Source organism: Carcharodon carcharias, chromosome 15 (assembly GCF_017639515.1).
Source record: "Carcharodon carcharias isolate sCarCar2 chromosome 15, sCarCar2.pri, whole genome shotgun sequence".
NCBI lineage: Eukaryota > Metazoa > Chordata > Chondrichthyes > Lamniformes > Lamnidae > Carcharodon > Carcharodon carcharias.
Genome location: NC_054481.1, coordinates 94690149 through 94978506, shown reverse-complemented (window position 1 = coordinate 94978506; position 288358 = coordinate 94690149). Strand labels below are relative to the sequence as shown.

Below are 288358 nucleotides of genomic sequence, written 5' to 3'. Positions count from 1 at the left end.
ATATAGAATGGGTGTGACAGAGAGATGACAAGGAAATGACAGATGGGATCAAGTGAAAATAAGATTAAAGGATTGTGAAGAAGAGAGGGAATATGAAAGCAAGGGAATGAGTTTTAAAGTTTATGTTCAAAAGCATAGCATGTCAAAATATAATGTAATAGACTACATTGTATAGTATACCAACTTCATTACAATATAATGAGTATACTATTTTACTGTATTTAAAGTGTGGTTCTTTGATGATGCCCAATACCCAATGACATTAAATGTTGGTTAACCTTAGTTAGTTTACTGCCAGAAGGTTTAGCTCCCCCATGATAACCTCAAAGGACAAATACACCACCCAGTGTGGAACTGAGCCAAGTAGATCAGGAAAATCTTCTGTTCAAACTAGTCTGTCCAGAGATGGCTGATCTCAGTCAGGTCTGCAGTCATGAAGTTATATTTAACCTCAGTGACCCTGAAATAATGAAGGAAAAGTAAATTAGGATTTTCCTCTTGACCACTATCAAGTGATTCTTGCTAGAAAGTTAAGATCTATAGACATCTGGTGAGGGGATCCAGCTTGTGTATGAACTCCTCCATTGCATCATATCCTACTGAAATACACTGCTTAGTCTTGCACAGTTAGAATGAAGACACTTATCTCTCAGATGAGGCATTTTGAAGTAACTATTCCTAAAGAAACACAAAAGCTGTAATTTTAAAAAATGTTTTATCCTTCATTCTATGCTTCTTCACTAACTTAGTTTAACTTTGGCATAGCAATTGTAGTCTTCAAATTATGTTGGAGATAATAGTCAATGTGTGCCTTCTGTAGCTGTATGACATTGCTTTATCAAAATCTTATTGCAGGAGTTATTCCATCTGCTTCACATAAATTAACACCTCTGGCAAAGTGGCAAACAGAAATGTCGTATGAATGTATTAGGCACCCATCTGTTAAATATCCCCATAGTAATATTAGGCCTTATAGAGGCCTGAATTGGGAACATTCATAATTAACTATATATAGAACATTGGGGCCACTTGGGTGGAGGACTGGAGATTTGTGAGATTCACGGAGATGGACCCCAGGAGAAGGGAGGTGGGAAAGAAATGAAAATCCATGTCATTTTCTTTGCAATGATCACTCTTCATAGGCAGGACTTGCGGGGATCATTGTGGTGCACTTGCTGGCCTGAAGTTGAAATATTACCACACCCTATGTCTTATCTCACTCAATTCCTTTCTCTATCATGCAGTCTTCTCTTACCAACCCCAAAATGCCTTGGCTACCTCCCAAGGCTATCTGTAATGTACTTTTCTTTTCTGAGTTTTAGCCTGTGGCGACTTGTAAAATTAGGATTCCATTACCCTACAATATATAGCTTAGATTCGTCAATTCTGATGTTTTTCGTCAAAGCAAAGGTAATTTTACTCATGAGTAACCTAACACTGTGTAACAACACTGATTTAAAAGGCTCTTGCCAAAGAGCGTTTGGCCCATTAACAAGCAGTGGGCACACCACAGGACAGCTACAAGAGATTATTACCTGAAACATAGTTTGAGAAAGAATGTAGATTGTTAGTATATTCTCGGAATGTTGCTAAGGCTTCCCACATTCCCATTGCAACACATTAATCCTTTTATAAAATATTATGATTATCATGACATTTTACTGCAAGTTACTGCCTGTAGTATTACTATAGTATCCAAATAAATTATATCAATAATCAGGATGCAAATATAAATTCTCAACATTAACTTGTGCATAACTGCTGTTGTATTACAATTAGTATCCGTTCAGAACAAGACAGGACTAGCAGGCTTGAGCTATACTTCCAATTCCTGTAGCGGTCTCTAACTAGGGAAAATCCGTCACACAACCCCATTCAACGATTGTCCCTATTAACCCTATACTTTCGTTGCACAGGTTCAAAGGGAAGTTAAGCGAGTTCCCAGTGTTCCACCCGGGGGAGAATGTATGTTCCAGCAGTAAACTGAGAACAATTTGTTCCCTAGATAGTTTGGGGTATGGGGGACCGATTTACACTGAAATGAAAACCAGGTATAAAAACAAAAAAACTGCGGATGCTGGAAATCCTCTCCACCTCTCTGTCTCTCTATCTCTCCGCCCCCCACACACACACCTTAAACCAGCTTATATTTCAGCTCTTTCCTGGACTCGAACTCAAGTTCTGTCGAAGGGTCATGAGGACTCGAAACGTCAACTCTTTTCTTCTCCGCCGATGCTGCCAGACCTGCTGAGTTTTTCCAGGTAATTCTGTTTTTGTTTTGAAAACCAGGTCCTTACTTCCTGGTTTGCAACTCATTCTGCTCATTGTGTGCGCGATGATGTCATGACGCTGGAGTGTAAGTGCACACCACTGTTGGTATCTTTTAATAATCACAAAAAAACCCTTTCATCCATTATTCCCGGAGATTTTTCCTAACATGTCATTCCTTCACTCTGGACCCTTAAAGCCAAGTTGCAAGTTAAGTCCCTTTGCTCTGGGGATGGGCCCTGTCGTTCACAGCTCCTGGGGCACTGGGTTATCAACTGCAGTCTGTTCATTAGCGTCAAGACCTGTTCACGTACCCATTTCAGTATCGTGGGAAGGGATGAATCTTATTGTTGTCTCGCCATGGGTGTAACTGCGCTCTAAGAAACTTTAAAAACTTCCTTTTGCAACTGGGACCGCAGTGGCGTGTGAATGTGACCTCGTGTGGCGGGTCACACTTCTTACCTGTACCTGCTTTGAATGGATTCACACCTGAATGGCAACTTTCCATTGAACGCATGGATGCAAACAATCCGCCATACCTACCCGACATGGAGGGGGAGAGGGTGGTGTGGGAAGCCAACCGGGCGCAGTAATTGTCAGTTTTACCAACAATATTTCAAAATGTGTCAGTGTAAAGCAAGGGTCACAGCAACAGGAACTCCTCTTGCAACCAATGATGTTTTCAAAGTGACTTCCATTGAAAATTCTATCAATTTTCATAGTGTTACATTGATTAATATTACAATGGGTAAAGCTATTCAACCGACTGTTGGTATTGGTGTATTGCATCATATTTAAGTTATTGTCAGAAAATATGAGTTTCCTAATGTTGATTGGGAGGTTATATTAATAACCTGGTGTTTGATCGTGGTTATGCTTTACTTGCCTATTGCAATGAATGTGTATGCACCTGACGAATTGATCCTACACGCTGGAGAAGTAATTTTCTCTCTCCATTGTGCAGTCCGGGAGAGCTTTTACACTGGGATGCTGTGAAGTGGCCTTGGAGAGAATGAGTTATACACTCTCACTCATACATGAAAGGAAGAAGACTGGACCAAGCTTAGCACAATGGTCCCCAAGCATCACATATGATTCACTTCATATGTTCCCATCGAAAACTCAAAAGCAAATTTACTGCCAGTGCTTCGCGGCCCATCAGCACTTGAGAGGAGAAAACACAGGTTCATATTTCGGAGAGAAAGCTTGCATCGGAATCTTTTACCGTAACGCCAGCATTGTTTGCTTTTAACTTTCCATGTATCAGGTGCAATGTGCAGCATTCTCTGTCATTGTATATGCTTTGCCCAGCACAGCAAACTGCTGTAATATTGAAATTAATATTTAATTTTGTCTTGTGACGTGGGGCGAAGAGCTAACCTTCAGTTAATGTGCAGGATTCATACAATACTCTTAATGTTTAAATGCATTGTATTAACATGGACCAACTTCACACAAATAGCATGACCACGAACTGCAAAGCAATCAATATTTTACTATTGGACAAGCAAATCGCGTGACCGATGGAGTTATTTGGTTTAACACCTGTATCATTTAAAAGCCGCTTTGCTAATTATGTTCTGTAGTAATTGCATCTGCACAGTCCAATTTGTGGCTATACATTAAACTGTAAGGCGGTGTCATGGGAGAAGGGTTATAACAATCTTCTCTGGGATTAATATGCTTTAACTGTAGATTATAATGGTCCGCTTAACCAGGAAACTCAGATCAGTAATTAATCGCTTGGGTAGCATTGTCATGAATGAATTGACGTCCCAGATCTAGAAAGTAAGCGCAGCGCCCAAATAGTTGTTGTTTTGGTGCTGGATCGATTAACTCAAATACAATATCTACTGGGGACGAACAGTGCACACACAAGAGCTGCACAGATTTCCAAGTGAACAAGCCCGGCGCTTTACCATTCCCAGGGTCAATATGCAGTACAGATGGTATCAATGCAAATTGTTTATGCAATAATTTGCCTCGATTAAATAAAATGAAAGATCTTAAGCATTTACAATGATTTTATTTTGTGTTACGGAAGTCCTGATAGAGTGAATATTTTTAACTGCATTGTGTACACGGAATACCGGAGCCGACCCAATTCTGCGGGGTTAACGCCTTTAAACCATTTCGGACTCTCACCTCACCCCGGGAAACAGTTGGAACTCACACTGGGCGGTGACTCGGTACAGATTGTTACTCCGTTGCCAATCGTTTAAATTGCAATAATTCCAACTCCTTTTACCTCTCTCCCCCGCCGCCCCCTCTCCCCCGCCCTTGTCACACCAAATATAATTGCAATCCAGCTTTCTCCAAATTCAAAATCAACTCCACTGTTTAACAATGGGTTAATTAATAATTAGATTACAGGGGGGAGGCCAACTAAGTTTAAGGACATCCTTTTTGCATTCGTGATTTAGCAGAGAGAGAGAAAAATATACATTGCAATGTAATTAAGTTTGCAGGGCGGGTGGTGTAAAGGGTTAATGTTCTACGGTCTATCTTTGCATATCTGGCTTCAGTCTGGCAACTAATGTTTCTGTTTGCACAGAGTTGCAGAGGGCAGATGAAACCGACTGAGTGGCATTGGCGCTTCTCTTGTGAATCAACAGTCATGCACACACTCCGTGAATTCCATTACTCCTAATATTTAAGAGATTCATATCTTTCGCTTGATCGACGATGATCAAAAGTACAATTTCTGCACATTTAAGGCTCAGTCATGTTTAACAGTGTCAACAGTGGGATTGTGTAGATAGAGCTAGCACAGGTAATTCCGATTAATGACAATAATTGATTTTATGTACACTGTCCTGGCATTGTTTACGGTCGGAAGATGGGGGTGATGCAAAACCATGTTTACACAAGTTTGAGAATTAAATTAAGATGCAAAACAGGCTATGTAGTTTCTGCGTAGCTCCTAATATTCGCTGAAAACTAAGACTGGGAATAGATTGTCGTCTGTACTATTCGCTCCGGCGGTGTTACACAACAGTAGGGCGATCAGTGCCCAGAAGTTTAAAGTAGTGTAGCGAGCAATAGGTTAATGCAAATGATGATGATGTTGAGCATTCATCCGGTTTGTGTATGGGTTGACACCTTTAGCTTTTTTATGAAAGGGTGGGGTGGGAAGGGGCGGTGGGGTTAGGGTGTGTGTGTGTGTGTGTGTGTGTTGGTGGGGGGGGGGGGGTGTGTTGGTGGGGTGGGGGTGGCTAAACTGACGTCATCTGGAACCAGACAAGGCTCTTTTCTCAGTCCCTAGGATGCTCATCATTACATTGAGAGGTTCTGTAAGCTGAGCATGCGAGAGGAGCCTGCTCCAAAACATTGCCAGCTGAGAACCCTCACTCCTCTTTCGTTCTGACCTTTCTTCCTCTCCAGTTTTCTCTCATCGGTGTCAAGACAGACTCCATCCAGGGTTGGGGGAAATCTGTATTACTTCCAAGCAATGGGCAGACAAGCAACAGCGTTTTGGGAATTATTTATTTAAGAATGACTATCAGGCGTCTTCTGCGAAGCATGACATGGGATCTTAATGTTCTTTGAAACTGTGTGGGACAAAAATGGTCTCTGCCTCTTTGGGTTGCAAAGACGCGGCTATGTGAGAAGCGAATGCTAACAGTTCGTTCACCATGTTGCTAAAGCGCTTGTGGTAAGATCGTATTTGATGAATCCACTTACAACTGGGAGGTTTGGCTGCTTTTTATTGTTTGCATTTTGTTGTTGACCTGCGAAGATTTTTCTTTTGATGGGCGGGGGGGGTGAGGGGGTAGGGGGTGGAGGTCTGTACCTTCTAATTAATTTATTTATATGATTTATTTATTGAAAGATCAGGAAAAGCAAAGTAGTTGGGCTAGGGAGAAAGCGGAAGAAAACGACAACCAAATCGCTGAGATTTCCACTGGGCAGCGCTAGACATCCACACACACATGCACCCAGACACACAGACAGAGCGGAGTATGTTCAGCACCATGTAGGTTGGACAGTTCCAACATGAGGCAGCCAACTTCAGCACCTATACTGGGCAGACAAGGCTCCCGAATTAAGAGATATAGCAACATGACAATGCGAAAAAGGGATGATAAATAATTTGAACCAAGATAAAATGACCGCACGAGAGGGGAGATATTTTCCATAATATTCTTGTGTGTAGCTGTGAGATATAGGATTGTAATAAAATATTGGACAATGTTTTATTCTAATGAGGACGGAGTGAAAACAGATGCTAAATAAATGCAAGAGTTGTGTATATTTAGTATTGCAGGTGAATATTGTATCCGTGCTATAAAAGTATAATCGCCTGTAGATTTACATTTGCATGCCTGCCTAATGCTGAAGATATGCAGTTATGTATATGCAAATTTATATTATATTCATAGATGAAAACATAACACTCGATATAATTAAGGTATTTACACGTCTATATATATAGTAGTCACTTATGGTGGGCATGAGTAGCTGTGCTATAAAAATATGGAATCCTGCTCAAGTTTTGCTGAAAGCACTACAAAATAGCAATGTTCTCTAATAAATCAGGTCAGTTTGAAATATCAAATGTGATTACTGAAGTATTTAAAGTGAGCTGATTAATGCAGCACCCTCTAATTGGGAAATAGTTAAGCAGAGGAAGGTGAATTATGAGGAAAGGTTATAAACAATGACTAAAACAATGAATAAAATTGAAATATTAATAAATCAAGAATGATGGCAACAAGATGCTAAACACAAACTAGATTCACAATGAATAGACATCACCATTGGGTAACTAGAGGAAAATCAGCTCATGAATATTTTGATAGAAGTTTTTAATGTTAAATATATCATTCAATTATATTTTAGTCTTTTATAGGTAGTCTTTGACCCATGGTTTGAAAAGTTTTATGTTTTCTTGTAGCACCCATTCACATTCTCTCCTATTTGGGCTGAAAGCTGATATAAGTATTTGTGTCTCATTATGTGAAGCTGTGACCAGGGGTTTATAATAGAGATGGGGGAAAGCAGCAGGATTGCCAAGTGGGAGTTTTATGCAGATCAGAAGAGAATGAAAGGAGTTTGAAGAATAATGAGCTGTTCCAGGGAGTGACAAATCACTGAACATGCCAGCACTTAGAAAGCGAGAGAGAGAACCACCTCATTTATGTGCACGACAGAGCTAACTTAGAACTAAACATCTGCATCCTTTATTTCTAATCAGGTGTATTTATGCATGTCTGATCCTATATATATTCAGTTCCACTGTAAATATCTATCAGGGCATATGTGTGTGCTTGTATACATGGGCATATTAACATAGAAAAGAACAGCATGATATTAATTTGAAAATTATTCAGAATATTGAGTAGTATGCTCAGAATTAGCTTCTATGATGCCATGATGTTAAAACTTGCCAGATAAAATGGAAGTTCAGCATTTAAAAATGCTTGTTCATATCTCAACATTAACATCTTGTTGTATGATGTCTAGATATATTAGTGTATTTTCTTTTCATAGTTCCGAACACTGTCTATTACTCAGGTAGTACTGCACAGATGCCAGCAGCCTTCCCCTCTTGTACGTCACTTAAGTGCCTATCCTTTTCTTCTATTAGCCTGGATACCCTAGGCTATTTGACTGTGGAAGGAATTGCAGCCGAGTCTGATCTTGCTCTTGTTTAATAGCCATGCACATACACTTTCCAGTAGAGGTCAGTGCATGGTAATCAGGAATGGAAAATGTGGTGGACGTCTCCTTTTCTTAGCCTGAGGTCAGGCATAACAACTAAACTGCTGCATACTTGAGACCAGCTAACTCATATTGAGAATTGAGCCTATGATCCTTTGTATGGCTTAGTGCCATATAAGGTATTGCTTTTACCTTTTAGACCATCAGGGGAGCCAGACTAATTTATTTTTTTGTAATGTAAAAAATGTAGCTTTTTTATATAAGAATATGTGTACATGTGTTGATGGAGAGACAGAGATACGTATATTTATCTATGTTTTCTCTCAGTATGTTTTCTTTACATGGCTGCGCATCTGTACATGTATAAACTTCATTAGTATTTATAATCTATTGGCAGATGGTAAATGCATTTTTTGAGCTTTAGCATGTGTTACTGTTTCAGCAAGGTAAAATTATGTTCTCACTCTCTTTGCTATATTGTTTTTATACAGATGTACACTGAGTGTGTTGGCCATGTTAAAATGCTTGGGTACCATTGTGAGAGAGAAAATTGGAGTGTTTTATCAGTTATGTCTCTGTTGGTAGGCCAAGTGGGTGTAGTGGTATATTGGATTGGACCACTGTCTCCCTCCCACCAATTGTACAGTTTGAGGGACACTTTATGCTGTCTGTCTTGATTGGTTTCTCTTTTACGGAAGGCATTAAGGAATTGGTGGGTGCAATTCTGTTGATTAATCTCCCAGAAAGATGCCAGGGTTTTTGTATTTCTCAATGAATCAGTGCACAAAAGTATTCTCAGACCTTGTGCATCTTGTGTCACAATGTCTTTTTGATTCTGTCTCTGTGAACTGCATTGGGGTGGATTTCTACCTTAAAGGTGCTCCAGAAACAAAATAGGTTTGTTTTCGTCAAGAAAAGCCATTTTGGGAAAAAGCCATTTCCACTTAGTAGATATAATGAGGCATTTGTTGGCTGCCGACAATCTTGTACTAAATATGAACTGTATTAAGATTATGATAAACTCAAGTTTGATCAGTTACGGTATAGATTAATTTTGCTTTTAATTTCAAATTTATTTCATGGGAGATTTGACTTAGGCACTGAATTTGAATCAACAACCCAAGCAGTTCACAGACATTACCGGTGTGCTGTGTGCACTGGAGGTAATCTCTGAAGGAAAGGCACATCAACTGTTAATACCTTTGCAAATTCAACTTTGCAATATTAGAGATGGTTGTGCTATTCATGGCAGCTGGTCATGTTGCCTACAGTTTTGGCTAACGTAAGTACCATTATGGTGAGAGATTGCAGAGCTTTGAGATGCAGAGGGGTCTGGGTGTCCTAATGCATGAATCACAAAAAGGTTAGCATGCAGGTGCAGCAAGTGATTAGGAAAGCTAATAGAATGTTATTGTTTAATGAAAGGTGAATTGAATACAAGAATAGGGAGGTTATGTTTCAGTTATACAGGTCACTGGTGCGGACACATCTGGAATACTGTGTGCAGTATTTGTCTCCTTATTTAAGGAAAGATGTAAATGTATTAGAAGCAATTCAGAGAAGGTTTACTAGATTAATATGGGTGAACTGTCTTATAAAGAAAGGCTGGACAGGTTAGGCTTGTATCCACTGAAGTTTAGAAGAATAAGAGATGACTTGATTGCAACGTATAAGATCCTGAGGGGACTTGACAGGGTGGATGTGGAGAGAATGTTTCCTCTACTGGGAGAATCTAGAACTAGGGGGTCACTGTTTAAAAATAAGGGGTCGTCCATTTAAGACAGAGATTAGAATTTTTTTCTCTCAGAGGGATGCGAGACTTTGGAATTCTCTTCCGCAAAACATGTTTCAGGCAGAGACTTTGAATATCTTGAGGTGGGCAGATTCTTGATAAGCAAGGAGGTGAAAGGTTATCGGTGGTAGGCAGGAATGTGAGGTTGTGGTTAAAATTAGACCAGCCATAATCTTATTGAATGTCAGAGAAGGCTTGAGGGGCCGAGCGGCCTACTTCTGCTCCTAATTCGTATGCTCATATTACTGAGAACCCTGCTTAAAATTATTTATTTTTTCATAATTAGCTACTGCTACATTTGTGTTTTCTATTGAAAGGACTCAGATGCAAAACCCAATCAGACATTAGCGCAATTAAATAAAATTGCTGCACTTCAATGGAATGGACAAAACACCAATTCGGAAGCAGGACAAGCTGAAATAACCCAGTGTGGTATTAGTTACAGGTTCATTAATTATTTGTATGAAATCTCTTTGCCTGCTACAATATTAACTTTATTTTAATATGTTACAGAATAAAAACAGAGGAGTGAATTAAAGATTTGAGTAAACTATTGACGTTTTATATTTGTCATTTGATATTTACCCATTTATTGGCCTGTAACTCACTCCAGTCATCTATTTTTAAATGTGTATTAAAAGTTATATATTTGCTCAGATTTTCTCTCTAAGTTTTCCATTATGCATTTCCAAGCTTCACATTATTAATGTAAATTTCCTATGTAAATTTATCCTGTTGGATTTACACTTTTTGACTAATGCGGGCACTAAACTGCCCCAGTTTCCCATCCTCCAGCACAATAACCTATACTGATTTAGTTGTGATGCTAAACTGAGTACATTTGGTAATTTCTGGCTTAGTTTCAGAAAATGATCATGAAGTCTCCTGGATTATTCTGCATGTGACTCTGTTCCACTCCAGTTGAACTGTATGCTCTCAGGACACTGAGGATAATGCTCCTGTTGTTCAAATCCCAAGAATGCATTTTTAATTAGGGGAAATGGGCATCAAACCAAAGAAGGGGAGGCTAGGTGACCAAACACTTGCTCAAAGGAGGAGAAGGAAGTGAAGAGACAGAGGGTTAGAGAGGCAAATCCCGAGAGTTGACCTAGGAGATTGAAAGCATGGCCACCAATAGTGGACCAAAGGGTAGCATAAGAAGCTGGAATCGGAGAAATAGGATGGAAGGAGTTTTAGGCCAGGAGGGAGAAACAGGGAGGAATGAGGCAATGGAAGGATTTAAACAGAAGCTTGAGAAATTAAAATTTGATGTATTGGGGAACTAGGTGCCAATTAGGTCCACAAGGCTAGGTGTAATGGCTGAGCAGGATTTGATGTTACAGGATTGATTCTCAGAATTTCAATCCCTTCCCTCAGCCTTCTTTTCCCATTAGAATCAGATTTTCAAAATGAACAAATCCAGTCATATAACCACTACTGTTTGATTTACCCAGACTTCTCTCCTAATCTACTTAATGTTGGTGTCCTGCACTGGTAGCCTATGCTGTTCACCTTCACCCCTACATCCTGCAACCTCTTTTGACCAGGCAAAAAAGTTTTAATTTAAATTAATATTGAAAGTTCATCTGTAGCCTGTGCCCAAACTTCCAATATGTGCTACCTTCCAAACTGAGAAGTCCCTTTCTTAAATATCACCTTCATACTTCTGTTGTTTATAAGGTTTATTAATGACATATGTAAAGGTAAATTGAGTGTTTAGGTTTATGGATAATTTCCTTTGGAACATCAGGACATTCAGAGAAAACCAATGCCATTACGACACCTGCACTCACTTAAGAACTGGGCAGATGAATCACAAGCTACAATTAATACTGAGAAAAGTGATTAATGCTAAAATTTACAAATGATAAGAAATTGAGGGCTAGGAATAGTGTTTGGTACTTTGTGTACTTTGGGTTTACAGCAATCCTTTCTGGTTCTGTATGTTCTATCACCCTGATTTTGCACTGAAAGGCACATCATGAAATAAGTGATAGCAGGGGAAAAGATTCAGGTATGCTTGTTGGCTAAATGTTCAAAGTGTTGTTGGGTAGCAATGGCCAAGACAAACAGAAGGTTACGGTGTGTAGCTAGCACCTTAAAAATTCAAGAAGGTGTACTGAGGCATGATATGGTGTTGCTGAGAACATGTGAGAATATTGTGTGTAGTTTTGGTCCATTTTCTCCACTTCCTTACTGAATGTGTTGAGTCTTGCTAGGTTTGTTTCCACAGAAGTCAACAGCCCTCCGGTACTTCTGTCACGTGATCATTCTGTACACAAAGCTTAGGCACTGAGTGAAAGTTTCTATTTTTCCTTGGCAGGTAGTGGGAATGGAGTAGCATCCCTAACCAAACCTGCTTTTATCTGCCTCCAAAATTCACAAACAAATACATTTCTCTGTACGGTGTCTGACTAAGTTGAGCCCCTCGCCCACCAAAGCTTCTGACTCTGCAATTTTGCACTGGTCTAAAAATATACGATAGCCCTGTGGCTGATTCAGGAAATGCTTCATCAAAAAGTCTTCTCTGTTCTATTAATGGGTGATCAGGCACGAACAAGGAGATCTTCTGTAGCCAGACAGGGAGGTGCAGTCAGGCACCTGGGCTACTATAACTGCAGCAAAGAATGTGATACTTGTATTAAACTATTTTGCCTTCTAAACAATTGACATGGACTATCATGAGCCTGAGACAGTTTACTGTCTATTTCAGCATCAAGGAGGTCAGAAATGCCATCTTCTGGCACTACAGCTGCTTTATATCCAATTCAGCAAGGAATAACAGCATCAGCAACAGCAGCAGCAGAGGCAACTTAATGATTGCAGACTTCCCTAGAGTGCATGGCAGAAGAGATTGAACACATGTGGCCATCATAGCGTCAGCATTAAATGTAACACAATGTCTGCTTAAAAAGTGACTATACATCATGAATGTGTTTACACTCTGCAATCCTTGATCCAATAAGATATTGTCCACTAATCCCAGCATTGGACAGGCATAAAGAGTTATTGGTGACAGCCAGAATTTCATTGGCAGAAGTTGGAACTTTGAAGGATTACTTCTCATCTTAGATGATTCCTGGGGAAAGGGAGCTGTCAGCACATTGCAAAATGTGACAGTAGAACAATAGTAGAGTGTTCCATCCTGCACCTTCTTATAATCAACATAAGCCTGATTCCAGACTTTTAAAAAGAACAACAATAACACTTGGAATCAGTGGCGCATGAGGATATATAGCAACATAGGTGTTTGGGGAGAGGGATTGGGGGGTTGTAATGATCTTGCCAGTGATTTCTTCGATTGATACATAATATGGCACCTCTGTTCATTTATGCTACCTTTTTTTGTACTGCTGCTGAGTGTCATTTCCAAATATACCCTTATGATTGCCCCTCCTGCTACACTGTTTTCATACAAATTGCAGTCAAATGAGTTACTAATTAATGAAGTCAAATGCTTTCATTAGGTCATAGCATGCATGGAGAATATAGGGTCAACTTTTCAAGGTAAGATTTATGATCTAGAGACTCACCAGGAGTGTGGTTTGGAGAACGGGATGCAGCGCCAAGTCTGCCTGATTCATAGCCTTACTCATATTTTGTCATTCATTTTACTGTTTTAAACATTCAGCATTTCATGAATTAGGTGTTTCCAACCTTTGCAGCCAATTTTCTCATCAACACTCTCAGCAAAATGTACTCGACTATGTAGAATGATGTGTTGCAGCATTGTCCACTTGTGCATCCTGTGCTAGTGCAATGTTCTCTACCTTCTTTCTGTGAAAACTCAGTGGAAGAAAGGAATGCTGTATTGGTCTGCAAAGTTTGCTGTGTCCTGCTCCTTGAAAATCATCTGGTACCTCTGTGTGCCCATGCCCTTGAGGGTTCAACAGTTGCCACAGCAATATTCTGTGATGCTTTTGGAGAAAGTGGCTTCATGGGCTTTGGGAGACGTTTTTACTGTGTTACTGGTGCTCTCATATGAGGCGCAAGCCTCCTGTTGTTCAGGTATTGAATATATTTTGTGGCTAATAAGTGAGTCCTTACAACAACCAATGATCTGTTTGAGCTTAATCTTTCTGGAATATTTATCTGCGATCTTGCCCCAACTGGTTCACAATTGTGAAATAGAGCATTTTAAATGGTTAAAGTCTATCAACAACAGGATGAGGATCCATGACAGATCTCACCTGTATGAATTGCTGCCATTGACATTCACGCTCATGACCATCTGCATCCCACCATCTAATGCCTGCAATATCCCCTACATCTGCCCCTGCCTAAGCCTATCTGTTACTGAAACACTCATGTACATATTTCTCACATCTAGGCTGTCTTGGCTAATCTCCCTTTAGTTACAGAGCCATTACGGCACAGAAGGAGGCCATTTGACCCATTGAATCTATGCTGTCAACTTGATCTTGTCCATATCCTATTCTCCACCGAGCCCAGCTTATCTATTACCCATTTCCTTGCTGACCTGCGTTGGCTCCCGGTCCCTAACACCTCCAATTTGAATTTCTCATTCCCATCTTTAATTCCCTTCAGAGCACTCTGGAATTCTCTCTCTTAACCCCTTTGTCTTTCCCCTTCCCTTTCCTCCTTTAATGCCCTTCTTAACCCACCCCTCTGGTTAAGTTTATGGCCTGCCCTCCTAATATCTCCTTCTTTGTTACAGCATTCAATTTTGTCTGATTTTGCCTTTGCAAAATATCTTGGGTTTTTTTTATGGGAAAATCAAGTTGTTGCTGCTGCTCTTGTTAAGTTTATGGTTTCAGGACCTAACAATACAGATTTAAGATAATTGACAGAAGAACCAGTGGAGAAATGATGAGAATTTTCTTTACATTGCGACTTTAATGATCTGAAATGCACTGCCTGAAGGGATAGTGGAGCAGATTTAAAAGTCATTTTCAAAAGGGGATTGGAAAAATACTTGAAAGGGAAAGCAATGCAAGGGTGTGGAGAAAAAAAGCAGGAGAGTAGGACTAATTGGATAGCCCTTGCAAAGAGGCAGCACATTGCCGAATGGCCTTCTGTGCCGTGTGATCCTGTGATGTTGTCTGTCGAAGTACGTTTCAGTTCATGTACTAACCATGCTGATGGCATAATTCATTGTGAAAATGGGAATATGTGCTTCACATGGCACTAAATAGTAGAATCAGGCTCTGTACTTGAGTTGGCTTCATCTTTACACTTCAGGGAAATGTGTTCTATCACATCCAGTTGTCTCTTCAAAGCTGACTGGTTGGTAGATTGGAATGTGCCATTTCAAGCTGCTTGACTTTCTGTTATTAAATTGCAGCTTATTCTGTAAAGTTAAATATACTGATATGAGAGCAGTGGGATCAGGATGCAGTGCCTGTGTATGATAAAAATGCTATTTAAAATTGCTATGGCTGTTGACTAAGAAAAACATGTATCATATCTACACCAACTTTCTCCTTAGAATGAAGCATTTATGCCTAGTCTTAAACTTCCTTTCTGAATGTCTGCCTTCATACACATATAAAGTAACATTGCTATGTTTCCAATTGCACGTTTCTCTTCATGTCTTGAACATAATTTTATGGCTGCCACGAAATGTGTTCAATCATACAATAGTTCTCAAATTGGGATCCGGAGAGACATTGTAGGAGGTCCACAAAATAATGTAAAATGTAAGCCAGCAGGTGAAGGGAGTGTGGCTGTTGCATGTATAGTGCAGATTGGGCTGGCTCACCCAGGAGGTGAGCAGACAATGATAGGCGGACTCTGCAATGAGAAGCGGGTACAACCATCTCACTAATGTTTGTGAGTAAACACCTCATTTTAAAAAATGTTATTAAAACACTTGTGACATGCAACCCTTTCATATTGTAGTATTATATTGTACTATAATTTAGGTGGCGGGGTGGGGGGTATGGGGGGGGGGGGTGGAGGGGTTATCCGTGATTACTAATGCATTTGAAAAGGGGGCCTTCATCCAAAAATGTCTGAGTGCCATTGGGATAGAACACATTGTAATTGCCAAAGCAGTTATCTGTTACCATTACTACATCTCTGTTGGATTTCCATAGGTTCCTCTGGTTTCCCCCTCACTAGGACCAGTTAGTGCAGTTGGTTAGAACATGATGCCTAATAACACTGGCAGCGTGGGTTTAATTCCTGTACCTGTTAAAGTAGTTGTTGGAGCCTGTTTCTTCTACTTCGCCCATTGTGATATGCTGGCATTATTGAACCATGATTGGCAACCCTCAGACAATGAGGACAGTACATAGAGAGAGAGAGAGAATTTCTGCCCGCTACCTTCCTTTATCTCTCCATTCACAAAAAGCGTCGACTGTGAACATAACCTTCCACTGTTTTCCTCCATTGGTAGATTAGTTACACACTCCACAGCAGCATAATCCAGTGTTTTAACATTAAATTGATGAGACCCTCAATGGCTGGGAAAGATGATTAAGGAGTTTTCATATAGAGTCTTATTAAAGTTAAAAAAAACTGTGCATATGTGAGATTCACATAAAACATTTTCCCTGCACTTTGGGCTTATTGCAGGCTCCATTAAATTGCTTCAATTTTTTTCAGTCACAGAGCATGACTCCAGCCCCAAAGTCTGACCTTAGATGAGGCAGTTTAAAATGTTGACACAAATTCTGTACATTAGATACCAGAGTTCCAGGCTATAAGGTACTTTCTTGATTCGGAAGGTTGTGCATTCAAGAACTGTGTACAATTTTGATCTCCTTGCCTAAGGAAGGATATATTTGCTTTAGAGGGAGTGCAACAAAGGTTCATTAGACTGATTCTTTGAATGAGGGGATTGTCCTAAGAGTCCTAAATTTTGTAATCAAATTTTACAACAGGCAGATGCACAACCATACCAGGGGGATTGTCATAAAACAATCTTCAATCGGGATTCCACATTGAGCTGATAACATCCAAAGCAAAACAGGGTTCTGAATTTCTGAAGAGAAATCTTTGGTATTGCAACAAAAATATCAGAGTTATAGCTTTCCAAACATTTGTTCATCCAATCCTGGTGCATGCAAATTGTGTGTGAAATCCTTATATGTGAGAGATAAGACTAAGATTGAAGTGACCCAAACATATGCTGCATGATTCTGCATGGATCAGTACACCAATTAGTGTGACATCCTGGATCAAATATTTGGAATGGGAATCGCTACAGCAAAGGAGGGAAAAATAGACTAACCATCTTCAAGAAAATATGGAATGGACTGGTGGGAATTGGCAGAAACAAGTACCTGGTGCCCTCTGACAATGACAAGACATGAGGTTGTTATCCACACAAACTACAAAGACTATTTGTTTCCAAGAACAATCCTACAATGGAACAAACTGCCAAAGGAAATAGTCACAACCCTGCTACTTGAAATCTTCAAGACCCATCTTTAGATAATTTCTATTTAAAAGCCTATCAGTACTACCATCTCAGCAGGCCATGCCTGGTTTAGCTAGCAATGTTGACGGAATACGGATATTAGTCTGTGATAACGACACAATTAAAGCAGAAACAGAAGAAGAAGAAGAGGTGAGATTGAATAGACCAGGCCTATATTCCCTAGAGTTTAGAAGAATAAGCCTTATTGAAACATATAAAATTCTTAAAGGTGAATACTGGAATGATGTTTCTCCTGGCTGGGAAGTCTAGAATTGGTGTCACAGTCTCAGGTTAGTGGTTTGGTCATTTAGGACTGAGATGCGGAGAAATGCATTGACTGAAAGGGTTATGAATCTTGGAACCCCTACCCAGGAGATTGGCCAGGTGTTGACTATATTCAAAGCTGAGTTAGATAGGTTTCTGAATACAAAGGAATCAAGGGATATGAGGATAGTGCAGGAAAATAGAGTTGAGCTGGAAGGTCACCAATGATCTTGTTGATTTGTGAAGCAGGCTCAAAAGGTCACTTGGCCTATTTCTTGTGTTCTTAATTTTTGTTTTCAAATGCTTTATCTAAGCACACATCTTAAACCAGTGAACAGAACCTTTTGGGAGCTAAACTTGTACCTATTGGACTATTTAAAGGCCAGGGGAGTCTCAGCCAAGTTTTTAAAGTATTTTCAGCCGATGTGTCGTGTTGTTGTAAATGTGTTCCTAGTCAAACACCTTTTTAGAAATTCCAAGTTGATTGACAAAACAAAATTGATTTTTTTTCTTACATAATTCAACTAGACAACCTTTGGAGTACACAGCTTTCACCCACAAACAATGTTCCCTTTGCAAAAGTCCTTTTGAAAAATAAAAGACATAACAGTGTTCAATGTAATATGGCACACTGCGATCCCACAGGCACCATTCATAAATATATCATTTAATGTAAACTGGTAGTTTAGGCTGGAATCCAATGAATACTGCTAGTTTCTTCATAGAGGTTTCAGGTTGTCTCATCAAGATCAGAGCTTGTTTGCTTGGTCTGTGTGGCCTGAGACACGGGTACTTTGTTGGGGGGGGGAGCTATCTTCATTCGTACAGATAGGTGATATTCAAGTGTAATGCATTTCAGTGCTTGTACTTAGGACTTGGAAGGAGTAATGTTACAGGGGAACACCAGGACTAGCCAATGCAAGTTGTAAATTCAGGTATGCACTTACTATGCTTTTCTTACCATTTCAATGCGTGCACACATTTTTAATCTGGATTGCTGGCTGATGAGGTTACCCAGCATTAGCTGACACATGTAAAATTAATTTGTGTAATTAAAATATGACTACACCTTAATGCCTCTCTTGTAAATGCACAACCTAAATGATACTGAACCGTAGAGTTGAAGAAGGTCCGGGATTTAATCACTGCTCTGTGCTGAAAGATGATAACAAAATAACTTTTGTTTATATAGCGCTGTTCATAACCTTAGCATATTCCAAGTTATTTTTACAGCCATTGAAGTACTTTTGAAATGCAACTATTGTTGTAATGTAGGAAACACAGCAACCAATTTGCACATAGCAAGCTGCCACACGGCAATATGATAAATGACTGGATAATCTGCATTTTAATGATGATGGTTGAGAGATAAATATTGGCCAGGACCCAGGGACAACTGCCCTGCTCTACCTTGAATAGTAGCATTTTCTTGCGTCCACCTGAAAGGGTCCTACTTTAATGTCAGCACCTCTGACAATGCAACATCCCCTCAGTGCTGTACTGGATTGTCAGCCTAGGTCTTGTGCTCAAGTCTTTGGAGTGAGGCTTAATTTCACAACCTTTTGACTCAGAGGTGAGAAGCTACCACAGCTCACACTGATGTTGTGTTAGTTGATCTCACCCAGGAGTAATAGAATTGGCCTTGCCATTGAAAGACATCACCCTGATGTCAGTGATTCCCTGTTGCTTGTGTAGGAGGATTGAGGAAAGGCTATATCATTGGTAAATGGTACACTTTGAAAGAGGAACAGATGAACTTGGGGTCACATAACCAAGTCTTGAAGGTAGCAGGACATGTTTATAAAGCTGTTAAAAAATAGTGTACATGATTCTTGGCTTTACAGATAGAAGAATAGAACACAAAATCAAGAGGCTGTACTCCCCCTGCCTCCTTTTGGTATCATACCCTAAGAGGGTGTTGGTGATTTGGACTTCCATTGGATTGGTCCATGATTATGGTTGGCAAAGCACTTCAGCGGTTGCCGTCACCTTTTGCAATATGGCCGACCAGGAAAACATCAGGCAAACTGGAAGGATTTACAGGCTGATAATCAACCTGTTTGGCCACATTATGAGTGCACCTTTCAAGGGTGGGGCCCCGACACAGTGCCACAAGATTCCTTTGAAGTTTTACTAAACCTTTATATCAGTTATTAGGCCTGAACTGGAATGCTGAGTTCAATATTGGGGCACTGTACCATAAGAAGGATGTAAAGCCCATTGGAGAGGGTGCAGAAGAGATTAGCTAGAATTATACCAGGGTTGAGGGACTTCAGTTATGTGTGGAGACTAGAAAAGCTGGGATTGTCAGAGCAGAGGAGGTTAAGGGGAGATTTAATAGAAGTGTTCAAAATTATGAAAGGTTTTTGTGCAGGAAACAAGGAGAAACAATTTTTGCTGTCAGGAGGGTCAATAATCAGAGGACACATTTGAACACATTTAAGAGCCAGAGGGACGATGGGGATGTTTTCATCCAGTGAGTTCTTAAAATCAGTAGTGTACCGCCTGAAAAGGTGTTGAGAGCAGAAAAGGCAAAGTTTGAGGGCTACTGGGAAAGAGCAGGGGAATGGGACTAATTGAATAGCTCTTTCAAAGAGCAGGCACAGACACCATGTGCAGAATGGCCTCCTTCCATGTTGCACAATGGAGGAGTAACCATACCATTCCGGCTAGCTGCTCTGCCTCCATGACTGAACAGCATGCTGAGTTTCACTGGCTAGACTGGCATTCAATGAATGGCTGGTCACATGTTCACACTGGTGATGCACTGGAGGCTGCCTGGGAGCTGTAGGAAGAAAGACAACTGAATGCCGATAGCCAACTTGTTTAAAGTGGCAGGCTGGAGGATCAGCCAGCTAAACACTATTGGAGTTACAGGCAAATATAAATTCAGATTAAGAGTTTCAATTATGCAGACCTCAGATTGTGCCGACACTTTGTTGGATCACAGCTCCGGTGTTTTGAGCTGTGCTGAGGGAGCTGAAACTGCATTTACCTGAACTGGACAGTGTGTGTCATCCAAACCCTGAAGTCACCTCTCAGGCTGCAAAATGAACAATTACAGCTTAATCTGAATGTGTTCACTTTATTCAGGTTTAGATTATGGGATGAACTTCCTGATCACACGCTCCTTGGGAGTGGAATCTCATCCCGTGATTGCATCAGGAATGGGAAGCACAGAAAGCTGAGGATTTTCAGATGGAAAGATTGGCTGTGTAATTTCCCGAAACATTCTGTACCTCTGTTCCAATTATCTGATAATTCAGGTTGTTTTATCAGCATTAAATTTCCACAATGCTGTTTTATTTACAATGCATAACTTTAATAATTTGATGATTCTGGGTTTTTTTAAGCAGAAGAAATAACTGAATTATCAGAAAAAAAAGAAATGTGCATCCATCCTCATGGGGCTCTGCACTTAAGCAAGGGGGCACAATCCTAATATTTACAAATAGAGTATGTGCTTTGGTTAATGACAACATTCCATGTTAACATTCACCAAAATGACCATTGAAGAAGATTGGCTTGGAAAAGGTTCTATGTTTTGCAAATGCTGGAGTGAGATTCGCCTGCTATGGAACACAGGAACTAATAGCAAAAGAAAGCCACTCAGGCCCTCATACCAGTTCCACTGTCCAATTAGATTATGGCTGATCTGTATCTTAACTCAATTTATCCTCCTTTCTTACATAGTCCTTAATATCCTAACCTACCAGAAATCTATCCATTCTGGTTTTGCAGTTTTTAATTCCCCCTCACCTCACCTCACCTCAACAGTTTTCGGGGCAGAAAGTGCCAGATTTTACTATCCTTTGTGTGAAGATGTGTTTGCTGACATTAGCCCTGAACCAGCTAACTCTAATTTTAAGGTTACGCCCTCTAGTTTTGAAATTCTCCATCAGAGGAGATCCTTTCTATCTGCCCAGTCAATACCTTTGATCATCTTAAACACCTCAATTACATTAATCCCTTTATCCCCTATATTCAAGGGAATACAAGCCTTGTCTGTGCCTGTTCTTATCATTTAACCCCGTTAACATTCTACGTTTGAACATCAATGATCACAAGGAATGATGTTTAGCTTCACCCAATTTCCCTATGATTTTAAAATGTTTAAGCTGTTATTTTCATAACAATAAAAGCAGAAAATGCCCGTAAACCACTCAGCAGGTCAGGCAGCATCTGTGGAGAGGGAAATAGAGTTAATGTTTCAGGCCAACAACCTTTTTTGGCAGAATTGGAAGATGTTAGAGATGAATAGCTTTGAGCTGCTGCAGAACTCTTCTGCCATTGCTTGGTGTCTACTCTCTCCTATGTGACACATTTTATTAAGGTAAAAAAGCAATTTGAACTCAAGTTGCTTATGGGTATGTGGAGTTGTACATATGGAGGAGGGATTTGCGTTGCTATAATACATCTGAAAAGTGCTGGCAATATGTTATAAAAGTAAGCTCAATGGGGTTCATGATCAGTATTGGAGCCTGCCCCTCATGATTCAATCTTCTCCTTTTGTGAAATCTATTTTGCAAACATAGTTGGTTTGTTTTTCACAGCGGTGCGTTGATTTAATTTTAAGCCTGTGGAGAATCCCTGTTGTCATCCCTGAACTGAATCATGACACCATCAAATGGCAAGGATTGAGATTTTACAAGTTTTGTGTTAACCCCAATTTCTTTCCCTGGTTTCCATCCTCCACTCCTGAAAACCTCATTTATGCTGCACAATGGGCATGGGTCACCATCCAGCCATTTCACATGAGGCAAGCATAAACAATGTGTGTTGGCAGGTCACTTGACCAGTGGTGCATCAGAATTGAACCCAGGCTGCCTTGAGGTTTACATTCCTCAGTAGGGAGATACCCAGTAATGACCTTGACTAACTTTCGCACTGCTAACCCAGGTGCATTAAACTGCTCTAGCTGAGAACAGTGAACTATTTAGGCTCAGAAAGGTGAGTGGAGAGTGACGAGGGGAAAATGTTTAAAGTGATTGGCAGAAAGATTAGAGGGGAGATGAGGAAACAATTTTTCACCTAGACGATTGTGGGGGGTCTAGAACTCACTGCCTCAAAGGGTAGTTAAATTCAGCTCAGTTAAAAGGTGCCTGGATATGTGCTTCAAGTGATGTAACCTGCAGGGCTATGAACCAAATGTTGGAAAGTGGGATTAGGCAGTGTCTCATCTCTCAGTTTGTGTAGCCACAATGAGCTAAGTTGCCTCTTTCTGTGCTATAACCTTTCTATGATTCATAGATGGAACTTTGAATCACGATTGTCTTTGTGGCTCAATTTCACAATTGGTGGTGTCTTTATTACAGGTTCTATCTGCAGTGGGGTGGATGTCAGCCTTTAATTCGAATTTTCATATTCCCATTCATCTTCATTCAGTAGAATTCCTGATTAGATTCCCAACCTGAGTGGGAAATCTTCACCTTGGCACTGATGCACCGGCTGATGTAAGTGCATGGAGAGATTCTCCCGAGGGGCAATATTCCATTTCTGAAGTCTAATGTTGGCATTTATGTAAAATAAGGCTTTCAGAAATCATTAGTCTCCCTTTTGTTTAGATTTAATTGCTGAATGAGTAACTAGTTTGGAATTAAAATATCTGTAAATTGAACGTTTTATGTGAAATTGATTGAATTGCTTATCCAAACATATCACTTCATGGGAAATTAGCTTATGTTTATCAGGATTCAGTTGCTGACTATAGGCTGAAAACCACCATTGATGACATGAGGGGGCAATCACTTAATGAAGGAGTATGATTCTCTTTTGTCCTTTGTTTCAAATGTTTGATGCTGTGACTAAAATAGCAGGTAAAGAAATGCCATTTAAATCTGTTAAGTGTTTAAGTACTATTAACACAAACAGTAAAATCTCATTTTACATAACATCAAAAATAATGGACATTGAGAATTGAATAATAAGACAATATTGGTTGCTGACATTTATATATACATTTATATCTGTTTTCGATTTGATGACACATAACCACCAGAGCAAATTCTTTCCCTTCACCCCCATGTGTCTGCACTATACATGGGAATCAGCACACTTACAAGAAGCCAAAATCAACCATGCCATCTATATAGTTCAGCCCCATCCTCTTTCTGCACTTGTGCTTTTGTGTGGAATGGAGCAGGCAACACCTAAGAGTCACACAACTGACAGAGTGTGAAGTAATGAGCTGTGATTTAACAATACTGGTGCCATTGGATTGTAATGTGAGGGACTAAAACCTCACCGTGTATATTTTTTAAATAAAATATAGATGTATGCTCATTGCTATCTCTAAAAATTTCAAACTGGACAAAGACCTAAAATAGCTGAATCTGTGTCTATCTGTGACTCCCAAACAAAAGAAGCTACCAGGCAGTATTGGAGAAACACACACATTGTTATCCCTAAAAAGCCACTAACGACCCCCTGTAGGCTGCACAGATCAAATTCAAAGAGAGCTATACAATGGCCATCTGCATTTCATAATCCAGGCTGGCCAACAGGAGCCTGCTGTTCTGCTAAAACAAAGGACCCCACAATCGTCCTTTCAATTCTTAATGGTTGAGACCCAGAAGAGGAACACACGTCCTTTGTTGCAGACAGTCTAGAGAGGTGGGAGTCATGTGACATGGACTGCTGGCTTGTGGAACTAGTAATATTGCCTTGCTGAACGCAAAGTCTCAGTCTGGTTTTTTACCATCTGACTAGGAGCCTCACAGGCGAGGAGCTTTGGCCCAGGTTGGATACCTAGCCCCATCTATACTACTGCTTCTTCTGAAAATTATGTATCATTGCCTACAAGGCTGATTGATTTCTGCATGCCTATCTCATCATGTGAAGTCAACACCACTAGAAAAGTGAATTATCCAGCATCAGCTTTCAGCTTACCGACCTCCATGAAGGAATATCTCATTGGACTTTGATTCTGGGCTCTGGAGACTACATGAGCCAATGTTTCTTTTCTCTGTGGTCTCTGCACTGTAAATCTTTTCCCTAGCCCTCTTTTACTGTTTGAGGGCAAAGGTTACAATCTGCCCGGCCCCCCCCACCCTCCATGTTTTGAGCGTGTGCAAATAAACTAATCCCTTACGTCCATCCTATCTCCAGTTTGCTGTGGGGTTATTAATAGAAAATTGGATCACTCCAAAACTGCGGGGTTGGGGAATAAAGCGGGGAAACAAATCAAAACACTTTTCTGTTTACGGATGGGTGGTGAGATGAGAAATTAGTGCTGTTTATATTAACCCCGCTCCTGTCCAGAACAGCATCAGGAAGATATCAAAGACATTGTGTTTTCAGAAAATATCAGTGAATACAGTGGAATAAACCAATAGTTTAAGATCTGATATTGGGTAGTTTGACATTTAAGCAGTTGAATATTCCTGTTAAATGTGACATCAAGCATTCAGCATGTTTTTCTAGACGGTATGATGTTATGTGGGGTTTTCTTTGAATTTAGGGTCTCCATTTCTCTCCTGCTGTATATTGTGCCACCATCACATACAAGGACTCTGGCCAGAATCTTTTGCCCTCGGAGGGGGCAAGGAAGGAGGTGGGTGGTCCTCAGAATCTGTTGGGTTGGTGTCGGGACCAATACCCGATGCCTGCCTTCCTCCATTGTTCTGGGCAAGAAGGCCCATGGTTGACCTTTCTGCCCCGCCTGCACTTGAGTCCATTAAGTGGCCAATTAATGACCACTTGGCCTCTTCCCCACTACACTGCAATCTTCCCAGCCCCAGGCATGCCTGCAGACATAAGCCCTGCACGTTTTGTAAAACTGCACGGCCTGCAGGTCAGCTGGACCCGAGCGGTAGTGCGGAGGAGGGAGCTCGATCTGCACTATTCTGTGCATGTTTGAGGTCAGGGACATGGGGAAGAGGGGTCCTTGATGCCAACCCGCATGACCCCACTTTTCCTGCAACCCCCCATCCCACAAGACACCATACCCCAGCTCCACAACAGCACTTATCTTTCTCCTGGGTCACTCCACGATCCTGGGACTCTGGGGGCTGTTGTGCTGCCAGTAGCCATGCTCTTTGATTGGCTGGCAGTCCTTGGCAGGCGGGAAGTTGCCTTCTAGGATCCTCAGTGTGGAGGAAGGCCTGCCACTGTCCACTTAACTGCCTGATGGGCAGAAGATATGGCAGGCCTTGTTCCTCAGAGTCTGCGTGGGTGTCTCACCACTTTTTCAGGCAACAAATGAGGTATCCACTGAAAACAGAAGATTCATACCTCTGTTTCTGTTCCATTTCACATTTTTGGCTGTTATATATTCAGAATCACTGGACCTCTACTGTTGACAGTGTGGGAGTGCCACAGCTTCCGATTCACCGTGAATAAACTAACCCCCAATAATGGGGATGTTGAATTTGGGTGAGATATTAAAATTTTGAAAATCTCAAACCAGACTCTAATCTGCCCACTTCTGAGTCTAACAAGACAGGAGATAGACAGTCAATCTGCTCCCAGGAGGCACGTTGGCCGTTTAAATATTTTAAGGAGGCTGGCAGCCACCAAATGCCTCCCATCCAAAGATTGTCTCTTTTTAAAAATGATTTACAAGGCATTGCTGGAAAGGCCAGCATTCACTGTATATTTTTAACTGTCCTTAAGAGGGTGGTGGAAAGTTACCTTCTTCAATCGCTGCAGTCCATGTGGTGTAGGTACACTCATGATGCTGTTAAGGAGGGAGTTTCAGGATTTTAACCCAGTGACAGTGATAGGACGGTGATATATTTCCAAGTCAGGATGGTGAGCGGCTTGGAGGGGAACTTCCAGGTGGTGGTGTCTGCTATCCTTGTTCTTCTAGGTTATAGGGGTTGCAAATGTAGAAGGTGCTGTTTAAGGAGCCTTGATGAGTTACTGCAGTGGATCGTGCAGGTGGTACACAATGTAGTGGAGGGATTGAGTGTCTGAGGGGGTGGGTGGGGTTCCAATCAAGCGGGTTTCTCTGCCTTGATGTTGTTGAGCTTCTTAAGTGTTGCACAAATGAGGCTGCACTCATCTAGGCAAGTGGAGAGTATTCCATCATGCTCCTGACTTGTGCCTTGTAGATAGTAGGCTTTGGGGAGTCAGGAAGTGAGATACTTGCTACAGAATCCCCAGTCTGTGATCTGCTCTTGTAGCCACAACATTTGATGTGGCTGGTCCAGTTAAATTTCTGATCAATGATGATTTCTAGGAAATTGATGGTGGGGGGTGGGTGCAGCAATGTCAGTGCCATTGAATGACAGGAGAAAGTGGTTAGATTCTGTCTCATTCAGATTGTCATTATCTGGCGCTTATGTGGCACAAATGTTACATGTGTTACGATCTCCATGGGGGGAGCTGTAAACCAAAATAACCAAGTTTACCAAATGAAGAAATAACCAACAAGATTTCACTTTATGGAACTTTAACACGAATCAGAACCAACATAAATTAAACATAAATTAACAGGCAAATTATACTTCAAATAAAGTATAAATTTTGCCTTAAATAGTTGATACTACAAAAATATATCTTACACAACCACAAGCATTTCCCTTCAGAATGTATGGCATTACATAGCTACACAGTTCTTCTTTATTCATGCAGGGTAGGCCAGGAGTCCTATGCAACAACAGCTTTCACCTCTGTGTTTCACGGGTATGATTATCATCAACAACGCACACTTCTACGAATCATCTCTCCCTTGGGGTGTCACAACAGTCCCAATGGAATAGTTTTCTAGAACTTCTCTTTAACCATCCAACCAATAACACCCCGGTTCATGGTTTGACCACTTCTGGTAAAACTCTTTAGCGCTTCCGAGCTATTCACACAGACTTCCAAGTTTTAGACCTGTTTTAGCCAGCTTGCAAAATGCCTCCAAGGTCTCCAACATTTCTGTGCTGGTCACCATCTTCCTCCAGCTCTCCTTTGTGTCTGTGAGCCACTCAGCTTTTTTGCTCAACTTCCTTCCTGTCGGTACTGCTTCCAGATCAATGGTCATCTGGTCACATTTCTTATTCTGCAAGAAAATGACAATTGATCTCTTTAAAATTGATGCATATTCTTAAAAGTCTTTTTCAGGTGTTCTTAGAAACAATCACAGATCCCCTGGACATTTTAAATAAATTATGAATTTTCCTTACTGTTACTGCTTCTGTGCCAAAGATTGTGACACTTGCCATTTATCAGCCCAAGTTGAATGTTGTTCAGGTCTCACTGCACATGGGCCTGGACTGCTCCAATATCTGAGGAATTGAGAATGGCACTGAACATTGTGCAATCATCAACAAATATCTCCACTTTTGAGCATTTTTTGGAGGGAAGGTCATTGATGAAGCAGCTGAAAATGGTTGGGTCTTGGACACTATCTTGAGGAACTCCTGCAGTGATGTCTTGGGGCTGAGATGATTGGCCTCCAACAGGCACAACTACCTTCCTTCGTACTAAGTGTTATTCCAACCAGTAGAGAATGGTCTCCCTGAATCCCATTGACTTCAATTTTGCTAGAGAAAAATGAAAACATATCCTTTTATTAGAAGCTACCTTATGTGGTTTATGACAATGCAAATGAATTTAAACCAGATGATTAAAATGGAAAGAATAAGCTGCTGTTATGAAACACCCAGCGACAAATGAGAAAAAAAATGTCCTTTCAAGCATTGGCAGCCTTGATGAAATTAAATTAATTATGACAGCCTCCTGAAACTTACTGTCAGCCGTAGAGGCTGCATATCTGTCACCAGCACTTCAATATCTTTTTTCTCTTGTTCTGCCTCCTTTCTGTTCTTCATGATCCTTCCATGACTGGCCCATATCATTGTTAATAGTGTGCACTAGCCAATGCAGTGTAATAACTTGCACAGCGGAATATAACAACATTTCAGCTGAGCAATTCAAGTATTAAGAACGTTGCTGAGTGCCTCAAATCATAATTAATGAGTACCTCGGTTCTGGTTAAGCTATTACTGTATCTTTGTTATAGTTGAACGGGAGGTCATATGCTTTATCTCCCAGGAACCATGGAATTTGGCATTCCTTTTCAACCGCCTTGGTCAACTAGACTGTTTCAAAATGAAGAGATCATGATTATTCTCTTAGTGGCATGCATTGGTATGCCTGACTTACATGACTACAAGCCCATCTAATTTTCTTGTGGTTGTGTTTTTTGGCTAGTTTTCCATGGTTAGGATTTGGGAATTAATCATAATGAAGTGATTGCATTTAAATTAAAATGTGTCCACAAAAGCATTAACATCTGACTCACCGCTAAAGTAGGAAAAGGAGATTTGTGCTGGCAAGCCAGAAAAGCCATGAACTAAACTTAAATGAAGCTGCATTTCTTATCATCTGGGATAACTGGGGGAGATCCTTCAGTCATACCTATTATTGTTGTGATTATCCAATCGATTTGAGTTCAGCAGGTGTCGATTGCTAATTTGTGCTTATGAGAATGCAGACTTTGAATGGAGGCAGTATTGTAGGATGTGCCTGCATGCCATTGTGATGTAAAGGTGCTCAGCAATGCAAGGTTAATGTGGACTGGTGAATAGCCCCACCCACATTATGATGCATAGAATCACATGGTAATAGACTGAGAGAACAGCCTAGGGAGAACAGTCAAGAAAGAACAGTTTGGAAGCAGCTTTCTTGCATGGTAACAGCACCATGCATGACAGTAATCTGGGATCTGTAAAATTGTTAAGATTCTCATGTCTTTTAGAAATGGCTGAAAGTGTTCCATATGCACTAGTTTGAAATGTAGTGACCACCGTAGTCAAAACTATCTTGTGTACAGAAACAGCAATGAGATGAATAAGCAAGGTTTTTGTTTTTTGGTGGTGGTGTGGGCTGAAGCCAGAATGTAGGTTTCACACTATGAGATCTCCCAGCACTTTGGAATTGGATCTTTAATGCACATTTGAAGAGATAAATAGATAGACGCTTCATCAGAAGAATGGCATCTCCAATATTTAACATTCTTTAAGCACTGCACTGGTGTGTCAGCCTAGAGAATATTCTGAAATTTTGGAGTGGGGCTTGTACTAAGATGTTCTGATCCAGGGATAAGAGGATCACTAACTGAGCCAGATGACTTTTGGATGGTTGCAGTTTTAAGATTCAGATCAGTGGCTACCTTTGCATACATGAACACTGCTGTTACATTTACTGACCTCAGTGTAAACTTTACTAAATAAACCCAGTGCCAATGTCTTTTCTGAGCATTTGCCATGACAGTTAAATACCTTGGCAGCGGTGTCATATATGGAAACCGCTTGGTCTAGCACAGATGGTGGGTGTAAGTGCCAAGCCCTCAATGGCCACTTTGTAATGTCTCTCCCATCTACCCTTCCATTACTTCATAGTCTGTAAATGGCCCTGCTCACCTTCCACCACAGTAAACATTCATAGCAAATGACAGTGTCACTCCATGATGCAGCTTAACTTCAGCCAGTAATTATTGTTCTGTACAAGCAGACCAAAGGCGGTCTTGTGGTGCAGTGGGTTGCACTCCTGCCTGTGGGCCAGAAGTTATGTGTTCAAGTCCCAATGCAGAACTTGATGCTCAAGGAAGTGTGTTCATAATGTGGCCAAATAAGTTGCTTACCAACCTGTAAATCCTTCCAACATATGCCAGTGGCAGGTGTTAAGAGTGGGAGAGACTCCAGCTGATGGAAAGAATATTGGAGTCACTATCCATAGTTCTAGACTAGAAAATGCATCTAAAAGTGCATGCTGCCACAGCAGTTTGGGCTTTCTGAGTGAGCTGTAATACAGCAGCACCATCATAATAAGAATATAAACCAAAATGCTCTGACTATCAAGTATAGACAAGTTTCTTGGATAAGTTTGCACAATGAAGTAAGTCCTTGTTTAACTGAAGCTTTATTCATTGGATTGTTTGAGCATTTGACATGCAAATTTGGCTCAACATCTTTTTAATTTAGACAGCAAAGCCATACTTATTACAGAAAATGTCCTGGTGGACATCATCTGATTATAGTCAAGTTAAGGGCTTGGCAGAAGTCTCGGAATGAATCATAAGTGCATAGTTTAGGCTTGTCAATTGAGTACAATGCTTGTTGAACTGTAAAACTTTCAGATCCCCTAGCTTTGTGAAATATACTATAGAAAAAGGCAGTGACAATTTATGTTATGATTTACGGTCTGTAGACTCCCACTGGAGGCTTGCCACATCGATGTCTTACTGTGCTAACAGTTCAGGGTTCCCAACAAAGAAAATACTTTGGCAGCCCATGTACTGTACAGAATCATTGAAACTTATAGCACAGTAGGTGGCCATTCAGCCTGTTGTGCTTGTGCTGACTGTTTGAAAGAGCAGTCGTACTTAGCCCCACATCTTTGCTTTCTGTCTATAGCACTTCAAGATCATCATCCTTAAGGAGCTGCCCAACTCCCTTTTAAAATTATTTTGGAAGCAGCTTCTGCCATGCTTTCAAATAGAGCATTCCAGATCCCAATAACTCTCTGAGTTAAAAAAAACCCTCTCATCTCCCCTTTGGATCTTTTGCCACTGGTTTTCAACCTATGGCCTTTGTTTATCCAGCCACTTGCCAGAATAAATTATTTTTCTGTACCTACTCTACCAAAACCTCCCATATATTAAGAACCTCTTTGCATCTTTCCTGAAATGTCCAGAATTGTCTACAGTGCACCAGCTGAGGCCTAACCAGTGCTTTATAGAGTTTTAGCATGATCTCTTTGCTTTTATATTCTTTTCCTTTATTTATAAACCCAGTTAATCCATATGATTTTTTAAAGCCACCTTATTAACTTGTCCTGCCATATTTATGGATTTGTGTACATAAACTTGCTCATCTCAATTTTTCAAAATTGTGCCATTTATAGTATACTGGCTTTCCATATTATTCCTCCCAAAGTGTATCACTTCTCATGTTGCTGCATTGAATTCCATTTGCTATGCTTCTGCCCAAGTTGCAACTCCATAGAGCTGGGTAAGTGTTGGAGTGTAGAACTAATTATTGTCTATAGGAACCATATGTGGGTCTTTGATCAGAAATAACAGCCTGATAGTATGCATCCTTTGGAAAAGAGCCCATCTACATCAAGCTTTAATGACCTAGATTTTTTTCATTCAGCTATCCTGGAGTAGCTTGGATGCAATTTGAAGGAGAGTTATTCAGGAGCTGCTCTACTGGCTGCACAATTGCCACCAATACTTCTGGCATTTTCTGGCAGAAGTGATGAATTGTATCAAATATTTTCATCCCAAATATGGGTCAGCACATTTTAGGTCAATAACTGAAATAGACCAAGCAAGGTTATTTCTGCCCTCACAGTGCTAGATGCAAGGAACACAAGAGTGATGGAAGAAGGTCATTTAATTTTAAAAAGTCACCGTAGCCTGTGCAATCAACTTGAGGCCATTGATTCTATATGATATGGCGTTGCTTCTGAACCTTCATTCTTCAGCATGTGTGTGCCAAATGGAACTCCTGCCATGACCAAGGTGAGTTAGGTTTTTCCAAGTGGGATATCCCAGCTGGTATATTTTCCATTATGTCTACAAGTAAGGAAAATAACAACTTTTTCTGAGCAACAAGATTCAACAAGCACTTTTCTGACATTAACAAGTCTTTAATAAGTTTTCTTTTTCCCTTTCTGGTTTTGTTTTTATCATATCACTTTACAGAAATGATGAAATCACCCACAGGTGGTGATAATGCAGATTTGAAAGGAACTTATAAAACAAATATATTTCTGCATCAGTTTGCACCATAATGAAATATATTCCATTTCCTGAACTTCACACACAGTGCAAAATATACCTCCTGGCGATGTAACCAAGAGCTACCATGCTGTCATTAATTTTAAAATATTGCCGATTTCCAGTTTGCTGAGTTAAGACATGCCAGTTGCTACAGCAACATTCTAAAATATATTCATGGCAGTGAATAAACTAATATTCTACTTAAAAAAAGAATGTTAGCCACATTTCTTGTACAATTGATCAAAGGAATTTCTGATCTTCAGTGAATAGAATGTAACGTGAAAACATTAGATTGAAGAAACCTAAGAGACTAAGACAGTGCGTGTATACCACTGGGATAGCAACCAGTGGCTTGTTACAGAATGTATGCTGCATTGCCTGTCATGTGATCTTCAGTGTGTGTCCTTCAGGTACAATAATCTCAAAAATGATGAGCTTCTTCTCTCCTACGTCATTCGTCTTTCTGGTACTGCTGGTGAAACAGTCAGCATCTTTGCAGTATCTTTCTGCCGGAGGCTGTTTTATTGTTCACTTTTCAGCTGCCTTTAACAGCTATGGGCATTTTTGTTGTTATAATTTTTACAACCACCTCAAGCTCTCTCGTGTTTAGTTTGGCTGATCTTGTGACCTTGGCATACTCCTTTCCATTATTTTAAAACTACATTGGCTCATGATTATCGTGAGTTTTTTTTTCTCAGTAGATTAAGCCTTTCCATGAACTACAGTGTGCATATGTGAGGCTAGGAATAATGAGGGACCATTAACACTGTAAAGATGACCCATTTAGGCCCATACTAATGAACTATACAGAACCTCTTCATTGCCCCTTGCCTGACAAATATACATTATTCTACTTCCTCAGCTGACTCAAATCTGTGTAGTTATCTCTTTCAAATATTTCATCCAGACTGACATTCCCAATTATAGCTGACTGCTGATATGCTGCAGGGGGAGGTAGTGGCTTGGTGGTAATGTTACTGGACTAGTAATCTAGAGGCCCAGGCTAATGTCCTGGGGGCAAGGGTTACAATCCCAACATGGCAGCTGGTGGAATTTAAATACAATTAACAACCTGGAATATAAAGCCAGTCTCAGTAATGGTGACCATGAAATGATTGCCGTTAAAATCCCATCTGCTTCACTAATGTCCTTCAGGGAAGGAAATCTGCCATCCTTACTTGGCTTGGCCTACATATGACTCCAGACCCACAGCAATGTCATTGGCTCTTAACTGCCCTCTGGAATGGCCAAGCAAGCCGTTCAGTTCAAGGGCAATTAGGGATGGGCAAAAATGCTGGCCTTGGCAATGTCACCTGCATCCCATGAAAGAATAACTTGGCATCACGCCCTCTCAGGACATTTAATGTAACTCACTTTTTTCTAATGGGACTGTTGAGTTTACCCTGTAGTGTTTCTATGCTATTGTAGGTTTCTTGCACTGGGAGATTTGGTCATAACCCTGACATCTGTGGTTCTTACTAGAATTCTATGGGGGTAAACAGAGGGCAAAATCGGTCTGTTATCTTCAAGAGTGTATGTTCAAGAGACCGAGCTGATTAGAATAAAAGACTTAAAGGATTCTAAAAGTGTAAATATTTGAAGTTAATTTATTGCCATTAGCACCTGCTATTGAGAAGTAGAGGTGAAAAGCCAAGGCCCATTGTGGAAGGCATCATTAACATTGAATAGCGTAATAAAGAAAACAAGCTAAATAGATAACAGTGGCCAATGGTGACTCAAGCTTGGGTCTTAAAGGACAGCAGAGGAAGGCAAGACTGAGGTAAGCAAAATGTGCCTCACTTTGGTGATCCTGAGGACAATTAGGCTAGTGTAGGGGATGTCGCAGTGAATATTGGTACCTGCACAAGGAAGGAGGAGGAAGTGAATTATAGATAGGGTGATGCATTTGAAGCTGAGAAGAAGCAACAGGACTGGCCTGATGGACTGGAGTGGTCTTTTCTAGGTCTTTGTGTTCTAATGTTAACTTTCAGAGAAACAATATCTATAGTAACATTGATAAAGTAGAGATACAATGAAAGCTATGATTGTGAGAAAGAGAGAGTGTCAAGCAACGTTTGAGACATGTCAGGTGAGGGGCTTTTTCTTTCCAGCCAAGTGGCACCACAGGGAGAGATTGCCCAAAATAGACTAGATATTGCTTTGTCTGAATCCAATATGAACTTTGGATAGATACAAAAGTTTAAAACACTAATATTTGCAGCTTGAATTTGGAGGAGTTATTGAGATCAACTGAATGGGAAATACTGGAATTCACTACAGTCATTTGAACTAGCTTTAATCTACTGGAGATTGGGCATTCTTCAAAATGGCTGTATTGTTGGTGTTAACCATTGTGACGAGAAAGCCGCTGTGCAAGATTTGACTGAGCGATGAGACAATGGATTGATATATTTAGTCTTCAACTAAGATTAGGAGCAGAAAAAGAGAAATGTGAATTTTCTAAATGTGTGAACTGCCTGATGAGTGACAGCTGCTGCTTAAAACTCAGGATGTCAATAATTCTTTTAGGCCTGGAGCCAAGAGTCTAAGTCTCAGACTGGAGAATTTAGAAGGCTCAATTTTTAAGGAATATAATGAAGTCAAATGCTTTTTGGGTTGTCTGTTGCATTAACACTGCCTATCTGATTTTTGTATCAGACCCAGCCACAAATGGAAAAGCTGTGATTAGGAGTTTTATAATACTTGCTTTACAGCATTGACCAGACATAGATGTTCTTGTCTGTGTTCCCTGATGCCAGATACACTGAACTGAGAGGTATTCTCCATCACTGCAAAGCAGATTAATAATGTTTGTGAATATAACATTAAGCAACGTGGACATGTCATATTTTTGTTCTTATGCAAGATATTTTCAAAGGTCGAGTGTCACTGACCATTTGTATAATTGGACATCACATTTCTTAAAATCCTGAGTGCAACTTTTCCTCCACAAGAGTATGTAAACGATAGTGCGAGACAGGAACGGCTGGCTTCCTGCGGTTTTCAAATTTGCCTTTTTGAAGTGGAGGGTCCTTCTTCAAATACAGAGATTGGGCTCTGATAAGGCTCATCAGGAACCAACCGCAATTGTAACCAAAGGCCTGTGCAGGGAAGCGGTTGTAGTTTCCCTTCCAGAGCAACCACAGCTAGAGCTGGGAGAGGCCCAGAAAAGTGAGTTTATTTTGAGTCAATGGTGCTAAAAGTCAGATGATGCAAAACTGGCTACTAATTCGTTAACACCTCGCCAAAATTGCCCTCAAGGTATGTTTTTGACAGAGTTGCCATGTAAAAATGGGAATGAAGCGTATAGATGAGAATTGGCTGCCTTTAATAGTATTATAATAATATTTTTGCATGATGTTTTCCTCTGTTTATGATTTAATAGATGTGCGAATTCATTTATTTTATCTTATTTTTTGTCCGTTATTATCTCCAGCAGTAATTTCTAGGGTATTATGATAGTGTTGAAGTTCCTGTTTCAAACTAATGTAGGATTTCTTGTAATCCAAGATTGAATGAAACAGAATAGCTTCACGAGAGACTTCAAATCATGTTGCAGTTCAGCCCCTGTGAACAAATTCTATCCTGCGCCTCTACCTGGGACAACATGCTTCAAGTCAATCGCTTAAGCTTGTGTAATGTGCTTTATTGATTGTTAAGTGGCTGCCCTTAAATTACATACTCATACCAATATAAAACAAGGGTCCATGACTAAAGGAAAGGAATACCTAGAAGCATTTGTATTATATTATGACAATTGGGAGCTGTATTGGCACCTAATTAGACAGGGAATGCACAGTATAATGCAGATGAATGGTATGTGGGGCTACTGCTGCATTGTGCTTCCCTCTCGCCTTAAGTGCATTGCTTTACTGCAGTTCTGCCCTGATCCTGGCTTTAGGAGGGGGCAGGCTGGGAAACTGCCGGGTCTGATGCAGCCTTGCCCTGAGCAGTGGAGAAACCATCATTATAGTTCGAGGTACAGAATTACGGTGAAATGATTGCCATGTATGAATGTGCACCTCTCAGAAAGCATGAGGATGAGTTTATATTGCAGTTATTTGAAAGCAAAAATGCCAAAAGTAAACAAGAAGGGAACAAGAGTGACATCACAAGACAGCGCGAGAGAGCGGCGGGGAGATCAGAACCAGCGCGAGTGCGGGAAAGCTTCAAAAAGTGAAGTCAGCACAAAGGTGAGAGCTGATTGGTGAGTAGTGGGTAAGTGTTTTTCTCCAGTTTTTTCCTCCAGTTTTTCTCCAGTTTAAGGGCAGGATGTTGAGGTTGGTGAGCAGGGGGCGGGGGTCACTTGCTGACGTGTAAAATGATGCGGGGTGACGTCGGGAGTTCCACTCACCCCACGTTATTTCAATTTTCAGATCACCAGGGAGGCAGCCGAGTCAGCTGTGCGCCCGCCGACCTGTCAACGGCCTATTGAAGCCGTTTAAAAAGTAATTGAACTCGTTAAAGGACCTGCCTGTCCAACCTCAAGGTTGGCGAGCAGGCCGTGAGACCTGGTCGACTTCAGAAAAAGTATGAAACCTCATCCAGGGCCGGAATGAGGTTTCATGTAGGTTTTTAAAAATTTAATAAAAGTTTAATTAAAAATGATGGACATGTCCCAACTCATGTGACAGTGTCACATGAGGGGACATGTCAAGGGAATTTTACTTTTCTATATTTAACATTTTTGAATTTGGTACCGATCTCCCTGGGGCAGCACTTAGCCGTGCGAAAGAGCGCACTCTCGGCTCAGAGAATCCCCGCCCGCACAGGGAGTGCTTGGCGTTTCCTGGTGGATGTCACGCTGGGTGGGCCTTAATTGGTTCACCCACGTAAAATGGCAGCATGCCGCCAATGAGTGGTGCCGATCAAAGGCGCGCCTGCACCTGCAGAGTCTTGAACCTCCCCCCTGAATGGGGGAACATTCTGTCCTAAAATAGATTAACCTACGGAAAGGTAAGGGTTCGTGTTTTTACTTAATGTACATAAATAATTTATCATTTTTTTACTCTATTTAACTTAAAGTAAGTGTTTTTTTTTCAACTAGAGGCATGGCAGGGCAGCTCAGTCCCGTGTTATGTACCGCCTACAAGATGTGGGAAGTCCTAGACGCTCCTTACGCTCTGACCGACCATGTGTGCAGGAAGTGCCACCAGCTGCAGCTACTTGAGCTCCGAGTTTCAGAGTTTGAGCGGCAGCTGGAGGCACTGAGATGCATCCGCAAGGCTGAGAGTTTCATGGATAGTACACTTTTAGACCTGGTCACCCCACAGTTTATGGAAGTGCAGACAGAGAGGGAATGGGTGACCATCAGTCAGAAGAAACGTGTCAGGCAGGTAGTCAGGAAATCCCCAGGGTGCATTTGGCTCAAGAATCAGTTTTCTGTGTTGAAAAGCGGTGAGACTGACGGTTCCTCTGGGGAGTGCAGCCACGCTAATGGCACTGTGAGTGGCTCAGCTGCAAGGGGTGGGAGAGGAAAATGAGAGGAAGAGCAATAGTGGTAGGAGACTCTATAGTAAGGGGAACAGACAGACGTTTTTGCGGCCGTAGATGTGACTCCAGGATGGTATGCGGCCTCCCTGGTGCCAAGCTCAAGGATGTCACTAAATGGCTGCAGGGCATTCTAAAGGGGGAGGGCAAACAGACAGAGATCATGGTTCACATTTGTACCAATGACATAGGTAGAAAGAAGGCTGAGGCCCTGCAAGCAGAATTTAGGGAGCTAGGAAACAGATTAAAAAACAGGACCTCAAAGGTAGTAATCTCTGGATTACTTCTGGTGCCATGCGATAGTGAGTATAGAAATAGATTAGCCCAGATGAATGCATGGCTGGAGAGATGGTGCAGGAGGGAGGGCATTAGATTTCTGGGACATTGAGACCATTTCTGGGGGTGGTGGGAGATGGACAAGTTTGCACCTGAACTGGAATGTGTCCAACATCCTTGTGGGGAGGTTTGCTGGTGCTGTTGTTAGTTTAAACTAACTTGGCAGGGGGATGGGATCCTGAGAGGAGGTTCAGCAAGTGGAGATGCACAGCCAAAATTAGAAGAGAGACCAAATGAGTCTGGAAGGCATAGAAATTATCGGCCAGTTAAGGCACAAGGGAGCTTGCCAAGGTTGGATGGTATTTATTTTAATACAAAGAGCCTGACAAATAAGGCAGATGAGTTGAGGACACAAATTAACACATGGAAGTATGATGTAATTGCTGTCACAGAGACATGGTTGAGAGAGGGGCAGGATTGGCAGCTCAATACTCCAGGATATAGGTCTTCAGGCGAGATAAGGAAGGAGGTAAAAGAGGAGGGGGTATTGCATTACTGATCAAGGAATCAATTACAGCAGGGATGACATCTTAGAAGGCTCCTCTGATGAAGCCATAAGGGTAGAACTTAAAAACAAAAAAGGAGCAATCGCATTGCTGGGAGTGTACTATAGGCCCCCAAACAGTCTGGGAGGAATAGAAGAGCAGATATGTAGGCAAATTTCAGAGAAGTGGAAAATAATAGGGTAGTAATAATGGGGGATTTCAACTTCCCCAACATGAACTGGGTTAGTCAAATTGTGATAGGTTTAGAGAGAGCGGAATTTTTATAATGCATCCAGGAGAGCTTTTTCAGCCAATACTTAGAAGGTCCTACAAGAGAGGGCGCAGCCCTGGACTTAATTTTAGGGAATGAAGCTGGACAAGTGGTAGAGGTATCAGTGGGGGAGCATTTTGCAGATAGTGATCATAACTCCATTAGACTCATGATTGTTTCGGAAAAGGACAAGGATGGGCCAAAAATCAGGGTTCTAAACTGGGGGAAAGCCGATTTTAATGATTTGGCCATTGTGGATTGGGAGCAGCTACTTTTAGGTAAATCTGCAGAGCAGTGGGACTCATTCAAGAAGGAAATAGGGAAAGTATAGGACCAACATATTCCAGTAAAGACAAAGGGTGGAACCAACAAATTCAGGGAACCCTGGATGATGATGTATATACTAGATTGGATAAAGAGAAAAAGGGAGGCTTATGGCAGATACCACGGACTCAAAACAGCGTAAGCCCTAGAGGAGTATAAAATGTGTAGGGGGGAAACTGAAAAAGGAAATTAGAAGAACAAAAAGGGGGCATGAAAAAACATTGGCAGGTAAAATAAAGGAATATCCAAAGTTATTTTACAAGTACATTACGAGTAAGAGGATAACTAGGGAACGAGTAAGGCCCATTAAGGATCATAGTGGTAATTTGTGTGTGGAGCCGGAAGACACAGGTAGGGTTCTAAATGAATACTTTGTATCGGTGTTCACAAGTGAGAGGGATGATGTGGGTATAGAAATCAGGCAGAAAGACTGCGATATGTTTAAAGAAATTACCATAGAAAGGGAGGAGGTTTTGAGTGGTCTGGCAGGCTTAAAAGTAGATGAATCGCCAGGCCCAAATGAAATGTATCCCAGGCTGTTGAGTGAGGCAACGGAGGAGATAGCAGGGACAATGGCAATCATTTTCAGTACCCCTCTGGCCACTGGAGAGGTGCCAGAGGACTGGAGGACAGCTAATGTGGTACCATTATTCAAGAAGGGAGGAAGGAATAAACCAGGGAACTAGAGGCCTGTCAGTCTAACCTCAGTGGTGGGGAAACTATTGGAAGCAATTCTGAGGGACAGAATTAATCTACACCTGGAGAGGCAGGGATTAATCAAGGACAGTCAGCATGGTTTTGTTATGGGGAGGTCATGTCTGACCAATTTGATTGAAGTTTTTGAAGAGGTGACCAGGTGTGTAGATGAGGGCAATGCATTTGATATAGTCTACTTGGACTTCAGCAAGGATTTTGATAAGGTCTTGCATGGGAGACTGATAACGAAGGTAAGAGCCCATGGGATCCAAGGCAATTTGGCAAATTGGATCCAGAATTGGCTTAGTGGCTGGAAGCAGAGGGTGATGGTCAAGGGGTGTTCTTGTGACTGAATGCCTGTGTCCAGTGGGGTTCCACAGGGATCGGTGTTGGGTCCCTTACTGTTTGTGCTATATATATAAACAATTTAGACTTGAATGTAGGAGAGTTAATCAGTAAATTCGTGGATGACACGAAAATTGGTGGGGCCGTAAATAGCAAGGAGGATAGCCTCAGATTACAGGAGGATATGGACAGGCTGGTCAGATGGGCTGATCAGTGACAAATGGAATTTAATCTGGATAAGCGTGAGGTGATGCACTTGGGCAGGACAAACAATGCACGGGAATACACGATGAATAGGAGGGCCCTGGGAAGCACCGAGGATCAGAGGGACCTTGGTGTGCATGTCCACCAGTCCCTTAAGGACAGGTAGATAAGGTGGTCAAGAAGGCATATGGGATACTTACCTTTATTAGCCGAGGCATAGAATAAAAGAGCCGGGAACCTATGCTGGAACTGTATAAAACTCTGTTTAGGCCACAGCTAGAGTATTGTGTGCAGTTCTGCAATCCACATTATAGAAAGGATGTGATTGCACTAGAGAGAGTGCAGAGGAAATTTACCAGGATGTTGCCTGGGCTGGAGAGTTTTAGTTATGAGGAGAGATTGGATAGACTAGGGTTATATTCCCTGGAGCAGAGGAGATTTAGGGGGTACATGATTGAGGTGTATGAAATTATGAGGGGCATAGATAGGGTAGACAGGAAGGAACTTTTTCCCTTGGTGGAGGGTTCAATAACCAGGGGGCATAGATTTAAGGTAAGGGGCAGGAGGTTTAGAGGGGCTGTGAGGAAGAATTTTTTCACCCAGAGTATAGTGGGAATCTGGAACTCACTGCCTGAAAGGGTGGTAGAGGCAGAAACATTCATAACATTTAAGAAGTATTTGGATATGCACTTGCGATTCCATGGCATACAAGTCTATGGGCTTAGTGCTGGAAAATGGGATTAGAATAGTTAGATACTTGTTTGACCAGCGCAGACTTGATGGGCCGAAGGGCCTTTTCCTGTGCTGTAGCCCTCTATGATTCTATGACTCTCTAAAGGTCGGCTATATATAACTGGCACAAAAACAGCAAGTGCTGGAAAAACTCAGCAGGTCTGACAGCATCTGTGGAGAGAAAGACAGAGTTAACGTTTCGAGCCCATATGACTCTTCTTCAGAACTGTAACTGGCACTTTGGCATTTCATTATAAGTGTTTGTAATTAGAATTGCGATGTCATTTAATGTTGTTAATGGGATGGGAACCCTGTTATTGGAAAAGCTAGAAATGGGATCAAATGAATGTGTGAGCAGAGTAAACTTGTCTTGTATATTTATGTTTTAATTAGCAGCACTAACGCTGGTGGGCGCCACAAGGCAGCACAGACCCATTACTCTTTTGAAAGCTGGAAGCTCTCTGATCAGCAGTATATTTTATAGTATAGTCTTTCTTTTATAGTCCTACAATGATATTCCTCAGAGCTTGAGCTGTGACTATGTAGAGCACCAGCAAATGAAAGTGTAAACGCATGGGACTTCTGCCTCTACAGTGTGCCCTGGAGGGAATGGAAGATTCTGTTTCATGTTTTAGGTTTGGACATGGTTCTGATGCGTTCTTTCAGTGTTCAAAGGATTTGAAATTAGTTGGGGGTGAGGTGGGGGAGGTGGATGTTGAGACTGAGTCAATTAACCTCTTCATGAAAGGTTGGATAATACATCTGGCTGGGAGTGTGATTTGGAAGTTTTAAGGATCATGCACGACAGGCAGTTTTTTCTTGTGTCCTAGTGCTCTGTGTTTCTACTGCATGGGTTATGATGGCATGGAGGGCAGAGACATGTAACATCAAAGCTCCATCCCTTGTGGTTATAACACACATTCCAGATGGGTGGGCATTATTATAGTTTCCCACTGACTTTAAATGACATAGGCCTGGATTTCCATCCTCAAGGGAGATAACCTGAGTAGGGAAAATTCCCAACTTGACCCACCTGCCCTGGGAGAAAGTGCCCACAAAGGCAGGATTTTCACTGTGGGAGATGGTTCAGGCTGGAGTCAGGCCAGCCCACCCAGGAAAATGTTGGGAGGCAGCCACACTGGCTGCCTGGTGTGGAGGCAGGCCATTTAAAAGGCTGTTTCTCTGGGGATCAGATGGTTCAAAAGGCTAATGGATTTCTGGGCTCTCAGCCAAGCCTCATTATGTATTCTTGGCTGAGAGCCCAGATATCCTTTAGAGCACTAAAGCACCTGAGACCCAGAGAAAACATTGCTTGATTGACAGCTCTGGCTCTCTGATCTCTGCTGTCAAGTCACAATGTTTGCTTACATAAGATTAAGAGGTTTCAAACATGTGAAGCATCTTCTATTGATACTTTAAAGGATCTAGGTGATTGACACTTTTATTGCCCTGAAGTAAAAAGGAGCTTTTTTAAGATAGTGGAAAGTTTTCAATGAATGATTTTTTTAAAGTTTTTTTTTACACATTCCACTGTCACTATAAGGTTCATTGCTTTTATTCAGCATGTAGTGGCATGGAAGTGCCATAGCTTGGCATGGGGCACATGAGGGGCCATAAGGGTTGTTTGGGGTGCCTTACTTGGCATGGGGGGGCAGTAGGGGAGGATTATAGGTTGTTTGGGGGCATACCTTGACATGGGGGCGTGAGGAAGATCTTTCGAACTTTTTAAAAGGTTCCCCCATGCAGACTATGGTTCACAACACCTCTGAGGTGCTGTGAATCACAATTCGTTGAAAACCTGGCCTGAATCCATGAAAATTATACAGGAGTAGGACATGCCTATCCCCAGAATGGAGTTGGCCAGGTCGAGAGTGCAGGGTCTGGGCTTTTCACCCGAACCAGCCCACATCCTTTAAAGGCACTCCCAAAAACTGGACAGTCCAGGAATGGAGTCGTGAATCCTAGAATCAGGACCTGCCAGAAATCCTAGAATCCGGACCCACCCGCCATTTTTAAAAGGCTCCTGAGTCATTTTGATTCGGTGAGAATCCAGGCCATAATGTCATTCTTGGACCATAATGTTATTCTTGGGCCACAATGACCAGGCCACAATGACCAGGCCATACTATCATTCTTGGGCCACAATGGCCAGGCCACAATGACCAGGCCATAATGTCATTCTTGGGCCTTCCTGCTGGGTCCATGCCACCTTAATATCGCCCTCCAATATAATGTTTGCTGATTGTTGAGCTGTTTAAAGGGACAAAGTAGGAAGATCTATCTAACAATTTTAGGTCTATTTCTGCAACAATTTTCTCCTCTAGTTCAAGCCAAGAATATTCAAACTGAGCCAAAAGATAGGACTAGAGATTATAGATATTAATTAGTGAAAAGAAAATTTAAAACTGATACTATAAAGAACATCTTTACTCAAAGAATGATAGATGCTTGAAATAATCACTCAGATGAGAAATGGAGACACAACACTGCCAGAAATGTTTAAAATCCTGTTGGATGGTGCAAAGGGAGAGCCGGAGTGGAGTGTTGCAGGGATAAATTTTGTAGGCCAATGCGAGGATTAATGTCAACAAATTTGTGAGGGTTTAGGCTATGGTTGAATACTGGAACTATGAACAATGGTGAATATTCTAGAGTTGTGCTTGATTACTTCTGGGAATATGGGAGCATTTATATAAAATGGTTCCTCAAGGATTATGTGAGGTAGAGTTCACATTAGGCTCGATTGTGAAAGATGTTTGGAAACGTGGGCAAATAGCCCAACAGTGTGTCCTACATTGAGGACCTGATACTTTGATTATTTTAACCCCACAAAACAGCTGCGTTGGGGTCGGGTGAAATTTGAAAATTAAGATCTCAAACACAACTTCTAACTTGTTCACTTCTAGGTTTAAATTTTTTTTATTCGTTCATGGAATGTAAGCGTCGCTGGGCCAGCATTTATTACCCATCCCGAATTGCCCTTGAGAAGGTGGTGGTGAGCTGTCGACTTGAACCACTGTAGTGCATGTGGTGTAGGTACACCCACAGTGCTGTTAGGGTGGGAGTTCCAGGATTTTGACCCAGCGATGGTGAAGGAACAGTGATATATTTCCAAGTCAGGATGGTGAGTGGCTTGGAGGGGAACTTGCAGGTGGTGGTGTTCCCATGTGTCTGCTGCCCTTGTCCTTCTAGATGGTAGTGGTCATGGGTTTGGAAGGTGCTGTCGAAGGAGGCTTTGTGAGTTCCTGAAGTGCATCTTGTAGATGGTACACACTGCTGCCACTGTGCTTCAGTGGTGGAGGGAGTGAATGTTTGTGGATGGGGTGCCAATCAAACGGGCTACTTTGTCCTGGATGGTGTCAAGCTTCTTGTGTTGTTGGAGCTGCACTCATCCAGGCAAATGGGGAGTATTCCATCACACTCCTGACTTGTGCCTTGTAGGTGGTGGACAGGCTTTGGGGAATCAGTAGGTAAATTACTCGCCACACGATTCCTAGCCTCTGGCCCGCTGTTGTAGCCATGGTATTTATATGGCTGGTCCAGTTCAGTTTCTGGTCAATGGTAACCCCCAGGATGATAATAGTGAGGGATTCAGCGAAGGTAATGCAATTGAATGTCAACGGATGATGGTCAGATTCTCTCTTGTTGGAGCTTTCCCCCTGATTTCCATTGACACCGGTTTTGCTAGAGCTCCTTGATGCCACACACAGTCACTCTCATCTCACCACTGGAGATCAGCTCTTTTGTCCATATTTGAACCAAGGCTGTAATGAGGTCAAGAGCTGAGTAGCCTTGGCGTAACCCAAACTGAGTGTCAGTGAGGAGGTTATTGCTAAGCAAGTGCTGCTTGATAGTAGTATTGGTGACCCCTTCCATCACTTTACTGATAATTGAGAGTAGACTAATGAGGCAGTATTTTGCCAGGTTTGATTTGCCCTGCTTTTTGTGTACAGGGCATACCTGGGCAATTTTCCACATTTCGGGGTAGATGCTAATGTTGTAGCTGTACTGGAACAGCTTGGCTAGGAGCGCGGAAGTTCTGGAGCACCAGTCTTCAGTACTATTGCCAGGGCCTTTGCAGTATACAGTGCCTTCAGCCATTTCTTGATAGCACATGGAGTGAATTGAATTGGCTGAAGACTGGCATCTGTGATGCTGCAGACCTCTGGAGGGGGCCGGGATGGATCACCCATTCGACATTTCTGGCTGAAGATTGTTGCAAATGCTTCAAGCTTATTTTTTGTATTGATGTGCTGGGCTCCCCAATCATTGATGATGGGAATACTTGTGGAGCCTCCTCTTCCAGTGAGTTGTTTAATTGTCCACCACCATTCGCGACTGGATGTGGCAAGACTGTAGAGCTTGGATCTGACCCGTTGGTTGTGGGATCGCTTAGCTCCGTATATCACTAGCTGCTTATGATGTTTGGCACGCAGGTAGTCCTGTGTTGTAGCTTCACCAGTTTGACACCTCATTTTTAGGTATGCCTGGTGCTGTCCTGGCATACCCTTCTGAACTCTTCATTGAACCAGTGTTGATTCCAGGCCTAGTGGTAACGGTACACTGGGAGATATGCCGGGCCAGTTACAGATTGTGGTTAAGTACAATTCTGCTGCAGATGGCCCACAGCATCTCATGGATGCCCAGCCTTGAGTTACTAGATCTGTTTGAGACCTATCCCATTTAGCATGGTGGTAGTGCCACACCACACGATAGAGGGTATCCTCAATGTGAAGATGGGTCTTTGTCTCCACAAGGACTATGCGGTGGTCACTCCTACTGATACTGTCATGGACAGATGCATTTGTGGCAGGCAGGTTGGTGAAGATAAGGTCAAGTATGTTTTTTCCCTCTTGCTGGTTCCCTCATCACCTGCCACAGACCCAGTCTAGCGGCTATGTCCTTTAGGACTCGGCCAGCTCAGTCTGTAGTGGTGCTACCGAGCCACTCTTGGTGATGGACATGGAAATCCTCCACCCAGAATAATTTCTGTGTCCTTGCCACCCTCAGTGCTTCCTCCAAGTGGTGTTCAACATGGAGAAGTACTGATTCATTAGCTGAGGGGTATGCAGTATGTCGTCATCCTTGCCCATGTTTGACCTGACTCCGTGAGACTTCATGGGGTCTAGAGTCAATGTTAAGGACTCCCAGGGCAACTCCCTCCTAACAGTTCACCACTTCCCTACAGGGTATTAGTGAACCAGATGGGCTTTTATGACAATGGTTTTATGGTCATTACCAAACTTTTTATTCCAGAATTTTAATTAATTCAAATTTAACCATCTGTCGTGGTGGGATTCAAGCCCTTGTCCCCAGAGCATTCCCCTGGGTCTCTGGATTTCTAGTTCAGTGACAATACCACCAAGCCATTGTCTCTCCAGGGAGTACAAGAGTTGAGCAGCAAACCTACTCCCTGGAGCCGGATTGGTCACTTAAATAGCAGAATGATACTGCGAGACTCATACTTAACCTGCTTTACTGAATTAATCCTGATCGCGAGAAACCTGACATGTCAAAGGTGGCTGGGGGCCAGGGGGGTGGGTGGGGGCCAGGGAGGTGGGTGGGAGCTAGAGAGGTGGGTGGGTGGGGGCCAGGGGGGTGGGTGGGGGCCAGGGAGGTGGGTGGGAGCTAGAGAGGTGGGTGGGTGGGAGCTAGAGAGGTGGGTGGGAGCTAGAGGGGTGGGGGGGGGGTGCTAGAGGGGTGGGTGGGTGGGGGGACAAGCACAGTTTCGGTGAAAAGCTAATTGGGTAAGTGGTTTTACAGGACCGCTTATGGATCACAAAGAGCTGGCTTCCAGCCAGCTGCCTGAGTTTACCTCTTTCCCTGGGATTAGACTCCGCATCTACCCCACTCATCCTCAATCAGGGATTGTACTCCCACTGCCCTGCTGAGGTCAGCAATCAGAAACCCCCATCCCCGGTTCCAGGGATCAGTCACGTTCGCTGCTCCTTGTCCAGCTGGGAGCCAAACCTGTCAGGCAGACTGACTTCCAGGCTGGAATACTGTTAAATAAAAAGATTGCATGTTGTGAAGTTCCATTCAGACTTCTGAAACTGTGGCTTCCCTCACCAATTCTGATTTCCAAATCTGGTCCTGTCAACATTTGGTCCATTAAATATTGCAATATCTCTCAGTTGCAGGAATACCTTTGGTAACTTTGTTTGGATGTTGGTTCCTATTTACACTGTTACATTTATAGCATATTGGGGAGATGGTGGCACAGTGGCATTGTCACTGACTAGTATCTCAGGGACCTGGGTTCAAAATCCCACCACAGTAGATGGTGAAATTTAAATTCAATAAAGGATCTGGAATTCAAGGTCAAGCCATGAAACGATTATTGTAAAAACCCATCTGGTTCACTGATGTCCTTTAGCGAAGAAAATCTGCTGTCCTTACCTGGACTGGCCTACACATGACTCCAGATCCACAGCAATCTGGTTGACTCTTAAACGCTCTCTGAACAAGGGCAACTAGGGATGGGCAATGATTGATGATTGAGTCAGTGATGCTCGCATCCCATGAACAAATAAAAAAAATTAAGACTGTATTGAAGGCATCAATGGTTCCAAGAGAATATAGAGTGGCAGGTGAAAGATTTGACACAGAAGTCATATTGTTAAGAATGTCTTACAATTAGGGTTCGCTATCAGATTTTCCTTTGCTCTGTCTTACGATGGCAAAATCATGACTTTGTTATTGATGTGTCACTGTGATGTGCGCATGTCCTTGAACCTTCTGAACAGCATAAGTTTGTAAACCCTATCAGATCAGAAATGTGAGCATGAAAATGGGATAGAAACATTTGTCCTGAGCCCTAACTAATCACTATAGATTATTCCTCTTTGTGGTTTTGAGTATAAAGGGCAAAAAACAAACCATTGAACCTTAGCTTTGCAGATTGGTTGTTATTTAAACAACTAATCCATCACAAACTTGCAGTTTAATTCAGGGTTTAACAGAATATTTTGTATTACATCAATTGGGAACAAGCCAGTCAATAGCAATTCCTTACCTACAGAGCAATATAGGAAGAAAATGTAGCATTAAAAGTGCAATATTTCAAACAAAAATTGTAACAACATAGCAGAACATAGCTAAAGGAAACTGTTAGGGCATTGGCTGACAATAAACATTTAATTATTAACATTTCTTTCTCTATTTTACCAATGCTACTATGATGTTTTTCATACCCTTTCCTGCTCATTCCTCCTAAGATTCAAAAACACTTAATCTTCTCATTATTGTCCTGTGTTCGAATAGAAATTTGCCTTTATTTTCTATTCTAACTCACTGGCCTGAATTTTGCGTTCCTTGGGCGGTGTGATCGGTGGGCCTGGGAGCAGATGGCAGTCTGTCCCCCCACCGCGATTGGCCTCTGGCCGCGATTTCACACTAGTTGACCAATTAACGGCCAGCATGATACATGCCTTGAGAAAGGCTGAACACTGCCGGTGGGGGTGGGAAGAGGGTGGGCATTGACGTCGCCGTGGGTGCTGGTGACCGCTTGCACTGAGCTCCCTGAAGGCAGACAGCTGCCTCAAGAAGCCGCAGACCTCCAAATAATAAAAATAAAGCACAGAAATGCTACGAAAAATGTCCATGCAACACGATCAAGCACCTGAAAGTGTACCTCATTAAAAAAAACAGTCCCCAGATACTTCTTTTTATTTTGAATCCTAACAGAGATTTTATCCCACTCTTGGATGAGGTTTCATCAAAAATGTAAAACCTGTCTGGCTGATTGGTCTGCCCACCAACCGTAAGGTTGGATGGGCCACAAAAAAATCGCTTACAATTGGGCCATTAATGAATTTAATTGCCCGCTTAATTGTCAGCTCTTCCAACCTTTGCGCGCGCCCTCCAAGTGAAATATGGTGCGAGTGTGTGATGACGTTGGGATGTTCGTCTGATGTCATCTCGTGCGATTGTACACCTGTTCAGGTCGGGCACGCACCCGCCCACAGGACGTAAAATTCTGACCGTTGTCTCTTGGAATCTAATAACCCTAGAACTCCATCATCTTTCCCTCCTCTTATCATCATCATCACACATTTAAAACCCAGACTTGGTGACATCTAATTGCTACTTTTCTTACTATTTCATTTTTGATAGCTTCCTGCACCATAAGCCTTCTCAACAAGAAATTTATTGTCCCCTGAGATGATTAAGGTCACATCTCATGGACATTTGCAACAAGGCTCCCAACGTAGCTAATTACTGTTTTGCCGATTAACCCCTCTTAAAAAAAGCTGGATGTAGCTGCTTAAAAGGGAGATTAAAGACTCTAGGGATACGGAAAGACAGATGATAAAATATTTGGTGTAACAAGGTAATTCTCATGATATTGTAACAGAGGATGAGTCACCTATGGAATGCAACATCTCAGAATTGAATAAGGTGTTAAGCCTGAGAGGTTGGAGTTTTGATTCAATTACTCTTGCTGGTCACAGATAAATTTATATTTTTTGGAGATTTGTTTGTGATTGGTTGCTCTTGTTTTTTGGTCTGTTTTACTCGAGAATATTTTTGTCGTCCTCTGAGTCTACCTTTGAAGTTAAGCCCCAGCTTATGATGTCCCAGTGAGAGTGCTTTCAGTTGTCCAGGTACCTAGCTAAATCTGAAATGGGCCATTATTCTCAGAAAATCTTCCGATAGAACAGGTGTGAACAAGTCCCAAAAATATTTACATTGGAATATCAGCATCTTTGCAAAGGGCAGGAAACACCTAGAATAAATTGCCAGACAGGATAGGGTTCAATTCTGTGCTTCTCCATTCATTTTAATAGATGGAAAGTCTCAAAATATGAGTATAGCTGGATACCAGGCTGTGAGAGTTATGTTATTAGAGTGATGAGATCGATAGGAGAATATTCTTTTCTCATCGTTGGCCTCTCTTATATCTTGAACCTGCATATCTTGAGTTAAGACTTTAAAGAGCCCAACCGAGAAGCTGCATTTGGGGAGACTGTACAATTTTTCCATGGACCTTCTTAACCCCTTTTTGAGGCCAATCTTTAACAAAAAATGTGGTTGTTGTCCTTTAATCGTCCAGGGCTCTTCATGCTGGGACCTTCTAGAAGGAGAATCGGGAGCTCTGAACGCCCACGTCTTGGGAAAAATGTGCACTAAAAGCTGACTGACTAAATTCCCTGCAACTCTCTGATGTAAAAGAAATCACAGAGATTAAAATTTCAATCCATTTTCTTCCCTCACGAAGTCAGCCAGCAAGTCTCCCTTCAAGCAGAATGTGCCTCCAGTATCAATTATTTTAAATGAAAAGATATATTATATGAATTGTGGGGACTGGAACCTTCCCCGTGTTTGAGACTTTTTATCTTTTCTGAAATAATTCCAGCAATTTTATATTTGCCCAGATAAAGAGGCCAAGTATTTACATTTAGATGGTGAAGAAAAATTAATCGGTTCTCCAAAGGTATGGACATTGAGTAATTAGGCATGGCAGAATCTTACTTTGATAGGATCTAGCCAACCCTGAAGTGATAATGGAGATTTGTTCCACTTTTCTTCTTTCAAACCTGTGAATTATTATACTCAGACACGTTATCTTTCTCTGAGCGTAGCTGAATTCCTAAATAGGTCAGGTCTTCTGGGGTCTGAATAAACGAACAGAAATACCTAACGTAAAATGTCCTGATTAGATGTGCTTTCTCGCCTCATACAATAATGTCATTAAATGACAATTCACTACAACATTTGGCAGAATGCCTCCTTCATTCTTGAAGCATGGGAGCCACTAGTCAACAACCTTTTTATAGAATGAGATTAGGTGACCAAGTCAGATGTGTATTCATGTCTTCCAGCACCTCCCGCAACTTATTGACATTGTTTGACCTCTTTTAACCTTTGTTAGCTTGTTTATACCTGCTCGTCTCTCTTTCATCTCTTGCAATCTTAATATCCATTCTCTTCCCACCTTTCATCATTCCTCATACCATCACAGCAAAAGAACATTCTTTCAAGCAGGAAACATGTCTTTTGTAGGTGAAAGTCTTTGACGCAATGAGACAATTATATGCAGGTCAGGTTGACTAATTCTGCTTTTGCACACACCCCCAGTAGTTTGCTTTGCAGTGGTCACCGGGTGGACCAATTTTCACTCCTTTGAATAGTGTTGTAGGGTCTTATACTTCCATATAGAATTCCATAAGATATTTTACAGGGTAGAACATTTAATGTCTCAACTGAAAGATGACATTTCCAATGGTTTAACACTCCCTTAGTATTATATTGAAATGTCAGATTAGATGATACAATGAAGTCTCTGGAGTGTGACTTGATTCCATGACCTCTGATTCAGAGGCTAAATTGCCACCACTGAGTCAAGGCTGACACACTATGAAGTATAATCACTCTTGTTACACAGGAAAATAAAGCAGGAACTCTGCATAGCAAGGTCTCATAAACAACAGATGAGGCCACATGGACTGCAGCGGTTCAAGAAGGTGGCTCACCACCATCTCAAGAGCAATTAGGTATGGGCAATAAATGCTGGCCTAGCCAGAAACACCCACATCCCTTGAAAGAATAGAAATAAAACAGAAAGGATTACCTGGGAATTGATATTTTGATGAGGTTGGGTTGTGGGGCTATTTGCCAGAACACTGGGAGAGTTCCCTATTCTTTTAATCATGCCAGGCAAGTTTTTATCTGATGGACAAGTTGGGCCTTTGCTTAAGTGCCACCTTTCAGGTGAGACACCAAGCAATGTAGAACACCCTCAGCATTGCACTGAAGGGTTAGCTTAACCTTTAGTGCATGATGGCACACCATCTTCCGGAGTGCTATAGTGGTCGCTTGGTGGGTCCTGAAGAAATAGTAAGATACTGTTAAGTTATGTTGTCAGAATAATGCTGCAAACGGTGGATATTAGAGCCTTGATGCCTCTCTCCAGTTGAATATCATGAACTCATTCACTTCCTAGCCTTGTACATGAAGAATAAACAGTCAGGCAAGGTATTGAAGGATTGAAAGTCCTGTTGAGACAAAACCCCAACATCAGCCACCACTTTCATGAAGGAAAAGGAGAAAATTAGAGGTGGGGAAATGGTAATATTTAGGAAATACTGCAACAACATTACATCAAGTGGGCCTTCACTGTGGTGTGACTATGTGATGGACATAGGGACGTTAGCAGTAGAGAAAGATGGTAGTGTGTTCCAACCATGAGGTAGAGGACCACAGGGAGTGTAAAGATATCTACATTCATCTAGTTACAGAAATATTTTTTGCAAAATGAAAACTTCTTTTGTGTAGTTTTTCTATAACCCAAACAACACTGCAATGTTGATTTTGCATGGCCTATAAATAATCAAGGTGCAAAGATGGACAAAAGCTGCCTTTTAATGGCATAGCTCTTGAAGACAATGCAATCACTGTTTCGTGACCTTGAAAGCCAACTACATGGGAATTTTAATAGTAGTTTAACTTTTAACGATCTTCATTGTCAGCGGAACCTTTACAACGATCAAGTTGGTTTAAGTATATTTTTATTGCCTACAATAATAGTCACAGCATTTATGAGGCTTATAATTGATATGTTATCCTCCATATCATTGGTTTTACAACATTTAATTTCCATAAATCAGTCCGTGGCATGCATGAATAGTGAGTTGCTGTCAAAATATGACAGTTATTTGACAATTAGAGTTATTGTGACATATCTGGACAGGCAATCAGGAGGTAATAATGGGATAGTGATACCTATTCTGGGCAAGCATGTATGTAGTGTGGAATCCTATGGTGTCCTCATGGGAGGAGTGTCATGCGTCCACCATATTTAGCATGAACTGATGACATTTTCATAGCATGGAAAGAATTGTCAGGCTGGAAATTCATTTCTGTAGCATCACCTCTAGCAGTGTTACATGGATTTACTTGAATGTTTTCTTGCGCATGAAGCTCCGCATGGCCTGCATAACTTAAATGAAATGGAGTGGCACCCAAGCATTCCCCCAAAGATGTTAAAAGTGCATTATTATGGTGTTATCAATGACCTTACGTGGCACTGTTGATGCTGTGGCAGGAAATCAAAATTGGTAAAAGAATGTGCAGGCAACATCTTTCTTATTCAATCCTGAAATAACAGCATTATAAAGGAAGATCGATGCTGTTCTGGGACTATTTAAAGGGCCACGCAACAAGTTGCAGCTGAGGTACTTTGACTGGCTTGTGCTCAGGTAAAGTTGGTGAAGCACTGTGATGAGTGGCTGGAGGAATTTGCAGGAACTTGCTGACATTAGAAGACAGAAAATAACATTGCCCTGCTTAGCAATGGGGTCAGCACTTGCTCTGCAAATTGAACAGGATGTGCAAAGGAGGAGGCAGAGGGGGAAGCTCTGTGAGAGGGAAGAGAAGGAGGTCTCTGCAGAGTCTCCCCAAAGTCTGTCTGCTAACTACAAGGCACAAGTTAGGAGTGTGATGAAATACTGTCCACTTGCCTGGATGAGGCCAGCTCCAACAACACTTGAGAAGCTCGACACCATCCAGGCCAAAGCAGTCCGTTTGATTGACATCCCATTCACCACTTTAAACCGCCAGCACACAGTGGACATAGCGTGTAACTTATACACGATGTACAGCAGCATTTGCCAAGGCTTCTTCGACAGTGCCTTCCAAACCTGAAACCTCCAGCACCTAGAAGGACAAGAGCAAGATGGGAACAGCACCACCTGCAAGTTCCCCTCCAAACCACACACCATCCTGGCTTGAAAATATATCATTGTTTCTTCACTGTCACTGGGTCTAATCCTGTAACTCCCTCTGTAACAGGACTGTGGGAGTATCTATACCACATGGGCTGCAATGGTTCAAGAAGGCGGCCCACCACCACCTTATCAAGGGCAATTAGGGATTGGCAATAAATGCTGGCCTAGCCAGCACCACTCTCATCCCATGAAAGAATAAAAATAAAAGAAGGCCCAATTCACAAAGGGTCTTCCTGGAACTCCACTCCTCCGTAGGAATGAGCCAGGAGCAGTGCCTGGGGAGACTACACCTCACACAGAAGGTATTGATATTACTGTACACCTCCTCAAACCACGGCAAGGACGACTCTCCAAGTGGCTTGAAGATCACTATTTCCCTTTCATTCTATTCAATGGAATCTTCCAGGCAGGAGAAGGTGACATGAGCAACATTTCACAGTTCACCATGCATAGGAGCATCAGGGAGTTGATAGAGGCATTGTATAAAAGGAAGGGGAACTTAATTCCTCTATCCCCTAAGGAGGGAACAGCAGAATGAATGGGCTGTTGGGCTCACCAGGATAGCTGGCTTTCTGATGCTGCAGGGTACTGAGTGCAAACATGTGGCTTTGCATGTTCCCAATACCAATGAAGAGCGATACCTCAAGAGCTCTCACTTTCTCAATGTGCAGTTTGTGTGTGACAAAATCAAGAGGCCCTTCTCACTGAAGGCCAGCTATCCTGGCTGGCGCTGTTATCAAGCGACAGCCTGCAATGTCCAGTATCTTCGGGTTTCCAAGACACACCACAGAATGGCTGCTCAGCAGCAAGGGCTACTCCCTCCATTTGTGGCTTCGTATCCCCTTCCACCATCCCACTCTGTGTAGCCAGAGGGCCTTCAATGAAAGCCAAAGAGCCAACCACAACACTGTGGAAAAAGCCACTGGTCTAAAGCAAAGGCTTCACCTCCTAGATCACTTGGGTGTCCTCTGCAGGACAGGCCTGAGACGGTGTCCATGTTTGTACTCATTCTGTGCCCTCCACAATGTTGCAATTATGAGGAACCAGCCACCACCTCCTGGGGTCTGGAGACCGTCTTGGAAGTCGGAAGAAGGGCCGGGGGGGACCACATCCACTGCGTGCAACTGAATGTTGCAAGAGGGATCACATTGTGAAGCTTCTCTTCAATTGAAATGAACATCTCCAACCCCAACATGGACCTACCAAACCCTATCCATATCAGACACCCCATCACAAAATCCCCTTATAATAAAGCCTAACAGTAGTCATTCAATGTCTTTATCCAGCAACACATTAATAATACAAAAAAACAGCACTAATTAACCATATGCACCCCCTGTTTTGTGGGCTGTCTGGCTGAGAGGCGACTGCAAGGGCACTGGCGGAGTGGCAGCATTTTGAGAGGACGAATGTTGTCATCCTGAGAGAGGACAGAAAGTTCCTGCTCCACAGTGCCCATGGAGCAGCATCTGCACAATCCCAGTGATCTACTCGAGCATAGCTGCACTACTGGGAGAGCCCAAATGCTCCATTGAGCACCGAGATCTGTGCCCATGATGGCAGCTGCCTGCATACTGGAAACCAGGGACCTCATGATCTCTAACTGAGCTTCCACTGCAACACTCAGGCATCAGGAGGCCGGGCCACTTTTGCTGCAGTGGAAACGTGCCTGGCCTCTGTCTCTCTGCGTGTTACATCCAGGGCATCATCGCTAAAGCCGGAAGCCCTTTCCTTCTCCCTCAGTGCCAAAATGTGATTAACCCGCAGTCTGCAGCGCTTTGCTGCAACTACCCTTTTTTACAGGGACTGTGCTTTTAAATGGGGAAGGCTGCCCAGTGCACGTGCTTTCTTCACAATGCCACTTGGCCCCTGCGGCAGTGAAATCGAGATGGTGGCAGTGCGGGAGCCACTTGTGACCACGCTACAATCAGGAAGACGAGATGGGCACACAAATTTTGCATGCTGCTCACCTCAGTTCCAACCGGTGTTCGCAACTGGGCAGTTCGCAAATCGTGGACCTGCGCCTGAAAATCAGGGCAATCAAATTTCTAGCCCTCCAGGTTTTAATTTAGAAAATATAGAATAATTGGTTATAAGGGAATTGCAAAATATAAAACTGGGGAGTTGACTCAAGTCACAGTCTAATATGAAGTGAATAAAATAGTCCCCAACTTGATATTGCAGCAGGAAGCCGAGCTCAGAGGGAGTGCAAGTTAAAGAGGCAGCACTGTAGTGTTGTCGCTGTGTCATCAACTTCGTTCCCTCTGACAGATGTTCCGTTCCAAAATGTGGAATCTGTAAATTTATCCTTTGATGCAGTTTATTGATTTCTTCTATATTTTGTGATGTAGCGTGTTGATCCATTCCTTGTTCATTATTGGGAAGATTGAAGCCATGGCCTTTGGTCCCCAACGCAAACCCGGTTCCTTCGCCACTGAGTCCATCCTTCTCCCTGACAACTGTCAGAGGCTGAACCAGACTGTTCACAATCTTGGTGTCATAATTGACCCTGAGATGAGCTTCTGACACCTCATGAAACTGCCTTTGCCTCTGCACATCTGCTGTCGAAATGCTTATCTTTGCCCTTGTTACCTCAAGACTTGACTATTTCAGCATGCACCTCTACCCTCCATAAACCATCTAAAACTCGTTGCTGGTGTCCCAAGTCCCAATCACCTATCACGCCTGTGCTTGCAGACCAACATGGGCTTTCAGTTAAGGAGTGCAGCAATTTTAAAATTCTTACCCTTTTTTCAAATCCATCCATGGCCTCACCCTTAGCTCTCTCTGTAATACCCTCCATTGCTGTAACTTTCAAAAGTATTTGCACTATTCCTAATCTGGCCTTTTGAGCATCCCGATTTTCATTGCTGCATCATTAATGGCCATGCTTTCAGCTGCCAAAGCCCCTCGCTCTGGAATTGCCCCCCTAAGCTCCCTCTTTACTTCTGTCTTCCTTTAAGGTAGACGTTTAAATCCTATTTCTTTGACCACAATCATCTGCCCTAATAGCTCGTTAGGTGGTTCAGTATGAAATTTTGTTTGCCAACACTTCTGTTATAAAGCGCCTTGTATTGCATTGAAAGTGCTACATAAATATAAGTTGATACTGTTGTCATATCTGACACTTTATGCAGTAGCTGTTTGTTGATCCTGTCCATGTTTGGTATCTAACTCAGGGACATTCAGATAAAAGTGTTCAATGATGGGTGTGCAGGAAAGTGGCTGGTTGTGTAAGTAAAAGATCAATTGTTGATCTGTAGTAGACTTATAGAATCCAGTTAGTACAAGTTGAGCTAGGCCGATCATTACATTTGAACACTTCTGTATTGCATGTGGGCTGACTGAGTCTTTTCTTGGTAGAGTTTCCACTGCTGATTGCTATTCAGTCATCTCTGCTGGAAAGGTGGAGAGAAAGGGAGAAAAAACTGGCAAGAAACACATTATAAGTAATAGATTTAATGTACATTGGGATTCTTTCTTGCAAGCAATCTCTACTTTATACTGGAAAGCAGTATTTTCCTAATTATTAACCTATGGATCTAGTGATGATATCACAATGTGTGGGGCTCTCACCCAAACACTGGGCTGGGCTTTATGAAGGTTTGTGGGGAGCCCACCACCCAGTATAAAAGTTGCGGGGTGAGCCTGCCTCCATGTGGCTGGCTCGCCTCATAGCCATTTAATGGTTATCAGGCCATTAATTGGTATGAGGTGCGCCTTCCACCCCATGGGTGAGAAGGTCCTACCTCCGAGAGCTACCAGCCATTCAAATGGCCAGCAGCTCTCTGGATACAACAACACCACCAGGAGAAATGACCCACAACAGGGACTGCAGGCCCCAGAGAGGGGTGTGTCGGCCAGGGTGAATAGGGCAGGTGGGAAAGGCAAGTGAATGGATGGTAAGATTTTGTCGAAAGGGGGGTCCCAGATGAGCACAGGGAGCCTGTAAAGTGGACACCCCATCCCCCCCCAACCCTCTTGACCGGCCACCAGCCCCAACCAGTGAAACCTGCTGGGCTGCGCATTTGACAGACCTCCCATTGCCTTCCCCCATCGCTGGCAAAATTGGAGCAAGGCCTGGGCAGGGGGCAGGTAGGTGCTGGGAACTGGGCCCATGGCCTGGCACCCAGTTTTATGGCCTCCACCCCATTCCCCCCCCCACCTGCTGCCTCCCAGAGGACTATAAATTTCAGCCCATAATTTATTTCTCAATCCATTCTTCAATCACTCTCAATCCATCGTTTAGTAACTTAGTCCATTCTGCTGTCACTCAATGTTTTTTCTTTATGGCCTGACTTCTCAAATCATCCCCTGAATTTCCTTACCTGTGCACTTTCCTGCATGTGTGCATAAGCATGGTTGAACCATCAAGGAAATGCAGAAGGTGAAGTTGATGATACAGAGGAACAATATTTTATATCTGACATTTAATACACTTGAATGTTCACATTTTTACATTTGGTTTTATCTTTTGCACTGTATGTTTACTCAGCTCTCTTTCTCTCATACACAAGCACTGTTTTGCTCTATAATTCTTTATTGCTGATCTCTAGCTTGCTTTGTTGTCCACCTCTGTCTCAAATAATTATCCCAACTCCGTCCTTATTCAATTTCCTTTGAGTGTCTGTCGATTTTCTTCCCCAAACTCCAGATGGTACCCCCACCCCCCCACAACCCATCCACCTCCAACTCCAAGAATCACATTAACATTTGGACTGTAGCCAGTACAAATGGGTGACACGTATCTGGTGTAAACTTAGTGGCTGTGGCATCTAGGCACTCTCTGTATTCATGGGGTTTGCTATTTCCTCATACGCAGCTCAATGAATCTCAAAGCTTCCTGTTGCAGTCAGAAATTTCTGTCAATCTGAGGTTGCTACAGGTCCCTCTTCCTCTCCCACACAACGAAGGTAGGTAACATTATCAACCTACCAATGCATTCTGCTAAATCAAAAGTAACAGCTCCATACTTTACCCTAGATATTTTCATGTGTATTTAATATAAAATCCACTGTGAGAGGAGTGGTATTTGTGGTTAGCAAGTGGCAATTAATCAATGTTATATACCTATAAAATCTCTACCATTTCTCACTGAAGACTGAAAATGCTTACAGCATTCCTGTATAGAGGAATCAGCTGTAATGGGAAAAACCCAACTTTCATTTCTGCAGCTCCCTCTTTGCCTCCATTTTCTTCACTTGCCTTCTGAATGCCCTGATTCCTGCTGGGGTATGTTTCCACGGGTGATGACTACCCTCCCAGGTACCTTGATGAAGTCAGCCTTTCTTTACACATGGTGAGTGCTGGCAAGCCATTCAATCACAGAAAACATCACAGGCAAGTGTACCATTGACAAAGTGGCATTTTCCAGCAGGTCTCTGTGAATGAGGTGCAAGAATCCTGATTGATTGTTTTCTCTTATTTATCCCAAGAACAAAAATGCCAACTCTAATTTCCTCACTGCTAGTTAAGATCAACCAACTCCGAATAGGTTAAATATTGAAACTTATTGCGACCTTATTGCTCTCCATGACCCTGTTCCACACTACGCGGTAAACACACAAGATGAGTCACACAGTAATCCTGACTAATTTTAACCAGACTTTCAGTTTGTCAAAATTCAATTGAGGTTGAGCCTCCTTTGAATCTGGAGGCATCTTTAACTTAACAAAAGACTTACATATATACAGCACCTTCCACAATAACCAAAGGCCACCACATAGTGCTTTACAATGAAGTAAATACTTTTGAAATGTAGACACTGGTAATGCAGAATGAGGCAGCCAATTTTCATACAGCAAGGTCCTACAAACAGTGACACGATGATCACTGGATTTCCTGTTTTTTTTTAAATCTTGAATTGGGGAGAACTCCCCCTCTCTTCGAAATAGAACCATGGAATACTTTTTGTCCACCTGAGAGGTCAAAATGAGCCTTGGTTTTGTTGTGTTTTTGTATTGATTTAAAGTTACCAATCACTCATACATGATGGTGTAATCACGCTTTGTGTTCATTTATTTAAACTAGGTACATGAGAACAGACATACATGGATAAAAAGCTTGAAGCCATCAGCAACAGAGCTGTGTGTGTGTGTGTGTGTGTTCTGCTCAAAAGCAAAAGTGAAACTAAAACTGGATCACATGACATGACTTCTAGTGATGGCATGCTGCTATTCCCTAAGGGTATATTGCAACAGGTTTAATGTCTAACCACTATTACACAGTCTCTGCCTGGGGGTGCTGAAGGTCAATTGTAGCACAAAGGGTATTAGGTATCAATAGAGCATACAAACTGGTGATCTGTTACATAAATTATTGACTTCAGGGAAGGAGAAAGACCACAAAGGAGCAAAGGACTTAGGAGCAGGAGTAGGCCAATCGGCCCTTCGAGCATGCTCCACTATTCAATAAGATCATGGCTGTGGCCTGGTTGTGGTCTCAATTCCACTTTCCTGTCTGCCCCCAATTACCCCTGACTCCCTCTTTCAAAAAGAAAGCAGGAAACTACATACCAGGCAGGCCTGCCACTGGAGCATATGTTCTCCAATGCATTTTATGTATGTTTGGTGGGTATAACAATGCATAAAGATCATAGACATTATACCTGCAAACATTATTAATGTGTGATGAAGCTGATGTGTGATGTAGAGCTGTCATAGCACAGTGGAAATTATTTTACCTAATGGGATAATGCTCAGGTTGTGACTGCAGGGACTGTTTAATTGCCTTGCCTCAGGTTTCTGTCGATTGGTGGAGGTGTGTTGCTAGGGGAACATTTGGGTTTAACACAGCACTTTCTGGAACAAATGGATGCAGTAAAAACACTTTTTTCCCCCAAATAAATTGAAACTCAAGTGACAAGCCACAGTGCAGGTCACCATCCAGACTAAAATACAAAAGTGGAGGAGATAAATCAAAAATTGGTGATTAATAGATGTTAAGCTCGGGTTTAAGAGCCTGCAGATTGTCAAGAGAAAGGGAGGCTGAGGAAAGTGAGGCAGGCTGCACTTTTTGGAACCTGAGTATTAATGAGTTTGGAGTTGGAAACAAAATTTCAGCACGATGAAGGTACGGGGAAGAGGAACATGTTATGTGGGTCTACATACATTCTGTGCAGCTCAGGTTGAGAATGAAAACCATTTTGTGTAAAGTGCTATCACATGAATTAGACAGTGCTGTCTGTTGTGCTAAGTTAGATACAGGACAAGGCATTTTACACATTTCTATAAAGAGCTCTTGAAATATCATCTTGTTTGCATTATATTCATTGGACTGATGTTGCACTCTTTTCTTCTTCCAGCCCAATGCCTGTCAATATATTTGGACGACCTGTTGGGTGCCATGCCTGGATATTGCTTGCCATGTTTCACCTAGCCATGGATTTCTCTTCTTGTGAATCAAATATTCAGGGTCAGGGACTCAGCCACACTTCAAGGTCATTCCACCCATCACCACGTCACAGACTCGCCACTGGCCCTCTCTGGGAATACAAAAACGCCCGCCTTGGGAGAATTACAAAATCTTGGTGGCTCAGAATGATTTGGCCTGAAATGCATCCTGGGACACAAATACCGGACAAGCCAGCAGGAGTTCACAAACACAAGTCAGCCACAGGCACTCTCTGTACCAACTGTGAGTCCAAACAATCTATGTCTTACAAATTGGACCCTTCAGTCTCCACGGAGACCAGGGATTCGGTAAAATTGGCCTCTTTGAAAAGGTCAAGAAGGCAGAGCGATCATTTTGCGTTTGATAATTTTGAGAAACCCAAATGCACTTCTTATGACAGTGAAGGAACAGCGACTGTGATACCCTGCGCTATTGAATGGGGCCCCACAAAAGAGGAGCTCTCGGAATTCAGCATTTTTTCAACTCCGACAGGCCTTTCCACCACGACATTGACCTTGTTGCCCTCCACCAGAATGACAACTGCCAGAACTACAACCACCACCACAGCCAGCACCACATCTACCACTATGCAAACCACCACAACCACACTCAGGAGCCCTAAGATGGTAGTGCCTGAGCCAGGTACAACGGAACCGAACCTAAGCTGGGAGCTGAGCAACACAGCCAGGCCATCCCGGATAGGAGACTCAGGAGGTACCTCAACCAGTAGAATTCTGAATCAATTGTTTTATAGATAATAATGCAATTTGAAGGGATCATTGTTAATCTACTTTTGTGAGAAGCTCACTGATTCTGAAATGTTCTATTTTCGAATGGGCCACTGGAGTACAAGTAGAGATGTTTGCTGCATTCTTCTTGAATGAAATGTTTTGAACACGGGATTGGCTTACTTTAGCATTTGCCAGGGATATGTGATGAATTTACAGTGTCTTTGAAATCGCCTGTCACAGGAGATAGATTCTAATCTAGCTGCCGTGGGAGATAATCACAGAGGGGTGGGGGAGTGTGGTAACATGAGGAAAATCTGGAAAGGGCAGGCTGATGGAGGCCCCGCTCATTTTACTGGGCAGGGCCTCATTTAAATAATCTGCTGCAAAAGCCTGCCCAATAGCCAGTCAAACTCACAGTCTGGTTGGCAGACGGAAACGCAAATTAGTGCACCCGCTGACCTGTACGGACGGTCAACAGCAGTCAGCACAGGATGGAAAATCTGAACTGCTATTTAGAGGGATGGGGAGGAGAGAGAGAGGTGGGGGTGGAGTACAATGGGGGTGCAAACATGCTGTTGAGAAGGGGTGGAGAGAAAATGCTGGGGTCTCAATTCGGCCTAGGGTAGGCCAAAGATACTTTTGAGGGGCTTGGGGGGGAGCACCCCCGCTGCTCCTGGCCCACAGGGAGCGCTAAAAGGAGCTGACCAGGCCTTGGCCAGCAGGTATCTCCTGCCTTGGATTTGCTGCCAGGCAACTGACAACTCAGGCCTCCTCTGACTTACTGTTAAATATAAACTGCAGTGGTTCATTCGGCCTCTATCTGGCTTTTGTGGGAGTTTTGGGATGGCCTGATTCATCTTTGTTAAATTTTATACTGACGGGAATGGGTTGGGATTGGGGTCGGGGTGTCCGATCCCGATATTTTAATTAGACACTTCCCCGCTCAACACCAGTTAAACCAGTTAATGAAGATACTCCAACTTAATCCCCTGCAGTGAAATTTTCCTTTTAATGAGGTTGGGAGCAGGGGGCGGGAACAGAGTTTTTGACTTACAAACTCACCATCGGGAGAATAGAGTTGGCGCATTGGGGACATCGTTGCTGTACTGCAGCTTGCAGGTTTTGGGAGGGCAGAGAAATGACTGACTCTTGGGGTACAGTCTTCATGGACGTTGACTCATGAGGTACAGATTCGCGGGCACTGAGTCTTGGGAACAGGTTTCACAGGCACTGAGTTATGAGTTACAGGTTAAACAGGTACTGACTTATGGGGCACAGGATCAACAGGCATTGACTCATGAGGTACAGTTTCCATCGGTGCTGATTCTTGGGTTGTAGCTTCAATGAGCAGCCAATGACAATCCCGCCGGGGGTTTGAACACTTGAGCTCCTCTTGGTCCCGTAAAAGCGCCCTCAAAAAACGTTGGGCCTTTTTTGGAGCAGCAACTGGTGGTCCCTTTAAGAGATACTGGTTATGCTCCTCACCACCTGGCACAAACTGGCAGAGCGTGGACTTTGCATTCTCCACCCATTTGTACCTGAAAATTGCAAACAGGATCCAACAACAAGTAGGGCCTCAATTTGTAAATGTAAGCAGCCTTTCATTTGAAGCACGCAGGTGCATTGTTTGCCCATTTATAGGTCCTCCTAAAAATCACATTAACATAGTCTTGGGCATCCAAAGAGCACCCTCAACCCCAATTCTCAACCGCTGGGCACCCATTTTCCTGGCAAGAAATGATAAATTGCTATCAAGGCACACAGACAAAGTGAAATGATGATGGTATCTCATCCATTGTCTCTACCTGAGGGAAGGGAACACTGTGGTGATGTTTGTACAGGACTTCATTTCATTTGGTTAGTTCCCCTTTGAGGGAATGGACAGTCCTCAAAGAGCCAGATTTATTACCCACTGGTTCCTCCAGACGACCAATGCATCCAGCACATTGTGCCAGAAAATGTATTCAGATGAGTTGACCTCTCTCTATAACATGAAATTAGCAAGGTGTACTGCACACATGTAGTGCTAAAGGAGCCGAAATCCTGGTGTCTTGTGCCAGGACGCAGTAACATCAGCATAGGAGAAGGTTATTCATTTCCTTGAGCCTGTCAATTATTAAATTAGATCTAAATTTTATCTAGCCATCTGGCCCCTTAATGCCCTTACCTAACAAAAATCTATCAATCTCAGTTTTTAAATTTTCGATTCAATCCAAAAGAGGGATTACAAATCCCCTCTACCTGATGGCTTGAGGTTCCTGTATGAAAGTGAGGTTGGCAGCCCCAATTCAATTGCTATCAGCATGGCTCCACAATACAAAAGGAGCTTGGCTATGTAGAGCTTCTTTCTTCCTTACTTTACAGTCATTAAGATATTCACTTTAAATGGGTTAATGATTATGTTCCAATAGTGCGCAAAATGATTGAGTGTGCCTGTACCTACCAGTGTGTCACTAGAGGCACTGAAGCCCCTGAATTTGGCAGCCTCATTCAGAGGGGGTCAGGCAAACAGCCAGTGTGGATAATATAATTATTATGCTGGGATGGTAGGGTAGTTCTTTTCAGGCTTGGGTTATCATGTTATGAGGCAGAAGGCAGGGAGCTTGACTCTGTTTCTGATCAGACTCTCCCTGGGCCTGGACTGAAGAGAAAGTATTGTGACTGCACTAAACCTAAAACGGATATAGGAAATACTCGGAAGACACAGCAGATCCACATGATCAGAGAAGACAGGTTAATATTTTAGCTAGAGACCCAGCCTCAGTAGCCACTTAATGCTAACACTGGTTTACATAAGTGTTATATTGGTCATCATTGATGCCGATTACTTTGACGACTCACTCATAGGATCAAAGGGTTTTGGTTATATACCATTTGAAGTTTCTTGGTTCTAGGTTGATATGACAACTCTGATCTTCAGAAAAAGTCAAAATTGTCTTGCATGCCTTTTGAAAAGGCCCTGTGACATAAATTGAATAGACCAAGAAATAAAGAACAAAATCTCTTCCCATTTAGCTTCATCAGTTTTGATGTCTCCCTGATAACAAAGCTTGTCAACCGATCTAATACAATGAATGTCATCTCTTTCGTAGAAAACATCTTTTTGTGCTCACCAAGGTCAGGGATGTGAGTACAGAGAAACAGGAGCTCTTTCATTTCAGGCACCCAATGCCAGCATGAATCATCCCCAGAACAGGCAGATCCAAGTGAAGTTCTTGGTATTTTATTTCTCGGAGGTACTAAAGGAGGTATTTACTTCAATTCAAAACCAATTATCTAAAGAGCGACAGTTCCACTTGCACAGTCTACATGTGAGATATGATGTAGTATAAGGGTAAAGGAAGTGACTTGCACGACTACCAAGAAAAGAGGTATTTCAGGAGACTGGGAGGAAAGCAGGAAACAGCAAATAGACACAAAGGAAATATTAAGAGCTGCAAACAGAATATGCAAAGAAACTTGCAAGAAATATAAATGCTAATAGGAAATGCTTTAATAAATATTTTAAGAGCCAGAGAGTGGCTGAGGGAAATGTGGACCCAGGTAACACTAATAGACAACAGAATAAAGCAGATTTATTGAATGAGTATTTTGTTATCTGTTTTCCGAGTAGAAAAAGAGAATAAAAGTGATAGAAGTGAAATTAATATAAATATAAACCTATTGCATTCAATGTAAATTTTTAACATGATAATGGAGGAAACAATGGAGCTTGGGACAGATAAATCTCCAGATCTTGATATTTTATACCTCAGTTCATTCAAAGAAGTAGTTGAGGGAATTACCAAAGCATTATTCATAATCTTTAAAAGCTCTCTTGATTTTGGAATTGTGGCATTAAGTGGAAATGGTGTTAATGTTCCATTATTTACTAAAAGTGAGAGAGAGAAACTAGGTAACTACAGGATTGTCCATTTAACATCAGTTGTGAGCAAGTTACTTGACTCTGTGATCAGCCATAGAGCGGCTGAGCACTTGAACAAATATGAGTTGATGAGAGAGAACCAAGATGGCATTTGTTAAGGATAAATAATGTTGCCAGCATTCAGCCTCCTTCCTTCTCTGGTTCACCACCGCACACTTTGAGTAAGCACGAGGTACTTGATGGTAGAGTATACGGAACAGAATTTTTTGATATACTGCACAGTGATTGGCCTAACTGCATACTGAGAGGTCAGCTTTGCAAACTCTCCGCAAATCTTAGAATGAAAGCACATGTAATTGGAGATAGCCTTTTGACTTGGGTTGGAAGTTGGTTGGGGAATAGCAGATAGAGAATGGGGATAAAGGGTTTTTGGCATGATCTGACAAGTGGTGTTCTCCAGGAATTTGTTCTGGGGCCATAACATTTAACCACATTAATTAGCGACTTGGATGAATGAATAGAGAGTTGTATATCCAAATTTGCAGATGGCACTAAATTAGGAGGGATATTGAGTAATGTCTGCGACAGTTGCGAAGAGACACAGATAGATTAAATGGAGGTGAATCTAAGACCCCCCCCCCCCCTCCAGGACGCTGGACATTGGCAGGAATGAAGCAAGGAGGGGTTAAGTTGTGAGAAATGGGATATCTGATCTAAACTTGCCCTAAACGTACCTACTTCCAATTTACCTGGGGCAAGTTGGCAGGGGAGGCAAGCAACCTACTGTCGAGACAGGGCGATAATTATTAAATGTTAATTAGGCTGATTGCCACAGATTTTCATTTGCATTTACTGACTCCGAAGACCAGATGAGAGCTGCTGGATTCAGCAGCTAAGCACTTTTCCAGTACTGCTTGGACCAGGAAGAGTAGAAATGCTTCTCCTTCAAATCTCAACCTAAGCTGCTGTGATCTGACTCTTTTCCTGTTATCTGGTGACTTCCCCACAATCTGATTAGCACCTCCCACCCGTGACCTGGTCTCCATTCTTCCCCGCCCCAACCCCACCTGGTCTCCACTCTCTGGCCCCACTCTCTGATACCCAGCAAACCCCTCCCCTACCCTTCCTGCGATCCTGTTTCTAGCAATCTCTTTACCCATCACCTCATATGATTTCCAAGATTTACAAGGATGTTGACAGGGTTTGAAAATTGCAGGCATGATAGGCTAGGGGTGTTTTCCTTACAACAGGGGAGGCTAAGGAGTGACCTAATTGGGGTGTACAAAATTATGAAGGGCCTAGATAAGGTAGACAGGAAAGATCTATTTCCCCTAGCTGAGGGGTCAAGTCTACAGTGGGTGTAGATTTAAGATGATTGATAGAAGGATTAGAGGGACATGAGGAAAAACTTTTTCACCCAGAGGATGGTGGGCATCTGGAATTCACTGCCTAAATTGGTGGTTGAGGATGAAACGCTCAATTCATTTAAAAGGTACCTGGATCTGCATCTGAAGCACTATAACCTGCAAGGCTACAGAACAGGTGCTGGAAAGTGGGACTAAAATGAGCAGCTAGTTCCTTTGTTCTCTTTTTGGCTGGTGCAGACATGATGGGCTGAATGGCCTCTTTTGGCACCGTAACATTTCTATGGTTCTATGGTTCCTTTGAGTTGGGGGTTTGGAGGTGAACCGATTGGGGTGTTTAAAATGTTATGGGTTTAATAAGGTAGACGTGGAGAAACAATCTCCTTTGATGGGGGGATGAAGAAGAAGGGGGCTTGATCTTAAATTAGAACCAGGACTTTTAAGACTGAAGTCACTTTTTCTACACAATGTGTAGTGGGAATCTGGAACCTTGTCTCTCAAAAGGCTGTGGATGCTGGAGGGCAATTAAAAGAGGTAGCACTTTGTTAGGTAGGAGTCTCAATATGCGCGTATGGAACAGCCATGATCTAATTGAATGGCCTGGGGCACTGAGTGGCCTACGCTTGTGTCTAATGTTCCTTATGTTACTGCTCACCCCCCCAATCCCCAGTGAAAACCAGGGTGCCATTTTTCCATTTTCCATATCAACTGTTCACGAGCCTGGCTGAGTCACCATCATTTTTTTTGCCAAATTAAGGGCAGTTCCTGCTGTAGGCTAGTTAGAAAGTAAATGGGCCATTTTCAGGTTGGCAGGCTCTAACTAGTGGAGCACACAAGAATCAGTGCTTGGGCCTCAGCTATTTACAATCTATATCAGTGATTTAAATGAGAGACCAAGCATAATATATCCAAGTTTGCTGACAATACAGATAGGTGAGAAAGTACCTCCTTACCTCAGGAAGGAAATACTTGTCTTACAGGGAGTGCAGCAAAGGTTCACTCAATTGATTCCTCAGTGGATAGTCTTATAAGGAGTGATTGAGTAGACCATAGACCTATATTCTCTAGCATCTAGCAGAATGCATTCTCATGATTGGTGATCTTTTTCACATTCTTAAGGGACTTGACAGAGTAGATGCTGGGAGACGGTTTCCTCTGGTGGGAGAATGTAGAACTATGGGTCACGGTCTTACAATAAGGGATCAGCCATTTTGGGCTGAAATGAGGAGAAATTTCTTCACAAAATGGTGTGAATCTTTGGAATTCTCTACCCCAGGGAGCTTTGCATGATCAGTCATATTCAAGACAAGAGGTCAACAGATTTTTGGGCACCAAGGAAATTAAGGATTTGTGCAGAGTGAAGGATGATGGGAGTTGAGGTATATCAACCATGGCCATGTTGAATGTCAGAGCATGATCAAAGAGCCCAATGATCTATTCCTGCTCCTATCAGGGCAGCGCTGAGAAATGCTGAAACTATAAGCCCCAACCACAAGCCCCTTTCCCTTTAGGGAAGGAAATCTGCCATCCTTACCTGGTCTGGCCTACGTATGACTCCAGACCCACAGCAATGTGGTTGACTCTTAACTGCCCTCTGGGATGGGCACTAAATGCTGGCCTAGCCAGTAATGCCCACATCCCATGAACAAATAAAAAAAAGATTTGAAGATGGTGAACTGGTGGTGGTTTGCAAGCAGGGGTGAGTCAGAAAGCATTTCAAATTGGGATTGGAAGTGAAGGTGGTGGATACCAGGGAGCGGCTTCTGTCCGAATAAAAAGAGGCTGGTATTTCCCTTACCCTTCACCATGATCCAAGGGTAGTGAGATGATTTGGCAACTGAGAGAGATGGAATTCATTCTGAGATGGTTGAGTCAGATTTCAGGAAACAAAGCTAAGTGTTGAACTGAGAGAACTGCAGGAGAGAAAAACTGAGGGAATGGCAGGGAAGACATACTGAGAGTGAAATGGTATCTCAAACAGAAACTGGAGCTACTGTTTGGCAGGTTATGAAAGGGACAAAAGGTGGAATGCCAAAGGAGAGGAAGTAGGGAGCTAAGGGGAGATAGCAGAGGACTGAGCCACAGAGCCATCAACAATATATTAAATTTAGTATGTTTATCACATAGTCCTGATCTGGGTGTCTATAAGGTGGCTGGATAGAGTTTTCCACGAATGAGCAGCATTGTCTGTGGTGGACCTGCAGCCCCACCTGCAGTTCCAGGTTGCACAGCAGGTGGGGCTGTAGAGCCTCCACTGTCCCCAACAAGAAAATGTCAACTTCAATTTGACAAAAATCATGAACTCTTTTTAAAATTTTCGATATTTTAATTATATCTGTTCACTTACTTTCACTGTGAATAGGGTAACTTCCTGGTTTCACGTTTGGGGCTTATAGTTTCAGGCTTTCTCAGCGCTGACCTGATAGGAGCAAGAATAGATCATTGGGCTCTTTGATCACAGTCTGACATTCAATTAAGCCTTGGTTGATCTTCTACCTTAACTCCCATGATCCTATGCCCTGCATAATCCCTTAATTTCCTTGGTGTCCAAAAATCTGTTGGCCTCTGTCTTGAACAGGACTGATCATGCAAAGATCTCTATAGTAGAGACTTCCAAAGGCTCACACCATTTTGCAAATTCCTAAAGGGGAACCAGATGGGTTTTTATGACAGTCAACAATGGTTCCAGAGTTTTGATGAATTCAAACTTCATCATTTGTCATGGTGGGAGTTGAATCCCGATCCCCAGAGCATTACCCTAGAATACTAACCCAGTGACAATACCACTGTGCCACCCTACTCTTTAAATCCAGCCACAATTTTGATTCATGTTACCTCTACAACCTGCCCCAGTGTTGATGACCAGTCCACATCCATGGCCATCTTTGCAGCTTTCTTTCTCCTCACTCTAACATCCTTGACAAATCATAGAATTTTCATCTGAAATCTTTGTTCTGTATTTTACCATTTCCAAAAGCCTCCTCAGAAGCAACCTCTTCTACTGTGCTTTTAGTCTCCTTCCCTAACACTCCTCCCAAATCTAATGCCTGGTTACTCTTTGTAAAGACCCTGGGATGTCTTGCTATGGTAAAACTGGCGCATAAGTGCAAGTTTTTGTTGAATATCCCATTAGTGGCTTCGGTGGCCCTAGGCTAAAAATAAATAAATAAACCAAGTTCATTCCTTCCTTCTATTTCCAGCTCCACTCCACTGTTAGTACACTCACTCCTGAGGAGCGTGATTTGGATTCAAGCCTCACTATGGGATGGAGTTTTGGTTAGAGGCTGGTTAGAGGGGGGTAGGTGAGTACTGAGGTGTGCTGGTTAGAGGGGGGTAGGTGAGTACTGAGGTGTGCTGGTTAGAGGGGGGTAGGTGAGTACTGAGGTGTGCTGGTTAGAGGGGGGTAGGTGAGTACTGAGGCGTGCTGGTTAGAGGGGGGCAGGCGAGTACTGAGACAGGCTGGTTAGAGGGGGGTAGGTGAGTACTGAGGCGTGCTGGTTAGAGGGGGGCAGGCGAGTACTGAGACAGGCTGGTTAGAGGGGGGTAGGTGAGTACTGAGGCAGGCTGGTTAGAGGAGGGTAGGTGAGTACTGAGGCATTCTGGTTAGAGGGGGGTAGGTGAGTACTGAGGCAGGCTGGTTAGAGGGGTGCAGGCGAGTACTGAGGTATGCTGGTTAGAGGGGGGTAGGTGAGTACTGAGGCATTCTGGTTAGAGGGGGGTAGGTGAGTACCGAGGCATTCTGGTTAGAGGGGGGTAGGTGAGTACTGAGGCATTCTGGTTAGAGGGGGGTAGGTGAGTACTAAGGCATTCTGGTTAGAGGGGGGTAGGTGAGTACTGAGGCATTCTGGTTAGAGGGGGGTAGGTGAGTACTGAGGCATTCTGGTTAGAGGGGGGTAGGTGAGTACTGAGGCATTCTGGTTAGAGGGGGGTAGGTGAGTACTGAGGTATTCTGGTTAGAGGTGGGTAGGCGAGTACTGAGGCGTGCTGGTTAGAGGGGGGTAGGTGAGTACTGAGGCATTCTGGTTAGAGGTGGGTAGGTGAGTACTGAGGCAGGCTGGTTAGAGGGGGGTAGGTGAATACTGAGGCATTCTGGTTAGAGGGGGGTAGGTGAGTACTGAGGCATTCTGGTTAGAGGGGGGTAGGTGAGTACTGAGGCATTCTGGTTAGAGGGTGGTAGGTGAGTACTGAGGCAGGCTGGTTAGAGGGGGGTAGGTGAGTACTGAGGCATTCTGGTTAGAGGGTGGTAGGTGAGTACTGAGGCATTCTGGTTAGAGGGGGGTAGGTGAGTACTGAGGTGGGCTGGTTAGAGGGGGGTAGGTGAGTACTGAGGCATTCTGGTTAGAGGGGGGTAGGTGAGTACTGAGGCGGGCTGGTTAGAGAGGGGTAGGTGAGTACTGAGGCAGGCTGGTTAGAGGGGGGTAGGTGAGTACTGAGGCGGGCTGGTTAGAGGGGGGTAGGTGAGTACTGAGGCATTCTGGTTAGAGGGGGGTAGGTGAGTACTGAGGCGGGCTGGTTAGAGGGGGGTAGGTGAGTACTGAGGCATTCTGGTTAGAGGGGGGTAGGTGAGTACTGAGGCATTCTGGTTAGAGGGGTGTAGGTGAGTACTGAGGCATTCTGGTTAGGGGGGGTAGGTGAGTACTGAGGCGTGCTGGTTAGAGGGGTGTAGGTGAGTACTGAGGCATTCTGGTTAGAGATGGGGTAGGTGAGTACTGAGGCATTCTGGTTAGGGGGGGTAGGTGAGTACTGAGGCATTCTGGTTAGAGGGGGGTAGGTGAGTACTGAGGCGGGGTGGTTAAAAGGGGGGTAGGTGAGTACTGAGGCATTCTGGTTAGGGGGGGTAGGTGAGTACTGAGGCATTCTGGTTAGAGGTGGGTAGGTGAGTACTGAGGCGGGGTGGATAAAAGGGGTGCAGCGAGTACTGAGGCAGGCTGGTTAGAGGGGGGTAGGTGAGTACTGAGGCGGGATGGTTAAGAGGGACGCAGGCGAGTACTGAGGCAGGCTGGTTAGAGGGTGGTAGGTGAGTACTGAGGCGGGATGGTTAAAAGGGACGCAGGCGAGTACTGAGGCAGGCTGGTTAGAAGGGGGGTAGGTGAGTACTGAGGCAGGCTGGTTAGAGGGGCGCAGGCGAGTACTGAGGCAGGCTGGTTAGAGGGGGGCAGGCGAGTACTGACGTGTGCTGGTTAGAGGGGCGCAGGTGAGTACTGAGGCAGGCTGGTTAGAGGGGGGCAGGCGAGTACTGAGGCAGGCTGGTTAGAGGGGGGCAGGCGAGTACTGAGGCAGGCTGGTTAGAGGGGGGCAGGCGAGTACTGAGGCAGGCTGGTTAGAGGGGGGCAGGCGAGTACTGAGGCAGGCTGGTTAGAGGGGGGCAGGCGAGTACTGAGGCTGGATGGTTAAAAGGCCCACCTTGGGTCTCTGGGACTTCATCCCAATTGATTTAGAAACTGTTAGGCCCCCTAGTGCTCACCCTTGCACCCTTCACCTCCTCCATTGACACCCTGCCATGCAACCTCCATGACAACTCATGCCCCCACCCACTGTCCCGCCCATGTGGTTTAAAGCCTTTGGACCAGCCAAAATGGGGTTTGTGACTCATGCCCCCGCCTCCCCACCAGCAACGTTGGGTCTGTCAGAAATAGAGGCTGGACTTCTGCAGCAGGGTTCGTGAAGTCTTTCTGACTCAGTGAAAATCCAGCCCTATGACTCGGACATTTAGGTCAGCACAGTACTGAAGGAGTGCTGCATTATCAGAGGGATTTTCTTTCATTAAATCGAAGACAAAAAGGCCACCGTAAATTTCTTACTGTTCTGCTCACGCATCATTGATGGATAAAGACAGAAGCAACTGAAAGATTTGGGTTAAGTACACTCAATGTGTGTAGTGTTGCAGTGCAAGATAATTAATTGCAGTTAATTATCATGTCCCTGGGCTGCAGAGCTGACACCAACACCCACGGCATAAATAAAGGCCAGCTCGCTGGTGATAGTGAGTAACAGTTTCCTTTCCTCAGATGTGAATATCCTATAGGTTAGAATGCAGCTTCTTCACACTTTCTAAAGATAGAACATTGTCACTTGGATTTGTGCAGCAAATTAATTTAAGATTCTTTAACATGGTTTCACTCAACAGGGGATTAAAATGCTGCCAGCATTACTGCTGCTAATTTTATCGAGACCACAATCCTAAGAAATAATATCTGGCCTGAAGGCCACTCTCAGATCTTCTAACGTTACGCGCATCTTGTCCCAGTGAAGAGCCATATTAAAGCTGATGGTTGCCAAATCACTCACTGATTCTGGGACCAGACTTGGCCCACAGAAGCTTCGGAGTCTAGCTGACTTCAGATACCATCTGAGACAGCACCACAATTCTGAAGCATATCCTTCCCCTTTCTCCCTTGGCCTTAAAGTTTGCCAAGCAACTGCCGATATGTATAAACCCACCATTACCAGCTACCTTGTCCCATTCTCCACAGCCCTTGCTGGATGATGACTGGCAAATTTGGCTTCTCTGTCCAGCCCAAATGCCAACTTTTGGTAAAAGCAAAACACTGCAGATGCTGGAAATCTGAAACAAAAACAGAAAATGCCGGAAAAAAACTCAACAGGTTTAGCAGCATCTGTGGGGAGAGAAACAGAGTTAACGTTTCGAGTCTGACACGGACTTGAAACGTTAACTCTGTTTCTGTCTCCACAGATGCTGCCAGACCTTTTGAGTTTTTCCAGCAATTTCTGGTTTTGTGCCAACTTTTGGACCAATCTGTTGATTCACTGAAGTGCTGGCCTTGATTATAAAGTTTATAAGATAATGGGGTAGGAGGAGAGAAATATTGCATAGATGATTACTGATCTCGAAGACCACATAATTCATATTCTTAACTGTACTAACACTAAAGGAACTGAAGATTGTCACTAGCACTAGTAATTCAAAACTCTGTATTAAACTACGTGATGAGTGAAGTGTTAGTACAATAAAAAAAATGCAGGAGATTAGTCAGAAAATTCTACAATTTTTCACTTTGGAAAGTATGGAATAAGAATCAAAGAGCTTTTAGGGCTATGAAAGGCTAATTATCCAAAGCCACCCCTTTTTGATAATTAACCCTTTCCTGAAGGTATGCTTTAATGCACAGCAGCATGGTGTTCTGGATCACAGGTGTGTACTTGTGATGCATGTTACAGGACGGTCGAAAGTGCAAGTCAGACACTAGCCCACAGGAAGAGAGAAAAAGATACTAGAGTAACGAATGGTTTTATTTTCTTAGGCTCCAATTCCCAACAGTGCTCCCTGACTTTCTATTGCTGGACCGCAAGTGAAAGAGAGAAGGACTATGATTGAAAGTGAGCTACGTTAACACCCCAGGCCTGACAGGTCCAGGTGCAGAGGCACCTGGAGAAGGAGGTGTGATGGTGGCTTAATTTGATGGGAGGATGGACTACATATGACACCAGGCTGTATTGGTAATCAAAATCTCAAAATCGTGGAATTAAAAAACAAATTCCAGCCTTTAAGTATTGCAAAAATAACAAAGAGACCTTAATTTGCTATATGTATGCTGTTGTCCGATCTTTTCCAAATCTTTATTAGTTCCACAATGTGACCTAATGAAGAGCAGGGAGGTAGTGGTAATGTCACTAGATCAGTAATCCAGAGGCCCAGACTAACTTTCTGGTGATATGGGTTCAAATGACAGCTGCTGAAGTTTAAATTGAGTTAATAAATAAGTTGAAAGCTCATCTCATTAATGGTGATCATGGCAACTATCATCAATTGTTATAAAACCCATCTGGTTCACCAACATCCTCCAGGGAAGGCAGTCTGCTGTCTTTACCTGGTCTGGCCAACATATGACTCCAGACCCATGGCGGTGTGGCTGACTTTAACTGCCCTCTGAAATGGCCACTCACTTATACCAAACCACTAGCATTGTGGGTGTACCTGCACTAAATGGACCCAAATATTTCAAGAAGGTGGCTCACTACCATCTTCTCAAAGACAATTAGATTTGAGCAGCAAATGTTGGCCTTGCCAACGATGCCCACATCCCATGCAATTTTTTTTTGAAAGCGTAAGCTCAAGGGCAAATACTGTGGATACTGGAAATATAGACAGAAAATGCTGGAAATACTCAGCAGGCTAGGCAGGTTTGTGGAAAGTAAAACAGGCTGATGACCTTTCACCAGAACAAGAAAATGTTACAGAAATTTGTGACACGTTTTCAGCAAGTACAGAGCAGGGAGGCTGGAAGGAACAAGAGGGAGAATCTGTGAGAGGGTGGTAAGCAGGAGAGATCAAACGTCAAAAAGAGTTGATGCTGCAAGACAAAGCGGTAATGGGACAAGTAAAGAGACAACAGATGGGTCTGGAGGAACTGTAAATGGCAACAGAAAATACACTATCACCATCTGCAGTCTGAAAAAGTGACGGTTAAGATCTGAAATTGTTGAACCCGGTGTTGAGTCCAGAAGGTTGTACAATGTACATGTTTAAGCTGATGAACTACACTAGCATTCAGCAGTACACACAAACAGATCTTTAGTTCAAGGTTGTTGGTTCAACTTCAACTTAGTTGACTTTTTTGACAAGAATTTAATAGAGTCTATTAAAATTGATTGGAAAATAATTGGCCTCAAGACCTTTAATTAAAATGAATGGTGATTCAGGAATGAAGGTATAATCACAATAATAAGTATGGATACAGTCTATTCAAGCACAGTGATGCATATGACAGGTTGGGTTATTGAGTTATTTGCATGTGAGGCAAGCTTGTACTGTTGCCTCTCACGCAAGGATACACTATTCTTGCAGAATGTTGTAATATTATATTCAGTCAGATCAAAAGGATTAGAATATATCTCCAGCTAGCCATGGCACTGTATGAATAGTGAACTAATTTAGGTCCTGTACTGCACCCCACCCCCCACACTGAAAAGATAGGTTAACTCCTTTCACCTGATGCTGTTGTAAAGTTGGTAAACCTACGGTGTTAACTTGTACAATTACACTCACAGATACCTTTTGGGTTAATTCAATAATCTTGTATTCCCAGCAATGAGAGCAACACTCAAATTGACTGGAAGACGCAGCTACAATACTGTAGTGGTAACCCTTTGACTATCCGCTGGAAGCATAGGATAGTGAATTTTGCCTTTAACTGAATGTCATTGAACATTCCTGTAATATTGTGTAAATGTTGTCCAACTGCAGTGTTTCTTTTCTGCAATTTAACTTGAGAATCTGAGCTATTGTGAGCTTAGGGTTCATGGCTTTCCCCACCTAATTCACACCACCATAATATATGCATGATCAGTATTTCACTGATTTTTTTTTATTTCCTTCTCCTTTTCTCTTCCCCACCTCCCCCCCTCCACCACCACTTTTATTGAAGGTGCTGAATTGTGGTGATGGAGAGGCCCACAGGTGGCAGTTATACAGCAATGCCCACTCCATTCTTCATATGTGATTTTTAAAATCCTTTCATGGGATGTGAGCATCGCTGGCAAGGTGAGCATTTGTTGCCCATCCCTTATTTGCCTTTGAGAAGGTGGTGGTGAGTCACTTTCTTGAACCGCTACAGGCCATCTAGTTGGAACCGATTGTTTCGGAATGGGTGGGAAGGTGTGGATGGGTTGGTAGGGAGGCATCATAGCTAAAGCTAATTTCTGTCTTGCCAGATATTTGCTCACATTTCACAGCAATGGTCAATGAATGTTGATCAGAAATTTTAATTATTACTTCAACCTATCCCCTTAGCCCAGGGGATACTGCAGCTAATTAGTGTCCCCACTGCTGTATAAGCTGAGATGAGCTAAGTGAGTGCAGCACAGAATTGAAATCACTTACCTTGTAGTATCATAGAAGTTCAAATATGAATATAACATTAACTGAGACTTCAAGAAAGCATTCATGAACTTCCAGTATATCCTTTGTGCTAGAAAGTCTGAAAGTTATGAGATTTGATTTCTTTTTTACTCCTTTACTATATACATTATACAATTGGTTTTAACTCCCTGGTAATAAATTCAAGCAAAACAAAACATCTTTGGGTGAGACTTCAAACCATGTCCCCATTTTTCTTGTCAAGTGGATGTGAAAAGCCCATGAAATTATGCAAGGGAGTGCAGGGGAGTTCTGCTGGTGTCCTGGCCAATATTTATATCTTAACCATCATCACTAAAACAGATTATCTAGTCGTTTCTCTTGTTGTTTATGAGACCTTACTGTGTGCAAATTGGCTGGCATTACTACATTACTACACTTTAAGAGTGCTTCATTGGCTGTGGAGTATTTTGGGACTTCATGAGGCCATGAAAGGCGCTATATAAATTCAAGTTTTTCTATTGGATTATTCAAGTATTTTTTCCAGTTGTCCCCCTCTCCTCTCTCCTAAAGTCACTGAGCTATATTTCTTGCAGTTTGATTGTAGATCATCAAATCATTCTGCTAAGACATATTAGGCATTGTTAAGTGTGTAACATGTCTGTCATTAACTGTAACAGTCCTGGTCAAATCAAGAAATACAAACTATCTATTGAAGGCCATCTCTTCAAACTTTCACAGAAGGGATTCCTACTCAAGAGTAACATCAAAAATAAGCATAACACTATCAGTTGTAGGGTTGCTTAAAAAGAGTTAAACTAAAAATGGTAAAAGATAAAAAAAGTCTAAAGAGTTTTGTTGCTCTTACAAGAAATATTGTGAGAAATTATGAAATCTGTTGAAATAAGCCATCAAAGAGCAGCAACAAGCCGGGTTGCTAAAACAGTAAGAGTTGTAATTTGTTGCAAATTACCTAGACTCTTTAACTGTTGTCGAGTTAATCCTAAATATAATCGACGAGCACATACTTAGCCCACTTCCTTGTCCCAGTCTTATTTTCAGCAAATATGATAATTATACTTTTCCACAATGGATGAGTGAAATTTTCTGGGACATAGAGAAAATAATGCGTCGGCTGAATGTTTCAATGGGTGTGGGCATTTTATCTATAGGCTTATATGCATTGTTTAATACTACTGCACTAACAATTCTGATATGACTGTTTGAATTATACCTTGTTCGGACATTGTAGCTATTACCATGATAACAAAATTGACTGCCCTTTGTACAAAACTTATGGTCCGTTTTCAATGTATGTATTGTGCCAAATTGGCTGAGTGCACAATATCGCTTATGTTGACAGATTGCCCAATATGTTAAACAGCATGTAAAGAAGAAGTGTATTTATATATCACATCTGTCAAAAGTATTGCAAAACTCTTTGCTTCTAAAGTGCAGTGATTGATACTTAAGCAAACATGATGGCTATTTTGCGCACAGGAAGAGTTCACATACAGTAGTTGGGGGAAGAAGGATGTGGGAGGTGACGGTATGTGAGAAACTCATATGCAGCAGTGATGGGTTAACCATGAAGTGTTTGTGTTGTGTTGTGTGATACTGGCTGATGGAGATTTGTTAGGCAGGAGACTACCTCCTTTTTGAATTTCGCCATGGGAAATTGTATTTCTGTCTGAATGAGCAAATATTGTCTCACCTAAAGATGAAACCTCAAACACATTGTGATATGACATCGAAGTGTCAAAATAGATTTAATCCTCAATTATGGAAAAGGAAGATAAAACGGGGATGGAAGAAAGGTAGGAAGTAAAGAAAGAGCTTGTGATTTTATAGCACGTTTTACACCCTCAGCTTGTCCCAATGTGTTTCACAGCTAATGATGTACCTTTGAAGTGTGGCACTGTTGTCATGTAGGCAGCTGCAGTAAACAATTTGCACACAGATCCCGCAAATAGCAATTAAATGCCTAACTGGATCATCCGTTTAAATGGTTTTAGTTAAGAGGTAAATTTGGCCAGGAAACTGGGAGAACTACCCTGGTCTTCTTTGAACAGGGCTGCCGGGCAGGAGAACATTTGATTCAAAATCTCATCCAAACGGCATCATCTCCAACAACGCAGCACTCCCTCTGTACTGTGCTAAAATGGCAGCTTAGATTACGTGCACAAGTTTTAGAATGGTGTTTGAAGTCATAGCCATCTGATTCAGAGCCATAAGGGTTACTGAATGAGCTGAGCAGACGTTTAACAGTGATATGCTAAAATTGTGCCTTGCATCTGGTACACATCTTTCAAAAGTAAGTCTTTAAATCAGACCTGAGTATTTGACAACCAGCTTTCATTCATCCGTAGTACAGCAAACATCATTCTTGACCATTTCTGAAAGGCATTGTGATTCAGAACAGTTTGCTGCACTCAAGGTTGTCACTGTAAATCATCAAATCAACAGTTTGATCATACGCATGATAAAACTGTTACTAGAAAAATATATCACAGAGGAACATAGGGACCCTGGACGCATGAAAAGATGGCGGAAGAAAACGCTCAAGGTTCAGGTGACATGGTTAAGACTTATCACAAGTGGAAAAAGAGGGTTGGTAAAATATCATGACTTTGAGAAGGTTTGCAGTATTAATATTTTACAGAGGCAATTTTGAAGATTTTTTTTTACAAACGTAAATTAAGGGAAGAACTAATTTATCCATCTTCGGAACAGAAGGTAGCAAATAGGGACTTGTCCCAAATAAATTCTTTCTGTCCCTGGTGCAGCTAAAATGATGCCAGATGTACATTTGCACAGAACTAATTCATCACACAGTTGTCGTCTTAAGTCACAGCTGAGATGCTCCAGACACTTTTTCCCTCCAGTCTTGATAGTACTCTTCATCAGGTGAAAAAAAAAATCAAAAGTTGAGGTGCACGCCCAAGGGACTGTTGTCAGCAATTTTACACTAACAGGTTTGGACTGTGGAAACATTTTTATTTTTTTTCCTGAGCTTTAGCTTCCTTTTCCTCATTTTCAAGGCTACTCATGTGCAGTAGGGATGACTAAATTCACTGCAGCTCAGTTCAACTGAAAATGGCCGTGTTTTATTAAGCTTGAGATGAGATCTAAACTGGCAAGACTACCTCGTCAAAAATACAAATTTGCCTCAATTTATGATCAAATATAAGTTAAACATCAGAAAGTTCAGAGAAGTCAATGTTTGGAGAAATGCCTTTGTCAAATGTTGCTGTTTGAGCACTGTGGCTTGCCATGGTCATGTGACTTCTGATGTCTTCTTTGATAAAACAAAGGATGAAAGCCATTTTAGCTACCACATAGGCCAGGATTTTATGGCCTTGCCACAGCCTGTCACCTCCTGGCAGATGTGACGAGCCATTTAAATCTCCATTCAATATGGCTGGATCCACCAGGTGGAGGGGCCGTAAAATCCTGGCCATAGTGTTAGGAGTGTGCAGCTGAAATTGAGAGTGGATTTTCATAGCTGTAAGTGAGCCAGCCAGCAGAGAATAATTAAAACTTTAGTCTACAACTTTGTACAGGACATTGACTGCTGGGTGAGTCAGTGTAGCTTTAAATATTCCAGAACCTGCTCTTGTGGAGGTGAAGGCAGTTTTGAGAATGAATTTGAAATTCTTTCAGTCTCAATGGCAGAACTATGAAATTGCCACACAGTTAAACAAGAATCCTGAACAAATAAGAGTATCAAGCTGCTATCAGTGCTGTATTGTACCTAGACCTCACTGAGGAGCAGAAAAGCCAGTCTTGTGAAATTTTGGAGGCCTTAAAGACCCACTTTGATCCTCTACTAATGTTACTTATGAAACCTATGGCCTGGATTTTCACCACGATGGAGACCCTTTCCGTTGTGGTGGAAATAACTGAAGTGTCTGAAAATCATAAGTTCCTGCCCCCAAACATGCCACTTCCAGTTTTCGTGAGGGCAGGAATGGGGATGGTTTGGGTTTCATGCATGCACTGTTTATGGAGGCAGCTGATGATTTCTCACTGATGTCAGATTTTTGTATCCCAGGAGTGTGGAACCTGAAGTGTGCAGAGTAGACCAGGTAAGAGCAGGTCTGAACTTGGCAAATTTCTTTGGATAGCCAGGAGATCTCTTTGGAGAGGTAAGTTACCCCTGTGGAATTTGCTTTAAACTTGTCTTCACTGCTGTAGAATTGACACAAATTCAATTCCAAATGTCGTCTTTTAACCCAAGGGAGCAAAGGGTGGGGCTGCTGGCCTTGCAGGGAATTTTTTTTTTTGCCCCTGCTGACCTGTGCACCCAGGCATCAGGAAGAACTTTGTGCAAAGGAAGATAGAAGATGAGCATAGCACCCTTGTAAATAAAAGCCAAAGAAGCCAGTCAACGTGATCAGCCGGAAGCCAGTGGGAGGGCGGAAGGTCAGGATGGTCTGCTGCGCGCACACCAGGAAGGGGGAGGGGGAGAGGCAGGACCACTGGGTATTACTATGTTGGAAGGTGTACAGACCTAGGACATCCTACCTCAATATGATGGAGAACAGGTGTCGAAAGTAACTGAGGCTAAGCCATGAGATGGTGACTGACATATGTCGCATGGTCCAGCAGCAACTCGAGCCACCATCCATTGACCCCCAAGCCCTGCTAGTGGCTGCAAAGCTAACCATTGCTCTCAACTTCTATGCCACAGGCTCTTTCCAGGAATGATCAGGAGACCTGTCTGGTATACCCCAGTCAGCAGCGCAGAGCTGCACGAAGGCTGTAACTAATGCCCTGGTTGCTCATGTTGGGGATAACATTAATTCCCCTGTAGATTTGGCATCTCAGATGCAGAGAGCCTCAGCCTTTGCCCAATTAGCAGGCTTCCCTCAGGTGCTGGTGATATTGAGTGCACCCATGTTGCAATAAAGGCCCCAACTCAAAATCTGACAGCTTTGTCAACCAGAAGTCCTTCCATTCAATCAATGTACAGGTGGTTTGTGACCACAACAAGCTGTTCCTCCAAGTGTGTGCAAGGTTCCCTGGCAGCTGCCACTATACCTTCATACTCAGGAGTTCCCAACTCCCTCAGCTATTTCAGCCATCAAAGCAGATCTGTGATTGGCTTCTAGGGGACAAGGGTTACCCCTTAAGAACCTGGCTAATGACCCCCTTCAGGACCCCACAAGCGGCAATTACAACAGCAGCCATGTCATCACCAGAAGTACCATCAAGCAGGCAATTGACATTTTAAGATGTGCTTCAGATGCTTTGATTGCTCAGGTGGGGCTCTGCAATATGCCCCAGCAAGGGTATCAAGAATAGAAGTGGTGTGCTGCATGCCGCACAACATTATGCAGCAGAGGGGCATACAACCCGATGACAGCGATGCTTAGGTAGAGCTCCAACCTCTGAGGAGGAGGAAGATGAAGAAGATAAGGACAAGGAGGAGCCTTCTCTATTCTGAAGCTTCCAAAAAGGATGAGAATGAGGAGGCCGCCAATGGCACAGCAGCTGGGAGGCACGGACATGTAGCCGGAATAACTCTGTGCAGGAGAGGATCGTCACCAGCCAGTTCCTTGTGCAAAATAGATTCTCATAAGATCCCCTGATATCACAATTATCATTAGCCAGTTCCTGATGACATACTTTCACCTAAAAAACTTGTACATTGATTCCACAATTACTCCAGGGACTGCCCATCCCCCACAAGGGAGAAAATCAACATCAATAAGTAACTCAGTCACATTCACATAGCTGGAACCCTCACCATTAATAACCACGGCCCGCATCATATTGCAAACACACATAATAAATAAGTCATTTACAGCCTGGCCCCCTCACATGAAGCCAATGATTGTAAATGAAGGGCCCAAGCTGCCAGCTTGTCCATGCTCAAATCATGCCCATAATGCTGGGAATGTCACGACATCAGAATTTAAACCCTATACAAGCTGATAGGTTTGTATGTTGTAGCATACATGCAGATAAGGCATCTTGTGCACGAGGAGCCTGGAGCAACATAACTGCAACAACAGCCCTTTGAAAGAAGTTGTGTAACATCCATTCCAGCCAATGGTCCACTTTCTAAAGCGGGCACCACATACAACATTCCTGGCTTCCATATACCTCTGCTTACTGTGCAAAGTACATCCTGTGACAACTGGAATGCAATTGCAGCCAAAGTGGTGGGCACAGCACATGACCAATATGAGCTACAAGACTCTCGAGCTGCAATGTCTACACTTAGGCCAATGTGTAACATTGCAGTGCACATGAATGCTTTGCATCCAGCACTCTCATGCTTGAGATGTACCTGCTGATCAGGATCTCTTCATAGAGTCTGATCATTGAGCCTCCCTTAAAGTCCAACCTGGATGGACAATGAAAGATACAAGGAGCATCTCAATGCTTGAGCCTTTGAACAATGGAATCTTATGCCATACAGCAGGGAAGGAAGAAGTTTTTTGAAGCATTACAAATCAGCTGACAACCTTGATCCTGCTTACGGCACAACGAGATGGATCTCAGCATGCCGCCCTCATTATTGCTGGTAAGAACTGCCTTAATAATGTTACCATTCTTTTCAAGCTCTCTAGTGTACAACACACACACTGAGTCATGTACAAGTGTAAGTAAATATATTCAAGAAGTGCTCAAGTATGATACATACAATGTGAAAATTGCAACCATGGTGAACCAATTGATGCTCTAGGCGAGACAGGGCCCTTCACTGTCACACATTCCTATGAAGATCCCCCCCCTCCCCGCCCCTGGCCGGGTTACCTCCGAGGAGGTGAAGGCAAGCGGCTCACTTCTCTGTCTAAACTGCATTGAAGAGTGTTTTGGACTGCCTCATTGTGCAGGCACCCATTGGGGTGCTGCTTCAGACTGCGGCCTCTGCAGCTCTGCACAGATGCAGCCATGGTCACTGACACAGATGCAGCAGATGAGGCCTCTGGTGGAGGGGCTGGGAAGGTGGAGGAAGATGATGGTGTTGAGGATCTCTCGGTACCTCACCCTTCTCACAGCTGACCTGCAAGCCTTTCACGTGGGGTTGATGGGGCTGGTTGTTGGTGCGCAGCAGTCGTCCATTGCAGAGCTCATGTGGCTGAGCCCCTTGGACAATGTGGAGCTCATGATGGTGATGGGCTCTTCCATTTGCAGTCCAAAAGCTCCCACTGCCGCAGGGGACCCAGCCAGATGTCCACACATCTGCTGCTGACTATCTAAATGCTGTGCCCCTGAGGCTCCACATTCCTGCCCACTGGAGCCTCCCCAACTGATGTGCAAGTATCTAAGTTGGCGGTGTGTGGGCTAATATAATGTGACACTGCGTCTTTGGACATCCCTTCCTGCGTGTGATGCCCAAGGAATGAGCTGGCTTGGGGTGGGGTTGGGGGAGAGCAAGCAGAGCTGGGACCTGTGTGGAGCACAAAAGTTATTTAGCCACAGCCCTTCTCATAGTGAAAGCAATCTCTGAGGACTGCCATTGCCTTTAACCATGCTCATGTTGCCCTTATGACGCGACTCCGTCCTTGCACTCCCTATCATTCCAATGGCCCATTGTGCTCATGAAATGGTGCCATGACCTCCAGCACTACCACCATGAGGCAAGGTGATCCTAAACACCTCCTTTATCACCTGTTACTGGCAATTCACCATCACCAGCAGACAGCTTTTCAAACACCCTGGCAAACTCCATGGCCATCTGTTCCAGGGGACGGCCGTGTCTCAGCCAGGCTGACCCACTCCCAGTCTGGACCATTTCTGTAACCTTCTTCAGTAATTCTCCCGACTTTGCGCTACCGACTTCTACCTACTCCAGAGAACCTGCAAAGGATGTTACTTTATAAAAACAAAAAACTGCGGATGCTGGAAATCCAAAACAAAAACAGAATTACCTGGAAAAACTCAGCAGGTCTGGCAGCATCGGCGGAGAAGAAAAGAGTTGACGTTTCGAGTCCTCATGACCTTCAACAGAACTGATTTTTGAAAATCAGTTCTGTTGAAGGGTCATGAGGACTCGAAACGTCAACTCTTTTCTTCTCCGCCGATGCTGCCAGACCTGCTGAGTTTTTCCAGGTAATGATGTTACTTTGTTTGCAGAAATATCATTTGCAAATGAAGTACAAGTAGGGGAAGCAGATGCACATCACTGACGTGCTGTTGAGACCTGCACTCCCTTTGAAGGAAGTTGATGCTAGTGCAGAGTGTGAAATCTTCCTGATTCAACGAGAGGCAACAGTACAGCATGCTGCAGAAATCATCAACCCAACAGAGACATTGAACCTAATGGTCAACTATCTTGCTCAGATCAAGCAAAATGCACATCAAATCCATCTCTCCAAGCTCTACAGGAAGTGATGAAAGGATGGCCTGAAATCATCAAGCACACACCTGTTGCTATAAGAAAGTATTGGGCATACAGGGATGAAGTGATTACCCAGGGTGGCATCTTGTACAAAGGAACTAGAGACACCATCCCTAAACAGATGAGGAAAGAGAAGCACATTCATGAAAACCATCAAGGAATCGAGTCTAGGCTGAGGCAAGCAAGCGAAGTGCTCTACTGGCCACACATGAGCAATGAGATTAAGGACCTCATCAGCCAGTGTAATGATTGTAATGAACGTCAAGCTAAGCAAGCTGTAGAGCTGCTCATGACTCATGACATCCCAGAACAGATTAGAAAGAACAGTTTATGTTTTCTTTGTGGACCATGAATGTGAGTAATGAACTGAAAATGATAGTGCATGCAATGTGTTTATCTTTTTATGAAAAGGAGGTGGAGGCCTTTGTGCCCTGTTGCCTTTTGAGTACTGTAGTTTGCCATAGTCATGTGACCTCTGAAGTCAGCTTTGGAAAAACAAAGAATTGAGATGGAACTAAGTTTACCCACCACATGAAACAGTCTATTTATAAGACATCCAAATCATATTGAAGGCTGCTTATAGTACATTGTGATTGAATTGTTCAAGATTTGGTACATTTGGCTTGTTACCTTCAATCTTCCTGCCTCTTCCTTTGTTTGGAAGAAAGCTGCAGTTTGAACACTTCTTATTTTGGAAATGCTATATCTATATTTTGAACTTCTCAACAGTCCAAGTTTCTGTAACTTTTCTTTGTGTCCATTGCCTTTCCTTAGTCATCCTTGAAAGTGTTGACTTAAACTGGGAGACAGCCATAGGTGTCTGTCACCCTCTTCTACCTTGACCAAGAAGCCATTGCTTTGCTTATGATCCCAGGCACTGAATATTAGTGTTCTATTGGATCATTGTGGGTATCATAATTATCCCCAATTCTGTGTCTGCCATCATAATTTCCAACCAAAACCACAGGACTGTAGTCAGGAATAGTAGGCAAGGTTGTCACCTGGTTGGGGGAGATGGTGGTTTAGTGGTGACAACACTGGGCTAGTAACCTAGAGACCCAGGTTAATCCTCTGAGGGCACAGGTTCAAATCCCACCACAACAGCTGGCGAAATTTAAATTCAGATAATAAATTCTGGAATTAAAAGCTAGTCTTAGTAATAGTGATCATGAAATTGTTGTAAAAACCCATGTGGTTCACTAATCCTCTGAGGGAAAGAAATCTGCCATCCTTACCCAGTCTGGCGTACATATGACTTCAAACCCAGAGCAACATGGCTGACTCTTAGTTGCCTTCTGAAATGGCCTAGCAGGAGACTCAGTTCAAAGGCAGTTAGGGATGGGCAACAAATGCTGGCCTTGTCAGTGATGCCCACATCCCATGAAAAAAAGGGTGTTCCAATGGCTCAGATGGATTTTTGACATTGATGACTATTATGGGTTAGCAGTTATAACCAACAACAACTCATGATCCTTAATGTTGCTTCAAAACACACTCTCAAAAAATGTACATTGTCAATTGTTAATGAAATATAATTTTAAAGCTATAAGTGGGCCACTGAAAACCTGGTAAAATGGCAACACTAGCACATAACCAAGGAAACTCTGAACTATCCTTTTCAGTTGTTGGACCCTGGTTCATCCTAGCTAAGAAAAGCTAGTTTAACACAGTCTGGAAAGAGAACCTTTTAACCTGCAATGCTTAGCTCTGCCCTCCGTTTACTAACAGAGCTATCAAGGCAGCTGCTTTTATGTAGATTTGAACACAATGTTCGTTAACAGCATTAACTTATCCAGTGGAGCTTGTTTAAGGTCAGCGTTAATAAGAAAAAAAACCTGTTCCATTAACTTTCTTAAACGCCTCAAGCGGTTATTCAAAAAGCATCTTCGCCCCTGAATGGTTCAAATCCCTGTGATGATCACTGGTTTCATCAGCAATCTGGAATGAATCTTATCACTGCTGCATTTCCATTCTGCTGCCTTCTTATAATTACTGCTGGCAACACAGAAAATGAAGTGCTTCAAGGTCGGTAGTCATTTTCCCCACTGTGTGAAAAACATTAGTTGTGCCCTAGCGCTTCATTGGCTGCAAAGTGCTTTGAGACTTTTCAGGTGGTTGTGAAAAGTGCTATATAAATGCAAGAATTTGGTTTTTTTTACAACGCATTAACATTTGCCTTCACCACAACCCCAGTCTTACCATTTTCTCCCCTCCTCTCTCATGCCATTGACTCTTTGTCAGGCGGCAAAGGGTTCTAGGGTACCAGCTGCCTTCCCAACCAAATGCTGTTTTTCATGTATTAGAAACTGTTTGCCGAAGGGGACCATTGTAGCTGATGTCAATCTGACTCTTACCCAATGGGATCATATTGTAATAATAATCAGAAGTGAGTATCCTGGCTTACTTTATAGCTAGAATTTACTGCTTGTTAGCTTGTCATTTTCCTGTTTGTTAATATGGAAGGAGGGAAATTGCAGATTGGCCTCAGAAAAGCCCAGCCTCTGGTGCTGGTGTCAATTGTGGCCTAGTTGGTCGCACAGATTCTTGAGCATAAAAATCTGTACTGATACTCCAGTGCATACTGAGGGAATGCTGCACTGTCAGAGGTGCCATCTTTTGGATAAGACATTAAACGGAGACCCCGCCTGCTTTGTCAGGTGAATGTAGAAGATTCCATGGCACCATTTTGAGGCGAAGTGGGGAAATTCTCCCCAGTGTCCTGGCCAATATTTATGCCTTGATCAAGATCGCAAAAATAAATTATTCTGTCATTATCGTATGATGTTTGTGGGAGCTTACTGTGTGCGAATTGGCTGCCATGTTTCCTGCATTACAAAAATGAATACGCTTCAAGGCCAGGATTTTGTCGTCATTGCGGTAGTGAATGAGAGCAGTCAGGAAGCTGACAGCTGCCTGCGACTGGGCCGTGACCACAATTTCACACTTGCGGGCCAATTAAGGCCCGCCCAGCATGAAATGTGTGCTGCAGGGCTCAGCGTTGCCTGTGTGGAGGGGGTTGGAGGGTGAGTGGGGAACTTTGCGCATGTGCGCAGCTACGCACAGGAAAAGCTCCCTGAGACACAGAGCTGCCTCAGGAAGATGAAGATCTTTGAAAATTAAAAATAAGCATTTTAAAATGTTATAAAACATGTCCCGTCATGTGACTCTGTCTCATGAGCAGGGACATGTTATTAATGAAGTGTTAACATTTTAATTTCATTTTTAATTGCTTTTGGAAAACTCATCCCGCCCATGGATGAGGTTTCCTAAAAAGTGTAAAAGCCGCAAGGTTGGACGGGCAGCGAAAAATTTCATTTGATTAGATCTTTAATGGCCTTATTAGGTCTGTAAATTGTCAGCAGGCCTGCTGCTGACTCCTGCGAATGCCCACTGACCAAAATATCACGAGAGTGCACGATACATTGGGCTGCTCACCTGACATCATCGCGCATCATTTTACGCTCATTTGGGTTGGGCTCAAGCCCGCCCAACGAGTGAAAAATTCTGGCCCAAATGTATTTCATTGGCTGTAAAGCCCTTTAGGACATCTTAAGGTCATAAAATGTGCTATAAAAGTCTTTTGTTTCCTCTAACCCAATGATGCAAAGGCCAGTTGTAGTTTCGCTATTGTTGACTTGGCTGAGCTGAATTGGTCAACGATAAAACCTTGGAATCTTTATGCTTTATGTGCCTTACCCACTAAGGCATCTAAAGAGTGGCATCTCTCATCTTCATTTATTAGCTCTCGATGCAGCCATCTATGTGTAGTCCCATCTCAACCAGTGGGAAATTAATTTACTTCTGGCGTCAGAAAATTCCTCTTATTTTAACCCATTACTTAAGTTATATCAGTCTCTTTGAACAATAATCTGCTCCTTGAAGCATTTTGCTTTCCTATACAATTTGTGATAGTTTGTAAATTTAGACCTTACTTTCATCCAAATCACTGAAAAATATTAAGAACGTGGGTGTCAATCTTGACTTCAATAGTCAATGGAGTAACTACAAGCCAGTTGTTGTTAATACTATATCTTTACTCTGCATAATCATAGGACACATAGCAGAACTGCACAACACAGGAGGAGGCTAATTGAATGATTGGGGAATTTAAATTGCCAAAAATGTGGAGCCTGGCTTCACCATGCTGTGGAATTATCTACTTCCGGTTTAACCAGGGCATGTTTGGTGACATCCAAGAGACAACCAAGAACTCTGGAGAGGTGGGTCCATCATTATAGTTTTTAAATGAGGCTTCATTCCTCAGATTTTGGTGGCCATTTGAATATAATGACTGTGGGCTGGATTTCCCAGGACTTGCAAAACCTGGCAGCTGAAAGGAGTTGGGAGCTGTCAGATCCAATGGGCAAACGTTTTTTTAGAGTCCTGCTTGTGGGTCACCTCAAATTAACCTACTCCCATGATCTAATGAATAACCCCTCCCACTACATCTGATTTCTCCCTCCCTCCATACTGCCATGTCCTGAGCACCCCCACCATGCCCAGATGTTTTGCGGTTACCAGGGAATGTCCCCTATGGCCCTTGACTGCAGCCTTCTCGATTTGGCTTTCCTGACCATCAGCCAGCCAGATTGACTGGCTGACCGGTGGCTGAGCAGAAAACAGAGTTTTAAAAAATGCTATTGAGTTCTTGCCTTTACATTTGGCAATTCCTCTGCACTACTAGTACTCCCCAAGGGGACAGTAGCATAGTAGTAATGTTGCTGGGCTAGTAATCCCGAGGCCCTACCACTGCTCTAGGGATATGGGGTCAAATCCCACCACAGCAGCTGAATTTAAATTCAATTCATTAACAATGTCTGGATGCTCATCCCAGTAATAATGATCATGAAGCTATTGGTTTGTTTAAAACAAAACTCTTCTAGTTCACTGTGGAAAGGGGAGTCTTTATTTGGTCTGATCTACATGAGACTCCAGTCCAACAGTAATGTTGTTAACTGTTTTCTGAAATGGCCTAACAAGCCACTCAGTTGTGGCGAAACTACTCAAACGTTCAATAAGAATAAAACTAGAAGCATCTTCTGGCATCAACCTAGGCATCAGAAATGAGAAAGGCACACCCTGCCCAGTCAACCCTGCCCAGTCCTCCTCATTAACATCCAGGGACTTGTGCCATAATTGGGAGAGCTGTCCCACAGTCTAGTCAAGCAACAGTCTGACTTAATCATTGTCCTGAATCCTACCTTACAGCCAATGTCTCTGACCCAGTGGCAGGACAGACCCACCAGAGGTAGTGGTATACAAGCAGGAGGACATGGCCCTGGTAGTCCACAGCATTGACAACAAACCCCATTAAGTCTCATGGCATCAGGTCAAACATGGGCAAGGAAGTCTCCTACAGATTATCACCTGTCACCTTTCCCCAGTTGATGAATCAGTGCTCTTCCATGTTGGATACCACTTGGAAAAAGCATTCAGGGTAACAAGGGAACAGAATATACTCTGGGTGGAGAATTCAGTGCTCATTCCCAAGAGTGGCTTGGTAGCATTCCTACTAACTGAGTCCTGAAGGGCATTGCTGCCAGACTGGCCTGAGGGGAAAAACTACTTTGACCTTCTGCTCACTAATCTACAGATGCATCTGTCCATGACAGTATTGGTAGGAGTGAGCACCAGATAGTCCTTGTGGTGACTAAGTCCCTTCTTCACATTAAAGATAGCCTCCATCCTTGTGTGGCACTACCACTGTGCTAAATGGGGTAGACTCAGGATGGATCTAGCAACTCAAAACTGGGCATCTAAGAGGCACTGTGGGCTATCATCAGTGGCAGAATTGTATTCAACCAGAATCTCTGACGTGGACTCATATATCCTTCACTCTGGCATTGCCATCAATGAAGCATGCAAGAGAGCATGCCAGGAACAGCACCAGGTGGTACCTAAAAATAAGGTGCCAACCTGGTGAAGCTACAACACAGGACTACTTGCTAAACAGGGTAAGTAGCATGTTGTAGACAGACCTAAGTAAGCCCACAACCAATGGATCAGATCAAAGTTCTGCAGTCCTGCCATATCCAATCATGAATGGCAGTGGACAATTAAACAATTAACCAGAGCAGGAGGCTGCATGAATGTCCACTTCCTAATGATGGGGGAGCCCAGCATCTCAGTGCAAAGGCCAAAGCATTTTCAAGTCACTTCAGCCAGAAGCACCAAATGGATCATCCATCCACACCCACTTCTAAGTTCCCCACCATCACAGACACCAGTCTCCACATGATATCAAGAAGCAGCTGAAGGTACTAGATACTACAAAGGCTCTGGGCCCTGACAACATCCTGTCTGCAGTACTGAAAACTTGTGCTCCTAAAATAGCTGTGCCCTTATCCAAGCAGTTCCAATACACCTCAACTCTGGTATCTATCTAACAATGTGCAAAATGACCCAGGTATGTTCTGTCCACAAAAAGCAGCATACGCCAAATGCCACCCTATCATCCGACTCTCAATCATCAGCAAAATGATGGAACATTTCAACAGTTCTATCAATGACACTTACTCAGCAACAACCTGTTCAGTTTGGTTTCTGCCAGGGTCACTTGGCTCCAGACCTCAGTCCAAACATGGACAAAAGAGATAAACTCGAGGTGAGGTGAGAGTGACTGCCCTTGACATCAAGGCCACATTTACTGAGTGTGGCATCAAGGAGCCCTAGTAAAACTGGAGTCAATGGAATTCAGGGGGAAAATTCTCCACTGGCTGGAGTCGTACCTAGCACAAAAGAAAATGGTTGTGGCTGTTGGAGGCCAATCATCTCCGGCTTCAGGACATCACTGCAGGGGTTCCTCAGGATAGTGTCCTCGGCCCAACCTATCTTCATCTGTTTCATCAATGACCTTTCCTCCATCATCAGGTCAGAGGCGGGGATGTTCGCTGATGATTGCAATGTTCAGTAACATTCGCAACTCCTCAGATACTGAAGCAGTCCATGTCCATATGCAGCAAGACATGAACAACATTCAGGCTTGGATTGATAAGTAGCAAGTAACATTTGTGGCATACAAGTGCCAGGCAATGACCATCTCCATCAAGAGAGAATCCAACCATCTCCCCTTGACATTAAACGGCAACATTGTTACTGAATCCCCTGCCATCAACATCCTGGGGGATCACATTGACCAGAAATTTAACAGGACCAGTTCATGGTCACATGAATACCAAGGCTACAAGAGCAGGTCAGAGGCTGGGAATTCTGCATGAATAACTCACCTCCTGATTCCTCAAAACATGTCTACCATCTATAAGGAGTGTGATGGAATATTCTCCACTTGTCTGGATGAGTGCAGCTTTAACGACACTCAAGAAGCTCGACAACACCCGAGACAAAACAATCTGCTTGATCAGCGCCTCATCCGTCACCTTAAACATTTACTGCATCCACCATCAATGCACAGTGGCAGCAGTGTGCACCATCTACAAGATGCACTGCAGCAACTCACCAAGGCTACTTCAACAGCACCTTCCAAACCTACAACTGCTACCATCTAGAAGGACAAGGGTAGCAAATTCATTAGAGCACCACCTCCTGCAAGCTCCCCTCCAAGTCACACACAATCCTGACTTGGAACTATCTCACTGTTCCATCACTGTGACTGGGTCAAAATTCTGAACTCCCTCCCTAACAGCACTGTGGGTGTACCTACACCATGTGGACTGCAGCGGTTCAAGAAAGAGGCTCACCACCACCTTATCGAGGGCAATTAGGGATGGGCAATAAATCAACAATAAACGTATCTGCCAATGATGCTCACATCCCAAGAATGAATAATAAATAAATAAATCCTGGCCGCAAACACACATCCTGCTCCCTCTCCGCCTCTCTCTGAATATAAGGTTGTTGAGTCTGTGTTGGCTCAAAACTATCCAAAACTACTGATAATCTCACTGTCTTGGTCTCTCCTCACAGTCTTAAATCTTCTCTTGTTACAAATACTTATTTATATGTCACTGATGGTCTCTGCCTCACTTATTCCCCCTGGAAAAGCATTCCATGCTCCAGCAACTCTCTGCATAAAGAGGTTCACCCGAACATCCCTCCTCACTGTCATTGGACAGCCTTCGAACTGATTGAGTCAATTTGAAATCCAAGTAACCATTACTTTTGTCAAGAAGATATAATAATTTTCATAATGTTGTTGGAGTTTATTATAAAGTAGAGTAATAATGGGGTGTGTATGTGTGTCTTAATTGAATTAAAGGCAGCTGGTCTGAAAGCTTTGATATATCAGAAGATAAGCTAAGTTTGAAATGTTAAGTAGATAAATATGGGGGAGATTTGAGAATGTAAGGTGCAAAGGGAACATTTGCATTTTAAATAAACCAGGCTAGCTTGAATTCAAAGGAGGGTGAAATGTTTCACCTAGCCAGGCAAAGTTAAGAAACTGTGTTTATTTTTCCCAAAGATTTCTGGTAAAATTGGTACTATGAGAGATTTTTATTATTAGACAGGTGAAATTCAAAGACATAGGGTAGAATTTTGCCTTCGGTGAGCAGGGGGCGGGTACCACCGTCATCCCATCCCTTTTACATTTTCAGGAAGGCAGGTGCACAGCAAAATCAGCTGCGGGCCCACCGACGTGTCAAAGGCCGATTGAGGCCATTGACAGGACCATTGAAACAATTAAAGAGCCTGCCTGTCCAACCTTAAGGTTGCCGGGCAGGCCAGGAGCCCCGGCTGCAAATAGGAAAAACATGAAACCTCATCCACTGGCGGGATGAGGTTTCATGCAGGGTTTTAAAAAGTTTAATAAAGTTATTCTGTAAATTATGAACATGCCCCATCTCATGTGACATTGTCACATGAGGGGGACATGTTAGGGAATTTTTTTTTTCTATTTTTAATCTTTTTCAAAGTGGAAACAATCTCCCTGAGACTGCACTTTGCCTCAGGAAGATGCGCGCTCTTTTGTGCGCATGTGTGAAAAAGTGCACTCTCACTTTTGGGGAATCCTCCCCTGCCCGCATTGGAAGCGCATAGCAGGCATCACATTGTACAGGCCTTATTTGGCCAACCATGCAAAATGGCGGTGCGGCCCGATTCCCCGGCAGGGATCGGCTCCCCGCCTGCCGGAGATTGGGTCGGGCCCACCTGCCTGACAGGCAGTAAATTGTGCCCACAATGAAGCAATGGGAATTTGCATTCAAAGAGGAAATTGTGTGCAAAGGAGAGAAGGCTGTGTGTAAGGAAAGGCATTCTAAGAGCTAAAACAAGTGTGAAGAGCCTCCAGCATCTAAGTCTCAAGCTGATGTCTACAAAGAACTGAAGTTAAGAAAACTCACTTTGAATTGGATTGTTCAGCATATCGCATTTCTATACCTGGCTCTTTTAAAATCTATGTATCTTACTGTTGCCTTAATGCAAGTGTAACTAGGAGTTAGATTAACTAGGGAATTTAGAAGTTATCATACTAGTAAATTGTAGTTCCATGTATGTACTTAAAATCATTTCCTCTATTAATAAAGGTTTAATTTAGTTTTCTAAGACTCGGTGGTCTTATTACCACTGAATTTAAGGCACGCATCTTGAAATTTATACAAATTGCAAAACAGGTATGGCAGTTGTTTCAAGTTTTCCTTTGGGATTTGAGCAGCTCAGCATTTACCATCGGCTGTGCCATAACACTTTTCATCTCATTTATATCTTGTAATGGACGTTATCAAATGCTCTTGAAAAATCTGCATTTTTATCAATCCCATTTACTTAATCTAAATAACTTGATTTTGATCTGAAAATACCCTGGCAGATTACTTTAAGGTTAACCTGTCTTTAATAAGTCTGCATAGACTTTAATTTGTCACCTGGTGCTAAATATTTAGTGATCTTGGCCTTTTAAAAGCACATTATTGTGTGGTTAGGGAGTCCTGTGGGCAGCCAGCTTGTGGAACAGCCGGGAACAGATTGCATGTTAATGGCCTCTGTGGAAATGTTCACACCACAACCTGCAAGAACTCAAACATCTCTCTAGAAAATCAGGCGCCAAGACTTTGAAGTTAACTGTGCATGTTTAAAAATGTGCAACATATGCGCACGGTTTGATAATGGCATTGTGCTTTTGATGGTGTCGTCGTAGTCAGTGTTAGCAAACATTGTAAAGCGCCTTTGCAAGACATTTAATCAGGTGATAGGACTCTAAAATAATGCTACAAAGTTTTGGCACTGCTCAGTGCCAATGCTAATGAGTTTCACTTTTTAACTGAAGCACTAATTATTTTCTCCTAATATGTAGGATCTGTTTGCAATAAAATCAACTTGAGAACTGGCATTATCACTGCGATACAATAATTCGAAGATTTTACCAATAGGTGAGAACTCCACTCACAATGCATTACAAACCGGGAAGATTCCAGGTTGAGTCCCCAGCCTGCGTTGCTGGCTGGTATCGGCCAGGCTTGTGATAGTACTGTTACTGCTAGCCTTAGTGGCCCTAGGTGAGGGAGAGGTAGAATCAGCCAGGGTTCATGGTTCTGACCGCAATCCCTTTGGAAAGCACACACATGTAGCACTTCGACCAGCAATTGGATTCCAGTTGGCCTTAGGATGTGCCCACTTGGTGCAATACCGTCCCTGTGACCTTAAAGGGACAGGCCTGTTTATCATAGTTACACCTTAACAGCCACAAAATACATCGAGGTAGATCTTGCCATTGTATGATAGTACAAAGCGAGTGATAGTGAGGTGGCAGGCTGTATTACATCACTCCCCATTTTTGTTCCCATTGGCTTAAATGTAAAATGAGTTGCCGACCTACTTTGGCACATTTCACAACTATTGCACAAAGCTTTGTGAGCTTCTTGGTATAACTGCTGTCTTTACAAAATAATGCATCCTGGTATTGCTGAGAGCAATGAAAATGACATTGGCGGAAGGGGGAGCAGAAATGTTGTTGCTAGCTTGGTGTCAAATTTGATACTGAGATGAGCTTCCAACCATGTATCCGTTTTATCACCACTTACGTAGTATCGCCCAGCCATGCATCACCTCAACTCATCTGCCACTGAAATTGCTTTTTACATCTCGACTTGACTATTCCAATGCTCTCCTCGCCAGCCTCCCATCTTCCACCCTCCATAAAATGGAGCTCATCCAAATCACTGCTGCCTGGATCACAACTTGCATTAAGCCCCGTTCTCCCATCATCCGTGTGATCAGTGGCCTGCATTGGCTCCTGGTCTCGCAATGCCTCAATTTAAAAGCTCTCAACACAAAAACAAAAATACCTGGAAAAACCCAGCAAGTCTGGCAGCTTCTGCGGAGAGGAACACGGTTAACGTTTCGAGTCTGAATGACCCTTCAACAGAACAGATAAAAGCTCTCATCCTTGTTTTGAAATCTCTTTTTGGCCTCACCCCACTTTACCTCTCTAACCTTCTCTGCCCTACAAGCCTTTGAGATCTTTATGTTCCTCCAACTCTGGCCTCCTGATTTAATTACCCCATCACTGGCAGTCGTGCCTTCAGCTACAAAGCCCTGGGCTCTCAGATTCCCTCCCTAACTTTTCTAATTGCCACCTCCATCTCATTCTTTTGTTCCTTAAAGCCTACCTCGTTTGTTCATCTATCCTGATATCATCTTATGTGACTTGGTGTCATATCTTGTTAGATAATGCCATTGTGAAGTATCTTTGGTTGTTTAACTATGTTGAGAGCACTATATGAATGCAAGTTACTGCTGTTCTACAGCCCAGCCACTGTTGATGTGGTATTCTTGAATTGTTTGGGAGGGAGTTCTAAGATTTTGACCCAGTGACAATGACAGAATGGTGAGAGAGTTTCAAGTCAGGATGGGTGTGGTTTGGAGGGGAATTAGAAGGTTGTAGTGTCCCCATACATCTGCTGCCTATATTCTTCTAAGTGGTGGAGATCAAAGATTTAGAACGAATCTTGGTGAGCTTCAGCAGAGCATCTTGTAGGTGGTATAACCACTGACACTGTGTGCTGTTGGTAGAGGGATTGAATATTTATGGTGGTTATGGTGTGCACACCATATGGATGGTGACGAGATTCTTGCGTATTATTAGAGCTGCACTCATTCAGGCATATGGAGAATATTCCAATACACTCTTGGCTTGCGATTTGTAGCTGGTGGCCAGGCTTTGTAGAGTTACTCCTCATAGCTTCTGACTTGCTTTTGTAGCTACAGTATTTATAGGACTAGTCCAGTTCAATTTTTGGTCAATGGTAAACCCTAGGATGTTGATAGTGGGGGATTCAGTGATGGTAATGCCATTGAATATCAAGGAGAGATGGTTAGGTTCTCTCTTGTTGGAGATGATCATTTCCTGGCACTTTTGAGGCGCAGATGTTACTTGCTGCTTATTGGTCCAAGTCTGAATGTTGTCCAGGTTTTGCTGCATCCAGGCATGAACTGCCTCAGAATCTGAGGAGTTGGAAATGTTATTGAACATCGCAATCATTGGCAAACGTCCTTACTTCTAAGCTTACAGTGAAGGGAAGGCCATTGATGAATTAGCTGAAGATGGTTGGACCTTTTCATTATCCTGAGGAACTCCTGCAGTGATGTTATGAGGCTGAGATGATTGACGTCTAACAACCACAACCATTTTCCACTGTGTTAGGCATGACTCCAACCAGTGGAGAGTTTTCTTCCTGATTCTCATTGACTTCAATTTTGCGAGGGCCAAAGTCAGTCAAATGCCATGGTTTGGAGCTGAGTGAGTGGCCTGGTGGAACCCAAAGTGAGCATTGGCAAGCAGGTCATAGCTGAGTAAGTGTCATTTGTTAGCATTGTTGACGGCACCTTCCATCATGTTGCTGATGTTTAAGAGTTGAGTGACAAGGTGGTAATTGGCCAGCTTGAATTTGTCCTGCTTTTTCTGTTCAGGACGTCCCTGGGTAATTTTCCACATCATCAATTAGTTGTAGTTGAGAGTGTTGTAGCTGTACTCACACAGCATGGTCAGGCTGCAACTAGTTCTGGAGCGCAGGCCTTTAGTACCACAGCTGGGGTGTTATCAGGACTATAGCCTTTACCATTGCTTAGGCAGCTATCCTGCAGTGCTTTCAGTCATTTCTTCATATTATGTGGAGTGAATTGAATTGAATGAAGACTGGCATCTATGATTCTGGGTACCTCAGGAGGAGGCTGAGCTGTTCATCCATGCACCATTTTTGGCTGTAGTTGGTTGCAAGTGCTTCAGCTGTTTCTTTTGCACTGACATGCTGAGCTCCACCATCATCAAGGATGATAAAAGTGGATAATTGGACCCTAATTTCAGACCTTTATACAGATGATCTAATGGTTCAGTGGGTGATTGCACTACCTGCGGTGTAGTGAGCCATACAGATTCGGAAGGTCACAGGTTTTGTTGCTGGGAGACGGAAGGAAAGTCTGCCAAAATTCCTGCTCCTGATTAATATCCAGTGAACGTGGCAGTACTTTCCATAGCTGGAGAGCCTGCAGATTCATACAGTATTGGCTCAGACTTGAAGACCTGTCATTTCAGTGACACATTAGGGCACACATGAAAGTCAGAGGGGAAGAAAGTTGGAAACCTGAGTGTAAAAAGAGAATCAAGTTAAAGTGACGGCTTACTACCCCCCAAAAAGCAGCACATCACTCTCCATCACCTGAGTGAAAGCTAATGTAGCTTATTAGGCAGTTGGTTAGCAACTTGGAGTATCAAGCCCTGCTGGGACTAAAGCCACAGATCCTGACAGTGTGAATTACCACAAGAGTCAACTGGACTGAATCTTACTTTTCTTCCTTTTTTCACTTCCATAATTAGGCAATTACTGAACAGTCAGGATGGAGAATGAGAATCAGCAGATTCTCGTGTCTGCTGCCCTGGGCCCAGCCACTGATCTCAAAGCATGATTGTAATTGGAAAAAAAATGCTGAGCCAACCTCTATACTACAGGTGAGAATTTGGCTGGGGTTCAAAATTCCTATCAAATGCCTGATCAGCTTTTTGAATGAACAAAGATCAAGTTCTCCTGGGCAAAGCAGCAGCTGAATAAAGCTCCGTTTAGATGTCTTTTTGATTCTCCGGCCCACTCTACCCCAACATCTCAGCCTCCTACACTATTCTAGTAAAACTTGACATAAGCTCCAGGAACAACACCTCACCTTTCACTGTACAGCTTTTCAGACTCAACACTGAGTTCAAAAATTGCAGATCATAATGGCTGCTCTTATTTTTTTGGACTGCAGTGTTGGTAATGATTCTGCCTTTCCCAATTGCAGCTTTTCTCGATCCATCCATTGCCTTTTAACTTGACCATTACCACCTGCTTTTGCCTTACAACATCATCGCTTTTGCCTTTTAATCTCTCCTTTCCCTCTTTCCTGTCACAGAACTTCCCTTTTGTTCCTGTCCCCTCCCATCCACTTTCTCAATTGCTTAAAACCTCTTACATGTCTAACATTTTCCAGTTCTGATAGAAGGCCATTGACCCAAAGCTTAATTTTGCTTTTCACCCTACAGATGCTGCCTGACTTGCTGATTATATCCAGCATTTTCTATTTTTATTCTGAGTTTAGTTGTCCTTGCTTTAGTACAACGGTCACCCCAACACGTAGACTGTGGAAGGAGCATAGGAACAGGAGGACGCTGTCCAGCTGCTTGAATCCATTTACCATTCAATGAGATCATGGCTAATCTGTGATTTAACTCCATGGGGAGAATTTTCCGGGTCGGCGTGCGGGGCCGGGCGTCCCGGTGTCACCGCGCGTCATTTAGATTTTCAGTGCAGCGGCGCGCAGTCGAGCCGGCTGTGTCCCCGCAGAACTGTCAAACGCCAATTAAGGCCCTGTTTAAAACTAATTAAATCAATTAGCTGAGCTGCCCGTCCAACCTTAAGGCTGACGGGCAGGCGAAGAGCCCAGGCGGTCTTCGCATTTTTCATGGAACCTCATCCACGGGCGGGATGAGGTTTCATGAAGTGTTTATAAATTAAATAATTTTTTAAATTAATGTTCCTTCACATGTCCCAGCTCATGTGATACTGTCACATGAGGGGACATGTCTTAAGATTTTTCAATTCTTTATTTAAATGTTTGAACCTTAAACAAATTTGCCTGAGGCCGCTTCTTGCCTCAGGGAGATTTCTGCACTCTTTTTGCGCACATGCATAAAAGAACGCAGGCCTGGACTCAGGGAATCCCCCCCCCTCCTCCCTTGTCCGCACAGGGAGTGCTCAGCCTTGATTGGCCCACCCACGTAAAATGGTGGCGCAGACCAGATTGGGGGTGCTGATCAGGTTCATGCTTGCTCCCACCCTCCCCCATACAACCCCCCCAACGGTTTGGGGAGGGGGGGAATTCAGCCCCATATACCTGCCTTTGCCCCATATTCCTTAATATCTTTGGTGAACACAAATCTATCAATCTTAGATTTAAAATTAGCAATTGACCTAGCATCAACTGCCATTTGTGAAAGAGAGTTCCAAACTTCTACCACCTTTGGTATTCGCTAACTAAGGTCTGGCTGTAACTTTTAAGCTATATCTCCTAGTCCTAGACTCCTGAACTGGCAGGAATAGTTGCTATCTATCCTATAAGTTCCCCTCAATATCTTGAAAACTTAAAATCAAAACAGCACTTAACCTCCTAAATTCCAGGGAGTACAATCCTAGTTTGTGTAATCTCTTCTTGTAATTTACCCCATGGTGTGCAGGTATCATTACAGTTAATCTATGTTGCACTCTTAACAGTAAACATGCCTATTTGGCTACCATCGTATTGTTTCTCTACATACTACATATTCTCCTAAAGACCAATATTTGTCTATCAGCTGTGGCTGAGTTGGTAGCACCCTTGCATATCATTGAGAAGGACAGGAGTTCAAGTGCCACTTCAGAGATTCGAGCAAATAATCTAGACTGATTCTGCAGTGCTCTGCTGAGGGAGGGCAGCATGTCAGAAATGTCATCCTTCAAAGGAGACATTACACTGAGGCTCCCTCTGCCCTCACAAATGGACCAAAAAGGCCCAAAGGCACTATTTCGCAGAAGAGCAGGCGAGTTCTATCCAGTGACATGGCCAATATTGATCTGTCAAACCAGCTTCACTAAAACATTATCTGGTGAACACAAATCTATCAATTTTAGATTTAAAGTTAGCAATTGACCTAGTATCAACTGCCATTTTTGAAAGAGAGTTCCAAACTTCTACCACCTTTGGTGTATTGAAGTATTCGCTGGCGTTGCTGTATGTAGGACCTTACTGTCTGCAAATTGGTTACTGTGTTTCCTACGATGAGTACACTTCAAAATTACTTCATTAGCTGGGAAACTGGTCATTCTTTTATAATACAAGCCTTTCAATATTTGATAACCATGGCTGAGTTTCATCAGTGCTTAGACTCATATTTTACAATACATATGTATATAAACATCATCATTTCTAACAAACTGATGGAAGGTTAAAATTAACTACAACAGGCCAATTGGCTGTATTTCTGGCCACCTGATCACCTGTGCTTAGGATAGATAAATCACCTGGCTTTCATCCCAGCAGAAGAGCTTGCTTTAATTTTATCAAGCTTCCCTAGGCTTTTTTATGCTCATTCATGGGATGTAGGTATCACTGGTAAGGCCAACGTTAATTGCCTGTCCCTAATTACCCTCGAACTGAGTGGCAGTTAACTAACCACATTGCTACAGAGTGGAGTCACATGTAGGCCTGACTGGGTAAGGATGGCAGATTTTCTTCCCTAAAGGGCATTAATGAACCAGATGGGTTTCTGTGACAATCAATGGTAGTTTTCATGATCGCCATTACTGAGACTAGCTTTATATTCCATGTTTTCATTTCTTGGAATTTAAATTCCACCAGATGCAGTGGTGGGATTTGAGCCCATGTCCTCAGAACATTAGCCTGGGCCTCTGGATTACTAGTCTAGTGATATTACACCATCTCCACTCCAGATATGGGGATTGGAGAGTGGCAAATGTGACACCCTTATTCAAGAAAGGGTGCAAGGACAGTCCTGGTAACTACAGGCCAGGTAGTCTAACATCAGTGGTGGGTATGAATTTGGAACATTTAATCAGCGACAAACCAACAGGTACTTGGAGGGGTTGTATTTCATTAGGCAGCGCTGGCATGGATTTGTAAATGAGAGATAGTGCTTGACTAATCTCGATGAATTTTTTGAAGATGTAGCAGGGAAGGGAATGTGGTGAATGTTGTCCATATGAATTTTAAGCAAGTGTTTGACAGTGTACCACCTAAAGGCTGGTTAACAAAATTAGGGCTAATGGAATAGGAGAGCCAGTGTGCAATTGGATAAAATAAATTGGCTTAAGGACAGAAAGCACTTGAGTTTTTCAGACTGGAGTGTGGTGGAGAGTGGTGTTCCAGAAGGGTTAGCGCTAGGACCACTGCTTTTTTGCTATATATAAATGATTTGGATATTGGAGGACAGAGTAAAATTTCAAAATGTTCCCATGACCCCAAAGTTGGAAGAGTGGCAAACAGTGAGGATGTTACACATTGCCTGTGACAGGCTAGCAGAATGGGCAACAAGTGGCAGATGGAATTTAACATGGAGAAGCGTGGGGTGATGCCTTTTGGCAGAAGGGATAGAGGAGAGACAATATAGACTTAATGGCACAGTTCAAAAGTGTGTGCAGGAACAGAGGGACCTGGGGGTACATGTGTATTGATCTTTGAAGGTGACAGGGCATATTAAGAGAATGAGTTAGCAAAGCACATGGGATCTTAGACTTCATAGATAGTGGCTTTGACTACAAAAACGGGGTGTTAAGCTGAACCTGTATAAAGCTTTGGTTATGCCCCAGCTGGTGTATTGCATCCAGTTCTGGTCACCACACTTTCGGAAAGATGTGAGGTAGGAAAGCGGGTGCAGAGAAGATTTACCAGGGATGGGGATGTGGGTTTAGTCACTAGGTTAGATTGGAGACCCTGGTGTTGTTCTCCTTGGAGCAAAGGAGATTGAGGGGAGATTTGATAGAAGTGTACAAGGTTATGAGAGGCTTAGATAAGGTAGACAGAGAAAATCTCTTCCCATTGGCTGATTGTATAAAGACTATGGCACACAGATTTAAGATTTTGGGCAAGAGACCCAGTGGGAACATAAGGAAGAACTTTTTTTACTCAGCAAATGAGGGTGGTGGGTGCAGAAATAATCAATGATTTCAAAAGGCAATTGGATGGGCACTCGAAAGAAATAAACTTGCAGGACTACGGGGACTGAGATAGGGAATGGGACTAACTGGATTGTGCTATGGAAAGCTGACATAGACTCAATGGGCTGAATGGCCTCCTTCTGTGTCATAAATTACACTATGACTCTTTGGCTCCATAAGGATCATGAATAATCTTACTGGGGACTTGAAGGTTCTGTTATACAGTTTGCAGTTAAACTGCCACAGTTGGCAAGAAGGCATAGGTGAACCAAAGCTAATGCAATTGTGATTTTTGAAAAGCATGGTTGTTTTATTTCTGTAGGTTTCATACACACCAGCTACTTTGAGATGCAACTAGGGGCATAATAACATTGTGGTTATGTAATCCACAGGCCTGGGTAATTGATCCAGAGACATGAGGTGAATATCCCAACACAGCAGCTAGAGGAATTTAAATTCAGCTAATTTAATAATTTTGACAAGCAGTGGCAGCAGTGTGTCCCATCTACAAGATACACTACAGAAATTCACCAAGGCTGTTTAGGCAGCACCTTCCAAACCCACAACCACTACCATCTAGAAGGACAAGGGCAGCAGATAGATGGGAATACCACCAACTGGGAGTTCCCCTCTGAGCCACTCACCATCCTGACTTGGAAATATATTGCCATTCCTTCACTGTCACTGGGTCAAAATCCTGGAACTCCCTCCCCAACAGCACTGTGGGTGTACCCACACAACAGGGACTGCAGCGGTTCAAGAAGGCAGCTCACCGCCACCTTCTCAAGGGCAATTAGGGATGGGCAATAAATGCTGGGCCCAGCCAGCGATGCCCACATCCTGCAAATGAATTTTTAAAAATCTAGAAATGATGATCATAAAATTACTGGGTTGTTGTAAAGACCCATCTGGTTCACTAACATCCTTTAGATAAAGAAACCTACTGTCCCTACCAGGTCTGGCCTACATGTGACTCCATGTGGTTGACTCTTAAATAGCCTAGCAAGTCACTCAGTTGTATTCAAGAATGCTGGCCTTGTCTCACGACCCATTGATGAATAAGTAAAAGTCCTCCATTGGTGATTCTACGCCTCATTCAGCAACAGAGCAACTCATTTCAAAATGGTGGGGATCCACCAATAAATGCTGTTGGCAGATGGCCAGAACTGTAACACTTACGAACGAATTAAGCATTGATAACCTTAGTTTGCACATCAGCATCTCGAAAGCAAGATAATCTGGTCATTACCTTATTGGAGGAAATTGGCTGCTGCATTTCCTACATTACAACATTGAAAGCTCACTGGCTGTAAAGCGCTTTGGGAAAGACGCTATATAAAGGGCAAGCCTTTTTTCTTTCTTTATAGACTAATCTTTTTTTTGTGAAATGTTGAAACATTTACGATGTAATTTTCTCTGGTTGCTACATGACAACAATGCAAATCTTATAGAATAAGTTTGTTCTTTCCAAGAAGTAACAAACAAAGGAAATCTTCACAAATGTCCAGTTCTTTGGGTGGATGGAACAAAATTGCTTTCAATTGAGAGACAGCTTTAATAAAACACTTTAAACATTCTTATCAAACTTCCCCAAGATTAGTTCAGTTTATTGACCATTAACATGTCTTTTTCCTCATGAAATCATTTGGTTTTGTTTATAAACTGTGAACCATGGCTCACAAACCTGCTAAATTACCATAATGTCTTTGAGTATGTATATGTGTCTCTTTTTATAGTGTCACATTAATAGGGAAAGAATATCGAGGTTGCACGTTGTGGAGGTTGGCTTTCTGCATTCACTGTGCAACTTTGCTGTCTGGTTTTATGTGGATTACTCATTACCAGGGCTGAATTTACATGCCTGCGCTGTTGATGGGGAGCCTTCCAGGCCAGTCGTGCATATAGAAAACCCAGTTGTGTTTTTCCCATAACCTTCCTGTCATTTGTTATATCGTGTCATCAGGTAAACATGATGAAACAATGTTAGGGTCTCCTTAAAGCAACATGAGATATTTAAATCTGTTAACTCACTGGACCTTTAAAATGATGAAAAATTGTTAGCACGTAAATTGTAAAATTGGGCTCCAGTCAGACTTTGGGCTGCATATTACGCGGAGGGGGTGGGGGGGTGGCGGGGGTGGCGGGTGGTGGTGGGGCTCGCCAACCCCTTCCCCAACCCGAGAAGGAAAGTCAGCTGGGAGCCGACTTGCTCCATGTCAGCCACTTCTGCAGCCATATCCACGCTGCAGGTGGGCAAAATTGGTGGAAGGTGGGGACTCCTGCCCCTCTCTGGGGAGGAAGTCCTGCCCTTGGGAGCTGCTGGCCAGCAGCTCCAGCAAGATCTCATTGGTGGCCGCTGTTGCTGTGATTGCAACCAGCCCCAAGAAGAAGGCCCAATGGATCACGGAGTGAGGTAAGTCCAGGACATTCGGTGGGGAGGGTTCAACCAGCTTAGTGGGTGGGGAGTGTGGGTCTTGGAGATCAGGTGGGTAGAAAGAAAGGGGGTTTCCATCTTAGGAGGGAAACCCCTCCCAGCCCTCCAATGTGCAAAGGGTACACCTCGAAGATAGTACCCCCCTTCCTCCCCACCCTTCTAAAAATTGTTTTGCAAAAACAGCCCGACTGCCCATGCCAACCATATAATGGCATGGACAGCATATTATCGGTGTCAATTGTCTTGTTAATAAGCTCAATTGACCCCTAATTATTTATCACAATATGGTGGGCAGCTGATTGTTATGGGGTGAGCTCAGGTGTGGGTGAGCTGGGCATCCACCCTATTTAACGTATCACTCCCCCGCCCACCCGCTCCTGCTGAAAATACACAAAACCCAGTCATTGCTAGACACCCTGCCCCAGCAGTTAAACCTACACAAGATATGCTAAAGAACTTTTGCTAAGGAAGAATGCGTACTCAGTGTGATCCTCCTCCTCCTTCAGGTACCATGCCCTAAGAGGGCATTGGCAGGTATACACTTCCATTGGATTGGTCCACGATTATGCTTGGCAAAGCACTTCAGTGGTTTACCATTGCCTTCTGCAGTATGGCTGACCAGGAAACTCTCCTGTTCTTACTGCCTATCATCAGTCACATTGGAAGGATTTACAGGCTGATAATGGATCTGTTTGGTCGCACTATGAATGCACCTTCCATGGCCATCAAGTCCTGGAATGAGACTTGAACTCATAGCTGCTGGCCCACAGTTGAGAACACTATCCACTGCACCACAAGACCACCCTCAGTGTGATTACGCTTTGCAAAATCATAAACATATAGCTTATGCCCACAACTATCTATCTGTGTGATGTAGAGAAAATCTTTTTGGTAGAGTAACATAATGAACCTGAAAGAAAGTAGGGAAAAGATACGAAGCCCTAGTTGGAGCCTTTTCTCCCAGAAAAAAAACCATTGAGTCCAATCAGACTGAAGAATCAGTTGGCTATGTTTGTGACAGGGAAGCATTTGAGGGATATGGGTGGGAAGACTGGTGGTCAGGTTGAAATCAAAGCTGAGACTTGAGGTTATTTGTGAGTTCCTAAAATTTCTGATGTTCTTGAGTTTTTATTGTGATCCTTCCTGTTAAGTAGGTGCAAGAAAACAAAATTGCCAGATATTAATATACTACATATATTAAATGTACATCTGGAACTCAATGAAGTTAACATAAGCAAGAAAACAGTATAAAATAATGCTACTAAAGACTGACAAAGCCCGAGGGCCTGTTGGTTTTCAGCCTAGGGTTTTAAGAAGTAGGTGAGGAAATTAGAGATGCTTTAGCCATAATCTTCCAAAGCTCTCTCGACTCAGGAAGTCTCCCTTTAAACTGCAGCATTGCAAATGTAGCTATGTTTTTTAAGAGAGGTGAGAGACAGAGAGATGAGGAATTAAAGACCTTTGGCCAGAATTTTGACTTCGGCGAGCGGGGGCGGGCCCGACACGGCGACATGTAAAATGATGCACGGTGACGTTGGGCATGTGTCACCGCGCGCCATCGCTATATTTCGGTGGGCAGGCGCGCTATGAGCTCAGTTGTCGCCATTAATTAACGGGCCGCTTAAAGCCCTTGAGGCATTAACAGACTGAGATTTTTCGGAGCCGCGCATGGGCACAACGGGCAGGCGGGAAGGCTGCATTTTTAAAAACCTCAACCATGGGCGGGATAAGAGGGATGAGTAGGCTCACGAGTTCTATTTGTTAGACGTTTACTTTTTAAACTTACTGACACTTGCTTGTGTGCACAGGAGAACTTCAAATCTCTTCGCAGCTGCTTTTACAGGAATAACAGGCTGCAGGTCAGGACTTTGGAGTAAACATCATTCCTGGGGCCTTGCTGGTTTCGGGAAGCCTTCCCTTGGGAAGGGAAACCTTGGGAATGGGAGTTGTGATCTCCACTGGAGGGACCTCTTCTGAGGAGGAAGAAGGGGCCAGAAGGGGGAGTAGGCCAGGAGTCCATACTCAGCCTCCAGGGGAGCCACCTTTGGGAGGACAGGCGCAAGCACAAGGGGCGCAGGACCAACAGGAAGGGCAAGGCGGAAGGGGCCGCAGAAGACGCCACTATCCTGTTGCCAGGTTTGCAGGTGGTGAAGTGGCTACCTCAGTATGTCTGAGGTGCAGTGCCAAAGGAGGCTCTGCCTCTCAAGAGAGACAGTCACCTCCATCTGTCAGATGATAGGCCCTGAGATCAGCACCAACTGTATGGGTGGACACCCCATGCCAATGGAGCTGAAGGTCACTTGGCCCTCAACTTCTACGCCTCCAGCTCTTTCCAAGGGTCGGTGGGTGATCTTTGCAGAGTCTCCCAATCAGCTGTCCACACTTGTGTCAAGCAGGTGACAGATGCTCTGTTCAAGTATGTATTGACTTTCATCCAATGCTGCTGGGATGAGGCCAGCCAGACACAGCGAGCCAGAGGCTTCGCGGCCATTGCTGGCTTCCCCCATGTCCAGGGTGCAATAGACTGTACACATGTGGCCATCAAGGTGCCAGCAGGTGAGCCTGGTGCCTTTGTCAACAGGAAGGGCTTCCACTCCATGAACGTGCAGATAGTGTGTGATCACAGGATGCAGATTCTACAAGTCTGTACAAGGTACCCAGGCAGCTCCCATGACACCTACATCCTCAGACACTCCCAGGTGCCACGGCTCTTCAGTGCTCCAGCCCGGCTGGATGGATGGCTGCTGGGTGACAGAAGGTGGATCATGACACCTCTCAGCCATCCAAGAACAGAAGCTGAGCAGCGGTACAATAGGAGCCACGGCACCACAAGGGCTGTGGTGGAGAGAACCATCGGTCTTCTAAAGGTACACTTCCGATCCCTGGACCACTCAGGGGGTGCATTCCAACTACCCCCAGATCATGTATCATTGATAGTGATTGCATGCTGTGCTCTCCACATTCTGGTGCTGGAAAGGCGGGATTCAGTGGAGGAAGAAGATATAGACGCAGATGCTCTAGCTGCACACATTGAGTCCAGCAGTGAGTCAGAGGATGAGCATGCACAAGAGAATGCTGAAGGGATAGACCTTGACCCAGGCAACCTCCAGGGAAGCAGTGACACCCGGGAGGCTTAAATCCAACAAACCTTCAGCTAGCATACCACAGATGGACCTCCAACACATGCCAGGGCTGCGGGCTCCATACTTGGTACCTGAGAGCAACATCTGCCTGGTTAGGAACATTAACTATGTGCCTTGTCAATAAAGCTCAATGACAAACAATTCACTCATAACATCATGGATTCCTGTACGCCTGCAAAAGTAAGGAAGCACCCTGAGCCTTGTTCAGAACTAAAGCATCAGATGTCACGGTCACTGGCAGAGGGATGGAGGAGCTGCTGCCCTCATCCGGAGCACGCTGAAAGGAGCCCGCAGAAACGACAGGCAGCTCGTGCGCCAATGTGAGGTTGCTCCGAACCTCCCTGCTCACCATTGATGGATGGGCACGTAGCTGGGGTATTGGGTGCCCAATCCATTTCCCACACTGACACTGACCAGCTGAGGTCAATGCCGCTGTGAGGGCTGGCAGGTCCGAGCGCAACCCCAGAAAGCAGCGATTGTTCTCCTGGAGGAGCCTCTCCAAGAGAGTTGCCACTCTCTCCATGGAGGAGGCTTGGCGTTCGGCTGTGAGGGTCATTGCATTGCTCATGCTCCACATGGACTCCTCCACAACGGAGACCATGGCACGCATTCCTCATGAATCTCTGCCAGATCCTCCCGCAGACCCTGCTGGACATCCAGTTTCTGCTGCCTCAGGGATGACTCCAGAGGCCCATCATCAGCCACCGACTGAGCATGTTTCTGGTCCGTAGCCGTCCTCCAACTGCCAGCACCCTGGGCACTCTCTGCCTCCGCCTGAACCTCAAGCAAGTGTGAGGTGCCCTCACCACTATGTCCCAGGACACTAGCCGATGATCTTATCCCCACTGAGGCACTGGTATCTGCGCTGGTGCTTGCCTGGCAGAGATGGTGTGATGCTGGTGCTTGTAACTCTTCAGGGCCCTCAGGTGTCAGTGGCAGGCTCTCTGCCTCCTCGGTCCAGACGTGCCTCAGGGAGGGTGAAAGGAAGAACAAGGACATTTAATTAGTTGAAGTCATGACACTGTTAATATGCATGCCCGGCCCCCAGATCAGGAGGCGCTCCTCCTTCCATAATCAATGGGCATCCCATGTTGGAGGCTGGATTCACTAAACAGTCAACAGTGGAATGTTTGCACTGCCAGACATTGTGAACTCAGTGCACGGCATTCTTACCTCCCACTGGCAGCCAACCTCACTGCTACCGGTTGACTGGGTGCATGGTGCCTCTTCAGCTCAAGAGTCTCCTGCCCGTATCTGGTGAGAATTAGCAACTGTGCCTGCCCTCCGCCAGTCCGCATCGGCTCAGAGTTATTTTGTGTAGTCTTCTCTTGAGAGGAGCATTGATTAGCCCACCCTGTACCTGCTTTGCCATTGCAGCCCTGCCACCCCTACCTGAGTGAAACATTGCAGGGCTCATCCGATTCGTGACCCTGGAGCCGCCATACACTCAGTCCAAGCACCCAGGGCTGACCCCCTTGCACAGATGCTGCTTCCATCACATTTGCCACTCACACTGTATCACCTTCCAAAGCAAGGAAGCACTACCACGTAGAATGCCAAGGTCAGCAGATGGATGGGTGCTCCGCCATCTGGAAGATTCCCTCCCATTCAGTCAGCATCCTGACTTTGAAATGTTTCAGTGTTCCAGCACTGCGCCATGTACAGATCCTTGAGGTTGCCCCCAAAACAGTGCTGTGGGTGTAAAGGCACCACGTGCAGCGGATACAGATGCCAGCTCATCACCACCCTCTCAGGGTCAACTAGGCATGGACAATAAATGCTGGCCCACCCAGCGAAGGCCACATGCCATGAATGATTTCAATGCAGTAACTACATTCAGAGCTGGGGTGTGGGGGGTCAACCTAACTGCTGTGCTAAGTGACCCATGCCAACACAGTACTCACCCCTCCTGATCGCAACAGGTTGTTCAAGCGCTTGCAGCACTGAGCCCAGATGCATCGCACCACATCGTGTGTGCCGACCCTTTCTGCCACCTCCTGCTAGGCACGTTTCCTCATGTGGGGGGGGCCTCCTTCTCCCATCCCTTGGCACGATGATTTTACGCCGTGCTGCCACCTCCTCGAGGAGGGCAGCAAGGCACTCATCCGAGAATCGAGGGGCACAGTGTCCCGCCGACCTGCCCTCCTGCCTGGCCTGCTCTCCGAGAGCGCTCTCGGGAACCCTTCTGGCCGCCATCGTTGCCAGCCTTTGGAAGGCTGCCTGTGCTGTTTTTAAACAGGCTTCCAGGTCGCCATTGGACCCAGCGGTTATTGAAGTCCTGTTGCCGTCCACCCACTCCCGCTGTCCTTGGGAGCCGTGATTCATGCTGGGCGGGCCTTAATTGGTCTGCCCACATAAAATGGTGGCGCGGAGCCGATCACAGGCGGCAATCAGCCCCGCGTCCGCCCGCGCCCGCTCCTGACCAGCCTGCCCGACATGCAGAAAATTGTCCCCTATGAGTCTAATGTCTATTGTGATGAAGTTATTGAAAGCAATAATTAAGGACAGAGTGATCAAGTACTCAGAGCAGTTTGAGCTGATTAGAGAGAGGTAACATGAATTTGTTAGGGGCAGATCATGCCTAACAAAACAAATTGAATTTTTTGAGGCAGTATCTAAAGTAGCAGTGGACGGGGGAATATCTATCTATGTAGTTTAAATGGAGATCCGGAAAGCATTCAAAAAGATTTCACTTAAGAGACTGTTAGCTATATTAAACCCCATCAAATTGAAGGCAAATTATTGACCTGGTCAGGAAATTAATTAGGCAGTAGATACAGAGGGCTGAATTTTACTGGCTTCTGGGTGGCAGCAGGTGGCTGGGTGAAGGTGAGTGGGCTGCTAAAATATTGACCAGCTGTGTTGGGGTCAGCTGCCAACGCAGTCCTGCCGCTGGGGAAGTTTCCCAACAGAGAACTGCGAGGTGGATTGTCTGCCCGCCACATGGAGCCGTGAAGCTGATTTACATAATTAAGGCGCAATTGGGGGCCATTTTACAGAGCCGTTGGCATTTACCGACAGCGGGATGTCCCTCATTGCGTACGTGGTTAGGGTGCCAGCTTCATGGAGGCGTATTCCCTTCAGCAGCTCTGGGTCTATCAGAACTAGAGGCTCCGTGATGCAAAGAATGCACTGTGGGCAGGGAAGTCAGCCCCTGTGGCCCCAAAGATCTTCCTGGGGGGGAGGGTTTCACTACCAACCCACCTACCCTCCCGCCCCGGCCTGCAGCCCATTTTCAGTCCCCTAAGTTTTAAATGCGACTTACCTGTCCAAGTGTGCTTCCATTTTAAAGTACACCCAAGGTCTCCTTCAGCAGCACCCATTTCACCCTGTGGGGCTACTTAGGCATCAGAGCTGCTGACTCTCTGATTGGAGAGCAGTCTGCGATCAAATTGCCAAGGCTCAGAACCCAAGTTTTGGTGCGATTCCCAAGTCTTAAAGCCCATGGTAAAACTCAGCTCAGCAAGTAAGGATAACACATATGTACTGTAAATGGTGCATGGTGTTCACAACAACCTGTACTGACAGTCTTAACCATTCACTATCTTTATTAACGACTTAGATAACACAATCGACAGCCATATATCCAAGTTTTCTGATGACACAAAGATTGGTTGCATAGTAAGCAGTGTAGACAGATGTATAACGTTACAAAGAGACTTTGGTAGATTAAGTAAGCGGACAACATTGTGACAGATGGATCACAGTGCAGGTAATTGCAAGGTCATCCATTTTGGACCAAGAAAGAATAGGTCGGAGTATCTTTTAAACAGTGGAAGCTAGGAACAATGGAACTCCAAAGCGATTTCAGGTGCACAGAACATTAAAATGTAGTGGTTATGTACAAATCAAAATCAAAAAGCTTAATACAGCGTTAGCCTTTTTAACCAGAGGGCTGGATTACTGTATAATGGGGAGGAAATATAAAAGCTCCAAGATAGACCACATCTAGGGCATTGTGTACAGTTCAGGGCAACACACCTTACAAAGGCTATTTTGGCCTTGAAAAGTGTGCAGCACAGATTCACCAGAATGTTAACAAGGCTACAAGGATCAGATTATGAGGAGAGATTATGTAAACTAGCCTCGTATTTCCTGGAATATAGAAGGTTAAGTGGATTTATTACTGACCTTGTTTTAGGATTTGAAAGGAATTGTCAGAGAAGGTTGAGCTAAGCTTTTCCACCTGTAGGGAAGGGAGCATACCAGAACGAGACGGCTGCCCTATGACCAGAGGCTGACTAGATTAGTCCTATACTTGTTTCAGTTCAGAAGAATGAGAGATGATCTGAGTGAAAGTTATAAGATTCTGAGGAGCTTGACAGGGTACATGCTGAGCTAACTTGGAGAGTCCAGAACAGGGGGCATAATCACAGGCTTCGATCATTTGTGACTGAGATGAGAAATTTCTTCACTCTGAAGATTGTGAATCTTTAGAATTCTCTACCCCAGACAGCTGTGGATGTTCAGTCGTTAAATATATTTAATACTGATAAAAACAAAAAACTGCAGATGTTGGAATTCCAAAACAAAAACAGAATTACCTGCCATTTTAACACTCCACCCTGCTCTCTTGCCCACATGTTTGTCCTTGGCTTGCTGCATTGTTCCAGTGAAGCCCAACGCAAACTGGAGGAACAGCACCTCATCTTCTGACTAGGCACTTTACAGCCTTCTGGACTGACTATTGAATTCAACAACTTTCGATCTTGAACTCCCTCCTCCATCCTCACCCCCTTTCTGTTTCTTCCCCCTTCCTTTTGTTTTTTCCAAAAATTTATATAGATTTTTCTTTTCCCACCTATTTCCATTATTTTTAACTCTTTTATGCCCCGCTAGGCTTTCCACCCCACCCCCATAGAGCTGTACCTTGAGTGCCCTACCATCCATTCTTAATTAGCACATTCATTTAGATAATATCACCAAAATCAACACCTCTGTGTTTTTTTGTTCATTTGTCTGTGACATCTTTTGATTATCTGCTCCTATCACTGCTTGCTTGTCCCTACAACCACCCCAGCCCCCCCAACTTCTCTCCCCCCACCACCCCCCCCCCCCCCCCCCCCCCAACTTAAACCAGCTTATATTTCACCCCTTTCCTAAGATTCACTCAGTTCTGCTGAAGGGTCATGAGGACTCGAAACGTCAACTCTTTTCTTCATATTTAATACAGAGTTAGATAGATTATTGGTCTCTAGAGGAATCAAGGGAAATGGTGATTGAGCAGGAAAGTGGAAAAGAAGTCAAAGATCAGCCATAATCTTATTGAACAGTGAAGAAACTTTGAGGGGCTGAATGGCCTACTGCTCCTATTTCTTATGTTCTTATATTCTACACCCTTAAAATCAGAGCCAGAACATTTAGGAGAGAAGTTAGGCAACACTTCACAGACAGGGTGATAGAAGTGTGGAACTCTCTCCCATAAAAGGCAGTAGGTATAGCTTAATTAATACCTTTCAAACTAAGATTGATAGATTTTTGCTATTAAGAGTTAGGGACTCAAGGCAGCTGGATGAAGCTAGGATACAGATCAGCCATCATCTTATTGAATGGTGGAACAAGTTCAAGGGACTGCATGAACTACTCCTGTTACTATAGCAAATATACAGAATTTGTGATTTGTATTGCTTCCATAAAATGGCCGATCTTTATCAATTCAGAACATTAAGGATTAATTAACTTATGTTAGATTTCAATTTGCTCTTGTCAGTGAAAAGTAAAATTACACATTAGGAAGTGAATAGTAATTCTTTGGAGTTACACAGTGATGTTATTTAGAGGATTGGAATATGGTGAGGGTTGTGGGGCAAACAAAGAGAGTTCTGAACTGTTTTTTCTGCACAATTCACTCCCCTTTACCTCCATTATAGGACCTTAAACATTCCCAGATTAGACTACCCATTTCAATAGTGCCTGACAGCACTTTCTGCCCAATCAAGATGTATAGTGGAATATTTATTTTTCCAATAATGAACTATGTAATGATGAAACCCTTGCATCTAGGACCATTATGATTGACAGGTTGTGAAAGCCAGTTATCGCAACTTGACCTTTGACCCCTTTGATAGGAACGTGGGTGGAATTCAGTAAAAGAGGGAACTAAATGTCAACCCTATAATTAATATAGGGAGATCTCAATTATAATATTACGATGCGTATGAAGATTCAGGTCTCTAGGTGGTTGAATATAATGTGAAATTAGCAGGGCACCACTTGGATTGTAGCAAGAAAACTGACTAGCATCTGTTGGTGTACAGTTTTTTTTAACCTTGCTGATCCTTAATGTTTCCATAATTAGTTTCATCTGTATAAAGTACTTATGTACAACACTTGACTTACTGCCAAACAGCTGGTCAGAATCAGATTGCATTTCATAAATATTAAGCAGCTATGGCAAGGTCACATGACCAGGAATGGACTGTACTGTTGTGTTCTTCATGTTTTGCAATCTACAAGATAATTCAGAACTTGTGTCTCGGTAAGGCCTGCCTCCAGGTTTCCCTCATGGTCAAGGCACTGCCCAGCACAGTACTAATCCCTGTGGAGCAGAACTCGATTTCCAATCTGTGCTAATCATAACTCAAGCAATATGGTTGAGTTCAGTGACCCTGAACTAGAGAGGACAAACATCAAAGAGGTTTCTTGCTGGTGATTGCTGTGTAGTGATTCCTTTTGAAAAAGACACATATTTGGATGTAGCCGAGCAGAGAACCATGCCATTTTTCATGGTGAAATCATTTTCTGTTACTCACTATCTACTTCACAGATGAAAAATGGCCAATTGGCAAGCAACAAGAGGACCATGTAACTGTTTTGCAGGATCTTCAGAATGAGGGGAGAGGGGAAATTACGGGCACGGATATTAGAAAAACACCACTTCATAAATCGTCAGGGATTCTGGTATTGAGTGGGGAGAATGGTTGTTTCAATGATTTTGTTTTAAAGCTTCAACTCCTCTCAGCACAGAAACTAGAATCTAACCAGCAGACTTAGAAAATATGAGCCAGAGAGCATAGGCTGCATTTTCCTGGCCATATTGGAGACAAGCTGGGAGGCGGGTGGCTGGCATTACAGTGGTGTAAGTCTTCAGGCGGAAAACCCAGCATTTTTCCACTGCCATGGCATCAGCTTCAGGAACTTTGGTGGCACCGCTACTTACCAGGCAGCCAAAGAACCACTTCTCATCCCTGCAGGCATTTTGCCTGTTACAGGAGGGCATGCCGCTGCATGGGGAGACTGCAAGGTAAACCCTGCCAGCCTCTTAGCAGGTTCTGCGGAGGATGGCCCTCCTTAATGGACACTCCATGGCCCACAGAGAGGCCCCTGGCAGCAAAGGCTGTCCCTGTGGCAAGAGCACCGCTGATGACCCGGGCTTCTCCAAATATCAGAGTCTGCCTACCTGGCCATGGCTTTCCCCAACCTAACTCACCTCTCTGTGAGCGTGCATGGCCATTGAGGTGCCCTGTCCTTAGAGTTGTGACCTCAGCACTGGCCATGCTAGCAGTGTGCCGCTGAGGATGCTGAGCTGCTAGCCCTCCGATTGGACCAGTAGCTCTTGGGGGAGGGCCACTGACCTTAATGACAACCACCAATGACAATATGCGACCTAAGGGTCACGCTTTCAGCTCCAGAAAGGGGGCATCACCTTCACTGAGAAAATTCAGCCACATGAGTATGAAATGAAGTCAACACTAGTTTCAGGGGACAGCAATCTGATGGTTCTGATGTGTGCTGTCAGTTCCTTGATATTATGTTAGGCGATGATAATAGTTGTAAAATTTCTTATAATGTAGTTTGCTTCCAAAAGATTAAAACTTGGAAAGAGAACCTCGCATCTCTTGTAAAAGCTCCTCAAATGCACTTATCTAATTTTGCTATCTGAAACCTGAATTGAACATGTATATTTTGGTCTTAAGAAGCAAAGCTGATTCTTCCAACTCTTTTAGAGTAAAGCAGAATTATTATTAATAGGCAGAACAAGCTTCTAATGGAATAAAATGAAAGCCCTGGCTCAATTGTTCAGCACTTTTTTTTTGACAATCTTAACAAGCAAAGTAGCAATTTTGGGGATCTTACAGTTGCGTAACTGAACATACCCAGTCAAGGCAGAAAGGATGTATGCTTTCTTCGACTACTTTAGTCTGTTAGTTTTGACCCACACTCAGGGTTAAATTTTCACTACAGAGACAGGAATCATGACTGGGTTTGTTTCCAGGCCAGAAACCTGCCTCTGCTGGGAAACTGATTAAGGTTCAGATTTTCATGGGCATGAATACTTTATTGATATGTAAATGGAGTTTCTGTTCATGTAAAGCCAGTGGGGAGAGGAACAGAGATGGGTCAGATGTAATGTGGGGCTGATTTCGACTCTCCGCGGCAGCCATCACTAAGGCTGCTGCTTTTCCTGAGGGAGAGGTGTGCTGAGGCCTTCCGCTGAACCAGGAGGAAGCAAAATGTCACAGGAGAGCCAGAGGCCTGGGCACCAGACCAGGCAACTGCTCAATGCCCACCTGGATCTAATGCTGGAGACTGAGGGGGAGGAAGGAGGTCCTCTTCCTGGAGCGCTGAATTCAACAACTTCCTGTTAATGAGTCTCACTGGCTAGTCACTCAGTGCCTTGATGACCATATGCATGCAAACAATGTTACCCAGCACCTGAGGGAATCCAGAGATGCAGATGAAATCCAATCTCCTCTGTCCCTGTGAGGCTGTGTCTGTTGCTAAATGAATATGCCATCCAGCTCTGGCAAAGAATGCACCAGTGACCAGCAAGCTGCAATGGTATGTAGCTGTTGGTGAGATGCCACTCAGGTCCCCAGCCGATTTTGGAAGGAGCGAGAAGCAAAGACGATCAAGACCACAATTACTTTGACAGCCACTGGCAGGGTATGTCTACCAGTGCTGCGAGGTGTGAGGTCTTTGGCCTCAAGGGCACAGATCACCATGACCATCTTCCTGGAGAGTCACGGTGTCCCATGGCACTGGTTCTCGGTTATCTCCTGGTAACTTGTTCTGCGGCAGGTAGATCCAGTGTTGAGGGTTTGGCCTCCATTTCCTTCCTGCCCTTCTTTCCTCTTGCATGCCTTCCTGATGCCTGGGTCTGTGCCCTTTCTGTGGAAGGAGTTGCCCCTCACCACTACTGGGCCCAAAATCTGACAATTGTGTCCCCATTGCCAGCTGGAGCCTTCCTTCTGGGCAAGTTGATAAAGTATCACTGTCCAAGAAGATGTGCAGGAAAGATGGAAACATCTACAGCATTATTATGCAATTTCAGTTTGGATGCAAGTTCTCATGAGACACAATCAGATCAGTTTGCATAATTGTAAATGGTCAACAAATAGCATTAGATGCCTGGGAGTTATCTTCTCTAATAATTTACATAAACGACTTGGATGAAGGGCTGGATGGGATGGTTGCCAAATTTACTAATACGACAAAGATAGGCAGGAAAGTAAGTTGTGAAGAGGACATAAGGAGGCTACAAACAGATATGTAGATAGGTTAAGTGAGTGGACAAAGATCTGGCAAATGGAGTATAATGTGGGAAATGCAAAATTGTCATTATGGCAGGAAGAATAAAAGAGAAGCTTATTATCTAAATGGTGCAAGATTGCAGAGCTCTGAATTGCAGAGAGATCTGGGTGTTCTAGTGCATGAATCGCAAAAGGCTAGTACGCAGGTACAGCAAGTAATTAGAAAAGCTAGTAGAATGTTATCATTTATTGCGAGTAGAATCGAATACAAAAGTCAGGAGGTTATGATTCAGTTGTATAGGGCACTGGTGAGACTACATGTAAGATGCTGTGTATAGCATTGGCTAGCTTGTTTAAGGAAGGATGTAAATGCATTGGAAGCAGTTCAGAGAAGGTTTACTAGGCTAGTACCTGGAATGGGTGGGTTGTCTTGTGAGGAAAGGTTGGACAGGCTAGGCTTGTATCCACTGGAGTTTAGAAGAGTAAGAGGCAACTTGATTTAAACATATAAGATCCTGAGGGGACTTGACAGGGTGGATGTGGAGAGGATGTTTCCTCTTGTTGGAGAATCTAGAACAAGGGGTCACCGTTTAAAAACAAGGGGTATTTAAAACCAAGATGAGGTGAATATTTTTTTTTCTCAGAGAGTCGTGAGTCTTTGAAAATCTCTTCCTGAAAAGGTGGTGGAAGCAAAGCCTTTGAATATTTTTAAGGCAGAGCTAGATAAATTCTTGGTAAGCAAGTGGGTGTTAGGCAATCAGGGGTAGGCGGGATGCAGATTTGAGGTTACTATCAGATCAGCCATGACCTTATTAAATGGCAGAGCAGGGTCGAAGGGCTGAACGACTTACTCCTGCTCCTTGTCCATATGTTCCTATAACTGGGATATCTGCCCGGTGTGTGATACTCATGGAACCAGAAGGTAAAATCAGTGAAGCTACATTGATTATAAAGCCTCATTGCAAGGAAACATGAGGCAGAGAGAAAGCTATCACACTCCAGCCCTGTTTCTCTGATCATGCTCTCTGTTTGCATGTTTCTGACTCAGAAACAATCCCTTTACTTTCTCCAGTTTTATTAACAGTACTTTTTAGTGCTGACCACAACTCCATTCTGTTTTTATAGGTAGTTTTTACACTTCCTTGAATTAAAGAAGATTGAGTTTAACTTTGGTCCAACCTTCAGGCCATGAGAGAATTGTGTTTGACTCTTCTGAGCAAATGAACAAATGGTTCATGTGGGTTCCCATTCTCACGTTGTCTGGAAGTATGAAGTCAATTTTCTATGTAACTCGTTCTAGCATGGACAATTATTGTTTTCAGGCTTGACGGATAGTGTGGGTGTGCAGATTGAACTGTGAGGGAGGGAGGCATGGAGCACAATGCCTATATGTATTACTGAAATGTGTGGGCTACACTTTTGAATCATCTTGTGAATAAAAGCAGTGCTAGCATCTCCTAACCAAAGGCTTTCAGCTGCCATTCAGTGTACACTTATTAACTCAGGTGTTTCAACTCCACTGAAATATGCTTTTCTGCATTTTGTTTTTCTGTCGTGAATGCTTTAGCTGAATTTTTTGCTCTTGCAGGCCGCTTATGAACTGTGAACTTTCAGAAAAAGGACCCAATTACAGGATCTGTGCTGTATTCAAATAGAGCATCTGCCATATGCAACATTTGTGTGGTGTATAGTAAACTTTGTTGATATGTAAATGTTAAGTTCTAGATGTGTGACTGCAAATGCTGTAAGTTCCATGCCAAATTTTTCTTGGTTTAATTAATACAACACTAAACTTTATTTCGCTATAGCCTCACCTCACTCTACACCTGCAATCTCTGCCATCCCTACATTCGAGCTTGTACCCTCCATCCCTGACTCCCTCCTACTGCTACCCTTTCTTTCCATTCCACCATCAATAGGATAGTATTGAGCCAATGTGAACCTTACTCTTGTATTCTAAACCTCTCCATCTTACTACATCTCTGCCGCACTTAAAACGTCTCCCCAAAACCCATTAATCAGGCCGTCTGGAACTTTTTCAACCTCTCTTCCTTATCTCTAATCAACATATATTTATTTACCTTATCCTCTCACTCCTTTCTGTGAAGTGCAATGATGTTTCACAATGATAAAGGGCAATCTAAATGCTGGCTGATGTTGTTCTCTGCCCTGACCAGAAACAGATTCAGATCTTGCTTGAATGAACTCAACAAATCAGCATTCATAGCACAAGATGGCTGTTCCAAAGGTTCAGTATTCTCAGCAAAGCGTACCACCTCTTAACGTTTCACTTAGTCTGCCTGTACACACCTTGTGATTGTGACCCTGACCCTTCCTAATCTATTTAGTTCAGACATTCTAAACAAACATGAGCTTATCATCCTACAAACCTCCATCAAACCAACCTTAAATTGACACTTCTCTAAACTATATCTACCCAGCTTTTTCAATCTGTGCGGGTAAGCTAAACATTTTAATTTAAATTACTTTGGGAATTAATTTTGTAACCCATCATTGTATCCTTTCCAAAGCATCAATATCACCCACCATGCAAGGAGACCAGGGTCGGAGCTGAGTCAACTCTGGAGACTTTTAAAAATGGCAGGTGGGACCCAGAGGTGGAAATCCACATTTCCGGCAGATCCAGCTTTTGCCAGCAGGGAATGGGGGCGGGGTATAAATTATATAGCCAGGAAATATGAACTCAGCAGGACCATTTGAAATGAGCACTGAGTTCAAACAGACTCCATTTTCGCTATTTCAAGGGCCTTGCCCTGCAGTGTAAGAGTAGCGTGTGAGAATTTAAGAAGTACATATAAATACTCTTCAAGGGTAGATAAGATCCATTAAGTGTCATGAACTGAAGTTCTTTTAAATCCTCAGCCCTTTTATTACGAAACAAAAACTGGCTGAAACTGTCAGTTTGAGTTAAAAAAAAACCCTCTGATAGTCTACTTTAATTGGCAGGCCATCTGGTGTAGGTTCATAAGAACCATTACCATCTGATCCTGCAGTTTCAATAAAGTTATTTGTTGACATTTCACAAGGGCTGCCATTACAGCTGAGGCCATTATGAATGCTTGGCTGGGTTTCAAAAGCTACACAGCACCTATCTCAGCTGGGGGGGGGGGGTTGCTGAGTTCACATTTTTATTGACAGTTTAAAGAGACTGTTAAAGGATTAGCTGTCTTTGATGAGGTTATTGAATAGAAAGCTGCTTGTTTTTATAAAAGATTGACAACTTGATATTCAAAATCTTTGAATGGATTTCATGAATGGGATTTTTTTTCAGTATTAAGTGTGTATGAATGAGAACTCAATTAGATTGTTAGAAGAGTTTTTTTCATTTCCAAATGGCTTTGGAGGTCTGCCATGACTCCATTGATGGCATGGGAGTTAGAGGTGGCATGGAGGGGGAATTGAGGGTATGGAGGGCATGTGAGATGGCATGGAGAGAATATGGGGAGCAGGTGGGTGTGCGAAGAGGTACGAAGGGTGAGGACTAGAGGGCCTAACAGCTTTTAAAACAGCTAGGCGCACGTCCCATGGAACCGAGGCAAGCCTTCGAATCGCCCTGCCCTGAAGCAGAAATAGGGTTTAATAGGCACTTTAAACCAAGGTAATTACATGCCTGGGTAGTGAAAATTTAACCCAAAATTCAACACAAAGTTATAACCAAGACCTAGCCAATGAATTTGATAGTTTTGTTTTAATAGTGTATAAATACACCCTATTTCCCTATTTTCCCCAACTGTTGCTTCATGACATCAGCCATGAATACACAGGCAATAGAACACCCGGGTCTCTTTCTGACTTCATCCACTTCAGCTATCTTCCCTGGATGGTGTATGCCTGTTAAGCAGTCATCTGCCCACCTGCATAATACTGTACCTTTCTAAGTTAAATATAATTTGCCAGTCATGCAACTAATCTCTCAGCACCTTTAGATTTACTTATAGTAGGCAAGCATGGATTGTAACATTAACTCTTGTACATATCATCTGCAAATTTTTCAGAACTATCCACCAGCCTCCACATCTGGATCATTAATAAAAACAGTAAGTAGGAATTGTCCTAACACATTGATCTCCAATCAGATCCAATTCCATCTGCAATCGTTCTCTGTCTATGGGCTTTCAGGCAATTTTCAATCCAGCACATTATGTTTTCACTGATAGCCAGAGTTTCAGGGCAGAATTTTCCATCCTCATTGCCGCTGCACGTCAGGAGTGTCATTTTAATATATCTGCATCTCATTAGAAACCCTGCTCGCCAGAATTGTCCCCCCCCCCCCATGCTGTATCATCTGGGTACAACAGCATGATTGCACACACAACTGTACATAAGTGACGGGCATCTGGCGAGCTGCGCTTTGCTCAGGATTTTGAGGTTTGTGTGCCTACCTTGCTTTGAGCAGCACTCATGATCATCAACATCAGGCTTTGCAGGCATCATCTTTAGGGAGGGCTCACAGTCAGGTCTCTACCTGCCAGACCAGTCATAAGGCAAGGGGTGGTTTACCAATGGCTGCAGGGTAGGGCTTGTGTGGGGAAGGGGGAGAAGTGGCCTCAGACAAATGAAGAGGCTGCAGGGGTAGGGCATTACTGAGGAAGGGGGGTATCCCAGGGTGTGTGGGGGCGCATGTTGATCTATGCACGTGGCCTCAAGATGGTAAAGCTGGGGAGGCAGTCTCCAGAGGAGATGAGGCCAGATGGAGATGTGAGGGTGTGTGTGAGAATGGGTGGTGATGTCCTTTGAGCTGGCAGTGAGTGAGATGCCAGTGAATGTGTGATGGCCATGTGAGTGTGTGTTTAGTAATGAGATGGTTGCCTTACCCTTGCAGCATGGATGAGATCGTTCATCCATTTTCTGCACTGGAAGACTGACCTCCTGTGTGCAGCATTGGCACTGACCACCTCTGGGGTGGTCAAGCTGGGGTGGTGAAGCTGATGGTCCTCCTGCGGCCAGAGCCAGAGTAGAGAACATCAGAGCAGGCCTCCACGGTATCCAGAAGGCAACCCAGGAATGCATCACTGAATCAGGAGGCTGCACTCTTCTTCATTTTGGGGGTCATATCTTTGCCGGTGCCCTCCTAGGCTGCAAGCATTGAGAAGTGTGCGCTTGGCTGCAGTTTAAATATGGCATGGTGCGCAAATCAGAGGCTGCCTGCCAGCTTGATGGCATGTTTCCTGTGACTGCATAATTAATGAGGTGGGATTGGGACACAACGCGAAAACCCGCCATTGTGGCCAGCGGGTAAAATGACTTTTTTCCCATCTGCTACCACACTTAGTGGAAATCTGGGATGCTTCTGCCCTCAATATTGTTGAGAAGAAGCCTGTTATATGGCACCTTGTCAAAAGCATTTTGTCTACTAGGTTTCCATCCTCCACTATCCTGGTAACCGATTCCATAAGTGCCATTAGATTAATAAGACAGGGTCTCCTTTCTCTGAATGCATGTTAGATGTCCTTGATATTTCCTTGGCTATATAGTGCATCAGTAATGATTCCTTCAAGCATCTTTGCCATTGCTGATGTCAAGACTTGGAAAGATTAATGTTGCATGAGTCTGAAGTTGTCACCACCACCTCCAAGTAATACGTTTAAGAGTATGGATAGATGATTATAAATGAATAACTAAAACCTTATAAATGAAGGATTAAAAGTTTGGGTTCTGCCAGGGCCACTCAGCTCCTGACCTCATTACAGCCTTGGTTCAAGCATGGACAAAAGAGCTGAACTCCACAGGTGAGGTGAGAGTGACTGCCCTTGACATCAAGGCAGATTTGACTGAGTATGGCATCAAGGAGCCCTGGCAAAACTGGAGTCAATAGGAATTGAGGGAAATCTCTCTGCTGGTTGGAGTCATACCTAGAACAAAGGAAGATAGTTGTGGTTGTTGGATGTCAGTCATCTCAGTTCCAGGACATCACTACAGGAATTCCTCAGGATAGTGTCCTGGGCCCAGCCACCTTCAGCTGCTTCATCAATGACCTTCCTTACATCATAAGGTCAGAAGTGGGGATGTTCGCTAATGATTGCACAATGTTCAGCACCATTCGCGACTCCTCAGATACTGAAGCAGTCCATGTCCAAATGCAGCAAGACCTGGACAATACCAAGGCTTGGACTGATAAGCGGCAAGTAACATTAGTACCACACTAGTGCCAGGCAATGACCATTTCCAACAAGAGAGAATCCAACCATTGCCCCTTGATATTCAATGGCATTACCACCGCTGAATCCCCCACTATCAACATCCTGAGTTACCACTGACCAGGAACTGAACTGGACTAGCTGAACTGGTTGGTGGGCATTGTTGCTGCCAGTTTGAGTCTTTCTATAAATTTACTGAGCTGAATGTGCCAAACTGGGACTCCAATGCAGCATTTGTGAGGGTTGGAAATCGATTGTTTTCTATCTGGAATTTCCCAATAGTCTAGACCTGGAGAAAGGGGTAGAAGGCAGTCTGAGGGCTGGCCGTATAAGGGCAGGCTGTGAGTTGGAGTATTTATCTGGAGCAGGAATGACCATTCCTTCTTCTCTCAGATCTATTAAATAAAAGGTCCACTAGATTTTGTTTTGAGTAGCCCTTTGAGGGTCATTGGTTAAGCTGCTCCATGCTTGTACAAGTGATTAGGTCTTGGGTCCTATGTATCTCATAGGACACATATTTTCATATCAACCCAGCACAGACCAGAGATCAAAATGAGGCTGGGCCTAATCTGTAATGTTCAATTCCACACTGGACATTAGAGACATCTGTATTATGTAGATTTCTAACAAAAAATGTATTTCCTATACTTTCACCTTGCAATGTTGTTGGAAATGTCACAAGGGAAATAGATCCCTCATCAGTGATTTGTGAATACATTGACACTTTAATGTTATAGCAATCCATCATGCAATCTCACCGGATAGTTATAAATTTCAACAAATGCACGTGTTACCAATCTGACCAAGGCCATGTGTCAGAGGGCCAATGCTGCTTCCTCTCTCAGGGCTGATCCGTTTTCTTACCTGTCAGTCAGTTTTGACATGTAATGGAACTCTACAGTTAAAGAGTAGCTTGTCAGAGATATTAATTGGCTAGTCAGAGTCAATAATTGACCAGAGGGGATACACCATGAGAATTATTAATTGGCTAGTCAGAGTCAACAATTAACCAGAGGGGATACAGCACGAGAATTAGCTTGGGCATTTAACCCTACTACATGGAATGACACCTTCACCTTCATGCATAATACAAGAAGCAGACTTGTGGTTGGAGAATATGACAGTGTCCTAATGAGGATAAAATGCCAGTAAAACTTAACTTCTGTGGGAGATTTTAAATGAACTCTAAGCAGCTACAGCTAGCATTCTGCTAGTACCAGAGGCTTTTAATCTATTTTTTAACCATACTCTCATCTTTTAATTTGCCTTTCCATCTTTAAAAGGGGTATTGACATTATCCCTGTTAATAACAAGGAAAATTCTCTCGCACTAGGAATGGACTTGCATTTATATGGTCCCTTATCATATCCTGAGGACATTACAACACACTGCACAACCTTGGATTATTTGGACTGCTCTCATTTTTACACAGACAGAGCCCAGCTTTGAAACTTAATTCTCAATACAATGGCCTAGAAATTAGTTTGACCCCTGCATCAGGATAGGTAGGCCCGAGACACACCCAGTATTGAGCCTCATATATATGAGGCTAAAGAGCTGCAGATGCCTGTTCAACGTTGCTAGTAGCTTGCCTATGAAGAAGATTGTAGTTTCATGGAGTAGGTCCTAAGAGAAGAAGGGAAGCACTAAGGAAGGAGGGAGTGAGGGAGAGATTCATTCAGGGCTTCATCACTGTATCGGAGCAGGAAGAAGCACAACTGCACCCACCACCCCCCAGCCCCCTCCAGCCCCCTTGCCCTGCCATCATTTCTGGCGGATCCCATTTCTGCCGTTAGAGCTAACGGGTGTTATGTGAATACAACATGAAAAGAAATCAAAACTGTATGTGTCAAAACTTTATTCTTTTTTGTTATTTTAAAATGGACTTCTGCAGAGCCACAAAATGGCTGCTACAGGTCACATGACTCTCAAGATTGGCCATCTGTTCTGGAAGGTTCCAATAGAGACTACAAAAACAAAAGCGTTCCATTCCCACCCATGTGGAATCTCGCAGCCTATAGTAAGGCCACATTGTAATCAAGAAACTAGGCGACTAACAGATGAACTGAGACCCTCAGCCAGGATGGTAACAAAGCCAGAGTCATTGAAACTCATTATGCCTGAAGAAGTGTTAAGAACCCTCATTTCACTCCTAAGAGAAATAATGGAATTTGGCCAGGAGCACAGAAACTGCTTGCAAGGCTGCAATTAACCCATTTTTGGGGCATGTCACATGTCCCCATGCCTCTCACCTTTTAGATCATTTTAATATTACATTTCCAGCCTCACAGCTCAGTCTGCTGCCCTAACGCCAACGAGGTAGGACTCCAGCAGCTCTGGTCTAACCAAGCAGCAGGCCACCATCTTTCAACTCCTCAAAGCCCGTTTGGTTTTAAAAGGCTCTGATCATTATTTGCCAAGCCCTCTAAGCACAGAAACACCATAGTGCTGCAGCTTGACTACTTCCACAACCTATCATTATCACACTGGGGGGCTGTAAGATCACAGTTTAATTGACACCTCCAGGAGATTATTAAGGGATTAACTGTCTTTGATGTGGGCTATGAATACAAGTGTTTGTTTTTAATAAAGTACTAAATATTTGAAGGGATTTAAATGTATTGAATGGGCTTTTATCTATGAGAGTTTTGTTTTACATAGCAAAGTCTGTAATAGATGCTTAGAATTGTATTTTGTTTCATCTCAGCATGGTCCCTTAGGTCTGCCCATGGTGGACATTGGGTGAGTTGTATAGGAGCTATAAGGGGCCAGAGACATGAGTGGGGGTCATGGATTTGCATGGAATTGTCACTAAGCTGGCATAGGGGCTATAAGCGACTATGGGGGTGGTTAAAGGGGCATGGGTTGGCCTGGAGAGTATGAGGGGCCATTGGGGATGGGTGGGGACATGGATTGGCATGAATTGCCATAAATAGGGCATGGGGAGCGGTTGTGGCATGAGGGGATGTCAACTGGGCGAAAGTCCCAGCGCATAGAGGTGAGCCTTTTACTCACCTCAGCTCTCAGCAGCGCCTGTGGCTGTCTCTGATCCTTTTCCAGCAGTGGCAGGCCTGACTCCAACACACAGCTGCACACTCCACACCCCCTTCCTCCCCCCCAATCCCCAACCCCCCAACCACTGGAACGAAAATCTGAGAACTGCATGTAGTACTCTAAATGTGGCCTAACCAATGTTCGGTACAGCTTTAGCATAACTTTACTACTTTTCAATTCTATCCTTCTAGAAATAAAGCCTAATGCTCGGTTTGCTTTTTTCTATGGTTTTGCTAATCCGTGATGCAACCTTTAGTGATTGTATTCAGATATTTGTACTCTGAGGTCTCTTTGTTCCTCTACCCCACCTAGACTTGCACCTTCCAAATAATATGTGACCCTCCCCCATTCTCCTTCTCACCGAAATGTGCTACCTCACATTTGTTTGTGTTGAACTTCATTTGCCAATTACTTGCTCATTCTACAAATTTATAAATGCCCTCCTATAAATTTTTGCAGTCATCCTTAGTATTGATTGTCCCCCCAAATTTGGTGTCATTTGTAAATTTAGAAATTTAGACAGAGTAGAAATGTCACATCTCTGGTACCATTCTACTAAAGCTGCTCTGTGCTTTAACATCCTTACTAAGGCGTGGTGTGCAGAATTGGACACAATATTTCAGCTGAGGCCTGACCAGCATTTTTAAAGGCTTAGCATAGCTTCCCTGCCTTTGTGCTCTAGGCCCTTATTCATAAAGATAAGGGTTAGGATTTTCATCAAGCAGACGGGTATCAGGAGTCAGGAAAGTTCTCAACCCCTCAAACTCATCTCTGTTAAGGAGAACCCTGCTCATCCTATTTTTGTGTCATGGAGGTGGGATGGAGTCAGGCCTGTCACCTCCTATTTTCTGGGTCAGTGGCTCAGTTGTAATCATGAATGTCAGACCCTCAAATCCTTGCTCCCCACCCCCTCCCCAGCCCCCATCCACCCCCATGCTCCGTCCATGTTCCTCATATCTCCCATATCCCTTTCATATCCCCCCTTTCCCTGCATGCCCTTTCCACCCACCCCTCACCCCCACATCCTCCATACCCACTCTTTCAGTATTCACTATGTACAGAACCAATGAGCCATTGGCAAGCCTGGCAAGTCTTTGAAACATTCCTGAAACTGGCAACATAAGCTTTGTATTTGAAGATATACTTTGGGAAAATAACTTCTCAGCTTGCAACCTCTTACAAATGTCAACCAACCACAATCATCCATAGTATAAATTTTTAATAATCTTTTATCCACTTCAACACTTCAAACCTTTTAATCTGTGTAAGTAAGCTCACAAGCATTGGAAAACCATATTAAAGAAACATTTAGTTATTAGGAGGTAATAGAGATGCCAACCAAAAAAAGCCCCTGCTGAGCTAAATGAATTAGTCATTGTTGGAGGTCAGTCAAGCATTCATAAATAGGCCTTCTGGCAAATGTATCAACAGAAGCAGACATCTGTTTTTCAGATGGCCTGATTTTAATGCTTGGCTGAGCTTTAAGAATGACTAATCTACTTAACTCTGCAGGCAATGTTTACATTGTTTACATTGCCTGAGGGAAAGTGTAGGCCTTGTTTGATTGACATCTCTATTGCTTTGTCATAACTTAGGCATTGAAATCCCATATTAAAGAAAGACTATGTGTTTATTTGCACAAGATTAAGAGTTCTGAAGTGGACACAAAATTCTCTGAAGTTGATATAATGACTGGTGGTGATTGAGTGACACTTTGAGAGAAGTTAAGAGGGGCAATGTACTTCAATAGACATGTTGTATGGCTGTGTTTGTTAGTTCCCCATTCTGGACTAGAGTTCCTCTGAGAGGCTGTAAGGATGTCTACAGATGGAATAGGCCTGACTCCATCAAAATTGCTTGGGAGTTTGAAATGCCCCCTGTCCCCCACCCCCCGCAATGGAGACAGCAAGATTGGAGGTGCTTTGTGCGGGCTGGTTATCTGTGCCCTACAAAAGTGCTGGAAACGGCAATAGGAGCAAAAATCTAGGAGTTCTTAAAGGCCTCCCAAGTTGAGCCAACTCAGCAAAAAACTGGTTAAGGATTCCGTATGGCTTCTTAGCAACTTTATCAACTTGTCCTGCTACCTTTAAAGATCTGCCTACATATATTGCCAGGTGTCTCTGTCCCTGAAACTATTTTAAACACCATATGTCCTTACTTAACCAAAATCACTGGCAAGTTGGAAATAAGCGGATGATTTCAGAATTTATAAAGTTCCTATTTTATCTTTCTATTTCAGAGGCATGCACATTTCTGTAATTTTATTGAAGATCAGTTTATCTCTAGGTGAAGAGGCTGCTGGCATTGCCCGCTCTTTTCCCATTGCAGCTTCCGAACATTACAGTTAACTTGTAATGACCTGAGGGCTTTACTGAAGCTTTCTGCAAGGTTCCTGAATCCCCAGGAAGCCAGGGGATTCAATGAACTTCAAGAATTTCATAAAACTTGTGTAAAACATTTCAATGGAAGTTATCAAGCACCTCTGCTACGATCATTAGGTTCAATGTGAAAAAAGTGCTCCCCCAGTAAGATTCCTGCTGAACAGGGTGCAACTGAAAACACGCTGGATTTTTAATGAGCTGAGAGATGGACTGTCAGTTTCTCAACTTTCAACCATGGTTGATTCAAGACCTTCCAACTCTGAAAAACGGGCACTCTTATATAAAAAAGTTGTAGTCAACTAATAGGCGGCTATCTTCTTACACTGTGAAATGCTGTCAATAGATCTGTAAACATGTTTAAGCATTGGATTGTTAACTACAATCTTTCTCTCTCTCTCTCTCTCTCTCTCTCCCCCTCTTTCCAGTTATCTACTTCTTGCCAGCCTATTTGTATTTGTCTATTTATAAGTAAAAAAAAACCCTATTGTTCATACAAAGAAATGTCTCACATTCAATGTCTGTCACACTCCAATTGTCACACTTCAAAGTATCACTTTATTACGATGCGTTTACAAGCAGCTATACTTATCTGCATTTTCCTATTTAGACCACTTCACCATAGGGATTTTTTGAAGTGCTCTTAGAGGAACAGAACAGATTAGCACCTCCATATCTTGACCATACTCCAGACCCAGAATCCACGTGAGCATTGACATGGGAGATCTGAAATTGTGTATGTGTATTTTCTGCAGATTTTAGTTTTTACCCAGAAATCTATGAATCAAGTTAATCTACCATGAACAAAAATGACCCTATTTGTTTCTACGAGCTATATATTTGTATCCTCCTACTGCCTAACTTTGCATAATAAGTTGCCTCTTTATTGTTGCATTCTAACTGTCCATTTTTATATCACTAGATCTATTACTTTTCCATCCATCCTTCTATTTCTTTACTTGGATGTAACTCTTTCCTGCCTATTGATTTACCTCGGTACACACCAATATTTGCCTGTCTGTGTATTCATCTGTACCTATCTGTGTACATATCTCTGTATCTATCCATGTATCTGCTTGGCTATCAAAACATACATGTGAACCTTTCAATCTGTCTAAGTTTTTATGAATCTCCCTGTTGATTAACTTTTTTTATCTGTAGGTCCATTTAGGTATTCCAGCTCTCTGAATATGACCTGTCTACCTTTATAACTAATGAGCTTCTTTTCTAACAACAGATTTGTTATTTTATTGTTGTAATTTAGTAACAGTGAATTATGAATTGCAAAAATGACAGTAGTTCTTACATCTAAGCACCATTTCTCCCAGAAGAACCCTGAAAACTAAAGTACAGAAGGAGGCTATTCTGCATTGTGCTAGTACTAGCCCAACCACTGAAGTGATCTACTCCAATTCCAAATCCCTAGCCCTAACACTGGAACAATCTATTCCAATCCCATTTCCTTAACTCTAACACTGGAACAATCTATTCGAATCCCATTTCCCCAGCTCTAACAGTGGAACAGTCTATTCCAATCCCATTTCCATAGCTCTAACACTGGAACAATCTATTCCAATCCCATTTCCATAGCTCTAACACTGGAACAATCTATTCCAATCCCATTTCCCTAGCTCTAACACTGGAACAATCTAATCCAATCCAATTTCCTTAGCTTTAACATTGAAACAACCTTTTCAAATCCCATTCCCTTAGCCCGAACACTGGAACAATCTGATCCAATCCCATTTCCCTGGCTCTAACACTGGAACAATCTACTCCAATCACCATTTCCTAGTCTTTGTGATGGAGAGATCTTCTTCAATCCCATTTCCCTGCAAATCCTTTTGCATTCTTCCTTTTAATATTTTGGCCAATTTTTAAAAGGTCTCCTAGCTCACTAACCATTTCTACAGTCTCCCATGTTCTTATAACCCTCTTTGTGAAAAACATCCAACTTCCTTGTTAATGTATGTAGTGAAAATCCTCAGCTGCCACGCTCCTCGTTAGTGATTCACCAGCCAGTGTACTCATTTCTTGTTTATCATCAAAAGAAAATTCACCATTGATTAATAATATGAATTTTGCTTGAATATTAAAATAGCCCAGCTCCTCGGGGAGATTACATCTGAAGCAATAGATGTACATAGACAATAAACAAGACGTTTTTCTCTTTTAATCTTTAGGTTTGGCTGTTCACCAGATCATCACCATCACAGTCTCCCTCATCATGGTTGTTGCTGCTTTGATAACGACATTGGTTTTAAAAAATTGGTAAGTACATTCTTTGTGAGCTAAGAAAAAGACTGAAAATATTGGGGATCTGAGATTGAGAAGGATAATGTTAGAAATGCAGAGCTGGTAGTCAGCCACCTGAAAGAGTCAATGATAGGTTGACATCTTGGAGGACTTTTATTCAGGGATTTTGACTGTTGATGAAGGGTGAGACCTAATGCCATCTGAATGGAATTTCCACAGTTTTCTGGTTTGTTATTAGCTTTTTCAGTCTATTTGCTCCTAGATCAGTGACATTAGAGCTGTGTTGCAGAGCATATTTTAATCACTCAGTATTGGCAAGTATTTCCAGTTAGGCATAGCATGGCTATGTACAGTGTAGATCAGCCTCATCAACATGCAGCAGATCAACCCAACACAATACACCCCCTTATTGCACCAGCATAACATTTTTCCACCACCATTTTAGCTGACCCGCAGTTTTCCTGACTGAGATTACCAATTTGGGGTGTCTTGCATTGTATAATATGTCCATTCAAGGTTATGTGCACTGGATTTCCCAATCTTACTTCACATATGACTGCTAAAGCCAACAGGAGATGTAACACCTAGTCCCCTTTTGTAAAAACTGGCAATGGGATCTTGTATTTTTGAAATGGTCAGGCACTTACACAGAGTAAATAATGATTCGTGACACAAATAGTGGGGCATATGCTAAAGTTTGTTGCACTCCCTGAGATGACAATCATATTTTTATGAATAATATTTTTCCATAGGCTTCTCATACCCCTTTTATTCTGAAGCCTGAACTGATAAAAATGTCAGTGAAGCTATTGGATTTTGAAAGCAACACGTTTTCTACATTAAAGCTGGCAACTTTCAAATTTATGGAGTGTCTGAAGGTGACTAACTGATGTTTAAGGCACAACTTAGAAAGTTAAGAGGGAAGTCAGATAGCTTTTTTCTCACCCAAAGGGTAGCAGGCTTGTTAATAAAGTTAGCACGTTGAAGCAGACAATATGAGTACAGTGTCTCAAAACCGGCAATCTTGGGACTGAGGCCATGCCAGATTTCAGATCATGCTGGATTTCGGGTCAAACAGAGTTGAGTGGGGTTAAGGGTTGCTCAGAGTATGGGAATAGACTGGTGTGCAAGCAGCAAAGGGGATAACTAGTCAGGTGCCACACTGTGCCAAAGCAGCGCCTAGCCGAATTGTCCAGGTAAGTTAATTTAAAAAAAATTTACTCAATTAAAGTGATACATGGCAAATTAGAAAAATGTCTGGTTTTCAGACAACCACAGTTTTTGGTCTGCCGGATTTGAGATGCTGTACTGTGCACGTAGTGATTTGGAGAGAGACTGGGCTAAAGGATCCAATGAGAAGATGGCTAATTGGTATTAAGTTTGATTTAAAAAGGGATTAGCACAGGCTAGAAGATCAAATTTTTGGAACTTCTTGGTCTCTACAACTCAGTTTTCACCCCATACATTGAAGCTAGCAATTGAACCATGAGGGGAACTCTTTGATCCTGGGGTACTGTATATCTGTATGGATGTCATGGCAATATATGGAGGTGGAGCAGGGGAGAGCAATAAACTTGATTCATTCTGTTAAAGAGAGGAAATGTGAGGTACAATGTGAGTATAGAAAATGCAGGGGTAAAACTAAAAAGGAAATTTAGAAAGCAAAGAGAGGTATGAGAAAAAAGATTGACAATTCAATTCAAGGAAAACCCAAAGATGTTTTATAGATACATAGAGAGCTGGAGGAAAACTGAGGAAAGAATAGGACCTATTGGAGACCAGAAAACGAGGTGGAAGACATAGGCATAGTTCTTGAATACTTTGTATCTATCTTCACAAAAGAGGTTACAATGCAGAAATTGTAGTTAAGGAGGACAAGTATGAAATATTGTATGTGGCAAACATAGTGCGGGAGGAAATATTCATGGGTTTAGCATTTTTGGAAGTAGGTAAGTCGCCAGTCCCAGACGACATGTCTCCCAAGTTGCTGAGAGAAGAAAGAGAGGAAATAGTGGGGGTTCTGACCATATTTTCCAGTCCTCTCTGGCTCCAGACATTGTGCAGGAGGACAGGAAGACTTCTAACATTGTACTGTTGTTTTAAAAAGGAGGAAGGGGATATATCATTCAATTACAGGCCAGCCAGCCTGATCTCAATAGTGGGCAGATTATTGGGAAATATTCTAAGGAACAACATAAATTGTCATTTTAGAAAGACATAACACAGCTCATGGCATTATGTAGTCTCTCTCTATTTACATTAGTTTTTGTTTTTCTATTCTGCTTATCAAAGTGAACAACCTCACACCTTCACACATTCTACTTGTTGATGTAGTTGACATGGATTTTAGCAAAGCTTTTGACAAGGTTCCACATGGCAGGCTGTCAGGAAAGTAAAAGCCCATAGGGTCTATGGGAAAGTGACAAGTTAGATCCAAAATTTTACACTGGCGGTAAGCAAAGGGTAATGGTTGATGGGTAGTTTTGTGAATGGAAGGCTGTCTCCAGTGCAGTTCTGCAGCGCTCAGTGCCGGGTCCCTTGTTTCTGTGGTGTATATCAGTAGTTTAGACTTAAAATGCAGGGGGTGCATGATTAAAAAAAATTGTAGGTGGTACAAAAATGGGTGTGCGATTGATATTGAGGAAGAAAGCAGTAGACTGCAAAAAGATATCAAAAGACTGATCACTGGGCAGAAAAGCGGCAAATGGAATTCAATCTGGAGAAATGAGAGCTAATGCATTTGGTGAGGGCAAATGAGACAGGGGAATATACAATAAATGGTAGGGTACTGAGAAGTGTAGAGGAACAATGGGATCTTGGCATGTATTCCACATATCCCTAAAGATAGCAGGATGGGTATATAAGGTGGTTAAGAAGCCATATGGGATACCTTATTTTATCAGCCATGTCATAAAATATGAGAGCAGATAAGTTATATAGAAGTGTATAAAACACAAGCTAGGCCCCAGCTAGGATACTACATATAGTTTTGGTCACCACATTATGGGAAGCATGTGATTGTACTGGAGAGAGTACAGAGGTTTACATGATGGTGCCAGGAATGGAAAACTTTAGCCAAAAGGAATGATTGCATAGGCTGTGTTTGTTTTCTTAGGAACAGAGGAAGCTAAGGGGGGATTCAGTTATGGTGCATAAAATTAGGAAGGTCCTAAATAAAGTGGATAGGAAGGGCCTATTCCCTTAACAGAGAGGTTGATAGTCAGGGATCATAGATTTAAAGTACCTGATAAAAGTATTAGAAGTTATGGAGAAATATTTTCACGCAGAGGCTGGTGGGTGTCTGGAAGTCACTCCTGAAAGGGTGGTTGAGGCAAAAACCCTCATTGCAATTTAACAATACCAGCCCATGCTTGCAAAACTGAGAATGTAATGTCTAACATTAGATGTGATTCTGCGATTGGAAAGCACTTGCTGAACAATCCCGAGTGTGCTAAAAATTACACTAACAGTCAGTTTAAGATTATCAGTCAGGCTCATAATGTGGCTCACTTATGCTTTCTAGACTATATGCTACATATATTCATATGTAGGGACCTGCCCTCTGTAGGCAAAAGGAATATGTCTAGGCATTGCACCTTTTTGAATTAAACAAAAGCATGGGAGGGACAATAGTTCCTTGGTGCATACTCCATGGCAACCCTCAGCCCATCAGAGTCGACTTGCCAACCATTCAGCACCATTTTCCCATGCAGTATAAATTGTTGCTCCCTCTGAAATTTGCCATTCTTGCATCTGTCTTGCTGAATGCAAGACAAAAAGCTTCAACAACATGTCTCTTCAGCAATGCTCAAGTTCTGTACTACCAAGCAACAATTAAAAAAAAACTTGGATATGCACTTAAAGTGTCAAGTACAAGGATACAGGCCAAGATCTGGAAAGTGGGATTTGATTGATTAAGCTTTGTTTAGCCAGCACAGACACCAAATGGCGCCCTTCTGTGTTGTAAGCTTTCTCCATTTCTAACTTCCTGAACTAGTGTTCTTCAGCCTTGAATCTATAGAGATAAACAGGATACAACAGGATAGAAAAGGCTAACCCAGAATAATAGTTTCAAGACAATTGGAACTTGAGCTTATGAGTTCCCAATTGCGAAGGGAAAGTTCTTGACAGACATCAAAATTTTTGTCTTTACAGAGAGCACGGTAGGGTTGCCAGAAAGACTAATTGAGATCAGGACACTGAATCCATTTAGCAAAAAACTGAAAGCTGTAATGGGAAGTGTTTGGGTTAATATTCTCAAAGGATGAGATCACATGGATCAAAAGGTCTCTTAACTCAAAACAGTTGTATGATCCTTTTATTGTTCTTGGATCATACGGTTGCCAAGGGTAGAGCATTACACATTTTTGAGGCTTTGCTGTGCCATTTGTAGAGTTATCATCATCATCATCATTCACTCTTATTTCTTGCTGTGGAGAATAGATCTTCTATTGGTCTGGATTTTTCAAGAGTGCTCATCACTGACCTTGAAGAAAGCCTCGCTGAGAGCTTTAGCAATTTTTGTGGTGAGAATTTTAACTCTCTTGACATGCAGTTGATTGTAGGGTTGTTTAATGGGGTCCCCAGAGCGGAGCTACAGTGTTGTCATCAAGCTGCCTAAGCAGCCAATTACAGTGAAGGATTCTCACAGTCAACCAACCAGGAAATGAAAAGGATTAATAATCAAATCACTTGTTATTTTTTTTCACAGAGTGAAATAGAGATTGGGGACAGACACATGGGATTAAAGTAGAAGATGAAATATCATGGGCCAGAATTTTTGGCTCAGTGAGTGGGGGCGGGGCCTGCTCCCTGAGGCATAAAATGATGTGGGGTGATGTCGGGCTTGCGTGCCTGCCGAACTGTAAAAGGCCTATTAAGGCCATTTAAAAACTAATTAAAGCAATAAACTGAACTGCCCATCCGACATTAAGGTTGGCGGGCAGGTGATGAGCCTAGGCGGCCTTTGCATTTTTCATGGAACCTCATCCGTGGGCAGGATGGGGTTTCATGAAGTGTTTATAAATTGAATAAATTTTCTTTTAAAAATTCATTGACATGTCCGAGCTCATGTGACACTGTCACATGAGGGGACATGTCTTATAAAAATTTCCTTATCTTTATTCAGCTTTTTAAAACTTAAACTAATCTCACCAGGAAGTTTTCTGCATGCATGTGCGAAAGAGCATAGGCCCCGACTCAGGGAACCACCCCCCCCCCCCCCCTCCCCCCCACCGCCTGTACAGGGAGCGCTCAGTGCTTCCCGCTGGGCGTCACGCTGGGCAGGCCTTAATTGGCCCGCCCATGTAAAATGGTGGCACGGACCCGATTGGGGGTGCCAATCGGGTTTGCAGCCCACCCCACCCCCCGCACAACACCCCCGGCAGAGGGAAAATTCTCCCCATGAAAATATTTAAAATTTAAAAAAAATATTTTAAATAAATGTACTTTAAAATACATTAATTAATCTTAATAGAAAGATTTAACAACATTCCACGGATCAAAAAGTATTTTTTCAGGGCCAGATCAGTTGTTCAGCAATAGTTATTACTCAGATCACCGTTAAAAATCTAGTTACGCCTCACTGAACATGGCTTAACTTTTTACAGGGTTTCTAACAGTGGTTGGAGAGCAGAAAGGGCAAGCTCTGACCAGACCAAATTATTTCAATGGTTGATGGCTCTGGGGAGGAGCAGTGAATGACAGACCACAACTTCAGCATTTCTGCATTAATCTGCACTGGCACCAAATCCTGAAGTTGTGCTCAGATTCAGAGGGATAATCATGATTGCAAATGCTGACAGTTCACCATCAAGAAACCCACAGATTTCGGGCTGTTGCTTTCCACCTTTGAATTCTTTTTGAGCGGCTATTGACAACAGACCTCATGCGTGCTCTATCATTTTACCTTGGCTTTTACTGTTCTAGGCCAGCTACTTTTGACCCTCCTGGTCTTACTTTTCCCTGGGCGCCTTGTTTCAATGATGTCTAGTGACACAGGTTTGGTGTTTTTTAAGGGTATACCCATTTTCTCCATATTATTTTCAACTCTATACCTGCTGCTATTCTTTTATTTACCTTCAAAATCCCTAATTTTAGATGGCCTATTGCCAGCAAATGCCCAAAATTACTCATACACATTTATTGACAAATGTTTGTAATTAAATTGCAGGGTAACCTCCCTGAAGTGTAGCGATGTTGTTCTAGAGTAATTGTGAAATGTTTGACTGGAAAATCAAGGCATAATAAGCTTTTCCAGTACACCTGGCGTGTGAATGGAGAGAGATGATCCATGAAATGCATTTGAGCTCTAAAGATGCATTTTGCTCATTTGGCAAATAACAGTCATTTTGCATTCAAATATGGAGCATAAATAAGACAAAATATGAAACAGTTAAGAGCATATTTATCGCAGAACTTTCTGTACTTGCTAAGAGTCATCTCAATTAAAATCAAATAAATCTGCAATCCTTCATTGTCTGATTTTCAGGTCGAGTCGATTATTATATGTTTATTGATAGATGGAGACTAAATTGTGTTACTGGAGGTCATAGAGTCATAGAATGGTTGTAGCACAGAAGGAGGCCATTCAGCCCTTCATTCTGGGCCAACTCTCTGCAAGAGAAATTTAGCTAGTCCTATTCCCCTGTCCTCTCCCATAATCCTGCAATGTTTTTTTCACTTCAGTGCTTATTCATTTACCTTTTGAAAGTCATGATTGAATCTGCCTCTAGCACCCTTTCAGTATATCCAAAATTGGAACCACTCACTGTGTGAAATTATTTTTCTTCATGTCCCCTTTAGTTCTTTTGTCAGTCACTTTACATTTGTTATCAATGGTTCTTAACCCTCCCATCAATGGTAAGTTTCTCTCTATCTACTCTGTCTAGATCCTTCATGATTTTGAACACCTCTATCGAATCTCCTCTCAACCTTGCATTTTCTAAGGAGAACAGCCGCAACTTCTCTAATCTATCCACATAACTAAAGTTCCTCATCTCTGGGACCATCCTTCTAAGTCTTTTCTGGGCCTTCTTTTAAGCCTTCACATACTTCCTAAAGCGTGGTGCCACGAATTGGACACAATATTCCAGTTGAGGCTAAACCAGTATTTCATAAAGGCTCATCTTAACATCCTTCCTTTTGTAAATCTATGCCTCCATTTATAAAGCTCAGTTTTCTGTATGCCACTTTATGCTCTGCCACCTATACAATTTTGTGCACATATACCCTAAGGTCTCTCTGATCCTGCACCCCATTTAGAATCATACCTTTTAGTTAAGATTGCCCTTTCTCGTTCTTCCAACCAAAATACATCAATCTGCACTTCTCTGTACTAAATTGCATCTACCACATGTCCACCCATTTCATCAGCCTACCCGTGTCTTCTTGAATTTTATCACTACTGCCCGTGTTTTCTTGAATTTTATCACTATCCTCCCCACAGTTTACATTAGTTCCAAGTTTTGTGTGCTCCAGTAACATTGAAATTGTGTTATGTACACCCAAATCTTAGTTATTAATATATATCAAGAAACAATATTGAGTCCTGGAAAACACAACTTCTTCCAGTCTTAAAAATAACTTCACCAGGACTCTGTTTCCGATCACTCAGCCAACTTTGTATCCTTGCTACACTTCCTGTTTTATTTCATGGGCTTCAAAGTTGCTGACAAACCTGTTATGTGGCTTTTTATCAAATGCCTTTTGAAACTCTATATACACTAACCTGAATACACTCATCAACCATTTCTGTTACTCAGTCAAAAAACTCAATCAAGTAAGTTAAACATGTTTTGGCTTTAGCTTACCCATGCTGGGATTCCTTAATTAATCAACATTTACCCAAGTGACTGTTAATTTTGTCCCAGATTACCACTTCCAAAAGCTTTCCTAACACTGAGATTAAACTGGGTGGCCTGTAGGTGATGTGTTTACTTTACACCCTCTTTTGAACAAGGGTGTAACATTTGCAATTCTCCCATCATTTGGAACCAGCCACATATCTAAGGAAGATTAGAAGATGACAGCCAGTACCTTTGCAATTTTCATCATTACATCACCTACCATCCTCACTTGCTTTCCATCTGCTCCTGGTGACTTATCAACTTTAAGTCCCTTTCTAATACCTCTGCTTTACCAATTTATAGCTCATCCAGTATCTCAATCATCTCCCCTTTCACTATGGCTTTGGGAACATCTTTTTTCTTGGTAAAGACAGAGGCAAAATGTTCAGTTAGTACCTCAGCCATGCCCTCTGCTTCCATAATACCTTTTTGGTCCCTAACTGGCTCCATCCCTCCTCTTATTACCCGTTTACTACTTATATTCCTGTGGAAAACCTTTGGACTGACTTTTGTTGCCAGCCTCTTCTCATACTCTCTATGCTTATTTCCATTTTACTTTTTCCTCTGAACTTTCTATAATGGTTAAGGTATCCCAAAATGCAATGTAAGGCTAATGTGTCTTATAGACAAAATTTTGGTGGCCCTGCAAGAACACCTAAAGTGGAATTTTCCCAAAATTACACTAAGTCCGGTGGTGGGTGTGAAAAAAGACGTTTTTCCCGCCGGCTGGAAACGCGGATTCATACAGAGTATCATCCACCTCCCACCTCATTAATTATGCAAGCACAGGGAACACACCATATCGATAGCAGGCGGCCTCTCAAATGCCCATCACGCCTTTACCTCATCTTTTCTTCACACCAAGTGCTATATCTAAACTGCAGCCATGCACATAGTTCTCAATGTTTGCAGCCCAGGACTGCTCCATTGAAGATATGGCCCTGAAAGCCAAGAAGAGTTCAGTGACCCATCACTGGAGTTTCTTTTGGAGGCCTTGCACAATGTCCTCTACCCCCACTCTGGCCCCAGGAGATCGAACAATCTTACTGCTCTGGCTTGGGAGGCGGTGACAGTGGTGATCAGTGCCAATGCTTCACAGGAGAGGTTGGCCATCCAATGCAGAAAGAGGATGAATGATCTCTCCTGTGCTGCCAGGGTAAGACAACCATCTCATCACTCTAAACTCACATACTCACAAGGCCATCACACATCCATTGGCACCTCACTCACAGCCAGCTCAAGGGACATCACCACTCACTCTCTCACACACATCCACACATGTCCATCTGGCCTCATCTCCTCTGGGGACTGCCTCCACAGCCCTCATCATCTTGAGGCCAAGTGCACAGATCAACATGTGCCCCCACACACACCCTGGGATACCCGCCTTCCGCAATCACACCCTAGCTCTGCAGCCATTGAGAAGCCTTACCGTTGGTCTGGTAGGTAGAGACCTGCCCTTGAGCCTCCCTAAAAGTGATGTGGTGCTGCCTACGAAGCTTGGCACTGATGATCGTGAATGCTGCCGGAAGCAAGACAGGCAAACAAACATCGAAGTCCTGAGTGAAGTGCAGCTCGCCAATTGCACATCACTTATGTACCATTGTGAAAGATGTCAGCATGCAATCATGCCGATGTCAGCTTGTGATCTGATGCGGGGGGATGATTCCAGTGAGCAGGGCTTATAATGAGATGCTAAAGCTTGAAATTAGGTTCCTGACGGGCGACAGTGGGAAATGCGGCCCGCCGTTGACGGGTGGAGCGGATGATCACAAACTGGTTTTACGATGACATGAAACCTATTTTTGAGATCTCCCAATATTTTCTGCTCCCGCCTGCTATGATGCCTAATGTGAACGGGAGTGGAAAATCCCGGCCCTTATCCTGGCAAAATGTGCCTTGATGCTGAATCTCTACATATTTCATCATTTTTGTCTCTGGACTTGTATCTTAATTTTTTTCTATTCATTCTTGAGATGTGGGCCTTGCTGGTTAGGACAGCATTTGTTGTCCATTCTTAATTACCCTTGGGAAGGTGGTGGTGAGCCGCCTTCTAGAACCACTGCAGTTCATGTGGTGTTGGTACACCCACAGCGCTGTTAGGCAGGGAGTTCCACACTTTTCACCCAGCAACAATGAAAGATCAGCAACGGGGTTCCTAGTCAGAACAGTGATGGTAGAAGCCGTGAAACAGAAACAGAAAATGCTGGAAAAATTCAGCAGGTCTGACAGCATCCATGGAGAGAAAAACAGAGTTAACGTTTTGAGTCCGTATGACTCTTCTTCAGGTTTCAGATTTCCAGCATCCGTAGTATTCTGCTTTTATCTTATGTAGAAGTCGTGAGTTTGGAAGTTGCAGATAAAGGATTGCGCTTCAGTTTCTAAAAATAAGTGAATTGTTTTGGGCCCCAAGCCTGGAATTTTCCAGAAATTTTAATACAAAGCATGAATCATTTTGCAATATTGGTGCAGTCTTAATTTTCCAGCTTTTGTATCCTCAATTTCCAGACACATCTGGCCGGTGGGTGAGTGCCCTTGTCGGATCCTTACTTATTTTGGTGCTTGATTTATTCAAATTATTACCATGGTTTTGCCCAGGCTGGGGAGAGTATTGTAGATTTTCACATTGCACATGGGTGTGTAACTGGCATTATGGAAATAGAAACTGGGTAGTTTCTAGTGTGGGCAATGCCAGTTTTATACCCATTTGGTAAGTTAGAAATCTACCCTAGTGTGTTGTTTGAGGGCTTGGCAGCATTTGGAGCTCATTAAGGAGAGAGGGTCTCCTAAACAGGAGAGAAGGTGAGATAACTTAAGGAGGGGTGAATAGGTTTACCCAAGCTTGGGTTCCAATGTTTAGTAGATTGCAAGAGGAACGGGGGGGAACTGAAGGAAGTAAACTATTGAACAAATCTGAGGTCCTAAGCAGGCACATTTAAGATTAGAAGACCATACAGTTCATGTTTCATTCAGCACAGTGAAGGGACAGAAATGAGGCAGAGCACGTAGAAGTTAAAAGACAACAAGAGTGCTTTTATGTTAAAGAAACAAGAAAGAAAGAGCTTGGAGTAGGTATGCTTGCACTTCATATGTTTGGGAACTCATTTACTCTCCGGTAACCAGGAGCAGGATTTTCCCTTCGTCTGGGAGGGGGTGAGGGTGGCGGGTGGGCTGGGGAGTGACCTCCGCCTGCGAACGGGCCCCGACCATGATTTCACGCTGGTTGGCCGATTAGCGTTCAGCCAACATGAAAGGCCTGCTGAAACGTTCAGTGCTGTGGGGGTCGGAGGGGAAGGGCGAGCGTGGAAGCCTGTGTGTGCGTGGGGGAGCGCATGCTGACAGCTTCCTGAGGACATAGAGCTGTCTCAGGGAGCTGGAGAATTGGACACTGACAAATAAAAATCTTACAAATGATATAGACATGGCCCTCATATGTGACTCAGTCACATGAAGAGGGACATGTTAAAAATGATGTTGAAAAATGTTTATTATTTTTTAAAAAATTACTGCTGGGAACCTCATCCCGCCCGTGGGTCTTTTTTCATAAAAAATCCGCCTGGCCGATTCGCCTGGCTGCCAACTGCAAGGTTGGATGGGCAGTGAAAAATAGCGTTCAATTATTTCATTAAGGGCTTTAATATGCCTCTTAATTGTCAGCGGGTGAGCTACCAACTCTCATGTGCGCTCACTGACGAAAATATTGTGCGAGTGCGCGATGACATCGGGACACTTGCCCAATGTCATCGCACGTGATTCTCCACTCGATCGGGTCAGCGTGCCCACCCGCAGGATGTAAAATCATGCCCCAGGTGTACAGAAGAAACCAAAGGCCAAATTTTTAAATAGCCATCGAGATGGTTCTGGAGGCAGATGGGTCTGCCACCTCCCGGAATAGTCCTGCATCTGGGCTGTTTTTATTCTGGGAAAAGCAGAATGTGACAGCTATCCACCATTAGCAGCGAGCAGCCTATTAAGTTAATGAAATGGTGTATTAAGGCCTCTTAGCAGAGGCTGACTGGAAGTGATGAAGGTGGCCTCCTGGCAGTAGACCAAGGGCAGGGCGCCCCTCCCATTCCCCACCGTGCCTACCACAGTCGGGCCACAACTGCGGTTGCTGCCCATCCTGTGGATGGGTTGGCTCTCTATCATGATGGCCTGGAAACTGTGGCCTATCTAAAGCTGTGAATTTTAAAAATCTCCTCAGAGGGCACCTCTATCGTGAGGTGCCCTCTCTCTTTCTTATCTGCATCAGCAGCTCCCACCTTAATGAGGCTGCTGATATGTCTCTGCTGGAGGTCACCTATTGGCCCTCCAGTCTTGGGAGCCCATCTGTGTCTCTAATTGGATGTCAAGCACACACCCTGTTACTTAATTGGATGGCGAGCACTGACCCTGTTCCCTAATTGGTCAACTGGTCAAAGATCACATCAGGTGTCAAATGCCAATGCATTGCAACTTCATCTGGAGTTGGGGTCCCAACTCCAGAACTCATGTTCAGCCCCAAGAGTCTGATAGAAAGAAGGAACTTATCAGCTGTTGGCCAGTCAGAATGTGTGTAGGGATTTAGACCTAATTGATGGTTGGTAGCAACAAAATCAACTCCTTTCAAGGGGTGAAAAGTCAGTGGTTAAACGTTGGGATGGTGTAAAGGACCTCAGTGTCCCCTGAGTTAGGAAGGCAAGGATCAAGAGAAAATCAGCCTGTCTTCCCCTCCAGTTTTCTTCCCACTGATGTTATATTCCATATATAGTCAAATTTAAATGGTGTAGGTCACCTTCTCCAGGGAGCCTCACGTCAGTGGGCTCCTGAATTGTTCTGGGCCTCATGTAGGAATCTTCCAAAAAGTTTAATTTCAGTGCAAAGGCATGAGTGAATTTGCAGAGTCCAAGCTACAGTAGGAATGCACTATTAATTTTCCTGTTTCTGTTTCCGGCAATTTCCAGACAGACATGCCCAGCGGACATGTGCCCTCATTGGATTTTCCATTTCTGACAAAGGTCCAATGCCCAAAACATTAACTTGTCTTTTTCATTTGCAGATTCTGACAGACCTCTGCTGTGTGATTCTGGAAGTTTTTGCTTTTAGTTTCAGATTTTTGTGGTTTGTTTGATTCCGTCTGCTATGTGTTACAATGCCCTGGTGACACTGTGTCCTTTTTTTTGAATACTGTCTTATTGGCAATCATAGCTGAGTGAATGCTCAAATAGATAAGTGAGCACTTCTGCTCCCAGCGATGGTATGTTGGTGTGCATTGGAGAGTGGAATTGAAGTTATGCTTTCCATTTGTCTGGTTGAAAATGTTATTGATTTTAAATTGGACTGCTAATTACAAATTAGAAACCGAATAAACAGGAGATGATTTTTGAACCAGCATGTGCATCCTAAGCATTTGAAGCGCAGCACAATTGTTTAATACAACTTCTAATATCATCCTGTGCCCATGCATCAAGGAAGCTTCGGAACAACAAAATTAAAGGCAAACTAGGAGCACTGCTCTGCTTCTAAATAGAATTACTCTGTGTGAATGGGGGATTCAAATCCAGCATTGATCTAGTATGTTGGAGAGGCCTCCCCTCCCTCCCCTTCGCCACCAGTGAAGGATTTGTACATCTTGATCCTGCGCTGCAGGAGGTTTAATTTCCCTTTGTTGCACTGGCTATTGCAATCCTCTTAAAAGTTTGTTTGCGTGAACAGGAGGAATCATTTATCATGAAAAAAATCATTTAAAATAACACAGGTAGGAATTCAATGGAAACCAATTAACTGATGCTGAATTCAGAGTCAATACTTGCTACCCAGAGCAATTCTTGTGAGTCAGAAATTTTTTAAAAATTCATTCACAGGATGTGGGCTTCTTTGGCTGGGCCAGCATTTATTGCAAATCCCTAGTTGCCCTTGAGAAAGTGGTGGTGAGTTGCCTTCTTGATCAGAGCTGTGTGGCTTGCTGGGCCATTTCAGAGTCACTTATGTTGCCAAGGGTTTGGAGTCATATGAAGGCTAGACTGTGTAAGGATGGCAGATTTCCATTCCTAAAGGACATTAGTGAAGGAGATGAGTTTTTATGACAACCTGTTAGTCTCATGGTCACTATTACTGATATTAGATTTTTATTCCAGGTTTATTTAATGAATTGCATTTAAATTCTGTAATGGGATTTGAACTCAGGTCTCTGGATCAGGAGTTCAGACCTCTGGAGGACTAGTCCAGAAACATAACCATGATACTACCATACCCGTATGTGCTCTGGTGTGGAATGCTCCATCGTAGGAATGATATAGGTGATAATTTTAACCTCTAGAATGCAAAGAGAATTAAACCTACATGGGCCCTTAGGCTATAGAATGTCAGTCTCTCTGGGCTGATATCCTGGAGGCTGGATTTACCCTGTTTTACACAGCTCTCTCTTATATATGCCAGGGCCCCTCTGCTCATAACTTTACATTTACTGATTTCTGGTCCTTGGTTGAGGGAAGCAACCATAACCATTATATTCCTGACAGTCCAATTTCAATCCCCTGCTTCCACATCAATTATTAACTTGTCAAATATGCATTTCCTTTGGCTAAGAGTTAAGATGTTAGTATTTGTATTAAAATTAAATGCAAATCAATGCTATGTGAATTGCATTGATTTTATCTAAACTATACAGATTAATTGAATTAATTAGCATTGCATCCCGCAAGCCATTTTGGTTCCAGTGTATTATAGTGTAACAGCTTGGCTTTTTAACCATTTTAAATACTCTTTTAAAAATATTCCTTTATATAATTGATGGATGGTGTTCATAATGTTTATACCTTTTAATTCAAAGTTGCTTAATTCAAATTTCCTGGTAATTCAATTTTTGTTCTATTTTCCTGTGCTATTTTTTTTGATTCAAGTGTTTGGGCAATTGAAATTTTTAGCACAGACGAGCTGCTGAACTATCAGAAAAAAACAGTATAATTGTGTTTTCTAATATTGCATGCTTAGAGATGCTAAATGAGTCAGACACGTTAACACAGATGGACTGAGTGCAGTTTTAGTGAATCAATATTACTATTATCAGTTCTTTTTTGATATTTTCCTTTCCAGTGCCTTTCAAACTATGAGTACACTTTCCCTCACACTTTTTCTCTGCCATGTATTTGTACGAGGTAGAAATTGAAATTCATCAAATGGTCATACTCCCAGCCGGGCTAATCTTTTCCCAGAACTCTGAAAAGATGGAAATCTCAGCATCCCCTTCCTCCGACAATCTGAGGGTGTTTAAAACTCCAACTTGGTGTTATCCAACTTCTTAATTTATTTCATCAGCTTTCCTACTGCTTTCCAATCTGTCATCTACATTATGAGCTTTCAGCCTTCCATGAGGTTTCTGAAGTGGGAGGCATTCCTTGGTACTTCAAAGTCACCAACAGAAGCAATGCCTGGGGCCTGTCCAGATAAGAAAAATGTGATTTAAGGTTACCGCTGCACACGCACATTTTAACATTTTCTTATAAATTCCCTTCTGTGTGTACAATACGATAGAAACAAAATAACGTTTAGAAGGATGCTAGTAACAGGCACATAAATGGGTTTCCTCTCACTGTCATCTTCGAACACATTGGGTGTAATTTTCCGTGCCCGCTGGCGGCGGGTGTGATAGGTGGCATGCACGGACAATATGGCACGATCGGTTTCACAACGGCAGGAAGGCAGGTCAGGATTGTCCGCTCAGACCGCAGACAGTGTACCGTGTTCCCGCCAGCAGTCGTCAGGGAGCTCATTGTAATACATCAGCCTGTCATTAAAAGGCCATCCTGCCAGGCTGTTGGAACCCCGCCAGATCGTCCGTCCACGTCAGCGGGAAGGCACATCGGCGTGTTTTACAAAGCACACAGGCGACATGCACTTGGCAGCCTTCACTTTGGGGGAACTGAGGTGAGTGAACAGCATCGTTTCCCACAGCTCGCCAGGGTGGCCTGTTGCTGTGCAGGCTTCAGGGGTGCTGGGAAGCCTGGGTGAAGTGCCGCCCTGCCTTGGAGGCGACTGTTTTGGGGGGTGGGTGGTGTCCGGGGGCAACTGCTGCCCAGCCTCGGCAGTGACTGTTGCTGTTGTCGGGGGAGTGGGGGGCAACTGCTGCCCTGGCATTGGATCCCGTGCACAAGAAATCGAGGTGGGGGGCAGGGTAAGCGAGGGAAGTGGTCACACAGTAGGGACACCTGTATAAACTGACCACTCCTCTGTAACTGAAACAGTTCAGGCGCAGCCAGAGTGATATGATTGGCGTTGGGCTCCTAGCCTGCCTACCCACGCAAGCAACACGAAGGCACCAAAGTGCCACCAAATGCTTCGGATCCCATAGATCCTCACATTGCATCTGTGAACGTTTGACTCCAGTCTGGTTTATGGCAGCGCGAATACCCTCTTTGAGAATGCTCCTGTCATGGAGATACAGTGGAGGCCCTAATAGTTGCTTGATTGCCGGAGGATGATGACAACATGCAGTGAGGACACTCCATAGATCTTCACATTGCATCCGAGAATGTCTGACTCCTGTCTGGCTGAGGGCAGTTGCCTCGCATTTCGTGATCAAGGTCATATCATAGAGACACAGCCAAGAAACTTTAGAAGCATCTGATGTTTTGTCAGCCTTCAGCACCTGACCCCTTCAGGAGCTGGTGCACAGCATCACTGGTCACAGATGCTGAAGAGATGGGGGCCAGCGCCTCCTTAAAATGCAGAGAGCACACAGAGACAATGACGGAATTCTGTGGCATCTGCCCACTACATTCTGGCAGCAATGACCAGGTGCAGGCATCGGTAATGTTTCCAGGAAGTGTGAGGCCAGACCATCACTTTGGTCTGAAGGCTGCACAGAGCATTGGGAAGAGACCCTGGACTGAGACACCTGCCTTTATCTTGTGCAGAAAGGTTTCACATCTGAGTGACAAAAACATTGCTCATCAGAACAAGGAACCATAGGCAGGGAGACACTGTTGAGAGTTTATTGACAATGGTGAACCGTATGTACAAGTGATTAACACTCATGCACAGGCTGTGCAACTAATTCTTCTTAATGTTCCTAGCCCTGCTGCTATGTTTTGGTGCTCTGCGGACATCCACAGCAGAGGTGGAGGCAGCCTGCTGACTGCGACGCCCTGTGTGTGATGACTTTGGCGGGCGTCCTCTGGAGGGCTGAGACTTGTAGGGCCCTGGCCTGCTTTTGGTGTCCTGTTGTGTGGCAGTGGCACCCTCCTCGGCCTGTGGAGCTGAAGTTGCTGAGGTCACAGGAAAAGGGGATTCGGTTTGGCTGGTCACTCCCGGAGTCACCAGCGTGGATGGCCCCGAGTGTGCACCTGCTGATCCTTCTCCCTATGGATGCCCATGGGTCCCTGGCTGACTCCTTGAGTGGAAGGAGTAGCTGGAGTGATCGAGCTGCCCCGCACCCCTCTCGCGTACACACAGCTGGAGGCCAACTATGGCATCAGTGATGGAGTTGACCTCACACAGCAATGCAGGAGGGACATTCTGGACCAAGGTCTCCACGGCGGCCACCATCCTACCAATGTGGACGGATTCCTCCATAGTGCCTTGCAATCTGAGTGCAGTGGATATCCCTTCCTGATGTTCCCGAGCTTGCCTTTGGAGCTCCAGCAACTGTGACATGACCAAGTCCAGAGGCTCATCAGCTGACTTTGACTCAGCAAATCTCTGGCCTCCAGCAGTCCTCTGAGTGCCGGGCAGTTGGGAAGTCCCTGCCGCCACCTGCAGTGGATCACACAGCGCAATGTGCTCATCAGATTGTGATCTCGAGGCTACTCTAGAACTAGGTCTCACCAAGGTGTGTGTCTCTGCACTGGTGCAGGGTGTGGGTAAGCGCTGTGACAGGACTTCAAGGAGGGCACCTTCAGATTCCTCTTCGGAGGTTTCTTCGGGGCTTGATTAGAGGCCTTGGGTCATGGACTCTGTCAGCTGTTTGGCAGATGTGCTTGCGGAAGCAAGGAGAGATAATTAGTGCATGGCAGTGGCCTGTGAAACAGGACACATCACTCACAGCATGGTCGTCTGATGGATGCGGCACTGCTGGATCCTCACTTGCTAGAGTACCACTGACCTCACCGTCAGCACAGGGCTAATCCTGGTCATTGCCGGCCAGCTGGATGGCTCTGCTTTCAAAGTCTGTGAGGACCTTGATTTCGTGCATTCAGCCACAAGTTTGCAACCTCTCTCTCTTGTTGTGTGTCAGCTTGTCTTGCATGGATAGAGATGGAGAGAGTGTAAGCAGGATGCCTGACGGGCCAGATGATAAATGTGCCTGGCATATGTTGGTTGTGGGTGGTCCCATGGACGGGATGAGGACAATGAAGGTGTGTGTGAGAGAGTGAATGGTGATGTCCCTTGAACTGGCAGTGAGTGAGGGCTCTGTGGATGTGTGATGGGTTTGTGAGTGTGTGAGTTGAGGGCGATGAGAAGAAGATGAACCTGGTGGAACAGAGGAGATCATTCATTCTCTTTTGGCACTGGGTGGCTGTCCTCTTCTGAAGGGCTTTGGCGCTGACCACCGCTGTCACCGCCTCCCATACTGGATTGGTCATGTTGCTGCCCATCCTGCGACCAGAGCAGGGGTACAGGACATCCCAGCGGGCCTCCATGGCATCCAGCAGTCATTCAAGGGACCCATCATTAAACAGAGGGATGGAGGAGTTGGGGGGGGGGGGGTGGTGGGTGCGGCTGTGGTCTTTTCTCCTTTGCTGGCCATGTGTCCCAGGCTGTGGTGGTGAGCTGTTAGTGATCAGCGGTGTGCTGGCGGCTGCCTTTTTTCCATGGCAGCCGGCGTGATGCAATGGTGGGGTGATGGCAGGAAGACGAATGCGAGCCTGTCCGCCATGGAAACGGCATGTTTCCCGAGAGTGAATAAATAATGTGGCGGGTTTGGGATGATACAGCGTGAAAACCTGCCATCACCATCAGCGGCTAGAATGCCATTTTGCCCACCTGCTACCACATTTAGCACCCAATTGTTTAATTTTCAGGAGACCTCTCTTATCTTGAAGGCCTGATATCAGTATCATTCATCAATGCATAGAGTGATTGAATATTAGTTAAATATTGTCAGCAGCTATTCAATTTAAGTTGACTGGCTATAAACCTGGAATTGCAGGTTTATATTGGTTACCATTGCTCAGGATCACTGAGATGACCTGACAGATGCCATCCTCTTTGGGACAAGTTTCCAAATCACACCAACGTGATAGTTATTGATTATATTTTTATGAATCCTCACCTCAATACTGCTCACCATGTGACTGCCCTACCACATATCCTGAGGTTCATACATACACATGAGTCATAGACCTCTATAAGCCACCTCATCTTGAGTCAACCAAAGGTTCTGATAACTACAAGACTAGCGTTTATCCTGTTCCATACTGTGCCAGCACATCTGTGAGGCTGAAAGATGGAGAAACAGGATTAACTAAATGATCACTGGGCGATTATACACAGAGGTAAACAAGGTGCAGCCCAGGCTCAGCATGTAGTGTAGAAGAAGCTTGAAATAGGGTGAACTATGGACAGGGCTGCAGAATAGGAACTGCTGAAATAAAAAAAAACCGGATTGAATGCAATCAGTGAAGAAATGGATCATCTCATTGTTATTTTATAATTCTGTCCCATTTGCATCGTTCATTTTGTCTTGCTGCTATTATTGTTTTTTGTTTCAATGGTAGGATTTTAATATTCTCATTTGTGTTGATTTTAAAATTCTGAAGTGGGCTGATCTCAGTGGGGCAGCAAATGCTGAAATTTGCCTCAGTCCCACAGAGCACAGGAAGTCAAAATTCAGCCAGAGTCCTGATCCTATTCAGCAATTGGTGGAGATTGGGTAAGTAATGGGCTCAGCTGCAATACCCCTGCAGCCATCGAGCTCATTGAACACCTACTAAACAAGCTCATAGCTAGAGGCATCTTATAAATGGAATATTAGGTACCTTTAAAAAGTTGCTGAGACCTGGAAGTGTTTAAGACTTGAATTTATATTCAGGCTACAACTGATAAATATCTCAAAATATCTTAGCCACTCTTTCTGGTGAGTTATGCATGCAAAATGTAACAGCAAGTTTGCACACAGCAAGATCCTACAAGCAGCAATTAAATTCATGAATAATCAATCTTCCTTTCTTAGCAAAGAGATGAATGTTAGCCAGGTGACCAGGAGAACTCCCTGCTCTTCAACTAACACAGAACCTTTAATAGCTACCTAAACAGGCAGACGTATTTTCAACACAAAGGCAAAAATACTACTAAAAGAACAACAAAAAATGCTGGAAACACTCAGCAGGTCATACAGTGTCTGTGCGGAGAAAGAGAGTTAACATTTCAGGTTGAGATGACCTTCCATCGGAACAGAACCTTCAATTTGGCTTTGTTTCAAAGGGGAGCATCTCTAACAATTCAGTACTTCACGGAAGAGTCTGTTTACTGGAGTGGCCTTTCAAGTCCATAAGCTTTTGACTTAGAGACACAGATGCAACAGATCCAAAACAATGCTTAAGAGCATGCTACATAAAGTATCATAGGCAGAACTGTGTTTTACAGAAAATAACATATCTTTATGTGCCACATAGAAAGTAACAGAAAATTGGTAGAATGCTACATTAAAATGGAGAGGTATTATGTTGCAGAATGGATAGCAGATAGCTGGGGTTTCTTACATAAGGGATGACAGATGTTGGGGTATCTTACATAGAAAATTCCAGATGTTATCTTAGACAGGAAATGACAGGTTACGTATGGTGCCTTACATAGGGAAAGGCCAATGGTTGGGGAATGTTGCATAAAGAATGACACAAATTGGCACTTGTTGCATAGGCAACTACAGATGCCGATGTGGCATCTTGGGGTATCAGCTTTGATCAGATGCGTGATAGGAAAGACAGCAATTGTGTTCAGTGACAATGGTCTTATACCACCATGTGACAGGAAAGAAACAGGATTTATTTTGCAGCAGGTGACTGGGTGACTGGGGCATTTACAGTTGGTTCTGTACCACAACATTAACATGCTGCTGGGCTTGACATTTGATCAATGATGGGAGGGAACTACAAAAAACTGTGATTTTTTTTTGGATCAAAGGAAGCTGTGAGCCAGACAGTGAGGAAAAATTAAACTGGAAATTCCTTGGATCATTTTCAACTTTTTTCTCCTTTTGTTTCCTTCCTGGGTGGGGTCCATCCTACACGCGATGTCCCTCAGGTGGGATCACAGGTGAGAGCCCCTGGACCTCAGCTATCAATGTACATCAATCCTGTCTGTTTCTTTGTGTGTTGATTGAACAGTGTTAATGATTTTGAGTACACCAGTAAGTACATTTCTACACAGTCTGTTAATCAGTATACCGTGGGCACATTCCATTACAAACCAATGGTCTCAATTCGTTATATTATAATTGTATGGCTGTTGTTTGGTCATAAACACGAACATTTTGAGCATCATCCTTGTCAAGCCCTCGAGAGACAGACCTCTTCGACATAAGCTTTTGTAATTTGAGACGCGATGTACAGTCAGTGTAGCATATCTGGGAGGAGCGGGTGACCTTTGACCTAGCGCTCCCAAACCTTACCACAGGTATGGACAGAGGCTGCGGGCAGTGGATGTGGGCAGCGAGTGCCAGCCTGCTGTTTGTTGAGTTGATCACCAACATGCCAATCTTTTTCTCCCTTGATGCCCACAGATGACATCCCTAGCCCAATTCATGGGTTGCGATCAGGAATGAGTTTTACCAACCCCTCACTCATCCCTAGCACTGAAGCCCCTCAAAATGTTCCTAACAGCCATCTTGGCTTTTACAACTAGCCTGACTTAAAGCAGTTAGTTCATAAAAAAAACGCACTGTACTTTAAACAGTTTCTTTTCCAAAGTAATATGTCACAGGCTGTAGTTTGACCACAAGATAAATTCACCAGTATATTCTATGCTCCCAAAGAAGGGAAAACCCAAGAACAATTTAAATAAAAACTGAGCTGGTCCGGCAGCATCTGTAGAGAGAGAAACAGAGTTAATGGCCTGGATTTTCATCCTGGAGGTGGGTGTAACTGGAGCTGGGGAAATTCACAGCTTTGTGCGCCTGCTTCAGGAAAAAGTAGTTCCGGTGGCATGACTTCTTTGGCGGGGTGTGGGCGTGGGGCGGTTACAGGCAGTAGATAAAAACAAAAAAACTGCGGATGCTGGAAATCCAAAACAAAAACAGAATTACCTGGAAAAACTCAGCAGGTCTGGCAGCATCGGCGGAGAAGAAAAGAGTTGACGTTTCGAGTCCTCATGAACCTTTGACAGAACTAAGTAGAAATAGGAAAGGGGTGAAATATAAGCTGGTTTAAGGTGTGTGTGTGTGTGTGTGTGTGTGGTGGGGGTGGGGGGGGGATGGGTTGGGTGGGGATAGAGAAGTGGAGGGGGTTGGTGTGGTTGTAGGGACAAGCAAGTAGTGATAGAAGCAGATCATCAAAAGATGTCACAGACAACAGAACAAAAGAACACATAGGTGTTGAAGTTGGTGATATCTCTCGCAGACACTTCCTCCTACCTCTCCCTGGACTATGACCCCACCACTGAACATCAAGCCATTGTTTCCAGGACTGTCACTGACCTTATCTCCTCTGGGGATCTTCCTTCCACAGCTTCCAACCTGATAGTCGCCCAACCTCGGACGGCCCGCTTCTACCTTCTACCCAAAATCCACAAACAGAACTGTCCCGGTAGACCGATCGTGTCAGCTTGCTCCTGCCCCACAGAACTCATTTCTCGTTATCTTGACTCCCTTCTCTCTCCCCTTGTCCAGTCCCTTCCCACCTACATCCGTGATTCCTCTGGCACCTTACGTCACATCAACAATTTCCAGTTCCCTGGCCCCAACCGCTTCCTCTTCACCATGGACGTCCAATCCCTCTACACCTCCATCCCCCACCAGGATGGTCTGAGGGCCCTTAGCTTCTTCCTCGAACAGAGGCCCGAACAATCCCCATCCACCACTACTCTCCTCCATCTGGCTGAACTTGTTCTCACACTGAACAATTTCTCCTTCAACTCCTCTCACTTCCTCCAAATAAAAGGTGTGGCTATGGGTACCTGCATGGGCCCCAGCTATGCCTGTCTCTTTATGGGGTATGTGGAACATTCCTTGTTCCAGTTCTACTCCGGCCCCCTTCCACAACTATTTCTCCGGTACATCGATGATTACTTCGGTGCTGCTTCATGCTCTCGTCGGGACTTGGAAACATTTATTAATTTGGCTTCCAATCTCCACCCCTCCATCATTTTCATGTGGTCGATCTCTGACACTTCCCTTCCCTTCCTTAACCTCTCTGTCTCAATCTCTGGTGATAGACTATCCACCAATATCCATTACAAACCCACCGACTCCCACAGCTACCTTGACTACAGCTCCTCACACCCCGCTTCCTATAAGGACTCCATCCCATTCTCTCAGTTCCTTCGCCTCCGTCGCATCTGTTCCGATGATGCTACCTTCAAAAACAGTTCCTCTGACATGTCCTCCTTCTTTCTTAACCGAGGTTTTCCACCCACGGTCGTTGACAAGGCCCTCAACCGTGTCCAGCCCATCTCCCGCGCATCCGTCCTCACGCCTTCCTCTCCCTCCCAGAAACATGATAGGGTCCCCCTTGTCCTCACTTATCACCCCACCAGCCTTCGCATTCAAAGGATCATCCTCCGCCATTTCCACCAACTCCAGCATGATGCCACTACCAAACACATCTTCCCTTCACCCCTCCCCCCCGGCGGCATTCCGTAGGGATCGTTCCCTCCGGGACACCCTGGTCCATTCCTCCATCACCCCCTACTCCTCAACCCCCACCTATGGCACCACCCCATGCCCACGCAAAAGATGTAACACCTGCCCCTTCACTTCCTCTCTCCTCACCGTCCAAGGGCCCAAACACTCCTTTCAAGTGAAGCAACATTTCACTTGCATTTCCCCCAACTTAGTCTACTGCATTCGTTGCTCCCAATGTGGTCTCCTCTACATTGGAGAGACCAAATGTAAACTGGGCGACCGCTTTGCAGAACACCTGCGGTCTGTCTGCAAGAATGACCCAAACCTCCCTGTCGCTTGCCATTTCAACACTCCACCCTGCTCTTTTGTCCACATGTCTGTCCTTGGCTTGCTGCATTGTTCCAGTGAAGCCCAACGCAAACTGGAGGAACAACACCTCATCTTCCGACTAGGCACTTTACAGCCTTCCGGACTGAATATTGAATTCAACAACTTTAGGTCTTGACCTCCCTCCTCCATCCCCACCCCCCTTTTTATTTCTTCCCCCTTCCTTTTGTTTTTTTCCAATAAATTAAAGATTTTTCTTTTTCCCACCTATTTCCATTATTTTTAAATATTTTTAAATCTTTTATGCTCCCCCCACCCCCACTAGAGCTATACCTTGAGTGCCCTACCATCCATTCTTAATTAGCACATTCGTTTAGATATATATCACCAACTTCAACACCTATGTGTTCTTTTGTTCTGTTGTCTGTGACATCTTTTGATGATCTGCTTCTATCACTGCTTGCTTGATCCTACAACGACAACCCCCCCTCCACTTCTCTATCCCCACCCAACCCACCCGCCCCCCCACCCCACACACACACACACACACACACACACACACACCTTAAACCAGCTTATATTTCACCCCTTTCCTATTTCTACTTAGTTCTGTCGAAGGGTCATGAGGACTCGAAACATCAACTCTTTTCTTCTCCGCCGATGCTGCCAGACCTGCTGAGTTTTTCCAGGTAATTCTGTTTTTGTTTTTGGTTACAGGCAGTGGTCGGGGCAGCGGGCCTTGGAAACACTTATTAGACAGAGGCAATATGTAAATTATGAGGCGGGGTTTTCACTGCTCAGGCCCGAAATAAAGGGGCGTCCAGGAAGTCACTCACTGCGAGAGGAAGGCAGTTATGAAGGGTTCACAAAGCAATGTGGGAGGACACTTCAGAAACTGTCAGGTGAGTGAAAGTTGAAAATGTTGGCCAACTAATTTTTAATGCTGTCAGAGATGGCTCATCATGAGCTGTCCATAAATCTTTAAATTGTGAAGCCTGGCCATTGGAAACGTGTAAAGACTGTCCACACAGCTGTCATTCACTGTTACCAGAGATCCACCACACCCAGCCATGATGTCTGCACCTTTGCAGCTGCGGCAGGTTACAGTGCTGTGCAGCAAGTGAAATAAGCATTGTAACTTGGGGGCTAGTTATAAAACCCTGCAGGCAGATCCTTCAGCTGTGCCACATGTCACAATTTCAAGCGTGGGTACCCAAAAGTACCTCGCCTGTTACAGTGACATCAGCACACTGTTTCTGCTGGCATTTGTTGCTCCAAGGGAGTACCCCAGCAGGGTGCTATAAGCACCAGGACACATCATGCCACACTAGGGTGCTACTACACAAGCACAGTACACCCAGTGAGGATTGCCAACCCTCCAGAATTGCCCTGGGTTCTCCAGTGATGGATAGAAAGGCTGTTTAGACGCAGGAGCTCATATGATGGAACCTCCAGGAATATGTCCTACCCCAGCTGGCAACTGTACACCCAACTTATGAATGGACTCCGAAACAACATCAACCTGTGCACAACTCGGGATTAAGGTTGTATCAGGAGATTGCACATGGGTATTGAGTAGCACATAGTGAGAATCCTCACTCATCCATGTGATTTATTCATTGCCCCAGAATGTCCCAGAGGAGTGCAATGAGTGTGTCCCATTGATTAAATGCACTCAGGTTCTGCGACCAGGACCTGGAGATCCTGGTGCAGGAGGTTGAAATGTGGAGAGAAGCAGCATACCCAGCGGGTAAAAGGAACCCTTCTACCATTATTAATAGAGCTTGGCAGGCAGTAGTGGCCTCAGTGAGCTCATCAAGTGAACCGCAAAGATCTTGGATATAAGGCCACAAGCAGTTCCATGACCTGGTGCGCACAGACAATGTGAGTTGTTTGACTGAAGCATGCATTTCTGTCCAGCTTGGGTGCCAGTGAATGAGACATCAGAAGGGACACATTGGGTGCCTTTTTCCCCATCATTAAGGATGACCAAATGGACATGACACTCTTGTCTGTCCAAGCATTCATGGGGTGACAATGGAACGTCCATTTCAACACACTTTCAAATAGATTAGGCTAGTAAATGGATGCAGGAGTCAATATCCTTTAACTTGTCTTTATTGATGACTTGCAGGAGGAGAGAACACAAAATGCAGAGGAGATGGCCCGAGCAGAGGGTGGGAGTGTGAATCTGAGGGTGATTTGTGCAGGGGAGGAGAAGGCCATGCAGATTGCTCATGTTCCCACCCAGGCCAATGTTGGAATGGTGAACCGCCCATTGCAGGTGCCAAAAGCAGTATTATCAACACCTTAGGGCATGGTTTCATTGGTAGGGGTGATTGTTTTTCATTACGGGGAAGGTGGACTGAGCATAATGAGTAGCTGGTGTATCATGGAGCACGGAAGGAAGGGTATTGGGCCAATGGTTCCGCTCATGTGGTTTCTGACATTGACCTGAAACTGCACTTGCTCTCGCACTGACCAAGGATTACACTAATTCGATCCTGTTGTCTCTCCCACAGATTCCATCGCCACAATCCCACCCCTCCAGTGCCAAACATCCCTTAGGCATCATGAGAAGAAAGGGATGTTCAAGGAAGCACTATCTCATATTACCAGCCCACAATCCACTAGCACAGACACTAACACTGCAGAGGGAAACAGTGTGCGTTCAGAGTCAATTGCATGCTTTCAAGGTCACTGCACCAGAGTGCAGGAAAAGGTGTCAGAGTCAGAAACATTTGTGCACAGTCCTTCTCAGAGGAAGAGGCCTGTGACTATGATGCTCTAGTTGGCATTGAGGTCAAGGCTCAGGGGTCACCTCACGGGGCTCGGTGCTTGGATCAGCAGCAAGCGTGCAGACATCTGGCAGAGTTCCCCAAGTCAATGCATGCTCATATATGCCCATGCTGGGCATTCCATTGTCACCCCCATGGTGTGAGCTTGACCTTGTCTCAGGTACTTGACTGCATGAGCTCCAATCATGAGAGAATGGCCAACCACATGCAGCATCATGCCCCGTGGATGCAAGAAGAGTGTGAAACCCTGCAAAAGGAACAAGGTCACTCAGTAGCCTGAGGCAGTCCAATCAAGGTTTGAGTGCTGTCTTCCATGGAATACATGAAGAACTGGCTAACCATAACAGGACCTTCTCGTTGGTGGCACAATGGGTGCTGGAATGGACAACTGCTGCACCTCAGCAGGCCACCCCATCTACCCCTCCTGAAAGCTAGCACAGGGCTGAGGGAGTTGCAGGAGAGGATGAGGGTGCTGGGAGCAGTTCAGCACCCTCATGTTCTACGGCTCACCCGCCAGTGCCCTCATCTGTAGCACGTGCTCCAATGACCATGGCTTCCCCTGTGGAAGTGCAGTTCCTGCAGTCTCAGGTAGATCCCTAATGGGTACCAGCACAGAGACAGAGGTGAGCAGCCTGTCTCCACAACACAGTGGGAGGGCACCACATAGGAGCGTCCATGAGCAGAGGACGCCACGGCAACTCAATCACTGATAGGTTCACACTTGGTGTTACATAATCACACTGTTAAGTATGCCTTTTCCAATGTTTGTGAATGCACCTAAGGAATCAAAAGATCGCTGTATTGGCCTATGCTTGTTGAGTGGCATATATGATAATGGGGTAAACATAAGACTTCATGTTCTTACCAGTGTCACTGAAGATTGCAGCCAGAGTCCAACCCTCAGTCAAGCTGTGAAGCGTGTGTCATGGAAGTCCATCATCGTTAAGTCATGGGCTCAATAATACTTTCACTGCTTATAGTAGTCAACCATGGGGTGTGCATATCGTGAGCCACTAAAACATCTTGCTTCCATTCTTTGAGGACTTTCAGGGGTACGTCGAAGGAGAATCGGCAGTCCATCAGGTGTAGGCCCACCCCTAGTCCTGAGATGAGGTCAGAGATGTTTCTGAAACTTCATCCTCAATGCACAGTCATGGCCACACAGATCACAACAAGATGAGCCTTTCAGGTAACATTGCAATTGTGGGAGATGACTGTAGTTGTCCTTTCGTGTGTTGTATGCAACAGACTGTCAATGATCCTTGCTGCATTGCTGCATTGACCTTCTGGATGTCATAAGGTGGTGCCACATTAAACTGAAAGTAGATGAATGGCTTCAGCCATCTTTGGGTGGCTTTATTTTTTGATTATCTATTCGTTCATGGGATATGTGTTTCGCTGCATAGGTCAGCATTTGTTGCTCACCCCTAATTGCCCTTGAGAAGGTGGTGGTGGTAAGATGTCTTCACGAGCCACTGCAATCTATGTGGTGTAGGTACACCCACAGTGCATTTAGGAAGGGAGCTCCAGGACTTTGACTCAATAACAGCGTTTCTGCTCAAAGTCTCAATGGTGTGTGGCTTGAGGGGAGCCAGCAGACGTTGGTGTCCCTATGCATCAGCTGCCCTGTCCTTCCAGTCAGTTGAGGTCGCAGTTTGGAAGGTGCTATTGAAGGAGCCTTGGTGAGTTGCAGCAGAGAATCTTGTCGATGGTACACATTGCTGCCACTGTGTGTTGGTGGCGGAGGGAGTGAATGTTAAATGTGGTAAATGGGGTGCCAAACAAATGGGCTGCTTTGTTCTGGATGGTGTCGTGCACCTTGAGTGTTCTTGGAGCTGCACTCATCCAGGCAAGTGGAGAGTATTCCATCACACTGCTGACTTGTGCCTTGTAGATGGTGGACAAGCTTTGGGAAGTCAGGAGGTGAGATATTCACTGCAGAATTCCCTCACTCTGACCTGCTGTTGTAGCACAGTATTAATACAGTTGGTCCAGTTCAGCTTCTGGTGATAGTAAGCTCGAGGATGTTGATAGTGGTGAATTCAGCGATGATACTGCCTTACTTAATGTCAAGAGAAGATGGTTAGATTCTCTCTTATTGGAGTTGTCTGGCACGTGTGTGGTGCAAATGTTAATTTATGCTGCACAGTCTTGATTTGTCACATTTTTGTTGGTCCATCACCCACATCTGCATGTACTGAGTTTCAACTGACACCGCACAGGGGCACTGTGGACATAGGGGCCGAGCTTTGCTTAGTCACTCGATTACTGGTTTGTCCTGTATTTCACAACATCCAAATTCCACTTGCCGTCCACCCTGACACGTAGCATCTTGAGGTTAATCCCTCAATGCGGCTGAATGCAGACCTATGGTGGTGAAGATTTCAGCCATGTGTCTCAAGGACACTTGCAGATTTTCTTTCCTTTTGGGGACTAGACATCTCCTGGAAGAGATGAGGCATCTATCATCTCATGGGCACATATATCAATGGCATGACAGCCATTTGCTTACAAGGGTGCTTCTACCTCCTCACTGTTGGTTATGTGAAGCACCTCTGTATCTCTATGGCTTTAGGTGCAGAGCTGACCCTGGGTACCCAGGCACTCCTCTCAACATTTCCACCATTGGCCCTCTCCTCATCCTCCTCCTCCTCGGTTGCATCTTAACCTGAGGTAAATGGCTCCTGCCCCTCCTCCACTAACTCCTCTTCCTCTGAATCTTGTAGATGGGCTCTGAATCCTGCACGTGCACACCCCTTCGTTGCACCGTTTTATGCTGCATGCAGCAGGCCACCACTACTCTTGCAGGACAGTATCGCACTGCTCCTCCTGAGCGGCCCAGGCATCGGAAGCACATTTTTAAAATGCCAATAGCCTGCTCGATGGTTGCCCTGGTCTGATGGTGACTGATGTAATAATGCTGTTCTAGCACCATTTCCAGAAGGTCCAGTGGAGTAAACAGCCACCTCCACAATTGGTAACCTTTGCAGCCCAATAGCTAGCCATGGACCTGGGGTATAGGCTCAGAAAGATGTGGCAGGTTGGACCCCCTCAAGGTGCGTGAGTCATGGCAGCTTCCAGGGAATCTTGCGCAGATGCTCAGGCAAACCTTATTGTGGTCGCACACAAGCTGGGCATTGATGGAGTGAAAAGGATTTCTATTCATATATCTGTGCGCCTCCTGTGATGGTGCTCTGATGGCAATGTGCATGCAATCTATTTTGCCTTTCACTTGTGGAAGGTCTGTCATTAATGCGAACTCCGTTGCTGTTTAGCTCTGAGACTCCACACCTATAGGGAACTTAACGAGCTCCCCTACCCTGACAAAGAGAGCATTGGTGGCTGCTGCTATGCATCTGCGGGCAGCTGACTGTGAGATGCCACAGAGTTCTTCAGCAGAGCCCTGGAAGTGTCCAGCTGCATAAAAGCTGAGGGCCACAGTCACTTTGATGGCTATTGGAAGGGCATGGCCACCAGTTGTTTGGGGTGTGAGGTCTGCCTGAAACATGGCACAGATTTCTCTCACCATATCCTGAGACATCATGAGCATTCACCTACACAGCCTCTCCTTCATGTCCAGAAAGCTGAGCCTGCTACTGTCGGCCCTTCATCCAAGGTCATACCTCACCCTTCTTCTTGCTGGTCTGTTTGGGGGCCCTGCCACCTCATGCCCAGGTACCCTGGCTTATGCAGCATGATGCTACCGCTGCCTTTCCTTTACATGCCACATGTGTGAAGGTCTTGGGCCCATTTCAGCAAACGTCCCTCCGTCATGGCCCACACACTCCTACCCCCATGAGACTGGCAGTCGTAATGTCATCCACTTAGTTAATGAAGTAAGGAGTGACGAGCAGGAGTCTACATGGCTGAGCCTTTTGTCTGTTATAGCCCGCCAAAATGTCAACAGCCCATTAACGCCATTAAGAAATAAGTTAAAGTAGTTAAGAACACTGCCCATCCAACCTTAAAGTTGACGGGCAGGCGAAAAGCCCAAGCGGCCTTCGCATTTTTCAGGAAACCTCATCCACGGGCGGGATGAGGTTTCCTGAATCTATAAATAAATAAATTGTCATAAATTTACAAACATGTCCCCACTCATGCGACACAGTCACATGAGGGGACATGTTTAAATACATTTTTAAATCATTTTGTCATGATTTTATTATACGTTTGATCTCCCTGAGGCAGCTCCGTGCCTCAGAGAGATCGCTGCGTTCTTTCGCACGCATGTGCAAAAGAGCGCAGGCCCCGACTCTCCCTCCTCCCTCCTGCCCGCTACCGGCTGCGAATTATGCTGGGCGGGCCGTGATTGGCCCGCCCACGTAAAATGGCGGTGCAGAACCAATCGCGGGTGGTGATCAGCTCCACCCCCACCCGCGCCTGCCCACCATCGGAAAAATCCTGGCCGGAGTTCTGGAAATGTTGAGGGTGAAAATCGTGACTTCCTGTCCTGCCCCATCTCTTTATATCAGTCCCAGCCGATGTGTACTTACCATGTGTGCGATTTATGACCCACCCCCTTTCACACAGCCGTCAATGTCGGAAATGCAGCAAATGGGGTGGGATGTTCGGATATGGATCATGCCCGCCAGTTTCAACCCTCCACAGTGTCTACCCAACTCCATGAAAATCCAGGCCAATGATTCAGGCCACTGACACTTTGTCAGAGTTGGCAAAACAGTCAGGGATGCTTCAGGTCTTAAGCAGCTACTGAGGTGGGAGAGGTGAGAACGGAGCGATGAACAGAGAGAAAGTCTGTGATGGGGCAGGAGCGATTAAATGATGAAAGGGATGGTGATACAAGGCAAAAGCAGGTGATAATAGGACAAATAAAGAAACAAAAGATTGGTCTAGAGGAGGTTTAAATGGGAATAACAGCAATAACCATCCAAAAAACTTAAAATAGACAAGGACAACTGGCTGCATTGGGGATGTGAGGTGTCAAGGGCAAGTTGTGATTTAATATGAAAAAGGTTTGGATTTCGGGCACTAAATATTACAACACAGATGGTAGAAATAACTTGCAGGGAACAAGAGCTTCAGAAAATGTGGCCAACACTGGCTAGATCCTACGTGTCAGACATTTCAGTCACGCGCTCTCTACCTGAGGCGCCAGATTAAAAATAGAAACATGGCTAAATTAAGAAGCTGTTCCTGTCACATATCTACAGGGGAGTGCCAAGTAGCATTCACATACATACTTTTTTTTTAAGTAGAGTTCATATACATTCTCCCTATTATTTTCTACAGTTCTGTTTCTATTTTGTATTTCTCTTTTCATGGGCTTCAGATGAGATTTGTCAGCGTTTGTCTCTTTCTTAAAGTTTGAATCGAAGACTTTCATTACTACTGTCACTGCTGCACTATCCATTTCTCCAGTAAGAGAAAGCAAGAATAAAGCAAGGAATTGCTTGAATACCCAAGTAGTACATCACCAGCGGAATTCTACGCTGGTGGGATTATATGGCCCCACCAAAACCAATGGACTTTTGAATGGCTTTACAGCCCTGCCCCCACCACAATGGGGCCATTAAACTCTGCCCCACAATCCTGAATTTGGTATGTTTGTGACTAACTTCAGTTAGTAACAAAGCAAGAAAGGCTGCAGAACTTCAAGCGACCCATCAGCCGTTTCTAATGAACAGACTGTGGGCGTCAGTCTTGTGAAGATTTCTAGGTCAGAAAGAAGCAGTCAGGAAGGGAACTTCCTTCACATAACCATGGATGCACCAGCATTGATGTATTGAGATAGGAGGGTGGGATCTCATAAATGAACATGTGGGACTTTAACCAAATGCAAGGGAATTAATAGGCACATGATAGAGAGTGGATAAAGAGAGGCGAGAAGCTGCAGTAGGGTTTACAATCTATTTCCATTCTGAAGCCTCTGAACAAACCTAGGAAGTCATGGTTACTTAGTCATGGTATTCATTTTTAATTTCTGCCTGTAGCCTCTTTTTGACAGGGAACCTTCCTGGCTGAATTTTTCCTCTTCCAATGCACCCCAGCCTCCCTGGCTTTCTCCTGCTGACCCCTCGGACCATCTCCAAAGATAAATTTCACACAGACACTTAAGTGGAGACATAGCATGTCGTCAGATTCTATTTAGTTTTGAATAAAACATTGTCCTGTCCTGTTATGTCTTTATTACTTCTGTACTGTGGCATGGAGTTATGAACAGTGTTGTAGTGTTATAAAGGTTGTTAGAAAGTTCTGTCGTAACCTGCCAACCTACTTTTACATTCATCTTTAATTTGAGGCTTATAAACCTACCTCTTGCCTTTTGGTATTTAACAGACTGAAAAATTCACCTTGTTCACGTTTGTCACTTCCTTTCATAACCTGGAAAGCTTCCCCTTGAAGTCTATTTCCCCAGGAGAAGAAGCCCAACTTGCTTCCTGCTTCCTCATAATTCAGCTTTTAAATTAAGGTTGCCAACCACTCAGGACTGTGGTGGATTTTTCAGGAATTAAAAATTAATTTCTTGCACACTGCCACGAGCAAACCAGGAGAACTATCATAGGGGCCTTAAACAAAACAATATATATTTTTTCAACACTTTTATTTATAAGTTACAAGAATATCAGACATGTGGAGAAAAGACTATTGACTGTCAACGAAGAATCATCCAATCAAGTACAGAGAACCTGTTCACTTTTTGATTGGTGTAGGAAGGTAGTGCACTATGAAAATGGAAATGTTGGGTAACCAATGGTGGGAATGTTGGGGATGGGGCAGTTAGAGGCATGAGGTCGAGGAAAACCTCCAGAGAAAGTGTCCAACCAGAGTTGGAGAATCATTTTGGTTGTTTATCCTTCGATCCTCTCAAGACCCTTTTTATGACTGAGTGAGCAAAACTGCAAAATTGAGACTTACGCATTAAAAAAAAACAACAAAACAACCTTTTTATGTTTTTAGCCTATGCCTCTACTGTAGCTTGTTTGGAATGGCAGATGCTTTGTGCGTTTACTTTTAAAATGAAAACCTTAATATGGCAGAGATGAACAGGTCTGTTTGTTTTTGCAGCTGCGCAGAAAATGGAAACGGACACCGAAATAGTCACCAACGGAAAATCAATCAACAAGAGGAGAGTTGCCAAAATCTGACTGATTTTACCACAGCACGAGTGCCAAGCAACCTGGACATATTCACTGCGTACAATGAGACCCTCCAGTGCTCCCATGAGTGTGTCCGTGCAGCAATGCCAGTCTATGCTGACCAGGGCCTACACCAGACAACAGTCTATAAAACCACATTCAATGGAAACCGGTAAGGCTGTCACATTAAAACTAAACACCTTTCACCTCAGGATGAAAAAAACAGTTAGTGGTTGAGTGGTTCAAGTAGCAGACTTGTAATGGTGCTAGAATTAGGGATGTTGGTACTGAATCAGTGTTGATTTCACCCTTTCACTGGGAATACCAAAGTATCAGAAATCCATCCTATGCTTTGAGATAGAGCGACCCTGCTCTCTCCCCCAGCACAGATGAAAGTGCAGTGAAAACAATAAGGCTCTCAGTGTTAAGTCTGAGTCAAGTCACTCACTAACTGAATGTTGCATTGAGATCAAAAGCATCTACACAAGTGCTTCCCAAACATCTCTCTGGTGTGACCCCATTTTAATGCCTCATACTTTGCGTGACCCTGGAGTGAAAATTTGTGGGTCCGAAAGTTGTTGACTGGGGTGAGGGAGGGGATGGGGGGCTTCAGTTGTTAAGCGAGGGTGGGTTTTCCTCAGGGAGGTCAGCGTGCCCCTTGCCCTGCTCCTTCATCCCATCTCCCCCTCTTTCAAGCCCAGCACCCTTCTGGGGGAGTTGATGAAGAGGCAGAGTTTCTCAGAAAAAAACAAACACCTGCCTATTCACAAGCCTTTTTTTGCAATAGCAATTGGGCCTCAGAGAGCATTCCATTAGGCCACACCCATCAACAAAAGAACATGAGGATTTAAAGGGCCTTGCAGCTGTCAGAAATCAGTCCAAGCTTCATGTCAGCCATTGTTGCCTTGGAGGTCGTGACCCCAAAATTTCATCTTGTGACGAGAACTGGGGGTTGCGACCCACAGTTTGGGAAGCCCTGATCTACACAGTGGTGGTGATCCAACATGCCAAAATTGAGAAGTAGGTGGTGTTAATAGTTTGGCACAGCAGCAATACAGCACAAACTACAATATACCAACACCAACCAAAGTAATTAGTATCAATAGAGGGTGGCCTTAGAAGCAGCTTTCTTACGCATTAGACAAGATCACTACCAAGAAATAATCAAAACCAATAATAATATCCATGTGATTTTGATATGACTATCGGTGCTTGGTACATACTTCTGCCTCTATAGTACTGTGTTTCCCAGGGAGCTGCCTTGCAACCAGCATACTTTCAAATTATTTTAAATATTTGGACAACCAGCAATCTGATAAAAGCTTTTGACCAATTGGGTCCTTTGCTGTATGTTTATAGACACTGGCCTGGTACAGAAATACATGAAAGGCTTAAAAGGTTAGCTGGATACTTCCAGATATAACCAGATATATAACCAGAGAAATGCAGGGGCATCTAGCTGCGTGTTCTTATGAAAGTCGATTATACAAACTCTGTCTCCTATTTTAAATGCAGTGGAGCTACTTATTTAACAAACTCACCCTCTTCTGTTGTATCAGGAAATACACAGCTGCCCTTTAAACTATTCTTGAGGCATCAAGTCCACTACATAATTCTATAAGACAGTTTCTTGGCAGTCTCTAGTTTCTTTTCCTTGTCGACTTTTCCTGTTTATCTTTCTCCCTCTTAAATCTTTTCCTCTCCCTGCACTCCTGAAGGCATTGACTTCTTGCTGGGGTAGTGTTGTGCAGTCTTTCTTTACTCACCTAGGTGCCTGTAATTCATGTGTCAATCCTGGCAGAGCATGTAGACAGACTAGTTGAGGGTGTTGTTGCTGGACAATTATATAGAATTATATTGAAATTAAAGCACAAAAACAGGCCACTTTCCCAACAGGTTTATACTGATGTTTTTACTCTTTAAGGATCCCCTCCCATCTTAGTTCATCTCACTCTGTCACCATATTCTTCCATTACCTTCCCCCCTCATGTGCTTAGCTGGATTCCATTTAAATGCATCTAACCTCTACGTTCATATGTTCATCAATCCCTGAGTGAAGAAGCTTCTCCTGAATTATTTATTGGACTTATTAATGACTACTCATGACCCCCAGTTTTGGTGTCCCCAACAAATTAAAATGTCCTCCCTATGTTTATTGTCTAGAATCCCTTCATAATTTTAGGGACCTGATCAGGAGAAGGAAACCTGACTGATTTCCCCCTCTTTTACCCAGTGCTAATGTTAGCGCTCCTCCCACCAACTTAGCTAAGTCACCAATAACTACTAATTTTTCTGGTCTCAATGGTCAAGCTATTAATTTGCTTAACTGCCTGAGCTATCGGTTGAGGTCCATGGTCTTCACTGTGAGGGCTGGATTTTACCAGTCCTTTGGGGGTGGGCTGAATGGTGGGGGGGCCCATGTAATCGTGAGGGAATGTACGAGGTGGAGTGCCCATCGCATTGCTGTCACCATACGATTTTACCAATGGTGGGGAAGGCAGAGAAGAGGCCTCCTGCCCAGAGGATCATTGAACCACATAGGTGGCCATTTAAGGGCCTCCACCTGCCACCACTGATATTTTACCAGCTGCTGGGGACAGGTGGAGGGCCATCCTAATGTTACTTAATGGTGAAAAATTATACAGCATAAATTGTACTGTCATCTCATGGATTTACTTCAGAATATTGTAACTTTGTTTTTAAAGCAATCACAGGGACTTGTTCTGTTAGCTAAAGGATAGCTGTCAATGTTGGGTTTATCCATTGCACTTGACTGACAGCATGGACAGGATAACAAAAGTGCTCAATACTGCCATATAGAGATCACAGGCAGGTTGCTTTGATATACTGGTACACAGGCATTGTCGCCAGTCACTATTCCAAATGTTTGAGGAAATCAGAGGGTAAGTTTTGCGAGGCTCCCCGGGAGTTGGGGAGTGTTGCTGAATGCTAGCAAAAGTCAGAGGTTAGATAATTACTCTTTAAATATGATTCTGAGATTGATAATGTTATGTAATGAGGCAGTGTGCCAGGAATGCAGCCTTGGAAAGTTTACCCTTACATATCAATAGACTCACTGGTTTAGCCCCCATTTTGATAGTCTATTTTATATGTAATGATGTAGAAGTGCGATGAGTTATAGATGTATACAAGATCTTGAATTGTCTTGAATTCAATGTGGTCATTTATACCATTTGGGAAAAAAACCCATAAGCATTTATAGGATCATAAAACATCTCACTCACCCTTTATTCCTATAATTTGTATCTACATTATGTGAATTTGAGTTCAGTTTGTGGGACAATGACTAGCATTTGTTCAAGGTGAGTTGACTACACAGATCAGGAATCATTGGTGATGAAGTCAATGGCACTATAACCTCACAATAAATAGCTACTCACTTCAATTGCAGTTACTAATAGGGAAGTTCAATAATCAATACTAAATCATTTGCACTCTAATTTACTCAAATCTTTTACTGTCCAACTCCAATAAAATTCCACATCAATGAAATTGCAGGTTTGGCTTTATTGTGGAAGTGCAGCTCTTTGTGATCTTCAGGAAAACAGTGCTGCAAGTTTGCAGGCTTCATCACCAGGGTAAAAGCAAAATACTGCAGATGCTGGAAATCTGAAACAAAAACAAAAATAGCTAGAAAAACTCAGCAGGTCTGACAGCATCTGCGGAGAGGAACACAGTTATTCCTGTATTCCTCTCTGCAGATGTTGTCAGACCTGCTGAGTTTTTCCAGCTATTTTTGTTCTTGTTTCATTACCAGGGCTCTGGCTTGAGTTCTATACTTGGCTCCAGTATTCGTGGGCTAGTGAAGGGAAAATGATCTGGGTCTTGGTCTCATCTGGCAAATCCTGGTGGAAAGTTCATGTTTAGCAAAGACATCCAGGACAGGGCTCAGCAACCGTTGACTCCTACAGTCTTAACAGCAGGTACACAATTCCCTTCAAGATTCATGCTCAAGTAATAGTTGCTAGGGCTGCTGTCTCCTTTACAACTGTGCCCTGATAAGAGTTAGCACTTCAAGGAAAGCAGGGGGGAGAAAATTGAAGGAGGCAGAAAACCATATCACCAGAAGAAAGCAGTGCTGGTCAAGATGAGGCTGGACCATCTACAACAATGTTCCTTTTCCAATCCTAGCTCCCACCTTTTTTGTCACACTTTATTTTTTTCATAGTCATTATTGATCTTGGCTGTTTTCTTAGAATAGTGGAACTGATGTAAAACAATAGAAGCAGACCAGGGTCACACAAACTGTTTCAATTAATTGGAAGCTCTTTTTATTCCATGGCCAATAAGTTGTGTGCAGGTCAGACCAAATTAAGCAAACGAAGAACAATACATTTTCTATTATGAAATGCAATCATACATAATCTTGGCATAAAATGTTGTCATACACGACATTGCACAAACCTATCCTGCCTATCGCCAATTGTTGCAGTCAGCAACCAATCCTTCCTTTATTGGTTAAATGTGCTTTTTCTTTCAATATGCTGACACAAGTTTTGCTAAAACTGTAAAGTACAAGATGCATGTTGTGCCCTAGGTCTATGTTCTCTTCCTGTTAATCAAAGATTGTTCATCTGTTTTCTCAAGTTGTTTTTTTTAATTGAAGCTGACAAGTGAGATATCTGCACATCAAAATATTAGTAGAAACAAGGCTGTGTCCTTTGCAGAGATGGAAATAATTTTAACTTATGGAGAGAGAAACTGAATAAACGCTTCGAGTCCATACTACTCTTCTTCGAATGAAGGACTCGAAACATTAACTCTGTTTCTCTCTCCACAGATGCTGCCAGAGCTGCTGAGTTTTTCAAGCATTTTCTGTTTTATTTCAGGTTTCCAGCATCTGCAGTATTTTGCATTTATATTATTGAAATTTTAACCTAGTCTGCCCAATTGGGAAGCAGGCGATTGGAGTGGGGTTGGTGGTGGTGGGGGTTGGCTGGGAGTGGGATGCCAATGCTAGTTTTTCATCTCAGCCGATTTTACTTCCCATTGACAATTGACAATTTTGGGCATGGTATTAAACCAGCATTCCTCCCGATCCTATGGCTTTCCCACCCTGTGTGTTAGTTAACTGATGTCACCCCGATTTCACCATAATGAACATACTTAGGCATCAGGTGTGCCAAGAATGACAAACTTGCATCTTCAGCCATTTGGTCAGTGACAAAATTTTAAACATCTATCAGTCTTCTGAAGGAAGAAATCATGCAATTGATTTTAATATCATTTCCATCAGCACCTCTCCAATTGCCTGTTTCCCAGTTGGGCAGATGAGGTCAAAATTTCAATAATATAGATGCAAAATACTGCAGTTGCTGATATCATTTCCATCAACACCTCAAAAATATATTCAGAACATTAGAGGCTAGAAATGACCTGTATTTGTGGAGGAACATTTAACCCCTATGTCAATTTTTGTTTGTCATTTTGCTGTAGGCATTGACCCATCTATTTTCAATAGTCCGATAGCTCCGCTAAAGTATCATCATCAGAAATTTCTAGGTGTGGATATTTTTGGTTATAAATCCTGTGACCTCACAAACAAGTTGGTTCAAAGTGATCATTTTAACATGATCAGCTTCTGGAGGAATGCATCCTTGTGTTTTGTTCTGAACTAATTATGGTTGAACGTCTTTTAGTTACAGATTTTCACTGTTCAGACTTAATAACTAGCTGCCCTTCTGAGCAATGGATGTACAATTTCATTCTCCATGGCATTGCCCAGTGACAATATAAAACTGTTCAATGAAAGTGGCAGGAAATCAATGATGCTGCATTTGTTAGACATAAATGGATACTTCACTGGATGTAGAGGTGCATGCGTTATTGTTTTGCACAATTGACTAATTGTACAATTACTTAACCTACTGACCACTGACTAATATGTTGATTAGCTAATGCAATATTGTATTAGAATGTCAGAGTGGCTGCGGGACACCCTTCAGGGGGAGGGGGATCAGCCAGAAGTTGTGGTTCACATTGGTACCAATGACATAGGTAAGAAAAGGGATGAGGTCCTGAAAGCAGATTTCAAGGAGTTAGGAAGGAAATTAAAAAGCAGGACCTCAACAGCAGTGATCTCAGGATTACTCGCAGTGCCACGTGCTAGTGAGCAGGGGAATAGGAGGATAGATTGATTAAATACCTGGCTGGAGAACTGATGTAGGAGGGAGGGCATCAGATTGCTGAGGCATTGAGGCCGGTTCTGGGGCAAGGGGGACCTGTACAAGCTGAACGGGTTACATCTTAACAGGATTGGGACTGATCTACTCGCAGGGAGATTTGCTAGTGCTGTTAGGGTGGGTTTAAACTAACTTGTCAGGCGGGATGGGAACCTGAGGGGTGGCCCAAATTGGAAGTAAGTAAAGTTGATAACAGGAAGTAGCAGTGAGTCCAGAAGACAGCTTCCAGCTGTATGCTTCGAATGCAGAATGATGTCAAAAAGACAAAGTTAAGGACACTCTACCTGAATCCTTGCAGCATTCACAATAAGGGAGATGATCTGAAGGCACAAGTAGAGGAAAATGGGTATGATATAATTGCCATTACGGAAACATGACTACATGTTGACCAAGACTGGGAACTGAATATTCAAGGATATTCGACATTTAGGAAGGACAGATCAGAAGAGAAAGAAGGTGGATGAGTGCCTGGATGTGCACAGCTCTCACAACACTCAAGAAGCTTGATACCGTCCAGGACAAAGCAGCCTGCTTGAATGGCACCGCATCCACAAACATTCATTCCCTCCACCACCGACGCACAGTAGCAGCAGTGTGTACCCATCTACAAGATGCGCTGCAGGAATTCACCAAGGTTCCTTCAACAGCACCTTCCAAATCCATGACCTGGAAGACAAGGGCAGCAGATAGATGGGAACACCATCACCTGGAAGTTCCCCTCCAAGTCATTCACCATCCTGACTTGGAAATAAATCGACATTCCTTCATTATCGCTGGGTGAATATCCTGGAACCTCCTTCCTAACAGCACTGCAGGCATACTTACACCACATGGACTGCAGTGGTTCAAGAAGGCAGCTCATCACCACCTTCTCAAAGACAACTAGGGATGGGGATTAAATGCTGGCCCAGCCAGCGAAGCCCACATCCCATGAATGAATATAAAAAAGGCAGAGTTGTACTGATAATGAGGAATGGGATCAGTGCCTTTGTAAGGGAGGATCTCAGATCGGAAGAATAACGTGTGGAATCTGTTTGGGTGGATCTAAGAAACAGCAAAGGGCAGCAGGCATTGGTTAGAGTTGTTTATCAGCCACCAAACAGTAGTGGTAATGTGGGCCATGGAATTAATCAGGAGATGGGAGAAGCTTGTAGCATGGGCAATATAGTAATCATGTGTGACTTCAATCTGCATATAGACTGGGTAAATCAACCGAACAGTAATGCTGTGGAAGACGAGTTTCTGGAGTGTGTTAGGGATGGTATTCTCAAGCAGTATGTTGAGGAACCAACTAGAGGGCAAGCTATTTTAGATCTAGTATTATGTAATGAAAAAAGGATAATTAATAATCTTGTTGTAAAAGAACCTTTAGGGATGAGTGACCACAATATGATAGAATTTTGCATTATGCGTGAAAGTGAGGTAGTTCACTCTGAAGCAAGCGTATTAAAGTTGAATAAAGGAAATTATGAAGGCATGAGGAACAAATTGGCTGAGGCATATTGGGAAAATACATTAAAAGGTATGACTGTGCATAGGCAATGGAGAGTCTTCAAAGAACTATTACACAGTTTACAGCACCTATACATTCCTTCAAGTTATAAAAACTCAAAAAGATCAGTCAACTGTGACTGACAAAGGAAGTTGAGGGTTGTATAAGATTAAAAGAAAAGGCTTATAAAGTTGCCAGAAGTAGCAGTAAACCTGAGGATTGGGAAGTTTTTAGAGTAAAGCAAAGTAAGACCAAGAAACTGGTAAAGAAAGGGATAATAGAATATGAATGCAATCTAGCAAAAAGCATAAAAATGGACTGTAGAAGCTTCTATAGGTATGTAAAAAGAAAATGTTTGGCTAAGACAAATGTGTGTCCATTACAGGCAGAGTCAGGAGAATTCGTAATGGGGAATAGAGAAATGGCAGAGAAGCTAAATAATAACTTTGTGTCTGTTTTCACTGAGGAAGATCCAGGAAATCTCCCAGATTTAGAGATCCAAGAGATTAGGGAGAATGAGGAGTTGAAAGAAATTAGCATAAGAAAGAAGGTTGTATTGGAGAAATTAATAGGACTGAAAGCTGATAAGCCCCCAGGACTCGATATTGTGCATCCCGGTGTTGAAAGAGGTTGCTATAGAGATAGTGAATGCATTGGTGATCATTTTCTAAATTTCTATAGATCCTGGAATGGTTCCTGAAGATTGGAAGGTAGCAAATGTCACCCCACTATTTAAGAAGGGAGGGAGAGAGAAAACAGGGAACTACAGACCTGTTAGTCTTACATCAGTAGTAGGGAAAATTCTGGAATCCATTATAAAGAATGTGATAAATGGATACTTGGATAATCATGATCTGATTGGGCATGGTCAGCACGGATTTGTGAATGGGAAATCATGTTTGACAGACTTGTTGGAGTTTTTTGAGGATGTTACTAACAAAATTGATAGAGAGTCAATGAACATAGTATACTTGGATTTCCAGAAGGCTTTCGATAGCGTCCCCCATAGGAGGTTGATTAGCAAAATAAAAGCACTTGGGTTAGGAGGCAATATTCTGGCATGGATTAAGGGTTGACTAACAGGCAGAAAACAGAGTAGGAATAAATGTGTCATTCTCGCGTTGGCAGGCTGTGGCTAGTGGGGTGAGGACTTGGGCCCCAGCTGTTCATGATATATTTCAATGATTTGGATGTGGGGACCAAATGTATTTTTTCAAGTTCATGGATGATACAAAGCTAGGTGGGAATGTGTGTTGTGAGAAAGATGTAAAGCAGCTACAGGAGGGTTTGGACAGACTTAGTGAGTGGGCAAGAACATGGCAGATGGAATATAATGTGGAAAAATGTGGGGTTATCCACTTTGGTAGAAGGAACAGATGTGCAGAGCTTTTCCTATTTGGTAAGAGATTAGAAAGTGTAGATGTACAAAGGGACCTGGGTGTCCTTGTCCATAAGTCACCAAAGGCTAACATGCAGATGCAGCAGGCAATTAGGAAGGCTGATGGAATGTTAGCCTTTATCGCAAGAGGATTTGAGTACAGGAGTAGTGAAGTCTTGCTTCAATTGTATAGAAGCTGGAGTACCTGGAGTACTGTGTGCAGTTTTGGTCCTCTTACCTCAGAAAGGATATTATTGCCATAGAGGGAGTGCAATGAAGGTTCACCAGACTTGTTCCAAAGATGGCGGGACTGTCTTATGAAGAAAGATTTGGCAAACTGGGCCTGCATTCTCTAGAGTTTCGAAGAATGAGAGGTGATCTCATTGAAACCTACAAAATATTTAAAGGAATAGACAGGGTAGATGCAGGTAAGATGTTTCCCCTGGTTGGGGATTCTGGAACCAGGGGACACAATTTCAAAATAAGGGGGAAGCCACTTAGGACCGAGATGAGGAGAAATTTCTTTACTCAGAGGGTGGTGAATCTTTGGAATTCTCCACACCAGAGAGCCAGGGAAGCTCAGTCATTGAGTATGTTTAAGGTAGAGACTGATAGATTTCTCATTAACAATAATGTAAAGGGGATAGTGTGGGTAAAAGGCATTTTGATCAGCTATGATCATATTGAATGGCAGAGCAGACTCAATGGGCTGAATGGCCTTCTCCTGTTCCTATGTCCATATGTTCATATGTAAGGTATGGAAGCACCTTGGTGATGAACATACTGCTACAGCTTGGTTTGCGTTTTCGTAATGTTGGTGGTCATATAAATGCTTTAAACAAGCATGGAGAGTTTTTTTTTCCTACTTTAGCATAGAAGGAAGGGGAAGATTTCCCTTTGTGTACTCTGTTTTGTGAAATCATAAACTTGTTTAATAAGAACAGCCTTGTTACAGAAAACTCACAGAGCAAACTTTTCCCTTGATTTTCAGCTTAACATGTATGTTCGTAAAAAGTAATAAGCTCTGTTGTCTAACCTCTCTGGTAGATGTAAAAGATCGGATGGCACTAGTTTGAAGAAGAGCAGAGTAGTTACCCCTGGTGTCCTGACCAATATTTATCCATCAGTCATATCACAAAAAACACTATCTGGCCATTATAACATTGCTGTTTGTGGGAGCTTGCTGTGTGCAATGTGGCTGCAGCTTTTCCTGCATTATAACAGTGACTACACTTCAGAAGTATCTCGGTGGCTGTGAAGTGCTTTGGGATGTCCAGGAGTTGTAAAAAGTGCTATATCAATGCAAGTCTCTCTTCTTTTCTGTCAAATCCCTAGAATTAAATGTTGCCACACACTGATACTTGCAATTGCCCGACCATTTGTACCACAGGATGGTCACATTTGAAGACTCAAGGCTATTGATGTAGCATTTGATTACATTTAGACTGTGGATCAATGAGCAGGTAGTGCGAAATGGTGCTTAACAAAGTGATGGGGCATCCTGGACTTAATTGCTATTTTTTTTTGTCTGCGTTTTGAGTAGAAAGTGAAAATGACAAGGTATTAGTGAATTGCTGACAATGTGCAGACCAACTGCTTGATTTATTCCGGTTGAAAAAAACAGCCACGGTATAATTTAACAAAGTCAATTGTTCACACTGGCTTAGTCCATGCTGTTATTTCAGTCGAACTGAAGCTGCCACTTTGGAAAATAACTCAAAGAAAAAATTTACCCACTGAGCAGACAATTTAGCGTTAGGCTATGTTAGCTGTTCCCAATGACTCAACCCAAAATGGAGGTCTAAATGCTCGTTTTGACAGAATCATGGACTAGTGGAGCACAGATTGAGGCCACTCGTCCCATCAACTCTACACCGGTTCTTTTGAAGAGAAATGAAGTTAGTCCCATTCCCTTGCTCTTACACCATGTCTCCTTCTAGTGTTTATCCAGTTCCCTTTAGAAGTCTATGAAGCGGTGTATTTCAAATCCTAACCAACTGTTGGGTAAAAAAAGGCTTTCCTCTTGTTGCTTCTGGTTCTTTTGCTAATCACCTTAAACCTATACTCTCTAATTATTGACCCCTCAGCTATTGAAAACAGTTGCTGTTTATTTACTGTATCAAAATCTTTCATGATTTTAAAGCACCTGTGTGAAATCTCATCTTAGTCTTCTCTGCTCAAAGGAAAATAACCCTAGCCTCTCCAGTCTATCCATACAAATCCAATCCCTTAAACTGGAACCATACTGGTAAATCTCTTCTGTATCCTTTCTAAAGCCTCACATCCTTGCTGAAGTGCGGTGCCCAGAATTAGACACAGTACTCCATCTGGGGCCAAAATAGTATTTTATATAGGTTTAACATAACATCTTGGCTTTTGTACTCATATGCTTCTACTTATGAAGCCAAGGATCCCATATGCTTTATTAGCTGCTTTGTTAATCTGCCCTGCCACTTTCAGGGATTTGTGCACAAAACACTCTTGCAGTCCCACTTGCACCTCTTTTAAAGTTGTTCAGCTTGTATTGTCTTACCTCACACTTTTCTGAGTTGAATTTCATTTGCCTCTTCCACTAACCTGTCTATGTCCTCTTGAAGTCTATTACTATCCTTCGCACAGTTTGCTACATTTCCAAGTCTCGTGACACCTGCATGCCCTGTACCCCAAGTCCAAACCATTAACGTATGTCAAAAACAGGAATGAGCCTAGTACTGAAGCCTAGGGAACTCCACTGTATACCTCATCCAGTCCAAAAAAACAGCCATTCACCACAACTTCCTTTTTAAAAAAATCACATAGCCAGTTTTATATCCAGAGTGCACTGTCCCTTTAATTCCATGGGCTTTAATTTTTCTTACAAGTGTATGATGTGGTACTTTATGAAGTACTTTTTGAAAGTTCATATACACAACAGTAACAGCATTGCTCTCATCCATCTTCTGTGTTACGTCCTCAAAAGATTCAGTCATACACAATTTGCCCTTAACAAGTCCATGCTGCTCTCCATTATTTGTTTTGATTGTTCAAGTGGCTGTTACTCTTCCCCCTGATTATATTGTTCAAGAGCCTCCCTACCACCAATACTAAACTGGCTGACCTTTCTTTGCTAGGTTTAGCCTTCTTCACTTTTTTGAACAAAGGTGTAACATTTGTAATCCTCCTGTCCTTTGATACCAGCCCTGTATCTAAGCAGGATTGGAAAATGGTGGCCAGAACCTTCACAATTTCTACCCTTCCTTAACTGTATATCACTTAAATGGCGAGAGATTGCCAAACTCTGAGGTATGGAGGGATCTGAGTGTCCTGGTACATGAATCACAAAAAGTTAGTATGCAGGTGTGGTGCGTGATTAGGAAGACAATGGAATGTTGTCATTTATTGCCAGGGGAATGGAATATAAAAGTAGGGATATTTTGCTACAGTTATCTAGGGCATTGGTGAGACCACATCTAGGGTGTACAGTTTTGGTCGTCTTATTTAAGAAAGGATATAAAAGCATCAGAAGCCGTTCAGAGATGGTTCACCTGACTGATAACCTGGGATTGGGAAGGTTATCTTGAGGAAAAGTTGGACAGGTTGGGCCTGTACCCATTGGAGTTTAGAAGAATGAGAGGTGATCTTATTGAAAACATATAAGATCCTGAGGGGACTTGACAAGGTGGCCACTGAAAAGATGTTTCCCCTTGTGGGCGTTACCAGAACTAAGGGGTCTCCAATTTAAGTTGGAGATGAGGAGAAATTTTTTTCTCTCTGAGGTTGGTGAGTCTGTGAAACTCTATTCCCTAGAGAGTGGTACAGGCAGGCTCACTGAATATTTTTAAGGCAAAAGTAGATATATTCTTGACCAATAAGGGAATCAAAAGGTATCAGATCAGGGCTAGGCAGCAAAGTAGCACTGAGGCCACAATCAGATCAGCCATGAGGTGGGATTTTCCGCTACTGCCTAAAGTCGATGGACATTTGGCTGCCTTTCCAAATTTTCTGCTCCTGCCCGTGACTGTTCCCGCAGTGGGCAGGACAGGAAAATCTTGGTCACGATTTAATTGAATGGTGGAGCAGGTTTGAGGGACTGAATGACTTACTCCTGCTCCTAACTCATGTGTCCGTATGACTTCCCTCAGCAACCTAGGATGCATCCCATTTGGGCTAGGTAACTAATCCATTTTGAGCACTGCCAGACTTTCTAATAACTCATCTTTATTTATTCTCATCTCATCCAATGTGCTAGTCACTTACTCGCTTGCCAGAGCTTTGGCAAAGGCTCTTCCTTGTTGAACACTGATGAAAAATATTCATTTAGCACCTTAGCCACGCCTTCTGCCTCCAACAACAGGTATCCATTTTGGTCCTTTATTTGCCCCATCCACTTTGACAACTCTTTTACTGCTAATATGCCTATAAAAGACCTTTGAATTCCCTTTTATGTGATCCACCAGTTTATTTTCATAATGCCTTTGCTGCTTTTATTTCCTATTCTCCACTGTACTTTTTATATTCAGCCTGGTTATCTACGGCCTGCTTTAGTTATAAACATGTGGACGCTTTATTTACCTAAGTGCACTTCATTCCATATTTAATTTTGTTTTTATTGAATTCGGAAATAAAGAACCATGTCTAAAGGAAATTAGACCAACTCAACTGTGTCTCACGTGTCCTGCATTGATTTAAAGTCAGATATCCTAAATTTGGTTGGCTGCACACAGCTAGCTGAACTATCTTCCATTAATGGCTAAATGTCTGCATCGCTACTCTTAATTAGTTAATAGACAGTTGGAGAACCAGATTTAGGGCATAACACCGGAGCCAACCCAGAGCAGTGTCAGACATCCGATTGATTGGTTTTGCTTCCAAATACCATCTTTAGCACTTGAAGAACTTTGAGAGTGTAAAAGTGCAGTTTACATAAAATGAAAGGAAAGGGGAATTTTCAGATATAGTTGTCTCACTTTTGTTTGATAATCTCCAGCCAGTTACATTTTTTTTTATTTATTCATGGGATGTGGGCTTCACTGGCTGGGCCAGCATTTATTGCCCATCCCTAATTGCCCTTGAGAAGGTGGCAGTGAGCTGCCTTCTTGAGCCGCTGTGGACCCATGTAGTTTGAGAACACCCAAAGCGCTGTTAGGAAGGGAGTTCCAGGATTTTGACCCAGTGACAGTGAAGGAACAACGATATATTTCCAAGTCAGGATGGTGAGTGGCTTGAGGGGAACTTCCAGGTGTTGGTGTTCCCATTTATCTGTTGCCCTTGTCCTTCTAGATGGTCATGGGATTGGAAGGTGCTGTCGAGGAGCCTTGGTAAATTCCTGCAGTGCACCCTGTAGGTGCTATTACTGTGTTACCTTTTGTCGGTGGTGGAGGGAGTGAATGTTTGTGGATGTGGTGCCAATCAAGTGGACAGCTTTGTGCTGGATTGTGTCAAGTTTCTTGAGTGCTATGAGAGCTGGGGCGTGTGAGTACTGCCTAATTACTAGCTCACCTTGTATTAATGCTGTGCACGCGATGTTCTACCTTGCATTATGTGATGTCTGCCAGCACCTGCCTGAAATGGGATATTCTCGATGAACATGGTCCACCAGGTTCGGTTGGTCTGATGTCAAGCCAAATTTATCTGGTGAAGCTGTTCTGTGTGGAGATGAGTTAGAGCATTGTACTTAGTCAAAGGTATTGTTCCCAAAGAGAAAATGAACAAGGCACTAGTTTAAACATTGCTTCAAATTGGGATCTGGATTGGTATTTTGGGTACATGTTGTGGTTTTCTTTGGAAAAGCTCATTAGTTTCTGAGAGAAAAAAATACTATGGTATTGCCTCAAAGCAATTTAATTCTTCTTCCGGGTTTTAGAAAATTAACACTAGAATCACAAATATATTGATCAGTCCATAATAGCTCCGCCAATGGATTTGGTCTGATTGGTTGTATGATGATGGCTCACTCCAAAATCTGTTGTTCAGTTACACAAGTTTAATACAAGAATGCCTCATTAATACTCGCTGAGTTAAATCTTGACTTTGTGCGATTGTGCAAGTGAGTGAAAGTGAGTTGATACCACTTTTTATATCTCTCACCATTTTTATTCCCATTGACTTCACTATAAAATGGGCTGCCAGCTGGCTACCTCTTGCTTTACACAGGATTAAAATCTACTTCAGTAAAATTTAATCCAGCACGCGATTTGCTAACAGTCCCTGCACTCAACACAAATCTCACTCAGGCAGTCTAGATGGAAACAGCCTGGGTTGGAAATCAAAAAGTGGGTGAAATTGGGTAGTGAGAACTGTAACCACCTCACTGCCCTGACTCAAGTTTCTCTCCTGCTGTCTGTGCTGGAATTGACTGCTCTCCATTGTCACACGCTTGCTGTATGTAAAGACAGCCATGAGGCCAGATCCCCAGCCAATTTTCTTCTCCCCATTCACTCCCTCTGCTCCCCAAGATCCTTGTGGTATGGGAAAATGCTCCCAATTGTGACACACAGAAGGAGAAGGCATAGTGAAGGACTAGTCTCCGTCCAATGGCTTATCTGTTAAAAAGCTCACTTTCAGTATGTGGGGCCTTGTGGCATTTTTAATGATATCTAGCTCTGACTTGCATCTTATTGGGAGACAACTATAAAGACTTAATGGCAGCTGACCCAGATACAAGGCCAGGATCATGACCAGACTCAGATGTTGAGCAGAATTCCTTACTTGGTCCTGTCTGGGCAGATCAGGACATCCAGCCCTCTGTTTGCCATCCTATCACAGAAACTTTTCCTAAAAGAAACTGCTGTTGCTTTGTAAAGTGGTTCCGAATGTGGTGGTGAGTTCTAAACCCCAGGAAGTCTCAGGCTCAGATTTGATCTATGTCGACTAGTATGCTTCAGGAAAGGGAAAAAAATGCTGGGGTTCCCTCTCCTGACTTGAATTCCAAGAACTTCATCTGTAACATGTAGGAATGTTAAATGGTGACAAGGTTCTCTTGGATATGACACCTTCAGCAGTCCAACAGCCATCAGCACCCACCATGAAGATGCGCAGTTGATGAATGGCCACTTGGAGAAGGTACTTGAGGGCATGTGACATTTTCCCAGGAACAAAAGAGATTGAGAGGAGATTTGATATGAGTGTACAAGATTATGACAGGTTTCGTTAAGGTAGACAAAAAAAAGAAGCTGCTCCTATTAGCTGATGGTACAAGGGCTAGGAGGACACAGAATTAAGGCTTTGAGCAAGAGGTGTGGTGGGGCTATGGGTGTCAAGACTTTTGTACAGCAAGTGTTAATGACCATGAACTTACTGTCTACGTGAGAGGTGGAAGCGAAGACGTTGAATGAGTTTGAAAGGAAATTGTATGGGCATTTGGGGGAAATAAACTTGCAGGGCTACAGGACTAGAGCAGGGGAATGGGATTGATTAGATTATACAGCGAACCAACATGGACTTGAGGAGTTGGATGGCCTCCTGCTGTGCCATAATGATTCTATGGGCTGGATTTTTGTGGAGGAGCGGGCAAGGTCGAATTGGGAAACTTCCTGACTTGGCAGACCCATCTCCTTGAAAAACACCCCCACCTGCCACAAGGCAAGGCAGGATGGAGTTGGGCCTGTTACCTCCAGCGCAGGCCCATGGTGGCAACGCGGGTGGGTGGATGGCAACACCAGCAGGCTAGAACGCTTGCCTCCATTTAGTGGGACATGGCCCGGTTGTAATGATGAATGTCAGGCCCCCATCCTTCAGTCCCACCTAGCTCCTATGCCCTCTCTATACTTCCATGCTCTCTCCATGCCCCTTGCCCCTCTTACCCCCTCATACCTCCATGCCCCATCCATAGCCCCTCATACCCCCTTGCTCCCTCCATGACCCCCATGTATCCTCCTTAGCCACTCCTTCAGTATCCATTATGGGCAGATCTCATGGGCCATGTCTTTGAAATTGACATGAAAATAATTAACAATCTAACAACTGTCAATCAGGCACACTTAATACTAATAAAAGGTTCTCATTCACAAACACTATTCAAAGAAGTTAAATTCCCTCAAGTGGTCAATCTGCTGTAAAAGCAAACACACATCTTTTCACAAATCCACATTAAAGACAGAAAATCCTTTAATGACTGCTTAAAGCTGCCAACCATACTGTCTGTACAGCTCCTGTTGAGATAGGTGGTTCTGGAGCTTTTGAAACTCAGCTAAAGATTCACAATGGCCCCAGCTATCAAAACAAAGCATTGCCATTGCCAACAATTAAGCCTATTGAAATTGCAAAAACAGATGGCTATGCTTTTTTAAAAGCTACACCAGATGGCCTGTCAATCAATGTTATCCAAGAACTGGTGTCGGCGTATTTTTTCTCTGAGAGAGCTGTAGACCCATTTTTCTTTTCAAATTTAATGGGCTGTGAACATTTACATTACTTTGTAACATGACATGTGTTGTTCCCAAACATTATTTTGTTCAGTCTTTAATGCATAATAGCATCTTTCCAAATGGGAAAAGTACTCTAATGCATCTCAACACTTACACAATGCTGATCAATGTAATAGTCAACTAACATTTGCAGGACAGAGTCCTATAATCAATTACTACAGTAAACCATATTTAATTTACAATACAGCATCTAACTGTTGAAACTAAAGGAACCATTTTTTTTGTAATTAAAAGTCAATGAAAGAATTCCAGGAACAGATGACTGTTTTCTTTTTTGGTTCTCCACTTGGGACTGGAGTTTCCCTGCAGGATTGCTGTGCATGGGCAGGCTACTTGCACCCTTATCCCACTGGCAAATAAATGGGAATGGGGTTGGGAATCCCAGAATCGAGTTCCACCCACCATTATTAAAGGGCTCCTGAGTTGGCATGACTTTGCTGTCATTTAAATCAATGCCATCACTAGTGTGTGCTCCACTGGGCGCTAGCAACTTGGTCTCTGAAGGTGGTTTATGGTGTTCCAACTGAGTAATTGGTGATTATGATTTAATTAGTGGGTCTATCAAGTGATGGTCCGCAGTCACTTTCCAAAGTATAACACAATCAGTATATATTGCTTAAAAATAGCTTTGATATTACAACGATACAATGTTCATTGCATCTGCCTGAGATTGAAATCTATGCTAAGACAACTGCTTGTGTAATGTTCTGGAAGTGGATTCAATTATATAATATGTTCTGTTACAGAATGACTGTAAGCATATTTCATGAAATTAAAAATCTTACTTTTGGCACATAGCTCCTGTTGTCACAATTTAGGTCATGCTTCTGGCCCACGTTTTGCATTGCAAATTGTTGTATCAACATTTTCCAATTCCAATACGCTATGCCAAATAACACAATGGAGTTACGGAGTACGGTCACTAGGTAGCTTTATGGTGTGAAGTCTATCTTTGAACTTTGTCAGCATGTCCTAAATTACAAACCTCTAATCAGCGCTGACTGAGGTCAACTCCATAAGCAACATATTTGTGTTACATAACAACACATTGCTACACACATGAAAAAAATTCCATGTATGTATAGATAATTTATTCTGCATTACAGAGATGGCAGAAATAGAAAATAATGATATACATACAGACTCTAATATTGCTGTAAAAAGAGACATGTCAAAGCTTTTTGTCATGCACTCATCAGGACAGAATTACACAAAAATGCCAAATTTCAAAGAGAATAACAATTTATAATATATGAGAAAAAAAAGCTGATTGGTTGGCAAGTGGATTCTGATTAGTCAAGGTGTTGCAATGGTTAATACATCAGGCAACATTTATTCCCAACCTTTTTTTTAAACTCAAATCAGGCAAACTAACTCTGGTTGAAGTGTTGCTATTGGGAATGCCCATGGAAGCATTGGCCTCCAAGCTTTTGTTTAGTTGAAAAATACTCAATGGGCACAATTTTTCTGTGGTGGGCAGGCTCGGCGGGAGCGGGTGGAGCAGTCATGGAGCTAATTGGCGCCTGCGATCAGCTCTGCACCACCATTTTACACAGGCAGGCCAATTAAGGCCCGCCCAGCGTAATATGTGGCCGGTAGCGCTCAGCGCTACCTGTGCAGGTGGGGGGAGTCAGGACACGAAAGAATGCTTCAATCTTCCTGAGGCATGGAGCTGCCTTAGGGGGATTGAATCAATATTAAAATTATTAAATAAAAGATTTAAAATTGTATTTAAACATGCCCCCTCATGTGACTGAGTCGCATGAGATGGGACATGTTTTTATATTTTGGGAGTTTTTTTTATTTATTTAATAAAAACTTTAGGAAACCTCATCCCGCTCGTGGATGAGGTTTCCTTAAAAACGCAAAGGCCGTTTGGCCTTTTCACCTGCCTGCCAACTTTAAGGTTGCTAATTACATGAATTACTTTAAGGCCCGCCCCCGCATGCCGTCTGAAAAATCCTGCCCAATGTCTGGACATGTTCTTTTTGTTTACAGTGGACCGGGCGCTGTGTGTGAATATATGTAGCTTCTAGCAAGTGTAAGTGAGCCCCATTGCGAGCCAGATTGATAATCTTGTTTTGGTTGATAGTGTAATTCTTAGCACACTCAAGACTAAGTAAGTGCTACCCAATTGCGAAATCACATTGAACTCCATGTTCTGAGCTTTGTAAGTACGGGCTGGTTGAGTATGGTCCCTACTTTGCCTGTTGCGAATAGCTGAACTATGTTGGATATAATCCGTCAGTTGTTGGGCATATGGCCTAGATACTTGGCATCACACCGGCACTGAAATTCATACATTGTTACCCATTTGTGTGGTAGGCAGAACATCTTTTTGGCTTGATGGCAGCATCCTGTTAGTGGAGAATACCACTCAAGTTGCTACTGCATAGTAGCAGCATGAAATGGCTAGCTTCACTTGTTACTCAAATTTTTGAGACACCTTACCCTTCCACGGTAATCTGAGGCTGACAGGGCACATTTCAGGACCGAAAGTGACGGCCTTGGGCCCATTCATAAGTGCGATACACAATGAGCAATGATATGATTGGGGTAGCCATTATCTTGCAGGATAACTTTGATGTGCCCTACTTTGACATCAAGCTTGCATGATGTGCAAATTCTTGGGTCCTATTCACGAGATTGCTGATAAGACCAATCTTATAGCTTGTGAAACTGTAGGAATCCCAAAGTGTATATTGACCAACAAAGGTGGGCTTGTGGTAGACAGTAGCAGAGAACCCATGAGTAGATTTCTCAACTTGCATGTTGAGGCAAGAGATCTTATTAGGTTGCTCCATCTCAAAATTGTCTTTGAGTGTGGGCTGAGCACGTTAAGGTGTGTACATGCAGCTACAAATTCAGCAGATTCAAATGCAGCAAATGTTATCAACTACGTATTGAAATATGCAAGGGGTAGGAGGTTAGGGACCATCCCATCAAAAACACACTCTGGAAGAAACTGACAAAAATGTTAGCGAGATCTGGGCCAAGAGGGAATCCCATTGCAACACCATCTTTTTGGGCATACATGATGTTGTTAAAGCTGAACTCACCAACATGAGGTACTAGGTTCATAAGTTAAATGAATATAGATTCAGACAATGGCGGCACATCTAGATTGTCATGGTACAGTGACGTGGCACTATGTCTATGATTTCTTTGAGCAGAACATTAAATAGGTTTACAATGTTGAATGAGCACATGGACAAGGCATTGGTATTGCTATGCAAGTCTTGTGTATTCTTTGTGAAGGTGAAGAAATCCTTCATTCTGTAGGTGGAAAACTCACTCAGAATTGGTTGTAACAACTTGCTGAACCATTTGGCCAGTATATGTTCTGCCAAACGAGTCATGGGTAAGATAGGCAGTAAAAGGACATCACTTTTGTGTGTCTTGGAAAACCCATATATATGTGGGTGTAGCATTTGACGGGGATGAACCCTATCATATGGACCACCAAGCAGCTCATTACTCTTACACAAGTCTAACAAATGTTTTTGTACCTTGCTTTTGAGCAGCATTGTGCCGTCATGCTGAGCGGTAGGTCCAATGGGTACAAATTTGGACCTGTCATTAAGAACACTAGTCATTTAGTCCATATAGCTGTGCTTGTTAAGGATAACCATTCTGGTCCCTTTGTCAAGCTTCCAAATTAGTTATGTGTCTATTTGGCCTCTTTGCCTTGAAATGCCACCAGACTTTCACACCGCATGTGAAAATTAGATCAATTGGGACAATTTCTGGCTCCGCACACCCTGACCTGGGAGAACATTCCCTGGGAGTTTAGATCTTTTTTCTGGGGGTGGGTGAAAATGGGAGTCATGGCCACCATCCCCCGGATAAAGTTCAGAGGGTGCTGGGTATGTAGGTGAGCTGGGCGATAGGCACTTTGTCAAAGCTATGAGAAAAAGAAATAAAACAAAAGACCACCCTCCAGTGCTCACCATTCACAACCCCTCACCCCCACATACACCTCATGCTCCATCCATGCCAACCTATGACATCTCATGCTCCACCCACACCCGTCATACCTTCCATGCCAACCTACAACCCTCTACCCGCTCCCCATGGCCCCTCATACACTCCATGTCAACCTACAACCCTCTATCCACCCCCCCATGGCCCTCATATGCTCCATGCTAATCTATGTCCCTCTACCCACCCCCATGTCCATTCATGCCCTCCATGCCAACCCATGACCCCCACTCAATCCCATAGCACTTTATAGCCTCAATGCCAACATAATGCCAACCCAAGCTAATCCATGCCCCCTCACCTGCCACACTTTTCTCATACATCCCCATGCCAACTCACCCAGCATTCATCATGGGCAGACCTCAGGACTCATATTGAGATTAATTACATTTCTGAAGTGTCTATTGATGAATTCACTATTTCAAGAAAAACACTCCTATAGATAAAAACTCAATCATTCCATTTAACTTCCTTTAATCCCTTATTTAAACAAGCATTTGTATTTGTAGTCCCATTTCAAAGACTTTATAAGCACTTGGAGCTGTCAATAAAACTGTGAACTGACAGGCATCCCATTCTGATAATGATAGGTAGTGAAATAATTCATGCAGCACTAATCCTATAATGGCAACTCTCAAGCTTATGTCAGCAAACAGTGAAATAGCAAGCATTGTTTTTTTAAACACTGCATAAGTCTTTGTTTTCAAATATTTGAAGAGTGGGAGGTTTAAATCCCTTGATAGCTTGACAGCTCCCATTGACTGTTCTCTTTACAGCTCTCTTGACCGACCTCCTTACAGTTTTCTTGACAGCTTTATTGACAACTCTCTTGACAATTCCAATAAGCTTGACAGTTCCATTGAGTTTATCATATTTTTACGCACATTCATGTCTAATTTTAATGGTCACAAAGGGCACCTGACCTCAACCAAATGTGTTCCGGGACCATATCCAAAAGGGTACCTTACCTCTAACAAGAACTCTGGTAAGTTTAGAGCTTCTCCTACCAGGTCGAAAGTGCACAAGTTGTGACTAGAACACCCCACTAGCGAAAATCAGATCTGACTGAGGTAGCTGTACTTCAAAATGTGTAGTTGCGTCGATGAACCATAGACGTGCAATTTAGAACTCATCCCAATTCCCCCACCTCTGAAAACGGCGGGGGCTGGGCTCGGGTGTGGGATTCTCCATCTCAACAAAAATTCAGGCTAATGTTTCCTCATGTTGCCTCTAGTTATTTTATACATCAACTTAAATCTGTGTCATCTAGTTACTGAGCTATGTGACACTAGAAACAGTTTCTCCTTATTCACCCTATTAAACATCCTTTATCATTTCGGACACCTTTAATAAAGCTCCTCTTAACCTTCTCCCCTTGAAGGAGATCAACCTCAGGTTCTCTAGTATCTCCACCTACCTGCAGTCCCTCATCCCTGGTATCATTCTAATAATTCTCTGTGCCTTTGGCATCCTTCCTGAAGTATAGTGTCCAGAATTGAACAATGTACTCTAGCTGAGACCTAAATCAATAAAGGTTTAGCCTGACTTCCCTGTTTTTGCACTCTGTACCTCTATTAATAAAGTGGAGGATCCTATTTGCTTTTTTAACAAGCTTCTCAACTTTTCCTGCGACCTTCAAGGATTTTTGCACATACACACCCAGGCCTTTCCATTCCTGTACCCTTTTAAATTTGCATCATTCAGTTCATATTGCCACTCCTCATTCTCCTGAACCAAATTTATCACCTCACATTTACAAAAGAACATGAGAAATAGGAACAGGAAAAGACCGAGTGGCCCCTCTAGCCTGTTCTGCCATACAATAAGATCATGACTGATTTTCTACCTCAAATCAACCTGCCTGCACTATCCCCATATCCCTTGATTCCCTTACATAGGATAAAATAGTTAAAGCACAGAAAAGGGCCATTTGGCCCCATCTTGTCTGCGCTGGCTCTCTGGAAGACTAATTCGGCTAGTCCCACTCCCTTGCCTTTTACTCCAAAAAATCCAACAATCTCTATCCTGAATATATTCAGCAACTGAGCATCCACAGCTTTCTAACGTTGAGAATTCCAAAGAATCACAGTGAAAAGTGAAGAAATGGCTCCTCATCTCAGTCCTAAATGGCCGAGCCCTTATTCTGCAACTGTGGACCCTAGTTTTAGACTCCCCAGCAATGGGAAATTCCCTCGCACATCATTTCCTGTCAAGCCCCTTAAGAATTTTGTGAATTTCAATGAAATCATCTTTCATTCTTCAAAGCTCTAAGGAATATAGGCTTAGTCTACTCGATCGCTTCTCATCAGATAATCCCCCCCAAGAATCAGTCTAGTGAACCTTGGTTGCACTTACCAGCAGGTAAGTATATCTTTCCTTAGCTAAAGAGAGCAAAGCCACAGTATTCCAAATGTGGTCTCATCAAAGCTGTATATAAATGCATCAAGATTTCTTTGTGTTAAATTTAATATGCCTTGAGTCTGTCCACTTTAATAATCTGCCTATGCCGTCCTGAGATTTTTTATTGTCCTTCTCAGTGCTTATTACACTTCCATATTTTGCATTATCTTCAAACTTTGAAATTATGCCCTGTCTACCCAAGTCCAGCTCATTAATTTATATCAAAAAGAGCAATGGTCTTAATAACGACCCCTGGGAAACAGCACACTATACTTCCCTCCAGTCAGAAAAACAATGTCCACCATTGCTCTGTGCTTTCTGCCCCTTAGCCATCACTGTCTCTTTAATCCCAGACACTTTAATTTTGCTATCACTTTGTCAATTTATTTTATGGTTGTGTGTGTATATATATATATTATATAAAATTAATACTCTTGATTTATAAATCGATAACACTTACATATTTTATGTAATATGCTGTGTTATCTTATTTAAGGAAGGATGTAAATGTGTTGGATGCAGTTCAGAGAAGATTTATCAGACTGGAATGGATGGGTAATTTTATAAGGAAAGGTTGGATAGACTAGGCTTGTATCCGTTGGCGTTTAGAAGAGTAAGAGGCAACTTGATTGAAATATATAAGATCCCGAGGGGCCATGACAGGGTGGATGTGGAGAAGATGTTTCCTCTTGTGGGAGAATCTAGAACTAGGGGTCACTGTTTAAACAGAGATGAGGCAAAAAATTTTCTGAGGGTCGTGAGTCTCTTCCTGAAAAGATGGTGGAAGCAGAGTCATTGGATATTTTTAAGGAAGAGATGGATAGATTCTTGGTAAGCAACGGGATGATAGGTTATCAGGGGTAGGCATTGTGCAGGTTTGAGGTTAATATCAGATCAGCCATGATCTTACTAAATGGCTGAGCAAGCTCAAGGGGCCGAATGGCCTACTCTTGCTCCTTGTTCATATGTATGTTTGTATGTTATAGACATGTGATTCTTGTGTCTAAATTATCTAATTATAATGCTGAAAAACATACTTGCTGTTGAAGCTTTTTGTATTGCGCTCATAGGAGAGAGACAAGAATGTCAAATTTCAAAAGGAACAACAATTTATACTGCATGAGGAAAGGTATGTGATTTGTTGACAAGCGAATTCTGGTCAAGACATTGCCATTGTGAATACACCATTCACTGTCTTTCACAAGCCTACCTTCACTGGTCGGCTTATGGTTTGGGATTTGGCTACACCAGCTGCAAGGTTGATTTTATTTGCAATCTCCTAATTAGGGCCTGAGCCATTTGCTCACCATGCAAGCTTGACACTGAAACAGGGCACATCAAAGCTATCCTCTGGGATAATGGCTACCCCAATCAGATCATCGCTCACTGTGTATAGCATATAATCATGAATGGGGCAAAGGTTGCCACTTTCAGCCCTAAAAAGTGCCCAGTCTTCCTCAGATTGCCATGGAAAGGTGAGGTATATCAGAAATTTGAGCAACAGGTGAAGCTAGTCCTTTCATGCTACTACTATGTAGCAGCAACACAAGTGGCATGTCCCACTAAAAGGATGCTGTCATAAAGCCAAAAAGATGTTCTGCCCACCACACAAATGAGTAATGTGATATATGAATTTCAGTGCCAGTGTAATGCCAGTTAGGTAGGCCATGCATCCCAATCACTGATTGATCGTACCAAATACACCATATAAATACTGTTGCTACAAGAGCAGGTCAGAGACTAGGAATCCTCCAGCTAATAACTCACCTCATGACTCCCCAAAATCTGTCCACCATCCACAAGGCACAAGACAGGAATGTGGTGGAATACATCCCACTTGCCGAGATGAGTGTAGCTCCCACAACACTCAAAAAGCTAGATATCATCTAGGACAAAGCAGAACACTTGATTGGTACGCCATCTGCAAACATTCACTCCCTCCACCACCGATACACAGTGGCAGCAGTGTGTACCATCCACAAGGTGCACTGCAGGAGCTTATCAAGGCTCCTTAGACAGCACCCACGACCGCTATAATCTAGTAGGACAAGGGCAGCAGACACATGGGAACACCATCACCTGGAAGTTCCCCTCCAAGTCATTCACCATCCTAACTTGGAAATATATCACCATTCCTTCATTGTCACTGGGTCAAGATCCTGGAACTCCCCCTGTAATAGCACTGTGGGTGCACCTGCACCACATGGACTGCAGCAGTTCAAGAAGGCAGTTCACCACCACCATCTCAAGGGCAATTAAGGATGAGCAATAAATGCCCAGCCAGTGACACCCACATCCTCTGAATAATTTAAAAAAAGCACATCCCTTTGGCTGTTTGCAATAGACAAAGCACTGACCTTACTTAACCAACCTGAGTTTGCAAAACTCAGAACATGATGTCTAATGTTAGATGAGTTTTTACGACTGGGCAGGATTTGCTGAACAATCCCGAGTGTGCCAAGATTACCCTAATAACCAATCTAAGATTATCAGTCGGCCTTTCAATGTGGCTCACTTACACTTGCTAGAAGCTACATATTCATATGGAAGGGCTTGAACTCTGCAGGCAAAAGTAACATGTCCAAGCATCCCTGGTACATTTGCCATGGCAATGACTCAACTAATTAGGGCTAGCTTGCCAACCAATCAGCACCCCTTTTCTCATAAAGTATGAATTGTTGTTCCCTTTTGAAATTTGGCATTCTTGCATTTGTTCTAATGAGCATAAGATGAGAAGCAAGAGTCAGCATGGTTTTGTGGAAGGGAAATCACATTTAACCAAGTTATTGGAATTCTTTGAAGGAGTAACATGCACCGTGGATAAAGGGGAGGCTATAGATGTACTGTACTTGGATTTGCAGAAAGCATTTGACAAGATGCAACATCAAAGTTTACTGTGGAAAGTAAAAGCTTATGGTGTAGGGAGTAACATATTAGCATGTTGGCTGCAGAAACTGAGAGTATGCATAAATGGGTATTTTACTGATTGACAGGATGTGATGAGTGGAGCCTTGCAGGAAATGCTGGGGCCTGAACATTTTACAATTTAAATCAATAACTTAGAAGAGGAAGTAAAGACATGGTAGCTAAATTTTCAGATGACATAAAGGGGTAGGAAAGCATGTTGTGAAGAGGATATAAGGAGGTTGCAGGTGGATATAGATATTTTGAGAGAGTGGGCAAAAATCTGGCAGATGAAGTATAATGTGGGAAAATATGGAATTGTTCACTTTGGCAGCAAGAATAAAAAAGTAGAATGTTACTTAAATGGAGAATGATTGCAGAATTCCGAGGTGCAGAGGGATCTAGGGGCAAGATATTGAGGTCGGCGAGAGGGGGGCAGGGTCCACTCGCCAATGCATAAAATGAGATGGGATGACGCCGGATGGAACTCCTGATGTCATCCCGCGTCATTTCAATTTTCAGGTCAGCGGGGGCACAGCCGAGTCAGCTGTGCACCCACCGATCTGTCAATGGCCAATTGAGGCCAGTTAAAAAGTAATTAGACTAGTTAATGGACCTGCCTGCCCAATCTTAAGGTTGGTGAGCAGGCCGGGAGCCCTGGTGGGCTTCAGAAAAAGCATGAAACCTTATCCATGGGCGGAATGAGGTTTCATGTAGGTTTTTAAAAATTTAATAAAAGTTTACTTAAAAGTGATGGACATGTCCCAAATCATGTGACAGTGTCACATGGGGGGACATGCCAGGGAAATTTCATCTCTCCACATGTACAATTTTTAATTTTGGCACTGATCTCCCTGAGGCAGCACTTAGCCTTAGGGAGATGAGTGTGCTCTTTCGCGGCTGGGGGAATCCCACCCCCACTCCTCGCTCACACAGGGAGTGGATAGCGCTTCCTAGCGGACGTCATGCTGGATGGACTTTAATTGGCCCGCCCATGTGAAATGGTGACACGCCCCTAATCGGGGATGCCGATCGGAGGTGTGCTCGCAAGCGCCCGCTCCTGAACTTCCCCCCACAACGGGGGGAAAATTCTTCCCTAGGTGTTTTAGTGCATGAGTCACAAAAAGTCAGTATGCAGGTAAAACAAGTAATTAAGAAGCCTAATGGAATGCTATTCTTTATTATGAGAGGAATTGAACATAAAAGTAAGGATGTTATGCTTTAGTTATACAGGGCATTGGTGAGGCCACACCTTGAATACTGTGTGCAGTTTTGACCTCCTTACTTAAGGAAGGATGTAAATGCGTTGGATGCAGTTCAGAGAGGTTTACTGGACTGATATCTGGAATGAGTGGGTTGCCTTATGAGGAAAGGTTGGACAGGCTGGCTTTGTTTCCACTGGAGTTTAGAAGAATGAGGGATGACTTGATTGAAATATATAGGATCCTGAATGGTCTCAACAAGGTGGATGTGGAAAGGATGTTTCTTCTTGTGGGTGAGTCCACAACTAGAGGACATTGTTTTAAAATTAAAGCTGCCCTTTTAGGACAGAGGAGAAATTTTTGCTCTGAAGGTTTTGCAACTTTGGAACTCGCTGCCTCAGAAGGCGGTAGAGGCGGGGTCATTGAATATATTTAAGGCGGAGGTAGATAGGTTCTTGTTAGGCAAGGGAATCAAGGGTTATCAAGGGTAGATGGGAATGTGGAATTCGAAACACAAGCAGATCACCCATGATCTTAATAAATGACAGAGCAGACTTGAGCGGCCAAATGACCTACTTCTCCTTTTTTGTGTGTTAGTAAGCTTTAGCAACATGTCTCTTTTTCAGCAAAAGTCAAGTTCTGTACTAGTTCCCCTTTCCTTCCCTGTCACTGGGTCAAAATCCTTTGAACTCCCTCCCTAACAGCACTGTGGGTGTACCTACACCACATGGTCTGCAGCGGTTCACGAAGGCTCCAGGGCAATTAGGGGTGGGCAATAAATGCTGACCCAGCCAGTGACACCCACATCCTGTGAATGAATAAAAAAACCTTTAAAATAAAACCATTTTTCTTTTGCCATACTAACTTACTTAAATTTGCCAAATGAATTTCAACATTATCCATAAACATAACACAGCGAGGTCTCGTGGGATGGGATTAGACATTGGTATTTGCATGGGAAATAAATCATATCCCACGAGTCTTGGAATGTTCTCCACTGTATCCAAATCAGAGAAAAACAGATGGGATAAAGCCTTACTGTGCAAGTGTTTTCTTCCCAGTGCTGTAGTTGTCAGGTTGCTTGCTGAGCTAGCGGCTAATTCACACATTATGATTCAAATGAGTTGTTGCGTAACAGAGTCACTCGGGCTGGTGTCAAGCCGCAGATTTTCTACACTCTGAGTTGAGTGAATTCATGTGCCTGTGCCTGTGACATTACATGGAAACTTATGCTCAGAGAGAATGTTGGGGCAAGAACGCTTCAAAACAAGGCCCCGATTACCTTTCGACTTTGATCATTGTTGTAATCCATTGGTGTGTGACTTCTTTGCGCCTCAAACCTTTGCAGTAAAAATGTCCCCATTGTCCTATTGTCTTTTATTTTGATCCTGAGGAGAGACTAGATGCCATCTATGGGCAGAGAGCGGAATGGAAAGTTGCTTCTTAGTTGCTATTAGTCAAAGGCCATATCAGAGCAGCAGGGATGGGGGATTTGGAGCCAATTCTTTTGGCTGCTGTGGCCCATTGAGACCAGGAGGCGTGAAAAGAAAATTTAACATTGTTGCTCCCTCAATTTATTTTTTTCAAGACTTCTTCTCCCTGGTGTAAGCAATAAACCCACTCCAGAGGCTTGAACATAAAATCTTGTCTGACACTCCTGTGCTGCACTTTCAGAGGTGCCGTCTTTCAGGTGAGATGTTAAACCAAGGCCCTGTCTGCCCTCTCAGGTGAACATAAAAGATTCCTGGCACTGATTGGAAGAATATCAGGGATTTTCTCTCTGGTGTTCTGGCCAATGTATATCCCTTAACCAATATCACAAAAACAGGTTATTTGGTCATTATCACGTTGCTGTTTTTGGGAGCCTGCTGTGTGCAAATTGGTTGACACATTTTCTACATGACAACAGTGACTACACTTCAATTTTTTTTGGCTGTAAAATGCTTTGGGACATCCTGAAATCATGAAAGGCACTGTTTCTTTGATTCCGCTCTACACACAACTACTACACGTATCCCTTACATGGCAACCTGGTCAGTGATGTCCAAATGAAATATTACCGATCATGGTAATTCTCTGTCATGACAGGGCCAAAATCATGACCCTTGTAAGGTAGAGTTGTCACAGCTCCTCTGTCTGAAGTCTGCCAAGGCCCAATAGGACAGAATAAAAAGTGAGCCTTTCTGTTGCCTCTTCTGCTCCAAAAGGAGCCACTGTGTCCCCAGATAAGGTGATCAAAGCTTGTACTGGACTCATACCACTTCTCAGTTCAAGGGCATGGAGAGCAGAATGCCACTTTGATGCACAGAAATTCCTTCCCAGTGCTCCCCCATTAATAGACCTCCCCCCCACCCATTAGAATGTAAAAGGCCAGCTCAAACGGAGGAATCATCAGGACTCGGGTTCCAGCCAGAGGTGGAAATCAGGCCCAGAAATTTCAGGATCTTTGGATTACTAATCCTAAGAAATTTGTAAATCTGAAAGATGTGGTGAAAAGCTTTCAGTTAACAGTGTGGAGCAAAGTTTTGTTAGACCTTTTTTAAAGAAATCAATTTATAATATTAATTTGTAGACATTCACTTCACTGAAACAAATTTTGAAATCAAATTTATCACTTAGCTGATTGATGCCATGAATAGTTGGCACCCTTTGTGGTCTTCACCCATCATGTTTGATGCCAGGGTGCCAGATGGGAATCACTGAAAGATGAGAGAAACTGCCTGCTCTGAAATTATAGACATTCAAAACTCATCCTACAAGCAGATTTATTGCTTCTGGCAGGAGTTTCTAGTGAAGAGCTATTTACAAAAAAATCTAAGATAGGGCCACATTTTTGAATGAATACACAAGGCCAGAAGATCACACCAGAGCACGCTTTTAATTGTCCTAATGATTTTAACCCTTCATATCCAGCTACGGTAACTCTTTATGACTAAATATGGAACTTGAAAGTTAAAAAGGAAATGAGACTGTGGGTCGGGGCAATGATTAAGATGGCCAGAAAATGGACCATCGCAAGTTGGAAAGAGAGGCCAAGGACCTCATGTAGGCCATCACCAAGGTTGAAGAAATTAAGATAGAGGGTGAGCTAAATGAGAACTAGTGGACAGCTACAACAAAGCTTGGCTTTGACGAAATTGCAGACTGTAGGTGGAATGGAAGCCAGGCTGCTCTAGTTTCCTCTTTTAAAAAAAAGGCAAAATGTCTTAGAAAAGGACTGTATCAAAGTGTCAGTTGTACTCCATCAGAGCTCTGATTTCACAGAGCTTTAATTAATTTGTGTAATTTAATGGTCATAGTATATTTGGGAGACTTCCATATGTAACATACCAATTTATTTTACAAATAGCCGCTTAAAAGGTATAGCTGATAAACTGGTTATGCGATTTTAGAATGTGCAGAACTTATACTTTAATGGTCCCATTGAATTGGAGCAAATGCTGACTTACTCATAGTGCTCAGCTTTCACCAAAAGGACTTTTATGAGGTTCAAAAGCTACCACGCACAGCCTGTTTACAGAGATAAGAACATAGGAGCAGGAGTAGGCCTTTCAACCAGTCAAGCCTGCTCTGTCATTAAGTTAGATCATTGTTGATCGTCTACCTCAACACCACTTTCCCATGCTATCACATATCCCTTAATGTCATTAGTATCCAGAAATCTATCGCTTTCTGTCTTGAACATGCCCTCTGAGGTAGAGAATTCCAAAGACTCACCACCCTCTGAGTGAAGAAATTATTCCTCATCTCAGTCTTAAATGGCCTGTCCCTTATTCTGAGACTATGCCCTCTGGTTCTATACTCACCAGCCAGGGGAAACTTCCCATGTACATCTACCCTGTCACACCCTGTAAGAATTATGTAAGTATCAATGAGATCACCTCTCATTCTTCGAAACTCTAGGGAATACAGGCCCAGTTTCCTTAATCTTTCCTCATAAGACAATCCCACCATCCCAGGAGTTAGTCTGGTGAACCTTCCTTGCACTCACTCTCTGAAAAGTATATCCTTCCTTAGATAAAATTCCAGGTATGGTCTCACCAAGGCACTATACAATTGCAGCAAGACATCTTTACTCTTGTACTCAAATCTCCTTGCAATGAAGGCCAACATACCATTTCCCACTAGAGCTATACCTTGAGTGCCCTACCATCCATTCTTAATTAGCACATTCGTTTAGATAATATCACCAACTTTAACTTTAACACCTATGTGTTCTATTGTACTATTGTTGTTGACATCTTTTGATGATCTGCTTCTATCACTGCTTGTTTGTCGCTACAACCACACCAACCCCCTCCACCTCTCTGTCTCTCTATCTCTCCGCCCCCCACACACACACCTTAAACCAGCTTATATTTCAGCTCTTTCCTGGACTCGAACTCAAGTTCTGTCGAAGGGTCATGAGGACTCGAAACGTCAACTCTTTTCTTCTCCGCCGATGCTGCCAGACCTGCTGAGTTTTTCCAGGTAATTCTGTTTTTGTTTTGGATTTCCAGCATCCGCAGTTTTTTTGTTTTTATCTCTGTGTTTAATTGACTGCCACTGCTCTTCAAGAAATGCCTACCTCCTTGAAGAAGTTCTGTTCCTCTCTGCGACAAGATTTCCGGATTTCTCTGTTGCCTTGTTCACCTTCATTGCTTTCCATTTCTCTCCTAGTGTTTGACAAGGTGTTTACTAAAACCCGCTTTCACAGCCATATCTCCTTTCTCAGTGACTGTCTCCGTCTCCGACTTACCCCACATGGATTTCAACTGAAATTCCACCCCTCATGTTTCGAACCCACCCAGGATTACAGGTATCTCCGGGACATAAAACGTTTCTCGGACTGCTGTTCCCGTCACATTCTGAAATCCACTCTCAGTGCCATGCGCCGCCATATGAACACACTCGACCTCTCCCTCCAGCAGCACCGCCGTACCCTTTTTCAAAGCTGCGCGTGCCCCCAGTTTCATTTTATTCTTCGGCTCATCCGACGCCTCAACAAGAAACTTTTTCTGTTTCTCTCAAGTGCTAAGGAACGCAAGCTCCAACAACTCATCAACACCAACACCCATCTAGGACCCTCCACCCCTGCCTGTCCCTCCGTCCCCACCCCATCTTCCAATCCCAGCCCCAGCCGTGTATTCACTATACCCCCTGACCTTCCCCTCTCCGATGCTGAACGTTCAGTGCTCAGCAAAGGACTTAGTTTCATACCCTTACGCCCTCACCTCAATGAATTTCGGGCTCGGCATGATACTGAACTCTTCTTCCGCCGTCTTCGTCTCCGGGCTCACTTCTTTGGGCAGGAGTCCTCTCCCAGTTCAACGGATCCTTTTACCCATCTTCAATATTCTCCCTCCACCTGGACCCCTCCCTCTGGATTCTTACCTTCTCTCGATCTTTTCATTGAGAACTGTCGGCGCGACATTAGTCGTCTCAATTTCTCTGCTCCTCTCACCCATTCTAACCTGTCTCTCTCTGAACTTACTGCACTCCATTCTCTCAGGTCCAACCCTGACATTGTCATCAAACCTGCTGACAAGGGTGGTGCTGTTGTTGTCTGGCGCACTGACCTCTACCACGCGGAGGCTGAGCGTCAACTCGCAGACACTTCCTCCTACCTCTCCCTGGACCATGACCCCACCACTGAACATCAAGCCACTGTTTCCAGGACTGTCACTGACCTCATCTCCTCTGGGGATCTCCCTCCTACAGCTTCCAACCTGATAGTTGCCCAACCTCGGACGGCCCGCTTCTATCTCCTACCCAAAATCCACAAACAGAACTGCCCCGGTAGACCGATCGTCTCAGCTTGCTCCTGCCCCACAGAACTCATTTCTCGTTATCTTGACTCCCTTCTCTCTCCCCTTGTCCAGTCCCTTCCCACCTACATCCGTGATTCCTCTGACACCTTACGTCACATCAACAATTTCCAGTTCCCTGGCCCCTACCGCTTCCTCTTCACCATGGACGTCCAATCCCTCTACACCTCCATCCCCCACCAGGATGGTCTGAGGGCCCTTAGCTTCTTCCTCGAACAGAGGCCCGAACAATCCCCATCCACCACTACTCTCCTCCGTCTGGCTGAACTTGTTCTCACGCTGAACAATTTCTCCTTCAACTCCTCTCACTTCCTCCAAATAAAAGGTGTGGCTATGGGTACCCGCATGGGCCCCAGCTATGCCTGTCTCTTTATGGGGTATGTGGAACATTCCTTGTTGCAGTCCTACTCCGGCCCCCTTCCACAACTCTTTCTCCGGTACATCGATGATTACTTTGGTGCTGCTTCATGCTCTCGTCAGGACTTGGAAAAATTTATTAATTTTGCTTCCAATCTCCACCCCTCCATCATTTTCACGTGGTCCATCTCTGACACTTCCCTTCCCTTCCTTGACCTCTCTGTCTCAATCTCTGGTGATAGACTGTCCACCAATATCCATTACAAACCCACCGACACCCACAGCTATCTCGACTACAGCTCCTCACACCCCACTTCCTGTAAGGACTCCATCCCATTCTCTCAGTTCCTTCGCCTCCGTCGCATCTGTTCCGATGATGCTACATTCAAAAACAGTTCCTCTGACATGTCCTCCTTCTTCCTTAACCGAGGTTTTCCACCCACGGTCGTTGACAGGGCCCTCAACCGTGTCCGGCCCATCTCCCGCGCATCCGCCCTCACTCCTTCTCCTCCCTCCCAGAAACATGATAGGGTCCCCCTTGTCCTCACTTATCACCCCACCAGCCTCCGCATTCAAAGGATCATCCTCCGCCATTTCCGCCAACTCCAGCATGATGCCACTACCAAACACATCTTCCCTTCACCCCCCTTATCGGCATTCCGTAGGGATCGCTCCCTCCGGGACACCCTGGTCCACTCCTCCATCACCCCCTACTCCTCAACCCCCTCCTATGGCACAACCCCTTGCCCACGCAAAAGATGCAACACCTGCCCCTTCACTTCCTCTCTCCTCACCGTCCAAGGACCCAAACACTCCTTTCAAGTGAAGCAGCATTTCACTTGCATTTCCCCCAACTTAGTCTACTGCATTCGTTGCTCCCAATGTGGTCTCCTCTACATTGGAGAGACCAAACGTAAACTGGGCGACCGCTTTGCAGAACACCTGCGGTCTGTCCGCAAGAATGACCCAAACCTCCCTGTTGCTTGCCATTTTAACACTCCACCCTGCTCTCTTGCCCACATGTCTGTCCTTGGCTTGCTGCATTGTTCCAGTGAAGCCCAACGCAAACTGGAGGAACAACACCTCATCTTCCGACTAGGGACTTTACAGCCTTCCGGACTGAATATTGAATTCAACAACTTTAGGTCGTGAGTCCCCTCCCCCATCCCCACCCCCTTTCTGTTTCCCCCTTCTTTTTTTTCCCAATAAATTATAAAGATTTTCCTTTTCCCACCTATTTCCATTATATAAAAAAAACCCACTAGAGCTATACCTTGAGTGCCCTACCATCCATTCTTAATTAGCACATTCGTTTAGATAATATCACCAACTTTAACTTTAACACCTATGTGTTCTATTGTACTATTGTTGTTGACATCTTTTGATGATCTGCTTCTATCACTGCTTGTTTGTCGCTACAACCACACCAACCCCCTCCACCTCTCTGTCTCTCTATCTCTCCGCCCCCCACACACACACCTTAAACCAGCTTATATTTCAGCTCTTTCCTGGACTCGAACTCAAGTTCTGTCGAAGGGTCATGAGGACTCGAAACGTCAACTCTTTTCTTCTCCGCCGATGCTGCCAGACCTGCTGAGTTTTTCCAGGTAATTCTGTTTTTGTTTTGGATTTCCAGCATCCGCAGTTTTTTTGTTTTTATCTCTGTGTTTAATTGACTGCCACTGCTCTTCAAGAAATGCCTACCTCCTTGAAGAAGTTCTGTTCCTCTCTGCGACAAGATTTCCGGATTTCTCTGTTGCCTTGTTCACCTTCATTGCTTTCCATTTCTCTCCTAGTGTTTGACAAGGTGTTTACTAAAACCCGCTTTCACAGCCATATCTCCTTTCTCAGTGACTGTCTCCGTCTCCGACTTACCCCACATGGATTTCAACTGAAATTCCACCCCTCATGTTTCGAACCCACCCAGGATTACAGGTATCTCCGGGACATAAAACGTTTCTCGGACTGCTGTTCCCGTCACATTCTGAAATCCACTCTCAGTGCCATGCGCCGCCATATGAACACACTCGACCTCTCCCTCCAGCAGCACCGCCGTACCCTTTTTCAAAGCTGCGCGTGCCCCCAGTTTCATTTTATTCTTCGGCTCATCCGACGCCTCAACAAGAAACTTTTTCTGTTTCTCTCAAGTGCTAAGGAACGCAAGCTCCAACAACTCATCAACACCAACACCCATCTAGGACACTCCACCCCTGCCTGTCCCTCCGTCCCCACCCAATCTTCCAATCCCAGCCCTAGCCGTGTATTCACTATACCCCCTGACCTTCCCCTCTCCGATGCTGAACGTTCAGTGCTCAGCAAAGGACTTAGTTTCATACCCTTACGCCCTCACCTCAATGAATTTCGGGCTCGGCATGATACTGAACTCTTCTTCCGCCGTCTTCGTCTCCGGGCTCACTTCTTTGGGCAGGAGTCCTCTCCCAGTTCAACGGATCCTTTTACCCATCTTCAATATTCTCCCTCCACCTGGACCCCTCCCTCTGGATTCTTACCTTCTCTCGATCTTTTCATTGAGAACTGTCGGCGCGACATTAGTCGTCTCAATTTCTCTGCTCCTCTCACCCATTCTAACCTGTCTCTCTCTGAACTTACTGCACTCCATTCTCTCAGGTCCAACCCTGACATTGTCATCAAACCTGCTGACAAGGGTGGTGCTGTTGTTGTCTGGCGCACTGACCTCTACCACGCGGAGGCTGAGCGTCAACTCGCAGACACTTCCTCCTACCTCTCCCTGGACCATGACCCCACCACTGAACATCAAGCCACTGTTTCCAGGACTGTCACTGACCTCATCTCCTCTGGGGATCTCCCTCCTACAGCTTCCAACCTGATAGTTGCCCAACCTCGGACGGCCCGCTTCTATCTCCTACCCAAAATCCACAAACAGAACTGCCCCGGTAGACCGATCGTCTCAGCTTGCTCCTGCCCCACAGAACTCATTTCTCGTTATCTTGACTCCCTTCTCTCTCCCCTTGTCCAGTCCCTTCCCACCTACATCCGTGATTCCTCTGACACCTTACGTCACATCAACAATTTCCAGTTCCCTGGCCCCTACCGCTTCCTCTTCACCATGGACGTCCAATCCCTCTACACCTCCATCCCCCACCAGGATGGTCTGAGGGCCCTTAGCTTCTTCCTCGAACAGAGGCCCGAACAATCCCCATCCACCACTACTCTCCTCCGTCTGGCTGAACTTGTTCTCACGCTGAACAATTTCTCCTTCAACTCCTCTCACTTCCTCCAAATAAAAGGTGTGGCTATGGGTACCCGCATGGGCCCCAGCTATGCCTGTCTCTTTATGGGGTATGTGGAACATTCCTTGTTGCAGTCCTACTCCGGCCCCCTTCCACAACTCTTTCTCCGGTACATCGATGATTACTTTGGTGCTGCTTCATGCTCTCGTCAGGACTTGGAAAAATTTATTAATTTTGCTTCCAATCTCCACCCCTCCATCATTTTCACGTGGTCCATCTCTGACACTTCCCTTCCCTTCCTTGACCTCTCTGTCTCAATCTCTGGTGATAGACTGTCCACCAATATCCATTACAAACCCACCGACACCCACAGCTATCTCGACTACAGCTCCTCACACCCCACTTCCTGTAAGGACTCCATCCCATTCTCTCAGTTCCTTCGCCTCCGTCGCATCTGTTCCGATGATGCTACATTCAAAAACAGTTCCTCTGACATGTCCTCCTTCTTCCTTAACCGAGGTTTTCCACCCACGGTCGTTGACAGGGCCCTCAACCGTGTCCGGCCCATCTCCCGCGCATCCGCCCTCACTCCTTCTCCTCCCTCCCAGAAACATGATAGGGTCCCCCTTGTCCTCACTTATCACCCCACCAGCCTCCGCATTCAAAGGATCATCCTCCGCCATTTCCGCCAACTCCAGCATGATGCCACTACCAAACACATCTTCCCTTCACCCCCCTTATCGGCATTCCGTAGGGATCGCTCCCTCCGGGACACCCTGGTCCACTCCTCCATCACCCCCTACTCCTCAACCCCCTCCTATGGCACAACCCCTTGCCCACGCAAAAGATGCAACACCTGCCCCTTCACTTCCTCTCTCCTCACCGTCCAAGGACCCAAACACTCCTTTCAAGTGAAGCAGCATTTCACTTGCATTTCCCCCAACTTAGTCTACTGCATTCGTTGCTCCCAATGTGGTCTCCTCTACATTGGAGAGACCAAACGTAAACTGGGCGACCGCTTTGCAGAACACCTGCGGTCTGTCCGCAAGAATGACCCAAACCTCCCTGTTGCTTGCCATTTTAACACTCCACCCTGCTCTCTTGCCCACATGTCTGTCCTTGGCTTGCTGCATTGTTCCAGTGAAGCCCAACGCAAACTGGAGGAACAACACCTCATCTTCCGACTAGGGACTTTACAGCCTTCCGGACTGAATATTGAATTCAACAACTTTAGGTCGTGAGTCCCCTCCCCCATCCCCACCCCCTTTCTGTTTCCCCCTTCTTTTTTTTCCCAATAAATTATAAAGATTTTCCTTTTCCCACCTATTTCCATTATATAAAAAAAACCCACTAGAGCTATACCTTGAGTGCCCTACCATCCATTCTTAATTAGCACATTCGTTTAGATAATATCACCAACTTTAACTTTAACACCTATGTGTTCTATTGTACTATTGTTGTTGACATCTTTTGATGATCTGCTTCTATCACTGCTTGTTTGTCGCTACAACCACACCAACCCCCTCCACCTCTCTGTCTCTCTATCTCTCCGCCCCCCACACACACACCTTAAACCAGCTTATATTTCAGCTCTTTCCTGGACTCGAACTCAAGTTCTGTCGAAGGGTCATGAGGACTCGAAACGTCAACTCTTTTCTTCTCCGCCGATGCTGCCAGACCTGCTGAGTTTTTCCAGGTAATTCTGTTTTTGTTTTGGATTTCCAGCATCCGCAGTTTTTTTGTTTTTATCTCTGTGTTTAATTGACTGCCACTGCTCTTCAAGAAATGCCTACCTCCTTGAAGAAGTTCTGTTCCTCTCTGCGACAAGATTTCCGGATTTCTCTGTTGCCTTGTTCACCTTCATTGCTTTCCATTTCTCTCCTAGTGTTTGACAAGGTGTTTACTAAAACCCGCTTTCACAGCCATATCTCCTTTCTCAGTGACTGTCTCCGTCTCCGACTTACCCCACATGGATTTCAACTGAAATTCCACCCCTCATGTTTCGAACCCACCCAGGATTACAGGTATCTCCGGGACATAAAACGTTTCTCGGACTGCTGTTCCCGTCACATTCTGAAATCCACTCTCAGTGCCATGCGCCGCCATATGAACACACTCGACCTCTCCCTCCAGCAGCACCGCCGTACCCTTTTTCAAAGCTGCGCGTGCCCCCAGTTTCATTTTATTCTTCGGCTCATCCGACGCCTCAACAAGAAACTTTTTCTGTTTCTCTCAAGTGCTAAGGAACGCAAGCTCCAACAACTCATCAACACCAACACCCATCTAGGACCCTCCACCCCTGCCTGTCCCTCCGTCCCCACCCCATCTTCCAATCCCAGCCCCAGCCGTGTATTCACTATACCCCCTGACCTTCCCCTCTCCGATGCTGAACGTTCAGTGCTCAGCAAAGGACTTAGTTTCATACCCTTACGCCCTCACCTCAATGAATTTCGGGCTCGGCATGATACTGAACTCTTCTTCCGCCGTCTTCGTCTCCGGGCTCACTTCTTTGGGCAGGAGTCCTCTCCCAGTTCAACGGATCCTTTTACCCATCTTCAATATTCTCCCTCCACCTGGACCCCTCCCTCTGGATTCTTACCTTCTCTCGATCTTTTCATTGAGAACTGTCGGCGCGACATTAGTCGTCTCAATTTCTCTGCTCCTCTCACCCATTCTAACCTGTCTCTCTCTGAACTTACTGCACTCCATTCTCTCAGGTCCAACCCTGACATTGTCATCAAACCTGCTGACAAGGGTGGTGCTGTTGTTGTCTGGCGCACTGACCTCTACCACGCGGAGGCTGAGCGTCAACTCGCAGACACTTCCTCCTACCTCTCCCTGGACCATGACCCCACCACTGAACATCAAGCCACTGTTTCCAGGACTGTCACTGACCTCATCTCCTCTGGGGATCTCCCTCCTACAGCTTCCAACCTGATAGTTGCCCAACCTCGGACGGCCCGCTTCTATCTCCTACCCAAAATCCACAAACAGAACTGCCCCGGTAGACCGATCGTCTCAGCTTGCTCCTGCCCCACAGAACTCATTTCTCGTTATCTTGACTCCCTTCTCTCTCCCCTTGTCCAGTCCCTTCCCACCTACATCCGTGATTCCTCTGACACCTTACGTCACATCAACAATTTCCAGTTCCCTGGCCCCTACCGCTTCCTCTTCACCATGGACGTCCAATCCCTCTACACCTCCATCCCCCACCAGGATGGTCTGAGGGCCCTTAGCTTCTTCCTCGAACAGAGGCCCGAACAATCCCCATCCACCACTACTCTCCTCCGTCTGGCTGAACTTGTTCTCACGCTGAACAATTTCTCCTTCAACTCCTCTCACTTCCTCCAAATAAAAGGTGTGGCTATGGGTACCCGCATGGGCCCCAGCTATGCCTGTCTCTTTATGGGGTATGTGGAACATTCCTTGTTGCAGTCCTACTCCGGCCCCCTTCCACAACTCTTTCTCCGGTACATCGATGATTACTTTGGTGCTGCTTCATGCTCTCGTCAGGACTTGGAAAAATTTATTAATTTTGCTTCCAATCTCCACCCCTCCATCATTTTCACGTGGTCCATCTCTGACACTTCCCTTCCCTTCCTTGACCTCTCTGTCTCAATCTCTGGTGATAGACTGTCCACCAATATCCATTACAAACCCACCGACACCCACAGCTATCTCGACTACAGCTCCTCACACCCCACTTCCTGTAAGGACTCCATCCCATTCTCTCAGTTCCTTCGCCTCCGTCGCATCTGTTCCGATGATGCTACATTCAAAAACAGTTCCTCTGACATGTCCTCCTTCTTCCTTAACCGAGGTTTTCCACCCACGGTCGTTGACAGGGCCCTCAACCGTGTCCGGCCCATCTCCCGCGCATCCGCCCTCACTCCTTCTCCTCCCTCCCAGAAACATGATAGGGTCCCCCTTGTCCTCACTTATCACCCCACCAGCCTCCGCATTCAAAGGATCATCCTCCGCCATTTCCGCCAACTCCAGCATGATGCCACTACCAAACACATCTTCCCTTCACCCCCCTTATCGGCATTCCGTAGGGATCGCTCCCTCCGGGACACCCTGGTCCACTCCTCCATCACCCCCTACTCCTCAACCCCCTCCTATGGCACAACCCCTTGCCCACGCAAAAGATGCAACACCTGCCCCTTCACTTCCTCTCTCCTCACCGTCCAAGGACCCAAACACTCCTTTCAAGTGAAGCAGCATTTCACTTGCATTTCCCCCAACTTAGTCTACTGCATTCGTTGCTCCCAATGTGGTCTCCTCTACATTGGAGAGACCAAACGTAAACTGGGCGACCGCTTTGCAGAACACCTGCGGTCTGTCCGCAAGAATGACCCAAACCTCCCTGTTGCTTGCCATTTTAACACTCCACCCTGCTCTCTTGCCCACATGTCTGTCCTTGGCTTGCTGCATTGTTCCAGTGAAGCCCAACGCAAACTGGAGGAACAACACCTCATCTTCCGACTAGGGACTTTACAGCCTTCCGGACTGAATATTGAATTCAACAACTTTAGGTCGTGAGTCCCCTCCCCCATCCCCACCCCCTTTCTGTTTCCCCCTTCTTTTTTTTCCCAATAAATTATAAAGATTTTCCTTTTCCCACCTATTTCCATTATATAAAAAAAACCCACTAGAGCTATACCTTGAGTGCCCTACCATCCATTCTTAATTAGCACATTCGTTTAGATAATATCACCAACTTTAACTTTAACACCTATGTGTTCTATTGTACTATTGTTGTTGACATCTTTTGATGATCTGCTTCTATCACTGCTTGTTTGTCGCTACAACCACACCAACCCCCTCCACCTCTCTGTCTCTCTATCTCTCCGCCCCCCACACACACACCTTAAACCAGCTTATATTTCAGCTCTTTCCTGGACTCGAACTCAAGTTCTGTCGAAGGGTCATGAGGACTCGAAACGTCAACTCTTTTCTTCTCCGCCGATGCTGCCAGACCTGCTGAGTTTTTCCAGGTAATTCTGTTTTTGTTTTGGATTTCCAGCATCCGCAGTTTTTTTGTTTTTATCTCTGTGTTTAATTGACTGCCACTGCTCTTCAAGAAATGCCTACCTCCTTGAAGAAGTTCTGTTCCTCTCTGCGACAAGATTTCCGGATTTCTCTGTTGCCTTGTTCACCTTCATTGCTTTCCATTTCTCTCCTAGTGTTTGACAAGGTGTTTACTAAAACCCGCTTTCACAGCCATATCTCCTTTCTCAGTGACTGTCTCCGTCTCCGACTTACCCCACATGGATTTCAACTGAAATTCCACCCCTCATGTTTCGAACCCACCCAGGATTACAGGTATCTCCGGGACATAAAACGTTTCTCGGACTGCTGTTCCCGTCACATTCTGAAATCCACTCTCAGTGCCATGCGCCGCCATATGAACACACTCGACCTCTCCCTCCAGCAGCACCGCCGTACCCTTTTTCAAAGCTGCGCGTGCCCCCAGTTTCATTTTATTCTTCGGCTCATCCGACGCCTCAACAAGAAACTTTTTCTGTTTCTCTCAAGTGCTAAGGAACGCAAGCTCCAACAACTCATCAACACCAACACCCATCTAGGACCCTCCACCCCTGCCTGTCCCTCCGTCCCCACCCCATCTTCCAATCCCAGCCCCAGCCGTGTATTCACTATACCCCCTGACCTTCCCCTCTCCGATGCTGAACGTTCAGTGCTCAGCAAAGGACTTAGTTTCATACCCTTACGCCCTCACCTCAATGAATTTCGGGCTCGGCATGATACTGAACTCTTCTTCCGCCGTCTTCGTCTCCGGGCTCACTTCTTTGGGCAGGAGTCCTCTCCCAGTTCAACGGATCCTTTTACCCATCTTCAATATTCTCCCTCCACCTGGACCCCTCCCTCTGGATTCTTACCTTCTCTCGATCTTTTCATTGAGAACTGTCGGCGCGACATTAGTCGTCTCAATTTCTCTGCTCCTCTCACCCATTCTAACCTGTCTCTCTCTGAACTTACTGCACTCCATTCTCTCAGGTCCAACCCTGACATTGTCATCAAACCTGCTGACAAGGGTGGTGCTGTTGTTGTCTGGCGCACTGACCTCTACCACGCGGAGGCTGAGCGTCAACTCGCAGACACTTCCTCCTACCTCTCCCTGGACCATGACCCCACCACTGAACATCAAGCCACTGTTTCCAGGACTGTCACTGACCTCATCTCCTCTGGGGATCTCCCTCCTACAGCTTCCAACCTGATAGTTGCCCAACCTCGGACGGCCCGCTTCTATCTCCTACCCAAAATCCACAAACAGAACTGCCCCGGTAGACCGATCGTCTCAGCTTGCTCCTGCCCCACAGAACTCATTTCTCGTTATCTTGACTCCCTTCTCTCTCCCCTTGTCCAGTCCCTTCCCACCTACATCCGTGATTCCTCTGACACCTTACGTCACATCAACAATTTCCAGTTCCCTGGCCCCTACCGCTTCCTCTTCACCATGGACGTCCAATCCCTCTACACCTCCATCCCCCACCAGGATGGTCTGAGGGCCCTTAGCTTCTTCCTCGAACAGAGGCCCGAACAATCCCCATCCACCACTACTCTCCTCCGTCTGGCTGAACTTGTTCTCACGCTGAACAATTTCTCCTTCAACTCCTCTCACTTCCTCCAAATAAAAGGTGTGGCTATGGGTACCCGCATGGGCCCCAGCTATGCCTGTCTCTTTATGGGGTATGTGGAACATTCCTTGTTGCAGTCCTACTCCGGCCCCCTTCCACAACTCTTTCTCCGGTACATCGATGATTACTTTGGTGCTGCTTCATGCTCTCGTCAGGACTTGGAAAAATTTATTAATTTTGCTTCCAATCTCCACCCCTCCATCATTTTCACGTGGTCCATCTCTGACACTTCCCTTCCCTTCCTTGACCTCTCTGTCTCAATCTCTGGTGATAGACTGTCCACCAATATCCATTACAAACCCACCGACACCCACAGCTATCTCGACTACAGCTCCTCACACCCCACTTCCTGTAAGGACTCCATCCCATTCTCTCAGTTCCTTCGCCTCCGTCGCATCTGTTCCGATGATGCTACATTCAAAAACAGTTCCTCTGACATGTCCTCCTTCTTCCTTAACCGAGGTTTTCCACCCACGGTCGTTGACAGGGCCCTCAACCGTGTCCGGCCCATCTCCCGCGCATCCGCCCTCACTCCTTCTCCTCCCTCCCAGAAACATGATAGGGTCCCCCTTGTCCTCACTTATCACCCCACCAGCCTCCGCATTCAAAGGATCATCCTCCGCCATTTCCGCCAACTCCAGCATGATGCCACTACCAAACACATCTTCCCTTCACCCCCCTTATCGGCATTCCGTAGGGATCGCTCCCTCCGGGACACCCTGGTCCACTCCTCCATCACCCCCTACTCCTCAACCCCCTCCTATGGCACAACCCCTTGCCCACGCAAAAGATGCAACACCTGCCCCTTCACTTCCTCTCTCCTCACCGTCCAAGGACCCAAACACTCCTTTCAAGTGAAGCAGCATTTCACTTGCATTTCCCCCAACTTAGTCTACTGCATTCGTTGCTCCCAATGTGGTCTCCTCTACATTGGAGAGACCAAACGTAAACTGGGCGACCGCTTTGCAGAACACCTGCGGTCTGTCCGCAAGAATGACCCAAACCTCCCTGTTGCTTGCCATTTTAACACTCCACCCTGCTCTCTTGCCCACATGTCTGTCCTTGGCTTGCTGCATTGTTCCAGTGAAGCCCAACGCAAACTGGAGGAACAACACCTCATCTTCCGACTAGGGACTTTACAGCCTTCCGGACTGAATATTGAATTCAACAACTTTAGGTCGTGAGTCCCCTCCCCCATCCCCACCCCCTTTCTGTTTCCCCCTTCTTTTTTTTCCCAATAAATTATAAAGATTTTCCTTTTCCCACCTATTTCCATTATATAAAAAAAACCCACTAGAGCTATACCTTGAGTGCCCTACCATCCATTCTTAATTAGCACATTCGTTTAGATAATATCACCAACTTTAACTTTAACACCTATGTGTTCTATTGTACTATTGTTGTTGACATCTTTTGATGATCTGCTTCTATCACTGCTTGTTTGTCGCTACAACCACACCAACCCCCTCCACCTCTCTGTCTCTCTATCTCTCCGCCCCCCACACACACACCTTAAACCAGCTTATATTTCAGCTCTTTCCTGGACTCGAACTCAAGTTCTGTCGAAGGGTCATGAGGACTCGAAACGTCAACTCTTTTCTTCTCCGCCGATGCTGCCAGACCTGCTGAGTTTTTCCAGTTAATTCTGTTTTTGTTTTGTATACCATTTGCCTTCCTAATTACTTGCTGCACCTGCATGCTAACTTTTAGTGACTCATGAACAAGGGCACCCAGGAGCCTTTGGACATCAACACTTCCCAACCTCTCACCATTTAAGAAATATTCTGCCTTTCTGTTTTTTCACAAAAGTTCATAACTTCACACTTATTCACTTCATATTCCATTTACGATTTTCTTGCCCATTCACTTAGCCAATCAAGGACTGCTTGAGGCATCCTTGCATCCTCCTCACAACTTACATTCCCACCTAGTTTTGTGTCATAAGCAAATTTGGAAAAATGTTATTTGGTCCCCACATCCATATCATTTATATAGATTGTGAATAGCTGTGGCCCCAGCACAGATTCTTGCGGTACACCACTAGCAACAGCCTGAGAATGACCCATTTATTTCTACTCTCCATTTTCTGTCTGTTAACCAATTCTTAATCCATGCCAATATATTGCCTCAATTCCATGTGCTCTAATTTTATTTATTGACCTCTTGGGACTTTATCAAAAACCATTTGAAAATCCAAATACACCACATCCACTGGCTCTCCTGCATCTACACAGCATCTTCATAAAACAAGGTTTTCAAACATGATTTCCAGTTCATAAATCCATGTTAACTTCCCAATCATATCATTATTAGTTATCACATCCTTTATAATAGATTCTAACATTTTCTATGCTACTGTAGTTCTCTGCTTTCTCTCTTCCTCTCCCTCCCTTCTTTAATAGTGGGGTTACAGTTGCTACTTTATAGTCTGCAGAAACCTTTCCAGAATTTATAGAATTTTTAAAGATAACCACAAATGCTTCCATTATCTGTAAAGTCCCTGCTCTCAATACTTTGAAATGTAGCTCATCAGGTACAGGGAATTTAACAAGTTTCAATCCAATTAATTTTTGTGTACCGCCTCTTTATAAATACTAATTTCTTTCAACTCCATATATTTGCAAGCCCATTGGTTCTCTAGTATTCCTGGAAGGTTTTCTTTCTCTTCCTCAGTGAAGACAGACACAAAGTAATTGTTTAATTTCTCTGCCATTTCCCTATTCTCCATGATAAATTCCCCTGTCTCCACCTGTAATGGACCCACATTTGTCCTTGCTAATCTTTTCCTTTTACAGTCTGCCTTAGATTTAAGATTCTTAGATTCTTTCTCATTAATGTACTGATCTCTTCCCTGACTAACAGCGCTATCCCACCTCCTTTTACTTTTTGCCTATCATTCCTAATTTTTAAAAAGTCTTTGAAGGGTTGTGGGTGTCACTGGCTATTGCAGTATATTTATTGCCCATCTTCAGTTTCCCTTAAGAAGGTGGGGAGCCACCTTCTTGAACTGCTGCAGTCCATGTAGGTATACCCACAGTGCTGTTAAGGAGGAAGTTCCAGGATTTTGACCCAGTGACAGTGAATGAACAGCTAAATAGTTTCAAGTGGCGTGTTGCTTGGAGGGGAACTTGCAGGTGGTGGTGCTCCCATGCATTTGCTGCCCTTGTCCTTATAGGTGGTAGAGATTGTGGGTTTGGAAGGTGCTGTCAAAGGAGTCTTGATGAGTTGCTGCAGTGCATCATGTAGATGATACACATCGAATGGTGAATATCATTGAACATTCAGTTGCCAGTCTTGGTCACCCTGTGGCCATGTCTCCGTAATGGCAGTTAAATCATACCCACTTACATTTTTTTGTGCCATCAAATCATCTACATTATTGCGAAAACTGCGTGAATTCAGGTACTGTGCCCTTAATTTGTTTTTTTAACATTATCCTGCATTTCGATCCAATTTGATGCCTGCATTTGCTTCATCTGCCTTCTGATTTTGTTTACTACTTTTCCACTTCCTGTTACCAGGTTTGCTTCCCTCCAATCTGAGCTCCATCCAATCTCCAGTCTCCCAGGCAGCGAGACACTACTTATTACTTTCATGCAGCAACTAATACCTACTGTGTCTCTTTTGCAGATTTGACTTTTAACAACTTGCCAAATATTCCTGTCCACAACGATGCCTACAGGAGTTGGGGTTGGGAAAATCCTGCTCTATGATAGGCGCTCAAAGTAAAATACCGTCCCCAGCGGTTATAGCAAGCATATTGATGTTAATGTGATAGATGGTAAAAGCGCAAATAAAATAACAGATGATTTGTTAACAGGGCTTCTGTCTTAAGGAACTTTTACATACTCTACCTAAATCTAGCCTAGCTTCCTTGATTTGTCGGCCCACTAGTTTAACTGTTGCAGCTTTTAAGTTGCTACCTGTTAGGCTGAAACACACTGGCCTCAGAGTGTTACCAGTCTGCATCCTTGCAAAGGCCTCTGTTTGCCAGTTGTACCCATGCTGCTCCATCGAATGGCATTATCTCGCCTGGCACAGCTTGGTCATCCTTTCCCTTCGGCAACTTTTACCAGGGGCAGGATCTCCGGGTTGTTGGGCAGGCGCGGTGAGCGAGCCTGGGAGCGGCTGGGAAGCAGTTTGCCACCAGCATTCGGGCCCCCGACCGCCATTTCAAGCTGACTGACCAATTAGGGGCAATCCAGCGTGAAACGTGTGCTGACAGCCTCAGCACTGCCAGGGTGGGGGAGCAGGAGGAGGGCGAGCGCTGCGCTCTGGGCAGGCATGGGGGAGTGTGCACTGAAAGCTCCCTGAAGGCAGAGAACGGCCTCGGGGCACTGAAGAATTTTAAAAACCAAATTAAAGATTTTGAAAATCTGCAAAAAATATCCCCACATCCGACTCACTCACTTGAACATAAACATTATAAAAAGTAAGTCAAAACATTTTTTAAAAAAAATTAATGTCGGAAACCTCATCCTGCCCGTGAATGAGGATTCCTCAAAAATGCAAAGGCCGCATGACCAATTTGCCTGCCTGCCAGCCCTAAGGTTGGACGGGCAGTGAAAAATCTGCCTTAATTAATACTTGAATAGCTTTGATAGGCCTCTTAATTGTCGGCGGGCGCGCTGCCGACTCTCGACCGAAATATCGTGCGAGTGCGTGACGACATTGGGGACACTCGTCTGACGTCATCGCGTGCTATTTTACACCCAATCGGGTCGGGCGCCCGCTCTGCCCGTGGGATGTAAAATCCTGCCCTGAGTGTGTTGGCAGCGGTTTCCGTGGTGCATTTCCCAATGGGCGACGTGGCGCAGAATTGCCACCCATTCCACACTCGTTTGCTCATTAATTATGCATCGGCGATTTCCTCTCCAAATCAGGTGGTGGGTCAGGAACTGATTCTCTCAGCAGCGCTGTCACCGAACGGGCTGGAAGGTCCGGCCTAGGCTGCCATGTTTAAACACCAGCTTTACTCTCTCCAGCCCAGCCTTCAGAAGAAGACGTGTCAAAATGTCCACTGCAAAGAAGAAAGCTGCTCCTAGGTTTTGTAAAGACTTCCTGGAGGTTCTCATCGATGGTGTGCAACAAGACAGGGGGACCTTCTACCCCAAGGATGGCTCCAGGAAATCCACCAGCCTCACCTCGCCAGCCTGGGAGGCCAGTGTGAGTACAGAGAGCGCATAGGGCACCTGCCCTCAAAACTCAGCCCAGTGCATGGAGAGGATGGATGATCCCATTCAGTCTGCAAAGTAAGTCAACCTTCTCCTCACTCCAATCTCACACCCTCAGCATGGCGTCACACACTGCTTCGGGATCCCACACAATATTAGCGGGGGACACAACAACACTGATTGTCTCACAGACACTTTAACATCACCAGCATTTTACCTATCACGCTGCACAAACTCCATCCTCAGCCCTGACTGGGGAAGGTTCAGCACAAACAGCAGGCATGCAGACTTCCCAACCTCTCCTCCATCTCTTACCACATTCCATCCATTTGTCTTCATTCAAGCCAAGGTTGTCCACAACAAAAGGGAGGGATCCACGACTGGAGGAGGGAACACAGATATTGTGGACCTCACAAAATTTGAGGATGATGCCGCTGATTCGGCAGGGGATGACAGGGACTGCTCCTGTGGGGAAGGTGAGATTGGCATCTCCAAGCAACCCAATATGGATGAACCTTCCATGACTTGATCACATCCTGACATTCTCAGTGAGTGACATGCAATGTTCTATTCAGCCTTTTCCTGAACTAAACCTAATGGCTCTCGCTTACAGGCACCAGCTGGTCCACATACACTGTGACACCCAACATAAGCCCCAGGCCACCTCAGATGAGGAAACTGAGGTTCTATTTGAGGAACACCATCACTGCATTCGCCTGCAACCTCCTCCAACTCAGAGATACACACACCGGTGGGTCCTGGTTGTGGAGTAGGCCCGGGGTTCACATTCTGTGGAACACCTCACTGACACAGACACATCTCCACTGGCAGCCCAGGTCTATGGCACTCAGAGGACTACTGGAGATTAGGCACCCATCGAGTCTGAGCCTGATGATGAGCCTCTGAAAGCATCCATATCACAGGCTGGAGGTGCAAATGCAGGTGGTGGAAAATCAGGTAGAGTTACAAGAGGCAGTCAACAGACTAGAGTGAAGGATGGAGGAGTCCTTTTTAAACTTCATTTTACAGGATGTGGGCATCACTGGCTGGGCCAGCATTTATTGCCCATCCCTAATTGCCCTTCAGAAGGTGGTGGTGAGCTGTCTTCTTGAACTGCTGCAGTCCATGCAGTGTAGGTACACCCACAGTGCTGTTAGGGAGAGGATTTTTGACCCAGCGACAGTGAAGGAATGGTGATGTGTTTCCAAGTCAGGATGGTGAGTGGCTTGGAGGGGAACTTCCAGGTGGTGGTGCTCCCATGTACCTGCTGCCCTTGTCCTTCTAGATGGTAATGGTTGTGGGTTTGAAAGGTTCTGTCTAAGGAGCCTTGGTGAGTTTCTACAGTGCATCTTGTAGATGATACACACTGCTGTTACTGTGCGTCGAAGGTGGAGGGAGTGATAATTTGTGAAAGGGGTGTCAATCAAGCAGGTCCTGGATAATGGCAAGCTTCTTGAGTGTTGTGGGAGCTGCACTCATCCAGGCAAGTGGGGAGTATTCCACCACACCCCTAACTTGTGCCTTGTTGATGGTGGACACGCTTTGGGGAGTCAGAAGGTGAGTTACTCACCACAGGATTGCTAATCCCTGACCTGCTCTTGTAGTCACAGCATTTATATGGCTAGTCCAGTTCAGCTTCTGGTCGATGGTAATCCCACATTCTGTTTCATGTCGTGGCTACGACATGCAAGTGCCTGGAGGTTTCCAACGGAAAGGTGGCAACCATCTTGGATACCTTGGACTGGCAGATCCTGCTGGATATTCACATGGATCTGCACTCCATTGCTATAGGCACTGGTGGGATCCATCAGTGGCTAAGTGAGAGTGGGGTGGGGCATCTTGACCTCCCTCCAGCTGCCCCTTTTCCTCAGGGAGTTGGGCAGGATCTCTCTGGCACCCACAGGGGAGAGAACTATCAGCTGGAACCCCAGGGCCAACCACCAAGGTGACTCTGAGAGAGCGCAGCCGATCCCAATCCCCTCTGCCTGTGACCACATCATGTCCGGCTGTACAGGCTGAGGAAGGTGCACCCGCCCCACAGCGGGAGACCCAAAGTAGGCCATGGCCCTCCAACTCTCTGCCCTCGAAAGGCACTCACCAACGTCATCAAAGACAATGGGCTGTAGCAGTCAGAAGGCTGCTTCCACCTCTCCTGAGGAGGTCAGGGATGAGGCGGTTAGGGTTAGATAAATTAAGAAGCTTTGACCTCGTTTCTGGGTCATGGGTGTTCAATCACTGTGGTGCACCTGTGTAAATACATTTGCTGTTTGTGAGAAAGCATTGTTGCGTATGCATCTATATACCCTCTTATTGCGAAGGTGACCCACGCTCCCAATAAGTATACACCTCCCTTTGTGAGCCTCGCATTCATGTGATGTCTAGATGACTCATGATAGTTTTTCTACCCTTCTGTTATGTCAGGGAGATGTGTGAAACTCTTTACTGAAGCAACTGTAAAATGCTCCTTATAATATAGCTTGGGGATAGGTGCCCTTACTAGCCTTGGAGGGGTAGCTGTAATTGTCTCTCCAATGAAGAAGGCTGCCTTCATTTGGTGCCAAAGCACAAGACCTGCAGCCATGATGCCCTCTCCAACCATGCACACACCTCAGTGTCTGCTAAAAGCTTTTCATAAAGGTGGTCACCTCTGCACCGAGGCTTCTGGCGCAGCGACTCCGCTGTTGTGGCGATGGTCACTTCCCAGAGCGCAGCAATGGAGGGGTCATTGCTGAGCTTTCCAATGACCAGGCTGAGTAAATCATGAAGTTTTGAAGGTACAAGGTTCAAAACTGAGATTGCTCTCGATGTCAGTGGCTGTAAAGAGCTTTCTGTCCACAGGCATGGCAGTGAGGGACGGAAGGAATGTGGCTGTGTTCCATTGCCTTAATCATCCTGGAATTGTGTGGCTATCAGGGTGGCATGGGCATGTCTTCCACATCATGCTTCTTTGGAGGCATCCTCAACTGGAAGCAGACCTTCATCTCGCAATTCAGGTTCCTGCCCCTCCTGCTCTTAATCATCCAAAGAGCTTTCAGCTTCCTCCATGCCTCCCTCTAGAAGTGCCAGGCTGTGAAGTGCACAACACCATGATAACGCAGGACACCATCTCTGGCAAGTACTGCAGAGCCCCACTTGAGCAGTCCAAACATCAGAATTGCATCTTCAGCATGCAATCATCAACTGAATGATGGATCATGTTGCCTCGTTGTACCTCTCCTCCAAGGCACTCTGAGGATGACACATGGGTGTCTTGAGCCATCATCTGAGCGGGTACCTCTTATCCCCAAGCAGCCAGCCCTGTACTCGCTGAGGCCCTTTGAATATGTGTAGCACCTGGGAGGGCCTCAGGATGTGTGAGTTATGCTAACTCCCAGGGTACCTGGCACAAACGTGCACGATGTGCTTCCGGTGATCGTACGCCAATTGAATGTTGATGGAGTGGAATCCTTTCCTGTTGATGAACATCAGGGGCTGGTCCCATGGAGCTCTCAATGCCACACATATGCAATCGATAACACCCTGTATTCTAGGGTGGGCTGAGATAGCTACAAACCACAGAAACCTAGCAGCCTGGCTAGCTTCATTGAGTGTTAACTTCACATAATGATGAGCCTTACTGTAGAGGGCGTCTGTCAGCTCCTTGATACATTTATGTGCTGAGGACTGAGAGATGCCGTATAGGTCCCCTGTGGATTCCTGGAATGATCTGCAGGGGGAACAAAAGAGCATGCTGGGGACTTTCAGGGGTACAGGCAGAGGCTGTCCTCCCACAAAATGACAAAAGGGGGCAGATGTTATCCACCACATCTCTTTACAAGTGCAGACGGGCGTGGCAGAGTCTGTCGCTCATCTCCAGATAAGAGCGTCTTCTTTGATAGACCCTTGGTCGTGTGAGTCACTTCCTTGGGATAGGTCTAAAGTCCTCATCCTCTGGTTGTTGCTGGAGCTCCCCTGGCCCATGGACCTCAGGCAGGGCCTCCTCTCAAAGCTGGGCTAGGCGACGCCAGGCCTTTCTCATCCTGCTCAGTGCATTGACCACACGCTCCATTATTCAATCCTCCTCCTCCCTGGGGAAATGATAGATCCAAGAGATTAATGAAAACTGGACAGATATAATTTCCTTCCCACTCACACACACAAAGATTATGTCCTGCCTCAGAGCTACATCTGCACTAATAGCTTTTCGCTGATATAGCCATGCAGCTGAGGTGCACACGCACATATCTAAGTGTCCAGGATGCCAACCCTAACTCCTTACATCTCAATGCCACAGAACTTTTGAGAGCTTCGGACACATTATGAATTGTGAGATCTTACCAAAGGAACTCCTGCAATCCATTATCTTGCTTGCTGATCAACCTTAACCCGCACTTCAGCAATGACTGGATTGCCCTTTGCACTGTGATCTATGCCAATCGGATGAATCACATTATAGGCTTTCATCGATGATCTGGCACATGTGCAGCAGCTGTGCTTCCTATGCACTTGCCCTCATTTCCATTCTCGCATATCTCTCTGTTGAAGCTCAAATGGAGTGATTGCATTGTGAAGCCAGTGACTACTGCAGCCTCTCTTTAAATTACAGGAAAGGCAATGGCTCCAATGGAACCTTCTCAAGGAAATGTTCCTCTTTTCTCTCAGCTCTGACTCCAATTCAATGTATTGAGTTCAAGCAGGTTGAGGCTGCTTCCTGAAATGGGCCCCTGAATGCAGCCCTGGGCATTGACTCCAACCCCTCCTGTCCAGATTATTTTCCATTTCTGATTTGTTACTGAGCCATTGCCTCATCTAGCCAAGATGACAGTCCTCTGATTTTACAATGAGACCAGCTTCGGACCTCCTTCAATGAGTATCACTGTCATCCAATCCTTCTGGAACCCCATGGTGTGCTGGTAGTGCTCCCTCCCACTATTCCCAGCCTCTCCCAAATATCCTGCATCCCATAGTAATTGTGATTGATATTCCAACCATCCCACCTGAACCCAGCACTGTTGATGCCCCCGTACCCACTGTGGACCTCATCCATCTCCATCTCAAGGCTGTGTCACGTATGGAGGAGACCCCCCACCAAAAAAGTTTGATATACCCACCTCTGTACTACCTTTTCCCCCTTTACGGACTTCAGTGCCTCCTCTAACCCCTACCATCCCATCTGTAGCCCAGTACCAGACCAGACAGGACCATGGCCAGCAACAGTAAGACTATGACCACACCTAGCGCACCAAACTGTGCCTTATCCCAATTGAGCACATACCCTGTGCCCCTCCCTGGAGCGGGACTATGACATGAATGCCATGCATTCCCCTTAGCATAGCCCACATAGCCCAGGACTGACTTCACTCTCTCACCCTGACGATTTGGCCCCAGACCAGTTACAATGACTGTCTTTCCCTCACTCTCCTATTCCTTCCTGATTGCAGACAAGACAGTGTTCCTCACCCCCGTTCCATCAAAAAAGGCAAATTAATGGCTCTTTACTTAAATGCATGTAGTATTCGGAATAAAATAAATGAATTAATGGCACAAATAAAGATTAATGGGTATGATCTTAGCCATTACAGAGACATGATTCCAAGGAGACTGAAGCTGGGAACTAAACATTCAGGAGTGTGTTACATTTCAAAAGGACAGACAAGAAGGAAAGTGTGGTGGGGTAGCTTTGTTAATACGAGATGGAATAAGTACGATAGCAGGAAATTATCTAGGATTGGAAGAGGTGGAATCCGTATGGGTGGAGGTAAGAAATAACGAGCGGAAGAAGAGACTTTTGGGAGTCATCCATAGGCCCCCTAACAGTAGCTGTGCTGTCGGACAGAGAATAAATCAGGAAATAATGAGGGCATGTAAAAAAAGCAGTATATTAATCATGAGTGACTTTAATCTCCATGTAGATTGGGAAAATCAAATTAGCAGAGATAGCCATGTGCAAGAATTCATAGAGTGTATTCAGAACAGTTTCTTAGAACAATATGTTGTGGATCCAACCAGGGATCAGGCTATTTTGGACCTGGTAAGGTATAATAAGGTAGGTTTAATAAATGATCCCCTAGAATCATCTTAGGTGGAATTTAGCATTCAGTTTGAGAGTGAGAAACTTGGGTCAGAAACATCTGTGCTAAACTTAAATAAGGGTAATTACAAAGGAATGAGGGCAGAGTCAGCTGGAGTGGACTGGGAAAGGAGTTTAGCAGAAAAGACGGTTGATGAACAATGGCAGATGTTTGAGAAAATAGTTCATGACTCACAACAAAGATATACCCCAGTGAGGAAGAAGGAGGGGGATAAACCAACCATGGTTAACCAAGGAAATTAAGGATAGTATCAAAGTGAAAGAAAAAAACATACAATGTGGCAAAGATTAGTGGTAAGCCAGAGAGTTGGGAAAATTTTAAAAACCAACAGAAGATGACCAAAAAAATAATAAAGAGGGAGAAAAAAAACTTTGAGGGTAAACTAGCAAGTAATATAAAAATAGACAGCAAGAGCTTCTTTAAATATTTAAAAAGGAAAAGAGAGGCCAAAGTGAACATAGGGGCCTTAGATAATGAGACTAGGGAAATAATAATGCGGAACCAGGAAATATTAGAGGATTGAATAAATATTTTGCATCAGTCTTCACTGTAGAAGACACTAGTAGCATGCCAAAATACTAAATAATCATGGGGCAAAAGTAGGGGGAGGAAATAAATACAATAACTATCACAAGAGAAAAAATACTAGGGAAACTAATGGGGCTAAAGGTCGATAAGTCACCTGGACCTGATGGGTTGCATCTTGGTTATTAAAGGAAGTAACTACAGAGATAGTGGATTCACTCGTAGGAATCTTCCAAGAGTCCTTAGATTCCGGAAAAGTCCCAGAGGATTGGAAAACTGCCAATGTGACACCCTTATTCAAAAAGGGAGGGAGACAAAAAAACAGGTAACTATAGGCCTGTTAGCTTAACATCTGTCATTGGGAAGATGTTGGAGTCTGTTTACAAAGGATGTAATAGCAGAGCATTTAGAAATACATAATGTAATCAAGCAGAGACAGCATGGCTTAATGAAGGGAAAATCATGCCTTACGAATTTATTAGAATTCTTTGAGGAGGTAACAAGCAGGATAGATAAGGGGGAACCAGTAATTGTAATATACTTGGATTTCCAAAAGACGTTTGATAAGGTACCATGAGGCTACTTAATAAGATAAGTGCCCATGGTGTTGGGAGTAGTATATTAGCATGGATAGAGGACTGGCTAACTAATGGAGAACAGATAGTTGAGATACGGGGGGCATTTTCAGGATAGCAACCTGTAACTAGTGGAGTGCCACAGGGATCAGTGCTGGGGCCACAATTATTTACAATATATATTAATGACTTGGATGAGGGAAGTGAATGTACTATCACTAAGTTTGCGGATGACACAAAAATAGGTGGGAAGGCAAGTGGTGAGGATGACACAAATTGTCTGCGGGGGATATAGACAGGTGAAGTGAGTGGGCAAAAATGTGGCAGACGGAATATAATGTGGGAAAGTGTGAGGTTATGCATTTTGGCAGGAAGAATAGAGGAGCTGAATATATTTTAAATGGAGAAAGGCTGCAGCACAGAGGGATTTGGGGGTCCTTGTGCACGAATCCCAAAAAGTTAACATACAAGTTCAACAGGTAATAGGTAAGGTTAATGGAATGTTGGTCTTTATTTCAAATGGAATGGATTATAAAAATAGGGAAGCCTTGCTGAAACTATATAGGGCACTGGTTAGATCACACCTAGAATACCGTGAACAGTTTTGGTCCTCTTATCTATGGAAAGATATACTGGCATTGGAGGCAGCCCAGAAAAGGTTCACTATGTTGATCCCAGGTATGGAGGGATTTTCTTATGAGGAGAGGTTGAGTAGGTTGGGCCTGTACTCATTGGAGTTTAGAAGAATGAGAGGCTACCTTATTGAAACATATAAGATTCTTAGGGGGTGTCACAAGGTAGATGCTGAGAGGTTATTTCCTCTTGTGGGAGAGTCTAGGACCAGAGGGCATATACTCAGAGTAAGGGGTTGCCCATTTAAAACAGAGATGAGGAGGAATTTCTTCTCTGAGAACAGTCAATCTGTGGAACTCTTTACCACAGAGGGCTGTAGAGGCTGGGTTGTTAAGTATATCAAGGCTGAGAGAGACATTTTTAATCAGTAAGGGAATCAAGGATTTTGGGTGAAAGGTAGGAAAGTGGAGATGAGGATTATCAGATCAGCCATGATTTTATTGAATAGAGGAGCAGATGCGATGGACCAAATGACCTACATCTGCTCCTACGTCTTAAGGCCTTATCAGTCTTTGTGCATCCCATCCCTCATGTGCAAGCCTTTCCCCTCCCCGACCTCCATGATTCCCGGTGCAAGCCTTTACCTCTTGTGCCACACCGACACAACACCCCCTTGTATTCCGGAGTCTGCATGCATCCCCTCCGATTAGGCAGTTATATTCCCATTCCACCCACTACCGTGTCTATGTTCCAGTCATTAATGTTGGGCTGCAGCTTTCTCACCCTCAGTCACCCCTCCGCTTGCCATTGTTTGCCCACCCCCACCTCCACCAACTCCACCTTTGTCCATTGTCCCCCATGTCTCTTTCCTCCTTACCCCACTTGTCTCCTACATCCAACCCCCGACCCCCCCCCCCCCCCCCCCCCCAACAAAAAAAACCTGGTCTTAATGCTGATCTCTGTCTGGTTTGCTGCCCTGCCTGAGCACCCCGCCCCCCCCAAATACCACCCTCCCAGACAATGGGGCAAGCCTACACCCCCACCAGTGTAGTGTGTCACCGGCTGTGGTGAGAATCAGAAATGGCCCTGTTGCAGGTAGACTCTGAAAGTTGCACTCACCCCTAAGTCACGAGAAAGTGAGGGTCATCAGCTGTGCACCACTTACATCCAAAAGTGTTTCAGACCAGTCTAATTTCCAACATTCATGACATGGTAATGCATGCAAATCCTGCCGTGGATCAATGGGAAACCAGAGCCGCCATCAGCCCACAGTGAAAGTGATGAGGGGAAAATTCCAAACTGTTTTCCCACAGGCAGGTTTCCTATTTTTGGCCTCACTCGGAAATTTCCGGCCCTGCCCGCCACAAAACCCACCGCGGGCTGGATGGGAAAATTCTGCCCCGTAACCTCAAGGAATTTGAAACAAAATATATTAATATGGGAGAGATTAAGATTGGAGCTTGGTGTGATCAAGGGGTTTACTAATAGTCTGTTATGGCCTGATAAAGCAACTTGATGCATCAGCCTAAACATTCCGGCATCTAAATATAGGTATGTAAGGAGTGCAGGGTACAATTCTTGCCCTTGAATAGGGAGGCCAAAGATGCGCCCACTATTAGGTCTCATTTCCTTGGAGTTAGTAAGCTGTGCAGTGCAGCCAGCAAAGCGTAGAAGTTCGGGCCTCTGCGCTGTTAGCAATTCCCCTCAGCTAACTGAGGGAGGGGGTCAGCAGGTCAGGTGGAACAGTAGCCAGGGCATGGGGAGATGTTTGGTAGCCTGGGTTTGAGGGGGGTGGTGGGTGGCAGCAGCAACCTGGAGTAGCCTGTATTCCTTATCTCTGTAATCTTGTCCAACCTCACAACCCTCTTGCAATATCTGGACTCCTCTAATTCCTGCTTCATGTGCATTACCAATTATAATTGCTCTGGAATTCCCTAACTATCCCTAAAACCTATCATTTGACAAGTTGTAGTCAGCTGATCTAAATATCTCCTTATGTGGCTCGGTGTCATACTTTATTTTATAATGCTCCTGTGAAGCATCTTGGGATGTTAATGGTGCTATTTCAATATATGTTGTTGCTGTATTCCATGAATATGGGTCCAGAGAAACAGTCTTGTGCTATTGGCACCCCCTATTAGCACATCAATCTCATTTATCATGGCAGGGAGTGCACTCCAGATCAGCAATGCATAGATGCTTCCTGCCTACCATTGCAGTCCAGTGTCAAGGGCAACGTACATTTATTTATTTGTTCATAAGATGTTAGTGTCTCTGGCTAGGCCAACATTTTTATTACCGATCCCTAATTGTCCTTGAGAAGGTGGTGGTGAGCTGCCTTCTTGAACCACTGCAGTTACTGTGGTGTAGGTATACCCAAGGTGCTATTAGGGAGGGAGTTCCAGGATTTTGACAGTGACAGTGAAGGGGCAGTGGTATAGTTCCAAATCAGGATAGTGCGTCGCTTGGAGGGGAACTTGCAGGTGGGTGGTGTTCCCATGCATGTGCTGCCCTTGTCTTTCTAGGTGGTAGAGGTCATGGGCTTGGAAGGTGCTGTTGAAGGAGCCTTGGCATGTTACTGCAGTGCATCTTGTGGGTGCGTACACACTGCTGCCACTGTGCATCGTGGTGGAGGGAATGAATAGGGTGTCAATTAAGAGGCCTATTTTATCCTGGATGGTGTCAAGCTTCTTGAGCATTGTTGGAGCTGCACTCATCCAGGTACTCATCCAGGTAAGTGGGGAGTATTCCATCACATTCTTGACTTGTGCCTTGTAGATGGTGGACAGGCTTTGGGGAGTCAGGAGGTGAGTTACTCACCGTGGCGTTCCTAGTCTCTGACCTGCTCTTGTAGCCATAGTATTTATATGGTTTGTCCAGTTCAGTTTCTGGTCAATGGTAACCCCCAGGATGTTGTTAGTGGGACATTCAGTGATGGTAATGCCATTGAACGTCAAGGGGCGACAGTTAGATTCTCTTGTTGGAGATGGTCTGCCCTATGACACAAATGTGAAGAAATTTATGTTCAGAAAGAAAATTTGGTCACATTAAAGCTGCTTAGTTAGTAAAATTCTCCCACTACACCTGCCTCAGAGGCACACTCCCAACAGTTTCACTTGACAACTGAAAACAGGAAAGTAAAACAGCCGGAGTTAAGCCTGGCTAATTAATGAGTTTTGGGTATCTGCTAATAAATTGCAATTGTTTTCTTTTCTTAATAGCAGTGTAGTCGATGCTTGCAATTAGATAAACATTGGAATAACTGAATGAATCCTTTCATTGACAATGATTTCATTGTTTGCATCCTGGCCACTTATGTTTTTTTAAGTGGCACCCTCTGTTTATTTTTGTTGATAGTGTTTACACAGGAAAAGGATATAACTTGAGAGAAAGGTGCAGTGGCCGACGCCTCCAGGAATGATGTCTCTCACTTGAGTAGCAAAACCTGATTAGATGTTTGGTGTCCTTCAAATCTCTAGAAGGGCAGTTGCACTTGGTTGATAGCATTTGATGGCGTTGTGTGCAGGTGGAAGCCTAACACACAGCACAGCATTTAGGCACATGCATACCGCAATCTGTATTCAAAATGTAAATGACTAGCAATTTCCTCTGTTGAAGTTAAGTGGCAGAAGGAGAGAGATATTCCAGCCTGATTGAATAACAGCCTTGGGCACCCTGTCATAACTGAAGTGGGTTGTTCCAGTAGAATGCACGATCCAGTGTGGCATTAACCAGAAAGGTATCACATTTGACCCCAGGTCTCAGCAACTTTTGTTGATCTGAGCCAAGGCATGTCAAGGTTGCTACAATTGACCTCAATATCCCTTGGCTAGGGTCAGGATTCTGGTTATCACTATCCAGTATCTCTCTCTGGGAGATGTGAATGCATTGAGTTTGTAAAGGACAGGATTAGGTTTGGTTGTTGGGCCTTATGCTAGAATAGACTTGGGGGTGGTGGTGGGGGGGGGTTAGTTTTAATGCTCTTGCCCTGCCCTGAGTGAGAAGGTGGTAGAGCATGGAAGCCACCCTGATTGACAAGCTTGGTTTCCAATCAGGCAGGCGGGCAGTCCAGAGGAGGCCACAGGACTAGTTAGGCTTCAGCTGTGGAGGGGCACACTGTTGTGGATACCTTCGGGGTGAAGATCAGCTTCTAGAGGATGGAGATCGGAGGCCTCAGGATACATTGGAGGCCTTGTAGAAGGAGATCATAAGCCTCATGAGGAGAAGTTAGGGGGAGCTCAGCGGCCTGAGTTGGAGAGAGACCAGAGGCTTCATAGGGGGAGGTCGGAGGGAGATTGGAAGTATTGGTGGCAGGTGTCTGATTGCAGGGGGGCAGCTATGCAGGATCAGGAGGGCAATGAAAAGGTACTTATTTCCTGAACCGACAGTCACTCTCCTTACGATTTTCAAAGGCCCAAGAAGCCCTGCCACCCAGAGCCAAATTTCAAGTGAAATATAAATGAGACACACAGCCTCATTATAATATTTAACGTGCCAACCCAACCTTTTAGAGTTAGTTGGTTCTCTGTTTCCTTACACCACCCCCCATCCCCATCCACCCCCACCCCCACCGTCATCCCACCGGAAGTGGGTAGGTTTGGAGGTGGAAACCAGACTTTTAACACTTCTTTCCCCAACCAACTCAAACCTCCCATTTTTTTAGGCTTAAATTTGCCTCCTTACTGTCTGGACTCATGTATGAAGAATAGCCACAGGGCATGATATCAGAGGATAGCCAATGTCTATGTTATGGCACCTTCTGGAAGGCACACTGGATAGCAGTCACCGGGCACCACCTCAGCACAGTATGGAGGGAGTCCTGCAGTGTCAGCAGTGCTGTCTCTTGAGTGAGACACGTCTATCTTCTCAGGTGGAAATGAAATATCTCAAAGCATAATTCAAAGAAGAGCAGGTGTTTCTTCTTGGTGTTTGGGCAAACACTTATTCTTCAACTAACACCCCTTAAAAAGATTAATTATCAGATTGCTATTGTGGGACCTTATATTGTACAAGTAAGCTGCTCTGTTAGTTTATAAAAGTGACTACACTTCAAAAATGTACTTAATTGGCTGTGAAGCCTCTGTGATATCCTGAAGATGTAAAAGCCTTTACAAAGAAGCAAATTCTTTCTTTCCTTCATTTAATTAGGAGCAATCGCTCCCCCACCCTGAAGCCAACTTCTACCAACTACTGCTACAAGTGTACACACTGATCTGGATACTCATTCATCCTATCTGACTAATCCCTCCATAAAAATCTATTGTCCCCCTTGCACAGAATCTAAATGCCCTTGAAGGATTCCACAGTTTTAGCCTGCAGCACAATATGTGAAAGATTATTCTATCTATTAATCATTCTTGCTGATGTAACGCTTCATGACATTGGTCCTAAACTTGCTGTTTGTTATTTTGTTACTGCGCCCCATTATAATGAGATATGGAACAAAAACAGAAAATTCTGGAAAAACACAGCAGGTCTAGCAGCATTTGTGGAGAGAGAAACAGAGTTAACGTTTTGAGTCCGTACGACTGTTCTTCAGAGCCAAGTAATGAGAAATGACACAAGGGTTGGATTAGACTTTTCTGTTCCAATACAGGGTCTGCTCTAACTTTCCTCCTTTTATGGAGCTTTTCTTACCTTACCTCATAACTTAATCTTCAGACACTAGGGACAACCTCATCAGCCTCCACTCCCAGATCTGGAATATTTCCTGCATTGCCTTCATGACCAGAACCAACACAGTGCTCAAAATGTAGCTTGGCCAGAGCAAGCCACACCTACAGCAGAATCTCTCAGAATGATATTGTGCTGATTTGGCAATGTAGTTCAGCCCTCTAGAATATTGCAGTATGGCTGTGGAGATGCCCAATGATCACTTCCAGATTTCTTCCAGCCTCTCCTAAGCAGCTTGACTTTATCCATTAAGTCTCCCATTTTTCTCCCAATGTGTCATGTTTTTGCACTGATAAATTGAATTTCAGCCACCACAGTTCTGTCCCGTTGCAAATCTCTTTAAGCGCTTTTCCAATAAGTTGGCTACTTCCTCAGCTTTGCCACTTGCCTGCCCATTTTCCCCATCACTTTCTATTTTAGCCTGACAAACGTGATTTGTGTTTCAGGGTCCAGGGCATTTATGTAGCTCAGAGAGAGAAGAGAGTCAAGCACCAATCCCTCGGGTAGCCTATTAACTAAATGCCCTAATCCTGAATCAGTTCCTGAGCTCGTCATTATTGCTTACTTTCTTTCAGTCAACTGCAATTGTCCCTTCCAAATCTTATCTAGGATGCCCATTGCCTTAAGCTTGGAGATGGCCTAATTAATGGACTATTGCCAATGACTTTCTGGAAGTTTCATTTATTATTGGGCAGCTCAGTGCTCCACTGGAATGTTATTTCCTCAAAAGGATCGAGGAAATTGATCTGGCAGGATCTCCACTTTCTGAACCCTTCTTTATCTGAATAATCCTTAAATTTTTTCATGGTGGTTATAGTTATTGATGTAAGACTAAAGGCCTTATCTTACCCTCTATGTTGGGAAACATAAGTCTGACCATTTCCTGACTTCACAATCCAGAAACCATCACCTCATCCCATCCCCATAATACTTTCATCTCTATGAGAAATGAGCGAGCAAGGTTCAGGGCTGCCACCTCGCTAGGCAGACCTGAGGCACCGATGGAGGCATTCGGGTGATGAGATGAGCTGGTTAGGAGGCTCACCTTGGTTCTCTGGAACATTGGCCGAGGCCTCTACATGGTTTCTAGGCTCCCTAACCATCATCTCTCACCCTCATATGCCTCACCCTTATGATTCCTCCATGCCCACTTCAATCATCTTTGTTCCCTTCATGCCCCTTCATATCCCTTCCATACCCCAATGGTCCCTCCAACCCTTGCCCCTTCCATACCCCATTCGTTACCCCCATCCTCCTTTCATGCCCCACATGCAACCTCCATACTCACTCTTCCAGTATCCAATATGTACAGAGTCAGTGAGTCATTGGCAAGCCTTTGAAATGCTCTTGAAACTGACTCAATGAGCAAAGAAACTTTGAAAATCCCCTTTAAAAAGACTGCTTATCTTACAACCTTTTAAAAATGTCAATCAACCACAGCCATTCACTGTATCAATGACATAAGCTTTAATCTTCTTAATCTTATCCAAATAAACAAACATACATATTGGAAAAACCATATCAAAGAAAGAATAGCTTATTACAACCCATGTAAAGCTGTCAATAAAACAAAACTAGCACTTCCATTCAAACTTTGTAAACAAGCATCTGCTGAAGTGATTCCATTAGCCATTCTTGGAACTAAACTATAATGAGGCTTTCTTGCAAAGCAAATGTCTGGTCATCTGCCAAACTGCTTCTGCTGTTACAGTTACCGGATGGCCTCATGATAGATCCCTGACAGACCTCTAAGTATGACTAATTAACTTAGCTTGGTCTCTTTACACAGCTTGAAGGGGATTGCTAGCTTTGTTTGACTGACATCTTTCCAAGGTTGTAATATGTTATTCTTTCTTTGATATGGTTTTTCAATGTCTATTTGTTTATTTGGATATGGTTAAGAGGTGTTAAGAAGATTAAATTGTATCATGATACTATGAATGACTGTGGCTGATTGAAACCTTTATGAGGTTGTAAGATGAGGGACAGAAAAATCCACATTGATAAGGTAAAGTTTATTTGGAGATCACCTTGACGGGTGAGTCAAGAAGATTTTATACCACCACAACATAACCTTTGCTGTAAACTTGACAGCTCGATCATGTAAGACCTATTCTTCCTGACAGACCAGAAGAACTAAATGACACTTGTGCAGTTTCCTTTTCAAAGTGTATTTATTTATTCCCATGTATTTATTTCAACTGGGCAAAGAGGAAGCAAGGAAGGATTGTGTTCCTTAGCTCACCATGCTATTTATGATAATATCTCCATCATCAGTGCGGAGGTACCACTGTGCCAATTATATATGGGACATGTTGCCCCAAGGCCAGTGCAAATATTGACAATAATATTTAGCTCAGTATTTGTGGGAAACTTGTTTTGACATCATTATTTTAAAGATTTTTTTATGATGTAGCATCAGAGAGTAGGGAGGTCTTTAGGTGCAGTGGTAGCATTCCCTAGTTCTGAGTCAGAAATTCTTGATTCTAGCCCCTCTCCAGCACTTGATGGCCATGGAAGGTGCATTCATAACGTGGCTGAACAGGTTGTTTATCAACCTGCAAATCCTTCCAGTGTGCCTATGGCGGTCAGTAAGTGTGAAAAAGTCTCCTGATCAGCCAGAACCTGTAGAAAGCAATGGCAAACTACTACAGTGCCTTGCCAAGCGTAACCAGGGACCAACACATTGTCGCCAACTCCCTCTTAGGGCATGATATCTGAAGAGAGAGAGAGTAACAGATATGTTAACTGCATTGGGAATGGGATTTATGCCTGATTATAAGTATATTTGGAGTGGTATTTACTTTTCATAGTCAGATGTATTAAAATATATTAAAATACAATTTGCAATGCTTACTTTTGCAATTATAGACCTGCTGTTATTTTTTTTTAAATCAGCACGCTGTAAGATTTTCAACCAAAGCAAATAATGTACATTCCCAACATTGTGTAGTCTGTCACCAATATTCCATTACAAGAAGGTCAACCAGCAGATGATAATGAAGCTTGTCTCTGTAGGCTCCATTTACAAACAGGTCTACTCTAGCATTAATGCTTCTTTTAAATTAGTTCGTGGCCGCTAGTAAGGCCGGCTTTTATTGTCCAGTTCTAATTGCCCTTGGGAAGGTGGTAGTCAGTGCCTTCTTGAAGCGCTGCAGTCATTGTGGTGTAGCAACATCTACAGTGCTGTTAGGTCAGGAAGTTGCAGCATCTTGACCCGGCGACAGTGACCGAGGGTGATGCATCTCTAAGTCAGGATTGTGTGTGAGTTGGAGGAGAGCTTGAATCTCTAACGAAGCTTACTTTTGAGGGCCTCGTTTATAGGGCTGCAACTTGGTTATACAGGCATACTTGCATACACAACTCCTGTCAGAATCAGTCTACAGATTCCCTGTCATCAAACTAAGTATATTTTTTTTTCTTGCTGGGTTTTACCGTAATCCTAATTGATTGCGATCTCTGCCCCACAGCTTTCCATTTGGACCCTGCTTTTCCCACTGCAGGGATTCTTCAGGAATTCTTTCCACTGTCTGCCATCTCCTGACACTGCTTTTCTCAATCTCTTAGCTTACTCCTAATAATCTTATGGCTCTGTGCCCACAATCCTCCGGCTCTGCTTTTCTTTATCTCTTTGCTGTAATGTAATATTCATTCTCAAAACTAAAAGGAGTGAAAAAAATAAACCAGACAAAGGAATAGACATATATCTAAGGACATAATATTAGTAAAGAAAACACGCATGAAGTTGATCATGGTGGTTAAAATATTTTTATAGATAAAATTATTTAGCCTAGAGGAATACTTCGGAATACAGTTTTGGTACTAACATCGGCAGCACTGTTGTGGGAGATTTTATCTTGCTGTGGGTCATTGTTGGCAAAGTCATAGGTATTGTACATCCGAAAGTTACCCGTTCTCCTTCCGTAACAATTGTTTTTCCAACTGAGTAGTGCTTTAGGAGCCAATCCTATATTTACAGGACTGGAGTCAAGAGCCGTCCAGTGGTGGGTGGGGTCAGAGTGCATTGATGAGACAATCTGGCATTTCCTGCTGCCAGCCTTCTAGTTGCTAAAGTTATTGCCTTTATGTGTAGAACTTGCCATAATTCGGTTATGAATCAGTGAGCTCTGGATTTGTCATCTCATACCATAATCACAAAACTACTGTACATATTAAATGCCGATTTCTTCCTTCAAATTTTAATCTTGGTGACTAACATCTCATTTTGAAGCAACACATAGTTAGCAAATATGCAGGATCTCCCAGCATTGGGAATGCATGTTAAGTGTGTCTCAGAGATCTGATACCAACTCAATCGTTTCTAATTGTCAACTGGGAAGGAGTGATGGGAAGCTGGGTAAATGATGATTTTGAAAAAAAAAATACAATGGTAATTATAAAATGTAATGGCATTTTCCTAATTGTGCAGGTAGCTCGCTCTCTGCAGAGCGATTTGGAGCGAATACACATTTGTGCTTTTCCTCAAGATATTTGTACTCATACAATTCATGAAGGTGAACCTTTATTGTGCTGTGTATGAACCTGAAGTCTACGTTTCACATCGACTTTGTACCTTCCCCTGCCAAGTCTTCCCCCGCCTACCATTTGCCCATCTTCAGGGTACCTGGCTGCCCCACCTCCATCTGTGATTTTCCATTCCTATCCGCTGTACAGGTAGTGCTAGCTTTATTTCAACACTAAGAAGAGGCTGTGCGGCGATAGGCAAAATTTAAAAGCAGCAAGTATATAATGTCTTTCTGGGGATGTATTTGCCTGGCTAAACCGGCCCAAAAATTTACTGCACCGAAGTGGTGATTGAATAAGGTAACTCCCACTCCTGTCCTTTAATGAATGTGCTTTTGACCTTTTAAGCTGTTACAGCTTTTGAAATGTTGCAGCAGTAGCACCTTTCTCATCCTATTGTTGTTAGTCACTCAGCTGTCGCTGAAATCCCCGCTTCCCCTATGTACCAAACAAGGCCATCTCCAGGAAAAGGCTGTGGGCTCTAATTGGTGCAATATGGTTGGCTGGAAGTCCTACTCCCCCTGTTTCTGACAGGTATCAGATATGAGGAAATCTGTCCCTTACATCACAAAGTGCTTCTGTTGTAGGAGTAAGAAAAAAAATGAATGCTGAGCCAGAAACTGGGCAAGCTGACTTAAATCCCAATCGAAGAGATAGATTTGGAGAATGCTTTTAAAGGAGGCTAGGGTGATAGAGGCAAAGGGGTACAGGAGGGAACTCCATGAGTAGAGTCCAAGCAGGTTCTGTCACCCGGCAAATGTGAGGAGAGTCAACAAAATAAGAGTCAATGGGGTGCCTGGATGTGACATGAGGCTGGAGGAGGTTGTGGGGATAGAGTGGCTGGAGGTCATGGAGAGATTTGTAGATGTTGATGAGGATCTTAACCTTAATACATAAAGGGATTATGGAGGCAGTGTAGAGGAGTGAACATCGAGGCTGAGGAGTGAGTGGGACTTAGTGCAGGACTGGTATTGGAGTGGAGTGGAGCGGAGTGAACCTTGGTGCAGAGATAGCACTGAGGCAGAATGTAACGGATTTGAGCCGCACTCCAGACAGCTCTGGTGTGTAGAAGCCAAGAGGAGAATTTCAATCCCAAATAATAGGCAAGTTTAGGTCAGGTGATGGGTTAGAGTGTTAAAAATCTGAATCCTGACCCAAATCTGCCCACTTCAGGATTTAGCAGAGGAGAGACAAGGGGTGGGTGACCAACCAGCTCCAAGAGACAAGTCGGCAATTTTAATATTGTAGTAAGGCTACGCGTCTCCATTTTTATCCACCATTTCCAATTTACTTTGGCCAGCTGAGTTTCACGGTGCTCAGGAAGCCTTGCATTTAAAGGAAGGAGGGGACTGCTGGATCTAGAAGATAGGTGTGATTTCAACCCCCAATCAGCCCCTCCAATCCATTCCCATATCCTCCGATATCCTCTGTGAGGCCTCTGACCAACACACACCCACCCCACACACACACACGAAGCCACTCCCCACCCACCCTCACCTCAACCCACCATCCACCGAAATGGGCCCCACTGCTATTTTAAGTGGGTGGGCCAATTAAGGCTCACCCAGCGGGCCGCCCGATGGGAAGCGCTATGCACTTCCTGTGCAGGGGGGTGAAGGGATTCCCTAACTGTCAGAGTGCGCCCTTTCACGCATGCGCACGAAAGAGTGCACATCTCCCTGAGGCAAAGTGCTACCTCGGAGATCGCTGAAAGGCTGGCAAAAATAAAAAAATAGAACAATAAAAAATTCATTAACATCTCCCCCTCATGTGATAATGTCACACAAGATGGGACATGTTAATGAAATAAACAAAAACTTTATTAAATGTTTTTAAAACCGCTATCAAACCTCATCCCGCCACTGGATGAGGTTTATAAAAAAAATCAAGTACCCGTCTGCCCGTTGGGCCCCTCAAAATCATCGACGATTGGCAAGTTAAGGGCTATAACAAGGCCTTTAATTAATGGCGGGCACGTGACCCGCTAACCGAAACATCGCGATGCCGCGCGCTGACATCAGGATGCTCACGCGACATTTTAAGCGCTGGCGTACGGGCTCTGCCGCCCTCATGTCAACCAGAAGATTCTGTCCCTGGAGTTTGGTGAGAGGGGAGTTTTAAACGCTAATTTTGTTCTTAAATTTTGCTCTGAAAAATCTAATCTTGTCTGTAATTAGCAGTAAGTGGAAAATGCTGTGGAAACAGGCTAAGTTCTTTCTTTCTTGCAGCTTTGACAGGGGGGAGAATTTTCCCCCCATCGGAGGGGTGGGGGGTGTGGCTGTGCAGGGGTAGCCCCCGATCGGGTCCGCGCCGCCATTTTACGTGGGTGGGCCAATTAAGGCCCGCCCAGCGTGATCCGTGCCCGGATGCGCTGAGCGCTCCCTGTGTGGGCGGTGGGAGGGGGTGGGGGGGATTCCCTGAGTCGGGGCCTTTGCTCTTTCGCACATGCGCATGAAAGAGCAAAGAAATCTCCCCGAGGCAGCTCTGTGCCCCAGGGAGATTAGTTTAATTTTTGAAAAGCTAAATAAAGAAAAAATTTAAAGACATGTCCATGAGCTTGGATATGTCACTGAATTTTTATGAAAATTTTTATTCAATTTATAAACACTTCATGAAACCTCATCCTGCCCATCGATGAGGTTTCATGAAAAATGTTGAGGCCACCTGGCACTTCGCCTGTCCGCCAACCTTAAGGTTGGACGGGCAGCTCAGTTTATTGCTTTAATTAGTTTTTAAAAGGCCTCAACAGGCCTTTGATAGCTCAACGGGCGCAGAGCTGAATTGGCTGCATGCCCACCGAACTAAAAATCTGAGTGACACGTGGTGACATCAGGACACACGCCCTGCATCATTGTACACCTCGGCAAGAGGGCCTCGCCCCCGCTCACTGAGCCTAAAACTCTGGCCAGGGTAAACTCACTCTCAGCCGTAGGAGCTGTTAGTTAATTAGCTAACTGGGTGAATCTGGTTACTGTAGCCCCAATTCAGTTTAATATAAACTCAGGGCCCTTTTGTGCAGCCTCAGCAAATGGAGTGCAGCCAACTAACTGAATGAAGACTTGGATTTTGTTGGGAGAGGAGTCCGGTGAAGGGGCAGAAGAAGTTGTTTGTTTCTTCTTTCTATTTTTCTCACCCAATAAAAATTGGTCTCTACTCTATTAAAGGGAAAGGAGCTAGCTATTTGGTGAGTACCTGGTAAGTGGGTAAGTGCTATACTATCCCTAAGGTTTAAAATAGTTCACAATTTGGTGGTAAAGTTAATAACATATATAAGAAAGCAACATAAATAAGTGAGTAATAAAATTAAGTAATCATTTAAAAAACATTAAGGATGGCAGGACATGTGATGTGTCAAGGCTGCAGCATGTTGGAGCTCCTGGATAATGTTGTGCTCCTGGGCAAACACGTCTGTAGTGAGTGTTTGCGGCTTGAGGAACTTCAGCTCAGAGTCATTGAGCTGGAGGCTGAGCTGCAGACGCTGTGACACATCGGGGAGGGCGAAAGGTACCTGGATGCTTTATACCAGGAGGCAGTCACACCACTTAGGATACAATCTTCTGATTTGGTCAGTGGCCAGGGACAGGAGGGTGTGACTGTGAGTGAGGCAGGTAAGGGGACCCAGAGGACATGAGTGTGGTAGTGTGAGCCTCTGCGATTGTCCAACAGGTTTGAGGCTCTCTCAGCTTGTTTGGATGAGTGTGGGGGCTGCAGAGTATGGAGCAAACTGACCATGGCACCGTGGTACAGGAAGCCATTCAAGTTGGGGGAGCAAAAAGGAATGTAGTGGAAGTAGGGGATAGTATAGTAAGGGGGATTGACACTATTCCCTGTAGCAAAGAGCGAGAGTCCAGATGGCTTTGTTGCCTGCCTGGTGCCAGGGTTCAGGGCGTCTACTCAGGGCTGGAGAGGAACTTGCAGTGGGAGGGGGACGATCCAGTGGTTGTGTCCATGTAAGTACCAATGACCTAGGCAGGATGAGGAAGGAGGATCTGCATAGTCAGTAAGACGAGCTAGGCACCAAATTAAGAAGCAGAATCTCAAAGATAATTTCTGGATCATTACCTGAGCCACATATAAATTGGCATGGGACGAATAAGATTAAAGAAATGAATGTGTGCCTCAAAGACTGGTGTGGGAGAAGTGGGTTCTGGTTTGTGGGGCACTGACATCAGTATCAGGGAAAGTGGGATCTATACCATTGGGATGATCTACACCTGAACTGTGCTGGGGCTGGTGTCCTCAGGAGCCACCTAACTAGGGAAGTAGAGAGGGTTTTAAATTGAATAGTGGTGGCAATGGATTAAATTTGGGAAGATGTGGTTAACCAAATAGTGGAGACAAAGCAAGATAGACAAGTATCACTATGGGAAATGATAAACAGACTGTGACAGGAAGGGACAGAGGGTACAATTCTAAGAGTAAATCAGCAGACAAGGCTAGACACTACAAAAATAATAAAAGGACAAAACTAAAGGCTCTGCATCTAAACACGTGTAATATTCGAAACAAAACAGATGAACTGATAGAAATAGATAAGTGTGCTCTGATAGTCATTGCAGAGATATGGCTACAGAATGACATACGTTGGGACCTGAATATTGAAGGGTACGTGACATTTAAGAAGCACAGGAAGCAAGGAAAAGGTGGAAGGTGGCTCTGTTAATTAATGATGGTATTAGTACATTAGAGAGCAATGACCTAAGTTCAGGAAACCAGGTTGTAGAAGCGGTTTGAGTTGAGGTGAGGAATAATAAAGGCAAGTAGTCACTTGTGGGAGTGGTGTACAGGCCCCTTAATTGTAACTATACAGTAAGACAAAGTATAAAAGAAGAGATAATGGAAAATAAAAACAAAAATACCTGGAAAAACTCAGCAGGTCTGGCAGCATCTGCGGAGAGGAACACAGTTAATGTTTTGAGTCCGAATGACCCTTCAACAAAAGTTCTGTTGAAGGGTCATACAGACTTGAAACGTTAACTGTGTTCCTCTCCACAGATGCTGCCAGACCTGCTGAGTTTTTCCAGGACTTTTGTTTTTGTTTTGGATTTCCAGCATCCACAGTTTTTTGCTTTTATCTAAGAGATAATGGGAGCTTGCCAGAAAGGTACAGCAATCATCATGCAGGATTTTAATCTACACATAGATTGGAAAAATCAGATGGGCAAAGGTAGCCTGGATGAGGAATTCATAGAATATTTTCAGAATAGTTTCTGAGAACAGCACATTCTGGAGCCAACCAGAGAGCAGGCTATCCTAGACTTGGTATTGAGCAATGGGATAGGATTAATTGATAACCTCCTAGTGAAGGCAGCCCTAGGTAGCAGTGATCATAATAAGATTCAAATTTATCTCCATTTTGAGGGAGAAACGAGTGCACTCAAGACTAGTATTTTAAACTTAAATAAGGGCAATTATGAGGGCATGAAAGCAGAGCTAGCAAAGTGAACTAGCAAATGAGGTAAGAGATATGTCAATAGAAGTTTAGAGGCAGACGGTTAAAGGGATATTTCAGAATACACAGAATGGGTACATTCCAATGAGAAAGAAAAGTTCCAAGCCCACCATCCGTGGTTAACTAAAGAAGTTACAGACAGCATCAAACTTAAAGAAAAAGCATGTAATTATGCAAAGACAGGAGGCAGGTCAGAAGATTTGAAAGAATATAAAGAACAGCAATATTGACAATATTCCGGCAATAGCACTGAAGACTTATGCTCCACAACTTGCTGCACCCCTAGCCAAACTGTTCCAGTACAGCTACAACACTGGCATCTACCCGGCAATGTGGAAAATTGCCCAGGTATGTCCTGTACACAAAAAGCAGGATAAATTCAACCCAGCCAATTACCGTCCCATCAGTCTATTCTTGATCATCAGTAATGTAATGGAAGGGGTCATCAACATACTATCAAGTGGCACTTAATTAACAATAACCTTCTCACTGATGCCCAGTTTGGGTTCCGCCAGGGCCACTCAGCTCTTGACCTCACTACTTGGTTCAAACATGGACAAAAGAGCTGAACTCCCAAGGTGAGGTGAGAGTGACTGCCCTTGACATCAAGGCCGCATTTGACCGAGTGTGGCATCAAGGAACCCTAGCAAAACTGGAATCAATGGGAATCAGGGGGAAAATTCTCTGCTGGTTGGAGTCATACCTAGCACAAAAGAAGGTGCTTGTGGTTGTTGGAGGTCAGTCATCTTAGCTCCAGGACATCACTGCAGCAGTTCCTCAGGGTAGTCTTCTTAGCCCAACTATCTTCAGCTGCTTCATCAATGACGTTCCTTCCATCATAAGGTCAGAAATGGGGATGTTCCCTGATGATTGCACAATGTTCAGCACCATTCATGACTCCTCAGATACTGAAGCAATCCTTGTCCAAATGCCTGGACAATATCCAGTCTCGGGCTGACAAGTGGCAAGTAACATTTTCCCCACACAAGTGCCAGACAATGACCATCTCCAGCAAGAGAGAATCTAACCATCATCCCTTGATGTTCAATTGCATTGTCATCAATAAATCTCCCACTATCAATATTCTGTGGGTTACCATTGACCAGAAGCTGAACTGGACTAGCCATATAAATACTGTGGCTACAAGAGCAGGTCAGAGGCTAGGATTCCTAAGGCGAGTCACCTCCTGACTCCCCAGAGCCTGTCCACCATCTCCAAGGTACAAGCCAGGAATGTGATTGAATACTCTCCATTTGTCTGAATGAGTACAGATCACACAACACTCAAGAATCTTGACACCATCCAGGACAAAGCAGCCCGCTTGATTGGCACCACATCCACAAACATTCACTCCCTCCACCACCGATGCACAGTGGCAGCAGTGTGTACCATCTACAAGATGCACTGCAGGAATTACCAAGGCTGCTTAGACAGCACCTTCCAAACCCATGACCACGACCATCGAGAAAGACAAGGATAGCAGATACAAGGGAACACCACCACCTGGAAGTTCCTCTCTAAGTCACTCGTCATCCTGACTTGGAAATATATCGCCGTTCCTTCACTGTCACTTGGTCAAAATCCTGGAACTCCCTCCCTAACAGCACTGTGGGTGTACCCACACCCCATGGACTGCAGCGGTTCAAGAAGGCAGCTCACCACCATCTTCTCAAGAACAACTAGGAATGGGCAATAAATGCTGGCCCAGCCAGCAAAGCCCACATCCCATGAATGAATAATAAGAACAGCGAAGAATGACAAAAAGATTAATAAGGAGGGAGAAATTAGTGTATGAGAGAAAGCTAGCTAGTAATATAAAGACAAATAGCAAGAGTTAGATATTTAACTAAGAGTTAATAAAGTGAGCATTGTTCCTATAGAGAATGTGCCTGGGGAATTGATAATGTAAAGTAGAGAGACGGCAGTTGAACTTAACAGGTATTTTGCATCAGTCTTCACTGCAGAGGACACAAGTAATATCCCAGAAATACCTGTGAATCAAGAAATGGAAGGGATGGAGGAACTCGGAAAAATTACAATCACCAATGAAGTGGCATTGAGCAAATTGTTGGGGCTGTGGGCTGACAAATCCCCAGATCCAGACGGACTTCACCCTAAGGTCTTGAAAGTGGATAGTGAGATAGTTGATGCGTTGGTTTCAATTTTTGAAAATTCCCTAGATTCAGGGATGGTGCCATTAGATTGGAAAAAAGCAATATTCAAGAAGGGCAGAAGACAGAAAGCTACAGGCCAGTTAGCTTAGCATCTGTCAGAGGGAAAATGTTAGAACCTATTAAAGATATTATAGCAGGGCACTTAGGAAAATTTAAGGCAATCAGGCAGATTCAACATGGTTTTGTAAAAGTGAAATCATGCTTAACTAACTTATTGGAGTTATTTGAAGGAGTCTCATGTACTGTGGATAAAGGGGAACCAGTGGATGTACAGTACTTGGATTTCCAGAAGGCATTTAATAAGGTGCAACATCAAAGATTATTGCAGAAAAGAACAGCTCGTGGTGTAACGGGAAACATATTGGCATGGATCGAAGATTGGCTAGCTAACACGAAGCAGAGAGTTGACATAAAAAGGTCTTTTTCTGGTTGGTAGGATGTGATGAGTGGTGTGCCACAGAGATCAATGTTGGGGCCTCAACTTTTTACAATTTATATAAATGACTTGGATGAAGGGACCGAAGGAATGGTTGTTAAATTTGCTAAGATAGGTAGGAAAGTAAATTGTGAAGAGGACATAAGGAGGCTACAAAGTGACATAGATAGGTTAAGTGATTGGACAAAGACCTGGCAAATGGGGTACAATGTGGGAAAATGTGAAATCTTTCATTTTGGCAGAATGAATAAAAAAGAAACTTATAATCTAATTAGTGAGAGATTGCAGAGCTCTGAGATTCAGAAGGATCTGCGTGTCCTAGTCCATGAAGCACAAAAGGCTGGTATGCAGGTACAGCAAGTAATTAGGAAAGCTAATAGAATGTTATCATTTATTGTGAAGGGAATTGATTACAAAGGTAAGGAGGTTTTGCTTCAGTTGTACAGGGCACTAGTGAGACCACATCTGGAGTATTGTGTACAGTATTGGCCTCCTTACTTAAAGAAAGATGTAAATGCATTGGAAGCAGTTCAGAGAAGTTTACTGGACTAATACCAGGAATTTGTGGATTGTCTATGAGGAAAGGTTGGACAGGTTAGGCTTGTATCCATTGGAATTTAGAGGAGTAAGAGGCGACTTAATTGAAACCTTTAAGATCCTGAGTGGCCTTGACAGCGTGAATGTGGAGAGGATGTTTCCTCTTGTGGGAGAATCTAGAACTAGGGGATTTTGTTTAAAAATAAGTGGTTGTTCATTTAAGACAGAGATGAGGAGAATTTTTTTTCTCTGAGGTTTGTGAAACTTTGGAATTCTCTTCCTCAAAAGGCGGTGGAAGCAGGGGCTTGGAATAATTTTAAGGCAGAGCTACATTTGTTATTGATTAATAAGAGGTTGAAGGGTGAAAGGTTATTGGGGATAGGCAGGAATATGGGGTTGAGGTTACATTCAGATCAGCCATGACCTTATTGAATGGCAGAGGGACTGAGTGGCCTACTTCTGCTTCTAATTTGTATGTTCGTATGTAACCAGCCTGCCACCCCCCGCCTGGCATTTCATACTTAGCCTGTTCACCAGGTAGCATCTTGTGAATCAGGTGAAGACTTATCCCCATAAAGGGTTTAGTTACTGAGAAACCACAGAGCCCATTATGGCACAGAGCCTCTACAATTCCAACTAACATCTATTGCATGCAGTAGGCCATTTAGCCCCATAAGCCTGTATCACCTCATATTGGATATACAACATATACTGTACTCAGCTCCTGTAACTGTCTGATGATCAATGAGTGAAACATGTTTGAACAAGATCTGAGATTTATTCAAATCCTTTAACATTTGTGGAAGATGAAAGTGTTTTTTTTTAATCGGCTGCGGTGAAGCCACAATCGTGGACACACCAGGTTTTTGCTCATTCAGTAAGGTGAATCTGATGGGATTGTCGATACAAAAGGACAGGGTTTGCCATCCATGTGAGTCATCTGACAATTTCAGCAAATGTTGTCTTTATTGCTGGCAGATCAGAACCTTTGAAAAATCACATCAATGTGACACCATCTTTCCATCTCCTAGCTCGAGTCTTGTTTCAAAGAGCTTTAAATCATTTTGTAGTCAGAAGATAGCAGCCTTACTATATCAGTTAGACAACAAAATGACTTTGGAAACATTCACTGTTTTCATTGAGGCTGAATTAATATTTTGTTATGCCCAATGGGTTGTTCAAAACAGGCTAATTAACATATTTGATGTGTTTCAATTAAAGCCAAAGTGAGATATCAAAAAAAAAATCCAATAATATCTTTTTTGTTGAAGAATTATTGTCCTTACAGAATAACCTGGAGGCCAGGACAATTTACATTTTTCAATTGCTGACTGCAGACTGACATCAGGTGTGATTTTGAGGACAAAATCTGAACAACCCTGAAGAGGTGGTTTTGGAATCTGTGGGTGGGTGGCAAGGGGTTGTGGAAAGTTTGAATGTTGCATGTTGGTTTGACTCCCTGACATGTTGCCGCCTCAGGTGATCTTCCCAGAGGTGAGTTCCCCATGGCAGCAGCTGCCTGCCTGGTAGCGATGGGTTTCCAATCAAGACACCTAAGAGGGCAATTGGCCTCTATTTCTAGACGCAGTTGGAATCTTGCAAGCGGTGCACGGGCCCCTCACTGTGTTGGTCCCTCGGCAGGTGAGGGGAGACAGCCTCACAGCGGGAGGTCGGAGCCTTTTACTTTTGAGGCTGTTGAATTGCTCACCCAAGGCTGCTGACTGCCATATTACAACCTTTGCATTGAGTGAAGACATCGTGAAGACATCGTGAAGACAAAGGTCTCCGAAGGCCAGTGCAGAGAACCTTGGGTCCACTCCACAGGTGCTAATAGTAGCTGCAGTGCCTCCCGTCACTCCATCATTCCAGCCTCAGGAGTTGGAGAGGGGCCAATATGCCCTGCACTCCTACTTCGGGAACCCAACCGCCATCCTTAATTGGATGCCAAATGCAGAGGCAGCCTTTTAATTGGCCACCTCCTGGATTATTCCCCATGTCAGTACACCTCTGACCCACACAGAAATATTCTAAAGAGAAGATTCCTCTGACTGAACTCACCAGTGCACGGACCCCTCACTGTGTTGGTCCCTCGGCCGGTGAGGGGAGACAGTCTCACAGCGGAAGGTCGGAGCCTTGTTACTCTTGAGGCTGTTGAATTGCTCACCCAAGGTTGCTGACTGCCATATTACAACCTAAACCACTGTCCCCTCCTCTCACTGCATCAGACATCACCAGCCTTCACCCTCAATGTTGACCATTTTTTCTACAGCAGAGCTTCTCAACCAGGGGTCCGCCCACTCCTAAGGGACCATAAGAAGGTTTCAAGGAGCCTGTAATAAGGTGGCGTGGGTGGAGGAAGGAGAGTAAGAACCTTCATTGTCACAGTCCCCAGGCCACTTGCTGGAGCCAGACAGCCTTTATCCCTGAGTTAACTTGGCCTTCTATCCACAATGAGCCATTGTATATGAGCCTCATGATGGGGGCTATCCTACTCTGTACCTCACTCACTCATTATTGGCTAACTGCTGTTTTATGTTTTTGGTTATCAGGTTCTCTTTGACCAGCGAACGCGAGCTGCCCCCTTGATGCTAACACATTAGTTGTTGCTTGAAACAACTTAGGCAGAGAGGAACCGATTAACGGAACAAACACTGGTGGTTTATTGGAACTAAGAACAGCGCGCTAACACAATGTGTGCTTCTTCAATCACCTCCTGCTCTAGGCTTACAGGTACCAAAATAGCCCACACTGTAGAGTGACTTGTCGATATAGTCATATCGTCAATTAACTATGTTCTCTTAAAGATACATAGCACTCCGCTTTACCACATCCCTCCCCCTTTACTTGGAAGTACAACTGGCAAGCTTCACAACATCCCAATTATTTACCTGAATAACTATTTACATGTCAAGTCTCTCAGGAGGCCTCCCTGGAAGTGTTGAGCGTTGTAGCTCAATGACCTTGGCAGGTTTTTCTGAGACCCCCTTCTCAGGAGCCAAATGTCCACCAGGCTCTTCAGTGGACGTGGGCAAGTTTGTGGCTTCAACGCTTTCGGGTCCAACAGGCCCCATTGGTGCTTCCGAATTGTGTGACATTTCTTGCATGTGAGGTGCAGACTCGAACACAAATGAAGACAGCTTTCCTTTTTGTGGGACTGTCTCTCTGCTCCAGAGATGATCCATGTGTCATCTAATTATTTGGCCATTTATCGATATATTATAGGAGAATGGTCCAGTCACAGCACTCACTTTGTCTAATAGCCAATTGGGCCCATCTCCACAGTTCTTCGTGAGAACTGTGTCGCCCATCGAGAAAGTTCTTTCATGATTATGGGCATCATGCCGAGCCTTCTGGGCCTTTTGGCTTCTCTCCACCCTAACCCCTAAATTCAGCCTGATAAGAGTTAGACGGGTGCGGAGACGTCTCTTCATTGGTAATTTAGCGGGGGCAATACTGGTGGTCGTGTGTGGCATTGTCCAGTGCGCGAACAGGAACCGTGACAATCTGATGGAATCCCTGTCCAGCTTTTTCAACCCAGACTTAAAAGTTTGGACTGCCCGCTCAGCCAAAACATTAGAGGTGGCCTGGTAAGGCGAGGTTTTTATATGAGTTATTCCATTGAGGGCTGTAAACCTGTGGAACTCCCCACTGGTAAACGCAGTGTCCTCCCCAAATAATCCCAACAGAGGCTTGTGGTCAGATATAATGTGAAAATGGTAACTGTGGAGGTATTGATGGAATTACCGAACACCAAACAGACAAGCCCTCCTTCTCAATTTGAGAATATCACCATTCTGCAGCACTGAGTGTGCAAGGTGTATAACCAATGGGTCGTTGGGCGCCATCCACCATCTGATGTGAAAGTACAGCCTCTACTCCATAAGGGGATGTGTTGCAAGTTAAAATCAATTCTTCGTTTGGGTCAAAGTTGATAAGCAGGGCTGATGATCTTAACAATTGCATTACCTTCAGAAATGCCTTCTTGTGTGGAGCTTGCCAAATCCATTTATGGTTTTTCTTAAGTAATACATATAACGGAGCCAGTACGATTAATAAATTTGGGAGAAATTGCCCATAGTAATCATGCCTAAGGAGGCCTTTAGTTCTATCGTGTTTCTCGGTGCAGGAGCTTCATGAATAACCTTGACTTTTTCTTCCATGGGATGTAGGCCCTGCGCGTCAACCTTATGGCCCAAGTGATCTACTTCTTTGGCTTGGAAAAGATATTTTTCTCGCTTCAAGTGCACCCCTGCTTGTGAGAAGCATTTCAGCACCTCCTCCAAATTAACTGCTCTTCATCAGTTCATCCAGTGACTAAGACATCATCCAGATAAACAATGACATGGAAGTGTACTTTTGTAACAATTCCTGTAAGTTTCTCATTCTGATTTGAAAAATCTCAGCCCATTGCAATTTAACCTTTTCAATCCAGCTGCGACCAATTAAACGGGGCCCGTACCAGCTATTACTATAAGGGGTAAATTTGCAGACTGATCCCCATGCTGCACCAGGACTTGACATATCCCTTTCACTCTCATTTCTTCGCTCATATATGTTTTTAACGTAGTATCCAATACTTCCAAACTTAAATGATGGACTCCTTTATTCAAGTGTCTGAACCTATGTTGTCCTATGACAGACATTGATGCCCCAATGTTGACCTCCATCTCGATGGGTTGTTCATTGGCTCTAATGACTACCTGGATTGGCTCAGTTCTACCCACTTTTAGATTGTACCATGATTGGATGTCAGATTCTGCTTCCTCTGGTTCTTCAATGCGACAGATTTTGCGGTTTCTACCTTTGTTTTTAAAATGCTGGCTCAGCCTATCTTGACAGTGCCGCATTATGTGACCGTTGTGCTGGCAGAAAAAGCTTTTGATATTTCTGAACTGTCGATCACCTGCAGGCTGCCTGGATGCATTTCTCTCATTAATGGCTTTGTAGCTCTGTTGTCTTTCAATGGTCTGTACCTAGTAGGCATTCCCCATCTTTCTGCGGAGTCCACGTTTTCACGCCTTTTGTTACCTGTCCTCCCCGCCCTTCAAGATGGACGGCACCATTTTGTGTATCTTTTATCGCCTCCGAGTTTCTAACAGCGCTTTCCATGGCTGTTGCCAATTCTAACACTTTACTGAAGTTTAGATTAGTTTCAGAGCAATTGTGTTTGAATAGCATTGCCCCCGATTCCGCATATCAGTCGGTCTCACAACATGTCATTAATCGAAGTTCCAAACTCATAATATTCCATTATTCCCTTAAAGCAGAGGCATAGCCTGGATTGTCTCTCTTGGAAGCCTATTCCTCGAACTGGATTGAAAATGTTGCATCATGACTGAAGGCTTTGGCTTCAGGTGATTTTTTACAATATTAACTAACTTGTCAAAAGTCTTCGTATCGGGGGTGTTAGGTGATGTGAGTCTCCGGATCAGCCCATACATTTTGCTCCCACATGTGGACAAAAGATTTCCCCTCTTAGTGATTGGTCGATACAGTCACGTGGTCAATTAACTACATTCTCTTAAAGATACATAGCACTCCACTTTACCAGACCTTCCCAGTTATTGGGTCAGGGTGGGGAAAGAGCACCGAGGGATATAACTAATAACCAGCACCGATGTCCGTCCTGTTGTGCTGGTGATGGACAGTATTAACCTTAATAAGCTGTCAGTGTATGGAGAGAGATCTTAGGAGTGGGCTACATGCACTGAAACCTTGCGATGGATTTTACAGGGTGCCACGGTCCCGGCCCTCAAGTAAAAGTTGGCAGGGGCGGGCTTGCCTGTGGTCATGACAGCTGCCACACAGCAAGTTAATGCTCAGAGCCCCCATCTCGAGAGGCAGCCCTGCCTGAGAGAGCTGCAGCCAATTGGATTGGCTGTCAGCTCTGTAGTCCCACCAGCGTCAGCCAGGAGTGATGGCCTTGGCTGAGACTATAAGCAGTGCCATTTTTAGCAAGGAGACCAGGTAAGTCTGGGATTGGGGATCTCAGTGAGGGGGGGTGGGGGGTTGGGACCGCATTCAGGATGCTGGAGTGGAGGGTTAATGGGGGATCACCTTGAGCAGTGCCTCCAAAGGGCTCAGGGGACCCACAAAGGAGGCTCTCCTCCACCCCTTGCGGTTGACTGGTATGGTCAGTGGCAGATGACAGCAACAGACTAAGTGCCATGGCTGCTGGCACATGCGTTTTCAGGATATGTGAATGTACGAGTGTATATTATGCAAAAAGGCAGTGTTTGAAAGGAAGGAATATTTTGTACAGAACACTCCCCCAGACTTAACTGCACTTTTAACAATGATGCAGATGGTTTACGTCTTTGATGGTAAACCTTGCTTTCTTCATGATCATATTTGTTTCTGAAATCTAAAGATACCTTGGTTGGTTGATTTTATTCTTTTCACCAGAAATCATTTGCTTGGAGTCAACAAATCACAAATCAAATTGCTGACCAACAGCAATTGATCTGTGGAATTTTTTCAGAGTATAAAGGGCTTTATTTTACGCAGAATGCTGAGGGATTGCAGAACTGGTTGAAATTCAGCAACCCTTCTTGAACTAATGCTTCAATTCCGTGTAAAGGTACCTTAAACCTAGTGCTGAAGCTGGTTTTACAGCTGAGACATTCAGTCAGAGCACCATCTGTCTTCTCAGAGGAGTTCTCCTCAGTGCCCTGCAGCCAATGCTACTCCCTCAGCCATCATCACCAAAATCAGATTATTTGGTCATCATCCCGTTGCTATTTATGCGCAGATGGGCTGTTGCATTCCTCTACATTACAACAATGGTGCACTTAATTGACTGTAAAGTGCTTTGAGAAGTCCTGAGATCATGAGTTGCACTACACAAATATGAGTTTCCTCCCTTTACTTTAAATGTAGTGACGTCACATTGAGGAATCACATTCAAAGTGAGCATGGATCAGTGACAGATCTACAAGTGTGTAGGCCCAGTTTCTGGCTCACTCTCCCTTTGAGTGCTGTTCTTCACTGAGTGTGTTGGGAGTGCTGAAAGCACTGCACCTTGTTTTTTTTTCAAGTTTATCAAATGCATTACCCTGATTAACAGTGGGATATTAAACACATAATGCAATCTCAAGCAGCTAGAGATATGCTGACAAGCCTGGGCGAATCCATTAATATTCCAGTTTGGCTGATGCTCCTGCATTGCTGGGTTACCTCAGGACTCAGAGGGAGTCTGAAAGTGAACGATATTGAACTAAATTGAGACAGTCTGAATACAATAGACTTTTCAGTTATACCTTATATTTTACAGTATACTTCAATCCCATTATTGATTCAGGGCATTTTAGGATGGCATGAAATAGACATGCTGAGAAAAATTATATTCATCTTAACTTCCCATCTAGAAAATACCTAAAGAGCTTCTGTTATTCTCTAGATATTTTTCATGAGTTTAACACTAATATGACTCCCTATAGATTAGCACTTGCTCTTTATGATCAAAATAGATCCAAATCCATCTATAACTACTTTTTGCCTATGTCCTGCCAGCCAGTTCTCAATCCAGCTCAACATAACACCACAAATGAGGCTTGAACCTTATAGATAATCATCTTGTATGGTATATTATCAAAATGTGTTTTGGGGAATTACGTAGCCTGGATGAGTGCAGCTGCAACAACACTCAAGAAGCTCAACACCATCCAGGACAAAGCAGCCTGCTTGCTTGGCACCCCATCCATCACATTCAACATTCACTCCCTCCACCACCGAAACACAGTGCCAGCAGTGTGTACCATCTACAAAATGCACTGCAACAATTCACAAAGACAGCACCTTCTAAACTCACGACCTCTACCTCCTAGAAAGACATGAGCAGCAGACACATGGGAACGCCACCACCTGCAAGTTCCCTTCCAAGTCACCTACCATCCTGACTTGGAACTAGATAGCCATTCCTTTACTGTCGCTGGGTCAGTACCCAGGAACTGCTGTCTTAACAGCACTGTGGATGTACTTACAACACAGGGACTGCAGTGGTTCAAGAAGGCAGCTCACCGCCATCTTTTCAATAAATACTGGATTAGCCAGTGATGCCCGCATCCCATGAACGATTAATTTTTAAAAAATTACTTAGCTTCCCTCATCCACCATCTTCTTTATTCCTTCAAAAAATACAATTAGTTTTTTAAGCTCCTTTTATGAAGCTATGTTTGGTATCCCTAACGTGTCCTTCCCTATCTAACCAATCATATGTCACATCCCTAAAGATTCACTCAAGCAACTTTCCAGTTATTGATGTCAAACTAATGGGTGTAATAATTACCCAGGTCCATCTTGTTGCTTTATTTTAATGGTAGAGACTACATTGACCTCCATTCAGTCTACATGAACCATTCCAGACTGCAGTTAACTGTTAAAAATACAGGCTAGGTGCTTGCACAGCATTTGCCCTTTCTTCCTAAGGACCGTTGGGTGCATTATCATCCAGGCCAGCTGACCCGTCTATTTTCAAGTTCTTAAATAAACTAAAATAACATGTTCATCTGTTTTAATATTACTAATTTTCTGAATAAAATCATTCAATTCTAATAGCTGAGCGTCTTCTTCAAGGGTGAATACCGATGGAAAGTATTCATTTAATATTTCCTTCATACCCAGTGATGCATCTATAGCCTGTCCTTTAGCATTTTCAATGGTCCAATAATACAGTCCTTGAGAGCTCTCTAACCCTGCACATTACTGGGAAAGGTTATCCCACTATACTTTCACAATTGTCTATGGTCTTCTTATCCATTAGTCTTTTAGCTGATCTTTGGTTTATTTAGCTCTTCTTTATACTCAACTATGTTTAGTCAAGTATTATATGTATTTAATATGTAACAACATTTCTGTTTACATCTTCATTGTTTTTGTACTTGTACTTGCACATTTTTTATTTTGTTTGGAAAAACTTTCTGTTTATATTCTACCTCATTCTCACTGCCACCCAGTTGGGTTAGCCACCTTGCCCCAGAGGATGCCACCCTTGCAAAATATTGTCAACTGCAACTAGCCTCCTCGGGAGAACTTCAAGATAAGGTGGAAAATATAAAATAATTTACCTGAGAGAAGGAAGAAAAGCCCTTTCATAGTTTAAGAAGTCTGGCAACATGTTACATTTTCTAATTTACTAAACTCAGATCTATTTTTATCATGCTTTTGAGTTGCTGCATTCGTACATCTTTGAATCCAAGAAGAAAATGGTCATGTTACTAACCAAAAATAGTTTAAAAAATCCCTTTCCAGGCTTTCCAAAGTTTATTCTTAGAATATTTGAGCTATACAGACCAGAAAGCTCCCAGTCTCACTCAGTGCTGACTAGATTAGCTCAACCAAGACAGGCTGTTCAGGTATTACAGGTGACCCTGACTGCCTTGGTTTAAGGAGGGAAACATGGGTCTGGGTTCCCTCTTCTAATCATTATTTGGTGGTCCTTATTAGATAGTTAATGGTAAAATCAATAGCTAAGGGATAAGATCGTCAATGAATAATGTAACTGTTTTGACAGAATTGGGATCAGTTGTGAAATAGTCTGCTGACTGGCACTGTCATGACTAACATATGAATAAGGGTCACTTGGGGAAAGATATTGGAGGGCAACCAATGTCCATGAGTCAATGCCTTCAGGATAGGGGAACAAAAGGTTGAAAACGGATGAAAGAAAAAGTCTGGAACCAAATGAGTGTAACTGGTGGTCTATGTAAGTAATTGAGATAAAACAGCAATAATAGATATGTTCCTGGGTCTTACCCTAGAAACACTCAGTGTTTGAGGAGTGACCCTTGACATTCCTTTCAGGCCATATTTCAGAATTGTAGTCATCGGTGACAATTACTGATGTCAACATCCCACTTCAAAAACCGTTCTTAACATCAATTTCCTTTTGTGATCAGTTGATGATTATTATAACTAGAATGGTATGAAACCTCGCAAGCCTGCACTTTTAATGAGGATTATCTACAGTTTTTGTTATTCACAGTTAAAACATTTGTGTGAAATTGATAATTTTACTCAGCCTACTAAGAGAGGTATTTCTTTTTCATAAGGGGAGAGGCTGAAGGCCAGGTCATTCTAGCACATAGTGCTGTATATTTCACAGTGTCAGTAAATGCTGGAGATGGGCCTGTCTACCTGGTTTCTCATGCAGCTAGGGAATGGCCAGTGTTGCAGGTGGTGGTGAAGGGAAGTCAAGCCATTAGCATGCAACTAACTCAACTGAGCCAAAGAAGAGGCCCACAATCTCCTGGGTGGGAAATGGTACACTTTTCTGGGATGAACCTAAGGAATAATTTGAATGGGAAAGGTGTAATGTGCATCAATTTTTAAATAACTGCAGAACAATGTAAAAAATCATTTGTAGGAGTTTTGTCTTTAATCTACAAAGATTCAAAAAAATGTCCTAAGATGGAAGCATTGTCACTCCTTAATTGTGTGTGACTCAACATTTTAAGGGGAAATGGGCCCAGTTTAGTTGAATAATTGATGTTTTATATATGTTGTTATTAAGGGTGTCTGCCTGCTAATTTTTAATAAATTCCATGAAACTTTGATTTCATGAAAAAGGAATTTAAAATGTTTTTGTTAAATTTTCAACAAAACTGAAGTTATTAATGTGCCCAGTTTTGGGGACCTTGATCAAAGCAGCACTTAGCTTAAAATATCTGAAGAGTCGTTTTTTTCATTAAAGGTTAGAGGTCGATGCTCTAATAACTTGACAAAGTGCCACTTTACACACTTTTTTTTTTCAAGCTTAGCTTGTAGCAGGCCTAACTAGGCCTGCTTGATATGTATTACGTGCCAGCACGTGCAAGCCCATTTCTCTGCTCACTGCAGAACACCCCCATCTGAACGGCAGCTAATCCCAGTGCCCTTCGTATCGGAAAAATGGTTTGAAATCTCCTGCTGACTGGCCGAAGGCTCTTACTCCAGGGGCGGGCAGACTTCACCTTTCTAATTCTTGGTAAGTATGACTCTCCAGTTTAGACCGTCTGCTCCTTTCACAGTTGATTGTTGATATTGTCCAAGGAAGCAAGGCCAGATATTAAAGAAAAATAAACCCAATGTAACTTTTTTTTCTGGGATCAATTCCATTCAGTGCATCCTAATGGCATTGTTGGCATTTCCGTGGGTGTCTTTGCACATCGGTCAATGTGTGAGGAAATAGTCAATGCTGTGTCCAGCGGCATCTTTACTCCAGAAAGGCAACAAAGCCATTTTGTGAATGTGCTATCATCCCAATTATGTCATTTGGGATCTATTTTGAAAATTTCCAAATTTATAGTGTTTGGATTATTTGGTTTTCAGATAACACGTGTAAGGTTAGCATAGTTCCAGTTGCCATGTATACTTCAAAGGTCTATCAGATAGTTCAACAATTTTAAATCCCAGTTAATTAAGAAATTTCACAAAAAACGCTAAAATGTTGAACCCAAATGTGTGACCTGGAAGCAAAGCCCACTATCCACATCAAGTACCATCCAACAATGCTTGTGGAGACAATGGAACTTTGCACACTTGGTAGTGCAGGCTTTCTTTTACATTCATGAGAAAGACCTTCCGAACACACTTACACGAAAAACGTTTGTGAGTTGTAGGTCCTTCACACTCATGAAGAGATGATGTGTCTGCATGGCCACAGGTGTGATATCACAATTTAAGAGGAGCGTTACATAATTGGGTAAAACCTGCCTTAAATATAAGCCTCTGCTTTGCATAGTGGTAATTTGAAGATTGACATAACCCCAAGGAAAACCTGCTTGAAGTAGTGCGATGTTCAAATGGTCACCCGCTGAATATTCATGTTTTTCAGGAGAAAATAATGGTCCAATAGAGCCTCATGCTAATTATCATGGGAAAAATCACTTATTCATTTTATTTCCATTTTTCTCCTTTACACCCTTTAGAAATATTTCTCAGTGATGTTATGGATGAACATCTGCATCAGGGAATGAAAATGATGGGGCTCAGGGAAAGACATTTGAACATTCATTATAGAATGACCATTCGACTTGGCACTAAACATCACAAAAATGTGATTCAGAAAAGCTGACTTTGTTTGTATCTGCAATTAATATTTGTGAATTACCTTAATTGATTTAATACTGAACCTTTTCAGTTTTCCAGCAGATTGGTCAATTGAATATTTTGTTAGCCATGTTTACAATGGGGATGAAGTGAAGTGGACCCAGTCTAACTTCCATCAAGAGAAAGGACCCTCATTTTCATTAGCTTACCCAGGATGCATTTGTTAACTTCAAAACATTCTTGACCTAAGGTGGCTCAAAATGCCTTGGCTGAATTTCAGAAGGTTTATTAAAGATAGCAGCCAAGCATTACCTACAATGGATGCTATATGTGACTAAACACTTAACGATGAAAGCTAAGTTTGCTGTTCTTCCAAAAAAATTTTTTTGGTTGCATTTGTTTCTGAAAAAACTGATATTTTTAGAAAAATTCTGTGTGTTAAAATAAATCACAGGATGTAAATACCTATTCGTAGCTTAACAATTCTTGACATAGGTCAATGAAACATTGGGAAGAGTTCAGAATTATTCCTTGATATTAAGAATTTACCCGTGGTTTAGTTTTATATTTGTGACTTTGTATAGAACAATTCTATTAATTCTGTATACCTTTTTTTAAAATTTAAGTTTAAATGCTGCAAGGGCATTTCTGTAAGGCTGGGAATGTACTGTGTTTCACAAAAAAATGGTCTTTTCAAAAAAAGCTTTTCTGTTGATTCAGCATTGATTTATATTTAAAACTCATTACCTTTAAAAATGTTACACACTTGTATTCATCTTACAATGATAGGCTTGTTCAGTTTGAGAATTTCATGCTCCCCTTACTAGGATTTACCTATCAACTTGCGTTAATAGAGAATCTTTAATGTAAGTAAAACTTATTAAGGAGCTTCACAGAGGCTTAAGGGGAAAAAAGAACATTAAGCCAGGAAAGAAAACGTTAGGAGAGATGACCAAATGTTTGGTCAAAGAGGTGGTGTAATAAACTTGGAGAGTGCAGGGTGGATTTTTTGTAAGAAACAGTAAACTTAATTAACAGAGTTCAGAGGAGACAACATGCTTGTTCCAAGACCAAGGCTAAAAAGCTCCGCCCCTAAGATTCCCCATGCTTAGGGCTGATTGGTCTATCCAGTCACATGATCCCCATAACATTAAGAAATGGTTTAACTTACAATCATTGCCTTCTTCCCCGTTTACTTTTGTTTTACCCTCTTATTTACTAAACATCTGAACCCATATTATATGCAATTATATACAGTTCATGCCATTACAAATTTTAGTCTTTGAGGAGGTTTTCAGATTTGGGTAGAGCGACGCAACTCTACAACTGGAGATTCTTCCATTGGGTCGACTTGCACAGGAACTGCAGCTTCAGGGACATCCCTACACAATGGCAGTTCAGAATTATTTACTTCAGCAGCGACACCCAGCATGTCTATTCTTTGTGAACCCGGTACCTCAGGTGTCAAAGTTTCGACTTTGATTTCAGGTGGATTAACTGATTGCTGGAGGGTTTTTCGACTTTTAAGACGATCTACATGTTTCTTAACAATCCTGTTTTTCACTTCTATCTGATATTGTCCTGTTTCAGAGACAATTGTACCAGGGACTCACCTCGGTCCAGTTACAAAATTTCGTTCCAAAAAACTCTCTCTCCCACAGTAAACTTTCAACCTTTACTGTGAATGTCATGATTTACTTTCTGACTCCCCTGGTTTCTCTCCACCTACTTCTCTAAATTAGGGAATACTAGACTCAATCTTGTATGAAGTCGGCGCTTCATCAACAATTCTGAAGGTGTTAAACCAGTGATTGCATTAGAGCTGTGTGATAGCTGGACAGGAATCTTGAAATGTGCATTTCTAATGTTCCCCCCTGATGGTTTCTTCATGCCTGTTTTAAAGGTTTGTACCATTATTTCCACCAAGCCAGCAAAAGAGGGATGAAACAGTGCTGTTCTGACATGTTTAATTCCACTTAGGTTCACGAGTCTTTGGAATTCAGTGCTAGTGAAAGCAGTACCATTGTCTGACCTAATAACTTCAGGTAGACCATGAACACTGAAGCTCTGGCGCAGTTTTTCAATTGCAGATGATGTAGGTGATCTCACTTCAAACACGTCCATCCACTTGGGAATGTGTATCAATAATCACCAGAAATATGCTACCTAGAAATGGACCTACATAGTCTATATGCTGTATAACCAGGGCTAACCAGGCCACTCCCACAGATGTGGTGGAGCTGAAATGGGCAACTTCTGCTGTTGCTCACTCAGGAGACAGTGTTTCACAATTTTTATTTTTATATCACTCTCTATACCTGGCCACCAGATATAATTTTGTGCGAGCATCTTCACTTTCAAAATACCAGGATGTGCACTATGAAGTCCTTCTAATAATGGTTCTTTTCCTTGCACAGGGATAACAGCTCTTGCTCCCCATAACAAGATAACATCTTGACAACTCAGTTTGAATCTATGTACAAAGAATGGTTTTATTTCCCCAGGGACTTGTGCATTTGCCCTTCCTTGTAATATTTGTTCATAGACTCTTGCTAAAATTGGATCTCATTTCATCCAATTCTTTATCTGTCTCGCGCAGACTGGTGAGAATTCCCGGAAATTTAATGCCAGTACTACCTCTTGAGGTACTGCTACATGTGTAATACGATATGGCAAAGGGAGCTGACTGAGGGTGTCTGCATTTGCTATATGCACACCTGGACGGTGCATAAATATGTACTCGTTTGCTGACAAAATTAAAGCCCATTTTTGAATTCTCGCAGAGGTCATCGGTGGGATTGTTTTATCTTCACCACACAATCCTAACAGTGGTTTGTGATCTGACATTATGGTGCAGTGTCGATTGTGTAAACATTGATGGAACTTTTATACTCCAAATATGATGGATAAGCCCATTTTTTTCAATTTGCGAATATCCTTTCTCGGCCGCAGAAAGGGTTCTGGAAACATCTAGGATCTGCTTTTCAGATTTCATTTCTGTTTTTCCTTCTTTTGTTTGCCACAGGGTTTTGAATCATCCTTCATTTAGATTTCGCAGTCGGCCAAATTTCTCTCTGGTGAAATCTTAACTTGGTTCATTTCGGGGGTTGAGTTACTCATTTGCATCTTGGAAAGTTCCATGACTTTTCCTTCTCATGCCTCTTTTGCCACGATCAACTGACTCTTCATTTCTTCTGTATATCTTTTGTATCTTTTGGCTCCCTCTTGGAGCACCAAACACAGTTGAGTTTTTTCTACCAACTGTTTCTTCAGTTGGTTCAGTGTGGTGCTGCATTTGTTTAGCCTCTGTTCATGATTTTCCAGTGGAACTAACTCTGACCTGAGGGATCCTTGCTTCCTGTGAAGGTCCTTTGTTTCTCTTAGCACATTCCAAAAGACACCATCTTATTCCCTTGTCAACTCAGGATTTCCTCTTGTCCTGTCCTGAAAAATTTCTGACCTGTTTAATTTGATTTCCTTCGACCAATCATGGCCCAGAAAGCTAGGTCCCTCTCCAGTCACAACAATTATTGGCAGCTGAGCCACCTGTTGTCTGTATGATACAGGTACAGAGGTGATGCCTTTCACCTGTATTACTTCTCCTGTATATGATTTTTTAACTGAGCGGCAGTTTTCTCCAAACTCAATGGCTGGGTACCTTCTCTGAGGTATTTAAAGGTGTGTTCCCCCACCACTGTGGTTGATGCTCCTGTGTCCACCTCCATGAGCAGAGGCTTCCCATTTACTTGAAATGTAACAGTTATTGGTTCAGTTTTTCTGGCCTTCAGATTGTGTAGGGAATAAACATCAACCTCAGCAACTTCAGGCTCATCTGTACTGTGTACTTCATTTAACTTGACCTACTGTCTGAATCGCTGCCTTGCTCTGTTCCCGCCCCGTTTAACAACATGCCCTTTTTTGTGGCAGTGGTGGCATTCTGTCTCTTTAGTCTACAAACTTCAGATGCATTATTTCCCCCACAACGGTAATATTTTAACTTCTGGATTACTGGTGAGCTTCTTCCAGTATTTGTTTGCACTTTTCTAGCAGTAGGGACCGTGTCCCGCTTCACGGTAGCCTCCCTGATCTTCGTGCCACACTCGGTGGCAGGTTCCCACCCTAGCTGCAGAACGGCACCATATTGCACACTCTGCAAAGCCTGCAAGGCCCTCTCACTCTCTCCACTGCTAGCGCTATCTCCATGGCGCTCTTCAGGTCTATCACAACTTCTGCAAGTAAACAGCGCTGGATGACGTCATTGTTTATGCCGCAAACTAAATGATCTCAACATGTCGTTTAAAGTATTACCCAAGCCACAGTGCTCCATTGACTGTTTTAACTTCACGGTGTACATTGCGACCGGCTCACTGGGAGCCCTTATTCAAGAGTTAAACTTGAATCTTTGTATGATCACTGAGGGTTTAGGCTGAAAATGTCCTTTCATGAGGTCGACTAGCTTGCTGAAGGATCTGGAATTTGGCACGGTTGGAGCTGTCAAGCTATGGGTTGGATTATAGGTTTTACTCTCACAGAAACTCAGGAGAATTGCCTTCCGTTTCTCCTCCATTGTTATTTTGTTGGCTACAAAGCAGAAACCTAATGTATTGACTCCAGTCCTTGATGGATGAGTCATATGGTTCAATTCTACCAATGAGAGGCATAGCTGGTGAGTATCCTTCTTTTCCTCCCTTAAAATATCAGAATACTCACAGTTGCAAGGCAAGGTGCTGCGTGAGTGCTTTTTTTATCCTCATCGCCAGTTGTAATAAGCTTGGAGAGTGCAGGGCGGGTTTCTTGTAAGAAACAGTGAACTTCATTAACAAAGTCCAGAGGAGACTACATGCTTGTTCCAAGACCAAGGTGAAAAAATTCCGCCCTTAACATTCCCCATGCTTAGGGCTGATTGGTCTATCCAGTCACCTGATTCCCATAATAGTAAGAAATGCTTTAACTTACAATCATTACAGGGGATCTAAAGATGTTCTTAAGAAGAGCAAACCAGAGACTTGAAGGAGTTTAGGGAGGTCAGGCCTAGATGCTGCGTAATGATGGGGTGAAAAGGGAAGGGTATGCACTCATGGTCAAAGACAGGGAAATTGGAAGGTTTGAAAGGCTGAAGGATATTACAGAGATAATGAAGGGTGAAGATTGGAAGAATGTAAACACAAGGATGCGAATTTTAACTTGAGGCTTTGGGGAGCTTGAATCCAGTATAAGCTGGTGAGGCTTGATATGGAATAGAATAGGGGCAGTAGAGTTTTGGGAAGAGCTGAACTTCCTAGCCATTGGAGGGTGGTAGGCCTCCCAGAAGAACATTGGAAGTGACAGAGGATTTCAGTAGCAGCTGGACCCAGTAGGAGAGATTAACTTTGAAGGAATGAATGATTCCTTCCTAACAGCATATTGAGCTGAATCAGGTTGTTTTGTTGTGATCTTACAGCTTTCTTTCTCATTCCTTTTCACTCCCTCCATACCCTCCCCTCCCATGTTTATTTCCTCTGTGGAATTGTGGACTGCTCTGACCCAAGGAAATCTAGTGACACAAGCCCATGATGCTCCTTTTGATTAATTTGAAGTGGGTTTGAACGTGAAGTGACCCTGCTCGTCAACGCAGATAGTTTTCCTTCTTCCCCCAAGTAATGCAGCTAAAACCTGCAGCACAAGAAGCACAACAGTGAAAGGGCAGCAAATATGATTAGCACTGAGATTTGAATTAAGGCTTCATACTTGAGAGTGTTAATTCTGTAGAAAAGAACAATTCTCACTATTTTCAAAGCAATTCCCTGCACTGTACACCTTTCTATCTTACTTTTTCCCCAGGGTTTCAAGATCATCTCATATCCCTCTGTCTTTATTGTTTTTTCCTGCATCACCTAATCAGAATTTTCTGGTTTATTTAGTCTCTCTTGATCTTTGTGGCATCCTATGTTGTGCCCTTGACCTTTCATCCAGGTGCCCGACTCTAAAATAATCGGAGAGAGCCTGAAAAGGTGAGATTTCTTCATAAATAATCAGCATCACATGAAAAGGACTGTAACAACTGCGAGAAGCCCAAGGTCTTTGCCGTTCTCCCAGTGAGTTACAGATTGAAGGAGTTGTAAATGTGTCTTCCATTTCACAGTCTCTGTGCAGCTTTCAATGAACTTGATGTTAAACATTATTGACAAGATCTAGTAAAAATCTCAAAACAATCTTAAGGCCCTGGAGGTGATTTTGTGAGGCTCTTCCCCAAAGTTGATCACCTCTGGAGCGCAGGTTGGAAAATTCGCTCTCTACTGGTAAATGATATATTTGCAATCTGGCATAAACAAGTTTTCCATTTAAACCCCTGTCTCTAACATCCTTCAAAATAGTACTTCCAGGTGGTTCACTGTGCAAATAGGGAAGTGCATTGCCTAGGATGGTACTGACCAGGAACTTCTCAGGTTCAAGCCCTGCTGTCTGCTAATGTAACTGATTTCAGTCAGGGTAACAGCTGAAGTACTACAGTTGGCACTAGGCGAAGGAAGGGAAAATGAATCACACAGAATTCCCATCCCTGATTGTTTTCTGGTGACAGCCACTGAAAGCTGCATGTGTGCAGACATTGAATGAGACTGGATTAGTCATGGCTGGGGTTCCTCAGTGGAACAGTTAACTCTTACTGTTATGAAGAATGTTTGTTTATTGGAGGGAGGTTAAGATGTGCAAAACCAAATCTCAGCATGAGTCAATGCCTTAAACAGAGTAAAAGGAGGAAAGTCATTTACCTGAAGCATTAGAGTGTTGGCTACCTAGTTGGTGATGTCACTCCTGATATATAATTTGCATGTCAAAGTATATTGAGATGAATTTAAGAGAGGGCGTGAACTTGAAGGAGGTCTGAATTGGCGGGTGGGTGTGAACTTGAGGGGGGAACAGAACAGCTTCAGGGAAAACCAATGGTTCTGGGCAGAAAGTGAAGGAGATGGAGGAGATGGTAGTTAATGTGGTTACTGAATACCACAGGCATCTACTTGTAATTGAAGAAAAAATTATGGATGCACCTTAATGAATCTGATGGATGTGGACATTTAACATGTCATAAATTCACATTATTCTCATATATTAAAATATGCAAAAATGGCAATAAATCCCATCTGTTATATTTGTTACATTAAAATTACAGCCGTAATAATTCTGATAATTAACCACTTAAACATTGCCCATTATTGTATGTTCATATTATATGCAAATTACTTGGTGAACTAATTACAAGAAGGGTCAGTTTCCAAGTTTGATTCCCTTAAAGGGGCAGTACTCTTTAATTGGCAAAACAGTTACTTTGGGTTTTTATTTTCATTAATCTAGTCAGTTAAGTATATATAATTTAAAGGGTCATTGGGAGAAAGAACAGTTAGATTATCCATGTGCCATCTTCAATTCACTGTGTCACAGTTCATTCACTATATTGCATCTTAAGTCGAATTGTTTCACCATGTCACATTATTTTTGTTAGTAAAAGACCTTCTCCTGCCACCCTGCCCAAAGACACTGTCCATTTGAAACCATATTAAATTGAAAGTAACTGGGGATGTGCTTCCTAATACAACTGCTGCTTTGTATATGGGTGAATTGACACAATTGTGGTTGTCTGTTTCTGACTTGAACAAATGCCATTGGCACACTGCTATACACTGAATGCCATCTGATCTAATTGAGCCGATTGGATTGGCAAGAGTACATTGGTGGGGCTGGAGCATCAGACCACTAATTGTAATATTTACATTTTTATTCAAATGGAAATTCAGAAAACAGGATCCTCTTAGCATAGTCTGTTTGAAAATAAGGCATTGCTCTTTTTTCGGTTGTAAACAGTTCTTTAAACTCCTTCTACGGATGTAGTAGTGGCTAAATGGAGTGGCCATGGCAAAAATAACAAATTCCATTGATCTAGTGCTTCTCATAAACAGAATGATTAAATGAACTCTACGGTCAGACAGGGAAGGATGTGCTCTGCATTGTGCAAGGGGAAAGGGTAGATACATGCTTAGGATAAAATGGCCAATAAAAGGCACAGCTAAAAAGGAAGTTTTGGAGCAGTGGTTACGTTGTCAGAAAGTGCCAGAGGGCTGATCCTCAGAGACTAGAAAGGTCCCAATTTTGATCCTCAGTCTGTTATGAGTTTGCCTTTGGTCTAGACCTGAGAAGATCACAAGCTGAGCCAAATGAAACAAGTCCTTAGTAGAGTTAGTCATATGTAGTGTTGGGGTTCCAAATATTTCCCCACATAATTTAAGCACAAGATGAGAAGTATGTTCACTTTCATGACATTTCTATTTGCCATGTGTTTTTTTCCTTAACCTGTGTCATTTAACCTCTTTTAACTCTCTTTGCACCTCGACAATAGTCTCTTTCTCTTCAGGTCAAGTTGTTTGGAGTGTATGGTTCCTTCAGGCTTCTTCACAGGCTTGAAACATGGCTTCACATCTGCAAACAGGAAGCACAACTCATGAAACACTGTAACCTGAGTCAGATTAATGCACACTTCCAAATTGAATAGGCAGCTCTTTCCCTTCATTGGACTCAGTATAGTCATGGCCCTTCATAGTCCGAATGTAAGTATGATGAAAACTGGTGTCAAGTTTGCGTTTTAATCCCAAGACTCAAATACGATCAGTGTTTCGGAAGGGGGAGGCGGGGGTGGAATTTTAACCCAACCTGAGTGATGGAAACGAGGGCAACTAGTTAAGGTCACCCAAGATATTTACTTGGCCCTGGAGCTGCTGGGAGCTGACAGGTTCCAATTTTCACTGTTTCAATTGAGCTGGAGGCAGGGGCATCCGTGCAAAGCTAATGAGGCCCTTTTCAACATTCAATCCCGATGATGCAATCGGGACCCCACTGCAATTTTTACCAAGGGCCTGTGAGGAAGCTGAAATGAGTTTCACAGGAAGGAAGGGGATTGGGGCCAGAAGAAACCCAGAATGGTAAGTTATTAATTTTCTTTTACTTTCCTTGTAGGGCCAGGAGGAGCAGGAAACATGGCTGTGCTTGGCCTTTCCTGCTGCCATGTTATTTCCTCCCTCCCTCCATGTTCATTAGTTGACCCTGCTGACACCTTCTGTCCGTGGGTGGTCTCCAGGCCCCAGCATTTTCCATTGCTTCCTAGCTGGAACGACTGGGAATTCGGACAGTGGGATTTGAATTTCTGGTGCTATAGGTGAGTTTCTAATTCACGATACTGCCCACCCGCCCAGAACTGGTCTGCATTTAAACTTGGTGTCTAGTTTCTGAAGTAGCCTTAAGCTGCTTTCATCTTGATGGAGCGTTGCTGATGGCAGACAAGTGGTTCCCTTGCCAACTATGGAATTTTTTAACATAAATTACCTGAGCTTCGGAGAGCTAACGTGAAAGTAGGATTGGCAGTCTGGCTGAACATATCCTGTTGCCATTATCACAGGATCTATATTTAGCCCCGTCCTATTTCTCTTCTACACGTTGCTCCTTAGAGACATCTAAAAACAAATTGTCAGCTTCCACATGTATGCTGGGGACTCCCAGCTCTACCTCATCACAAGCTCTCTCAACCCCATGGGCTGAATTTTTCCCCCATTGGGGGTGTTGTCTGGGGGCTGGTGGGAGCGAGTGCGAACCCGATCGGCGCCCCGATCGGGTGTAAGCCACCATTTTACATGGGCGGGCCAATTAAGGCCCACCCAGCGTGACGCTCGTATGGAAGCAATGAGCACTCCATGTGCAGGCGGGGGGTGGAATTACCTGAGCTGGGATCTGCAGTCTTTTGCACATGCGCACAAAAGAACACAGAAATTTCCCTGAGGCACGGAGGTCTCAGGAAGATTAGTTAAAGTTTTTAAAAGCTAAATACAGAAAAGAAAATATTTTAGGACATGTCCCCTCATGTGACAGTGTCACATGAGCTGGGACACGTCAAGGAACATTAATGGAAAACTTTACTTAATTTATAAAAGCTTCATGAAACCTCATCCCACCCGTGGATGAGGTTTCATGAAAAATTGTGAAGGCCGCCTGGCTCTTCGCCTGCCCCTCAACCTTAAGGTTGTACGGGCAACTCATTTAACTATTTTAATTAGTTTTTAACATGCCTTAATAGGCCTTTAACAGTTTGGCAGGCACACAGCTGACTCGGCTGCGCGCCCGCCAAACTGAAAATCTAAATGATGCGTGGTGATGTTGGGACGCCCGCCTGACATCACCGTGCGTCATTTTACGCGCCAGCGAGCAGGCCCTACCCCCGCTCACCAACCATTAAATTCTTCCCCATGTCTCTAAATTGTTGGACTGATTGTCTAACATTCAGTACAAGAGGAGCAGTAACTTCCGCCAATCAAATATTGGGAAGACTGAAACCATTGCCATCTGCCTGTGCTACAAACTCTGTTCCACTGACTCCATTCCTCTCCCTGGCAACTGTCTGAGGCTGAACAAGACAAATAGCTTTTGTGTCACATTTGATCCTGTGATGAGTTTCCCACCACACATTTCCCACCACACATTCACATCATTACGATCACTGCCTACTGTTAACCTAAATAATATCACCCAGCTCTGCCCCTGCCTCAGCTCATCTGCTGTTGAAATCCTCATCCATCTCTTTGTTACCTCTAGACTTGGTTATTCCAATGTGCTCATCGCTGGCCTCCCATGTTGTACCGTCTGTAAACTTGAGATCATCCAAAACTCTGCTGCTGCCCGTCCCCTTATTTGCACCAAGTCTGGTTTACCCATTACCCCTGTGCTCACTGACCTACTTGACTCCCAGTTAAGCAATGCCTCAATCTTAAAATTCTTTTCAAATCCCTCCATGACTTCACCCCCTCCCTCCCTCTGAAATTTCCTTCAGCCACACAACCCTCCTAGAGAGCTTTGCTCTTCCAATTCTGGCCTCTTCAGCATCCCCAATTTTAATTGCTCCATCATTAATGGCCATGTCTTCAGCTGATCAGGTCCTAAGCTATGGACTTGCCTCCATAAACCTCTCTACTTCTCTCTGGTTCTTTCCTACTTTAAAACACTCCCTAAAATTGATGTCTTTACCCAAGGTCATCTAATCCTGATATTTTCTTATGTGTTTCAATGTCAAATTTTGTTTTATAGTGTGCCTATGAAATGCCATGGGTATTTTTTTAGATAAAGATGCTATATAAATGCAAGTTGTTGTTGATGTTGTATTCTCAGCCAGCCAGAGGGCAGTGCCCCTCACACCTTCTCCTTACAGTAATTTGCCAGTAGACTTGTCAATAAAATGTAGAATTGCATAGAGACTACAGCAAAGGCACTAGACAGCCTAACCAATCTGTGTTGGTTTTATTATCTAGCAGTAGTCCTAATCCCAAGTCCCCATATCTCTCTCTTCCCCTTTCCTTCAGCTGCCTAGTCGGCTGATTATTAATCATTGTCGTGGTCCCTGCTTTTATCATTGGCCCTACTAATATATTGCAGTTTTCCTAACTGTGTGAAAAATGTTCCTCAGTTCTCTCTCCTAAGCCTCATATTTAATTTTGTATCTATTATCCCATCTTCTAGACACCTCAACCACTGGAAACATTCTACCCAATCTCACTCTTTCATAGCTTTAGGCACCTTAACAGCTGACAATATTTTCTATTCTAACATAAACAAATGCTACTTTTCAAGTTTATATATTTATTTCCTCGTAACAGGCAGTATCCTAGAAAATCACTGCCTTACCCTCTCTATTGCATCAACGTCCTTCTGAAATCCATTTGAGATGTTGCACTTCATGTCATATGAAGCCAAATCCTACAAATCCCCAGTTTTTCCATGTCAGTCAACCTCCCCCCATTCAAAATTATATTTGTTGTACACAATGCATGGCTTCACACTCACTGACATTAAATTCTACCTGCCACCTTTTCACATTCCAACAACATACCAGAATCAGTTTTCACGGAATTATTTACTTTGCCTCCTATTTTGGTATCATCTGCAAGTTGGGACAGCACTCCCGCTAGCCTTTGATTCAAATCATTGATATACGGATAAAACAGAAGTGGTTCCAGAACAGAACTCTGAGGAGCATCACTGTCCCATTCCAACCACTCTGAGAAACTGCTATTAATTCCTGCTTTCTACGTCTACCCATCTAACAATTTTTTAAGGTATTTTCTTTCATTCCCTCAATATCATATTCCTTAATTTTCTTTAAGAGTCTTCAGTGCAGTACCTTGTCAAGAGCTTTCTGAATGTGCACGATTAGATCAATTGCTTTTCCGTCATCCATCATATTTGTCACCCCAATTCTCAAGAACTGAAACTGGCTGTTGCATAGGTAATTAATCAAATTTAGTTATTGTCATGGTATCATGTAGAATTTTCCATTATCCCATCTAAACTCAACTTTCTAATGAAAATAGAGAGGACTAACCCTCTTCTCATACTCCTGAAGATTACTTAACCAGGTACTTTGTTTCTTTAAGATTGGCAGTCCATCTTTCCAGAACTTCTTGAAATATAAACAGAATAGCTATATGTTTGGAGTCATCATTCTGTAAAGTAATGAAAGTTTTCAATTAAATGTCATCACCAGATATTGGAACTCACAGCCTAACCATACCTGATCACCTGCCCAACCCCATCATCTCTCTGGCTAATGGTAATTTCATTAATTCCGAGTGTGGATATTGGATTTCACTGTACATTCATTACCCTGTTTTTCTCTAGCCTCCTGCTCTGTGTAGTGGAATATAGGAGAATCACTGAGTCATTCTGGATGCTTGCTCCACAATGGAGTGGGATAGACACTAACAAACTGTGATTTTGCCATCCTTCCCCAAACTCTACGTGCTTCTTTGATTGGAATGAGCTGATGAACCAGGCCTGCATTTTAAAATCAGAGCATTGGTTACAGGAGAGGATGAGAAACTGAATAGTCATGGCAGTGGGTGGTATACTGCAACTGGCATGAAGAAGGAAAACAATGATTAGCGGAATGGAGGTGGTGCCAATAACAGCATTGATGAACTGAAGTATTCTGATTGGCACGACGGGCAAGCAGTGTAAAGGGCTTGACCGATTCCATACTTTCCCCCCATTTTAGACAGTTTTTAGTGGGCAGACATGCACAGCACAGAATTATCTGCAGCTCAGCATCATTCAGCCCCGATAATCAGGCAGGCCATAAAACTGACTGGTGTGCATCTTGGGCGCAAATTTTCACAAAACTGGAAGGGCTCTGTGCCTTCGCCAAAATAATTCTGGAGCCCCGTTTCAGGAAGTCTTGTCCCCGAATCCAGCATCCACCATTTTCACCAGGGTGGTGGGAGGCAGTGGGGAGTGAGGGTGGTTTTGTATTTTTCACATTTGTGGTTCGTGGAGTCAGTTGTACATGTAAAAATGCAGCTGCCTTCAAACTGATGCAATTTTTGTAACTGGGCTGTCCAAAACATGACTCATGGGCTTTGGACATTTGAAAAAAAGATCCAAAGTTGTCAGAGTTATTTGGAGAGGTGGAATACTATTTTGGACAGATCCAGGCAGGGGGGAAGAGTAGCCTTTAAATTCACACCTTGATTGACAACTCCAGGTAGTTATAAAGTTTCTGAAGTGGGGCTATGAATACAAATGTTTGTTTTCATAAGTGATTAAGTACCTGAAGAAAATGTTTGTTTATATAAGGGGTTAAGTACTTCAATCAATTTAAATGATTTGAATGTGTTTTTTGAATGAAGGTGTGTTTTTAAAAAAGTGAAGTCTACAATGGATACTTAGATCTTTATTTTATTTCATCTCACCTTGGCTCCAGAGGTCTGCCAGATGGCAGATGCTGGGTGAGTTAACACGGAATGTGTAAGGGCAAAAAATGGTGGGTGGGAGGTCATGAGTTGGCATAGGAGCTATTAATGGCAATGGGGCTGGGTAGAGGGGCATAGCTTGGCATGGAGTGTATAATGAACCATGGGGATGGTTAGAGGCGCATAGGTGCAAGGAGGGTTTGAGGAGCTGGGGTGGGTGGGTGGGTGGTGGGCATGAGGTGGCATGAGTTGACATGGGTCAGGCATGGGGAATGTGTGGAAGATGAGGGGGTGTGAGGGGTGAGGGCTAGAAGGCTGTTTTTCATTTATTTTTATTGAAATTCAGATTAAGTTCCAGAGCACTGAGGCGGGCCTTTTAACCAGCCCACCTCGGCACCTGGTGTTTCTGGCAATGATGGTCCTAACTCCTGCTAACACCTGCCCATCACCATCTGGAATGAAAAATCCAAAGATCCAGGGTATTTTCTTCCGAGTTGGGTTTGAGGAGGCGGGAATTCTCTGACTTGGGAGTGAAAATTCAGCCCTTAGAGGTTCATTGGAGATTTCTCTTCTGAAAATGGCATTGAGGAACACTGCTGTGGGGGAGTGTTTCTTGGCATTCCACTTGTGGCATCCAGTGCAAGCACGAAATGCTCCAAAATCAGGTTTTGCAGGAGCTCTTTCTAGCATTTAGCTACTTTTACTGTGTTGTATAATATCCTTCAACCTCAATCTGACAGGAGGTTTCATTTCTCCTGGTAATGCACTGGTGCATGCACTTGTATAAGGAAGGTTGTTGCAATGCTGAACTAACCCACTGGGTCTCAGCTGTGGCTCAGTTGGTAGCACTCTGGTCTACGAGCCAGAAGCTTGTGGATTTAAGCCTCATTCCATGCACTTGAGCCCCCAGTCCTGGCTGATACTCTCGTGCAGCTCTGAACGAATACTGCACTGACTTTCAGATGTTAAAGTAATAGCCTGTCTGCTCACTCAGGTGAACATAAAATATCCATGGCACTATTTTGAAGAAGAGCAGGGGAGTTCTCCCTGGCATCCAAACCAAGATTAATCCCCCAAGCAACATCACAAAAACAGATTATCTGGTCATTATCACATTTCTGTGTGTGGGAGCTTACTGTGTACAATTTATCTGCTGCACTTACCTACATTACAAAAGTAGCTCTCTCTCTCTTTAGGTATCATGCCCTAAGAGGGAGCCGGTGTCCATGGACTCCCATATGTTGGTCCATGGTAATACCTGGCAGTGGTTTGCCATTGCTTTCTGCAGGTTCTGGCTGACCAGGAGACTCTAATGCTCTTACCTCCTGCCTTAGGCATATTGGAAGGGTTGTAGGTTGATAATCAATCACAACATTGACTACACTTCAAAAAATACACTGAATTGACCATAAAGCACTTTGGGACACCCTGAGGTTGTAAAAGGTGCTGTAGAAGTGCAAGTTCTTTCTGTCTTATTGCACAGCCAACGTATAACTATTACACAGCCAATCAGCTGGTTAATGACCTTTTAAAACCTACTGGTTTTATGGCGAGATGCCCAGTAGTCATTTTAAACCATGTAAATCACTAGGCACCTAGTCAATTTATGGTTGGCACCTGTGCTTTGGAACAGACAGTCCAATTTTTGAATGGGTTGGTCCAGAAATCTCAGCCCCATTTAACTTGCTATTCTAAGTTTGATCCAGGACCTCAGCTCTTGGAATTTCTGCTTCTACATCTGGTTTCCACAGACCAATGTTTCCACAGGTCTGACTCAGATTGCTCAGTTGAAACACTTAGACTGGATTTTCGCTCCCAGGCTGGGAGGGCAGAGTCGGGACATTTCCCGGCTCTGCTAACCCAATCCGGGAGAAAGTGACCCAGAACTTTGGACTTCGGTTCCGGGTTGGTGGGCCTCCCTGGGAGTCGGGCTGGGCAACCCCGGAATGACTGCAGAGGATCCCGGGCACGGACGTGGGCTGGGTGGAAAGCCTGCCTCAGTGCTCCGGCACTGTATTGAAGTTTAATTAAAAAATAAAAAACGTAAAACAGTCCTCCAGCCCTCATCCCCCCCACACACAGTCCCCATGCTCATCCATGCCAATCCATGCCACCTCATGCCCCCTACACACTCTCCCATGGCCCTTCATACCCTCCATGTCAATATATGCCCCTCTGCCCCCCCCATGGCCCTAGTGCCAAGTCATGCCAATCCATGACCCCCCCCCCCCCCGACCCACCACTCTTTGTCCTTACACCTACCATCTCAAGTCACTCAATATCCACCAGTGGGAGACCTCAGGATCCGTGCTGAGATTAAATATAATAGACTCTGCAATTAGAATTTTCTTTTAAAAATACTTTTATTCATAAAAGTCTATTCATTACATTTATATTCCTTCAACTACATTATCCTTTATCAAAACAAACATTTCATTCAATTGCTTAATCTCTTTTAAAAACAAGCATTGGAATTCACCAAGGTTCCTTTGGTAGCATCTTCCAAACACGCAATCTCCATTACCTTGAAGTATAAGGGCAGCAGATGCATGGAACTCCATCACCTGCAAGTTCCCCTCCAGACCAGACGCCATCCTGACTTGGAACTATATTGCCGATCCTTCACTGTCACTGGGTCAAAATTATGGAACTCCCTTATTAAAAGCACTGTGGGTGTACCTACACCACATGGACTGCAGCGGTTCACAAAGACAGCTCATCGCCACCTTCTCCAGGGCAATTAGGGATGGGCAATAAATGCTGGCCTAGCCAGCAACACCCACATCCTGTGAAAGATTTTTTAAAAAATCTGACTTCAAAGAGTCCATAACCACTTGGATCTGTTGATCAAATTGTGAAATGGCAGATACCCTACTGCAAAAATGGGCAGCTGTGAAGTCAGTCATGCAGTACTAAACCAGTAATAGAAGCCTTAAGGCTTATGTCAACAGACAGATTGAAATAGCAAGCCATCATTTTTTAAAAACACCAGACAGTTTTTTTTCAAAAAGTTAAGGAACAGGAGTTTTAAATACCTGACAGACTGACAGCTCCCTTTGACAGTTCACCTTGAAACTTCTGATAGCTGTTTTTGACATTCCAATGAGCTTCACCATTCCAAATGAGTTTATGCACTTTTCGTGGACATTAATGCCTACTTTTATCAATCTCAAAAGGCATATGATCTGTCCCAACGTGTACCTTACTTCTCCCAAAGGGTACCTAACATCCTTCAAAGGGCAGCTGACGTCAATCAGAGGTGTCCCGGGACCATATCCAAAGGGGTAGCTTCCCACTCCAAAAGGCTATCCACAAAGTTCGGATTTGCTCCCACCAGGTTTTAATCTGTATATGCCGGATTTCAGATACCTCTCACACCAAAAGCGCACATGAGTGGAGGCAGCTGCTGATTCCTATTGGCAGCTGCCTCTGTGAAATCCGCATGTATAAATCCTGACTCGGGCCCATTCTGGTAGTGCAGTGTTTGGGGCTGGGACTGCCGGACATCGTCCCATTCTGCCATTTGCACCACAATGGAGAGGCTCTTCTGTCATGGCGAAAATCCAGGTCTTAGAACTGGACTCCCAGAATCCAGCTTCAAAGTTGGTCCTTATTGGCCAAATCACTGACCTGTTCATCATTAACACAGTCTTCAAAGTCACACACACATATTTTATTTATTATGTATTCTGGACAAACAGAGGAAATTAAACTTCATTTCATCAATTTGCACCCAACTGTGCTGTGTATCCATCTTAATTAAGAACTCGTGTGAGATTGCCCAGATTCATGCACTGTACAGCCTTCAGTCAGCCAGAGGGAGGAGATTCAGACTCAGGTTCCAGGGGTGAAATGATACTGTACAATCCCACTGTGTCATCTGATCCCAACAGTACAACACAGTTCAATCAATTTAAGCACAAAGATTTGGTTGCATTTGTGTTATGAGATTCCTTCCATGTGAAGGCATTTTGTAATCTTCAGAATTGTTTATAACAGGACATGGGTAATTTGTGCTGGGGCAGATGTTTTTTCTTTCCCTGTGTGGGAACTGCCTTGCTGCCCATACAGGTGGGCTGAGTGTGCAGTAAAGTTGCAGCCCAGTGTCACTGGCAGTGGCCGTCCAGGTTTGCTATTGATGGCAGGGCATCTCCTTCACCGTGAGACAAGACTCTGCACAGGCCTGAGCATCACCCTATTTTGCTCCCAGGTTGTGCTCGGTATTCTGACTGTAAAAGTTGGGTGATCTTGAAGTACGTAAAGCCAGTGCAAAATGAAGGACCAACTTTATGCTATGAGATAAATCTTAGAGAGCCCTGCTCCTAACTTCTCCAGTGGGAAGTTCAGGTTCCAGAATTAGTCCAGTTATTATTCTGGACCTCTTCTCTGAGACTGCATACTAGGGCGTGGAGCCTTGAAAAATTGGCCCTTACCTTTGCATGAAGTAGCAAACTTTCAACATGCTTGATGCAGCAAAGGAAAATGGTATTACGATTAGCTGTGTTTATTTCTTGTTCTGTAACTAATAATACTTTTAACTGACAACTTGGTTGTTACTCCCAGCTGGGATTTTGGCATTGTGAGAGAGAGGATGTTCTCGGGCTGCAGGTGGCCATGGGGCTGAGGACTGTTCTTGGCTGTAGATTGTCAGCTATGTGCAGCTTCCCAGTGGCCAACCCATTTGGATCTTCCCCAATGATGAAGGAAGATCTGGCAAAACCAAAGGGAGAAGTTATTTCTGATGTTGACAATTGAATAGTCAACAGGTTTCCACTCTTCTGTGGATTGGTTAGTGGTGACTTTCATTCATCCAAAATAAACAAATTAGCAGGTGTGTTAAATTCCACTAACTTCACCAAAGGTAACTCCTTGCCTAAAGTTCCAAATGTGACAACCTGCTTTCAGGTTGCATCAGTATCACTGCTTGAAAAGCACTTCACAGAAGAAAGATGGACCCCAATCAATAGAGAAAAGAGAAATCACCGAAAACAGAGTTAAAAAGATAGATTTTACAAAGATTTAAGAAAGGAGAGCAATGAGGGAGAGGGAGTCATGGTGAGCTAAGAAGTTGAAAACTCTTGCCACCAATGTTGGTGAAAAGAAAAGGTGCGGGGTAGGGGCTGGAGAGACTTTTATGTAGAAATGACGGCACAGAAAGAGTGTATTCAGCCCAACTGGTCTATGCCAGTGCTTGAATTCCACACGAACCATCTCCCATCTGACTACATCTCACTCTATCCGCATAAATTTCTGTTGTTTTCTCCTGCATGCACTTATCCAGTTTTGCCTTATACACATCAATGTTATTCACCTCAACAACACTACCTGTTTGCAGAAGTAGGATTGAATGAGCCTGTGGGGGGATTTGAAGTCAGCACATTAGAAGAGAGGGTGTCAGTGGAGTTTGGTGAAGACAAGGGGGGTCTTTGTGTCCATCTTTTGTACTTGCTAATATTCTCATAGGGCAGAATTTTGCTGTCGGCGAGCACGGGGCGGGACCTGCTCGCCGACACATAAAATGACGCAGGATGACGGGCGGAACCCCTGACCTCACCCTGCCCCATTTAAATTTTCAGGAAGGTGGGTGCGCAGCAAAATCAGCTGCGAGCCCGCCGACCTGTCAACGGCCAATTGAGGCCTTTGACAGGATCAATTAAACAATTAAAGGGCCTGCCTGTCCAACCTTAAAGTTGGCGGGTTGGCCAGGAACCCCGCCAGCAAATAGAGAAAACATGAAACCTCATCCATCAGTGGGATGAGGTTTCTTGCAGGGTTTTAAACATTTTAATAACATTATTATGTAAAATATGAACATGTCCCATCTCATGTGACATGAGGGGGACACGTTAGGGATTTTTTTTTCTATTAATATTTTTTAAAGTGTAAGCGATCTCCCTGAGGCTGCACTTAGCCTCAGGGAGATGTATGCTCTTTCGTGCGCATGCTCGTGCTCTGCATGTTACCTGAACTCAATAGGATGTAGATAGTAGAGTGTTGGATGAGTCAGAGTTTGTTTAGGTAGGCAGATGAGTAGAAGGCGGAGAGCTCAGGCTTGATTTTAACATTTGGTGCTCATGACAATTAAGGATATTGCACTTAATACAGAGAAAATCAATAGATATGGGGATAGTGCGAGGTAGAAGAGCACTCATGATCATTTTGAAAAGGGGCTTGACTGGGTAGACACTGAGAGGTTGTTTCCCCTGGCCGGGGAATCTAGAACAGGGCAGCACAGGCTCAGGATAAGGGGACGATCATTTAAGACGCTCAAAAGTTTGTAATTTTTTGGAATTCTCTACCCCAGAGAGTTGTGGAGGCTCCATTGTTGAATAAATTTAAGGCTAGGATGGACAGATATTTGGTGTCTCAGAGAATCAAGGGAGTGGGTGGGAAAGTGGATTTGAAGCCCAAGAGCAGCCATGATCTTAAATGGCAGAGCAGGCTCAACTGGTATGGTCTACTCCTGCTCCTATTTCTTATGTTCCTATGTTCAGATTTGAAGGCTCACATCCTCCCATTCCTATTTATGTTGATAGAAGATTTCAAGGTGATGAATTAGATTATGGCAGCTCTCAAATGTGTTGGTTACAAATGGATTTGTAACCGTGGACCCTGCATCTAAATTATAACACCATATTACACTCATAATATGAAAATGCTGCATTTAAATGGTGCTTTAATAATGCTTTTCAGAAAACAGGTATTTACTTACAAGCTTCAGTGAGATGCCTGTGCCTGCCTCTCACTGCAGTCTGTCTATCCTTGTGAACTGTGAACACCCCTCCCCCCCACCCCCCCACAAACGCCAGGTGTGACTTGTAGCCTGTTCTGCACATGTAAGTCACACTCTGCTCCCACCTCTCAGCTCACACCAAGCCCACCTCATGTCATTTCTCATTTGATTAAGTGCTTGGCAAGTACTTCCAAGTTATTTTGTCGGCCCCTGAAAAAGCTTCTACAGGCTCCCAGGGCTCAGTGGACCCCAGTTTAAGAACCAATGGGTTAGGATTTCTCAGGGCTAAGCAGGGCTCCGAGGATGAAGTTTCAGCCTGAGTGAAGAGCAGGGGGTTGGAGGAAGGAGATTAGGGCATGCTGTTTTAGATGGAAACCCATCAAGGTGACTGACCTTTCTGATGTTCAAATTGCAAATGTCAGATAACCACTTGTGCAAGGAGGCCTGTTTCAGTCTCTCCTACAATTTGGACAGAGCAGATTCCACAGCACTAGTAACCCTCACCAGTAACCTAAGGCCATTTCTTCTTGAGGTCAATCTCCAATACAAACACACCATCAGATTCAAACCTCTACTGCTCAACTCCCGCCACAGATTTTTTCAAGCAGCTAGAATCCTTATTTCTGTTATTCATTTCTGGGCCATGGCCACCTGCTTTTCCATGTTTTTCTTGCTTCCGTCCACCTTTGTTATTCTGCTGTAACCATTTACTCATCCCCTGGACTCGTCATTTGTCACCTAATTAGTCCCATTGCTACCCCATCCCTCTCTGCCAATCATCCCTTTCATCCTTTAATGGTTCCTGCCTTCCCTGTACTTTTCCCTTCCCCCTTGACTCTGCAGTTGCTTAAATGCTGTGCATCTCCTAAACAACCCAGTTCTGGTAAAAGATCATTGACCTGAAACATCACCTCTGTTTCTCTCTCCATCGATGCTGCCATACCAGCTCTGGCTTTCCAGCAATTTGTGTCCTTATCCCCTATTTTTAAGTGTAGCTGGTATTTGAAAAAAAATCCATCACCCATATTTTGTATTTGCTAATATTCTCATACTTACAGACTCTTGTTCAGCATGTTATCTGAACTGATTAATAGGATAATCAAATTAAATGCTGATCATAAAAAAAATGGTGCTTGTACTTTGTTAAAATTCCATCTGGTTAATTGTCCTTTTTCATAAAAAATTTCTGTTTTGTTTTTTCCTTTTCTTTCTAGGATTCCACTGGTGAATCTGTAAAACACGCGGATGCCGATGTTTTTTTTGCACACCTGTGGGACAGGGAGTGAGCAGAACCTTGTTTATTTTTTTAAGTGCGAATGCCTATAAAATAACATTATTTTATGAAGAAGCAGGAGAAAATAAGGAAGAACTGTTGAAGATTTAAACCTTTGCCAGAGCTGGAAGGGAGAGTGCAGCTTCCGGGCTGAAGAAAAACGACACAGCAGTCAAATTTCGACAGGACTTAACAACTTTTCAGAAGTGTCTATAGTGGGGATACAATCTCATGAACTGGGATCCACTGCCAATAGTGCCATTAGATGCCACGTACTTAGAGACTACAGGCTGGTACGATCCGCTTACAGAATTTAACTCTTGGAAAAGCATTTAATATTTTTTGTCTGAGAGAAATAGTATCGCTTCTTTCCATAAACAGGACCTACTCAGCACTGACGTTTCCTAAAACGGTGTTTGTTGCAAGATTAAATGATGAGAAATATGAATACAGTAGATTCCACTTAATCCTGAGTGTATCTCCTGTTTAACACACTTAATCCTTTAGTCCTCATATTTGTAATTTATTTTCTATCCCCCTTTCATTCTTAGGTTCCCCCCAAAGCATCTGATAGGGAGAGGCTTTCTCCAGTCCTTGGCCTAATTTATCAAGGCCTGAGAGAATGAGCCAGAGCAGCCTGCTGTCATCCCTTGTGATTATTTCCATCTCCTCCTTCCTGTGTCAGTAGAAGCCTCTGGCTTCTGCCCAGCTGAGACTGCGGGGATTGCACTGCAGAGGAGGAGGATCAGGGTTCTGAACTTGAATTCTGTCACCTCCCTTTGTCCCCCAATTCAGCGGAGCATCACCCAGATTTTCTTGTAAAGACACTGTGGAGAAGTGTTGCTATGGCAACAGGCTTGTACTGGCAGCACATTGGAAGCATTGCAGTCAGCCAGCCAGGACACTCTGCCATTCGTGGACCCAAGCTCCATTAAATTATAAATTAAAGCAACTGCGACAAATAAATTTCTATTCTGTTAAAGAGTGCTTAATACTAACAAAAGAAAATGAAGCAAATGCACATGGTTAAATCAAATTTTCTGAAACATCACCAAATTGGCTGTGGGCAGGGGGATGTGGCAGGGAGACTAGAATGAATAAGATATCAGTCATTTTAAATTCACACTGTTAAACAAAATGTACACTCAAAAGGAGGAAACTGTATAACTGATGATTTCTCACATTAACTTGCTGATTTTACCAAGCCTACAAAATGGCAGAGAGAATTTTAACCCTCTGAGGAGCAACAGACTTTTATAATTTCTACAAATCTGTTTTCTGTCATATATTTTTTCCCTGGAAATGGTGTTGTGCAAATTCTCAGAGCTGTGGAACACAGAGATCAAAGCGTCAAGCACACAGGATGAGGATCTGTCTGTGGCCTACGTTGACTGAATAACTTGCGCTTTGCATTGTTTTTGTAGTACACCAATGCTGTTATTGTCTTTGAAATGGTTCATAGCCATGACAACTGTGGTTTTTTTTAGATTACATGAATATATAATTTTAAATTATACTGTATAATAAAATGAATTTCAATTTAGCAACAAGAAGTTTCTAGAGAGGAATAAGTGGAGCTTAACCGTGGAGAGAACTCATTGTTTCTAAATGGCTTCTCATTAAATGTTGAAAGCTAATTCATCCTTTTGGAGTTACCTTTAACACAGAGGTCTGCAGGTATGAATAAGCATTTGTTTTTTGGCCCTTTCCCTTTTCCAATTTCCTCCTTTATTCCCCAGAAGACTCGTGCTGCAGTATGTTTCCATGGCAACCATCAGTCTCCTCCACAACCTCACCCTAAGTGCCCATGATTCATGTGTGAACACGGCCATTTGGGTGTGCACAGGCCATTAGAAGACATATGAGTGGTCTGGTGTCACTCAATTCCGATATTTTACACCATGGGGCATTCCAGTAGTGAGGAGAGATGGAAGTACCTGCTAATATTTTTGCCCCTTCATAAACACAGAAGTGCTGGTGCCAATTCAAGGGAAGTGCAAATCTGGAACTCTCTCCCCTAAAAAGATTGGTCTATTGAAAATTTCAAAACTAAGATTGCAATATAATTATCGTTAGATGAGTGCATTGAGTATGAAATGTGTTAAGTGTGTACAATATTTGGAACCCTGGAACATTATTGGTGATTCAATCCTCAGTGTCCTGATAAACTAATCAGAAATTGCCCACACTTTACCCCCATGAACTGCTACCAATGGTAAGTACAAATGGGAAGAATCAGAGTGCTGGGATGCTGGGGGAATGGCTATTTCCAATCATGTCTAAGGATCCTGTTATCCCTGGTTATAGCCTGAGTTCTCAAGTTCATGCACAGTTCATAAAAAGTTGTAATGCAACTTTGGGGATAATCTTGACCCCATCCTTGGGTGGGAATCTAACAGATGGAAAATTGGGTGGGGTTTAAACCTTATAATCGATCTGATTCCATCCATTTCCCATCAGGTGAGTTAAGTCCCAATAACTCCCTTTCGGTTTCTAGTGTGAACTACATGGAGCAATAGTGAGGACTCCCACTCACCCGACTTACTGACTAAGAAGCCTTGAGCCCATGCTGCCTATATTGACTGAAGACAATTAACTCTTTAAAGACCAGGATTTGAAACTCTCAGACTACAGGATCCAACTGTTTCAATAGATGAGCTCACTGAGGTGAGCAATCCAATGCTTGCAGCAAAAATAATATAATTTCTTTCAGAGGACAAATTTGGCTCAAATATAGGCCACAACATGAAATAATCTGTGTCTGTTCATAAAAAAAAGCTTGAAAATCTATGTCATTCTGTTGCATCCTGGAGTTTGTGTTGTTTCTTTATTAGAAACACATTCCCACACAACCTCAGAAGGAGCTATTCAGATGAATAATTATTTTTCATCCCAGTGAGTCATCACGCTGTGAGTGAAGCTGCTCGAAATAAGATTCAGACAGATCAATTAAATAAAATAATGTGGCATTTCTGTTAATGGAACCCCTCTTCACTTCAGTCCAAGACTCAGTGAGTTTGTCCAGTGTGTAGCTATGTGAAGACACTGAGAAGGTCCCAGGCTTGACTTAACTGTGTTGAATGCGTAGAGAGGCAGTCAGAGTGCTACACTTGGCCTTAGTGTCCGAGAGGGAGACCTGATTACTGCTCAGCAACTCCCTACTGGCAGTTGGATTGTGTGGCTGTTAGCTTAAGACTGGGCTGACCTTGCCTGCAATGCACCTGTAATTAAATAGCCAGCCCACATAACCCTCGTAGCTTCAAACATTGGTTTATGGCCATTTGAGGATGACACTGGATGGCATCGGGGCCCTGTGGAATGAGGCAAAAGAGTCAGTGGCCTTCCGAGTGGAGAAAGTTAGTGAGAAATAAAATGATATCCACTTTAGAAAAAATTGGCTATTATTTCAACCTTATTGTGAAACTCATGGGAAGATAGGATTCTTCCATTGACTTTAAGGGGGTGAATTTCCATGATGGTTCATCTCCCTGCTGAGTCGAGCAGCCAAGGAAACCCAGGAAAATTGCATCGATGCCTTGATGTCAATTTTTTAGATTTTCACAGCACTCCCCCCACAGAAGTTTTTACAGATGAGCAGAACAGTGCCAGCAGAACTTCATCCCTGAACTATCCTGGCTTTATTGCTGAAGTAGAATGTTTGCGCATTGCCTTCCGTATTTAAAACTGCAAACATTACTCTTAAAACTGTGTACTCCTGCACCATTTTGAGCTGATGTCTTTGTAGACCTTGAACATAAATTCTACCAATGCTAACAGCATTGCACCAGACTTTGATATTCCTGAGTACTTGTAGATTTGAAGTTTCAACTGGAAAATCTGCCCTTCCCCTATTACCCAGCATCATAGTCATTCCCCAGCCCTCAACAAATGTATTTTGCACCAGAAAATGCCAAAGATAGAAGAGTGACTTTCTGCCACATTCGCTGCCACTGTTTTCTTATTGGAAAACCTTGGTGAAGGTTTAGAGCCCAAAGCACATGACACCAGCATGACTGATAAAAGGTGGAGAATGAATGCGGCTTAACAAAAGAAAAGCTAGTGTCTAGATGACACTGAGTGTATGAATGTAGATTTTGGAAGCCTGGGTCTTGAGAAGGAAACAGATTCATATCGGTCAATTTGATCATAGAGGCCTCATTGTAATGCAGCCACTACTGAGGCCTTTACTTGATTTGGTGTCATTTTGGTAATGATTACAAAGCTGATTCAACCATTTTTTTATTTTACCATGTAAATTCATGAACGCGCTAAATTCATTATCACATGATTTCTTTATGGGGGAGTAAACACTGTGGGCTGTTCTTTTAAATTACTTTTAACAAGTTGCTTTCGAAGATTTTTGTTTCACCTTCTTCCCATTTTAGAGTGGCACCTTTTCAGCTTCACATCCTGGCATTTTGGTCCCCCAGTGCCATGGCCTAGAGATGTCTTCCGCAGATGCCTGTGTGTTAGTTAAGCAGTCTCTTCATTTAGAGGATTAAGAGTTAGATTTTCATTTCACTGCCTGTGTGATAGATTACAATGAAGTAAACGGCTGTAAAATGGATGGGTGAACTCCACTCGCCCCCAACACACCCCGACGTGCATCCGCACCTCCACCACCCCCCCCCCCGCCCCCACCATTTTACTTCCCTCAGGTGAAACTGAAAATCTAATCCAACATGTTAAAAACGAGGAGTGTAAGAGAGAGTGTGATGCTTAAGCAAAACAGGAAATTATCTAGTTAGTATGAAAATTGAACATAGGCTTTGATTACCCCTTTGTTTTATGTTGTTCTAATGTACTAATTGTCAGATATGCATCAAAGTTACTTTCTAATACATCAAAAAGGAACCCATTCCAGCCCTGACATCTCCAGGAGAATGCAATCAGTTGCAGACGCTGGCACCCAATTTGTTTTTTAGTGTGGAAACCAGAATACCAAGCTGTAGAATATCTTCCCTACATTGTTTCAAAGAATGTTGAAGTAAAAATGATCCAATGGAACCCACATAGTTACCACTTTTCCATAACTGAACCAGACAGGACCTTAATGGACATGCTGCATCACTGGATGATGTTCTAACTGTATTGAGGGACCCAGAGCTTAGGAACAAGACTGGCATCAAAAAGTTGTTCAGGATAGTGAAAGCTTTGACTTTCCTTGTACTGTTTGTTCTGTAAATAGAATCACAGATGTATACACATGTGACATACTGACGTCTCTCACTAGTTGTCACTGTATAAATAGGTATCAGAGTGATAAAGTGTTAATACAGGAAAGTTCACATTGGGCAGTCCATTAAACAGAATAACTCATATTATACAGGGGAGGCCAACACACTGGACGGTCCCTTACACAGGACAAGCTGATGGACAATCTGTTATGCAGGGGGAATCTCACACACATTACATAGGGGATAGGCCAACACACTGGAAAATGCACTTCATAATGAGTCCCACATACTGGACAGTACTTTCTCTAACTGGATAGTACAAGGGAGGGCATTCCAATAGGGTAAAGCGAAATACAGCTCTGAAGAAGGGTCATATGGACTCGGAACGTTAACTTTGTTTTTCTCTCTCCACAGATGCTGTCAGACCTGCTGAGTTTTTCCAGCATTTTCTATTTTCATTCCACTAGAGTGTTCAGTCAGACTGGATAGTATGTTGTTCAGAGACATACATTACACTGTGGAGTCCCTTTGAGTGAACGATTCTCAAATTGTCAAAGCCATTTTGCAGACTAAATTACCCAAGGAATTGAATAATGAACTGAGTGATATTCTGAGAATACTCAAGCAATTGTGGACCTCAATAACAATGAGCATTATGTACAATTTGCTGAGGAAAAGCTAGGAAGGAATGATGCCATTGTTCATGAACTCAATCAGTTTCTAGGGCTGAAAGACCATCGTCACTATTTGGGCTGAAATGGGTTCAGAAAATCTCATAGTAACAGTAGATTAAACGATGTCGTTGTGGTTTAGTTGCTTTGACAGTAAATACTGATTGACATTGTGTTAATGAGAAAATAATTCTTTTCCAAAATGGTGTTTGTTTTACACCATCACTGAATACCTCTCCTGCATTTTAAAACTGTAATGTGTGATTCTAAAACAGTTTAAAGTATTGTGTCAGTTAACTAATACTCGTTTTATCCTTTTGGTTTACAAAGGTGATGTGCTTAGCGTAAAATCTGGTCTATAAGCTGCACCTTCAAAATGGTTTTATGCTTTTTGAAAGTAAGAGAGTGACTTGCACACAAGGCCAACTTTTAGATTTTTTTACCTAATTAGAAAGCAGTAAGGCTAGAGATTATTGGCAGTAACGTTATCACCATGCTTGTGCCACATTGCTCCCTTTGTTATTTTAAATGTAGGCAATATTCCAATTTTAAACACATTCTTGTCAAATTCCCCTGTCCACTATGCTAACAGGTATAAACTTCCATAGCATGGTGCGGAGAGGAAACATGACACAAACATGACTAAATGCTTGTACAATAATGGCGGAAAATCTCTACCTTTATAGAAAGTGGCTGATATAAATGTGCGACTTATAGTCTGTATTGGGCGCTAATTATTGATGAAGAAGAAACCTTTGCTGTCACCAACTTTTCTGTTGAAACGAGCAGCACTTTTTGGTGAGAGAGAGAGAAAAAAAAATATATATATACACATATACATGCATCTTCCAGTGAGAGCAAAGGTACATTTTTTTTCTTAAGGAAACAGTTTCATTGGAGGATGATTTCTATTTTGTCACTGCTGTAATTCTGAACTGTGTGTTTGAATGCACTGTAAACGCAACCTGTACCAATTCTCTTGTGTAAGTTTAGTACTCTGATGTTGCTATTAAACCTGTTTAACAACAGCTCTCACTGCCTTTCCAACCTGTTTCGTATAATTATTAGGGGGAAACAATGGTGTAGTGGTATTGTCGCTGGACTAGTAATCCAGAGACCTAGGGTAATGCTCTGGGGATCTGGGTTCAAATGATGGTGGAATTTGAATTCAATAAAAAAAACTCTGGAATTAGAAGTCTAAAGATGTAAAAACCCATCTAGTTCACTAATGTTCTTTAGGGAAAGAAATTTGCTGATCTTATCTGGCCTGGCCTATCTGTGACTCCAGACCCACAGCAATGCAGTGACTCTTAAATGCCCTCTGAATAAGGGCAGTTAGGGATGGGCAATAAATGCTGGCCTAGTCAGCATCACCTGCAACATCCATATCCACATCTCATGAATGAATTAAAAAAGGCTCACTGTGTATTAACGCACCAGGCTCTAAAGCCTAGAAGATTAGGTCAGTCAAGAATTACTGCTTGGATTCCAAGACTGGGCTTTAACGGCCTGAAGGTTAAAGCAGGCAGTGAAAACTGAGGGAGGAAAAAAGCTTCACACTTTTGAATGAGTTAGAGTAGGAGATAGGGTAGTTTCAAAACAGCAAGAGTAACTGCAGGAAGAGGAGTGTGTAGGGTGGAATGTTAGGAACAAAAGAGAAAAGGTTCACAGGAGTACAGGTGAACATAATATTGATAAAAATAGAGAAAAACAAGAAATCTTGCGACATGTCACTTTACAATAGGTTAAACAGCACTATGGGTGTTCTTACAGCACATAGACTACAGTGATTCAAGAAGGCAGCTCACCACCACCCCCTCAAGGGCAACTGGGGATTGGCAATGAATGCTGGCCTAAAAATGATGCCTTCATCCCATGAACAAATAAATAGAAAAAAATGTCCTATGATTTGATATCCATTCTCTTTAGGTTAGGTGCTATGGCATTGGTAGGAGGGGCCACGATTAACCACAGAATCTCTGGCCAAGTGGAGAGTGAAGTGTTCTCCGTGTGACAATAGCCAAGTGACCACTGCCCCTCCCCCACCTTCCTGCCAAGGGTGTGTGTAGGTGTGTGCGTGCATGCATGTCCGGTGGTGTATACTGTGTGAGGATAGGATTACGATGCCTTCCAAAGTCAGGTAGTCTGTGGCTGTCATTGTTGTGATTCACACGTGCAAAATGGATGAGGCACAGAATACCCCATGAGGAAGGGAAGGAGAATGAGAACAATTTAGGAGAGAAATCAAAATAAAAACTCATTTAATCACCAGTCACACAGAAGAAAGAAAGGAGCAAACCCTAGTGAGGTGCAGAGATTGAAATCTATATTCCAGTAGAGGATTTCCCATTCATTCCTTCCCCTCTCAGGTCCCAGTGGCGAATTAACAAGAAAGCCCTGTATCACAATCTGCTCAATGGAGATTCTGAAGCTCACTGTACTGAGCGATGCTGCAAAAGAGGAACCACCTCAGAGAAATCTGCCTGGCTGTAGTCAAGGACAAACCCCTCCAACTAAACAGCTTCTCAGGTATCTGCACTCAAACTGCTGGCAAACCTGGTGTCATCTGAATGGGATGGTGCACTAGATGCTGCGAATTAAAGGAATTACTGGCTGCATGGGGTGTCACTAAATAGGGGCACAAAATACAATCCAATTCAGGGTACAGCAGAATTGGACCCGTGGGTGAGTTGGCAATACACAAAGGAGACCACTGATTTATGTGTACTCAATCACATATACTGTTTCAAACTGTATAATTGCACTGGTGTGTGCAAATATAGGATTTAACACAAGTGTCTACCTTGTAATGAAACTTTTAAATCGTGGCGAGATCCAGATTATGGGGTCAGGGGCATGTGGGGTATGGGAGGAACGGTGTGTGGCTAAACTCCATGAGACAGTCAGAGTGAAGCCTGGACAATTTTAACTGCACCATCTTAATACAATGGGCGTGCTGCCTTCCTGATCGTGTGCTAAACTGAACAGCTCACCCACACAGCACTGGTAATTCCAGTGCTAAACCCCAGGCCTCCATGTAAAGCAAAGTTGCAGCCCCTGTTTGAATTTATTTTTGAACCACTGTGGATGACTTCCTGAGGACTTAGATGAATTGAAGATCATCCTCCTGTTCCTTTTCAGTTGCCTCTCTGTAGATCTTACTGAAAGGAGTGAAGGCAATGAGGGAGAAGATGTTCCCCAAAATTTTCAAGAGGGTCCAAAAAATTGATGCAGGCCTGGAGAGAGGTGCCTGAGAGTGGTGGTAACACCATAATCACCACCAGGACACGGGTTCAATACAGAAAGATGTTCAATGAACTCACTAGACCAACAAGACTGAGTACAGTTCTACATCTCTCTCACCAGCACTACATAATTCTCACCCCCTGAACAATTCCATTTTCTCCATTATATCCTTCACAATGGCACATTGCAACACCTCCCTTTCTGATTCCAAACTCACCTCTTTGTTTCCTTTCTTCACACGACACCCTGGCAATCTTCGCTCTTCTTATCCACGACCTACCTCTCCCATCACTCCTTTCCTTCCTTCACCTCACACGTTCTTTCATTCATCGCTCCTCCGTTCTCATTTCACCTTGCATCTTCCCCAGCTCTCAGCGCATCCACCCTAAGCTGCATACAACTCCATTCACCTTCCCAACAGGCACTCACTAGCTCACCTTCACAATGGACAGCAATTTTACCAACTGAGGCAATTGGACAGGGCTTCTTTAACAGCCTTCTTTGAATTTTATTTTTAATGGCTAAGTCAGTTAAATTCATACCCAGTGCTTTATCCATGTTATGTAAAGTACAGTCATTCGCAGCACAAACAGAGGGAGATTAAATGAACATTTGGCAGAAGGATAACTGCCTAATATCAAATTCAATCACAGCTGCAGGAATTCAATAAACAGTGAGTTGGAGTATTATAGGGTGGAATCTTGTGCCCTCCCTCGTGATGAGTTTACTGGCAGGGGGCATTTAATCAGGTGGGACGATGGCTGCCACCTTCCTCCCTCCACCCCGGTTAAGTCTGTGGTGGGAAGGCAATTGATGCCCACTCAAGGGCCTCATCCTGTTTCAGCTGGTATTACCCCAACGGCGGGCAGGGGACATGTGGGGAGCATGACAAGCAAATCCAGGCTTAAGGCTTTGGGGTTGGGGGGGGAGGGGGCAGGGGCCAATCCCTTGTTCAAAGGCACTCAGTGCCTGATCGAGGGACCTGACGTTGGAAGGTGGAAGCCGCTGAAAGAGATCCTCCTGTTCTTGCTGCTGACACTCAGCACTCCTCCTCCCCATGACCTGTAGCCTGCAACCACCTTCCCCCCCATAAATCACCTGTGTCTTGGTCCCTCCTTGATCTGAGGCCTTAGGTGGGTGTAGTTTTGGCAGCAACCACTGCCTCTCTGGTGGAGCTGCTGAGTATAGAAGAGCTACCATCTCCTGATTGGCTGGGAGACCTCAGCAGGCAGGACTTCTGCCTCCCCACCCACCCCCAGCCCCTCACCTCCCACCCCCTTCCCCCTCCCCGGGGTCCTTGATCCTGGGAGATGGCCTGCCACTGGCATGTTAAGTGCCTGAGTGGAACAAGATGGGGCAGACCTTCTTGAAAAGGGGTGAGGCAGGGGTCTTGCTGCCCTGAAAGAAAAGTACAGTGAAAACTAGGAAATAAGAATACTGGTCTGAACTGGTCTTGTATACCTTAAAATGGGACACCAGTAAAACCTGGGAAATAAGAGCACTGGCCCGAACTGTATTTTCCCTTTGGGTGGCTCTCCAGTCAGCAACCAAGACCCATGATGCCTCCATGGGATTCTGCTCTTAGATAGATGGGCTGCAATAATATTGGTTTAGATAAATATAAATGAACAAGAGGGCACTGTCATCAGGTACTCAGCAGCAGTGGGACTGAATGGCCTAGAGCAAAATGGTGGACAGAAGGCAACATATTTGGACTGTCTCATTGAAATTTCAGTGCACAAGAAGGCCAAAAACCCATTGTACTGATGTCAGTGTTCTATCTACTTTAGCTTCATTTCCCCTTTCCTCATGCCTTTTAATATTTTGCTGTTCCTGAGTTTAGAGAGTAGCAAGATTGGTGGAGGTTGGTGTCTCTAAATGAGGTCACAAGACACAGAACAGTTTCATGAACTTAGTTGAAAATGACAGGGTGCGTTACCCAAGGGGAAAATTTAATGCCCTCCCCGAGGTGAGTCTGGTGGCATGAGGGGCATTTAATTGGCTGGGACGGTGGCAGGTGGGGATCCTGCCTCTTCCCGATTAAGTCAGGTTTGGGAAGGCTTGTGGATGGCCCCTGTCTCACCACCAATTGAGGCCCTTAAGTGGGCAAATAAGGCCCATACTTAGTCTCATCCTGCCGTCGTTGATATTCAACCAGCGGTGGGCAGGCTTCTCGCCATGCGGGAAGCTTGAAACGCAAATCCTTTCGGGGTTTTTGGGGGGGAGGGGGTGTGGTTGGTGGGGGTGGGGGCATTGGTGGGTGGTGTCCTTCATTCAAAGGTACTCTGTGCCTGATTGAGTGACCTGGCTTCAGGAGGAGGGTGCCCACTGAAAGCCACCTGCCATGCCCCTTGATGCTGACCCCCATTCCCCCCAACCCAAGCCGCAAACCCCACCTTGCTGTCACTCACCTGTGGCCTGTGTTCCCTGGTGATCCTGGGCCTCGTGTGGGTGCATTGCCAGTATCTACCACAGCTATGTGCATTTGGTCTCACACTAGGACACAGCCATGGAAGTTGGAGTTCCTGGTGATGAGAGTTCCCCACTTCGACCATGACCCATCCTATTCCTGTAATTCTGGAGGAGGCAGATAAAGACTCTTCCCATATCCTGTGAATCCTCAACTTGTATTTCTCACACGTGCTTCTTGCCCTGACCTCTGGATCTTCCAGCACTCTTCCTGCCACACTTATAAGGCAAATGTGAGGAGACAAAATCAATATTTGCATTTATAAAGCCTCTTTCAGACCCTCAGGATCCCAAAGTACCTCACACCCAATGAAACACTTGTCACTATTGTAATGTAGGGAAATGAAGCAGCCAATTTGTGCGCTGCAACTTTCCACAGGCACTGAAATAAAACTGGATAATTTGCTTTTGTGATGTAGATTGAGGAATCAATAATGGCCAGGACACCAGGGAGAACTCCTTTACTCTTCTTTGTAATAGTACCATGGGATTGTTTACATCTACATGAAAGGGTAGAAGGGGCCTCGGTTTAGCATTTCACCTAGAAGATGGTGCCTCTGACAGTGCAGCACTCTCTCAGCATTGCAGTTGAGCACTGGCCTGGATTATGTAATGGAGAAGCCAGGAGTTTTGCCCTGACCTCTCTCAATATCTCCAGTACAATTAGATTTAGGGGAACAAGTTCAGAATCCCTGCCCTAGAGATAATTTGTGATATCTTCTTACAGGCATGCCAGTTATAACAGGCATGTATTTTCCAATCACTTGGAATTCAGAGTAAGTGCTGATTAGTTGCAATTGACAAATGGTTCATCAAAAAATAATTGAACATTGCTCAATTAGAAATGATATTCACTGTCCACAAAATGTTCTAGGAATCTGATCTTATTTTAATATATTTTCTTCAGTGCTTATATTGCTTTTTGTTCAGGGAATTCTCCAAAGACACTGATCCCCTGAAGTCTCAGTGTGTGAATGTAGTTCTAAGACATCCAGTGGAGAAAGATTCTCATTACTTTCCTCAACAGAGTATTCTGTTAGCTACAACATCCCTGAACTGAGGAAAGGAAAGACAAAAGCTCTAATGCATTTCAGATCCTGGATGGATTCTCATCATCTTTGTTACGCCTGTTTTAAAATGCACTCTTAAATCCCTGGGCCATAAATTGGTTTGCCCTCAACGATGGGCTGACCTAATTACCCAACAGTCAG

At 43.7% G+C, this 288358-nt stretch overlaps 1 protein-coding gene across 1 annotated transcript; it reads left to right on the top strand.

Moving 5' to 3' along the window:
* Positions 1–61261: 61261 nt before the first annotated feature.
* On the top strand, positions 61262–252706 carry ajap1 (adherens junctions associated protein 1). The gene is made up of 4 exons (XM_041206958.1): positions 61262–61814; positions 132185–132272; positions 166013–166255; positions 252634–252706. The coding sequence occupies exons 1-4, from the start codon at positions 61262–61264 to the stop codon at positions 252704–252706; spliced, it is 957 nt and encodes a 318-aa protein (XP_041062892.1).
* The last annotated feature ends 35652 nt before the right edge of the window (positions 252707–288358 follow it).

Coding starts and splice junctions, on each gene's coding strand:
- ajap1 (XM_041206958.1), top strand. CDS start 61,262: ATGCATCCTGGGACACAAATACCGGACAAGCCAGCAGGAGTTCACAAA. Junction 61,815..132,184: donor CCGGATAGGAGACTCAGGAG/GTACCTCAACCA, acceptor TTTAATCTTTAG/GTTTGGCTGTTCACCAGATC. Junction 166,256..252,633: donor ACCACATTCAATGGAAACCG/GTAAGGCTGTCA, acceptor TGCTCACTGCAG/AACACCCCCATCTGAACGGC.